The 288358-nt window shown below is 46.5% G+C and overlaps 2 protein-coding genes across 3 annotated transcripts; both read right to left on the bottom strand.

Moving 5' to 3' along the window:
- Positions 1 to 46446: 46446 nt before the first annotated feature.
- On the bottom strand, positions 46447 to 240605 carry LOC119382186 (elongation of very long chain fatty acids protein AAEL008004). Of its 2 annotated transcripts, XM_049412735.1 has the most exons (2): positions 239760 to 240605; positions 46447 to 46486 (listed from the first exon to the last, which is right to left on the bottom strand). In XM_049412735.1, the coding sequence occupies exons 1-2, from the start codon at positions 240600 to 240602 to the stop codon at positions 46478 to 46480; spliced, it is 852 nt and encodes a 283-aa protein (XP_049268692.1). In that variant the 5' UTR covers positions 240603 to 240605; the 3' UTR covers positions 46447 to 46477. The 2 variants fall into 2 exon arrangements, with proteins under 2 accessions (XP_049268692.1, XP_037505834.1); XM_037649906.2 differs by lacking the exon at positions 46447 to 46486 and having other exon boundaries at positions 239551 to 240605.
- LOC119382184 (elongation of very long chain fatty acids protein AAEL008004) lies at positions 46466 to 47328 on the bottom strand. The gene has a single exon (XM_037649904.2). The coding sequence runs from the start codon at positions 47300 to 47302 to the stop codon at positions 46478 to 46480; it is 825 nt and encodes a 274-aa protein (XP_037505832.2). The 5' UTR covers positions 47303 to 47328; the 3' UTR covers positions 46466 to 46477.
- Positions 240606 to 288358: the final 47753 nt, after the last annotated feature.

The following is a 288358-nucleotide window of genomic DNA, read 5'->3' on the forward strand; positions in this document are numbered from 1 at the left end:
CCATTAAATAGGGCCCAGTCAATTCCTTTGTTTAAAATAGTTTAAGATAGTTCAAGTACATCTGTATGCACAAAGGCGTACACACATAAGCAATCATGTAAGTCAATGTAGGCAATCCATTCGGGCCTTTTTGATTGTCCTGTGGTACTTACATTTCCCAACAGAAACAGAAACCAGGTATTTCCAGGTTTGCCCTGTGAGCCTGACACTACAGCACTCAAGTTTAGCGCAAAAGGACATGCCCAACAACCATTCCATCTGTCACCACCTCTGATATGTCATCATTGAGAGGTGGCTTCAGGCCTCCATTTCAGCCTACTATTGAAGCAAGCCAAGGCTCTGATTTCCATAAGTTGTGGTCTCAGTACACTCATTTGGCAGCTGTTTTTACCAATTTTCATGGAACAGATATATGATATGAACATTGCGTGCGAAACACAAAGAAACGCTTGCTTATACACTTGTGAGATCTGACGTTGTACTTGTGGCTGCTTTGAATGCATTAGCAAAATTTCAAGCAGTGGCACCTATAGCTGCGTATCGGGGTTGCTGAAACTGCTTCATTTACTGTGGCATAAACCACGCCCATAAAAATCTCAATTTGTGCACAGTTTTGCATCTAAAGCATGCAATATTTTAGTGCTCGCATTCATCCATCCACTACCTCTGAATTGTTAGCTTTTTGTATAAGATGTGCTGTGCAGAACATAAAACATATTTTAGTTTTTATAACTATTTTTTCAGTATCTTGCAGATGTCGATGGGTTGCCAGTGCCCATGATTGTTTGGAGCTCGGCAACAAAGCTTATTTTTTGTGCTGAGGACGAGCGTCTTACCCTGAAAGATGACTGCACGCTTGAAAAGGCACTTTTCTTGTGTTTGACCGTACATTACATAAAGGATGTTACCTACCAGTCCGGTTTCGCCCAAACATTGGGACTAATTCAAAGTTTGCTGCTCAAGGAAGAGAGTTTTCCACGTTGCTGGGCAAGCAGTAAACTGCTGAAGATTCTCGACAAGCTCAAGGACAACGCCTAACTTATGTTCTTTTTTGTGCAGTTTTATTTCGTTTGTGTGTTTTTTCTTACATTGTTAGGCTGGGTAGATAAGGCTGCTGGCTAACTGAATTTTCACAAACTTTAGAGACATTTAAGTTTGTTTTCTGTTGACGTACTTTTCAATGCTCTTTCTTTTGAGGATACCTGAGTAGCAGGTACACAACATTGGAATCTGTGGCAGACATCATGTGCAATAATAGCTGTATGTATGTGTGTGTGTTCATATATTACATATTCATTGTTCATTTTGTAGTTTTACTCGGAGTATAACATACACAGTCATCATATTATTTCTGATGCATGTACTATGAAAAGTATTATTTATTAGGGCATTATATTAGCATATCACTTGTCGTTCATGCACAGCTGATACCCATGTTTTGAAATTTTATTAGCCACTACCTACAGAAAAGCTGCGGCCTCAAACTTCAGGCCTAGTGATATAGAGGGTATCTAGTTTAGTCATACATTTGTGATAAATCATAGTACCTACGTGCACTACACAGCTCATGATATAGAACAGAATTTTTTTCACTGTGTATTCTACTCATATATTGCAAATTAAGTGCCAGAAACAGGCAGGAAGCACACCTGAAGACCTTCGTCTGTTTCCAAGGCTACGTATATGACGTTGATCAAGGCCCACTTACTTGCAATACTTCTTTGTTACTCTAGTCAATTCTGTGTTATCTTATTGTGTTTAAGTAAAGTTATTATAATTGAAGGCATTTAGGTAGCTCCTGGTTTTTCTGTGGTGCAATTTTCCATGTATGTATTGACTTGCACTCTGCAAGAAACTAGTTTTTTCTACGTATAGGCGTGCTGAAACTCAAGCTAGGTCATTATCAAGTAATTCTAGTCAGATGAGAAGGCCTGAAACCCCTAAAGCGTAGAAAAACAACAATCGTTCTGTTCAGTTATTTGATCACCTCTTTCGCAGTTGCTTTTTTTTACCTTGTTTCTGTAAAAGTGTAAGATTCACTTATTAGTTTACAAACGATGTATTGGTGTATACATTGTTGCACGGTTTTGTTTGTAATTGAAAATAAAATATGTCAAACTACAAAAGTGTGCACTGTGTGTTCAGGCTTACTGGCTGTGCAAATAGAGGTAAGTCATGCTGTTTGGAAAAAAAACTGGTTAAGTTATGCAAAATATTTACAGCTGTTACTGTCTAGAGAAGGACACATGTGACTTGTGAGATCACAGGGCCAGTGATAAGATGCATGATTAAAGCATTGCAGAATGCACCAATCCATGCATGCAGATGATGGTACCGAGAGTTGCATACCAATTGTGGTCATTACTGATAGAAAAACTGGTCAGGAATTTCAACAGAAGAGTTCTGAGTGCATAAACTATATGTCAGAATGATACATCCATTACAATGCTGCATTACTGAACTTGTAAGACTGTTCATAAAGAAAATGTTTGCTGATAACCGATAGGCCACCGACTGCTGTTTGGGACACAACTGCAAGGAAAGTGCACACGTTCGAGGCCAAATTACTAAGGTAGCTGGCTAGAAAATAACAAGTGCACTGCCCCCTTATTTGTTTTGAAAGGATACGTTCATGAGATTCAGTTAGCTTAATCTGATCCAATAACAGCTTTCAAAACCATTTCAGAGAAACTACTGCCGAGATCCTTTAGGGCGCCATTATGTGCCCAGGTGCTGAAGTGCAACACGTGAAGGTTGAGAATTGAGCAATAAGGAATATGACATATATATTAGGGTGATTTTATTTTTACATTCATTATTTTGTTCACACGATGCCCTATTACTCCAACAAGAGAGCATATAGGTGAAAAACCCTCACGATGCACCCTATTGTATATGTATTGACGCGTGTGCTCTGCAGGTGAGAAAGACAATGGGGACATCAATGAACATTAGTGTCTAGTGGGTCTTTGGGATTTTGCCGAAGACATCATGTTTGTCCTTCATGATGAACCGGCAGTGCAACCACACACTGACATAGGAAAGAAGGCACACAACAGAGTGCTGTGTTTCGTGTACCTTTCCTCTCCGTGTGTGGTTGTGCTGCTGGTTCATCATGAAGGACAACCAACTAGCTCAAGTTTCTCTCTCGTTAGACATGTTTGTGCCTGCCATTTTTTGTGTCAACAAGCTGTCCTACTCTTGTAGAACTTTTCACTGTCTTGTGTTTGCGTTGTACCGTGACAATGTTCTCTATATTTTCTCTCATGGCTCTGCATCTCATTGTTCTGCTCAGTGTGCAGCTGTGCAGCAGCATAACATGTTCCTTCATTCACTTAATGCACTAAATACTGGCATGGGTACTCGAAGAAATGGCACAAAATGTAACAACAATTACCGTTGCCAGATGAAACACCTAAATACCACAGTTCTACAGTAATGGGTCAAGGAAAGGGCTTGGAGCACAGAATGGAAATAAGGGACCCATGCATACATAATTAAGTGACAGGCTGCCACAGTGATGGATTTGGACACAATGCCTAACTTACTGCAAAGACATGTCTCAACACTGCAAGGGAAAGGTCGTGTTTTGAAATGATGCCAGAAAAAGAACCAATACATTTCAGGTCTCAACATTTACTTAGGACAAGTCTAGTACTATATGCGAATACGCTTCATGTGGCACGATGTCTGACAGATGGTGTGCCGTGGTAACTGCCATGGAAGTGGGCTGCATGTAGAGGATAATATCGAAGAATTGATCGCTGGGCAAGTTGGTAATTCATGACTACAAAGAACTGCGCGAAATAAACTGGCACAAGGAAGACGCTTGTTCGTGCGTCTCCTTGTGCCTGTTTATTTCGCGCAGTTCTTCGTAAAAAAGAATAATAGCTGCACATTTAGACGTGTATGTCTGCCTGCATGCTTATGTGAGCGCTATATGAGCTGCTAATTCTGAAAAAAAGCTGCAACACTTGCGCTTGAGCTACTAGACAATGTTTTTGTGTATAGCTAGTGTTGGTACTCGCAATAAATCTTGAATTCTCAAGCACAGTGTGTATTAGCTGCTGTACCAGCCAAAGTTAAGGATGTTGCATGACGGCTTATATTTAAATAAAGGTGCACGTAAAGCTACATGGTATGGAACAGGGGCGTAACCAAGGAGGGAGAGGGTTCAAGCCCCCCCCCCCCGAGAATTTTCAATTCTGCTTGCGTAAATATACACACAGACAGTTTTATCGGGCCGGGCTCGGGCCCGGTGCAAAGCCCGACTCAAGCCCGAAATATAGAGAATGAGCAGGAATTGTTTTCCAGCACGCATACAGCGCCTTTTCCGCAACCGCCCTTTACCGCTTTTCTTTTTCCTTCGCTACTTTAAACAAAAGGGAGGCAGGTAAACCACTGCCTCTGTTCCACTCCGACAAACAGAGAAGTAACACCATCTGAGCTAGTGACGGCGCCACGCGACTGTTCGCGTTAGATTTAAGGCCAAATCCCATATGAGTGAAAATCCACGCGACAGCGACCCGACGCAGATCGCCTTCGTGCAAGCCGACGCTTGCATGGGCATACCCCATACACGTGGATGCTTTGGCGAGCGAACTTCATTGCTGCTGGCATGAGGCCGTCTACTTGTATAGCAAAAGTTCCGCGCTGTCGCAGGTATGCAATGCAGATGAAATATTTGTTGCATGTTGGTACGTAAAACGTTTACCGTTGTCTCGCAGTATTTTTTATATGCACGTGCATAATTATTACGTTATTTGTTGGTGTACAGCTGATGTGCTTAGTGCGCAGCGAATCTTCAAAAAGCCGGGCCGGGCCGGGCCGGGCCCGGGATTGTGTTTTCATACGTCGGGCCGGGCCGGGCGGGCTCACAGCCCTTTGCCGTCGGGCTCGGGCGGGCCTTCGACAAAGTCAGCGGGCCCGGGCTGGGCTCGGGCTCGGAAATACGGCCCGTGCACAGCTCTAATACAAACGCATGCACAAACATACATAAAGCATGGATGACTCCCCCCCCCCCCCCACCCCGAAAAAAATTTCTGGCTACGCCCCCGGTATTGAACATGGGGGAGGTTGACTGGGACACGTAAAGCTCAACATTTATGGGTGTGCTATTAGTGTGAAAGCGTGCTTTTTATTTGCAGCTGTTATTTGCAAATATGACACCTACTGAGTATAAGAATTGTTCCTCTGTATCTACTATTTAGTATTGTACGTTTGCATGCCGTGTCCCATGATCCGAATCAAGCAGGATGCTACTGACTGCACATTTTTAAGACAGGTGAACATTTATTCCTAGAAATGAAGATTACTGCGCGAGTTCGGCCAGTTTTAGCATTTGGCTAGTTTATGCGTTAAAGCGTCGTTAAGCTCAAAGCGCACTCGACTGGATGACGTGGAGTGAAGTAATACTGGCCCTTGTCGCTCCGATTACATCTCGTAGCCAAAGAAAGAATCACTTTCACTCATCGACAATGGGTGGAATACGAAAACAACCTTCAACCTGCCATGTTCCCCAACACAGGGCCTCCACCAGATCGCTCTTCGGCGCTGATATGCGGTCAACTGAGGCATGTTCTAGTGCTTAACGTTCATGAACCTTCAAGGTGCAAAAAAAGTGCATATTTAATTTGGGGTTGTTATTTAGATTTAACAGCACCTATTAAGTATTAGAATGTTTCAAGTTAATCTTTGCATTATTCAGTATATTTGTTCACATGATCCTTCTCAATCCTTCAGGCCACTTCTGACTTTTGAAGAAATAGCATGGTTTTATCCTTGAAAGCTGGATCATACTGTGACTTCATTCGATTTCAAGCATTGCTAGCTTCTTTTGATGCGACGCTTGGCAGGAAACATATGTTCTAACGGGTGATGCAAGCGATTTCATGCGTGCTCTTTCCGCGCCAGTCATGCACTATACGTTTCACCGTTTGTGGAAGCCAAGGGGAGCATCACTTCCAACTGTCAACAACGAACGAACCACGACACGAACAACCTCAGACATGCCGTCCTCCCCAGCATGAAAATTCCACGGCATCGCTCGTCGGCGCCGTCAGCCTCGAGCTCGGGAGACTGCATTCTTTTCTGCGAAGGCTCGTTGTTCTTTCGACTCAACAACAACGTTTCTTCATCGCTTATCCTATACTCGGGAGAGAAATGAGCGCGCCCGTTCTGAAAGCTGGTCCGTCGCCTCGTACGCGCTGCACTACACCAAACCCATCTGTTGCGCGAATAAGCGCTTATGTGTTTTAATCGGATTCCCTGAGATGAACCTCTACACAATACTGTCCGTATAAACGCACCGATATCAATGCGATGCTCGCGAAGGACGTGGGAGACTGTACTTCGCCAAGTAGAGATGAGATCAGCTGACTTCCACCGCCTGTACTGCGTCAAACATCGCAGTAAACTTTTCTTTGGCGGCTGGTTGCACATCAGGGCACGTTTGGCTGCTGTATGATGCCGGCAAATGGAAATGCACTCGGAAACGCATCGTTCATTGTTCACCTGTCTCCCTGCGGGATGCGGAAGCCGTCGGACGAGAAACATAATTCCACACACAAACTGACTGTGACTGCCCGCGAGGGTTCGCTTAAGGTCGTACACATGCATACACGCGCATTATACTCGAACGATGCCTCTCATATATGCAAAATTATAGCGTTGTAGCCGATCGTAACATCGTCAAGATCACGTGAAGTGCATATATAAAGCCGCGGAAGTCCACCCAGATCGTGTGGTGCGGTGTCGTAGTGGTTACAGTGTCTGCTTGTCACGCGGTTGGCCTGGGTTCAAATCCCCGTGGTGGAGTGTGTGTGTGTTGATACATGGTTTTGATTCTCTGTGCAGTGTTCTTGTGATGTTTAAATGCATATTCATGAGTTGGAAGGCTGAAAAAAAAGAGGAACACTGCACGATCAACTACAATGTAGAAGAATTTCTTTTTTTCTGAGAATTTGCGAAAAGTACCACATATATTTCGGCCGCATATTTAGCCGTATATAAGCCGGACAGATTTGACCTGAAATACCGCTTAACCAAATCGACGGTATGCGTTACTTTAAGCGGTCACTTTTAAACGGCCTTCTGGCAACGAGATGGCCTCGCATATGGAAGAGCCGCATAAACTTAGGCTGCATAAGAAAGAGCCGCTTAGCCAGAGGCCGCGTAAAGAAGGGCCGCATGAAAGAGCCGTATAAGTAGGCCGCTTAGAGAGCCATTTAAAAGCGTCGAAAATTTGACCCACTTTCCGCCTTATATGCGTTGTTTTAAGCGGTCGTTTGCTAAGAGTGCAGCATCCATTCATATCGAAACAATAGCTCACCGACGCTCGCCTGGCTGTCGCACCGCGTTCCCCTCTCGCCCTGTGAGAAGAGGGAAGACACGACGTGCGTGGCGTTTCTCTTCGCCTTTCACGACGCTTTGGGGGAGTGCATATCGAGTATCAGTGTTTATCATGTGCTTGTTGATGCCATCTTTGCGCGCGATTCACCATATGCGGCGTCCACGTACAATCGAGCGCGATTTGAGGGTGATCGCGCGAGCGTCTACCAAGAACTACAACAGCGCCACGCCCCAGAATCCTTTTTCGAGGAGAGGGAGATATCGGGCAAGCTTCACTCACTCTTTTTGCTGTTCCTTAAGCTGCGATCACTCCCGTCTGAAGAAGGCACATCTTCATTTTTTTTTTTTTTTGAGAGCGCGATATATTTTTTTCGACTTAGCAAGCTGTTCAAACAAAGCAGCGCCAAGCACCAGCTGTATTATATCTTGCCCAGAAATTTTGTTATAGAGCCGACGAAGAAAACACTTGATCGGAAAAAAATGGAAAGCTTAAACTAGAGAGAAAGGGTGTAGAGTTCTTCGTAGGGGCGATTCTTGTAGCATGGAATAGCCAACAAGGGCGAGAAGAACGCGTAATCTTGATTTTTCACTGTTCCGAAACGTGCCGCTAGGCCCCTGAGGCGCTAGGCCGGTCGACGCTCGCGCGACAACCTTCATATCGCGCTCGACTGTAGTAGATCTGAAGAACTTGAGCTACCGCAAGGGTTAAACCATAATCATGGGCGTTAGTCGTCGGTACGGAGACGTGCCACTAGGCGTCAACGTGAGTGAGTCCACATCAAGCGGTGCTATATCTGCCGAAGAACGGTAGACATTTTACAAGCTCTCATATACCAATGAACTATAAATAATCAACTACTTTTCTGACGACACGTTTGACTTTCGTGTTATAACGATTCCTATGATGAAGGGATCAGCTGTCTTTTTTATACTCTAGCAAGAGCGCCTAGGATATGTAATCAGCCGGGCAGTATTGATCAAGAGCAGCTAAACTACACTTGCACAGGACTCACGTAAAATCTCGGTCACCTCATGACTGCCTAACAGATGACACGGAAAGATTAGCATTGAGAAATCATAGTTCGTTTTTTTCCAAGTGTGAGAGAATGGGCACTGACACTAATCTTTTTCATTATCAACATAAAAGGCTTCAAAATTTTAGAGCTCTGTCCGAGCGCGAAATTTGCGCAGAACTGGTGTTTGAATAAAAAAAAGCCGTGGCTTGTACGAGCAAAGGCGTATGTATTTAGCTAAATGACCTGCGCCTGATATTGACATCACCTTCCTGCTGAGCTCAAGCAAGCGCTCATTAAGGCAGCGCCCAGACAAGCCAATGTAGTAGAATTTCCGCAGGCGATCGGAATGCAGTACACGGCGCCAACCTCACATGTCACGATAGTTTCGTTGAGCTTTACAATGCAGGCAAGCCTTTTGTTAATCTCAAGCAACAAACTGGTTAACGGGTCACATAATCATAAAAGGTTTACAGTACTGCAGTTTACAGCTTAGCCGTTCCATGCGTGTGTAACAGCACAATATGAAAATAAAAGCTTGAAGAAAGGAAATAGCCGAAAAGCATGAATTATAAGGAACGAGTTGGGTTGCTATCTCTCGACGGCCCGTTTAAAAATGAACTAAGATAGTGATCAAACTGTTATCACAACCTATTCGCAATGCCCACGAACTATAGGTGGCGCGCCGTGCTTTTCAATATGGCGCCAGGAGGAGGGTCAACCCGTTTGTTAGCATAGGAACAGATAGGACGTGCGGACCGTGCCACTTTCACCGGATGAAGTCATGAGCTGCGCTGAAATAGATATGAGAATAAAATACTTTCCCAAACCATCGAAAGTGCTAAGTACTCGCCACCTAATTATTTGCTGCGAAGTGAAAGGTTATATTTCAGCTCCGTTACCGTGCATAACGATGCTTTGCGAAATCCTGTGCGTGCTACATAAACCTGTATGAACTAGAATTGACGTATGAGCTGAACGGCACTCCGAGGTAGTACGCACCGAGCCTGCCTGACGGATTTGCCGCAATAGTAGGCCGCCAGCGAGTAGCGCCATCGCTGCTACGCGTGATCATGACTTGCAAACATAAAAGTGTTCTGTGATAATACCCCGTCGTCATTACTTGTGCAGTCGAAAACGCGGAGTTACGTCTTCAACGGAACACAAGCATTTAACATGCCATTCAGTAGCGCTTGTGTCACAGCCATGCTGAGACTCTAGCCGTGTGTACTTCACTCGTATGTTGCAGGTTCGATCAGCACGATCGAAACATGAATATCGAAAAGAATAAACACGTATGCTTTTCGCAACGTCGAAGAAGTTCGCCGAGAGGCGTGGATTGTGGCCGTGACTGCACGTTCCATCGCTCTAACCATTTCGCTTCGTTGGTCGAGCTCGAGCGTGTTGGCGGCATGCGGCGCTCCATATTGTCCACAATAATTGTGATACATGCAATGCACAAGAGGAACTATGCTTTTATTTTGATCTCGCTCAAGGATATTATACATTAAATACAATCAAAGTGACTTACGAGCGTGAAAGAACATTAACGCACGAAGGGACGTGAAGTGCAACTCGCTCCTCGTGAGTTAGCAGCTGGTGGTTCATCGTCGCTGTCACTCTCGGTGCTTTCACAGTCTTCTACGTCCAGTGAAAAATCCTCGTCGTCAAATGGTTTCTTTCAACATCACTGCTGAAAGCAATCTGAAGAATTTCCTCCGCCGAACGACTTCGACCACTCCGCGTCACCACGTTTACAATTAGAGAGACCAGAGAGACCTCTGGGCGCGGAGAACGTTTTGCTCTCAGACCGGTCAACAAGCAAATCGCTTGCAGTGTGCTGCCACCTATCAACAAACGTACAAAAACAAGCAGCGCAGCGGTGGCTATGAAACCCAACACACTAGCGAAGGACGGCGTGGATGGAAAGCGTTCGCTCCACGAAAGGCGTCGAGCAGACGCGTCCTCGAATGATTGAAACGTCGCTCGCACGATTCGTAACAGCGCTTTGCTGACAAAGGATAGAGGCCCTATTTTAATGTATCGCCAACTTGAGATCGCTCAGTTATACATGAGCACATCGCGAGCCCGCGCGACCTCCCTCCCGCGTGCAGTGTTATGGGACTCATGCACTACAAGAAACACTGACCAATTATATATGCAAGTAAAACAGGGTGAGCTTCAACTGAATATGTCAGACGATAACATTTAACTTACCTACGTGGCTACAGAAAGCCTCGCGAAGCTGATAGTATGTGTACACTGTGGGCTAGCATTGAAAGCGCGAGTTGCCACGTATTTTCACGAAAACATCGCGTCTCACAAGAACGAATCAGATTTCTCGTGTCACGGAGGGCCCGGTTTGTTCACTGATGCAGGGAACATGCAAAGTCGTAGTGTTCCTTCCTTGCCAACGGGTTAACACTGAGGTTAGCACAGCCGAACAAGGGAGCGACTGCGTAGTGCCGCCATTTTGTCGTCTACTAACCCTCCTCGAGAGGACGCTCCTGAATTCCGCTCGGTGGCGCGACAGTCTATGGGCATTGCGAATATGTACTGCTTGCGTAGACTGAATACGGGCGACGCTTACACCGCGCCAAGCACATCGAGTGTCGCGAATGAACCGCGTTTAGTTCAGTATAATGTGCACAGTATATGTACACTGGTGGCGCTACCAGTCTTATGCAGTCACGAGGCGGCTTATCCGCTATCCCCACATTACCAACCAACATGATCATTAGTTGGCAACGGTCAATGCCGCGTTAACAGCGAATAAAAGTTCTGGTTTATGAAATGCACGTTCAGAGCCAGCGCGTATATTTGCTCGTGCCCGATGAAAATGCTTCAAGAGAGCGCAGGACATGGCAAATAAAAGGGGGCTGAATTCGCAATGATATTCGTTCGTAAATTATTTTGGCCATTTGCTAGCAAGCAAGGTCTGACGATGGGCGTATTGCTGTTAGCAATATGCCCATCACCAGACCGACCCTCACAAACAATTTTAGTGTGAGTACTTTTCGGGAGTACGGGCCAAGATCACTCCTCCAAAGCACTATACTAAAGCACGCAAAAAAGCATATTCATTGATTCGCTGCATTTGTGGTTTCTCGGAAATCCTGGGGCAACGTGCTATTATGACATTCCTTTCAGATAAACTTTCTTAAACTGCGCCAGAAGACGAGGACACAAGTAAAGAAACATTCAGAACACCACGAGCGTGGTGTTCTGAATGTATCTTTACTTGTGTCCTCGTCTTCTCGCGCAGTTTAAGAAAGTTTATCACAATGAACCAACTAGCCTGCCAGAACGCATTACTGAAATTCCTTTCAGAAAGGTGGGCTTGCGGCTAATTTCATAGAATATTTTCCCCTGTGTACACAACTATGTCTCAAGCACCTGCTTACCCCTCGCCACCACTTTCTGCCCTGTATGATGTTTGCTGTTTGTCGAATTCCTTCGTTAATACTATGATACTACGTAGCCATTGGCTGGCACTTGTTCCTAAGAACAGCTTTATCGTAAGAATAGTTCTGTAGATTACTGCATTTTTTTTCGTATCGTGATTCATGCAGGGGATTTCATGCGATTATGTGGTAAATATGTTCATTACAGGGATGCACGAATATTAGAGCGAGAGGATGTCTCATCAGATGCAATAATTGACCGGCGTCCCTCGTCGGCTTCCAACGTCGGCGGCGTCAACGCGAGTGACGTGAAAAATCACGTGATGACATCACCATATGACGCCACAGATCCCCTAAATTTGTAACGTCAACTTTACGTCACTATGACGGCACATGGCGACGTCATCACATGATATCATTGTTGGTCTAAGGTTGGCCGATCTCGGGGGAATGCAAAACAAGGTGACATGCAGAAAGCTCACAATACCTCCGTCCTGGAGGCATTGCAAAACCGCGTTAGTTGCGGAAAGCTTTCGGGGGGGGGGTTCAATACATGGACTTAGAAGACTAAGAAGATGGCTTCCCCTTCGAGTCGGTACGTGATTATTGTCGACTGAGGCGTGTGCATAAGCGATCCTGTGAGTTCTCGAGACTCCGAATATTCGATTCGATTAGACTAGTGTTCACTTCGATTCGGAAGTCACTTTTACTATTCGAAATATTAGAACACTTCAATTTTTCAAAACATACTCGAAACGTCTTTTTAGAGCGCAGAAGTGGCATGAAAACTGTTTAAACGTCCAAGGTGAAGGTGGCGTGTAATTTCGCAGGAGTAGCAAGAAAAAGCGCCCGGCCTGCGCGGAACACGTAGCACAGTCACAGCGAAAGCTGGAGGTGCGGCTTTTCTAGGGCACGTTGTAAGCGCTCTTAGGACACGACTACGGCAAGAACAGTTGCAAGGTACCCACTACGCTGGCCCGTAGCCAGGAATTATTTTCAGGGGGGGGGGGGGCACGGGGCAAGTGCATGAACATCAGAACAGTGCCTCCGATCCCTGAGGTAGTAAGACAACCACGTTAGTACAGAAATATTTCGGAGGGGCGCGGGGGATGTTCAATACATCAACTGCGAAGAAAAGGAAGAATATGGCTTTAGCATTGCAGTCGTCTTAGGTGAATGCGTAAGGGACCCTGTCAGTTTTCTTTCTTTCTTTCTTTCTCTCTTTCTTTCTTTCTTTCTTTCTTTCGTTCTTTCTTCCCTTCTTTCTTTCTTTCTTTCGTTCGTTCTTTCTTTCTTTCTTTCTCTCTTCCTTTCTTTCCTTCTTTCTTTCTTTCTTTCCTTCTTTCTTTCTTTCTTTCTTTCGTTCTTTCTTCCCTTCTTTCTTTCTTTCTTTCGTTCGTTCTTTCTTTCTTTCCTTCTTTCTCTCTTTCCTTCTTTCTTTTTCTTTCTTTCTTTCTTCCTTTCTTTCTTTCTTTCTTTCTTTCTTTCCTTCTTTCTTTCTTTCTTTCTTTCGTTCTTTCTTTCTTTCGTTCTTTCTTCCCTTCTTCCTTTCTTTCTTTCGTTCTTTCCTTCTTTCTTTCTTTCCTTCTTTCTTTCTTTCTTTCGTTCTTTCTTTCTTTCTCTCTTTCCTTCTTTCTTTCTTTCTTCCTTTCTTTCGTTCTATCTTCCCTTCTTTCTTTCTTTCGTTCTTTCTTTCTTTCTCTCTTTCCTTCTTTCTTTCTTTCTTTCTTTCGTTCTTTCTTCCCTTCTTCCTTTCTTTCTTTCGTTCTTTCATTCTCTCTTTCCTTCTTTCTTTCTTTCTTTCTTCCTTTCTTTCCTTCTTTCTTTCTTCCCTTCCTTCTTTCTTTCTTTCTTTCTTTCTCTCTTTCCTTCTTTCTTTCTTTCTTTCTTCCTTTCTTTCCTTCTTTATTTCTTCCCTTCTTTCTTTCTTTCTTTCTTTCGTTCTTTCTTTCTTTCTTTCTTTCTCTTTCTTCTTTTTTCTTTCTTTCTTCTTTCTTTCCTTCTTTCTTTCTTCTTTCTTTCTTCCTTCTTTCTTTCTCTCTTTCCTTTCTTTCTTTCTTTCTTTTCTTTCTTTCTTTCTTTCTTTCTTTCCTTTCTTTCTTTCTTCTTTCTTTCTTTCTTTCTTTCTTTCGTTCTTTCTTTCTTTCTTTCTTTCTTTCTTTCATTCTTTCGTTCCTTCTTTCTTTCTTTCTTTCTTTCTTCTTCTTTTTCCTTCTTTCTTTCTTTCTTTCTTCTTTCTTCTTTCTTTCTTCTTCTTCTTTCTTTCTTCTTTCTTTCTTTCTTTCTTCTTCTTTCTTTCGTTCTTTCTTCCTTCTTTCTTTCTTTCTTTCGTTCGTTCTTTCTTTTTCTTTCTTCTTTCTTTCTTTCTCTCTTTCTTCTTTCTTTCTTTCTTTCTTTCTTCTTTCTTTCTTCTTTCTTTCTTTCTTTCTTTCTTTCTTTCCTTTCTTTCCTTCTTTCTTTCTTCCGTTTCTTCTTTCTTTCTTTCTCTTTCCTTCTTTCTTTCTTTCTTTCTTTCTTCTTTTTTTTCTTTCTTTCTTTCTTTCTTTCTTTCGTTCTTTCTTTTCTTCCTTTCTTTCTTTCCTTCTTTCTTTCTTCCTTTCTTTCTTCTTTCTTTCTTCTTCTTTCTTTCTTCTTTCTTCTTTCTTTCTTTCTTTTCTTTCTTTCTTCTTTCTTTCCTTCTTTCTTTCTTTCTTTTTCTTTCTTTCTTTCGTTCTTTCTTTCTTTTCTTTCTTTCGTTCTTTCTTCCCTTTCTTTCCTTCTCTTTCTTTCTTCCTTCTTTCTTTCTTTCTTCTTTCCTTCTTTCTTTCTTTCTTTCTTTCTTTCTTTCTTCTCTTTCTTTCTTTCTTTCTTTCCTTCTTTCTTTCTTCTTTCTTTCTTTCTTCTTTCTCTCTTTCCTTCTTTCTTTCTTTCTTTCTTCTTTCTTTCTTTCTTTCTTTTCTTTCTCTTTCTTTCTTTCTTTCTTTCTTCTTTCTTTCTTTCTTCTTTCTTTCTTCTTTCTTTCTTTCTTTCTCTGTTCTTTCTTTCTTTCTTTCTCTTCTTCTTTCTTTCTTTTCTTCTTTCTTCTTTCTTTCTTTCTTTCTTCTTCTTTCTTTTTCTTCTTTCTTTCTTTCTTTCCGTTCTTCTTTCTTTCCTTCTTTCTTTCTTTCTTCTTTCTTTCTTTCTCTCTTTCCTTCTTTCTTTCTTTCTTTCTTTCTTTCTTCCCTTCTTCTTTCTTTCTTTCGTTCTTTCTTCTCTCTTCTTCTTTCTTTCTGTTCTTTCTTCCTCTTTCTTTCTTCTTTCTTTCTTTCTTTCTTTCTTTCTTTCTTTCTTTCTTTCTTCTTTCTTTCTTTCTTTCTTTCTTTCTTCTTTCTTTCTTTCTTTCTCTTTTCTTTCTTTCTTTCTTTCTTCCTTTCTTTCCTTCTTTATTCTTTCTTTCTTTCTTCCTTTCTTTCGTTCTTTCTTCCCTTCTTACTTTCTTTCTTTCGTTCTTTCTTTCTTTCTTTCTCTCTTTCTTTCTTTCTTTCTTTCGTTCTTTCTTCCCTTCTTTCTTTCTTTCTCTTTCCTTCTCTTTCCTTCTTTCTTTCTTCCCTTCCTTCTTTCTTTCTTCTCTCTTTCTTCTTTCTTTCTTCCTTTCCTTCTTTCTTTCTTTCTTCCTTTCTTTCTTCTTTCTTTCTTCCCTTCTTTCTTCTTTCTTTCCTTTTTCTTTCTTTCTTTCGTTCTTTCTTCCCTTCTTTCTTTCTTTCGTTCTTCTTTCTTTCTTTCTCTTTCTTCTTTCTTCTTTCTTTCTTTCTTCCTTTCGTTCTTTCTTTCTTTCTCTCTTTCCTTCTTTCTTTCTTTCTTCCTTTCTTTCGTTCTTTCTTCCCTTCTTTCTTTCTTTCTTTCGTTCTTTCTTTCTTTCTTTCTCTCTTTCTTTCTTTCTTTCTTTCTTTCGTTCTTTCTTCCCTTCTTTCTTTCTTTCTCTTTCCTTCTTTCTTTCCTTCTTCCTTTCTTTCCTTCTTTCTTTCTTCCCTTCTTTCTTCCTTTCTTTCCTTCTTTCTTTCTTCCCTTCTTTCTTTCTCTCTTTCCTTCTTTCTTTCTTTCTTTCTTCCTTTCTTTCCTTCTTTCTTCTTCTCTTCTTTCTGTCCTTCTTTCTCCTTTTCTTCTTCCGTTCGTTCTTCTGACCTCTTCTTATCTTTCTTTCGTTCGTATTCTTTCTTTGTCTTCTCTTTTCCTTCTTTTTCTTTCTTTCTGTTCTTCCTTTCTTTCCTTTCTTTCGTTCCTTTCGTTCCTTTCTTTTCTTGCTTTCGTTCCTTCTTTCCTTCTTTCTTTCTTATCTGTTGTAACACATTGCGCAATGCTGCGTCCTAACTGTTTTCTTCCTCCATGCCGGTAATTCGACCTTCATCCACGTGCTTAGCAGCAAAACATTTCAGTTGCTAGAGGCAACACCGACGGCCATGCGTTCGTAGACAGGAAACAATGAAATGTGGCAACGTAAAATGACAAGTACTTCGATAAAATATAACATTGGAGTATCAGATACGGCAGATCGCCGACAAGCCCACGATCTCGAGGGCATCCATTTTCTTTAACCTTTGACAAAAGTCCTGTTTGTTGGCAGTACAGAAGGACATGCACCCGTACGATTCTGTGCACTCCAAGCTAGTATAGACAGCAATAGATGCCCGTTGCCTTGAGTCTGCCTTATTGAAGTCGTGTGCTCAAACGATGCAGGTTAGTTTTGAAAACCAATTGGCAAGTCTATTCAGGTGGTATTGTTGGCATGCTTCTTTTTGTCCTTGTCTAGTGTTGCGCTGTAACCCAATTCAAGATGACTCCCAACCAACTGGGCCAACTTGGCGTCTTGCTATTAAGCTGGCTTACCAATCTCGGTCGTAGGAGCTGTCTGAAAAACCCTCCTCAATAAATATAATAGTAATAATAATAATAACTTCTTTATTTCCATCAACGGTGGAGGAGACTGCGGGTAAAAGTTGCTTGAAACACAAGCAACTTGACAGCGGCCCGCAGCCACCTCTACAATGCAGGCAGCGATAACACACATTCACAAAAAGAAAATCATATAGAACACGTATTCAAAATACAAACATATCCAAAAAATTGATACACTTTCATACAAAAAACAGCCACATAAGTAAGAAAGAATGAAGAAAATATTTTACTCTTATTTGCTATGTGGGCAAGGATTGATAAAATGTTCGTGCAGTGTTCGTGCAGAAGTTATCCATAATTCAATGTGCAATTTATGAAACGAATTTAAAAGGGTTGGTGCGTGTATGATATTCTCTGCATAGAATAATTTGCCCGCGCGTGACCACCTTCCACTGTTCTGTGTAACGCGTGCCATGTGAATGAGTGTTTTTAGCAAGATTGATAACTCATGGAAAAACTTTAAGTTTTCGTTTATCTCTCGCTTAAACGCTAGACTTAACTTATAATTGTATAGGTTAACCACGCGGATGATATTACCTTTCAAAAATGAATCTGAAGTATGGGTATTATAGGATACATTGAAAAGTGCTCTGTAGAAACCTTTTCTGCAGTATATGAAGTCTTTCAAGAATGGTATAAGTCGTCGTACCCCATACCAAAAAAAAAAACAATATTAGAAGGAAGAAAGAAAGACTGTTTTGTAAACAAGAAGCTTTATTTTAAAATGTATAAATCTGTGGCGCGCCATTATACCGACCACACGGGATAACTTCCCTAAAACTGATTCGATGTGTACATCCCAAAGCATACTTTGTGTGAAGGTAACTCCCAGTATTTTCACACTACTCACTATTTCGATTGCTTCATGTGCATAAAGAAGGGTGATGTGATCGTAGCTTATCTGCTTAGATTTCGGCCTGAAAATCACGGCGTTTGTCTTTTTTGTATTAATTTGCAGAACGTTTGCTACTGACCGTACTTGGAGAGCCTTTAGAGCAGTGTTATGCCCTTCAGAAGGCGAAGGGCATAAAACGAAAAATGTCTAGCCCTGTCCAAAAAAATCACAGCATATCCACGGAGTGAATGATGATGAGTGGGCGAAGCTGCGGAGGTTCATCGGTAAACCGTGAATTCTGCCCAGTACATCATCACGACGTGAGATCGGGCGCGTTTATACTAAGGTTTCGATGAGTTATGACGACTTGCAGCGCACTTTAATTTTACATGTACGCTGTGAATTTTCATTGGTTTAGAAAACCATTGCTTAGAAACATCTGGCGTCTTTCGTTAAGCAGCTGGCGTCCTTTTCGTTTTGCTTTAGAAACATCTGGCGTTCTTTTGTTTTGCTTTTACAAAACATCTGGCGTCTTTTGTTGGTTTATTTCATCAATCAACGGCGTTTTGAACAAAATTTTTATTGTTTAATCACGCACCAGGAGAAATCTCACCAGGCACTACCTTGGAGGTAAAGAATGGCTGCTAATGGAATGAGAGACAGAAGAAGTCGGCTTTTAGCTAAGCTGCGAATTTTTTTATTGTTCAACAACGCACAGAAAAAATATCCCACCGGCACCACCTTGCAGGTCAAAGCGTAAGACTGGTTACATACTACGCTACGAGGGACGAACGGGTGCCGCTATAAGGAGCTTCGCCCCTAAAAGGACGCACGCCGCGATAGTCCCTTACGTACACAAACTTTCTCATAACTTCAAGAAGGTTGCCAATAAATACGTTGTATCTGTAGTCTTCTCGGCGCCATGCAATTAGGCTGGGCCGTGTCCGCACATTAGCCGCGTTGACAAGAAGCTCGGATGCTAGAAGGAGCACACCAGACCTCACGTGAAATGCGCGACGGGCGTTGCATACGAGATACCGCTGTCGTGTGGGAAAACGTACGCTGGACAAACAGGGCGATGCGTCAACGACCGACCATGGCAGCATGAATTGTCCTGAAAGAATAAAGGTACCACGCACTTACCTGAGCATTGTGCAGCCTGCAGATGTGAGCTTCTGCTTCATGGAATAAAGATGAGAGGCAGAAGTAGCGAAACGTTAGCGCGAGAGTTATTGGATGCATTTCCCATTAGAAAGAAGAACTACCTGTATCAGTGACACTTCTGTTTATGTTTTCGTAAATGGAATGCAGCTCTATGATACGTCAACGCGATTGCACTTGACCAATACTGACGCACGCATGCGCAAATTGTTGTATTCTCCTGGCATTACCTTTCGAATAAACAGTTCAAGTTTAGCGTCCGACCTTATTGCTTTTTCCTGCTTCTTTCTCCAGTCTTTGTTTCCTAGTTCGCGCTACTATGTATCCCTTTAAATATGAGTAACTCCGCTCGTACTTGGCGGCCGGATTATAAATATTTTTGTGGCGGTCTTTTCGTGGGGCAATAAAATCCTTTAATGAAGCCGTTCGATGACTACTTCGAAAAGTGTTGCATGGCCCCGTTGAGGCCCGCCAGCAGAGGCATCACACCCTTTAGCCCGTGCATCGCGTAGACGGTGACCTCGGATTGACCCGCCCGGGGGAAATCGGCACTGAACTTTTTTTCTGTTCTCCTGTCCTATATTCGTCTTTCTTTCTTACTTTTTATCTTGTCTGTCTTCTCCTCCTTTCCACTTACTTCCAAATTTCCTGGCGGCTAGGGTTAGCATTATGTGGGTCGCCAGCTTTGGATACGGCGTATCTGGTTACAGCTGTAACGCACAGCTGGCGGTTGCAGTATCTTTCTTCTTTTTGCACTTCCCGCAGCATCCTTTCGTTGGGCTCCGCGGTGGGTGGTTTGGGTGGTTGGCTTTACTGCCGAAACACAGCATATTGCATGCCTTGCTCTTCGCTAAACTTCCCGATTGCCCCCAGAAGAGGGGACACACCAAAGATGTATTTTACTTTGTTGGACACCAGAAAGAAACATTTCCACGGTATGGTGTTGTTCATTCCGAGAAAGCAGGAAACACAAAAAGAATGATCTCACCTATTCCTGGTCTCGAAAACTCTATCCAGAACTCTTGGAGTACGTTACAAAGCGTCGATAATGGGATCTTCTCTTGGATAATTGATAATTGGTGGTAGCGCAGACTACGGACAAGTGCTTGTCCTTAGCCTGCGCTACCATCAATTATCATACTAAACCAACAAGCCCAAACTGCCACTCTCATGGACTTCTCTTGGAACTCAGGGATCAAAAAAATATAAGAAACTGTCGAATATTTCATCATTTGGTGACGTCACAGTCACCCTCACCGTGCGATGAACACATCCCGTGGTGTTGTCTATGATGATGGCCTCACAGTGCTAACTGACGCTGCATTTGTTGAGAGCTGGAGTGACCAGAATGTCCTAAATGTGAAGAAAATTAGCATGAGGAGCGATATAGCGGAAATACAGACAAAGTACCTAATCCTTACGTTTGCTCATTTGTCCTTGCCGAAACCATCCAGACAGGGTACATCAAACTCAAAGCCAGACCTTACATTCCGCATCTGCATCCCATGCCTGAAATGCCAGCTGATTCGGCCACAGTTCACAGAACTGCCGTGATCGGTCCTGTACACAATGTAGTGTGACTGAAGATCCATCCGAGCCCTGCGAAAACGCTCCACATTGTGCGAAATGTGATGGAGACCACGCCACGTATTCACGATCGTGCTGGCATCATCATGGAAGAGAGAAAAAGAACTAGTGACAGTTAAAGTCAAGGCGAACACCTCCTTCCAGGAGGCATGCAAGCGAAATTCCTACCTACCTAAGGGTAGCTTTGCCTATGTGGCTCCTCAGGGGGCACTGTCACAGTGTCTTCCGGCGGGTGTCCGACCCACACGCGGTGAACTAGCAGTGACGCCCCCTCAGCGGCTGCAGCCAGTGCTGCATCGCCATTTCTTAAGAAGGACCCACCAGACTCTGGGCAGGTGGGCCCAAAGGCTCTACCGCCTGCGGCGAAGCTTTTTCGGCGACCGTGCCGTAAGCTGGAGCGAGCGTCAAAGCCCCGCAAGAGGCGATGGGCACAAGTTCGAGGTATGCGGCGCAGCATGCGCCATTGAAGCGGCGCGACTCTGTTGACCGCTCCAAAAAAGCAAATATTCCTGTTACGGGCACTTAAAAGAGACCCGCAACTTAAGGTCTTTACTAGAAAAGAAACTTGGGCTAGTTGGTGATTCATCATCGTGAACGAAAAAACAGCTCTAAAAACGGACGAGGACTAGGGCAGACGCGACACAGGCGCTGACTCGCAACTAAAATTTATTGAAAGGCACAAGCACACATATTACAGCAGCCGACTTAGTCACGTGACACCTCATATCATCTGCGCAACAGAGCAGTCCGGATCTACAAAACTAACAGCTCATGACGAAGTGATATATGTGTAAGAACACCCGAGAAAAAAAGAACGACCATCTACATGCAAAATAAAATACGGCAGATTCCACGCACTGTGGGAATCAATGTAATGCGAAGCAGCCAGCAAAGCGCTGCATACCTCGCCTTGTTTGCCTTTGAGACAAATGAAGTCAATCACGTCATGACATCTAGTTCACTGTATATCGAATGTTTGTCATGCATTCAGTCATGTACAGTCTTTAACATAATGAAACGTATATTCTGGTATACGCAATGCATGACCTGTCATTTATGTTGGACACGCACTGATGTCATGCCATATCATCATGCCGAATCGACCGGCAACGCACCATAAGCGTGGAATGTAAATCATGCCCTACACGACATGTATGTCATGATTGTCATGTTGCCACCTGTCATTTATGCTCGTCACACAGTCACGTCACGCAATAGCAGTTTTGGCGTATGTCAAGCTAGCGAAATGGCCGCGGCACCATGAGCTTGGCATGTAAATCATGCCCTACATGACATGCATATCATGTTTGTCATGTTACCACCTGTCATTTATGTCGATCATACAGTCACGTCATGCAATACCAATTCTGGTGTATATCAAGCTAGCGAAACGGCCGCGAGCGCCCCATGAGCATGACATTTAAATCATGCCCTACACATCATGCATGTCATAATTTTCATGTTACCACCTGTGATTTATGTTCTTCATACAGTCACGTCACGCAATTCCAAATTTTGTACATGCCAAGATAGCGAAACGGACGCAAGCGCACCATTAACCGGGAATGTATGTCATAGCGTACATGACACGCACGTCATGATTTCATGTTACCACCTGTCATTTATGTGCGCCATACAGGAATGCTTCGTCGTACCAATTTTGGTATATATCCATTTAATTAAACGGTTGTGAGCACACCGGGCCATGTGATGAAAATTATGCTGTACATGACATGCGTGTCATGATTTGCACGATAGGACCTGTCACTTATGCCTGTCAGACAATCTTGTCACGTCATACCAATTTGGTATATATCAAGTTAACGAAACCACCACAAGAGCAGCAAGGCCGTGGCATGTAAATCATGCCGTTCGTAACATGCATATCATGATTTTCATGTTATGACCTATATTATTCATGTTCGTCATAGAGTCATGTTGTGCCATGCCAATTTTGGTATACGTCCCATTAACGAAACGGCCAGGAGAGCACAAAGGCGTAGGCGGATAGATAGATAGATAGATAGATAGATAGATAGATAGATAGATAGATAGATAGATAGATAGATAGATAGATAGATAGATAGATAGATAGATAGATAGATAGATAGATAGATAGATAGATAGATAGATAGATAGATAGATAGATAGATAGATACGCTCAAAGTCGCAGAAGTTCGCTAAGAAATGCTTCGCTATTAAAAACCTGCACAACAGTCCACAGTTATAATCGCTTTAAAGCGGTAGCGTTGAATGCAAGTATCGAACTTGCTTTTCCGCAAGCGCTACCGACGCTTTGCTCACGCACCCTTCGCCTTCCCTTCCGATGTAAAAAGTTTGCATCACCTCCGTAGTGCACTTGTCATGATGGCTAAACAAACAAGTGTTTTCCTCTGCCATCGGTTGGCAGTCACACTCTCTACGGTGAGCTGGCAAGTGCGAACCTCCAGAAGAAGTTAACGAGGTTAGGTGTTCTCTTAGTCTGACATTAACGCACCGCCCAGTGCGTTAATTTGCTCCCGCTTGCATGGGAGAACTTCGGGTTTGCGCAAGAAATGTACGTTGTGTCCGGGGAAGAAAAAGAATAGATATGTTCATTGTAAACCATGTGTTGTTTTAGGGTGTCATTATCATGCGGGGCGAGGGGGGTTATATAGGACAAACCGGGCGGCGCGTTAATGTCAGACTAAGGGAACACCTATCCTCGTTAACGGCTTCTGGAGGTTTGCACTTGCTAGCTTACTGTTGAAAGTGTGGCTGCCATCCGATGGCAGAGGAAACCACTTGTTTGTTTAGCCATCGGGACAAGTGCACTATGGAGGTGATGGAAGCTTTTTACATTGAAAGTGAAGGGGACGAATGCGTGAGCAAACCGTCGGTAGCCCTTGGTGTAAAGGATGTTCGATACTTGGATTTAACGCTGCCTCCTAAAGCAGTTACTTTTGCGGACTGTTATGCAAGTTAGTTTTTTGTTTTTGCATGGAGATTGTTCTTTTTTTTCTCGGCTGTTCCTACACATGTATCACTTCGTCATGAGTTGTTAGTTTTGTTGATCCGGATTTCTGTCCTGCGCAGACGATATGGAGTATCACGTGACTGAGTCGGCTGCTGTATATATGTGTTCTTGTGCCTTTCAATAAATTTTCGTTGCGAGTCAGCGCCTGTGTCGCGTCTTCCTTAGTCATCGTCTGTTTTTAGCGCTGTTTTTCCTTCACAATTAAGGTCTTTATAAACACACAGAACGAACCTCTCTAACGACTGTTGACAGGTTAGTTGGTGACGCTTAACTTGGTAAAATAACAGTACGAACATGAGACACGAAGACCAGGATGAACACGGGAAAGAGTGCTGACTTCAGCTAACAGTTTATTTTGGTTCGGCTTGCATATTTATGGGAAACATCATCAATACCAACAAGATGTCACCAAACAAGAGCCGAAGAGTAAACCAGGGCGGACCAGAAAAACGAAGAAAAGCTCTTCAAAATCTTATTACTGTAATCATGTAGTGACTATGGCTGCTATCCGCACACTGAGCGGACCTCTGAAGTGAGCGAATGCGGGGATAAATATGGCACGTGATCAGTGAAGCTCGGGAAATTGACAGGGCGGGTTTGTGGTGTGTCAGCGCTGCTTCTACTTTGCTAATAAAAAAACATGAGTTTTCATGATGAGATAGGGAGTGAATGATTGATCTGGAAGTGGATCACGTGGTGGCTCACATGATTGCTTTCGATCTCCCCCATCCCTTTTCCTGCGCAGGCCAGCATACCAGTTGTGCTAAACTGGTTAACGGCCATGCGCTTCCGCTCTCTCCTGTTTTCCTTCCTTTGTAGAGGTAACAAAGCATGCGCCTGTGGCACATGTCCAGATGTATTTTCTTGAACTACAACACAAATACTATTGTCTTGAATTTTTTACCGATGCATCAAAGTCTCATGCTGGCGTGTCTTATCCAGCCGTTGGCCCAACCAATTTGGAGTAGGACGTTCTGCACCCCAAGACAAGTGTCTCCCCGCGGAGGCCTACGCGATATTTATGGCCATCAAACATATTAAACAATAACATATACAAAACCAGTAATATACACAGACTCCTTAAGGGTTGTAAGAGCTTTGGTCGCTATGCACAAGCACAAAAATCCTGTAATTGTGTCACTGTATTCAATTTCGTGCGAAGCTTACGCGTCCAAGCAGCACGTCGTGATATGCTGGGTGCTAGGGTACGGCGAGATCGAAGGGATCATATTGGCGGACCAGTCAGCTGCATCCGTCCACCCTAACGCTGCCGAGTGATCCATCCATGGCTGTAACTGTAATGGACCTAACTCCCTATTTAAAGAAGCAACTCAGTGCCAACTGGCAGTGCTTATGAGATAGGAAAACGGAAAATAAACCACATCTTATCAAGACGTACCTAGGTAAGTGGCCGCCGATATCAGACACGCCGCACAGAAGTAACACTATGCAGACTCAGAATAGGACATACACAAAGCGCACACGCACACCATTTGTCCAGTGATCATCTACATAACGTGCTAACCACGATAAACGTGGTTAGCCACTTAACGTGCTACATATCTAGCTGCAATACAGTGAATTCTAGGCTCACCGCAAGAAGCATTTTTCGTTCGCGTTCCGGGAGCCTCTGCCACTTTATCCTGCTATGCTCGTTGGCACAGATCATTTCTTTAAATACGAGTCACTTATTACTTTTTTAAAAGTTGTAAATAGTGTCCATGTTTTTTTTTTTTTTTTTTTTTACCCAGGCAATCCGTAACACGGCCTCATCACAGAGGTTGATACTGCGGTAGTTGCACTAAGGGAAAGCATTTCACTCCATGCCCTTGGGCCCAAGGGTCTTGATGAGGCATGAGACAATCTCACATTTTACTTTGATCATCGCTTGTGCATTCAACACTCATGGACCACTTCACTTGTCACCGTCATAATTTTTTGCGTCGTAAGTTTTACGCTACATTCGAGCGCGTGTTCTCAGGTGGCCTTACAGCCATATTACATATTACCATCACAAATCATCGGTCAGAGTTAGGACCACATCATAAGTCATGGCGCTCTTTGGCCAAACCTGGGCCTTGCGTCACAAGAAAGTACATTTCAACATCCACTCAATAACTGATGAAGCAAGAGGTGAGTGCAAATATTCTTTTGTCCGATAAAATACTGGGCAAACCTTGTGTGCATGGTCAGTACGGGCCACTGTGTGTGCAAGAAATACTTAGGTGAGCGAATGACGCGGAGGGAGCGCTTGTTGTGGAAAGGCGGATTATATTCTCGTTTTCCGCGTGCCGAGAGATGGTATGAGGACCGTGGCGGGCTGCTGGCAGGTTCCGCAAAGCACCTCCAGCATATGGGCGACGGGTTGCAAATTTGCAAAATCGAGTTATCGCGCGATATTGACCACATGACACGTTGCGCGAACGGCCCGTTTCGTCGCTCATAGCGTCGCTCGTCGCTCTGCAGTGCATCTTCGCGCATATGGGGTTTGGCCTTCACGGTCCACGTGCTACGTTAGCCGTGCAGTGTGTGCGCTTTTTAGGAGCGAAGCTCCTTATGCCCGCACACCGCCGCCGAAGCTCCCTGCAACATAGATGCGCTGCCGGCGCAAAAATACAATGAAACGCCGCTTGCGGTGCAAAAAAAGAAAAAAAAAATCCACAGCATATCCACGGGGTGAATGATGATGAGTAGGGCGAAGCTCCGGAGGAAATCATCGGTAAACCCTCCGAGCGAAAGTGAAAGCGCGCCAACAGCGAGCGGATTTTATTACAACGATCCCCCTAGCGTACGTCGCCCGGACACGCGCCACATGTGAATCTTTCGTGAATTCTGTCCAGTACATCATCAACGGCGTAAGATCGGGCGCGTTTATACTATAGTGTCGATGAGAGTCATGGCGACTTGCAGCTCACTTTAACTGTACATGTACGCTGTGAATTTTTATTGTGTAATCACGCACAGGAGAAATATCACACAGGCACTACCTTGGAGGTCAAAATCCAGTGCTTATATATACGGGGTGGTCAGTGAACGGTTGTGCAGCGCGAGCAGTCTGTTTTTTTCAATCAAGAAACTCGCTAGCAGACGCTGTCTGCGTCGGCCTCGCGAGGCGAGAGAGGGGGGGAAGGGAGGTGGATACTAGAGCACGCATATGCAACGCAGCGAGCGCGGAGCGTCGGTGTCACGAGGCGAGAGATAGGGGGGGGGGTGGACTTTACCGATCGGCGCTCGCCCGTTGCCGATCGCGCGAGGTGGCTATATACTACTGCTACAGAGGAGGGAACGACCCACACCCTAAGGAGCTTCGCCCCTAAAAATGTCAGCAGTTCCGTGTACCAATACAACCTATGAGCGAAGCTCCTTATAGATGGGACGCAAGCGACTATACGTTTTTAAACTGTTTATTGCGCCGCGCGCTTTGTTTTTTTGCGCAACGCGCACCGAACGCCGCGCGCCTTTTGTTTTCTTTTTTCTTGTTTCTTTTTTTGTGGGGTGGGGGCGCTCCGCAGGTGCGCGCAGCCTTTTATTGTTTTTTTTGCGCCAGCGCCGCATCTATGTTGCAGGGAGCTTCGGCGACGACGGCGGGGTGCGGGGCAAAGGAGCTTCGCCCCTAAAAAAAAAACATGGCGCGTGGCGCAGTAAACAGTTTCAAAACGTACATAGTTGTTTGCGTCCCATTTCTAAGGAGCTTCGCTCATCGGTTGTATTTGTACACGGAACAACTGCCGATTTTTAGGAGCGAAGCTCCTCAGGCCCGCACTCCTCCGCGCCGTCGAAGCTCCCTTCTCTTAAGCATCGCTTTAGGTTGCAGTGGCCGGTAATTTAAGAGAAAATGTTGAGGCCTTGAGCGTTTTGGCACGAGCACGAGCAATTGTAATTAAAAGAAAAAAAACTCTGTGCACAACTGGTTGTAATGGTAGTCTTCACTTTCAGCACCTTTATCATGGATTGTGAAATGACAACCGTAATATAGCGCACTACGAACGCTTTGTCGAAGGTAGTAGCAGACGGTTTCCCCACCCGGCGCCGGCGCAAAAAGACAATGAAACGCTGCGCGCGGCGTTCCGTCTCCGCCGTCGAAGTTCCCCGCCGCATCACCGTCGCACGCCTCTCCCACCTGCCTCCCTCTCCCTGCGCTGCGCGCGCCGCACACTCACTCGCTCAGTCGTTCCCGCCACCAAACGCAGCAGACGCTTTCCCCACCCTACCACCTTCATGAAAGCCAGCAGCGACATCAGGCGCATAGTCGTTGGCGTCCCATTTCTAAGGAGGTTCGCTCATCGGCTGTATTCATACATGGAACAACTGCTGATTTTTTTTCTTATTGCTGCCGTTGCTTTTGAGCTCGACTTTTGAAATGTCAATGTGTTCAAGTGTTTTTGTGCTGAGGAAGAATGGGCAAGTGCTTTGTACCCTTTTTCAACAGCGGCTACAAGTTTAGCCAAGAGAAATACGTGCTTTTCACGCCGCCAGCCAACGAAGAAAGGCTTCAGGCATGGAGGCATGCGATACCACGAAAAGACCGCATGCTTCAAAGGACAGATCGTGTGTGCGAAATACATTTCTTGCGCCGTTGTTTTACCTGGGATTTACATAAGTTTTTCACAGACAAGGACACATAGGACCGGGAAGCTCCTTTAATAAAGTGAGACCAATATTGGCATGCCTTTGTTTTCTAGTTACGAAGTTTAATGTCACAAGACTTAAAAGTCCGGCATTTTGGGTTTCTGACTTAATTTCGATTCCTTGGTATTCTTAGGTGCGCGAAAAATCAAGAGAAATGGGATATCCCTGCATTCCGCTCGTTTCGATATGTAATCGCCGCGGTAGTGAACGTTGAACAAATGAATGTCCTTCGCCTCAGCGACCGTATCAGTTGAATGAAGGTCATAAGAGGGTGACATTTCTTGTACTAAATACTTCAGGCACCGTTGCACTCGTCATATTCGCTATATGCACACTGGTTAACTGGAAGACCTGCCTTAGAAGACCTACTTTTGAAAGCGAAGCTCAAGCGTCCTCCATGTTTTTAATATATATTTGAACAGAACACCTAAATATTTAATCGAAGAAACTGTTTCAACCGCAGAGTTGTTAAATATGTATTTATTAGGCAGTAACTTGAAACCAGAACCGAATGAAACGTCTTTTAGTTTTCTAAACGTCAATTTTCAACTGTCATGTACCGCACCATTCTCAACGTGCATATAAGTCGGACTGCAGGGTTAAAGTGTATTTTTGGTTACATATTTTTTTATACATTACGCAATCATCTGCAAAGAGAAGTACGAAAAACTGCATTAAGGAAGATATATCGTGTACTTAGATTAATGTAAGAGCGGTCTCAAAACTGATTCCTCCAAGACACCACACGTGAGTGGAGTGAGGCGAGATGTGTAGCGAATAATTTTAACTCATTGCAGCCTCTATGTTAGAAAGTCCTTCGTCCAGAGAAATGTTTTGTCATCTAGCTGTAGAATACGAAGTTTGGTTAGAAGGTGCTGGTGAGAGATGCGATCAAATGCTTTAGAGAAGTCAATCAAAATTCCATCCATAACAAAGAACCCATTAACGGAGTTGTGTAGTCGGTTACCAGCTCAAACAAATGAGAGTTACATGACCTGCTTTTCTGAATACCACGTTGGTTTTCAAAAGCAATTTAGTGGATTCAATGTAAGACATTATATGACTGTAAACGATAAATTCAAATAGTTTAGAGAAAATAGACGTAATAGTGGTCGTCTCCCGATTTAAACCAAGCTATCACATGCGCAATTTTGCAGTCATCAGGAAGATACCCAGTGTCTGTTGAAATATTAGTGACAAAATGGAAGACAGTGTATCTGACGTTAGCTTCAAAAGTCTCTTGCTGATACCGTCATATCCAGGACGTTTTGCAAGGTAGCCTCCATTACGCGTGCTACTCCCGTTTCTTTAGTCCAGATAGCATAAAACCCATGCGAAATTGCATGCACTTGAAGCATCGTTGTTCGTAGTGGCAAAATTGAAGCAAACTACGCATTAAAATTTTTCTCAGATTCATCTATATACAGTAGCTCACCATTTATGCATTTCAGTTGTACGGTGGTATGCGTATCTTTCGGATTTATTACCCGCCAAAATTTTCCAGGATCAGATCTCATCAGATTGGACGGAGTGCGGTTAAAGTACGTTTTTAGCTTTCTTTATCGAAGATACTGTAAATTTGGACAGATCTTTATAGTTTTCCCAGTCTAAATCAGTATTTGATCGCGACGCTTTTCTAAACGCCCGTTTTATCCTGTCAATAGTCTTTTTTTTTTCCTATTCGAAAATAGTCGAAAAATGCTCGATTCGATTCGAACGTGGCTTGCATTATTCGAATCCAATTCAAATTCGAAAATATGACATTCTCGCACCTATGATCCATGGTTGTCCATCAAGTCATTATTTACAGTTAGGCCTATATTGACTCTTTCTAAACGCCCGTTTTTGCCGTGAATAGTTCTTTTTTATTTCATATTCGAAAATGCTTGAAATGTTTCGATTCAAGCGTGGCTTTCATTCCATTTGATAACGCAGCGCACGAAAGGACACAATGACGCACACATACATTGAGACAAACAGCCCCGCCACGGTGGTCTAGTGTTTATGGCGCTCGGCTGCTGACCCGAAGGGCGCGGGATCGAATCCCGGCAGTGGCGGCTGCATTTTCGATGGAGGCGAAAATATTTGAGGCCCGTGTACATAGATTTAGGTGCACGTGAAAGAACACCAGGTAGTCGAAATTTCCGGAGCCCTCCACTACGGCGCCTCTCATAATCATATCGTGGTTTTGAGACGTTAAACCCCAGATATTATTATTATTATTATTAAATTGACGCAAACACAAGCGCTGTACTGCAATTGATGCTCTATTCACGAAAGACCCGCCTTTTAAAGAATAATTCGCACATGTGCACTGACAGCAGTGAACATCATCAAGACCACAAAAAAACACAAAAAGAAGGCGGCTGCCCAGATATGACACGATTTCTGATAAAAATTGCAAACAATATATGACTATGTACCAAGGTGTTTGCGCGCTTTTTTAGAGTATGATACCGAGGGGCAAGTGACACATTTATCGTTCCTTTTCGATGGCCTCGAGTTCTTGCGTTCGTTGTGCACAACCCTGCCAGAGTCGGAGCACAGCCACGACCCCACAATGCAAGGCCAAATGTCCTGAATCTTTAGCCGAGAAGACCGAACTTGAAATTCGAACTTGAAAAGTTTACATGCGCGCACCTCTAGTCAATGGTGGTCCACCAGGTCATTATTTTCAATTAAAAACAAATACGGCGGATCCCACCCCTTGTGCGAATCGGTTTCATGCGAAGCAGTCAGCGAGTACTTCTATGCTGCATTTTATGGTCTTGCGTCGAGCGTTACAAGGTGGATTGACGCGTTTTTGTAAGTGTAGCAGTTGTGTGCACACCCTGGGCTTACTAGGTACGTCGACAACACTGGCGTTTAAAGGGTAACTTATGGTGTGACGTAACGTCAGCACTAACGTTAGAGCACAACCACAATTGACGTTACACCGACATTACGCCTGCATAGGGTGTTTTTCCAAAGCAGTTTCTAGACATGGCGTGGCTTTGTGGTAGTATAGCTGACTGCCACGCAAAATGCTTGGGTTCGATTCCTGCTTGTATCCTAATTTTTGTTCTTTGCATTCGTCGGGTCAGCGCGGCCGATGGCGGTTTTTCTTAACGCTCTCGCATTTAAATCACCAATGTTATTCTCGCCATTCCAGGGTAGGTGGCGCATACCCGTACACCGCGGCCCGTGGTAAACGGGTATGTGCCACTCGTGTCTGGAGGAAAGGGTTCGATGACGTACGCGACATGATTTTCACGTTATTCATATCATCACCCGACAGTCATATTCGTCAAATCCTCTTACCCTCCCATGCCAATTTTGGTCTACACCAAGTTCAGGAGGCGATCACGAGAGCACTCAGACGTAGGCGGCGAGATAGATAGATAGATAGATAGATAGAAAGAAATGCTCACAATGTCTAAGATACCTAAAGTACCTTAAAATGCTCAAAGTGCCTTAGGTATCTGCTGAAGTTTGTATTTTTAAATGCTTCGCATTTAAACATATTAACTTCATCAGGTAGGCAGGTAGGTAGGCAAATGGCTTAAATGGGTGAAAACATGTCGAAATGGCGCAGTCAAGTGTGACAGCCATTTTCCGCGTACAACGGCTACTCGCTTTTAACATTTAGAAAATTGTGTCTTTTCGGCGTTTAATGGTCGGAAAGGCTGCTGATCGAAGAAAATCTTGCAGTTTTATAAGAAATGCCGAGAAAACTATCATATGGTACTACATATATTGCAGACGTTCTGGCGTTTATCTCTGCGACTGAGAGTTGCGGTGTTACCTACTCTTTATAGATGTCCGCGAATTCTCGCGCCTTACGTCAAAGAACGAATTGATTCCGCTTGCCGTTCCCTTCTCCAGGACAGCAGTAGGGCGTTCGTGGTAAAAGCAACGGTATGTCCTTTGAAGCCTTGACAAAGTACCATTAACGCAGTATTCCGGATTTTACAGCCGAACGCGACTATTCCCAAGTTCTCTAGCGTTATTGTTTGGCAACAGCATAGAATTTAACTTTGTTTTCAAAGAATTGCACTATTTCTAATAACAGCATCAATTATTAGAAAACGATGGATACAAATGCATCGACGCGGGGTTCTTTCCATACGACGTGGAAAGCTCAGTAATAAAAGCATCGCCTAAAATTCGGCAGCATGTTACAGTCTCTATAACACTTGAAGGCGCACTTGGCAATGCATTAAGGTATACAATGGACAACCCACACTTCCTGCAAGACATTACGAGCCGCGGTTCGAGACACACGTTGGCATTTTCAGTTGATTGCATCCTTCATCCACCACAGCCCCTGAAGACATCACCTGGTGCTGTGCTATCTGCGGAGTCATCACACCTTTGACCATGCGACGATGGCTTATGATAACGACAAGTTTTGCCGATATATGACGTCATGATGGTGTCACAGTTCACATAGGACATCGTCACGACGTCATCTATGATCACATGATAGTTTTTTTACCTTTCGTGTTGGCGCCGGTGACACCGACGACCACTTCTCGCGTTTCATGAGGCATCTGAGGGTTTTTCCTTAACAAAGTTATTACTCCACTTCAACCAGCGTCAGCACATTGTAGAGCGCCACCGCTTAAAGAAGCTTAGCCGTCGTATCGGCGACTAAGCTTCCCCTTAGTACTTCGAACAGTTATTCACGAAATTGTTGCTATACTTATGGTTCAATCTATCGTTCATACGGAACTCTAACAGCTCTCTGCACTCATATGTATGACCATCTTCAAACGGAAATACCATTGGCGTAACCAGCAAGGAGGGGGGGGGGGGGAGGGGTTCAAACCCTCAAGGATTTTTTTCAATTTACTTGCGTATGTATACAGGGACGAATGTACATAAAGGGGCGGTTGTGCCCCCCCCCCCTTTTTTTTTTCCTCCGAAAGAAATTTCTGGTTACTTGCCTCCCTACGCCACAGCGGTTTAGTGGTTATGGCGCTCGGCTGCTGACCCAAAGGTTGCGGGATCGAATCCCGGCAGCGGCGGCTTCATTTTCGATGGAGGCGACAATGTTTTAGGCCCGTTACTTAGACTTAGGTCCACGTTAAAAGAACCCAGGTGGTCGAAATTTCCGGAGCCCTCCACTACGGCGTCTCTCATAATCATATCGTGGTTTTGGGACATTAAACCCCAGATATTATTATTATTAGGTTACTTGCCTCCCTTCCTTTCAAATTCGTATTTTTCTTGCTTTATCTCGCCTTACGCTTTCCCCAGTGTAGGGTAGCAAACCGGGCATTTATTTTCCGGTTAACATCCCTCCCTGGCTAGGCCCCTGGCAAATACGGTGACCGTACCAGTCGCCGTTCGGCTTAGTTCAACCTGCACACAAGGTTTAACAGGTAAGCAATCCGGCAATGAATTCAGGAGGCATTTTGCAATCTGACACATGGCATTGCAAAATGCCTCCTATCGAACTACCGCTGTCCACATTCGATTGGCGAGGCTCCGCTGCAACCGCAGGTAGCCGTGGACGCGTCCTTCGTGGCTCAAGTGTAGTAGGTCACGTTTACGCAATCCGCGTCTTGCGAGGTGACCTCGAATTTGCGAAAATTGGCGTGCGGCTCGAGTATGCATACAAATGCCTCCCACTCAATACATCTGCCAAAAACAAAAAAATATACGGCAGCTCTCACCTCTGTATGCGTGAAGGTTATTTGCTCTTGCCTTGCTCGCCAATTTTGTCGGCAGTCGTGCGCGAGCTGAGTGTGTTATTGATTTGGCGATAAGCTGACGCTAATGAGCAACGTTCACCGGCAGCCGCGCTAGATAACATCTCAGTCTTCGCTACAATGAAGCCAAACTAGATAGGTACTCTGGTATTGCGCGCCCAGTGTTGTCAAAAGGTATCGTTTGTCTTAATTTGATAACGTCGGAACCGTGCCATCAACGAGACAAGAGAAATTGTCTTAAAGGACTGTGGTATTAGCTCCAATCACCTCCTGTCGTTCTAGGACCTTTCCCTTAACCTGATTAGACCTGACTGCGTGTAGTCCGAGTGTTTAAGGATCCTTTTTCCATGAGTATATCGCGTCCATCATCATGATTGCCTCGTTCACATAATCTCAATTTTATTATCTCAGCCTGACATTATCATACCTGAGACCTTCATGCGCCTGTTACCCAGTCGACGTGCCACGAGCAGTTACACGGTGGATTAAGCACTTAGTGTTGCAGCTGCTAAGCACTAGGACAGGGTTTTGATGTCAGGCCACGGCGGCCAGGTTTCCATGAGGCGATATGCAAGAACATTGTGTACTTGGTCAAACCCTATCCGGAACTGCCCGTTGCGGCGTGCCTCGTAATCACATCGTGCTTATGTACATGAAAAATCAAGAATTTCGTGCTTAGTTTTGGCGACAATGGACTTTCTCATGGCATACGTCAGCTGCGCCGGTGCTGAATGTTCCCCGATTTTATGATTCTCACGAGCATGCCTACAGCAACGCCAAGTGATGTTAACGAATCCGTAGACAATCATTTTGTGTGTCGTGTTCCGAACCGACACACTTTATGACAAATAGAAAATATTTCATATTTACGTAAGATACAAGATTTCGTGATGGTTATGTATCGGACGTTGAATAAGGCAACAGAACTAGAAGGTGTGCTTAAGTTAAGCAAGTTCTATCGGTTTCAGAAACCTTGGTTTTTAACACGAAAGTGTTTTATGCCGGGGTCCACCAAGTACATCCGTCACGGATATGACGTTGATAAAATGGACGCCAACGGGTAAGAAAGAAAAAAACCAAGAAAAAGATACCCCGCTGGGAATCGAACTCACGACGTTGTGGCCGCGACGGAAAGCGCCCGACCCCCTACCGACCGAGCTAACTCGGGAGATGCTAGACACGGCGCGAACGCGCCTTATATCTTTCACACATTCTCTTTCGCGGCGGGCGAAGCGGGGAGGTGCCGCCGTCTGTGAGATGTGAAAAGAAGTAATGCTTCACGATCGACACTTACTAGCGCTCACTCCAAGACTGCGCGCGATATATGAGGCCATGGTTAAAGCGTCTCGATACCAGAGAGGCAGACTGGCCGCGCTGGCGTCGCCGAGGCACTCTTGACGCAGTTACGTTCTTTGCCTTTGGCTTCGTGTTAGCCTGCGTCGGCTCATCGTAGTAGTGGAGCTTCCGCGTGCACCAACGGGATTTCTCCGCCGCCGACTGCTTCAATTGCGAGAGCACCGACTAACAAAACCGCTGCAATATGCGTTGCAGAAAGCACGCGATTTCGACGGGCGAATGTCGTGCCTTGGTGGAGCGAGAGCAGCGCCTGCGAGACAGAGGCCAGCGGGACGCACGCGTTTGCGGCTCAGGCTACGAACCTCTACCTCCCCTGTTGCTGAAGCGCAGTGTGTGTTATGTATGCACGAGCACAGGCGTCGGCTACCCATTGCAAGAAAGCGCACACCGTGCCGTTTCTCTCCTTAATTGACGACGCGTTGAAGAAGTGCATACCGGGTACCAGTGTTGATTATGAGCTTGTTGATATCATCCTTACGCGGGATTCACGATTCGCTGTGTCCAAATATATGTTCACACCGTCAGCTACCACAACAGTTTAATCATGATCATGGGCGTTAGTCGTCGCGATAGAGACATGCTGTCAACATGGGTGCATCCACGTCAAAACGGTGCTATAGCTGCCAAACACGAATAGACATTGTACAAGCTCTCATATATCACTACACAATAAGCACTACTACTGTGAAGACACGTTTCACTTTCGTGTTATACCGATTCCTATGACGGAGGGATCAGCCATGTTTTTTTTTAAATCACATATGCGTACATTGCACGTGCGGAAATATTTCAAAGAACAAGCGAAGGTTTCCTGAGGCGAAGTAGGGGTGAGCCTAAACATAGACGTGCACACAGAAGGGGGCAGAGCGCACCCTACACCCCACTCCCCCTAATCATCTGCGGGGGAAGTTGTGGGTGCCAAGTTAGCCCCGTACAGTTACCACTTCGGTTCTGCCCCGTGATAGTGTGAGCCAGTGATGCCAACCTAAGTGGACGTTTTCTCCCTAGGTTGACCCTCGAAGATACCCTAGTTTGCACGAAAAATCGCCAGATTGACTTTTTAATGTCGTCATTGAGGCTAATTCATATTTTACAAACTATAAATATAGTTCGCTTTGTCGCCGAATTCACTTGAACATTATTAGAAGTAAAAAGCCCCATATTGACAGCTACTGAAGGTTTTTTTTCTCCGTTTTCTGTGGAGTACATGCACATAAAGGGCTTGCAGACGGCGCCAGTTGCTACAGACGCAGACAAATTTGTCATGTGCCTGTAGCCCCTTTCTTGTAACTGCAGCTTGCGAGGTAGTGGTCAATTTCTAATTTTCCACATTTGCAATGAGCGTTGCATGATTTGCAGTAGATATACAGGGCCCTTTTTTTACTTGCCGGTAACCATCATGTGTACTTTCGATCAGATTCCCATGTGGTCAAGTATTTTTGTTGCTATTTTCGTTCTTATGAAAACGGCGCAGCGGAAAGACAAAACATACGAACAGTCTCTTCGTCTCTTTCCGCCAGGCGTTTTCATAATAATGAATTCGTACCAACTTGCACAATTGTCAGTCCTACTTTCGCTTATTTTCTCTCAATGTCTCCTGGTCCAGAAATTATTAGACATGGACATGCAGCAGCAAACACTCAAAGCGCTCATGATAATACGCGCATGTGCTAAACACTTCCGACGACGAAGTTTCATTTCCCCCCATATTCAGCACACATGTATAAGAATCTCGCGTTACAGAAATGCTATCGCCTTCACTCGGCCCACTAGAGCATCAAAACCCTCTCAAATGAAAAACAGCAAATAGCGAACGTTAACGTTTCTGATAGCACTTCTAGCTGAAAAAGCGTGATCATCTCAGTAATGCCTCTCATTAGGCCGCGTGATGGAGCATTTCCCGAGCTTTACAAAAATCCCTAGATTTAATAAAGAGACCTCAAATCACTGAGATAGAAAATTTCTACATCTAGGGATAAATTCCTAGGATTGACATCACTGGTGTGAGCAGACAGCCCACGCAGGCTTTTGACCATAATGGCGGCTGGGGGCCCCTGATGTTACGTTCAAAGATCTGTCTGCTTCCCATCGTTACCCCGGGAAAGCCGGTGTCGAAAATGAGGCCATTGTGAGAGGCACGTCATCGCTTCATTTTCGTTTCTGCATCCATCGCGAATATTGTTTTCTTTCGGACTCGACCTACCTATTAAAAGGTCTCTGCCTGGTATAGCAAGCTAAAGTTAAGCGTTTTCATATACGTCACGTAAGTATCCGAGAAACGAAACATCGGTGATTGAAAGTACAGCGTCCTCAAGCCATTTGTTTGTTTGGAGTGCTAGGTATTGAACTTTAGCGCATGAGAATCATCAACGTATGCATAACAAAACCTGAAACTGTGTATCTAAAGGAAGTTATCATTTTTGTCTCCCCGTCTCCATTCCTAATTTAATTAATAAGCTGCAGTTGCAAGTCGCACGATCATCCTGCGGTGTGCAACCTGAACATTTGCACAGAACATTGAAGTGGCAACAGGGTTTCACCATCATAGACACAGTGCAGTCTTATACAATCTCGATGCTTAACAGTATACCAAGGGGTGACACCGATATGCCACTATTTGCTTACAACCGTGCAGAAATGACTGAAACTGAGTGCAGAGTTTGCTGATAGGAAAGCAGAGGCGCTACTGAGCACAGCCCTATTATTTGCGCGGTGCTAGGTGCTCGGACTTTCAAACGACAGCGTCCTCTCGCTCGACTATTACTCCAGAGGTCCCCAGCGCTATCGTTCCTTACAATCGCAAGTTACAAAACCTGTAAGATCCCATTTGACACCCTGTCCAGGGAGGTCTTACAGCCGTTGCTGGGTACGTTTCAGTGCAGTTGCTTAGGAATTCACTGACTTGTGGTTGCTCGTTCAATGTTGCTAATATTCTCCATGCATGAAGTCGCCTAAAATTAAGCAAATAATTAAACACACCTGACCATACCACACCGCAGTGTTGAGTGCTACAAAGAGTCGTAGAGTGTCTTCTACACAGCGCCCTACTATGCAAGCATTCAATGTTGCAAACGTTCAATGTTGCAAAGATAAGTCGCTCGGACTGCACCATGACGACTATCTACAGTATGCTTACTAGTGGTCCCTTGGGGTCACTTCTAGAGGTCACCGTCGACGGTGATGCTGTGTTGAACGCCCACCAAGCCCCCTATATCGTGATCGCGATCCGTTATGTTTCGACGTTCGGCGACGGCGCACCTTACGATTAACAGTTAATGTGTCGCTCTCGTTGCTTGAATCTGACCTGTACGTCGTGCGGCGCTTGGGAATTGTCGCATCCACAGAAACATGCATGTCGTCTTCTGACACTGTAGCAGGATGAAAAAAGCTGCTACAGAACTGAGGCGCCCTTATTTGATGTTTCTTCAGTGCCATTCTTGGAAGATACGGCCTCCTCTCTAACAGGCTGGTCAGAACAATTTCAGGTCAACTGCTTCCATGGTCCACTCGGTTCTTCACTTGCAGCAGTTTCCACAGACGCAACGACTGTTGTTTTCTTTGCATCTTCCGTATGCATTCTGTTTAATCCTGTAGCGCTTGACGCAGTGTCTCCCGTCGCGTCGAGAACTTCTGTGGCATCCGTAATATACTCCTGCAAGTCATCATCTGGTTGCTGCGTGCGTTGTCGTAATTTGTTAGTTTAGGTCATGACACATTCCTCAGCAGAATGACGAAAGCGACGACAGTTATCGCAGCGAGGAGTCCTGTAGTTACGACGGATGTGCACTACTTTATTACAGCGAAGACAAAGTGGTGGGCGGCCAAGAATTAGTACGAAGTACCCGCGTTCTCCAGAGCCAGTCGCATGAGAAAGTTGTGATAATGTGCCTCTGCTGTTGTTTTGCATAGCCCTGACGGCAAGGGCGTAGCCAAGGGGGGGGGGGGGATTTTTCAATTTTGCTTGCGTATATATACACACACACATACAAACGCACGCACGAACATATATAAAGTATGGTTGAACCCCCCCCCCCCGAAAAAAATCACAGCATATCCACGGAGTGAATGATGATGAGTGGGCGAAGCTGCGGAGGTTCATCGGTAAACCGTGAATCTTCCGTGAATTCTGCCCAGTACATCATCACCGACGTGAGATCGGGCGCGTTTATACTAAAGGTTCGATGAGTTATGACGACTTTGCAGCTCACTTTAATTTTACATGTACGCTGTGAATTTTCAATGTTTAGAAAACCATTGCTTTAGAAAACATCTGGCGTCTTTCGTTAAGCAGCTGGCGTCTTTTCGTTTTGCTTTAGAAACATCTGGCGTTCTTTCGTTTTGCTTTTAGAAAACATCTGGCGTCTTTCGTTGGTTTATTTCATCAAACAACGGCGTTTTGAACAAAACTTTTATTGTTTAATCACGCACAGGAGAAATCTCACCAGGCACTACCTTGGAGGTAAACAATGGCTGCTAATGAGAATGAGAAACAGAAGAAGTCGGCTTTTAGCTCTTACACTTCTACTTCTACTAACGTTTCCTACTGGAACATGCCAATGGCTGCTAATGGGGAATGAGAGACAGAAGAATTCGGCTTTTAGTTAACGCGCACGCTGCGAATTTTTTATTGTTCAACAACGCACAGGAAAAATCTCCCAACGGCACCACCTTGGAGGTCAAGATCTGGTACTAGTGTTACGACTGGTTACGCACTACGACTACGACAACTACGAGGGACGAACGGGTGCCGCCTTAAGGAACTTCGCCCCTAAAAATTTCTGGCTACGCCCCTGCCTGACGGAGAACCGTCGTAATGAAGCTCAGCTGAAGCTCTGACCACGGTGCGTGCCGTGTAACACGGAGTGGGCAGCTAGAGGTAGATTGAAGACGCATGATACGCACGCTATGACATCCTCTAATCTGAGCTGGTCGTCACAACACAGCGTCGCGCACGTACGTTTTGAAGGTTCAGAGCTCCGGTTCTAACTGACCAAGACGTGCATCATACAAGTAAATCGCAAAATGTTGGTCGTGACCACTTTCAGGTCGTCGTAGCCATCTCGGAGGCCACCGTTGTGCCTTTGGTTGTACCCCGCGAAAGTGTACTGGCACGTGACCCCATTTGCAGTATATGCAAACGGAAGACAACCATCAAGAGGCCATTTGAGGATGCGTATTAAAATAGTCCAATGCGCAGGAAGCGAGAGATGAAGGAAGAATGCAACTGAAAAGATGAAAATCGCTGGGACCATTCGTCCCTGATGAAGCGAGCTTTTTACCACTGATCGTAAGATACATAACTAAGTAAATTGGTCGTGTATGTACTTCATCGCTTTGGCATTACGTATATACCCGATATTAACGCATTTAGGCGCTAGAGAATGGACGTCGGAGGGCTTGCCTCGAACTAGATGTCGTTCAATGCTCGCTTGTACTTGCGAGTTGCAGCGCGCCGGAATAACTGAAACCTGCCTTTCATTCGTTTCTTTCCTCTGCTGTTTCGCATTGCAACCGCAGTTCGCTTCGTTGAGCTTCCGTCTTTTTTGAAGCGTGGATCGGAGGAAGAAGCTTTCTAGATCCTTCATTTTCAGGAAACCGCGCCTCGACACCAACGACAGAGGGGGTTTCTATTGTGGCCTATGCACATTCGCGTGCGGGCTGCGATGAGGGCGCTGGTGGCGTCGTTTTTCGCAGCGCCGCCTAAGACAGACGTAAGACACAGAGTCTGAGGTCTACATCATAGACTTGTATAGTATAGTAAAGCACGGTGGCGGGTAAGGGAAGTGAGGGTGAGGAGGAGAGAGGGGAGGAGGGCAGAGAGTTAAGCATAGCATAGAGAGAAAGGCGAAAAAGGCAGAAATATAAAGTAATGTTGTCAGATACAAAGAAGGAGCAGGGGATCGAAAGAAAAAGGAAGTGATAATAGAGAGGGAGAGAAAAAGAAAGAAGGGCAACAAGGAGAAAGATACAAAAAAGCGACAAAGAAACAATAGAAAGAAACAGAGACAAAAGAGACATACATTAAACAGTGAGATGAAAGAACAGGGAAGAGAGGAAGAAATAGAGAAATAATGCGAAACACAGAAGGCCGCCCAGCACCGCACTCCCTTCAGCCTTCGCACCACTAGTGCGAAGCATCACAGCTGATAACTAGTCACGTGACAAAAATCCCGTAACATCTAGGCACATGACTAAAATCACGTAACATCCAGTCACGTGAATAAATAACCACGTAACCCTCACGTACCGAAAATCACGTAACATGACATAACTAGCCACGTGACTAGAATCATGTAACATCATGTAACTACTCGCGTGACTAAACATCACGTAACATTTAGTCACGCGAATAAAGTCACGCAACACGCAACATCACTCGTCACGTGACATGCGCCCACCATAAACCACGTAACAGCTAGCCATGTGACATGTTCCCACCAAAAACCACGTAACAGCTAGTCACGTGTATAAAATCACAACATCACGTAACAGGTAGTTACGTGACATGCCTAGCCAAGTCTAGGCATGCTTAGTACTACTAGCAAACACTGAGCCTATCAGCAAAAACTTGGCAATACTTGGCAATACTAGCAAAACCTAGCTGGGTCGAAGACCAGCTCCGCTGATGATTCCAGCCTTGCGCCACTAATGCAGGCTGCGCATTTTTTTATGCTGCGTTTACTGCGGCCGTGCACGCCGTGGTAGCTTAGCAAGTAAAGTGTCGCACTGCTAAGCTCGAGGTCGCGGCTTGAATCCCTACCCGTGGAGGCCGCGCTTCGATGGGCCAAAATGTAAGAACACCTTCGTACTTAGCTTCAGGTGCACGTTCAAGCACCTTCGCATTGCGGCGTGGTTCAGTGGTAGGGGAGAATACAGGTGAATTAAGACAAAAATTTGCAGGTAGCATATCGTTCGTGTTCCGGTTATGCTTCACGGTGTCACTGTACTACGCCATCGGCATATGTTCTAATTTGGCATAGCTAGTTCATCGACACTTCTTTTCTATGTATTCATATTGCTTATATCATAGTCCGCCTAGCTGTTCTTGTCATCGGCACCGCTTTTCGAAGATGCGTCCTTCCAGCAACGCGCACTCTGCAGGAACCGGACACGCCTAGCTACTGTGTTTATAACACAAGACTTGTGTTTTGTAAACTACAGAACTCCAAGGCTGATGGTTGTGGAAGTGTTATATTGGAGCTCCTAACAAGCTCCACTGTGATTCATTAGGACTACCCTATGCATGCGCCAAATATGTTGTCCTTGAGAAAAGGCCTCCTAACAGAGCGTTCACTCGTGTTGCTTGCTGAAAACAGTGTGAGTGCAAGACCATGAAATGTGCAATTTCTCTTGAATTGCATAGCCTTGTAGAGTACGTTTCCGGATTTCAGTATTCCGATGGTCTCGAGTAATTCCCTGCCCGACAGCTGCGCCGATATGAGGACGTGGGGGAAACACTTGTAGCATATAATGAGCATATGTATATCCACATTGGTGTGTTCGCCGTGAAGTAGTTCGGTTGCCGTCTTCATACCATCGCCATGCACTGTCTTCGTCACGCTGGCATCAGCACGACCTATAGAGTCATCAGTGGTGTCGTCATCGTCTTACTGTCGTCATCCCGTAATCTTCGTGGCCTAAAATCATGTACAGCGTTATGCATGTTGTAAGATAGGTTAACAATTCAGACATTTTCTTATAAACAAATGCGCGTGCGTGATAAATTCTATTTTGAAGGCTATATCTGTTGTATGATTTCAGTGAACGGAAGGTCTAATATCGGGTTCCTAGAATATGTATGCATCATTACAGGAGTAGCAATGATGAATTGCGAAGCAACAAGACCAAGTACTTTAACATTGCAGCGCTGAGGCTTCGCACAATGCCGCAGCATATTTCTCGGCAAATACAGAGCGACCACAACACCGCCTCTCTTTTCCCTTATATTAAGGCGATAGCCTTATGTGCCTCGTCAAACGGGTATAGTGACCGTCGGCGTCGTACTCGTGTTAACATCAATGGCATTAAAAATCATTATCATCATCATTTTTATTCTTCCTCTGATAATCTGATTGTCCGTCTGGACGGACTGGAAGGCAAAAGCCAACCGGTGACGTCATCATCATCGAAGAAGAAGAACATAATTGTGACCGCACCAGATGAGTTTCACCTTGAACGCGTTGTGGGCGAATGCATAAGGGACCCTGCGAGTTTTTACCAACAGAGATGTTTAAGCCGAGCATTGGTGCGTGACGGGTGAACAGAAATTATCATCAACATGAACCGGCACGCGATCTCTTCTTCCTCTTCGTCATCTGCTTCGCCCTCACAACACGTGCGCCGATTTGTCCGGCGAGGGATGGAATATCTGTCATGGATGAGAGAACAACTACAGACGAGAGAAAGAGAAAGTGCTTGGCGAAGAAAATTTCTTGACGAGACGAGATTAGAACCCGCGTACCCACGATCCGAAGTCGAGCATCGTAACTACTCGTCTATCCAGGCACGCTAGCAGAGCGTAACATAGCCTTGTATGGTAGTACAGCAAGGGTGCGGGAAAGGAAAGCGAGGGTGATGATGATAGATGTGAGAGTGAGAGGAAAGGGAGAGAGTAAAGCCTAGCATAGAAAGAGAAAGTGACAAAATGAGAGAAAGGAAGGGAATAAAAATAGAAAGAGAGAAATTGAGAAAATCAAAGAGAGAAATGTGTAGACACAAAGAGAAAAAAAGCTAGAAGAGGAAGCGAGAGCGAGAGAGAAAGTAAGGAAAGAAAGAGAAAGAAAGATAGGAGGAGCGAGAAATATAAAGAAATATATACATAGAGAAAGAAGGAAGTATAAATAAATGCACACAAAGAAGAAAGAGAAACAGAGAAGGCCGCCGAGTTCCGCACTTCGTTCAGGCTTAATTGGAACCACCAGTGCGAAGTTCACTTAATTTTTATCCATAGATCATTTGCTTTCTTTATGCATTGATCAATTCATCCCGCTAGAAGCAGCTAGAAAAAGTTCAATTACTGCTGATGATTTGTTGGGTTGCACCCTAAACACGCAGCCACAGCACTATGTGTTTCTGGTTGCTGTTAGCTCCGCCTTTTTAAGAAACGATAAAGTTTGTTTGGAGGTTCCTCCTGCATCATATTGACCCCATCCTTTCTACCTGTTTCTCACTTTATGCTTTTCAGATGAACACTTTTCCTTTAAAGGTCCTTAAATGAATCCGTAATAGTGAGATAGAGCCGTTTCACTACAGCCCGGTCTCTCTAAAAACGCATATGTAAAAATAGCTGCGCGGTCCAGTGAAGATTTACCTAGATAATTTCCTCTCACAACCATGAATAGGTATGTGTCGTCTATCGGTTGTTTTCGCACGACGCTATCGGACCGTATCAGCTTCTGCCACGTGGCGGGATGGCCTACTCAACATTGTATGAAGTTTCATATCAATACTAAAAGCAAATGTCCATAGTGTTCGCTGCCCCAAACGGACCCACAAGCGTTTCCCACTTTTTATTTCTCACATAGACACAGAGGGTCATGACGACATGGAATATCCTAGCCTTATACAACGCACGCCACTCGGAACCTCCAAGGAATTCTCATAAAGTGCCAGCACGTTGCAAACGTGCTGGCACTTTATGAGTTATATATTTAGTCAAGCATTTCCGTTACGGCAGACGTTCGCCGCAATTCCACATGGATGACTGGAAAGAATACAATGGATATGCTTGTTGCTTTGTTTCAACCAGATGAATCAGTCGGATCACCGAAATAGTCTGTGGACCAGCACCCTGGTTCAGGTTATTAACGTATGCTGTCAATACTGTATAATATAGCCCCCGCTATAAATTACACGTTAAGTGCACTAATTTCTTCTGCTACGTTTATGCTGACACCTTGCAAGATGTGCGATGCTCGTCCGCTGTTACGTTTTTTTTTTCCTCAAGCATATCTCGCAGCGCCAACAGACATCATCGTGGGGGCACAGAACAGAATAAATGAAGTCAGCAGAATTTCGGCTGATGACTTCTGCTGGTAGCTAACTACAATTAGATGTGTTCTCATTAAGGAAATTCCAAAAGAACTCCCCTGGGAAGATGTTGTTAACTTTAAAAATATGGTCAATTCTGCAGGCGCGTAATGTGGAGGACGCAAGTAAGATGACGCCGCAATCCTAATTTGGTTATTAAAGATTGAACAAGCCGATTTTTGAGGCATTGTACCTTCGCACCACATATTGGGCATACCATCATAAAGGCCTTATCCTGTGGCATTCGATCAGCCATAGCCAAGTCATTTTGCCCCGCACATAAAAAAAATTTAGTAGCTTAGCTCGGCTATGCCAGGATATACGTAGCATGAGCTAAGCTTCAGCGGATTATTCTTAGCTCTCCTGGTTGTCTAGGATTAGATTGATTATCATGCTTACCGCTGTTTCAACGATACACACGCGGTATACGCATTATGTGACACATGTATATTCATTTTTTGCTCAACGCCATGTCTCTCTTGCCACAAAGATCAGTGTAGTGGTCGGTGTAGTAACACGCTGCTGTCTCTATGGCCCCAACACCCGGCGCAGCGTCAGACGGCCACTGGACAACTTAGAAAAAGAAAACAAGACAGAACAGGCACGTATCGGCAACAAAGCAAAACTGCTTTATTGTTTAGCTGATGAGCACGTTTTGTGTGAGAGTTGGCGCACACACAACACACACAGATTACAGGGTCATCCCTGACTCTCGCATGACCATGCGCGTTTAGGTGAATGCCGCGAGCGTGAAAAACATGTCGTTCGCTGGTGATCTCACCAAACCACGCGAAAGTTTTTACAAAGCAATAAAGTGCTAACAAAGAAGACAAGTAAGGTGTGTATGCGACTTGGGTTAAGATTACTGTTTCCATTGAAACTGAGTTGTGACCTTTTTCGTTTTGTCTCTTACAGTAGACGAGTGAGGAAGAGGAACACACTAGACAATGGGCAACAGGCATATTGAGTACAAACTGGATCTTCCTTTGTGGAGCTGGGGCGGTAAAATCGCTTGACAACTTCTGTATGGCGTCCAGACGTTAACTCTTAATGAGAACAGCGATGGGGTTTTTTGAGCCACGTTGTCTTCTTTGTTACCACTCTCGTCGTAAAACGTAGCACTGTGTGCTTTTCGGCAACGCGGGTAATTCGAGTGCATTGTGTCATTCAAACAGGGACGATGGAGTGGCGCTCATGTATATACAACTTAACGAAAGCCTTTCTTTGAAAGCCGTATTAGCGCGGAGCTCGGCGATACACATCAGATGTGCCATAAACTTCTCCATATCACAAGTATCAAACCACGTTTTCCATGCCGAGTGACGTTACCGACGTTAGGTCGAGTTTCAAAGCTACAGGAAGAAAAAGGACCTAACCAGTTTGTACTGATGAACTTTCTCTGCGGTTTCGATCGGTACGCATGGATTGTAGATTAGCGACCACGATACACAGTCCCCGCACGTATCACAGAATCGCAGAAGTGAACGCTTTCACTGAACCTTGCTCTTGCCGTGATCGCTCTCCTCGATTATTCTGCGGGTGCTGTTCCTGTCCCGGTAGGCCTTGAAGTAGAAGCGCATGAACATAGTGAAGAAGAAGACTGCCTCGCACAGCATGATGTAGATGTGTGGCCTCGGGTAACCGCAGTTGTAGAACATCGGGACCAGCATGTGAACGAAAATGATGCAGAACTGGACGAGCTGCACTTGGGTTAGGTAGCGCTTCCACCAGAGGTGCTTCTGCACGGCGGGTCCCAGCAGGGAAAGGAAGTAGTAGGTGTACATGATGATGTGCACGAAGCAGTTGAGTATGATGGTAAGTGCCGCCTGGCCGTCCGGACCGTAGCCGACACCGTAGCAGCCGTTGAACACCACGAGGATGTGGTGAGCTACGTGCAAGAAAGAAACGTGCGAGTCCTTCTTCCTCAGGACAAAGAACACCGTGTCCATGAAGTCAGCGATCCGCACCAGCATGTACCACCAGCACAGGTTGAGAAGGCTCATGGTGACCTCGTCGCGGGTCTCGTAGTTGATACCTTGGCAGAACAGGCTGTAGCCGCCGCCCATGTAGGTCTTCGAGAGGAAGGCTGTCATAAAATAGGCGTTCAGAACCACCATGCATGCATTGTAGATGTTGACGATTGGCTTGATATTGTCGTACGGCTTCCGGTCCTTCATAAAGCGTGGTCCTCCAACTTTGACCACGTACACGTAGACCATGAACAGCGAGACAAGGAACTCCCTGTTTCCAGCCAGGACCCAGTCGGCGGTGCGCGGATCCCGGTCTAGGATGAGCTCATCCGCCAAGGCGGACATGAAGGATGAAGTCGACGAGGAACCCATGCTCGTCACCAGGTTATGTCAACGCACTTTACAAATCACCTTTGTACTGCGCCCGCACTTTTCTGGCACTGTTAAGTGGAGCTGTCGGACGCAGACGAGGGATGGTTTGCTTAGCACCACCTCGCGCTGCCGCGAAGCAACGTAGTGATTCACAAACGCGGGTGAGCATACATTTAACGACCTGGCTACCACGCATAGAGGAGGGCAAATATACTGAAGAGAAGAACGGCTACCCTCCCCTGTTCGCATTGAATAAAGGTCGACGGGCTCCCGCAGCGAGATTTTTCGCGCGTTCTTCGGCTATCGCTGCGCCTCTCCTCTCCCAGTGCGCCAGCTTTCCCGAGGCCCTTGTGGCTGGCGCCTGATCATATTTCCCCTTACCTCCTCGCAGCTTCCGTATCTGTTGCTCGCACGCTGTAACCGCTCTGATACGGGAGCGAAGCACGAATAAAGCGTACGATCAAGCGATAAATTGCAAAGGTCAGAAATAAAGATTGAGCCGCTAGATATGTCCCCTAATAAATGACGTTCCGTTAGCTTACGGCGTATTACTAGATCGTGCTCCGAGGCGTCCTTGCAGCTGCGCTTGCCTTTCGAAGTCTCGGTTTCCTGCCTTCTCAAACACTGCACGTCGAAGAATAAGCGTGATTCTGATTTGTTCATTCATTGTTGATTTGTTATCTGCTAAAAAAAGGCAGATGTGCTCCCCTGTTCCACCTGCACCATATAGTTATCTAAAATGCAAACACTTCTAGCAGGGAGCTCCTGCAAATATTTCGTTTTTCAGCGGATAGCATGGCGTTTATCAGGTTTCATTTTCTATTGACTGTCTCAAGTAAACTTAGGCCATAGACCATCTCACAGACATACCAGTAGGAGGCCTTCATAAGCAATGCCAAGTACTGGCAGCTCAACGATATAGCCATTACCCGCGGCGGTGGTCAAGTGGTGATAGTGTTCGACTGCTGACCGTGAGGTCGCGGGATCGAATCTTTCATTGCCTTTTGAAATATTAACTTGTGGGCAGTTTATGTGGAAAAGTAGTAAGACCTTAGAATGTGTAATCTAGCAATGGTTTAGAAATTCCAAAAAAGCACGTAATTTTACATATTAGTCATCGAAAATGCAAGCCCCCGATCGAGGCGATATCGAAACTGAGAGCGCCGTGCTTACAATAAACGCGGCAGTTTTGTTACGTCAGACCGGAAGCTCACCTGACGAACTTCGAAAAAAAAAGGCTCGTCGCGACAGAATCCGGTCATGGAAAACGGCGAGTCGTCTCAAATACACTGTTTATTCTTTGCGTTGGGTGTTCGATGCTTATCTGTTTCTTTCTTAAACTCTGAATAAGCACAAATAAGTATTTCACTTGTCTGCGAGAAGAAGCCCCACAGTAGCTGCCCCCTAGTTAAGCTGTTCTTAGTCGATTCTTTCGTGTCCGATGCTGGTGTAACGCAGACGGTCATTTTACGGGTATGTACCCCCCGACGCGAGCGTCACCGAGAACTGACGCAGGAACAGGCTAACGAACGTAAATGGCCAGTATGGGGTTAGAGGGCAGTTGGTGAATGGGCCGATTGACGCTCAGACAACTGTAGATTGCCTTCCCAGAAACATCCCTGATGACTGTTGCCATTGACGTGCATCTTAAGCGAAGCCTTCTTTGTAAACCTGTCTATAAGATTGGCGTGGTCAAGGTGCAATAAAACTATACTACCACCTCAAAGCTTCACAAAGAGTGTTTAATAAAGAACGGTGATACAGCATATCCGAAAGACTATCAAAACACAGAAATGCGATAGCTTGGCGAAGGGAAGGCCACCAGCTTCGCTGTTTAATCAGTGTCCGCCAAGCGGAGCTGGTTGAATTTCTTTTTCCTTGGTGTAGAAGCATTCGCGCCTAAACTTTGTCGTTGTTTGTCGTCTTGTGCAAAGGGTAACGTCGCATATGCGAATACAATATTTATCACAAAGCTGTGTACTAGCCCGCTTTACGAAAGTGACACGATTTTTTCTCTCGCGCGTGTCCTCAGTTTTTTACACTTACAATGTGGCAGTGCTTGCTCAAAGGCGTGCTCACGCGAAATTTGATAGGTGCGTTCCTACGACACATGGCCAATGCCATATAATAGGCGTACACACACGCGCTTTAATTTAAAACAAGGGCAAAAAAGAATAGTTCGCGCCTAGTAGCTTAGCACGCGAGGCCTAGTACAGACCTGAACATCGTTGGCACCAAGTATTTGTATGCACGCTAACCTCTGCCTAGAGCCGTTTCCACTGTCCCCAATCGTGATGTAATCGCTGCAGTGCAGAGGTAGTATTTTCACGAGCCAACCTTGATGCCTTCCAGAAAGCTGTGGTCGGTGCGAAGAGCGAGATTAAAAGTCGTATTTCTCTCGCTTTAAAAAAAAACTGCCGACGCTGTTTGAAACTTTCAATGAAATTGCGCGTGGCATGTAAACATCGATATGACATCAAACCTTGGAGTACTAAAGCAGAATCCCAAAGAAGTGCACGGGGGATCGATCCGTGGGAAAATCATTGAACGAGGTGCGTATTATAGCTACTTTGCGCGGAAGCTTTTCGCAGGTGACAGCAGCGTCAGAACACAAAAACTATATACCAGAATTTTTATCTTCTAGGCCAGCCGCCTTTGCGGACTCTGAGAATCTCGAAAGTTGACAGCATAGAAACCGTGGTTGAACGCGAAGGCCGCGAGTGATTGCGTGCTCACGGCCGCGTTCATATGATTCATAGACGTCTTTCAATGAGTATTTCGTCCAGCATGCGCCGTTTCTCTCGTTGGAAGACTTGTGATGGCCACGAGTCTGTTATTGGGGCGACATTACGTTTCGAAGCTGCCAATCTAAGGAATGCGCAGCGATGCCTGAGGCGCTGAGCTTTCGGCACCATAAAAAAAACACCACGTCTGCCCTCAATCGATTACAAGGGTTGCTTTCAGGCTTGCATTGGGTTTTCTTGTTTCGAGGCTGCCGGCCTCAGCGAACGCGCAGAAAGCACAACATTCGCTGTAATTCGCTGCTTTACACTGCCGCCACGCTGAAAGCCGTTAACTGATATGGGTCCTGCGGTCATGCGTGCTGAGGGCGAAAGTGCCGCTTCGTGCGAAGTGGAAGTTATTCGTAGCATCTTGATTAAGGAAGATGGAGTACGCCGGTGGGTGGAGGAACATGCCCTACAAACGAACGCATCCTCTATTGTGGACTTTGCGAAGGCAGCCGCAAGTTGCAAAAGGTGTGGATACTAAAGTATTAATACTGTAGCGAAGCCTTGGAACTGAGTAATGGGTTGCGCTTTTCAGCGCCTTCTAGTGGTCGTCCTTTTTGGTGTCTTCTGAAAGGACGCCGCTCGCGCTGAGAGTCCGCACTTTTTCTTGACCGTCGCCGCTGCGTATTGTCGCTGAGTGCCGCCAAACAAACACCTTAACAAATTGGTGGAGGTGCTGTGCTCCCATTCGATCCCCCTGAAGCTTCGATCCCGTACGCTGCCATCTACCATGGCTCAAGACGTCATTCAGCAAGCGCCTCCTCTCGCACCGACCACATGTCCCGGTGTCCCTCGCATCCGCGATCCACCTATTTTCACTGGCGCCCATGTCGTCATATAGCATTAATAACGACATAGCAATACGCTATGTCGTCATTTTAGCATTAACACATTTAAACAATAATAAAACATCACCATTCGTTCAAATATGCTGACCATGCAAATACTATAAATAGCGGGAGAACTGCCCCTATGGGAATTAGTAGGGTGGTTGCACTGCACGATATGTGTCACCAAGCTACTATCCCTCTACCTTGGTAACGTGTTTTGCGTACTTTTGCAGGTCTTAATGCATCTTACAACATCAGCTTTATGGGGCGTTCATTTTTGACTCGCTAAAACTATGAAACTATATTTCCTTCGTTGAGGAATCACAGGAACGGAATTCAACTGCCCGGTCATTCCCAGAGTGCGAATAGGCTATGTTTTTTTTTCATTCCGTGGAATTGAAAAGACTGGAACGGCGACAGGTTCTAATTCCCCGGAATGGAATTGGAATGGAATAGAGGCGCCCATTCAGTAACACTGCTTCCCACCCACTGCTAAATGCTCAGACACAATTCTTCATCATCATCAGCCACAGCACAAAGTGCACATAATGCCTTACAGATGTGTAGCGGGTACCACGATTGTGCGAAGAATGACGAAGAATGACATAGTGGGGTGTGTCCAGACAAGATCGAACACAAGGTCCCGGTCACCATTCCCGATTTTGATGAAATTTACTGTAGGTCTAGGCATTACACCCAGAACAATGGTTTCGCAGTTAGTTTTGCGAAAAAAAAAATTGTTCGCCTGAAGAAAAATATACAAATTTTGACCGCAAAAAACACGCAACAGAAGCGCACCTAGGGAAAAAACGGTGCACTTCTTCGTCACAATATTTATTCTCCTTAACCCCTTAACTGCTTTGGACGAGCAGAGCTCGTCCTGCCCAAACTGTCCCCCAAACTGCTTTGGACGAGCAGAGCTCGTCCTAGCGGAATAGGTACTCCCCTCTAGCGTTCAGGGCAAGAGGCGCTCTTCTACAGCTTAGATTGCGTGTAATCCACCAGGTGGCAGCATTTACTTGGCAATTTACTTTTCTCCTGCGGAAAGAGCGCGGTTTTTGTATGAAAAGATGGCTTGCGGTGGCGGGCACCTATGCATAACTTGGTCGTCAACACGAAAAGAGGCTTTTCGTTTTCGTCATCTTCTTCGAGTGATGATCATTCGGATACAGATGTTTATCTTGTGTCCGGAAGTGAAGACAGCGAAGGCGGTGAATTGAGCATCTCCTCCGGTGATGATGAAAACAGCTCGGAAGCGAACATCGCGAGTGCTCGCCAGTGGATCCTGCTTGATGCGGACAATCCTCATGTGAAGCCTCCTCGCTTTCCATTCTTGGTCATTCCAGGCAAGACTTTCAACTTGTCATTGCCAGATGACCTTATGGAATATATTCAGCAGTTTCTTCAAATGTGCTTCGTTTGCTCTCGGAAGCGAGGAGAAAACGGGAAAAAATTGAGAAAGGAAACTCGCTTTTGGTGCAGGAGCTGCAACAGGCCCCCTTGCGTTATTCCGTGTTTTGATTTGACTAAGTATGTGGTACAAATATTTTTTTAACATCGACTAGCTATTTTTTTAGTACAACCAGATTCGAAATCAGCAATAAAAAAATAGGCACTATTGGTTGGGAAATTTTCAAAAAAATAAAGCACTTAAGGGGTTAAAGAACAAGTAAAATACAATCTTATGAGTCTATTATTTCCCTTGCTTGTCGAAGCACTTTTGAAGAAAAAAAATCACAAACTTGGCAAATCGCACGAAATACTTGTATTTCAGGAATTTATTGTTGCAAGCAAGTTAAAGTGAGGATAAGAAAAATCGGTACATATTAACTTTGATACTTTCGCTGTCTTTTAAAATAATTTGCGTGGTTTTATCGTGCTCCGTTTTACTCGACAATTGGGCTGAAACGTAAGTGCTTTACCAAAAACGCCGAACCTTGAAAATGATTTTCTCCAAAAGGCCATTTTTTATTTTTGTTAAAAATCCCTCTGATTGAAGTCAATGACGTCATCTACCATTCTGCAGAAAAAAACGTTGCATTATTTTGGTTGGCAACAAGTTATAGTGCGTCAGATTTGACCATGCCATCCTAGCGGCCGCGTCGTTCGTTATGCACTGAAACTCGGATATAAGTTGTTAGAAATACTTGTACGTGACATAATCACGAATCAGCAGCTCCACACCAACAAATGCGCAGCAAGGTGTCACGGTTCAGCAAGCTTCGTCTTGCGATCAGCCGCTTGACAAACCCGCAGCAGCGGCCGCTCGATGCTGCGGGCACTCACATTACATGAGTGCCGCTTCAACTGCGGATGAGCTCCGCTTGCGCGCCAAATTACACTCAGAGGACAAACGAGAGAATGAATGCATCACTGTGAAACTTAAAGGCTCTTAAGTGCCAAAAAACGTCATACTATGCAACGAAAACTCTGCCGGCAATTTCCCAGTGAGCGCCTTCAATAGAGCACGCCTGTATTTTTTCCCTGCTGTTATGCCCGAAGCCACAAATTATCGTGATAAACGGTCGACTTGCGTTGAATATTCTATGTGCGGACGCACAACAGTGCAGTATTGTAAAAGCGGTTCTTTAATGAAGCAATGGACTTGGACACACTTCTTTTCACGGCCGGCTGACAGAAGTGTTCTGGCACGAGATGAAGAACAACTGCAGTTTGAGTTGTTCGACCATCGGAAGCAGGTATGACAGCTTTCTTTAGATGTCATTGGCTTTCTTTTGTGTCATATGTTGCTCATAGAATGAACCTATTTATCTTTAGGCCATCAGAAGAGAGAAAGCAACACATGAGCGCGCTACTGGAGGCGCTCACTGGGAAATTGCCGGCAGAGTTTTCGATGCATAGTATGACATTTGTTGGCTCTTAACAGCCTTTAACATTCGCAGTGATGCACTCCTTCTCTCGTTTGTCCTCTGAGCGTAGTTTGGCGCGTAAGCGAGCTCATCCACAGTCGAAGCGGCATTCATGCAATGTGAGTGCCCGTAGCATCGAGCGGCCGCTGCTGCGGGTTTGTCAAGCGGCTGATCGCAAGACAAAGCTTGCTGAACCGTGACACCAGGCTGCGCATTTGTTGGTGTGGAGCTGCTGATATGTGATTATGTCACGTACAAGTATTTTTAACAACTTATATCCGAGTTTCAGCACATAACGAACGACGAAGCCGCTAGGATGGCATGGTCACATTTGACGCACTATAACTTGTTGCCAACGAAACTAATGCAAAGTTTTTTTCTGCAGAATGGTAGATGACGTCCTTGACTTCAATCAAATGGATTTTAAAAAAATTATAAATGGCCTTTTTGAGAAAATCATATTCAAAGTTCGGCGTTTTTGGTATATCAGTTACGTTTTTGCCCAATTATCAAGTAAAACGGAGCGCGATAAAACCACGCAAATTATTTTGAAAGAGAGCGCAAGTATCAAGGTTGATATGTACCGATTTTTATTATCCTCACTTTAACTTGCTTGCAGCAATAAATTCCTGAAACACAGGTATTTTGTGCGATTTGCCAAGTTTGTCATTTTTTTCTTCAAAAGTGCTTCGACAAGCAACGGAAATAATAGACTCATAAGATTGCATTTCACTTGTTCTTTAAGGGGAATAAATATTGTGACGAAGAAGTGCACCGTTTTTTTCCCTAGGTGCGCTCAAAATTCAGAAATCGCGAAATTGGCGGGAAAGTGTTTTTTTGCGGCAAAAATTCGTATATTTTTTTCAGGTGAGCAAAATTTTTTTTCGCAGAACTAACTGCGAAACCATTGTTCTTGGTGTAATGCCTAGACCTACAGTAAATTTCATCAAAATCGGGAATGGTGACCGGGACCTCGTGTTAGATCTTATCTGGACACACCCAGTGGCAACTTGGCTAATTCAGAAAAATTGCGGTGATTTATCGCGTAGTGGGTAGCTTGCATGTGTACTTGTATTAGTTGCTCCAAGAGACTCTACAGCGGGCTCTACAAAGTCCGCTCTTCCAGCTTTCGCTGTAACTGTGCTGCGTGTTCCGCGCAGGCCTGTATATCTTTTAGATGCGAAGTATCTTATGGCAGAGTTCAATCCGGAGGTGGTGGTGGTGGTGGTGTGCGGCGTGACCACCCTTACTGCGCATGCGCATACCCTCTCCACTCACCCTCTCCCCCTCTCCACTTCCCCTCTCCCCTCCCCTTTCCCCCTCTCTAATCTTCCTCTGAAACGCGGGCTAGACATGCCGAAATTCTCTCCTGCGCAACGCCGCCATGAGCACCAGCGCATGCGCGTCCCCTCCCCCTCTCTCTCCTCTCCCACGCTGCCCCCCTTTCGCACGCCTGCCGACTGCGTTCACCGCTCGCCCTGTGATAATTAACGGCCAGGCTAAAGGGAAGACAAGACACGCGTAGCGTTCCTCTTCGCGTTCCACGACGCAAGGTCGGTAGCATGCCCAAAGAACGCCAACGGAACGCGATCGTGCAAGTGCTCCGGCTTCGCGTCGCCTCATGGTCCCTTTTAGCGGGGAAATGGTGTAATTATTTCATCAGAACAGTGGTCTCGCACATCAGAGAGTGCACTCAATGACGTGCTGCTTCTGAGATCGTGCTCACTCCCTTGACACAAAGCATTCAGCCCACTAAAAAATCGTATTTGCTTTTTGAGGAAATAAATACTATGACTTTGAAATAATACTGGTTTGTGCTAATTGGTAGCAATTCGTGGTACAGGTATTTCCGCTCCTCTGAAGAACGTGTTTTACCCTTGCCCCACTTTCTAAGAGGAGGGTAACTACATCACAAGTCCAATGTCTTTTAATGATTATCTTCAAATTTTTGCATACAAAAAAAACGTTACGAACCGCTACGCAACATTCTTTTTCGTTCCGGAACAGAAACGGAACGGTACTTTTTGCGGTGGAACGAAACTAAAACCGAAACGAAAAACATTTAGTTCCGACACCCTGGAGCGTACCCAATAAATGGGACGAAGCAGGCAAGTTGAGCAACTTGGTATTCTACCTCGCGGAAGTGGAAAGCTTGTGGTACAACAACCACGCGTCCGATTTTGCGACTTGGTCCGATTTCAAGATCGCCGTCATCAACGTTTTTGGCCGCCCTGCAATTCGTAAGCTGCAAGCAAAACAGTGCTTACGCGAACGAGCTCAGCAGGCCGGTGAATTTTTCACAAGTTATATCGAAAATGCCCTCGACTTGTGTAAGAAAGCTAACAGCACCATGTCTGAGTCCGGAATGTTCTGAAAGGCACTGACGGTGATGCCTTCACCATGCTGCTCAACAAAAACCCCTGCACAGTGGCCGAGGTCATAACGCTGTGCCAGAGCTACGGGGAGCTCCGCCAGCAGCGTTCGATGAGCCGTCGTTCTCCATCACGCGAAGCAGAGCTTGCTGGCTTGGCGGCCATATCTGACCAGGCCGCGTTGCTGGCAGAAGTAAAGTCATTCGTGCGCGAGGAAATTGCACTTCAGTTCTCTCTCCTGGCCTACGGAAATGCTTTTCTCTCCTTTTTAACCAAAGGACGTTTCTGGCAATCTCAGCAAGTTGGTTTCTTTGAAATATGAGTTTACAAGAGGAGGACTCACGGTTATCACTGTTCAAAGGTCAACTTTTGGCACGGAGGCTCCTCGGTACAGATTGTTGTCATAGAACGACCCACTCGTTGCGAAGTTCGCATTGTGTGATGCCTGGTTGTTATTTTGCTCGTCTACCACGCTGTATTACATATAGCGTGGTTTCGTATATATGTGGCTCCGTGCCGACATGAAGCCTGTACAGGGTCTTTCTGAAACGGAGTTTGAGCAGCGACATGGCTCTGTGGTAATATACTGGGCTCCCACGCTGAAGACCCAGGTTCAAACCCCTCAGGCTCACTCAGGCTCTGATCGAGCCATGAGCCCAATTCTAAGTGAGTCCGGATGAGTAAAACGTTGGTGAGTGTGAATCTGAGTTAATCCAGTTGAGAAAAAGTTTAGCGAATCTGAGTCCGAGTGAGCCCAATTGAGGAAAACTTTTGGTGAATCTGAATCCGAGTGAGCCCTAAAAGCAAAATATATTTATTGAGTGAGTCTGAGCGAGTTCCTCGTTTTTTGCCGACATATGTCCATGTAAACCCAATTTTAAGCATGGCAGCGCAATGCAAATGCTGTAGTCATTACTGCGATCCTATTTATGACTTTACAAATGCTTTCATTGGTGCTATCCAGCACTCTCCGATAGCATGGCTGTGTCCACACTCACATTAAAAATTAGATTGCCATTTTTAAGCACAATCGATGGCTGACTTCCTGGTGATCTCATGGCATCAATTTATTGCAGACCATGGTTATCGTCACCCATATGTGTGCCACAACTAAACCGATATGACACTTAAATCAGACAAGTCACATTGAATTTTCTTACATGTTTGCTGTATGCCTGAACCGACAACTCAGGGGTAGTTTTCAGTATAGGATAAGAACATTGAAAACCGTTGCTTAACTGTGATATTGCGCAGGCTTCTTCTTGTGGAACACTCCTGTATTTGTGACCCACGAGAACGTTCCTGCTCATGTTTTTATCATATTATACTGATAAAAGTATAATATGATAATATAATATGAAATATAATATGACCCCTGAGTTGTGAGTTCAGGTATACAGTAAGCATATAAGATAATTTAATGCTGACTTGTCTGATTTAAGTGCCATATCGGTTTTGTTATACCAGACATATGGGTGACGCTAACCACGGTCTCCATGAATTGATGCGACGAGATGACCAGGAAGTAAGTCATCCATACATTCATAGCGCTTAAAAATGATAATGTAAATTATTTAGGTGGATCTGGAAACAGCCGTGCTATCAGAGAGTGCTGTAATGCCCCAATGAAAGCATTTTCAAAGTCATTAAATTGACCGCAGTAGAGCCTGCAGCATCAGCATCGCGGTGTCATGCTTAGGATTTAGTTTATATGCGTCCTTACATTTTCCCACGTCATAACAAATGGCAGTCCCGCGCAATATATCTGAGGATACAATTGCTATAAATGTTGCTATTGCTTTATTTGGGCTTGACCTGAAAGCAGAAGCTTATTTTTGACGCTAGGAGTAAAAGAAAGATGGAAAGTACTTTTGAACACTTTATTCCACAGAACACTCTCTAGCGCATAGTTAGGTGCAGACAAGTACAGTATATATAGATAAGACAAGGCCAGCCCCAACACACAAAGAATAAGCCTTAGTACACAACAATACAGAATGAAATCCGTATAGCAAGGACATAAATATACTAGGAGAAAACTGGAAAACCAGATAAATAAAAAAAACAGCTGATGACAACCAGTATTCAGTTTCATCAGTCATTAGTTATGCACGCGTCAGAAGTCCTAAGTTGTCAATACAGAAAAACATCTTCAGAAAAGGATAACTGTCGCTTGGCGTAAGCTGCTCTTCAGGACGTTGGAATAAAGTTTGCAAGAGGTACTTGAATGGTACATAATATGCCCCATTACAATTTTAGAGAACTGTTGGGTTTGACATGCATTCAATTCTCTTCACACAAATGTTTTCGTGTTTTGTATTGTTGAATAAAAAACCATCAGAGCCTTTTTCAGGCCCTTTAGATAAACAAGTTTGAAACACCTTTCACAACGGTATTCACGACTGTTTTTGAACATATATGTTTGCCCTTAGGCAGCCGACACAAATTGGACGTCAGGTCCCCATCGCTACGCGTATGAATGTTCGCTTCTAACCAAGAGCCCAAATTTAAGCCTTCTGCATAGCTTTCTTTACATTCGAACCCGCTATAATAATTCTACGCATAAATTGCCTCTGAAAGTTGTGCAGGTCCATCGGATTCTTCGTAGTGTGTCTTGTAGCGGCTAAGTGCAGAAAGATGTCTTTGAAATGGCAAAGCTGTATTTCCTAATACCTGGATGTTGTCCTTTGACATGCTTAGCAAGGCGACTGAACTAATACCACGAAGAGTCAGCCTTTACACAGCTACCTGAGCTGTGGCGCCGGAGCTTTGCTCGAGATCTGCGTTTCCATGCTGTTCACTTGGCATCTGAGGAGTCTTCACCATAGTGCGTTCACGCCGTAAGGCTTGTTTGCATGGGCGACATCAAGGTCTTCGGGATATTGAAGGCAGCATTCAAGGAAAATAGAAAAAGGAACATTTCAATAATTAGGTGTTGAAACAGAAAATCGAAATGGACCTTTTCTTCCAAGAATAAAATGTCTTTCTGAAGTGGGCTAACTGATACAAGCTTGTAGGGGAGTGTTTAAAACGTTTTGATTACATTTGTTGCAGTTGTGACGTCCTCGCAGCTCTATTTAGCTGGAACCTAACAGAAAATTGAATATATGCCTATATGCCCGTTCTGATCAAAACATTTTACACACACACGCGCGCGCACACACACATACGCGCGCGCGCAGATGCGCACAGACACGTACGGACACGGACACAGACACACAAGCATAGACACACGCACGCACGCACACACGGACACGCACGCGCACATGGTCACAGACACGCACGGACACATATACATACATACGTACACACACGGACACACACACACATACACGGACACGCACGGACACACACACACATCAAGTGACTCTCATCAATGACTGACAGGATGTCATATACTTCAAATCACCAACAGTCTCTTACTACTGCGCATCCAATCCAATCTGGTGCTCCACTCTAGTGCTACGATGGTTGGAACTCTAATCTGGTGGTGCTGTTTATTGCTCGCGATTACTGGCAAAAATTCATTCTATAATTCTGAATACTATAGGGTACATCCACCATGATTCCATTAAAAGCAATGAGCTTCATGTACACTGCACCCATAAAGTGTAGAGGTGTGCGAATATTAAAGATTTCCAATGACGATTGAAATATCGATCATTTTATTCGATTTGGTACTTGAAGCAAATACTGCACATTCGAAATACCGTTTCTTTTTTGAATACGTTCATCAGCAAGGACTGAAATACCCCAGGGGAAAGAAATCATGGAACACCGAGGGGTAATTTTTCTTCTTTTCGTCATTGTATTACCAAGACGCATGCAACCCAATATTTTCGTTTTGGACTATCGACGCTATTTCTCGCAAAATCAAGGCGTTCTTGATTAATGCTCCACTCTCATCGAAGAGACAGCGTCACTAGTGTACACCATCGTCATGACATTCACCATGATGTTGACTAATAAGGTTTGTTTAATTTCATTGCATCAGTTTTAGCTAAAGGCCTCTAAGTACAACCTGGAAAACTGTAATTAAGGCTTTACTTCAACATGTTGCTAAACATCTCGAATGCTCTGTTTGGCGTTGCATATGATCTCACCTCCGTTCAGATAATTCTGGTATTCTGGTCGCTTAAAAGTAATTGTAATGTTCCATTGTTAAATTTTGGGAACATTTTCTTAAAATAAAATGCTGCAGAAATCGATGGCTGTTTTGAAAATGGTTGTCTTACTGTTCGAAAACTTTTCGAAATGTATTCGACAAGAATCCGTATTGGGTTCGGTGTCACCACTATTTGATTTTATACCCGATTCATTTCTAAGGTTCAATGTTCAGAAACATCTAACATCCAAGCATCACCACCCGTTATATACTACTATAGAGCCGAGAGCGAATGAAACGAAAGCACGACATAGATATAAAAATCTCGCAAATAAAATGATCAATGAGGTGCCGCACGTCGCAATATAAATTTCTTGATCTGACGCTATCGAACATTTTAAAAGCAGGACATTTAATGTCAGCCGCCCTATCCTCTTACCTTTAAATAACCTTTAAATACATGGTGTGGGGCTTGCTCGACATGCGTGGAAACAGGGACGGTAACATGCATTCTGCCTAACGCGTGATCACGAGGTGTGCCATTATCGTAGCGTCCGATAGCGAGCGCGTTGTATATGTCGAGGCCCATGACTGAAAAAAAATTGAAAGCTCTAGCCGGCACCATCACTGCTAGTTCGTTATTACATTAAACTTGCAGCACCAAAACATAGCGGCATACAAACGCTGAACAGTTTACATATAGAACCTAGATGTGCCGGAAATCGCGCACTAGAAGGGATTTTTGTGAGATAAATTAGTGCGAGCACCTTCTGTAGAAATTTTACGAGCAGTTGCACCGCACGCGACTGCACCAAACAGAGACGTGCGACACTGTCTAGTTGTCAGAGACTTGAAGATACGGAATCGTAAAGTAGCTGCGCGCTGGGCCTACTGATCGTCATACACTGGAAAGACTGCCGAGGCCAGCCCCTCATGCAAGAAATGCATCGAAAGATGTTGTTGAATTGTACCAACTCGCTCACGCGGGCCATCCGTGCAAGCGAGCAATGCCATTCATAAAAATTCCCGTAAAAGGCAGTGTTTTATGCAGCAAACCTTAGTGAACCATGCATACAGCTACGCACATGAAGATGGCACAGTCTCCGTTCCGTCGCGAGCGTTTGACCAAGTCCGAGATTTCTCGGCTGAACCTGACACATAACAGCTCTACATGGCACACAAATTATGCTTATGACAGGCGCTCACGTATTTGTGTAGGCTGCTAATGCGCACCCAAACTCTCTTCGATTCTTCGTGGTCGCAAAAAATTTCAAGTCACACAACAAAGACAGAGCTGAAAGCCAGCGAGGAGAATGACGCACAGCATGCTAGTAAGGTTGCCGCTAATTTATAAGCAGTATAAACACTCGCCACTCACCTCTGTGAAGTGACCGCAGGATCAAAAGTACCAGGCGTCAAACGCAAACTTGATAACGATGGTTCCAGAGCCCCCGGAAGGAACAAAGCTTTGGAAAACCGCGCACATTTACCGGCAAAGAAAATGGTGCACGCTCTCTGTATACCTGTAGTCAAGCACTCGGCAATGCAGAGCCGTAACCGCCACAACGCTCCGCCAGTGAAGGTTTGTCGTTGAGGGCGCACAGGAATGCTCTTTTCTTCTTGCATGGAAGATCTGCTGCAGAAAGACCCGGCAGCGCCGTAGTCGTTATTTCGCGAGCGCCACTTCCTCGTTTGGTGGGCCTTGTTCCGTTGCAGCGCTATAGTTCTTTTATAATCGAAGAACGGATTCATGGGAAAGTCGATTAAAAGCTACGCTGGCGCGCATAAATATATCTGGGACATGAAATCCTAACACGGCGTCGCTTTACAGCCGGAAGTGGAACAAGTGGCAAAACACGCGATTCGGTAACCGGAACAAATCACTAGTTTCGGTTACATATGTCCCGTTCCACTTTACTAAGCAAAAACTAAAAACAAAACCTCCTATTGTTCCAGATAAAGCTCGCGAATCAACTCGGATCCACATAAAACCCCCGCCTGTTAAGCTTAATATATATTGAACACTGTTTTATATGGAACCTATGCGGAACAATGTTACGAGTGTATTTGTGTACGAAGTAGAGTAGGTAGCTGCTTCGCAGCAGAAGTATTTCAAAGGCGAATCACTTTCTAGGGAACCAAAGACACTTTGAGCGTATCTATTTATCTAGCCGCCTACGTCTTTGTGCTCTCGTAGCCTTTTCATTAGCCTGACACATCGAAAAATTGGAGCGAAATTATATATGATGAATAAAAGGCAACCACCGACCAAATAATTGGTCGGTGGTTGCCTTTTATTCATCATGTTTAGTCCCGACCAGACGGGCTTCCGTCAAACTCTCGATTTCATATTATATGACTTATTTCAAACAGGAATGAACTTATGAACATGAATGAATGAAAACATGAACTTATTTCAAACATGAACAGTGCCTCCTCTTGGCGTAATGGTCCGCTGCTGGTCCGAAAGACGCGGGTTCGGACCCGGTCGCGGCAGTCGCATTTCGATGCAGGCGATATGCTAGAGGCCCGTGTACTCTTCAATATCAGTGCACTTTATGGTCGAATTTATCCGGAGCGCTACACAACGGCGCCTCTCATGGCCTGCTTTGAGACATGAAACGCCATTAACCATCCTATTCTGAGAGAGTTATTCTACGGTATGTTCATTACTTATTTACTTATTTTTACAAACTGCAGTCCCGCTTTGGTTATTGCAGGAGTATAGATCAAACATCACATATCAGTTGCATACAAAAGGTCACGAAATGGCTATTCGCGATCACCTTCAGGTAAAGATTTCCAGTGTTCAATATGTAACGCTTTCAGCTGTCGATAAGGTCAACGGCGATGCAGGTCAGTGAGCACGTCACCTCCCTTCCTCGCGGCCCTGTCCATCCTTGACGACCGTGCGCATTCCGGTGTGAATGTTTAGCCCTTGAAGTTATACGCATTGCCTTGTCAATACAGCGTTATTTGTCATCGCAACTTGAAGTTAACAACGCAGAGGAGGCGAGGTTACGCTCACCGCCGCCGCGATACCCAGCGATACGCACAGTCCATGCCTCCGTGAGCAGCCTCCGCTGCGTGGGGCAGGCGTATGGGCGCGCTGCGCGCCTGCCGCACAACGGCTTCGCGAGCGAACGCGCCAGTACTAATTACTTAGTGACGACCTCTCAGATATCGCGCTATGCGACCACTCAGACCTCGCCTGTGAAGCAAGCCATTGTGGATATAAGGCGTCGTGGAGTACTGTACTTTGTCTATTGAGAGGTCCTACAATCTCTGACCAATTTGAATATTCGCACGAGATTGCTTATTTTGCCTACACGTACAGATCAGCTCTCGCAAATGTACAAGATCTCGCATGTTCCGTCGCGCGCTGATGCTTCCAGTGGCCTGCCACCACGTATAGACTCCTACAGTAATCTTCGGTTCCGTCGTTACATCGCTTTTTTTATATAATGTAATAAATTGGCCAAGGGACTGTCACAAATACGTGTATCTCGCTTTCTACATTATATTACTTTGTCGCTCTCTTTATGACTATCCCCCATCTGCCTATAACTTGTCATTATCCATCATTGCCTGTTTTCCATACATTATCTCGAGTACGCTATGTCTTCAGATACAAGCTGCAGGAGTCGCGAAATGCACAAAGTCACCCTCCTAATGAAGACTATAGTGTGTGACGGTCACTAAGGGCTTTTGCTCACTTCAGGCACGGTGGCCACATTCGCGCACGCAACTTCTTTTTGCCTGTTCTGTCGAATGACATTTTTGTTCTCGAGATTAATACCCAAACGAGGGGTGTTCCAATGGTAGAAGTCGTCACAACTGAACACGGGTTTGCCCACTACAAAGGCTAAGTAGAGGGGCGGACATCGATCGCACGTCGTAGTCTTCCTCTTCTCTCTTAATCAAGCCCTATGTCCACTGACTTCAGTACCATACAAAAAACATGAAATTGTGCATCAAGCGTGTGATCCGGTTTGTTTTACGCAAAAATTCAAAATGTCTGCCTGCAGAAATAAGCTAACTTTCAGCAATATTAAGCTATCATCATGCGCTCATACACCTTTATGCATTAGTGTTCGTTTAATAGTTTTCCTTCTTTTAAAGTGCATTTCTTAGGCGCCCATTCCTGCGTTGAGCGGCGTCACCGTCGTTGTAACAGATAGACCAAACGAAGACAAAATAGAACGAACACCGAGACCGTCGATATCACGAGCCACTGGCCTCTAACCTCGCTTTCTTCCTCCGTCACGCGCGCTGACTCCTCGATCGGAGCTCGTGCGCATGCAGGGCTGGCACGTGCACTGCGGCTGGATTCGCTTGTCGTAACGGGGCTGTCAGCGTTTCGCTTGATTCGCGAGGCCTGCAAAGCACAGAGTGATGTGCTTAGCACTCGTGCGCTGGCATTTTCTGTGGCAATATCTAAGGAATTTTAGATTGCTACAACTGCGGATAGCCAGAACTTCAGACGCAGTTGGCGTTGCAGCAAGTTGAAGCTGCGCTCAGAATTCACATTAGGCAGTGTCGTAATCGTCGGTGAATTTTTCTTGTTAGTGAAGAGGTGCTGATGCGTATGTATATATTTATTTACGTTCTTCGCCGCAAGTAAGTTCCCTTAACAGCCAGCGCTACGTGTGGTGGTTGGTGTGCCTTTTTCTGTCGCCGTCTTTCGCTCTGATCGCCTACAATAAGCTATAGCACTCAAAGCACAATTTTACATCAAAGCATGATATGGGACACCCCCTCGCTTTCTTCTTGTCGCTGTTCGTATGCAAGAACCTATAGTGGGCTTTAGGAAGCAGCGGATTAACTACTGCATTAAATTAATAACAACATGCCAGTATTTCTCCACATCAGTGTAGCCGAGGTGCTGCGTTGGCGCGGTCGTCCATAGCAAGTATGGCGCGGCCACGCATTATAAGAACGCCCGAGAAGAGCAGAGACGGGAGTGCACTCGTAAGCCCCGCTGGTCACCCGCCGAGTGCAATGGTCTCGAGTATTCTTGCAGCACTATTCATGCCTAAAGATTGTAACAGTACGCATTGTGTCTGAAAGGTTGGGAAGGGTATTGTGAGATTCATTGCTCTCACTAAATTTTTCAACCTGTGCAGAAGTAATTCTTTACGAAAACAATAGATGCCTTTGAAGAAACAGGTTGTAAGTGTTACAAATCCCGCTCATCCCAATTAAATCATTGTTCATGTCTACAGCAAGAAAAGAATGCGTCCCAATGTTATCAGCGTAGCATCGTTGATAGTAGACATAAAATGGCAACAGAATATAAATATCTAGGCCTAATTTTTGCTTAGCATATTAGGTGGAATAAACACGTTGATCCACCGTCTAACCTTGCGAGCAAAACCACATGTATGGTACCATGGACGAAATAACCTTACTACGAGGCCACAGATAAAAAAACCAACACCAGCACCAACACCAGTACACAGCCGTGGCGGGTTGACGGGCGCGGGATCAAAGCCTTGTTGTGGTAACCGCATTTTGATGCGCGTAAAATCCAAAGGCCCCCGAGAACATTCTTTGTTATGTAATCTTAAGTGGTCAAAATAATTAAGAGCCCCCTATTACGGGTGCCTCACAGTTAAATCCTGATTTTGGCTCGTAAGACCTCATAATTTAGTTTTTCAGAATTTCCCACCGGATCACGAGAAGGAAAACAAATGAAAACGCACACAAGTAAACCCGATGTACACAATTCTCCAGGGAAATTAGCTATTTGTGTCGCACATCTATCGCATAGACCAGCTGCGCTCTATCTTGTCTAGGTGGTGTTGGCTCTACACGGCTTCGATATATCCCCAATATCATTCCATGAAGCACGACCGTCTCTGCATCGTTGCGCCAAAAATGCCGCAGACACCGAGGGTGCCCTTGCCAGGTGTATCCGCGATTCCGTGCCGGCCGTTGACCGTCGGTGTCGCATTTGTTCGAAGACGCGAACGCGTCTGTGTCGTCAGACTTTGGAAATACGGGATCAGAGCCATAAATGCAAATTAGGCGTCCTTGGGGTCCCGCATTCGCTTGCCAGAAAAATACAACCGGCACCGCACGCCGTTGTCAATTGCGCATACCCCCAGGTGCGGCGATATGCTTGCGTTGCGCGCTCATTACATATTTCGAGGCGCCGCGAGAGTCCTCGCATGTGAACGGCCTATTGCGTAAGAGATCGGGTGCGGCACGCAGTGCGTGCACCGGCGCCTTTATCGGTATTCTCCATCAGCGGTGTGCTGCAACTCGGTCGATGATATCCTCGAGTGGCCCCTCAAGGCTTTCCAGTGGCTTCGCATTTCGTTCGTTCCTTCCCTCTTCCAGCTCTGCGGCAACAATCGTGAGCAAGGACAAGGTTTGTTTCCATCTGCTGCTGATCACGTTTCTGAATCGGTTTCCGATGAGTGGTCGCAACTACACGACCATGCGGCTACCTACACTGGCGTTGCTCGTCATGCAGTCACACTTCCAGTCTTTTCACATTTTAACGATAAACGTTGACACTTACGAAACTTCACGAAAGCCGCTAAATTAGAAATGTTCGATGTCCCGAAATGTTCTGGCCCTGCACATGCTTTCTTCAACTAACGGCTGTTGTTTTGCTGTAGTGCTTTAAATTAACCCTTGCTCAACCGCTTCGGCCAAATGAAAAGCACCAATGAAAAGTGTTCACGCGGCAGTTTTTAATTCTGAAATTGTCTCTGATTGCCTCAGTAGCACTCCGACACAAAAAATGTTACTTAATTAGGTGATCGTCAACGGCGCGAGGGGGTTATAACCTTCTCGTTTCGTTCACCATCACTCAATTCAGTAACCACGTACCTTGTCAAAACAAGGCTCAGAAGAACCAATGCCGAGAACCAAGGCATAAAGTTCCACGCGTGTTTATACGGTCAGCAATACTCGTGATACATGACGTTTGGTGCATTTTCTAGTCTAACACTCCACAGAAGCCTGACAAATTTTCCGAAAATAACCAACAGCTTAATAATTTTGCGGGTTTGACGGGCCAAAACCAAGATATGATTATGAGGCACGCCGTAGTGGGGGACTGCGGATCGACCCCCTGGGATTCTTTAACGTGCACCTTAATCTAAGCCCCATCGTGCACCTAAATCCAAGCCCCATTTTGCCCCATTGAAATGCGGCCGGCAACCGAATCCGCGGGACCCTTCAAAGCCATCACGGCGGGTAACAACTTAGCCTGCGAATCAGTTCTCGCTTTTTGTGCCTCGTCAGGTGTCTTTTCGTGGAAAGTCTTCTTAGTATTGTATAAATCGTATTTAGTGAGGTGCAATCGTCTTGCCGTGTAATGTCACTTCTAGCTATGTGCCCTCATTGGGTGCGTTTCATGTAAGACTGGGTTGACGTCATTCGTGTTAGTTTCAGCTAATTTCTTCTGACATTACTGTACGCGACCGTATATATTTTGCATGTCCCTGCTAACAAAAAAAAACATTCTTGCGTTTTCTTTTTGTGGTATTCGCTACAACAATTCTTGTGTCTGCTGTCTGTCGACTTTGCCCTTCAAGCCCAATACGGCTTTGGCTGCTGTTGTATTGATGCTCTTACAAGATGTTAATAATAATAATAATAATAATAATAATAATAATAATAATAATAATAATAATAATAATAATAATAATAATAATAATAATCAATCAATCAATCAATGATTCATTTAACGTGCAAAGGAACAACCGTAAGGTCTTTGTGCTGGCGCACGCAAAAAAAAACAATAAAAATAAACAATACAATACAGACAGTTTTCAGAAATAAAAAGAGCAAAAACACGTAGACAAAGGGTCGATTCCACGAAAGATCGAAAAAGGGTGTATATTTGATGTTTCCGATTTTCCTGATAATTTTGTATGTTGTGCACATATGACTGCACAGCACGAAATCGCAGTTCGTTTTCAAATAAAAAATTTTTTCAACACAGCAAAATTTGACAAGTGTCGCCGGTTGACGACGACCATTTTACGAAGAATGCGTTTTCGTAACTTCGGAACCATGCTGGCAGTTACTCAAGCTGTATATTACAAATATGTTTCTTTTTGGCGGAAGTAGAAGTAAAGAGGAAATAGCTCTTATCATTTCATGGAATTCTGAGTAAATTAGGTATTTTTAAAAATTCACGAAAAACGCTGCGTTTTTGAAAATCAGTCAAATTTGGGACGCTATGGCTACTTCTGTGAACATCTTAGCTTGTTCATATTTGCAGTATGAATAGGCCTTTATGTGAATAATGAACCTCTGCATTTGTATTTCTCTAATAATTTTCAAAGTAGTAAATTTTCATGCTCGAAACACCAAAAAGAGAAAAGTGCTCCTCCATTCAAAAATTTATAATAAAAAAAACCCAATCTCAATTTTGTTCAAAGTCCCCCAAAATGTTCTCAAAGGACTGCAGAATGATATTATGAAAAAACATGTTGCATCATTTTTGTTAGAACAAAAGCAGAAAATGTCAAACATTGTGTTTCCAGAGCGTGGTGGCCACTGCGTAAAGGACATCTCTAGTAACAAGAAAATACAGTAACACGTCTTTTTTTCTTCTCTGAGCTTCGCTAAACAGCAGTAATGATGTATTGTTGGAAAGTGGGAACTGTTTCGTGAAGAAAAAAAAAGATCGTTCCAATTAAATGCATTTGCGACACCACTTACATTATTCGTCGACGGGCAGCACGGACATTTTCATTCCTCTGGATAATTTTTTTTAAGTAAATGCGCTTATATAAAAGTAACGAAGCTAAACGCGAAATATGTGTAGCTGAGTCGATCATGCATTGTAAGAATGTGAGAAATCGCAAATGGCGGCAGTGGTGAACGGCGAGTACCGCAGTGCAACCTAAGCACAGCAGCCACACATTGTTTGCCAGGCTTTGTCGCTATGCACGAGAAAAAGCTGGGGTGTCGATTGCGTTGGTTACACGATACATTTTTCACCGCTCGTCGCTCTCCCGCCCGGTCTCTGGATCCGCACCGTGCGAATCGTGTGGCGGATCGAGTGGCCCGCGCTACAAGCACACGTGTAAACGGAGTAGCATGCGTTAGGCGGACAGGTGCAAAGGGCGGCGCGATAGACGCCCGCCTGAGCAGACGACAGCAACGAGTACGGCTGTGCCAGTCAGCCAAACACCACCTGAGATAGAAGTTAAGCATCCAAATTGTGCTTCACTTTGATGCGATCACTATCCTACGCTCTGAAGGTGGCTATGGGTAGGCGTTATAGCCATGGCCGAGATTTTGTACGGACTGCCTCATGGTGCACAAAAAGAAAATTCCGCTGCAGCAGAATTTTCGTTACGTAGAAGATATCGGGTGGAGACTCTTTTGCGGAGGGTCATGAAGCAGGATGCGCGCTCAATTCAAGAGGGAAACCAGATCTGCCAGCACTCCTTCAAGAGAAAGAAGGATATGCAAAACAAAGCAGATGCAATGCAAACAAAACGTGTTTTGTCCGTGGCCAGAACTGCTGCCACCAATCTTCACGTAATCGATTCTTTTTAAACTCTGCATTGATCACATTAGGTTTGACAACGTACACATTTGGGTCAACAAAAACCACACCTCTTGGCGACCGCTCTCCAGAAATTCATTTCCATTCATGAAGAGACCTTGGCTTTTATACCAATCTCTCAATTCTGGCACAGCACATCATCATAAGAGACGCATGGAGGGAATGCGTTCTTTAGCACTCAAGATATGAATTATACTCAACTGAAATAGATGAAAGAAAAAGAGGCTACAACTGAAAGTGCCTACTGTGGACTGAGGGATGTCTAACACTGGCGTGAAGTCGCAAACCACGCGAATGCATTTAATTGGAACGGTCTTTTTCTTTACAAAACAGTTCCCAATTTCCGACCATAGATCATTACTGTTGTTTAGCGAAGCTCAGAGAAGAAAAAAAGACGTGTTACTGTATTTTCTTGTTACTAGAGATGTCCTTTACGCAGTGGCCACCACGCTCTGGAAACACAATGTTTGACATTTTCTGCTTTTGTTCTAACAAAAATGATGCAACATGTTTTTTCATAATATCATTCTGCAGTCCTTTGAGAACATTTTGGGGGACTTTGAACAAAATTGAGATTGGGTTTTTTTTATTATAGATTTTTGAATGGAGGAGCACTTTTCTCTTTTTGGTGTTTCGAGCATGAAAATTTACTACTTTGAAAACTATTAGAGAAATACAAATGCAGAGGTTCATTATTCACATAAAGGCCTATTCATACTGCAAATATGAACAAGCTAAGATGTTCACAGAAGTAGCCATAGCGTCCCAAATTTGACTGATTTTCAAAAACGCAGCGTTTTTCGTGAATTTTTTAAAATACATAATTTATTCAGAATTCCATGAAATGATAAGAACTATTTCCTCTTTACTTCTACTTCCGCCAAAAAGAAAGATATTTGTAATATACAGCTGGAGTAGCTGCCAGCATGGTTCCGAAGTTACGAAAACGCATTCTTCGTAAAATGCTCGTCGTCAACCGGCGACACTTGTCGAATTTTGCTGTGTTGAAAAAAATTTTTATTTGAAAACGAACTGCGATTTCGTGCTGTGCAGTCATATGTGCGCAACATACAAAATTATCAGGAAAATCGGAAACATCAAATATACACCCTTTTTCGATCTTTCGTGGAATCGACCAAAGAGAAATGAACACAAAAGGGGAGGAGTAAAATAAGACAACACGAGAAATATTGACGGGGCATAAAAAATTAGATTGCATATATACAATTATGTGGAAAAGACTGAGAAGGGAAGACTTTGTACATTGTGCCACACTATGTCAAAAGAGTGCAAAGCTCGGATAAAAACAATGATTGTGGGCTATGAAAAACGTCAAGATCAAGAAAATTAACATTATAGAGACTTTGTATTCTGTGAACGGTAGAGTGTTGGAAGAAGCAGGCGGGTACATGAAACTGTCTGTTCTCTCTGGTTAACTTACGCGGAATTCGAAAATTTACACAATTGAGAAGTACAGGGCAGGATATGATACCGTGGACTAGCTTGTAAAGAAATAAGAGATCAGAGCGATTTCGTCGGCAGTGAAGTGATGGCAGTGATAATAATTCAGCAGTACTTGAACGAGATCCAGAGTCATTTTTAGCAAAGCGATGGTTATATATGCTGAGGAATTTTTTCTGGACTCGTTCAATGGTGTTACCGCTGGATTGAGCAATGCCATTCCATATCACGGACGCATACTCAATTTGCGGAAGACATATTGCCGTGTACAATTTGTGTAGGGCCATGGGAGACCTGAATTCTCGAGATATTCTACAAACACATCCGAGAGAACGAAGGCCCCGCATAGCAGCACGCTTAACGTGAGAAGAAAAGTTTAACGCGCTGTCAACAACAACACCAAGATCACTGATTTCATAAACCTTGCATAACGGCACAGAATTGACAGAGTATTGAAATGACACGCTAGATGTTTTGCGAGTGATAGACATGAATTTTGTCTTCGAGGTATTCAGAGAAAGGTTATTACCGTCGCACCATTCGGAAAAAGAGCGCAAGTCTGACTGCAGCAAGCGACAGTCGTTAACTGAATGAATTTCCTTAAAAATCTTGATGTCATCGGCATACAAGAGGAAAGAAGAATTACGAATGGCAAAAGAAACATCATTAACGTAAATTAAAAATAGGAGTGGGCCTAATACCGACCCTTGAGGGACCCCACTAGTCACTTTATACAAAGAAGATGTTTGGCCATTTACGGCAACATAACAAGATCTATTGAGCAGATAGCTGTGCAAGAGATTCACAATCGACAAGTCAACGTCAAAGTGCACAAGTTTAACCATAATCAGCGTGTGGCTGACTACGTCAAAAGCCTTGCTCAGGTCACAGTAAATTACGTCAACCTGTCCTCTCTGAGAAATAGGTGTGGAGATCTGCGTCATGAAACTAGCAAGATTTGTGGTACTTGAGCGGCCAGCGAGAAAACCATGTTGATTAGGAATCAATGAGTTTTTCACACTAAAAGACAATATGTCGTGAAGAGCCAGCTCGAAGATCTTTGATGTGGCTCATAGTAGAGAAATCGGGCGATAATTAGAAGCATCTGTTTTAGAGCCCGACTTAAATACTGGAAAAACACGAGCAGTTTTCCACATGCTTGGAAATGTGGAAGTGTCCAGGCAGTTAATAAATATCGTAGTTAGTACTGGGACAAATATACTACCATAAGCTTTTAGTATGGCGGAGGGGATGCCATCTGGCCCACATGATAAGGATGGTTTTAAGCGTTTAATGCATTCGCAGATAATATTTTCATCCAGGGACAAAGCACTGGAAGAGCTAACCGCCTTGGGCTGTTGTCTGAATAATAATAATAATAATAATAATAATAATAATAATAATAATAATAATAATAATAATAATAATAATAATAGTAATAATAATAATAATAATAATAGTAATAATAATAATAATAATCAAATCAAATCAAACGTTTATTTAACGTGCCCAGGAACAACCGTAAGGTATTTGTGCTGGCGCACGAAAAAAACAAACAAACAAACAAAGGCCAACATTCATAATAAAATATCAGGGATAAAAAACGCTATAAAACTGCACATATACAACTATGCGCAGGAAAAAAAGTCAACAGTGTACGAGGCTATATAAGTACAGTGCAAAGCTCGGAGCAGAACAACGACTGGGAGCTGTGAAAAACATCGAGCTCCAAAAAGTAAGCATTGTAAAGACGTTGTATTCTGCAATGGTCGAATGTTCACAGAGGCAGGCGATTACATGAAAAGGTCTATTCTATTCTGCAATAGTCGAATGTTCACAGAGGCAGGCGGTTACATGAAAAGGTCTAGTCTCTCTGGTCAGCTTACGTGGAATTCGGAAATTAAGACAGTTGAGCAGTACAGGGCAGGATATGATACCATGCACAAGCTTGTGAAGAAATAACATATCAGCGCGATTTCGTCGGCAGCAAAGTGATGGCAATGATAATAATCGAGCAGCGTTAGAACGAGATCCAGAGTCATTTCTAGCGAAACGATCGTTGTAAATGGCGTTGCTGCTGGAATTAGGAATGCCATTCCAGATCACAGATGCATACTCAAGTTGAGGAAGACATAGTGCGGTGTACAAATTTCGGAAGAGCATACGAGAACGGAATTCCCTAGACATTCTGCAAACACAGCCTAGGGTGCGAAGACCCCACAAAGCAACACGCTTAGCGTGAGCAGAGAAGTGTAAGGTGCTATCAAAAAGAACACCTAGATCATTGATCTCACACACCTTACACAACGACACAGAATTGACAGAATATAAAAATGGCACACTAGATGTTTTTCGAGTGAAGCTCATTACCTTGGTTTTTGAAATATTTAGGGAGAGGTTATTGCTCCTGCACCATTCAGAAAAAGAACACCAATCAGATTGCAGCAAGCGACAATCGATAACTGAATGAATTTCCTTAAATATCTTTATGTCATCGGCATACAAAAGGAAAGAAGAATTCCGAATGACAGAAGAAAACATCATTAACATAAATTAAAAAGAGGAGTGCGCCCAGTACCGACCCTTGAGGAACCCCACTAGTAGCTTTATACAAAGAGGACGTTTGGCCATTAACGGCAACGTAACATAATCTATCAAGAAGATAGCTATGGAGGAGATTCACAATTGAAGAATCAACATCAAAGTGTGCAAGTTTATCCACAAGCAGCGAATGGCTGACAACATCAAAAGCTTTGCTAAGGTCACAGTAAATAGCGTCAACCTGTCCTTTCTGCGAAATAGGCGTGGAGACTTGCATCATGAAACTGGCAAGATTAGTGACAGTTGAGCGGCCAGCGAGAAACCCATGCTGATTCACAATCAATGAATTTTTTACATCAAAAGACAATATTTTGTGAAGAGCAAGCTCAAAGATTTTGGATGCGGCACAAAGAAGGGAAATAGGGCGGTAGTTCGAGACGTCACTTTTACAGCCAGACTTAAATACTGGGAAAACACGAGCAGTTTTTCACATGCTAGGGAAAGTTGAAGCATGCAGACACTTATTAAATATGGTAGTCAATAATGGTACAAGTATACTGCCATAGGCTTTTAGTACGGCAGAGGGGATGCTATCTGGGCCAGCTGAAAAGGATGGTTTCAGGCGCTTAATGCATTCTGAAATGGAATCTTCATCTAGCGACACAGCACCAGCTGTGCCAACTGCCTTAACCTGTCGACGGTTACTAGCTACAGAGGCTGGAGACTTATAAACAGATGAGAAATGCATGGCAAAACAGTCAGCAACGGCTTGAACTTGTACTACATTTGGGTCCAGTATCCTGAAGGACTCGCCACTTTTGCTCGACCGTTTGCGCACATACTTCCAAAACTCAGCCGGCCTGTCAGACGCGCTTTTTTCTAAAAATGAAATATATAGACTGTGATCCCGTTTATAAAGGCGTTTACAAAGAGTACGAAAATGACAGAATTCTTCCTTCAAATGAGTTGATGGAGAACATTCATACTTCCTGTGTGCAAGATCTTTGTGTTTCAGTGCACTTATAAGTTCTGATGAGAACCAGGAGGGATATTTACGATGATTAGGTGTATACTGGGGAATCAACTTGCGCATGCTGGTCAAGGTAAGTTCCGTAAACTGATCGACTTGATCATAAACATTGGGTTTGTCAATTACCAGTGACCAATCTGTGGTGGACAAGTCATGGTACAAGCCAACGTAGTCGCCTCGCTTGAAGGCAAATCTAGGCGTTTTTTTTTTCGATTTTTCTGGGAACGCTTGGTTTTTCTGGTGAAATACAGAGTGTTAGTTTGAGTGGTGGGTGAAATTTGTCAGGACGAACAAGAGAGATGTGAGAGAGTGATACTTCGATAGGCTGATTATTAGAAATACACAGATCTTAGACGTTACCACAGGAATTGGCAATACTACTAGTGTGCTGCTGTAGGGAATTGAAAGCGAGAAAATCTAACAATATGCTGCATTTGTCGTTTAAGAAATGGTGATAATGAGAAAAATTATCTGCGGTCCAGTCAAATTCAGGTGTGTTAAAATCGCCAAGTACAAGAATTTTGTGCTTCTTATGTGAAATTACCACATTTTCAAAGAAGAGACGATCTGATTAAAAGCAGTTGGTGAAACGCTAGGCGATACATAGAAACATCCAATCAACAATTTTTCACAGTGCTCAATAATAATTTCAAAAGAAATTGATTCAGAAATTGTTTCTATGCCCTTGCGTCTAACAGATCTTAGAGAACTGTCTATAGCCATCAATACACCACCACCTTTTTGTTTAGTTGCACAAAAGTCCCTATCACTGCGGAAGCTGGTGTAGTTCGACGGAAGATAGTCACAGGAAGGAATTTCACTGCACAGCCACGTTTCAAAAATCGCAATAAGGTCAAAAGAAGACGAAGCAACATTAGCAAAAAATTCGCGCGTCTTAGTGCGAAGACCACGAGCGTTCTGATAAAATATATCCAAATTACACGGCACCGTTGCTTACGGGTGCGCACTCTGAGGAATCGAGCATGTCTTCGTGGAGAATCCCACGGAATGGTTTGAAAATGCAACCGCAGGGCCACATTGACGGGTCATTCAGACGTTTCAATGTATCTTCGTCAACTGTAACGCAGAACGAGGAGTAAGAGGGATATTTTGTTTTGAGCCTCCGGCAGGAAATGGCAGAAAGATCAACAGACTCAATGTGTTTCTTGAGGCCAGCAGATGTAGTGTCAGGGCTCAACTTGGACACAAATATAGCGCACTGCCGCTGGGTTCGTTGGCGGATTTGAGCCACTAACAAAGTGGACGAGTGCATGGCTCCAGTAGATACATGTGTTTTTCTTTTCGTTTCCTTTCTTGCACTCACTGTGACATTGGCCGAAGAGGTTTCCGTACGATCCACAACGCGTAGCTTCAAATCACGCTGAAAACCTGGTGGTGGGGTAAAAGGTGGGAGCGTATCGGTGTTATGAGTTGTATCCAAGGTCGCGGAGGTGTCGGACTTCACAGAAAAATCGCACTGAACAGCCGTTGGAGACTCTGCAGGACGCTCCCCTAACTTGGAGGTGACGCAGCGTGTCAGCTCATCGCGCAGAAAACGAACCTCACCACGAAGGGAGGTGACGATACGGACCTGCTGCTCAGCCACTCGGAAATCTTCCTTTCGCAGGCGCTCATTATCCTCCCGCACATGTCAGACCTCGTCACTCAGGAACGAAATCCCTTCCAGCGCGTCGAGGAGCAGGCGGCGAAGGCCGGCAACCTCCTCGCCAAGGTCACCCGAAGGGGCGAGAGGTGGACCGATTGAAGAACCACGTGGCGGCAGGGAACACGCCGCCGTCTCGCACAGCTCCGTCTCGTCGTTAGGCCTGCCACCGTGCTCGGCGGAATCGCACAAATTGCAAGAAAATGGACGCGATCCGGAGTTCAACAGCTGCAGTTCGTCATCGGGCCAAGTCACACGCTTCGCGTGCACACGTTTTTCGCAGATTTCGCAGCGGGAAAACTGCTGCTTACCGAAAAAAGGGCAAGAGCAGAGCACACACGCATCCCGGCTGGGCGCCACACTGCGGGACTAATAATACTAATATTAATGTTAATAATAATACTTATTATTATTATTATTATTATTATTATTATTATTATTATTATTATTATTATTATTATTATTATTATTATTATTATTAATAATGTTTTACCGTACCGCGACCTCTTCGTGATGTGCAATTATGAATCCATGGCTTTGCTTGACCAACAATCTTGAACTGAGTCGCAAAAATCCGCCAGAAGCTCATCAGTTAAGGATGGCGAGGTAGCCTCGACAAGGACGGTTCTACCTTCTTAACCATGGGCAGACTCTTCTGAGAAATTAGTGCATCATCAGACAGGAGTTTCATTTCAGTGCTGCTGGTCATCAAATTAAACAATAATGCTCGACGCTTGGGCATCAGTTACGTCCCTCCCTCCATTCTTCGGCTGTAACCATTCAAAGGGGCTCTCCTGACCATGTCTCTCGAAATTTCTGTACGAAGCGGCAGCGCAAGTCTTGAGACAAACTCGTGAAGAAGCCCTTTCCATCTTTAAATCATTAGAGCGCTCAATGAAATGCAAATAAATTAAATAATCTTAATTGTAAACATCCTTGTAATCGTCGTCATCGAATACTATGTAACAGGCAGACCTGCCCCTTAAAAAAAGCGGGGTCCGCGCTTCCGGGTTCATGCTTCCAGTAACTAAAATTATAAAACATACTTTGCACATATTGCAATGAAACTGTTTATCTTCTGACCTCGGTATCAAGTGGCGCAATGACTCCGTGACAGAAGGCCACCGAGACAAGGCACGGATGAAAGAAAACTGTGCCAGAAGTCAGAGCTGCCGATTAAGGTTCTGAGATCTCCGTCCAAGGAAAATAAAATCGAATATGCTTAAACACTTGCAAGGTCGTGACGAGAATGGAAAATAGTGTGTATGCTATAAAAACAAAGGATGCCTTTCTATTTTAGTTGATTGGAACGATAGCTCGGTGTCCTTTCACAATGCGCTATCACGCGTTGAGTTCATGGCTAGAGGGAAATGAAATTATGCAAGCAGCTTAGATAACGCATCAAGGAAGTCACCTCAAAACAAGTCCGACCTTCCTGATAGCTGCCATATACTTAAACAGAGCAGCCCTGGTCGACTGGTAATGGCACGTGTGTGCCTGACTAAGGTGTGCAAGTGTTTGTCACTCGGCTGCGTGATTGCATAGATGTGTGCGAAGGTTCACCGATCAAATGAGCAGATTATTCGTTGAACCAGGAAGCACCAATAACCTGGACCTGAGAAACGTTAGGCCCTCAACAAAAAGAGATGCCTTTTCTTGCTGACACTTACTTTGAGTATAGCCAGTGTGTTGCTTCTGGCCGTGTAAAACAGTGATCCTGCTATCAACAGGTCGTTCTCGGAAGTTAACGCCGCTGTGCAATTTGTAGATTTCTCAAGTGTAACGTGCTCAAGAATATAAAAAATCGTCAAAGCTTCACAGACCAATTTGCGAGGCCCTGGTTGTGAAACCAGTGACTCGTCGTCGCTTTTGAATGCTACTAGGACTGGGCAAGGATGCCTTGAAACTGTATCGCGATACAATACAAGATACTCAGGCAAGAAGTACTTGAAATACAGATACAAGATACTGCAACACTGAGTGTATCCGATACAACACACTACAACTTCGATACTCCGATACATTCGCAAATTTGTTACTGTATATCTATATATAATGTAGCGTTAAACGCCTAGGTACAAAAATGTTCGCTTGAAAGTTTATTAACTGCGATCAATTTCGTTTCACTTGAATGAAATGTGTGTAAATATTTCAAGAGGTTTGTGTTGCTTGCTCAAGGCACATTATTTTCATTCCGAAACAACACATTGGGGTTGGTTTAGCTGCTTAATATGACAGTTCTTTACGATCATCGACGGTTTTGCTTGTCGTTTTGTAATTGGTTGGAGTCCCAGCTCTGCTTGCCGACCAGCTAGCGAGTTGCCATCTAATCACAAAAACTTCAATAATAACCCTGCACACAATGGTGAAAATACCGCCGTGTAGTTCTGCCGTGCCCGTAAACTTATCACGGTTTTCGCCATACGGGACCACCGGACAGGTGAACGTTGGTAGCGCCATTCTTTGCGACGCATCGTGTTTATGCACAGGACGCAGAACTGCAATGATTTTTATATTCGACTTATCTGCTAGAGTAAAACGTTCTTTAGCAAGTACTCAGTAATGCGCAGTCGTTTAACAATTTTTTTCTAATAGAGAACATGTGCAGCCCAGAAACGTGTCAGACGTATTGTATAGTTGCACAAAGCGCCGCAGGACACCGCCGCTATCCGTACTATATTAACACTTATAGCTCCGATTAGGTGGTGATTAGTAACAGTAAAAGCATTCGGGGAAGGCTAAGGCCCGTATTCAAGAACAGAAGTGTCGCGAAAAGTTGACTTATGAAAGTGCGAGGAAAGTATACGTATAAGATTACTTAAAGGGGCCCTGCAACACCTTTCTTAGTTATATTGGAATAGTCTCATTATTGACGTATGACTTCACGAGTCATATGCCGCAAAAATTTTTCGAATCCGTCAAGTCTAAGTGGTGTTACCAAATTATAGAGATCACGTTCCGCAGCTTTCTCCCTCAACTCAACGTAGCGAGCTCGCGGAAAGCTGCGCGCGGCGTGGAGGGAGGGAGGGAGAGAGGGAGGGCGGAGGTGCGAGGAGGCGACGTCAGCGCCGGCGGCATTTTTTTCTCTCTGGCGTCTCGGCGCAACCACGTGGTCTGTGGCGCCACTTCCGGTCGGCTCGCGCGGTCGTCGTCGAGCGGCGGAGACCATCGCACAGTGTATCGCGCGTGCTTGAAAACTGCGAGTCGGTTTGGTAATTTTGGGTGTGCACCTCGAACTGCCGTAGTGTTTTCATCGCTCTGCCAACCATGGACGCAAATCTGCGTGCGTGTTTGGAACGAATGACAGCTGAGATGGGTTTCGACCCACACTCCGATACACCGCCTCGTCGCACTGCTCGCGCTTGAATCGTATTCAACACGGCAAAGCTGCGTGCACCCTTCTCCCAGTGGCGGTACTTCGATGCTGTTTGCTCTTCGAATGCGGGCGCACAGCGAGTGCGGGCTGACAACAAAGAACTAAAGACTAGAAGAAAGGATCGTGGGGCATCGGGCCGGCGCGGACCCATCCCCCGGCTGTCTGCAGCTACCGTGAAAATGCGAGTCTGCTTGGTTGCTGTGTCGCGGTTTCTCGGGAACCTGAGACTACGGGGAGGATACGCCGAGGTACGGCTCGATGACATACTGAACAGACAGCGAACGGTGGAGCCGATCGCACTGTTTATCGCGCGTGCTTGAAAACTGCGCGTCGGTTTGGTAATGTTGGGCGTGCACCTCGAACGCCGTAGTGTTTTCATCGCTTTGCCAACCATGGAAGCAAACCTGCGCGCTCGTTTGGAACGAATGACAGCTGAGATCGGTTTCGGCCCATACTCCGATACACCGCCTCGTAAGACGGCACTGGCAGACGGCCCCGAAGCGCCGCCATTACCGGACGCCAGCACTGTTATCGGAGACATGCTGCACGGCTGCCTCGGTCGGTCGTGAGAACGTGCCGACGATGCAGTTCCCAGCTAACGAGGGAACACTCGAACGGCTGCCACTCTCAACGGCAACCGGCGATGGTCAAAAGCACAGAAATATTCACGTTTTCGGCACTGCGCATGGCGAAGAAAACGGAACCACGCAACTACGAGCAGACGAGCTGTCGGTGAGACCGGAAGTGCTAATATTAATGTTTGTTCGGTGTTTTTAACGCGATAGCAGAATATAAACATACATATTATCTACTTATTGAACTCAAAATTAACAACGAAAGTAATAATGAGGGTGTTATCGTGATTATAACATCAGCCAATGGTGGAACTGCCGACAATCGCGTCATATTTTGCGGACTAATACATCATTTGTCGAGAGAAGAGGGAGCGATTTTCAGCTGACTTTGAGAATTTATTGTAAATTCCAGGCCGTGCACATCGCTGTAATATTTGGCTCGCGTGTTCTCGGGAGCCTCGACTACCGATCGGCAGCGCTTTTTGAGCATGCTCGAAAAGTGTTGCAGGGCCCCTTTAAGGGAAAGTTTCAAAAACTACACTTAAGGCTCATTTATGGAAGTACCACTTTTCTGTGTAAGTAAGGCTCCTGGGAACGAGGCTATGGAAGTTTTCATAGTTGTTTTATTATATAAAGCACAAATAAATGACTGTAACTTTCGAGGAACACTGCCCGTAAATGTTCTAGTCTTTACCAAGGTACATTTCGTAAGAGGCGCAATAAATATTCCTCGCGTTCGTCCGTTTTCCACATAGCTCGGCATATTCACTATGAGTACACTCACACTCATTTGAACGTTGTGAATGTAAGTATGAATGAGTGACGAGGAGCATGAGTAGAAGTGAGTATGAACGTGAATGAGTACTCATGGGTGTGTGTACGAGCGAGTATAAACGTGGGTGCGTACTCATGAGTGTGAGTAGAAGTGAGTATGAACATGAGTAAGTACTCATGAGTGTGAGTAGACGTGAGTATGAACGTGAGTGAGTACGCATGAGTGTGCGTAGAAGTGAGCATAAACGTGAGTGAGTATTGAATTGAATTGAATTTTATTGCTCACATTTTTTACAAATAGTTTGCATACACTGTGTGGACCCATAGCCGTAGGCTAGTTTGGGTCCAAAAAGAAGCATTTTATAATGGCACTTCGGAAAAGTGTAACTAAAAAGTTATATAATATCCAACAAAGAAACATTACAGTACATGTAATAACCGCACGAAGCCGTTACAACGCAGGAAAGAACGAAGAAAGAAAATCACCAACTTACATATTAAAATTAATACAGTCATCAGACTAAATATGACAGGACATTAATAAATCAGTACATTCTTCTAAATAGTGTTCTTCTAGTGCCTTAGCGAAATTAGAACACATTTTTATTTCAAAAGGAATAACATTCCAGATGTTAATACCAACGAACTGTAAAAGCCGTTCACCATATACATTGTTAGTTCGTGGAATATTCCATTTACCAAAGGTTAGTTGTCTAGTGGAACGAGAAGGTGCGGAAAACATCAAAACATGAAAAGGGTGGTTGTAAATAATAACTGTGTGTACATATTTGGCTAGTTTTATTTGCCACAGCTTGTCGAAGGGCAAAATAAGTAATCGGGAAAACAAAGGTTTGCTGGGGTCGTTATACTTGGAATGAGTAATGATTCTCACAGCCCGTTTTTGAAGTCGTCTAACCGGGTCCAGGTAAGTTGTGTACGTGCCGCCCCAAGACTCAGCGCAATATGAGATGTGACAATGAATGAAAGCATAATGAAGTATTCGTAGAGTAGTGGTATTAAAATGTTGACGAGCCTGAGTAAGTGCATGATACCTTGAGGCTAATTTGGAACACACATTCTGAATCTGCATCTGCCAATGTAAGTTGTTATCTATAGTGACACCAAGATATTTAATTGTGGTCACTTGCTCGATCACATAATCGTTAATTGTTATGTGCATATCATTAGCATTAATGAATTTAACCTAGAGTGAAATGTGATGCATTTAGTCTTATCGGTATTTATAGATAGTTTATTATTCGATAACCCATGAGCAACCTTTTCCAATACGACATTAGACTTCCATTCAAGATCACTTAGATTTTTACCTATTCCTATAACACAAGTATCGTCGCATACATCAGTATGTTAGAAGGCTGTAATATCTGCGGAAGGTCATTAATATACAAGGAGAGGAGCAATGGCCCAAGCACCGAGCCCTGGGGAACACCAGTACTCAAGTGGCTCATAGAAGACAATGAAATCATTAATAATACAGCCTGTTGACGGCCTTTCAGGTAATCTGAAAGAAGTTGGAATATGGTCCCACGGAAACCATAATGTGGTAATTTACTTAGCAGTATTCTGTGGTCTACGGTGTCAAATGCTTTTTTGAGGTCCACAAAGATAACTGTTATTTATTTATTTTCATTCAATGCTGTGTTTATAACTTGACTAAGGGTCATAACGGCGGTAGAGGTAGACTAATTTGGCCTAAATCCGTGTTGCTGATGGGAGAGCATGTTGCTGATAGGAGAGCAGTAGAAATGAGTATGAACGTGAGTGAGTACCCATGAGTGTGAGTAGTGAGTATGAACGTCAGTGAGTACTAATGAGTGTGAGTAGACATGAGTATGGACGTGAGTGAGTACTCATGAGTGTGAGTCGGCGTGAGTATGAACGTGAGTGAGTACTCAATAGTGTCAGTAGTCGGGAGTATGAACGTGAGTGAGTACTCAATAGTGTCAGTAGTCGGGAGTATGAACGTGAGTGAGTGCTCATTAGTGTGAGTAGACGGGAGCATCAACGTGAGTGAGTGCTCGTAGTTTACGCTGTCAAGACAGCGCTCGTCTATGTTCCCTTTCTTGTCCCTTTTCCGTTCGGCGCTGGTTGTTGAAGGCCGTAATGGAGGGCTCCGGAAATTGTGACCATCTCTTTCACCTGCACCTAAATCTACGTACACGGGCCTCTGTAGCATTTCGTCTCCATGGAAATCCGGCCACCGCGGTCGGGATTCACTCCCACGACCTTCGGGTCAGCAGTCGAGCACCAACACCAGTAGACAACCGTGGTGGATTGACGGGCGCGGGATCAAAGCCTTGTTGTGGTAACCGTACTTTGATGCTGTGGTGAAGTGCGCGGAGTTTAAAGTGCGCGCCTGGTGAATTGCGCGGAGTTTGAAGTGCGCGTCGTGGAACCAAATCGAAGACAACGAAAAAGGAACTTGCACTGGCCTAGAAGAGCCAAAAGAATAAAGAAGTGAAATGCCAATGAGAGAGAGCCACAGCGATCGTTCGGAAGCACGCGAAGAGAGAGGAGAGCGAAGAGGGAGAGGGAGTAGCTCGGAGGCAGCGAGGAAGACGGGTCACGCGTTTCAGCTGTCGGGTTTCAGACCCGAGTCAAGACCTCTACCTCTCTCGACCGGTGACCTGAGGGTAACCATGGCTACCTGCTGCTGTTCTGGGCGGGGAGTCGCTCGTGTGCTGCTCCTGGTCCGACGTTCCTGTGCCCGTGGACAACTTTGAGCAGTCGGGCTTCGGGCTCGAGCTAAGACTCGGCTCGGCTCGGCTCGGCTCAGGCTCGGCTCGGCTCAGGCTCGAGCTCGAGCTCACATGTGTAATCACATGTGACAGGTATATATGTGTGTGTCGCTTTAATAAACGATAGTTGGAAGTTAGCGCCTGTCTTCGTCGTTTCTTTGTCCGCCGTGCTCGTTTTGCGCTAAAGTTTTAGTATTATCGAGCTCAGACGCGGCTGTCCGGCCGGAACCCCTTCTCGGAGCCAGCGGTCTGACACTAACGTCAACCGGCGGCCTAGGAAAGCTGCCGATACAGCAGGCCATCGAGCTGCTCAACTTCGACGGCAACGGCAACTGCATCGGCTCCCTACTTCGTTCCAAAGACCTTGGAATCACTGACCTTGGTGAGATCGGCGTCGTGTCGTCACTTCTCCCCGCGACTAACTGTAGGTTAGGAACTGAGTGGTGAAGAACTAAGCACGTAGCTTATGCATTCCTAATGATGTGGCCTCAGTCGTATAGCCGGTTATTCCTGTAGTTATTCTGTATTTGTTAGTATGGTGTTTTGGTATTCGTGTGCATATTAAATGTTGTGTTCAAGCGGTCTCGTCCTTTAAGGAGTGTCTCGAGGCGACGTCTCCGGCACCTCCGAAATAAAAAGAACCTGCACGTTGTACAAAACCAAAAACCACAACGTAACATTGGCGTCCGCAGCGACAGGACGAGGCCGTTTGTAAACATTGTTCGCGAGGCAAATCTATTTTGAAAGATGAGTACGGCAGAGTTTACCGCCTTGGCGTTACGCATATGTTTAGAAGGCGCAGAGTTGAAGGCATGGGTCGAGGAACGCGAAGCGCGTGCGCGTGACGAAAGGGCTGCAGAGCGAGAGGCCAAGAAGGAACAAATGGAGATGCAATGACAGCTTGAGGAGCATTGTCAAAGGACGATTCAGTTGCGGCTTCAATTGGCGGCAACTGAAAACACCCGGGAATCGGCCGTGGCGGACATAGGTCGACCAGCCCAAGGGCCATCGAAAGTAAATCCGCATAACTTCATACCGGGATTTGACGAGAACGGGGACGACCTCGACGCCTACTTGAAAAGGTTCGAGAATGTGGCTACGTGTCAAGAATGGCCTAGGGATAAGTGGGCTACAGCCTTAAGTTTGTGTTTGAGCGGCGAAGCTCTGAAGGTGTTCGGTCATCTGTCTCCCGAAGAGGCCCTCGACTATGACAAAGCGAAGCTAGCCCTGCTACAACGGTTTCGGTTTACCGCAGAAGGGTACCGAGAGAAGTTCCGCCACAGCAAGCCTCAAGATGGCGAGACAGGCAAACAGTACGCCACGAGGCTCATGAGTTTTTTTCGACTGTTGGGGAGAGGTGTCTGACAGATAAAGAATATTCATCTGTTCATGACCTCATAGTGGCCGAGCAGTTCGTCAGCAAATGTCATGAACGATTGGCACTATTCCTGCGGGAAAGGAACTGCCGCAAACTTGAAGAGTTGGCTGAAGCGGCCGATATTCTTTTACAGGCTCAACGGCAGTCGAACTTGCTCGTTTTTCGGGAGAGAACAGAGATCAGCCTGGCCTCGAAAAGTGGGAGCTCAGCTCCGAGGCCGACACCACAATGTTTCGTATGTCACAAAACAGGTCACAAAGCGGCGGACTGTCGGACACGGTCGAAGCAACCGTATTGCGGGTATTGTCGAAAGACTGGGCACGATATTCAAATGTGCACGAGGAAACCCGCCACGCTAAAGAAGACTTCATGTATGTTGTCTGAAGAAAACTTGGGAGACAGTGATAGGGCCGCTGGCGACACACAAGAAGATAACATTACCGGGGCTGTAAATACGGAACGGAAAAGCACGGAATGCCGGATACCGGTTTTGCAAGGCCTTTTGTTTGGCAAGACTGTAGCTGTTTTACGGGATACGGAGAGCAACACAACAGTAGTGCGACGTTCCCTGGTGCCAGCTGAAGCACTTACGGGGTCCACTACGACGGTGTTCTTAGGCGATCGCAGCAAAATAACTGTCCCAGAAACAAAGATGGAAATAGTTTCGCCCTACTTTTGCGGCATGGCAATTGTAAAATGCATGACGTCCCCCTTGTATGACGTTATCATCGGGAATATCCCAGGAGCTCGTGATCCCCAGGACCAGGACAATGGATGGAAGGAAAGAGGGACCATGAGGAAGGTGAAGCCGAATAAAGTAGCGAGTGGACTAGACGAAAAGAATGAAGATGTCGGCAGGAGCCTGTTACTAGGGGGAGTCAAGAGCACAAGCTCATCACTGGATTCGGGCTGCACCAAGTTAAAGGCCTGGGAAGTACACCAGCGAGGCCTTAAGGATGCACAAGCCAAAGATAAGACCCTGCAGTCTTGTAAGAACAAGGTCGGCCAAATCTTTTACGGGAGAGGATCGACACAATATTCGTTTGTCATAGAGAAGGGAGTTCTATATCGTCGTTACCTGATATCGTCAGGCAAGACAATACAGCAGATCGTTCTTCCGCGCTTACTGAGAAGCCACATGCTCAAGTTGGCCCACGAAAGTTTGATGTCCGGGCATCAAGGTATCAAGAGAACAATAAACCGAGTGCTGGGGTCTTTCTACTGGCCAGGAGTTCAGGAGGAAGTGAAGAGGTACGTGCGGTACTGTGATATCTGCCAAAGGACTTACCCAGAGAGTAAAGTGGGCAAGGCGCCTCTGGGTCAAATGCCTCTAATCGGCACTCCTTTCGAACGAGTAGCCATGGATATCATTGGGCCCTTGAAACCAATTACGAGAAGCGGAAATCGATACATCCTGACCATGGTAGATTTCGCCACGCGGTATCCAGATGCGGTAGCTTTGCCAGCAATTGATTCAGCAACCGTAACGGAGGGACTGGTAGAAATGTTCTCAAGAGTCGAATTCCCACGGGAAATTCTATGCGATCAGGCCTCATTCTTTACTTCCGACTTGATGCGAGAGGTGAATGATTTATTGGCCATAAAGCACCTGAGCTCTACACCATATCACCCTATGTGCAACGGCCTGGTCGAACGTTTTAACGGAACCTTAAAACAGATGTTGCGGAAGCTCTGCCAGGAGGAACCAAAATCCTGGAATCGACTGCTTGCACCGCTGTTATTTGTCTACCGTGAAGTGCCGCAGACCAGTATGGGGTTCTCCCCATTTGAACTCATCTACGGGCGGTACGTCAGAGGACCCCTCAGTCTGCTCAAGGAAGTGTGGACTGGAGAACACATCGGCGAGGAGGTTAAAACCACATATGGTTACGTCCTAGACCTCCGGGATCGTCTAAAGAAGACGTTAAAAGTGGCCCACGAGAACCTTATGCGGGCGAGAAAGACCCTGAAGACTTATTATGATCGAGGGAGCTGAAATCGTCAGCTCCGAGTAGGTGACCGTGCTCTCATTCTACTGCCCACTACGACGAATAAGTTGCTCATGCAATGGAAGGGACCTTTTCGCGTCACTGGGAAAAAAGGAAATCATGATTACTGGCTGGACTTGGGACGCGAAATTAAATTGTTCCACATAAACATGTTAAAACGTTATGAGGACCGCCCAACGGAGTTAACTCCACAAACAGCCTCCTTCGTCGTGATGGAAGAGGACGAGACAGATACACCCCTTCCTGTATGTATAAATGACATAAGGGCAAGTGTGAAGACAATTCCGATCGGTGACGGATTGGAGGTGGACAAGCAAGTTGAGATCCGTCAAAATTTGACTGAATACTAAGACGTGTTTTTTGAGGATCCTGGAATGCCAACTTCGCTTGACGACTTCCGAACCAATTGCTACACCTCAATACCCATTACCATTGGCAATGAAAGAAGTGGTGGAAAAGGAGGTTCGAGAGATGTTGAAACTAGGGGTAATTGAGCGGTCTCAGTCCCCCTATCGCTTTTTTAGCGCAAAAAACGACACCACAAGAAAGAAGACGGAACAGTATCACTCCCCCTACAACTCTCCGTTGGTTATTATCAAGAAGCCTGACAACACGTATCGGACTTGCGTCGACTTCCGTCGAAATATTGATGTGTTGGTGTCAGATGCAGAACCGATACCGAGAATGGATATAATGTTTGCGGAGGTCGGCACGAAGAAATACTTCTCCAAATTTGATCTGACTAAAGGGTATTGGCAAGTCCCACTAGAATACACGTCAAGATCCACAACAGCCTTTTCAACTCAAACTGCGCACTACCAGTTTATCTACATGCCGTTTCGCATAAATACCGCGTCTGCGGTGTTCACAAGGTTGATGACAACCCTGCTTCAAGACCTCTCAAATGTCGTCCATTACATAGACGACGTGCTCATCCCCACAATGACGTGGGAAGAACACGTAAAGACTTTGAAGCAATTCTTGCACAAAGTGAGAGAAGCAGGATTGACCATCAAGCCCCAAGAATGCGAGATCGCCATGACGTCCGTCGTATTCTTGGGTCATCGTTTAGGATGGAAACATCCAGGCCGTTGAAGGTACGGTTGACAAGATTGCCAAAGCACCGAGACCCGAGACAAAAAAGCAGCTCCGATCATTTCTTGGACTGACGGGATACTACCGAGATCTGATACCCCGTTATGCGGAGTAGGCCCAGCCTCTAACCGAGTTGACAAGAAAAATGGAAAAAAAAGCAAGATTTGCTGGAATTCTCACCGAGAAGCGGCGTTTGAAACATTTAAGAAGGCACTGGCTTCGGCACCAATTGTGAAGGTCCCTGATCCGGAACGGGTGTTTGTGCTTCGCACGGACGCTTCCGATACTTGTATCGGCGCGATATTAATGCAGGAGCACAGTGACGTCTTGCATCCGGTATCTTATGCCAGCCGCCAGCTGTTGCCTCGGGAGAGAAATTACTCCACCATAGAGCGTGAGTGTTTGGCACTAGTGTGGGCTATACAGAAATTTCACATTTTTCTGTATGGAAAACACTTCATTGTACAAACCGACCATCAGCCTTTATAGTACATAGAAAAACCCAAACACCTGAACAGTAGAGTCCTAAGGTGGAGTTTAGCCTTGCAAGAATACTCGTTTGCCATCCAGCATATAAAAGGGTCAGATAATGCTGGCGCAGACTTCTTGAGCAGGTTGGCAGGCGAGGTATAACTTCAGAATAGACTAGTTTTGTGTTCGTAAGGGGTTTCCATATTTTCATTTTTCCTGCTGGTGCATTTAGTGTTTAGTAAATGTCGACATTTGGACAACGTAGTGAACTGTGCGGGGAACATATATGTGGTGCATTTGTGCTGTGGTGTAAAACGAGCACTGAACGGCATTTTTTTCCCTTGGAAAAAAAAAATGAAAGGGGGGCCTCTGTGGTGAAGTGCGCGGAGTTTAACGTGCGCGCCGTGGAACCAAATCGAAGACAACGAAAAAGGAACTTGCACGGGCCTACAAGAGCCAAAAGAATAAAGAGCCACAGCGATCGTTCGGAAGCACGCGGAGAGAGAGGAGAGCAAAGAGGGAGTAGCTCGGAGGCAGCGAGGAAGACGGGTCACGCGTTTCAGCTGTCGGGTCTCGGACCCGAGTCAAGACCTCTACCCCTCTCGACCGGTGACCTGAGGGTAACCATGGCTACCTGCTGCTGTTCTGGGCGGGGAGTCGCTCGTGTGCTGCTCCTGGTCCGACGTTCCTGTGCCCGTGGACAACTTTGAGCAGTCGGGCTTCGGGCTCGAGCTCAGACGCGGCTGTCCGGCCGGGACCCCCTCTCGGAGCCAGCGGTCTGACACTAACGTCAACCGGCGGCCTAGGAAGGGTGCCGATACAGCAGGTCATCGAGCTGCTCAACTTCGACGGCAACGGCAACTGCATCGGCTCCCTACTTTGTTCCAAAGACCTTGGCATCACTGACCTTGGTGAGATCGGCGTCGTGTCGTTACTTCTCCCCGCGACTAACTGTAGGTTAGGGACTGAGTGGCGAAGAAGCAGTCATGGGCACGTTACGAGTAAAAAGTAACAGTGTTACAGTTACAGTTACCTAAGCCAAAAAAGTAACTCTGTTACAGTTACAGTTACAGAGTTTCCGAAAGTAACTTGTTACAGTTACAGTTACTGTGCAAAAGTAACGTCGTTACTTTTCCGTTACTGTATAAAATAATAGATCACAAATCAAATTATAGAATTTATTTAATAAGGGTTGCACGTCGTAAAAACCGCCCCGCCACGGCGGTCTAGTGGTTATGGCGCTCGGCTGCTGACCCGAAGGTCGCGGGATCGAATCCCGGCCGCGGCGGCTGCATTTTCGATGGAGGCGAAAATGTCTGAGGCCCGTGTACTTAGATTTAGGTGCACGTTAAAGAACCCCAGGTGGTCGAAATTTCCGGAGCCCTCCACTACGGCGTCTCTCATAATCATATGGTGGTTTTGGGACGTTAAACCCCAGATATTATTATTACGTCGTAAAACCCTAGACCAAGGAAACATAAAAGGGGGCCCAACACCAGCAATCACTTTGAACGCCTCTTACTTGAAGTGGAAAACGTGGTTGATGTACTGCAACGACGGCAGTATATCCTAAGACGTTTATTAACTATACCCAGAAGCGCATGCGAAGAGCAGCGGGGAGTGCATCACGAGTGGTTACGACGTCCATTGTGTCTGCTCCATATGTTTAAGTTGTGTCAGACTCTGTTCGGAGAGCTTCCGGTCCGCTGGGCATACAAACCGTTTTTAAGTCCCGTTATTATACCTTGGAACATGACAACGTGTGTTCACGAAATCCTAAGACTGCACACCTGCGGATGATCATGGCGGTATCTAAAAGTGCGATGCGGGGATCGGCGAAACGGGCCTGCAGGAAATGATCAACGAAGCCTAAAGAACTCAAGCGGAATGTCGCTTGAGTTCTAAGACCGAGCTTGTTGAGCACTGCTGGATGACAGGTCATAGCTTTGACCTAAACAATGCGACGACGCCGGTTTTGGGAACGAAGGTGGGGGAAAAGAAACTCCTGGAATCGTGGTTTATTCGCCGCGGCTTGCAAAAACAGCCGCGGCCCCCCGCTGGACATTTACAAGGACATGTGTGACAAGTGGACTGGTTGACCTCGGCCCATTTTTCTTTCTTTTTTAGGATGCCACCTGCATTGGAGGTGAAACGTCTGTCATTTTGTTAATAATTGTCGCATTAAGTCGGAGTAAACATTTTACAATAAGTTACACAGTGTAGCGAAGCGTTCGAACTTGATTATGGGTCGTCCTCTCGAACACCTTCTAGTGGGTCGCCCTCTTCGGCTCGAAGAGAACGCAGCTCGCGCTGAGAGTCGGCCCCGCCTTGACTGTCGCTGGATCGTCAAATATCGTCGCCGCTAATAAACCTCTTTATAATTTGGTGGAGAGTGCTGGGCCTTCACAACAACCTCGGCCCTCATTCGATGCCCCTGGCTCTTCGATCCCGTACCCTGCCGCCTACCATGCCTCAAGACGCCTCCCAGCAAACGCCCCCGCCCGCACCGACCTCATGTCCTGGTGTCCCTCGTATTCGCGACCCTCCCGTCTTCACTGGCGCCGATGGTACCGACGTGGAGGACTGGCTCGCGATTTACGAGCGCGTGAGTGTCCCCAATAAATGGGACGAGGCAGGAAAATTGACTAACCTGTTTTTCTACGTCGCGGGTGTGGCGGGCCTGTGGTACAACAACCACGCATCCGATTTTACGACGTGGTCCGACTTCAAGACCGCCATTATCAACGTGTTTGGCTGCCCTGCCGTTCGTAAGCTGCAGGCCGAACAGCGCTTACGTGAACGCGCTCAGCAGGCCGGCGAATCCTTCACCAGTTACATTGAAGACGTCCTCGATTTCTGTAAGAAAGCCGACGCCACCATGTCCGAGTGTGACAAGATCAGGCACATCATGAAAGGCATCGACGACGACGCCTTCACCATGCTGCTCGCCAAGAACCCCAGCACAGTGGCAGAGGTCATAACGCTCTGCCAAAGCTATGAGGAGCTGCGCCGGCAGCGATCAATGACCCGTCGCTCTCCATCACGCGACGCCGAGCTCGCTGGCTTGTCGACCGTACCCGACCACTCCGCGTTGCCCGCAGAGATGAAGACATTCGTGCGCGAGGAAATCGCGCGCCAGTTCTCTCTGCTGGACTTTGCTCGCCCTCGGTACGTTCAACAGCCGTCGCCCACCCTTCTGCCTCCCCTCCGCCGAGCAATCGAGCAGGAAATCGCGGAGGTCATGCCCGAGTACCACCAGCACCATCCGGCTCCTGCACCTTTGAGCTACGCCCAAGTTGTCGCAAGAACGCCCCCACCAATCGCTACGGCTGCCCCACACATTTACGCCGAATCCTCCGCTCGACCTCACTCTTTCGAAGCGGATGTACCGGTAACCTACGCCGACGTCACGCACAGGCCACGACTGCAGCCCACCATGCAGTCCTATCAGTTACCGCCCCGTCAATCCCGTCCTGCACCATGGGCGGGCCCTGCCCCAGCGATCCGATGGCGCACACCTGACAATCGCCCCATATGATTCGCATGTGGTTACGCCGGCCACGTGGCGCGCTATTGCAATCGCGTGCAGCCGCCTAGAGACGTGTCGCCTGCCACCAGCAAGTCGAACCGCCCATATTACGACCCACCTACGCCTCCGTCGCCGACGTCTCGCCCAGCTGCATCTACCCGCCGTTCACCGTCACCACGACGCCGCTCGCTGTCACCGATGCGGCCACGTCCGGTCCCACGCGATCAGGAAAACTAGTCGTCGCAGTCCACGAGGCAAGGGCTGTGACGCTATCGAACTGCGAAAGCCCTCAGCGAAGCCCATCGAACGTGATAGACGTTTTTGTGGACGGTGTTCGCGCCTCTGCCCTTATCGATACAGGAGCCGCCGTATCCGTTATGGACGCTAAACTAAACCGCCTGCTACGCAAAGTGACGACGCCACTTTCCGGGCTCTCCCTCCATACAGCCAGCGCCCAAAGTATTCACCCGACGGCGGTATGCACCGCCCGCGTCATCATTCAGGACGCTCTGTACGCCGTCGAATTCATTATAATTTCTTCATGCTCTCACGACGTCATCCTGGGATGGGATTTTGTCGCCCGCCACGACGCCGTCATTCATTGCGCACCAGCCGAAATAGAGCTCTCACCATTCTCAGATTTGACGTCGGCAGACAGTTCATCGGCTGCGACCAAGGTATTCGTCAAAGACGACATCACAGTTCCTGCAAATTCGTGAACGGCTGTGTCGGTCTATTGCACCGGTCTCTGCGACGCCGTTGCACTCCTTTCTCCATGTGACCGCGTTTTCACTAGGAAAGGCTTGCTGGTGCCATTTGCGACCGTGGAAATCACCCAGGGCGACACGGATGTTTTTGTGACCAACCCATCCCCGTTCATTGTTACGTTGGTGCGAGGGGAATGTCTCGGCAGAGTCGAACCCCTCGAAGACGCACAAGTTATGGACGCACCCGACGACACGCACTGTCCCAGTTCCCGTACGCTCAGTGCTGTTTCCACGTCCGCTTCGTCACCTGCTGATGTGTTTAGGTCCTCCATTGCTGACAACCTCACATCGGTCCAGCGTTCCCAACTTCTGTGCCTGCTGGAAGAATTTCGTTCTTCTTTCGATATCGGGCAAACTTCTCTTGGCCGCACTTCCGTTGTTACGCATCGCATTGACACTGGCGCCCAACCACCACTGCGGCAACGTCCATATCGCGTGTCTCCCGCAGAACGTCGGGTCATTAATGAGCAAGTCGACGATATGCTTCGACGCGACGTTATTCGGCCCTCGGACAGCCCATGGGCGTCTCCCGTTGTTCTCGTTGCGAAGAAGGACGGTTCCGTGCGGTTCTGTGTGGACTACCGACGGCTCAACAAGATCACTCGCAAGGATGTTTATCCGCTGCCACGAATCGACGACGCGACTGACAGCCTGCAAGGAGCCGAATTCTTTTCATCTCTTGATCTGCGCTCGGGGTACTGGCAAGTGCCCATGGCGGATGACGCTCGACCGAAGACAGCCTTTGTCACGCCCGACGGCTTGTACGAGTTCAACGTCATGCCGTTTGGTCTGTGTAATGCGCCCGCGACCTTCGAGCGCATGATGGACACCGTTCTGCGCAACTTGAAATGGCACACGTGCTTGTGTTACCTTGACGACGTCGTGGTTTTCGCTCCGGACTTCTCCACGCATCTCCAACGTCTGCGGCATGTTTTGACGCGTTTGCGCAACGCCGGCCTCCAACTGAATCTGAAGAAGTGCCGATTTGCAGCACGGCAGCTGACAATCCTCGGCTACGTCGTGTCCAAGGACGGAATCCTTCCCGATCCGACCAAGCTTCGGGCCGTGGCCGAATTTCCCAAACCTACGTCCGTCAAAGAACTGCGCAGTTTCGTAGGACTGTGTTCGTACTTTCGACGCTTCATACGAAACTTTGCCACCATCATATCACCGCTGACGAAGCTCCTTGGAGGTAACGGACCCCTAAAGTCGTGGTCGTCCGAGTGTGACGACGCGTTCGCAAAGCTCCGTCGTTTGTTGACGTCTCCTCCCATACTACGCCACTACGATCCTACGGCCCCAACGGAGGTACACACGGATGTCAGCGGTGTAGGCCTCGGCGCTGTCCTTGCGCAGCGCAAACCAGGGTTCCCCGAATATGTCGTGGCATACGCAAGCCGTACGCTTACCGGAGCCGAGACCAATTACACGGTCACGGAAAAAGAGTGCCTGGCGATCATCTGGGCCCTTACAAAGTTTCGACCTTATTTGTATGGCCACCCATTTGATGTCGTCACCGACCATCATGCACTATGCTGGCTGTCGTCACTGAAGGATCCCTCAGGCCGTCTCGCCCGCTGGGCACTTCGCCTGCAAGACTACGACATCCGAGTGCTGTACCGCAACGGACGCCAGCATGCTGACGCCGACGCCCTCTCGCGCTCTCCCTTGCCTGACGACAATGCCCCTTGCTCAGTATCTCACATATCTGTTCAATCGACGTTCACACCATCGCTACCGAACAGCGCAAGGATAAATGGATCACCTCGCTGATCAACTTGCTCACTGATCCGTCCGCAACACCATCCACTCGCGCGTTGCGTCGTCAAGCCCACCATTTCGCCGTTCGCGACGACCTACTGCACCGACGCAATTACGACGCCGACGGCCGCCAGTGGCTACTAGTGATACCCCGCAGTCTGCGTTCTGAAATATGCGAGGGCTTCCACTCTGACCCGCAATGCGCGCACTCTGGGGTATGCAAAACTTACCACCGCATTCGACAACGATACTTCTGGCGAGGGATGTACCGCTACGTGCAGAAGTTCGTTCGCTCCTGCCTCGATTGCCAACGCCGAAAACCTGCAACGCACGTGTCGCCACCAGGTCTACAACCATTACCTTGCCCTAACCGTCCGTTTGGGCGCGTGGGCATCGATTTGTACGGACCACTTCCTCTGACTTCGGCTGGTAACCGCTGGGCCATCGTCGCTGTTGACCATCTAACGCGATACGCCGAAACCGCCGCCCTCCCAGCGGCTACAGCGCGCGATGTTGCCTCCTTCCTACTAAACCGATTCATACTGCGTCACGGACCACCCCAAGAGCTTCTCAGCGATCGAGGCCGTGTCTTCTTGTCGGAAGTCGTGGAAGCCATTCTCAAAGAGTGCCATGCTGTTCACCGCAAAACTACTGCTTACCACCCGCAGACGAATGGCCTAACCGAACGCTTTAACCGCACGCTCGGCGACATGCTCTCGATGTACGTCGCCGCCGATCACACCAATTGGGATGCCATTCTGCCCTTCGTCACCTACGCCTATAACACCGCCCCTCAGAGCACTACTGGTTTTTCACCCTTCTTCTTACTGTACGGAAGGCACCCGTCGCACACCATGGACACGATACTTCCATACAAGCCGGATCGCTCTGAATGTGCGCCTATTTCTGCCACAGCCAGACTTGCTGAGGAGTGTCGTGAGCTCTCCAAGACCTTCACTACGCATAACCAAGAGCGGCAGAAGAGCATTCGCGGTGACAACACCACTTCTGCGCCCACGTTCCTCCCTGGAGCGCTCGTTTGGCTCTCTGTCCCTACCACTGCAACTGGCCTCTCTTCCAAACTACTGCCCAAATACGAAGGCCCCTACCGTGTCGTCGAATGCACATCCCCGGTCAACTACCTCATCGAACCCATAGAACCGTCTTCGGACATGCGCCGTCGAGGGCGCGACATTGTCAACGTGGAGCGTCTGAAGCCCTACCACGACCCCCTCATAGTGACTAGTTGCTAGGTCGCCAGGTGGCTCCCTTTTCCTACCCGGGGGTAATTGTAGCGAAGCGTTCGAACTTGATAATGGGTCGTCCTCTCGAACACCTTCTAGTGGGTCGCCCTCTTCGGCTCGAAGAGAACGCAGCTCGCGCTGAGAGTCGGCCCCGCCTTGACTGTCGCTGGATCGTGAAATATCGTCGCCGCTAATAAACCTCTTTATAACAGAAATTTTAAAATATCGCTTCGCTAGTTCACGGAATTTCTGGCCTTAGCCATTTCGCGTTCTGCTGTTTTCTAGCCACCTGTCAAACACGATTAGCTCGGAGCCTCAGACGAGGGAGACTATAAACATGGCATCCTAATGCTCCTCCATTTGTACACCAAGAACATAGCTAGATGCTCAAGTGACGAAAAGGATATATATGCTGAAAAAAAAAACGGACGCGAACTTAGCAGGCTGTTCAGTTGAACCACGATTGATTTACATGTTGCGTTAATGACAGACCTCCAACCTCGGTCTTCTGCAGGGAAGATAATACGCTTAGTCACCTCCTCTCTTAAACTGCGAGGGGAGCCCTATTCTGGAAAGTTGAGGGGTGGAGAGGATATATGGTAAAGAAGAAAGTTCGAAAAAGTGTTGCTGTTGGATAATTTTTCATAAAGACAGAAGTAACTGTAACGGTATTTTCCGTTACAGTTACTGCGAAAAAAGTAACAGTGTTACAGTTAAAAGTTCCTCTAACATAAAAGTAACTAGTTACAGTTACAAGTTACTGAAAAAAGTAACTAGTTACCGGTAACGCGTTACTAGTAACTAGTTACTGCCCAAGACTGCGAAGAAGTAAGCACGTAGCTTATGCATTCCTAATGATGTGGCCTCAGTCGTATAGCCGGTTATTCCTGTAGTTATTCCTCTAGTTATTCTGTCTTTGTTAGTATGGTGTTTTGGTATTAGTGTGCATATTAAATGTTGTGCTCAAACGGTCTCGTCCTTTAAGGAATGTCTCGAGGCGACGTCTCCGGCACCTCCGAAATAAAGAGAACCTGCACGTTGTGCAAAACCAAAAACCACAACGTAACAGATGCGCGTAAAATCCAAAAGCTCCCGCGAACCTTGCTTGTTATGTAATCTTAAGTGGTCAAAAATAAATTAAAAGCCGCCTACTTTGCGTGCCTCACGGTCAAATCCTCATTTTGGCTCGTAAGACTTCATGATTTAGTTTTTCTCAATTTGACACCGGATCACAACAAGAAAAAGAAACTTAAACGCACACAAGTAACCTCCACGTACACAAAATTCAGGGCAATTAGCTATTTGTGTCGCACATCTATCGCATAGACCAGCGGCGCTCTATCTTGTCTATGTGGTGTTGGCTCTACACGGCTTGGATATATCCCCAATATCATTCCATGAAGGACGATCGTTTCCTGATTGTTGCACCAAAAGTGCCGCAGACGCCGAGGGTGCCCGCACCAGACGCATCCCCAATTCCGTGCAGGCCGTTGACCGTCGGCGTCGCATTTGTTCGAAGGCGCGAACCCGTCTGTGTCGTCAGACTTTGGAAATACGAGATCAGAGCCATAAATGCAAATTAGGCGTCCTTGGGGTCGCGCATTCGCTTGCCTGAAAAATACAACCGGCACCGTACGCAGTTGTCAATTGCACATGACCCCAGGTGCCGCGATATGCTTGCATTCTACGCTCATTAGACATTTCGAGGCGCCGCGAGAGTCCTCGCATGTGAACGGCCTGTTGCGTAACAGAGCGGGTGCGGCCCGCAATGCGTGCACGGGCGCCTTTATCGGTATTCTTCATCAGCGGTGCGCTGCAACTTGGTCGATATTATCGTCGAGTCCCCCCTCAAGGCTTTGCAGTGGCTTCGTATTTCGCTCTTTCTTTCTCTCCTGCCGCTCTGCGGCAACAATCGTGTGCAAGGACAAGGTTTGTTTCCGTGTGCTGCTGATCACGTTTCTGAATCGGTTTCCGATGAGTGGTCGCAACTACACGACCATGTGGCTACGTGCACTGGCCTTGATCGTAGTGCAGTCCGACTTCCACATTTTAACGATAAATGTTGACACGTACGAAACTTCACGAAAGCCGCTGAATTAGAATTATTCGATGTGGCGAAATTTTCTAGCCCTGCACATGCTTTCTTCGAGTAACGGCTGTTGTTTTGCTGTAGTGTTCTAAAATTAACCCTTGCTCAAGTGTTTCGGCCAAATGAAAAGCACCAATGACAAGTGTTCACGCGGCAGTTTTTAATTCTGAAATTTCCTTCGATTGCCGCAGTCTCTCTCTCTGACAAAAAAAAGAATGTTACTGAATTAGGTGATGGTGAATGGCGCGAGGGGCTTATTACCTTCTCGTTTCGTTCACCATCAGCCAATTCACTAACCACACACCTTGCCGAAACAAGGCCGTCTCAGAAGAACCAATGTCGAGAACGGAGGCACAAAGTTCCAAGCGTGTTTATCCGGTCAGCCATACTCGTGGTACATGACGTTTGGTGCATTTTCTAGCCTAACACTCCATAGAAGCCTGACAAATTTTCCGAAATTAACAAACAACGTAATATTTTTCAGGGTTTGACAGGCCAAAACCACGATATGCTTATGAGGCACGCCGTAGTGGGGGACTGTGGATCGACCCCCTGGGATTCTTTAACGTGCACCTTAATCTAAGCCCCATCGTGCACCTAAATCCAAGCCCCATTTTGCCCCCTTGAAATGGGGCAACCGAATCCGCGGGACCCACTACCTTCAAAGCTATCACGGCGGGTAACAACTTAGCCTGCGAATCAATTCTCGCTTTTTGTGCCTCGTCAGGTGTCTTTTCGTGGGAAGTGTTCTTGGTATTGTATAAATCGTATTTAGTGAGGTGCAATCGTCTTCCCGTGTAATGTCACTTCTAGCTATGTGCCTTCATTGAATGAGTTTCGTGTCAGACTGGGTTTACGTCATTCGTGTTAGTTTCAGCTGATTTCTTCTGACATTATTGCACGCACCCGTATATATTTTGCATGTTCCTGCTAACAAAAAGAAATTCTTGCATCTTGTTTTTCTGGTGTTCGCTACAACAATTCTTGTGTCTGCTGTCTGTCGACTTTGCCCTTCAAGCCCAATACGGCTTTGGCTGCTCTTGTGTTGATGCTCTTACGAGATGTTAATAATAATAATAATAATAATAATAATAATAATAATAATAATAATAATAATAATAATAATAATAATAATAATAATAATAATAATAATATTAATAATAATAATAATAATAATAATAATATAATAATAATAATAATAATAATAATAATCAATCATTTATTTATTTAACGTGCCCAGGAACAACCGTGAGGTCTTTGTGCAGGCGCACGCAAAAAAAAATCAATAAAAATAAACAATACAATACACAGTCTTCAGAAATAAAAAGAGCAAAAACACGTAGCTACAACAATTCTTGTGTCTAATAATAATAATAATCATTATTATTATTATTATTATTGTTATTATATTTCAAAAACCAAGATAATGAGTTTCACTCGAAAAACATCTAGTGTGCCTTTTTTATATTCTGTCAATTCTGTGCCGTTGTGTAAGGTATGTGAGATCAATGATCTAGGTGTTCTTTCTGATAGCACCTTACACTTTTCTGCTCACGCTAAGCGTGTTGCTTTGCGGGGTCTTCGCACCCTAGGCTGTGTTTGCAGAATGTCTAGAGAATTCCGTTCTCCTGTGCCCTTCCGAAAATTGTACACCGCGCTATGTCTTCCTCAACTAGAGTATGCATCTGTGATCTGGAATGGCATTCCTAATTCCAGCAGCAACGCCATTGAGCGAGTCCAGAAAAAATTCCTAAGCATTTACAACCATCGTGTCGCTAGAAATGACTCTGGATCTCGTTCTAACGCTGCTGGATTATTATCATTGCCATCACTTTGCTGCCGACGAAATCGCGCTGATCTGTTATTTCTTTACAAGCTTGTGCATGGTATCATATCCTGCCCTGTACTGCTCAACTGTCTTAATTTCCGAATTCCACGTAAGCTGACCAGAGAGAATAGACCTTTTCATGTAACCGCCTGCCTCTGTGAACATTCGACCATTGGCAGGATAGAACGTCTTTACAATGCTTACTTTATGGAGCTCGATGTCTTTCACAGCTCCCAGTCGTTGTTCTGCTCCGAGCTTTGCACTGTACTTACATAGCCTTGTACACTGTTGATATTTTTTTTTCTGCCTGCGCATAGTTGTATATGTGCAATTTTGTAACGTTTTTTATCCCTGATATTTTATTATGAATGTTTCCTTTGTTTTTTTTTCTGTGCGCCAGTACAAAGACCTTACGGTTGTTCCTGGGCACATTAAATAAACGTTTGATTGATTGATTGATTGATTATTATTATTATTATTATTATTATTATTATTATTATTATTATTATTATTATTATTATTATTATTATTATTATTATTATTATTATTATTATGACCGAGATTTCAGTGAAACCAAACAGAAAGGCGGTGGCGTGCTGATTGCCATTGACAATTCACTGAAATCCGTTAGACGGAAAGACCTAGAAACTATCGAAGAATCGATCTGGCTAGAAATCAACCTTGAGCGCCGTGAAAAATTGTTGATTGGATGCTTCTATTTACCGCCCAGCATTTCCCCTGCCTCGTTTCACGATGTCATGTCTTCTATTGAACTTGTGATATCTTCTCATAGTGGGCACAGAATTATTGTTCTTGGGGATTTCAATGCACCTGGAATTGACTGGAGCACGCTTACCTTTTCTCATTACAATCATTTCTCAGAGAAAAAGTGCAGCCTGCTCTTGGACTTTCTGGCGTTTAATTCCCTAGTGCAACATAATTCAGTCGTCAATTCCGGTGGCAACGTCTTAGACCTGTGTGTGTCAAACGATCAACCCCTTGAAGTTTCCCGCTCCAACATCTCTCTTGTACGTCCGGACAAATTCCACCCACCACTTAACGTAAGATTACCTGCATCAGCCGAAACAACGAGCTACAGCAGTTACGTAAACAAATCTCCAAGATTTGCGTTCAAGCGAGGTGATTACACGGGCCTCTATCATCACTTGTCCACCGTTGAGTGGTCACAGGTTACTGACAAACCTAATGTTGATGACCAGGTTGATCGGTTTACGGAGCTTGTACTGAGCAGCATGCTTAATTTTATTCCCCAGTATACACCTAAACAACGTAAATATCCCCACTGGTTCTCATCTGAACTTATCAGTGCACTGAAGCATAAAGATCACGCACACAGGAAATCTAAATGTTCTCCATCCAGCGAGTGGAAGGAAGAGTTCAGCTTTTTTCGAACTCTCTCTAAACGCCTATATAAACGGGATCATAGTTCGTACATTCAATTCTTAGAAAAAAGCGCCTCTGACAGGCCGGCTGAGTTTTGGAAGTATGTGCGTAAACGGTCTAGCAAAAGCGGAGAGTCCTTCAGACTACTAGACTCAAATGGGGTAGAAGTGCATGCCGTCGCTGACTGTTTTGCCACACATTTCTCATCCGTTTATAAGGCCTCAGACTCCAGCACTGATATCAGACAACAGCCCAAGGCAGTTAGCTCATCCAGTGCTTTGTCGCTGGATGAAAATCTTATCAGCGAATGCATTAAGCGCTTAAAACCATCCTTATCATGTGGCCCAGATGGCATCCCCTCCGCCATACTAAAAGCATATGGTACTATATTTGTCCCAGTACTGACTACGATATTTAATAACTGCCTGGACACTTCCACATTTCCTAGCATGTGGAAAACTGCTCGTGTTTTCCCAGTATTTAAGTCGGGCTCTAAGACAGATGTTTCTAATTATCGCCCGATTTCTCTACTATGTGCCACATCAAAGATCTTCGAACTGGCTCTTCACAAAATATTGTCTTTTAGTGTGAAAAACTCACTGATTCCAAATCAACATGGTTTTCTTGCTGGCCGCTCAACTACCACAAATCTTGCTAGTTTCATGACGCAGATCTCCACACCTATTTCTCAGAGAGGACAGGTTGACGTAATCTACTGTGACCTGAGCAAGGCTTTTGACGTAGTCAGCCACACACTGATTATGGTTAAACTTGCGAACTTTGACGTTGACTTGTCGATTGTGAATCTCTTGCACAGCTATCTGCTCAATAGATCTTGTTATGTTGCCGTAAATGGCCAAACCTCTTCTTTGTATAAAGTGACTAGTGGGGTCCCTCAAGGGTCGGTATTAGGCCCACTCCTATTTTTAATTTACGTTAATGATGTTTCTTTTGCCATTCGTAATTCTTCTTTCCTCTTGTATGCCGATGACATCAAGATATTTAAGGAAATTCATTCAGTTAACGACTGTCGCTTGTTGCAGTCAGATTTGTGTTCTTTTTCCGAATGGTGCAACGGCAATAACCTTTCTCTAAATACCGCAAAGACAAAATTCATGTCTATCACTCGCAAAACATCTAGCGTGTCATTTCAATACTTTGTCAATTCTGTGCCGTTATGCAAGGTTTATGAAATCAGTGATCTTGGTGTTGTTGTTGACAGCGCGTTAAACTTTTCTTCTCATGTTAAGCGTGCTGCTATGCGGGGCCTTCGTTCTCTCGGATGTGTTTGTAGAATATCTCGAGAATTCAGGTCTCCCATGGCCCTACACAAATTGTACACGGCAATATGTCTTCCGCAACTTGAGTATGCGTCCGTGATATGGAATGGCATTGCTCAATCCAGCGGTAACACCATTGAACGAGTCCAGAAAAAATTCCTCAGCATATATAACCATCGCTTTGCTAAAAATGACTCTGGATCTCGTTCAAATACTGCTGAGTCATTATCACTGCCATCACTTCACTGCCGACGAAATCGTTCTGATCTCTTATTTCTCTACAAGCTAGTCCACGGTTTCATATCCTGCCCTGTACTTCTCAATTGTGTTAATTTTCGAATTCCGCGTAAGTTAACCAGAGAGAACAGACCGTTTCATGTACCCGCCTGCTTCTTCCAACACTCTACCGTTCACAGAATACAAAGTCTTTATAATATTAATTTTCTTGATCTTGACGTTTTTCATAGTCCACAATCACTGTTTTTATCCGAGCTTTGCACTGTTTTGACATAGTATGGCACAGTGTACAAAGTCTTCCCTTCTCCGTCTTTCCGCATAGTTGTATATGTGCAATCTAATTTTTTATTCCCCTTCAATATTTCTCATATTGTCTTATTTTACTCCTCCCCTTTAGTGTTCATTGCTCTTTGTCTACGTGTTTTTGCTCTTTTTATTTCTGAAGACTGTCTGTATTGTATTGTTTATTTTTATTGATTTTATTTTTGCGTGCGCCTGCACAAAGACCTCACGGTTGTTCCTGGGCACGTTAAATAAATGATTGATTGATTGATTGATTGATTGATTATTATTATTATTATTATTATTATTATTATTATTATTATTATTATTATTATTATTAGCGTATTGTTAGATTTTCTCGCTTTTAATTCCCTACAGCAGCACAATAGTATTGCCAATTCCTGTGGTAACGTCTTAGATCTGTGTATTTCTAATAATCAACGTATCGAAGTATCACTCTCTCACATCTCTCTTGTTCGTCCTGACAAATTTCACCCACCACTCAAACTAACACTCTGTATTTCACCAGAAAAACCAAGCTTTCCCAGAAAAATCGACAAAACGCCCAGATTTGCCTTCAAGCGAGGTGACTACGTTGGCTTGTACCATGATTGTCCACCACAGATTGGTCACTGGTAACTGACAAACCCAATGTTGATGATCAAGTCGATCAGTTTACGGAGCTTATCTTGACCAGCATGCGCAAGTTCATTCGCCAGTATACACCTCATCATTGTAAATATCCCTCCTGGTTCTCATCAGAACTTATAAGTGCACTGAAACATAAAGATCGTGCACACAGGAAGTATAAACGTTCTGCATCAACTCATTTGAAGGAAGAATTCTGTCGTTTTCGTGCTCTTTGTAAACGCCTTTATAAACGGGATCACAGTCTATATATTTCATTTTTAGAAAAAGCGCGTCTGACAGGCCGGCTGAGTTTTGGAAGTATGTGCGCAAACGGTCGAGCAAAAGTGGCGAGTCCTTCAGGATACTGGACCCAAATGGATTAGAAGTTCAAGCCGTTGCTGACTGTTTTGCCATGCATTTTTCATCTGTCTATAAGTCTCCAGCCTCTGTAGCTAGTAACGGTCGACAGGTTAAGGCAGTTGGCACAGCTGATGCTGTGTCGCTAGATGAAGATTCCATTTCAGAATGCATTAAGCACTTGAAACCATCCTTTTCAGCTGGCCCAGATGGCATCCCCTCTGCCATAATAAAAGCCTATGGCAGTATACTTGTCCCAGTATTCACTACCATATTTAATAAGTGTCTGCATGCTTCGACGTTTCCTAGCATGTGGAAAACTGCTCGTGTTTTCCCAGTGTTTAAGTCTGGCTGTAAAAGTGACGTCTCGAACTACCGCCCTATTTCCCTTCTTTGTGCCGCATCCAAAATCTTTGAGCTTGCTCTTCACAAAATATTGTCTTTTGATGTAAAAAATTCATTGATTGTGAATCAGCATGGGTTTCTCGCTGGCCGCTCAACTGTCACTAATCTTGCCAGTTTCATGATGCAAGTCTCCACGCCTATTTCGCAGAGAGGACAGGTTGACGCTATTTACTGTGACCTTAGCAAAGCTTTTGATGTTGTCAGCCATTCGCTGCTTGTGGATAAACTTGCACACTTTGATGTTGATTCTTCAATTGTGAATCTCCTCCATAGCTATCTTCTTGATAGATTATGTTACGTTGCCGTTAATGGCCAAACGTCCTCTTTGTATAAAGCTACTAGTGGGGTTCCTCAAGGGTCGGTACTGGGCCCACTCCTCTTTTTAATTTATGTTAATGATGTTTCTTCTGTCATTCGGAATTCTTCTTTCCTTTTGTATGCCGATGACATAAAGATATTTAAGGAAATTCATTCAGTTATCGATTGTCGCTTGATGCAATCTGATTTGTGTTCTTTTTCTGAATGGTCCAGGAGCAATAACCTCTCCCTAAATATTTCAAAAACCAAGGTAATGAGCTTCACTCGAAAAACATCTAGTGTGCCATTTTTATATTCTGTCAATTCTGTGTCGTTGTGTAAGGTGTGTGAGATCAATGATCTAGGTGTTCTTTTTGATAGCACCTTACACTTTTCTGCTCACGGTAAGCGTGTTGCTTTGCGGGGTCTTCGCACCCTAGGCTGTGTTTGCAGAATGTCTAGAGAATTCCGTTCTCCTGTGCCCTTCCGAAAATTGTACACCGCGCTATGTCTTCCTCAACTAGAGTATGCATCTGTGATCTGGAATGGCATTCCTAATTCTAGCGGCAACGCCATTGAGCGAGTCCAGAAAAAATTCCTAAGCATTTACAACCATCGTTTCGCTAGAAATGACTCTGGATCTCGTTCTAACGCTGCTGGATTATTATCATTGCCATCACTTTGCTGCCGACGAAATCGCGCTGATCTGTTATTTCTTTACAAGCTTGTGCATGGTATCATATCCTGCCCTGTACTGCTCAACTGTCTTAATTTCCGAATTCCACGTAAGCTGACCAGAGAGAATAGACCTTTTCATGTAACCGCCTGCCTCTGTGAACACTCGACCATTGGCAGGATACAACGTCTTTACAATGCTTAATTTTTGGAGCTCGATGTTTTTCACAGCTCCCAGTCGTTGTTCTGCTCCGAGCTTTGCACTGTACTTACATAGCCTTGTACACTGTTGATATTTTTTTTTCTGCCTGCGCATAGTTGTATATGTGCAATTTTGTAACGTTTTTTATCCCTGATATTTTATTATGAATGTTTCCTTTGTTTTTTGTTTTTTTTTTTTTCGTGCGCCAGTACAAAGACCTTACGGTTGTTCCTGGGCACATTAAATAAACGTTTGATTGATTGATTGATTGATTATTATTATTATTATTATTATTATTATTATTATTATTATTATTATTATTATTATTATTATTATTATTATATTATTATTATTATTATTATTATTATTATTATTATTATTATTGTGCCGTGTAACGTAGACATATTCTACCAAAATGTTCGTGGTCTACGTACCAAGACACGCGAGTTTTTCTCTAATGTTCTTTCGTCTTCTTTTCCTATTATTGCTATTTCTGAAACCTGGCTAGGCACTGCAATTCCTTCATCTGACTTTTTCCCCCGACCTACACCACCTTCCGCAGTGACCGAGATTTCAGTGAAACCAAACAGAAAGGCGGTGGCGTGCTGATTGCCATTGACAATTCACTGAAATCCGTTAGACGGAAAGACCTAGAGACTATCGAAGAATCCATTTGGCTAGAAACGAACCTTGAGCGCCGTGAAAAATTGTTGATTGGATGCTTCTATTTACCGCCCAGCATTTCCCCTGCCTCGTTTCACGATGTCATGTCTTCTATTGAACTTGTGATATCTTCTCATAGTGGGCACAGAATTATTGTTCTTGGGGATTTCAATGCACCTGGAATTGACTGGAGCACGCTTACCTTTTCTCATTACAATCATTTCATAGAGAAAAAGTGCAGCTTGCTCTTGGACTTTCTGGCGTTTAATTCCCTAGTGCAACATAACTCAGTCGTCAATTCCAGTGGCAACGTCTTAGACCTGTGTGTGTCAAACGATCAACCCGTTGAAGTTTCCCGCTCCGACATCTCTCTTGTGCGTCCTGACAAATTCCACCCACCACTTAACGTAAGATTATCCGCATCAGCCGAAACAACGAGCTTCAGCAGTTACGCAAACAAATCTCCGAGATTTGCCTTCAAGCGAGGTGATTACACGGGCCTCTATCATCACTTGTCCACCGTTGAGTGGTCACAGGTTACTGACAAACCTAATGTTGATGACCAGGTTGATCGGTTTACGGAGCTTGTACTGAGCAGCATGCGTAGTTTTATTCCCCAATATACACCTAGACAACGTAAATATCCCCACTGGTTCTAATCTGAACTTATCAGTGCACTCAAGCATAAAGATCACGCACACAGGAAATCTAAATGTTCTCCATCAGCGAGTGGAAGGAAGAGTTCAGCTTTTTTCGAACTCTCTCTAAACGCCTATATAAACGGGATCATAGTTCGTATATTGAATTCTTAGAAAAAAGCGCCTCTGACACGCCGGCTGAGTTTTGGAAGTATGTACGTAAACGGTCTAGCAAAAGCGGAGAGTCCTTCAGATTACTAGACTCAAATGGGGTAGAAGTGCATGCCGTCGCTCACTGTTTTGCCACACATTTCTCATCCGTTTATAAGGCCTCAGACTCCAGCACTGATATCAGACAACAGCCCAAGGCAGTTAGCTCATCCAGTGCTTTGTCGCTGGATGAAAATCTTATCAGCGAATACATTAAGCGCTTAAAACCATCCTTATCATGTGGCCCAGATGGCATCCCCTCAGCCATACTAAAAGCATATGGTACTATATTTGTCCCAGTACTGACTACGATATTTAATAACTGCCTGGACACTTCCACATTTCCTAGCATGTGGAAAACTGGTCGTGTTTTCCCAGTATTTAAGTCGGGCTCTAAGACAGATGTTTCTAATTATCGCCCGATTTCTCTACTATGTGCCACATCAAAGATCTTCGAACTGGCTCTTCACAAAATATTGTCTTTTAGTGTGAAAAACTCATTGATTCCAAATCAACATGGTTTTCTTGCTGGCCGCTCAACTACCACAAATCTTGCTAGTTTCGTGACGCAGATCTCCACACCTATTTCTCAGAGAGGACAGGTTGACGTAATCTACTGTGACCTGAGCAAGGCTTTTGACGTAGTCAGCCACACATTGATTATGGTTAAACTTGCGAACTTTGACGTTGACTTGTCGATTGTGAATCTCTTGCACAGCTATCTGCTCAATAGATCTTGTTATGTTGCCGTAAATGGCCAAACCTCTTCTTTGTATAAAGTGACTAGTGGGGTCCCTCAAGGGTCGGTATTAGGCCCACTCTTATTTTTAATTTACGTTAATGATGTTTCTTTTGCCATTCGTAATTCTTCTTTTCTCTTGTGTGCCGATGACATCGATATTTACGGAAATTCATTCAGTTAACGACTGCCGCTTGCTGCAGTCAGATTTGTGTTCTTTTTTCCGAATGGTGCAACGGCAATAACCTTTCTCTGAATACGTCAAAAACAAACTCGATGTCTATTACTCGCAAAACACATAGCGTATCATTTCAATACTTTGTCAATTCTGTGCCGTTATGCAAGGTTTATGAAATCAGTGATCTTGGTGTTGTTGTTGACAGCGCGTTAAACTTTTCTTCTCACGTTAAGCGTGCTGCTATGCGGGGCCTTCGTTCTCTCGGATGTGTTTGTAGAATATCTCGAGAATTCAGGTCTCCCATGGCCCTACACAAATTGTACACGGCAATATGTCTTCCGCAACTTGAGTATGCGTCCGTGATATGGAATGGCATTGCTCAATCCAGCGGTAACACCATTGAACGAGTCCAGAAAAAATTCCTCAGCATATATAACCATCGCTTTGCTAAAAATGACTCTGGATCTCGTTCAAGTACTGCTGAATCATTATCACTGCCATCACTTCACTGCCGACGAAATCGTTTTGATCTCTCATTTCTCTACAAGCTAGTCCACGGTATCATATCCTGCCCTGTGCTTCTCAATTGTGTTAATTTTCGAATTCCGCGTAAGTTAACCAAAGAGAACAGACCGTTTCATGTACCCACCTGCTTCTCCCAACATTCTACCGTTCACAGAATACAAAGTCTCCATAATGTTAATTTTCTTGATCTTGACGTTTTTCATAATCCACAGTCATTGTTTTTATCCGAGCTTTTCACTGTCTTGGCATAGTATGGCACAATGTACAAAGTCTTCCCTTCTCCGTCTTTCCGCATAGTTGTATATGTGCAATCTAATTTTTTATTTCCCTTCAATATTTCTCATATTGTCTTATTTTACTCCTCCCCTTTTGTGTTCATTTCTCTTTGTCTACGTGTTTTTGCTCTTTTTATTTCTGAAGACTGTGTATTGTATTGTTTATTTTTATTGATTTTTTTTTGCGTGCGCCTGCACAAAGACCTCACGGTTGTTCCTGGGCACGTTAAATAAATGATTATTATTATTATTATTATTATTATTATTATTATTATTATTATTATTATTATTATTATTATTATTATTATTATTATTATTATTATTATTATTATTATTATTAGATATTTTACCGTATCGCAACCTCTTCGTGATGTTGCGCAATTATGATTCGAAGGCTTTGCTTTAGCAACAATCTTGAACTGAGTCGAAAAAATCCGCCTGAATCTAATCAGTTAAGGATGTCAAGGTAGCCTCGACAAGGATGGTTCTACCTTCTTAACCAGGGGCAGACTCTTCTGAGAAATTAGTGCATCCTCAGACAGGAGTTTCATTTGAGTGCTGCTGATCATCAAATTAAGCAATAATGCTCGACGCTTGGCCATCAGTTACGTCGTCCCCTCCATTGCAAAGGGGCTCTCCTGACCATCTCTCTCGAAATTTCTGCACGAAGCGGTAGCGCAAGGCTTGAGACAAACTCGTGAAGAAGCCCTTTCCAGCTCTTATTCATTAGAGCACTCAATGAAATGCAAATAAATTCAATAATATTAATCGTAAACATCCTTGTAATCGTCGTCATCAAATACTATGTAACAGGCAGACCTCGTCCTAGAAAAAAAAAAGCGGGGCCCGCGCCTCTCGGATATCAACAATGCTATTTGGTTTCAGGGTTCATGCTTCCAGTAACTAAAATTATAAAACATACTTTGCACATAACCCAGTGAAACTGTTTATCTTCTGACCTCGGTTTCAAGTCGCGCAATGACTCCGTGACAGAAGGCCGCGGAGACAAGGCACGGATGGAAGAAAACTGTGCCAGAAGTCAGAGGTGCCGATTAAGGCCCTGAGATCTCCGTCCAAGGAAAATAAAATCGAATATGCAGATATCAATGATTAAACACTTGCAAGGTCATGACGAGATTGCAAAATAGTGCGCGTGCTATAAAAAGAAAGGACGGCTTTCTATTTTAGTTGATTACAACGATAGCTCGGTGTCCTTTCACAATGCGCTATCACGCGGTGAGTTCATGGCTAGAGGGAAATGAAGTCATGCAAGACGCTTAGATATCGCATCAAGGAAGTCACCTCAAAACAAGTTCGACCTTCCTGATAGCTGCCATATACTTAAACACTGCAGCCCTGGTCGACTGGTAATAGCACGTGTGTGCCTGACTAAGGTCTGCAAGTGTTTGTCACTCGGCTGCGTGATTGCATGGATGTGTACGAAGGTTCAAAGACCAGATGAGCAGATTTTTCATTGAACCTAGAAGCACCAATAACCTGGACCTGAGAAACGTTAGGCGCTCACCAAAATTGCTGACCCTCGCTTTGCGTATAGCCAGTGTGTTGCTTCTGGGCGTGTAAAACCTGACCCTCTTATCAACAGGTCATTCTCGAAAGTTAACGCCGCTGTGTGATTTGTAGATTTCTCAAGCGTAACGCGCTAAAGAATATAAAAAATTGTCAAAGCTTCACAGACCAATTTGCGAGGCCCTGGTTGTGAAACCAGTGACTCGTCGTCGCTGTTGAATGCAACCAGGGCTGGGCAAATATACCTTGAAACTGTATCGCCATACATTACAAGATACTCAGGCAAGAAGTACTTGAAATACAGATACAAGATAGTGCAACACTGATTGTATTCGATACATTCGCAAATTTGTTACTATATATCTATATATAATGTAATAATAATGAGAAGTAACAGACAATAACGCCAAGGAAAGTAATGGGGGTGTTTTCTGTAGTATTTAGAATATAAATGAGAAGAAAGTAAAGTGAACGAAAAGATGACTTGCCGCCGGCAGGGACCGAACCTGCGGTCGCAGGTTCGGTCCCTGCCGGCGGCAAGTCATCTCAGTGAGTTTACGCTGACAAGACAGCGCTCGTCTATGTTCCCTTTCTTGTCCCTTTTCCGTTCCGCGCTGGTTGTTGAAGGCCGTAATGGAGGGCTCCGGAAACCGTGACCATCTCTTTCACCTGCACCTAAATCTACGTACACGGGCCTCTGTAGCATTCCGTCTTCATGGAAATCCGGCCACCGCGGTCGGCATTCGCTCCCACGATCTTCGGGTCAGCAGTCGAGCACCAACACCAGTAAACAACCGTGGAGGGTTGACGGGCGCGGGATCAAAGCCTTGTTGTGGTAACAGCATTTTGCTGCGCGTGAAATCCAAAAGCTCCCGTGAACTTTGCTTGTTATGTAATCTTAAGTGGTCAAAATAACTTAAAAGCCGCCTACTTTGCGTGCCTCACGGTCAAATCCTCATTTTGGCTCGTAAGGCCACATGATTTAGTTTTTCTGAATTTGACAGCGGATCACGAGAAGAAAAAAAAACGTAAACGCACACAAGTAACCTCCACGTACACAAAATTCAGGGCAATTACCTATTTGTGTCGCACATCTATCGCATAGACCAGCTGCGCTCTATCTTGTCTAGGTGGTGTTGGCTCTACACGGCTTGGATATATCCCCAATATCATTCCATGAAGGACGATCGTTTCCTCATTGCTGCACCAAACGTGCCGCAGACGCCGAGGGTGCCCGCGCCAGACGCATCCCCGATTCCGTGCAGGCCGTTGACCGTCGGCGTCGCATTTGTTCGAAGGCGCGAACGCGTCTGTGTCGTCAGACTTTGGAAATACGGGATCAGAGCCACAAATGCAAATTAGGCGTCCTTGGTGTCCCGCATTCGCTTGCCTGAAAAATACAACCGGCAGCATTCGCATTTGTGAATCGCACATGTCCCCAGGTGTGGCGATAGGCTCTCGCTCTGCGCTCATTAGGCATTTCGAGGCGCCGCGGGAGTCCTCGCATGTGAACGGCCTGTTGCATAACAGAGCGGGTGCAGCGCGCAGTGTGTGCACGGGCGCCTTCATCGGTATTCTCCATCAGCGGTGCGCTGCAACTCGGTCGATGTTATCGTCGAGTCCCCCCTCAAGGCTTTCCAGTGGCTTCGTATTTCGTTCGTTCTTTCTCTCCTGCAGCTATGCGACAATAATCGTGAGCAAGGACAAGGTTTGTTACCGTCTGCCGCTGATCACGTTTCTGAAACGGTTTCCGAAGAGTGGTCGCAACTACACGACCATGCGGCTACCTACACTGGCGTTGCTCGTCATGCAGTCACACTTCCAGCGTATCCACATTTGAACGATAAATGTTGACACGTACGAAACTTCACGAAAGCTGCTGAATTAGAATTATTCGATGTGGCGAACTTTTCTGGCCCTGCACATGCTTTCTTCAACTAACGGCTGTTGTTTTGCCGTAGTGCTTTAAATTAACCCTTGCTCAAGTGTTTCGGCCAGATGAAAAGCACCAATGAAAAGTGTTGACGCGGCAGTTTTTAATTCTGAAATTTCCTTCGATTGCCGCAGTCTCTCTCTGAAAAAATGTTACTGAATTAAGTGATGGTGAACGGCGCGAGGGGCTTATAACCTTCTCGTTTCGTTCACCATCACCCAATTCACTAACCACACACCTTGCCAAAACAAGGCTGTCTCAGAAGAACCAATGCCGAGAACCGAGGCACGAAGTTCCACGCGTGTTTATACGGTCAGCAATGCTCGTGGTACATGACGTTTGGTGCATTTTCTACCCTAACACTCCGTCGAAACCTGACAAATTTTCCTAATTTAATCAACAACTTAATAGTTTTCAGGGTTTGACGGGCCAAAACCACGATATGATTATGGGGCACGCCGTTGTGGGGGACTGCGGATCGACCCCCTGGGATTCTTTAACGTGCACCTTAATCTAAGCCCCATCGTGCACCTAAATCCAAGCCCCATTTTGCCCCATTGAAATGCGGCCGGCAACCGAATCCGCGGAACTCACTACCTTCAAAGCTATCACGGCGGGTAACAACTTAGTCTGCGAATCAGTTCTCGCTTCTTGTGCCTCGTCAAGCGTCTTTTCGTGGGAAGATAAGTTTGTATAAATCGTATTTACTGAGATTGATACGTCTTCCTGTGTCATGTCACTTCTAGCTATGTGCCCTCATTGAGTGAGTTTCATGTAAGACTGGTTTCACGTCATTCATGTTTAAACTGATTTCTTCTCACATTACTGTACGCGCCCGTATATATTTTACATGTTCCTCCTAACAAAAACCTTTTTCTTGCATTTTCTTTTTGTGGTGTTCGCTACAACAATTCTTGTGTCTGCTGTCTGTCGACTTTGCCCTTCAAGCCCAATACGGCTTTGGCTGCTCTTGTATTGACAAGATGTTAATAGTAATAATATTAATTACTATATTTATTATTATTATTTTTTTTTCTTTTTGTGCGCCAGTACAAAGACCTTACGGTTGTTCCTGGGCGCATTAAATAAACGTTTGATTGATTGATTGATTGATTGATTGATTGATTGATTGATTGATTGATTGATTGATTGATTGATTGATTGATTGATTGATTGATTGATTGATTGATTGATTGATTGATTATCCCGCAGCATGGCGCCCAGCCGGGATGCGTGTGTGCTCTGCTCGTGCCCTTTTTTCGGTAAGCAGCAGTTTTTCCGCTGCGAAATCTGCGAAAAACGTGCACGCGAAGTGTGTGACTTGGCCGGATGACCAACTGCAGCTCTTGAAGTCCGGATCGCGTACATTTTCGTGCAATTTGTGCGATTCCGCCCAGCATGGTGACAGGCCTAACGACGAGACCGAGGTATGCGCGACGGCGGCGTGTTCCCTGCCGCCACGTGGTTCCCCAACCGGTCCACCTCTCGCCCCTTCGGGTGACCTGGGTGAGGAGGTAGCCGGCCTTCGCCGCCTGCTCCTCGACGCGCTGGAAGGGATTTCGTTACTGAGTGACGAGGTCTCACAGCTGCGGGAGGACAGTGAGCGCCTGCGAAAGGAACATTCCCGAGTGGCTGAGCAGCAGGTCCGTATCGTCGCCTCCCTTCGTGGTGAGGTTCGTTTTTCTGCGCGATGAGCTGACACGCTGCGTCACCCCCAAGCTAGGGGAACGTCCTGCAAAGTCTCCAACGGCTGCAAAGTCTCCAACGGCTGCAAATTCTCCAACGTCTCCAACGGCAAAGTCTTCCGTGAACTCCGACACCCCTGCGACCTCTGATACGACTCATAACACCGAAACGCTCCCACCTTTTACCCCACCACCAGGTTTTCAGCGTGATTTGAAGCTCCGCGTTGTGGATCGTACGGAAACCTCTTCGGCCAATGTCACAGTGAGTGCAAGAAAGGAAACGAAAAGAAAAACACATGTATCTACTGGAGCCATGGACTCGTCCACTTTGTTAGTGGCTCAAATCCCCCAACGACCCCAGCGGCAGTGGGCTATATTTGTGTCCAAGTTGAGCCCTGACACTACATCTGCTGACCTCAAGGAACACATTGAGTCTGTTGACCTTTCTGCCATTTCCTGCCGGCGGCTCAAAACAAAATATCCTTCTTACTCCTCGTTCTGCGTTACAGTTGACGAAGATACCTCGAAACGTCTGAATGACCCGTCAATGTGGCCGTGCGGTTGCATTTTCAAACCATTCCGTGGGATTCTCCACGACGACATGCTCCATCCCTCAGAGTGCGCACCCGTAAGCAACGGTGCCGTGTAATTTGGATATATTTTATCAGAACGCTCGCGGTCTTCGCACTAAGACGCGCGAATTCTTTGCTAATGTTGTTTCGTCTTCTTTTGACCTTATTGCGATTTCTGAAACGTGGCTGTGCAGTGAAATTCCTTCCTGTGACTATCTTCCGTCGAACTACACCACCTTCCGCAGTGATCGGGACTTCTGTGCAACTAAACAAAAAGGTGGTGGTGTATTGATGCCTATACACAGTTCTCTAAGATCTGTTAGACGCAAGGACATAGAAACAATTTCTGAATCAATTTGGATCGAAATTAGTCTTAAGCACTGTGAAAAATTGTTGATTGGATTTTTCTATGTATCGCCTAGCGTTTCACCAATTGCTTTTAATCAGATCGTCTCTTCTATTGAAAATGTGGTAATTTCACATAAGAAGCACAAAATTCTTGTACTTGGCGATTTTAACACACCAGGAATTGACTGGACCACACTTAAATTTTCCATTATCATCATTTCTTAAAGAACAAATGCAGCGTATTGTTAGATTTTCTCGCTTTTAATTCCCTACAGCAGCACAATAGTATTGCCAATTCCTGTGGTAACGTCTTAGATCTGTGTATTTCTAATAATCAACCTATCGAAGTATCACTCTCTCACATCTCTCTTGTTCGTCCTGACAAATTTTCACCCACCACTCAAACTAACACTCTGTATTTCACCAGAAAAACCAAGCTTTCCCAGAAAAATCGACAAAACGCCAAGATTTGCCTTCAAGCGAGGTGACTACGTTGGCTTGTACCATGACTTGTCCACCACAGATTGGTCACTGGTAACTGACAAACCCAATGTTGATGATCAAGTCGATCAGTTTACGGAACTTATCTTGACCAGCATGCGCAAGTTCATTCCCCAGTATACACCTCATCATTGTAAATATCCCTCCTGGTTCTCATCAGAACTTGCACTGAAACATAAAGATCGTGCACACAGGAAGTATAAACGTTCTGCATCAACTCATTTGAAGGAAGAATTCTGTCGTTTTCGTGCTCTTTGTAAACGCCTTTATAAACGGGATCACAGTCTATATATTTCATTTTTAGAAAAAAGCGCGTCTGACAGGCCGGCTGAGTTTTGGAAGTATGTGCGCAAACGGTCGAGCGAAAGTGGCGAGTCCTTCAGGATACTGGACCCAAATGGAGTAGAAGTTCAAGCCGTTGCTGACTGTTTTGCCATGCATTTTTTCATCTGTCTATAAGTCTCCAGCCTCTGTAGCTAGTAACGGTCGACAGGTTAAGGCAGTTGAAGATGAAGATTCCATTTCCGAATGCATTAAGCGCTTGAAACCATCCTTTTCAGCTGGCCCAGATGGCATCCCCTCTGCCATACTAAAAGCCTATGGCAGTATACTTGTCCCAGTATTGACTACCATATTTAATAAGTGTCTGCATGCTTCAACGTTTCCTAGCATGTGGAAAACTGCTCGTGTTTTCCCAGTGTTTAAGTCTGGCTGTAAAAGTGACGTCTCGAACTACCGCCCTATTTCCCTTCTTTGTGCCGCATCCAAAATCTTTGAGCTTGCTCTTCACAAAATATTGTCTTTTGATGTAAAAAATTCATTGATTGTGAATCAGCATGGGTTTCTCGCTGGCCGCTCAACTGTCACTAATCTTGCCAGTTTCATGATGCAAGTCTCCACGCCTATTTCGCAGAGAGGACAGGTTGACGCTATTTACTGTGACCTTAGCAAAGCTTTTGATGTTGTCAGCCATTCGCTGCTTGTGGATAAACTTGCACACTTTGATGTTGATTCTTCAATTGTGAATCTCCTCCATAGCTATCTTCTTGATAGATTATGTTACGTTGCCGTTAATGGCCAAACGTCCTCTTTGTATAAAGCTACTAGTGGGGTTCCTCAAGGGTCGGTACTGGGCCCACTCCTCTTTTAATTTATGTTAATGATGTTTCTTCTGTCATTCGGAATTCTTCTTTCCTTTTGTATGCCGATGACATAAAGATATTTAAGGAAATTCATTCAGTTATCGATTGTCGCTTACTGCAATCTGATTTGTGTTCTTTTTCTGAATGGTGCAGGAGCAATAACCCCTCCCTAAATATTTCAAAAACCAAGGTAATGAGCTTCACTCGAAAAACATCTAGTGTGCCATTTTTATATTCTGTCAATTCTGTGTCGTTGTGTAAGGTGTGTGAGATCAATGATCTAGGTGTTCTTTTTGATAGCACCTTACACTTTTCTCCTCGCGCTAAGCGTGTTGCTTTGGGGGTCTTCGCACCCTAGGCTGTGTTTGCAGAATGTCTAGAGAATTCCGTTCTCCTGTGCCCTTCCGAAAATTGTACACCGCGCTATGTCTTCCTCAACTAGAGTATGCATCTGTGATCTGGAATGGCATTCCTAATTCCAGCGGCAACGCCATTGAGCGAGTCCAGAAAAAATTCCTAAGCATTTACAACCATCGTTTCGCTAGAAATGACTCTGGATCTCGTTCTAACGCTGCTGGATTATCATCATTGCCATCACTTTGCTGCCGACGAAATCGCGCTGATCTGTTATTTCTTTACAAGCTTGTGCATGGTATCATATCCTGCCCTGTACTGCTCAACTGTCTTAATTTCCGAATTCCACGTAAGCTGACCAGAGAGAATAGACCTTTTCATGTAACCCCCTGCCTCTGTGAACATTCGACCATTGGCAGGATACAACGTCTTTACAATGCTTACTTTTTGGAGCTCGATGTTTTTCACAGCTCCCAGTCGTTGTTCTGCTCCGAGCTCTGCACTGTACTTACATAGCCTTGTACACTGTTGATATTTTTTTTCTGCCTGCGCATAGTTGTATATGTGCAATTTTGTAACGTTTTCTATCCCTGATATTTTATTATGAATGTTTCCTTTGTTTTTTGTTTTTTTTTGTTTGTTTTTTTTCGTGCGCCAGTACAAAGACCTTACGGTTGTTCCTGGGCACATTAAATAAACGTTTGATTGATTGATTGATTGATTATTATTATTATTATTATTATTATTATTATTATTATTATTATTATTATTATTATTACTATTATTATTATTATTATTATTAGATATTTTACCGTATCGCAACCTCTTCGTGATGTTGCGCAATTATGATTCGACGGCTTTGCTTTAGCAACAATCTTGAACTGAGTCGAAAAAATCCGCGTGAATCTAATCAGTTAAAGATGTCAATGTAGCCTCGACAAGGATTCTACCTTCTTAACCAGGGGAAGACTCTTCTGAGAAATCAGTGCATGCTCAGACAGGAGTTTCATTTCAGTGCTGCTGATCATCAAATAATACTCGACGCTTGGGCAGCAGTTACGTTCCTCCCTCCATTCCAAAGGGGCTCTCCTGACCATCTCTCTTGGAATTTCTGCACGAAGCGGTAGCGTAAGGCTTGTGACTAACCCGTGAAGAAATCCTTTCCAGCTCTTATTCATTAGAGCGCTCAATGAAGTGCAAATGAATTGAATAATGTTAATGGTAAACATCCTTCTAATCGTCGTCATCGAATACTATGTAAAAGGCGGACCTCCCCCTAGAAAAAGAAAAGCGGGGCCCGCGCCTCTCGGATATGAGCAATGCTATTTGTTTTCAGGGTTCATGCTTCCAGTAACTAAAATTATAAAACATACTTTGCACATAACCCAGTGAAACTGTTTATCTTCTCACCTCGGTTTCAAGTCGCGCAATGACTCCGTGACAGAAGGCCGCGGAGACAAGGCACGGATGAAAGAAAACTGTGCCAGAAGTCAGAGCTGCCGAATAAGGGTCTGAGATCTCCGTTCAAGGAAAATAAAATCGAATATGCGTAAACACTTGCAATGTCGTGACGAGATTGGATAAGAGTTTGTATGCTATAAAGAGAAAGGACGGCTTTCTATTTTAGTTGATTAGAACGATAGCTCGGTGTCCTTTCACAATGCGCTATCACGTGGGGAGTTCATGGCTATAGGGAAATGAAATCATGCAAGCCGCTTTGATAACGCATCAAGGAAGTCTCCTCAAAACAAGTTCGACCTTCCTGATAGCTGCCATATACCTAAACAGAGCAACCCTGGTCGACTGGTAATGACACGTGTGGGCCTGACTAATGTCTGCAAGTGTGTCACTCGGCTGCGGGATTGCATGGATGTGAGTGAAGGTTCAAAGATCAGATGAGCAGATTATTCATTGAACCTAGACGCACCAATAATCTGGACCTGAGAAACGTTAGGCGCTCACCAAAAAGAGATGCCCTTTATTGCTGACACTTACTTTGCGTATAGCCAGTGTGTTGCTTCTGGGCGTGTAAAACCTTGATCCTGTCATCAACAGGTCGTTCTCGGAAGTTAACGCCGCTGTGCAAGTTGTAGATTTCTCAAGTGTAACGCGCTAAAGAATATAAAACATCATCAAAGCTTCACAGAACAATTTGCGAGGCTCTGGATGGGAAGCCAGTGACTCTTCGTCGCTGTTAAATGCTACCAGGGCTGGGCAAAGATAGCTTGAAACTGTATCGTTATACAATACAAGATACTCGGGCAAGAAGTACTTGAAATACAGATACAAGATACTACAACACTGATTGTTTCCGATACGATACAAACCTTGTCCTTTTTTACTTCCCTCCTCCCTCACTGAATCAAACATGCCACCTATTGTATTCTCTGCCTGCGGTATATCTTCTCAGATTGAAAATGTCAAACTTTTCTCATCATCTGGCATCGATGATATCACGTCAAAGTTCCTTAAAAACACTACGGGAATTTCTGCTGCCTACCTATGTTTGTTATATTCACAGTCTCTTGCCACTGCCACCTTATCCGAGGACTGGAAAGCGGGAAAGGTCCTTCCAATCTACAAAAGTAACGTGTGGGATTGGGCTAGTTGGTATTCCATTATTAAACTGCTCAGCGCAAAAGATTTTACACGGTACACATACAAACGACGAGGACAAGCGCAGACTTCCAACTGATTTTTATTACAAAAACGCACACATATATAGGCTACAGACCAGAATAAGATCACATGCTTATCCAGGCACTTAAAAACGAAAAAACCAAAAAAACCTAAACGGCAAGAAAGAACCCCCAAAAAACCAAGATATCACCTTGGGACACCACGTGCCAAAGAATTAAAATACGTCAATTCTTTTTCCGATAAGGAAATGGACGGTTTACTGATGCAACTTCCTTGAGCTATTGTTGCGGCCTCAATTATGATTCTAGTGCCTTCGTTGGGCTGCGTCGCGAGAACACTTACTTTTTCGAACAAAGGCTGGCATCCGCATTCAGAACAATGAGAAGCCAAAAAACCGTCCCTCCCCACATTTCCTACTTTTGGCCGTGTTCCTGTAGTCTTACATTTAGGCACCTGCCTGTCTGACCAACGTACCTTAGTCCACAAGACAAGGGTATACTGTACACAACTCCCATTGCACACTCAACAAACTTTTTTCGGTGCTTAATTTTGCAATGGGTCGCGGTACTTCATACAGGACTAGTTCGGACACACAACTGAGACAGTTTATTCGGCGCGGAAAAAAAACTACCGACGCACCCGCTCTTTGGCCTATCTTTTTGAGTTTCTGTGAGATTCCGTGTAGATACGGTATCACTGCAACCCTCTTGGGATTTGTTTCCTGTGAAGCGCCCCCCCCCCGTTTCCAATCTACAAAGCCGGTAACAAAAACTCTCCATTGAAGTACCGACCCACTTCAATAACCACCGTACCACGCAAGGTCATGAAACACGTCATCTAGTCCCACATCATGAATTATCTAGACTCTATCCAGTTCTTTAATCCCTCACAGCATGGTTTCCGTAGAGGTCTATCATGTGAAACACAACTAGTCATCTTCCTTCACGACTTGCACGCTACCCTCGACCTCAACGTACAGAACGACGCTGTTTTTTTAGATTTTGCCAAGGCATTTGTTAAAATAGCACATGGGAGATTAATACTAAAGCTTAGTCAGTTAAACAAATGGATTAAAGCATTCTTAAGAAACCGCTCTCAAACCGTTTTTATTAATAACAAAACCTCTAGTCCCCTCCCTGTAACATCAGGTGTGCCACAAGGATCCGTTCATGGGCCCCTTTTGTTCTGAATTTAAATTAATGATTTGCCTTCAACAGTATCGGCTAACATCAGAATGTTCGTCGACGACTGCGTGATTTATAGAACTATAAATAACCCTCTCGACCAACAGGCTTTATAGAATGACCTTAAGCTCGTAATAGACTGGTGCCACCAATCGCTAATGACTCTAAATCCTAGCAAATGCAAATCTGTAACCTTCTCTCGACGTTCTCATCCCCTTTCTTTTCCGTACTCAATTTCTGGTGTTGGCGTCGAGGCCGTGAACTCGTTTAAATATCTGAGGGCGACCTTATGCAATGACCTGTCATAGCGCACTTACATTACTAACATCGTTGCATCTGCCAATAAAACACTAGGTTTCGTGAAACGCAACCTTCATCATGCACGCATGCACGTAAAACTAATAGCCTATAAATCGCTCATCAGACCAAAACTAGAACACGCATCCGCTATCTGGAGCCCTCACCAGTCCTACCTCGCCTCTGCCTTGGAAGCCGTCCAATACCGTGCTGCTAGATTGATCCATTCCACCTATCATTACCGAGCTGGCGTATCATCATTGAAAGCAGAATCCAGCTTATCTAATCTCTGTTTTCGCCGTCGTATTGCCACGCTGTCTTTATTCAACAAATTCTCTTGCAGTGATCTTGGCTATCCACCTTACATCGTTCACCTTACCCGCATACCTCATCGTGGCGGACACGAACTACAAGTGTCACGCCCACGTGCTCGCACCGTCACACTTTCCTCTTGATTTTTCCCCTGAGCAGCATCAGATTGGAATGGCCTTTCCCACAACGTTGCAGCCAGTACTATTCCACCGACCTTCTTGGACAATGTAACCAATTTTTAAATGCGAAGCATTTCTTAGCGAACTTCTGCGACTTTGACCGTATCTATCTATCTATCTATCTATCTATCTATCTATCTATCTATCTATCTATCTATCTATCTATCTATCTATCTATCTAGCCGCCTACGACTTTGTGCTCTCCTGGCCGCTTGGTTAATCGAATGTGCACCAAAATTGGTATGGCGTAACATGACTGTATGACGAACATAAATGACAAGTCATAACATGAAAATCATGACACGAATGTCATGTACAGCATGATTTACATGCTACGCTCATGGTGCGCTGGCGGCCGTTTTGCTAGCTTGATATACACCAAAATTGGTATCTTGTGACGTGACTGTGTGACGAACATAAATAACACGAGTTAACATGAAAATCATGACACGCATGTCATGTACAGCATGACTTACGTGCCACGCTCATGGTGCGCTGGCGGCCGTTTCGCTAGCTTTATGTACACCAAAATTGGTATCTTGCGACGTGACCGTGTGGCGAACATAAATAACACGAGTTATCATGAAAATCATGACACGCATGTCATGTACAGCATGACTTACGTGCCACGCTCATGGGGCGCTGGCTCCCGTTTCGCTAGATTGATATGCACCGAAATTGATATTTGCGACGTGACCGTGTGACGAACATAAATAACACGAGTTATCATGAAAATCATGACACGCATGTCATGTACAGCATGACTTACGTGCCACGCTCATGGGGCACCGGCGGCCGTTTCGCTAGATTGACATACACCAAAATTGGTATCTTGCGACGTGACCGTGTGACGAACATAAATAACACGAGTTATCATGAAAATCATGACACGCATGTCATGTACAGCATGACTTACGTGCCACGCTCATGGGGCGCTGGCGGCCGTTCGCGAGATTGATATGCACCGAAATTGGTATATTGCGACGTGACCGTGTGACGAACATAAATAACACGAGTTATCATGAAAATCATGACACGCATGTCATGTACAGCATGACTTACGTGCCACGCTCATGGGGCGCTGGCGGCAGTTTCGCTAGATTGATATGCACCAAAATTGGTATTTTGCGACGTGACCGTGTGACGAACATAAATAACACGAGTTAACATGAAAATCATGACACGCATGTCATGTACAGCATGACTTACGTACCACGCTCATGGTGCGCTGGCGGCCGTTTCGCTAGCTTGATATACACCAATATTGGTCTCTTCCGACGTGACCGCGTGACGAACATAAATAACACGAGTTAACATGAAAATCATGACACGCATGTCATGTACAGCATGACTTACGTGCCACGCTCATGGGGCGCTGGCGGCCGTTTCGCTAGATTGATATACACCAAAATTGGTATCTTGCGACGTGACCGTGTGACGAACATAAATAACACGAGTTATCATGAAAATCATGGCATGCATGTCATGTACAGCATGACTTACGTGCCACGCTCATGGTGCGCTGGCGGCCGTTTCGCTAGCTTGATATACACCAAAATCGGTATCTTGCGACGTGACCGTGTGACGAACATAAATAACACGAGTTATCATGCAAATCATGGCACGCATGTCATGTACAGCATGACTTACGTGCCACGCTCATGGTGCGCTGGCGGCCGTTTCGCTAGCTTGATATACACCAAAATTGGTATCTTGCGACGTGACCGTGTGACGAACATAAATAACACGAGTTATCATGAAAATCATGGCACGCATGTCATGTACAGCATGACTTAGGTGCCACGCTCATGGTGCCCTGGCGGCCGTTTCTCTAGGTTGATCGACCCCCAAGTTGGTATTGCGCGACGTTACTGTGTGACGAACATAAATAATAGGAGTTAACATGAAAACCATGATACGCATTTTCCTCAATGACATACAGGACGATGTATGCAGCTCTTTGCTGGCTGCTTCGCATTACATCGATTCCCACAGTGCGTGGGATCTGCGGGCTTTTTTCCGAATGAATTTCACCTAGCTGTACTTGTAAGCCCACCCCTTATACGTATAATGCCCCCTTGAGGGGTCTTCAAAGAAATAAAGTGATGTGATGTGATTCCAACTTCGATACTTCGATACGTTCGCAAATTTGTTACTAGATATCTATATACAATGTAGCGTTAAACGCCTAGGCACAAAAATGCTCACTTGAAAGTTTATTAATTGCGATCAATTTCGTTTCACTTGAATGAAACGTCTGTAAGTATTTCAAAATTTTTGTATTGCTTGCTCAAGGTATATTAGTTTCATTCTTAAACAACATATTGGGGTTGGTTTAGCTGCTTGATATGACAGCTCTTTATACACTTCACTCATAGCGGTTTTTGCTTGTCGTTTTGTAATTGGTTGGAGTCGCAGCTCTGCTTGCCGACCAGCTAGCGGGTCGCCATCTAATCACAAGAACTTCAATAAGAACCCTCTACACAATTGTTAAAATACATCTGTGTAGTTCTACCTTGCCCGTAGATGTATCGCGGTTTTCGCCATACCAGATCACTGGGCAGGTGTACTACATCAGCAAGAACGCTGGTAGCGACATTCTTTGCAACGCATCGTGTTTACGCACAGGACGCAAAATTGCAATGATTTTTACATTCTACTTATCTGCTTGGCGTACGTAGAGCAGAAATACTATCTGTCTGTTGTTTGATTTGCATAACCTGGCTGGCCATACTAGTCATATTAGTCATCACATTTTCCAACATAGCTTCAAGCTTTGTTATTCGCGAGTCTGGCATTTCTACTTTTTCTCTCTTTTCCACAACTGACTCTACCGGGCTAACTGACTTTCGTTTTGCAAGAAGCACTTCCGGCCCATCCGCAATTTGAAAATCCGGAGGCCACAGATTTTCCGGAAGCGATAGCGACAACTACCACGCGCAACTTCGAGGCTCGACGCCCTGCCCAATGAGATCACACAGTGCTAGCTCAGCGCGAGTGGAACCTCACAAGCGTTCGTGATGGCTGGCGCACCCATAACAATATGGCAATGGAATTGCAGAGGCTTCGGTCGAAAACGCCGAGCTCTGGAATACGTAATCCAAAATCACCAAATTAAACCTGATATCCTGGCCCTCCAGGAAACGAGAGTTGAGGCTAAACTATCTGGCTTTACAGCCTATAACGAAATCCCACCCGCAGGCGTCTTTCCGGCCACAGCACTCATGATCCACAGAAATTTAACGGCTAATCGAATAGACTTAGAATGCGACGCATTATCTTATACCTTTGTCGAAATTCTACCAAAGCGCCGATCCGATCAAAGCTTATACATTCTAAACGTATATAGCCCCCCAAAAGACAAGAGCCAAGCTGCGTCCAAACTAATGGATAAAGCCTATAAATACGCTAACAGAGCTCCACTTGTAGTGCTCGGCGATTTTAACGCCCAACACTCGGCTTGGGGCTATCAAAAATGCGAAAAGAAGGGTACACAGATCTGGCAGACCGCTCAAAATCTCGGCTTTACCCTGCTAAACGACCCGGAACGCCCTACGCGCATAGGTAATAGTGTTAGCCATAACACTTCACCCGATTTAACTTTCGTGAGAAACATTGAGCATGTCACATGGGAGAATACGGAGGCAAATGTGGGAAGCGATCACTACATTTTGACCACCACAATTTCCTCTAAGGGCTATAAAAGATATAGGCCTAAAGTTAAGCACACGAGGTGGGACTCTTTTCGTTATATCCGCAGTAAACATAAACCTGCGTCGATCACCAACCTCGAAGAGTGGGTTTCCACCCTCGTGCAAGATGCACATAGTGCAACCACGGAGGTGGAAACTGAGGAAGACGGTCCGATCCCAGACGCTAGGCTAGTCCACCTGTGGCAAGCACAGAAAAGCCTTCAAAAACGATGGCTCATGCACAAACACAACAGAAATCTTCGTAAGCGAATCGCTCACATCGAAAGAGAGATTGAGCAATACTCCCAACAGCTCAGTAAAGAGCACTGGCATCAAATGTGTGATCGTTTAAACGGGCAGCTAGGATGCAAGAATACGTGGTTCCTCCTCAAACACCTAATCGATCCTAATCAGACCAAAACAACATCGCAGAAAAACCTACAGAGGGTAGTGCACTCCTTTCCAGGAGACAATGATTCGCTTATTAAAGAGCTCAAGGAACGTTACTTTAACACTACCACGGATCTCCCAACAATAGATACCTATACCGGGGAAAACAACAAGGTACTCGATAGAGATATTACAGAATCTGAGGTTAGGGCAGTCCTAAACCAAATCAAAAGCACGGCAGCAGCCGGTGAAGATAGAATCACTAATAAAATGCTGCGCAATTTAGACGACAACTCTGTAAAGCAGGTCACCGAGCTCTTCAACAACCACTGGAAAGAGGGAACAATACCGACCAGTTGGAAGCACGCTAAAGTCATTTTCATACCCAAGCCAGGCAAAAAGCTAGATCTGGAAAACCTCCGTCCTATTTCTCTAACTTCGTGTCTCGGTAAAGTTATGGAGCACGTTATCTTAAACAGACTCAATGAATACGTAGAAAGCGAGAAGCTCTTTCCGGATACCATGATCGGTTTTAGGCCAAATCTATCCACACAGGATATCATGTGGCAAATTCAAAGCGACATTCTCCATCCAGGTCCCATTAGAGCTACACGCACTATTCTTGGACTGGACGTTAGCAAAGCCTTTGACAACGTGTCCCCCGAATCGATCCTAGCCAATTTATCCGAAATGAATGTAGGACAGCGAATGCATAGCTACATTGCGGATTTCCTTAAAGAAAGGACAGCCGAGTTTCACCTAGGGGAAGTTACGAGTGGAAAGTTCCTTTTAGGGACCAGGGGCACTCCTCAGGGTGCGGTCCTCTCGCCCTTCTTGTTCAATGTCACCATGCGAACTCTCCCCTCCCTCCTAGGGAAAATACCGCTTATTAAGCACTCTATATACGCGGACGATATCACCATTTGGACTAACAGTGGATCGGATGGGGAAATCACAGATGCACTCCAAAAAGCAGCTGACACGGTGCAGAGCTTCGTCCGGCGTAACGGACTTGCGTGCTCTCCTAAAAAATCTGAATTACTAATTATTAGAAACAAATCTGCCAAAACTGGGACGGCGGGGGATGCGGTTACCCCCATACAGGTGATTATGGAGGATGGACCAGTCCCGCCAGTCTTAACGATACGAGTCCTAGGAATGCTGGTACAGCACAATACGCACAATTCTGAGGCGATAGCGAGGCTGCAAGCCACGGCCCGCCAGATATGCGGCCTGCTTAGGCGCGTAGCCACGCGACATCACGGAATGAAGGAGGGAGACCTATGCCGGCTGACTGAAGCCTTCCTGGTCAGCCGCATTGTATACTCCTTCCCATACTACCACCTACGCCTTTCGGATAAAGCAAAAATCAACAGCATAATACGTACTGCATATAAGGCGGCTCTAGGACTCCCTAAGTATGCCAGCACTGAACAAATGCTCAACTTCGGCATCTACAATACCCTTGAAGAGCTTATTGAGGCTCACAAAATAGCACAGCAGGCCCGTTTATCTCGCACGGAGGTGGGTAGGGAAATATTACACAATCTGGGGTTGAACCCCCTCATGGAATCAGCGGGAAGAATTCCATTGCGGCAGGCTATTAGGCGTCGTTTGGTAGTGAAGCCAATTCCAAAAAACATGTTAGCAGGTAGACATGAGGGAAGGCGGTCTGCCAGAGCTAGGGCCCTGCAGGACAAGTATTACAACGACAAAACTGCAGTGTACGTAGATGCAGCAAAACAGAACGAACAGCTCTACGTAGTGAGTGTAGTGACCGGAGAGAGGCGAATCTTAAACGCTGCTTCTGTTAAAGTCCCATCCGCTCTGGAGGCGGAAGAAACTGCCATCGCGCTGGCCATCACGAGCACTTCCGCTCGGACGGCCATAAGCGATTCTAAACGAGCAATAACGAATTTCGCTAAAGGCAGCGTAGCCGTCCCTGCGGCAAGGATCCTTAAAAAAGACCGGGGAGAAGCAACCGTCGAGCTTGTGTGGGTCCCTGCCCACTCGGGGAACCCGGGGAATGAGGAGGCGCATCGTGTATCCCGAGGTCTAACTAACCGGGAGGTGCGACCCTCGGACCCTGTTTTCCCGGGTGAGGCACTGTTTTCTTATAGTGACGTCACTAAGTACTACGCAAACGAACGGAGGCTTTACCCTCCGCCAGATGACGACCTCACGAGAGCGCAGGCCACAATCCTACGCCCAGGGCTGGGCAAAGATACCTTGAAATTGTATCGCGATACGATACAAGATACTCAGGCAAGAAGTATTAGAGATACGGATACAAGATACTGCCGCAATAACTGTATCCGATACGATACTTGGCAATTGTATCTTAAGATACTTCGATACATTCTCAAATTTGTTATTATAGATCCATATAATGTAGCAGCAAACGCCTATACACGAAAATGTCTGCCTGAAAATTTCTGTGATCTATTTTGTTTCATTTGAATGAAATGTCTTTTAGTATCTCGATAGTGCCACGTGAGTTTCTTTATCACTTTTGCTGTACTCGGTTTTCGGCCACAAAGACTGTCAGCAACGCTCAGCGCGAACCGCGCCTCATTGTTCGAGAACCTTCGCGATCATTGTAGATCGTTTTGTTAAGATTGCGCGCAAGACGCGCACACTCGAGCTTATTCTAGAATTTGCAGGACAGCCATCGATAACGCTGGAATATTCGACGGCACATGTTTAAATGCCGACGCGCTTCACCGCTTGTCAGTTGATCGACGGTCGACGCGCTGTTCGACGCTATCAATGTATTGCTGTAGTTTGACTTTCAGTTTCCCGGCCACAAGTTCAGCCAAATAAACAGTTTCATCTCCGACGTACTGACTGCTGTCTCCGTCGACGTCTCGACCACGTGACATCTGGTGGAGGTGCTGCTGCTTCCATGATCCGGACGCCCCCGCGAAGCGCTGACCCAAGCCCAAGCCGCGAGGAGGACGACGGCAAAGAAAACCCGGATCGTCGAACAAGCCGCAGGCAGAAGGGACTGCAGCCAGAGCACGGGCTCCTTCCCGAACAAACCAGGCAGCCCCAGGTCCCAACACCGACCGCAGCGACGATGACCGACCCCGTGCAGCCTGCGCCGATCCTACTCCGGCAGCCCAAGGAGCCGCCAACCTTCCGCGGGTCGTCATTCGAAGACCCGGAAACCTGGCTCGAGACTTTCGAAAGCGTCTCAACATTCAACACCTGGGACTCCGAGGACAAGCTGCGCCACGTTTACTTTTACCTTGAAGACGCAGCAAGGACCTGGTTCGAGAATCGGGAGTCCACTCTTCGAACTTGGGACGCCTTTCGCAGCGCTTTCCTGCAGACGTTTGCAAGCGTGGTCAGAAAAGAAAGGGCCGCAGCCTTGCTAGAGACGCGGGTCCAACTTTCAAATGAAAGCGTTGCCATATTTGGAGAGGAAATGACCAGACTGTTCCGTCACGCTGACCCAGCCATGCCCGAGGACAAGAAAGTCAGGTTGCTCATGCGAGGGGTAAGGCAAGAGCTCTTCGCTGGGCTGATGCGGAACCCACCCTCGACAGTTCAAGAATTCATCTCTGAGGCGACGACGATTGAGAAGACGCTGGAAATGCGCAACCGCCAGTATAATCACCGATCGATTCAAGACAGCCCAGCTGTTCAAGCCGTCGGCTCCGACGACCTGCGTGGAACGATCCGAGCGATCGTGCGGGAAGAACTGCGCAAGCTATTACCCTTACCACAGCCCGAAGTTGCCTCGATTGCTGACATCGTCCGAGAGGAAGTCCAGCAGTCTCTGGGCACCCCGAGTCAGCGCAGCCGCAGCTGCAAGCAGTGAGCTATGCTGCTGCAGCCCGACGCAACGCCCCCCTTCCTCGCCCACGTCAAGACGCCGCGCCACCCCAGCAGTTCCGCCGCCAGGCACCTACGCCGCCGCCACCGACGTCATACCGCCCGCCAGCCGGCCAGCGATACACGCCGAGGAAGACCGACGTTTGGCGCGCCCCTGACAACCGCCCGCTCTGCTACCACTGCGGGGAGGCCGGCCACACGTACCGCCGCTGTCAGTACCGACAGATGGGGCTTCGAGGATTCGCCGTCAACGCGCCGCGCCCGCAGCCAGGTGAACGGCCTCGGGACATCGACAACTACCTCACCGGAACACACTGGCAAGAACGACGACCTTCCCGCTCGCCGTCGCCCGGCCGCTACATGTCTCCGCACTGCCGGCAGTACACTGGCCCAAACCAGGGCCGGTCACCTAGCCCGTATCCGGAAAACTAAGGGCAGCAACCGATGGAGGTGCGGTTGCTGTACGACGAACTACCGAAGATCCTCCGCCGCCGACGACAACGCCGCAACGAAATCTAAAGAACACGCCGCAAGACGAACAAAGCCCTGACGTCGAAACTTCACGGCCTGAGGAAGAACTGACGACGCCACGTCGAAGCAGCCGAACAAACCGACGCAGCCGTGATCCGACGCCGCGACCCAACCGCAACGCAAGACGACGAACTAGCGACCTGGACGTTCTCACTGACGGCCACAACGTCACCGCTCTCGTCGACACTGGAGCTGACTATTGCGTCATCAGTGGGCCTTTCGCCACGAAGTTGAAGAAAGTTAAGACTGTTTGGGAAGGCCCCGAAATCCCTACCGCTGGAGGCCATCTAATAACACCGTCTGGAGTATGCACAGCAAGAGTAACAATCAATAATCGCACGTATCCTGCGAGTTTCGTAATGTTGCAACACTGCTCCAGGGACGTTATACTTGGCATGGATTTCTTAAACCATCATGGCGCCGTCATTGACTTAAGAACCAAGTCGATAACCCTATCGTCGGACAAAACGACACCGCCGGGTACGAATCCATGTCACCATGCCCTGAACGTGCTCGAGGATCAAGTTACCATCCCGCCGCGCTCCAGCGTCATAATTCCCGTCAGCACCGAAAAAGCTGAAGACATCGAAGGTGTCATCGGGAGCGATCAGCGTTTGCTACTAGACCGCAACATTTGCGTTGCAAGGGGCATTGCTCGGTTGCATGAAGGAAAAGGAAGCGTGATGCTAACGAACTTCAGCCAAGAATACGGACACCTGAGCAGAGGCACGACGATTGCATACATCGAAGAAATCTTGGCCGTCAGCGATGCGTTTGCCTTTTTCAGATTACGACGAAGCGACGACGACTACCCCAACAGCTGAGCCACCCTTCGACGTAAACCCAAGTCTTCCCGCTCGCCAACAGCAACAGCTTCGATGCCTTCTGCAGAAAAACAAGGACTGTTTCTCGTCGTCATCGCGGGTCCGACAAACGCCCCTTGCTAAGCACCGCATTACAACAGAAGAAAATGCGCGACCACTCCGTCAGAGTCCCTACCGGGTTTCGACGCGGGAACGGGAGGCCGTGAAGAAACAGGTCGACGAAATGCTACGCGACGACATCATCCAGCCGTCGAAGAGTCCGTGGGCATCCCCCGTGGTGCTAGTGAAGAAGAAAGGTGGGACTCTCCGTTTTTGCGTCGATTATCGTCGCCTGAACAAAGTCACGAAGAAGGACGTGTGCCCCCTTCCCCGGATAGACGACACCCTGGATCGATTACACAACGCAAAGTACTTTTCGTCGATGGACCTCAACACCGGTTACTGGCAAATAGAAGTCGACGAGAGAGACCGAGAAAAGACTGCCTTTATTACGCTAGACGGCCAGTTTGAGTTCAAGGTCATGCCTTTTGGTCTTTGCTCGGCACCTGCGACTTTTCAACGGGTTATGGATACAGTACTGGCCGGCTTGAAGTGGCAGACATGCCTCGTGTACTTGGACGACGTCGTTCTGTTTTCCTCAAACTTCAACGAACACCTTCGGCGCATTGAAGCTGTACTTCAAGCAATCAAGACCTCCGGACTCACTTTGAAGCCTGAAAAGTGCCGCTTCGCGTACGAGGAGCTCTTGTTCTTGGGTCATGTGATCAGCAAGGATGGTGTTCGCCCGGACCCGCGGAAAACAGTTGCCATCGCTGACTTCCCGACGCCCACCGACAAGAAGGCTGTACGCCGTTTTCTCGGCTTGTGCGCCTATTACAGACGTTTCGTCAAGGAATTTTCACGGATCGCCGAGCCACTGACGCAACTCACGAAGGCCGACGTCGAATTCAGGTGGGAAACGTCGCAAGTTCAGGCATTTCAAGAATTGAAACGACGCCCGCAGACGCCTCCGATACTTGCGCATTTCGACGAGCACGCCGATACGGAAATCCACACCGACGCAAGCAGCGTAGGGCTCGGCGCCGTCCTTGTGCAGAAGACCGACGGATTGGAAAAGGTCATCAGTTATGCTAGCCGGTCGCTATCAAAGGCAGAAATCAACTATTCCACAACAGAAAAGGAGTGCCTGGTCATCATCTGGGCTACATCGAAGTTTCGCCCCTACATCTACGGCCGGCCCTTCAAAGTTGTGAGCGACCACCACGCCTTGTGTTGGCTAGCCAACTTGAAGGACCCTTCAGGTCGCCTCGCACGGTGGAGCCTAAGACTTCAAGAATTCGACATTACCGTCGTTTACAAGTCCGGAAGAAAACACTCCGACGCCGACTGCTTGTCTCGTGCCCCCTTCGACGCACCGCCGCAGGACGACCACGATGATGACTGCTTCTTGGGAACCATAAGTGCCGACGACTTCGCTGAACGACAGCAAGCCGACCCGGAACTCAGGGGCCTTGTGGAATACCTCAAGGGCAGGACCGCCGTTGTTCCAAAAGTATTCAGGCGGGGATTGGCGCCATGTATCTTGAAGAACGACGTCCTCGTAAAGAAGAACTTCTCTCCGGCCCGTGCCGACTACCTCATCGTTGTACCTTCGGCACTGCGACCAGAGGTTCTGCAGGCCCTGCACTACGACCCGACTGCTGGCCACCTCGGCTTTTCCCGCACGCTCGCGAGGATACAGGAAAAATACTACTGGCCACGCCTTCCTGCCGACGTAGCCCACTACGTTAAGACTTGCCGAGATTGCCAGCGACGGAAGACACCACCGACTAGGCCAGCGGGACTTCTGCAGCCAATCGAACCACCTCACCGGCCTTTCCAGCAAATCGGGATGGACTTACTGGGGCCGTTCCCGACGTGGACTTCCGGCAACAAGTGGATCGTCGTAGCAACTGACTACCTCACCCGTTACGCCGAGACAAAGGCCTTGCCCAAAGGCAGTGCCGCCGAGGTAGCCAAGTTCTTCGTGGAGCACATCGTCTTGCGTCATGGCGCCCCAGAGGTCCTCATAACAGACAGAGGTACCGCGTTTACTGCGGACCTAACTCAGGCGATCTTCAAATACAGCGAGACGAGCCACCGCCGCTCCACCGCCTACCACCCACAGACCAATGGCCTCACAGAGCGTCTAAATAAGACCATCGCCGACATGCTGGCCATGTACGTCGACATTGAGCACAAGACGTGGGACGCCGTCCTTCCATACGTGACCTTCGCTTACAACACGGCCGTCCAAGAAACGACGCAGATGACGCCGTACAAGTTGGTCTACGGAAGAAGCCCGGCGACGACGCTCGACGCCATGCTACCCAACGTCACCGACGAAGAAAATCTCGACGCCGCCGCTTACCTACAGCGCGCCGAGGAAGCACGACAGCTCGCCCGCCTACGGATCAAGAACCAGCAGACGACTGACAGCCGGCGCTACAACCTTCGACGACGCCACATGGAATACCAACCCGGTGACCGTGTATGGGTACGGACGCCAATACGCCGACGGGGACTCAGTGAGAAGCTTCTTCGACGATACTTCGGACCGTACAGGGTACTTCGACGCCTCGGCGCACTCGACTACGAGGTTGTCCCTGAAGGCATTACGAACTATCAGCGGCGCCGTGCACGACCTGAAGTCGTCCATGTCGTGCGCCTCAAACCATATTACGCACGTTAGCGAATCTGAGGACTGTTATTTTGCTTTATTATTGTGCTTTCTTTCTTGTGCTTATTGTTTATTGTACTTTGTTGCTTTATTCTTGTTATTTATTGTTGCATGCATTGGCCTGTTCGGTTTTAAGCATCGGGACGATGCTTTTAAATGCGAAGCATTTCTTAGCGAACCTCTGGCACTTTGAGCGTTTCTATCTACGTATCTATCTGTCTATCTATCTATCTATCTAGCCGCCTACATCTGGGTGCTCTCATGATCGCCTCCTTAACTTGGTGTAGACCAAAATTTGCATGGGAGGGTAAGAGGATTTCACAAATATGATTGCCGGGTCATGACATGAATAACGTTAAAATTCTGTCACGTACGTCGTCAAACCCTTTCCACTAGACACGTGTGGCACATACCCGTTTACCACGGGCCATGGTGTACGGGTATGCGCCACAGGTGATTGCGAGTTCATATCTACCCAGGAACGGCGAGAACAGACATTGGTAACTTAAATCCTAGAGCGTTAAGGAAAACCACCATCGGCAGTCTTGAGTCGACGAATAGAAAGAATGAAAATTAGGATCCCAGCAGGAATCGAACCCAAGCATTCTGCGTGGCAATCAGGTATTCTACCACTGAGCCACGCCAAGGCTATAAACTGGTCTGAAAAACAGCCTAAGCAGGCGTAATATCGGCGCAACATCAATTGTGGTTGTGATGCTGGCTATCTAATTTTACAAGAAAGCAATAAACACTACATGGTACTCCTACGATACAGGCGTCATATCAGATTCACGTCTGTAGTTCCGCTGTTGGCTCCGCTTTTATAGCAGTCTAATAAACATTATATTTGTATTTCTATGATTCAGCAAGCTATATTGAAGGAGTGCACGACCCAGGAGGAATACATTAACAAAAGTTACATATGATATCCACATCACCGCAGCGTAAGGTGCACTGCGTCCACCAGAACGACGCAGTGTCCTGTTCGTTTCTTACGAGGCTGGGCGATAGCCTTATGCTGACCGAGGAAGATGCCAGATTGATTGACAGCCGCTTTATAGACTAGGCTACGTAGGCCACATACGCCCAGGTAGTCTACGAATACGACAAACACCATCCACTGATGTTGGTCTACGTAGTACTATCCAAGCCTACCAGCCTCGACGGCCTATACCTCACCAACGCGAAGGGTGGCTTCACGTTCCGACATGTCGCCGGCTCTATCGACAGACAATTCGCCGACGAAGTCATCCACGAATTTCAACAGCTCTACTATACCACATACTTCACTACACATTGACCCCTCGTCACCACGATCACGACCGGATCCTATAACAAGTCATGACCAGCTGCTGGTGCTCACTGATCACGGTGATGATGCCCTTGTTGAAGAACTGTCAAGAACTTCTTGCACACATGCACACGGGTTCGTGAAACGTGCATGCGTTCTCGGGACACGTATAAGCACTACATATCAGCTTACCGCTTCTGGTGTTGGTAATACCCACGTTGCCATTGGCAGCATTCCCCAACCCTAAACAGCTGGTTATATAACACATGTGCGGCTCTTCAACATATATATATACATATGTGTGTGTGTGTGTGTGTGTGTGTGTGTGTGTGTGTGTGTGTGTGTGTGTGTGTGTGTGTGTGTGTGTGTGTGTGTGTGTGTTTGTGTGTGTGTGTGTGTGTGTGTGCGTATAAAATTTATACAAATATTTAGGGTCATTTTGTAACGTGTCGAAAAGTAAAAAAACTTTACGCCACACTCACCTACCCGCCGCATGCTTCGCATACCATCGACTCCCACGGTACGTGGGATCTGCCTAATTTTTTTCAGAGGGGGGCATTGCCACGTACAGTGGTCAACTCTCATATCTATAACGACGGAGCGTCGTGCTCCAAACTGCACGAGCGATATCTACAGTTGAAAACGGGGCACCTCTGAGCATGCGCAGCCCCACTGATGCACCCTACCTTGCATTTTCGATCGTTGGTTATCACCGCGAATGCAACAACTGATTTGGCCGTTGGAAGCGCTGTCAACAGTTTATCACAAAAAGAAAAAAGAAAAAAAAGGAAACGAAGCGAAGTGAACCGTTGTCAGCGCGCGATGAAAGCTATGCTGCGTGTTGATTTGCCGTTCGCGGTCACATTGTCCGAGCAGCAGATTTGCGTCCACTTATACGTTTATCCATTGTCCGGCGCATTGTCGGTATGATATGATACTGCGAACCGAGAATAAGTGCGCAGTATAAAACACGCCGATCCGGTGATTGTACTCTCTTTTTTTTAGGCGCTATACGGTTGACAGCGCTTCTGACGGCGAAATCAGTTGTCGCTGCCGCGGCGATAACAAGGACGGAAATTACATGGCGAGCGCATCAGTGACACTGCGCATGCTCTGATGTGGCTCGTTTCAAGCTGTAGATGTCGCTCATGCAGTTCCGAGCACGACGCTCCGGCGTTATAGACATGAGAGTTGACCACTGTACGTTTCTTTGTCCCTTTTGCTGTACTCGGTTTTCGGCCACAAAGACTGTCAGCAACGCTCAGCGCGAACCGCGCCTCATTGTTCGAGAACCTTCGCGATCATTGTAGATCGTTTTGTTAAGATTGCGCGCAAGACGCGCACACTCGAGCTTATTCTATAATTTTCAGGACAGCCAGCGATAACGCTGGAATATTCGACGGCACATGTTTAAATGCCGACGCGCTTCACCGCTTGTCAGTTGATCGACGGTCGACGCTCTGTTTGACGCTATCAGTGTATTGCTGTAGTTTGACTTTCAGTCTCCCGGTCACAAGTTCGGCCAAATAAACAGTTTCATCTCCGACGTGCTGACTGCTGTCTCCGTCGACGTCACGACCACGTGACAATAGTTTTGTCATTCTTGCTCAAAGTACATTAGTTTCCTTCCAAAACAACTTATTGGGGCTTGTTTTATCTTCTTCACAGGATAACTCTTTATACACTCCGCTGACAGCGGTTCTTGCTTGTCATTTTTGCGATTGATGAGAGTCGCTTCTCAGCTGGCCGACGGGCTAGCGGGTTTGCCATATCATCACAATAATGTGAATAAGAAGCCTTCGCACGACGGCGCAAATACCGGTGTGGACTTTTACCTTATCCGTAGAAGATATCTTGCACAATACCGTATATCCGGACAGGTGTACAGCAGCAACAACGCTGGTAGCGACTTTTTTTTTGGGGGGGGGGAGGGGGAGGGGGGGAAGGGAGGTGTAACGCATGGTGTATGCGAGCGGCTCGGCCGGCACACATGACCGTCTCCGTCCTATTTGTTTTTATTTTCTTAATAAGTATGTTCGTGAGCTACACAGACATAACTGGTCTCAAGCATTTCTTCGTGAGGAAGATGTGGTCAACATGTGCTGAAACATAACCGTGAAACAAAAACTATATTTCAATCGGCGTCCCGATTTCACTCTATGTGCATCGGTATCGATGTTGCTCTGACTCCAAATCCCCTTCAGAAATGACCTATATATGAGATATGGGAAAGGCTTCCTTTCAAATGGCAACGTCATTTTGTTCAAACTCTCTCCGACCCCACCATCTTCACTGTCCCGGCCCTTTGAGCTAAATTTCGCGACTGCGGCCCATCGGTTATAAGCTGTGTTTGAGACCCCTGTATACGTAGATGACGTAAAACTGCAATCAATTTCCATGTATTTAGCTGCTGGCGTAAGGGAGTCTTTGTTGATATACTCACTAACGTGCAATCCTTTAGCATGGATGGATGGAAAAACTTTATTTCGTCAGAAAACAGTTGGGGACGATTCCGTGTTAGATGGCCATCAACTCAAGGTTGACGGCGACCTGTGTGGCCCACTCCACGACCCTTGTCTGGACGACTGCGTCTGAGCTGGTCAACACGGCCTCCCACTGTTCGAGAGAGGGATCACGCATAATATCCGTCGATGGCGGCACCATGCTCCATTCCCACAGTATATGGTCATAACTTGCCACTGCCTGGCACCATTTGCATTGTGGCTTAATCTCCTCCGGGTATATTTTGCTCAACACGTATGGGTTGGGAAAAGATCGCGTCTACAGTTTTCTCCAGACGCATTCCTGCGCCTTGGTCAACCGCTTGTGCGGGGGCGGATAAAGCCTCCGCTCTAGTTTATAATGATTGGTGATGTCGTGAAAGGACACCAGCCCATCTCTCGCGGATCTTCCCAGAACGGGCGGCTCACCTGCCCGGCTGACGAAACCTCGAGCATTCAGGTGAGCCGCCTCCTTCCCAGGGTTACCAGAGTGTGCTGGTACCCAGACAATTTCTATTTCCCGAATTTGTCGCCCCGCGGCTCGGTGCAGCAGTCGTGCGGTGGTGACCAATATTCTGCCCCTCGCCAGATACTTTTCTTCAACGAGAGAACATGCGCAACGCGGATATGTCTGAGACGTATTGTATAGTTGCTCAAAGCGTCGCAAGACACCGCCGCTATTCGCACTATACGTGGCGATTAGTAATAGGAAAAATATTTAAGAAGGCCTAAAACAGAAACACAAATATTAGTAAAATAGAGAGGTGGTTGTGTATCAAACATTGACATTGAATGAGTACAGAAACACAATACAGACGGCGCCCTCAATATCTATGAGCATGAAGTATCGTCAACTTACCTGTTAGACAATAGAAAATTCAGTGCCTATGGAAAATTGCCTGAAATGGCTCGTTGGGACGCTCATGAATAAAACGGAGCATTCAGTAAAACAACGTTTCTCGAATCGCGAGAAGGTGGCTCCTAATTATTTCCAATATTATAATGCAAATTTAGTTTCGCTATTTTCTTAAGCGGTAAAGATAATATTTTGTACTGTATACTCAAGACACGTCCACATAATAATATATTTGTTTATAAAATCGCCTTGGAAATGTGCAAATGTGTAAACAGTTGCAGAAATAAAGCAGGCAGTTAGAAGAATACAGCAGAAATCTTATTTTGGGAGCGTTTTACAAAAGACATACTGCAGTGACCAGACCGGAAAAACAGTACAGAGACCTAGGTAATGTATGTGATGCAAAATGACAGCTAAGAAAGCACTTGTGCTAATAATCAAATTAGGATTTCATAAATTATTTGAATAGATGTTGATTGAAGTGAAAAATACGGTACGCCAAGATATTTTCTCTTGGGTAAACACTTGTTCTATTAGGTCTAGCATCAGTACCAGTGGTGCTAAAGTTGCCAGAATCTTATTTGCATATAAGTTAATTCATTGCATGCAAGTCAAACTGACATCCACGAGATCCTTGAAATCGCTGATATGTAAAATACACGCGACGCAAAGCAACCCCATTCTTGCACGCATCACATTTCGTTACGAAGCAAGACGCAAGAATATCTTCAATAACGACACTGTAACAACATCAGATTTGCGCGATAGATACCGCACCCAATGGAGTACCCGGCGCAGGACAGTGGCTAAGAGCAAGTGTCGCGGCATTGGCGCAACTAAATAGAAAAGAAATCGAGAAAACAAAAGGTACGTGGGCTGGCGTAGACGTCCGCGTGCTTGTCTTCCTGATCTACCCTCACTAGATGACTCTGGCGTCAAAATAAAATAACGTCACTGCCCTTAGACTTATTCAGATGGCTTAGTGGCACCAGTGCCAGCTTGAGAAGCGGAGCTCTTCTAGCGATTATTGTTTCACGCGGTTGTGTTGCGATAGATGTACCTTGTATCTTAAGATACACGATACATTATCGAATGTATTGGAAATACAGATACAGATACTCGTTTTTCGAGACGTATCTCGATACAGATACAAGATACCCATAGAGTATCTAAGATAGTATCTAAGATACATGTATCTTCGATACTGCCCAGCACTGCCTACGCCGCATACAAACGCACTCTTTCACCAGTCCTCATATGCTGGCAATTATCACGAACGGAGAATTCGAACCAAACTGTCAAAATTGTACTCAAAATGTACTAGCTACTCAAGATCACATATTGTGGGGATGCGGGGGTTTCCCCCCTCCAAAATCGCTCCTACCAGCTCCCTCAAAATTAACATGGGATGAACTTATCAGAACTCCCGACCGGGAGAAACAGCTGGCCATCGTTTCCTGGGCCGAAAGAGTCGCTTCCCGCGTGGAGCCACCCTGAGGCGTCAGTTGACTCTTAGTCAAATAAAGTTGATACCACCTGCTTGGCGTACAGCGTTCGTTAGCGAGTACTAAGCGTTCGTTAGCGAGTACACAGTAATGCGAAATTGTTTAACAATTTTTCTTGCAACAGAGAACATGTGCAGCGCAGAAATGTGCCAGACGTATTGTATAGTTGCAAAAAATTGCACAAAGCGCCGCAGGACACCGCCGCTATTCATACTATATTGCCACGTATAGCTTCGATTAGCTGGTGATTTGTAACAGTAAAAGCATAAGGAAAACCAATATATCTAAGCAAAATAGAAAAGCGGTTCCTCATCAAACGCAGTGAATAATTATAGGAACACGATACACGCGAGAGCTAATATTAATTGTTGCGTTTTATGTCCCAGAACCACAGTGTGATAATCATAGACGCCATAGAGGAGGGCTCCGGAAATTTTAATCATCTGGTGTTCTATACCTTGAATACAAGCACACGGTACTCTAGCGTCTCGCCTCCATTGCAATGCGGCCGGTGCGACCTCCGGGTCAGCAGTGAAGCATCAACAGCAGTCAAAATCACCGCGGCGGGTAACCCCTTATAGCTAGGACAATTAGGGATTTCAGGAAAGTCTCTGTTTTTCTAATAAAGAGCCTCTCTGTCCCCCTCAGTGCCTTCGGAAAATAGCGTAAAACGACTCGTTGGGACGCTCATGAGAAAAGCGGAGCATGTTGTCCCTTTGATAACATGTTTAAGGCGGCTCCTAATAATTTAGCTTATTAGAATGCAAACTGAATTTCGCTATTTTGCTACGTAGTGAAGAATTTTTGTTACTGTATCCTCCAGGCACGCGCAGATTATTATATATTTGTTCTCAACGTCGCCTTGGCATAACAGTAAATTTAAGTGCAATATATGTACGCAAACAGTAGCAGAAATGAAGCAGATAGTAAAAGTAAGAAGAAAGCAGAGAGCTTACCTTGGCAGCACGTTATTACATAGTGCAGTAAGCAGACCCGAAAAAAAAACAGTTCAGAGACATAGGTAATGTATAGAGTGGAAAAGGAGGACAGCTTAGAAAGAACATGTGCTAAAATCGAACTATGATTTTCAAGACTTATTGAACAAAAGAAAAAGAGACATACGCCAAGATAGCTCCTGTTAAGTGAATGCTCGTTGTGTTAGATTCAGCATCGGTACCGGTGGTGCAATAGCTGTTAGAATGTTATTTGCATATAAGTCATTCTCATTGCGTGTAAGTCAAACTTGCATCCGCGAGTTCCTTGATATCGCCGGTGTGTGAAAGCCACGAGACGCAAGGCAACCCCCCATACTTGAATTCTTCAGACTTCGTAACGAAGCACAACGCAAGAGAAACTTCGATAACGACACTACAGAGGCATCAGAATTTGTGCGAAAGACGCCGCGCTCATTGGAGCACGCGGCACAGGACAGTGCCTAAGAGCGAAGTGTCATGACACTGACTCAGTTAAAAGGAAAAAAGGAACCAAAAAAAATGCCCCCACCTCTCCGAAGGGAATCATGAGGAAATGAGAATGCATTTCTTGCGCCGAGAGTACACGGCGTAGTAATTTTAATGGCGTAAATTAATGACGCCGTCAGACATTCGTCTTCACCGACTTCTGCCATCACCTTGAGAGGCGCCCAGCCAGCGAACGGTCGAGAGTGAGGCGCGCGCTTCACTCCAGCGGACGGGAGAGTGGGGCGCAGGGAGGAGAGAGAGCGAACGGCGAGAGAAGGAGCGGCGAAGCACTGCACCTACCCACTCCTACGCTCTCTCCACACACGTGGGAGCTCCGCCGAGCTCCCGCGATGCGAGCGCCCTCACACGCCAGAGCGCGCTCCTCCTCTCCACTCACTCTCTGCTACTCCGCCCGCACCACCTGCTCCTGTTGCTGAGGGCGAGGATAAGCGCGCGCGCCCGCAGCTGTTGCTATGGGAGGGGGAGTGAGAGCGGAGAGATAACACCTGCCGGCGCGCGGACACCGACGCCTGACATAGCCCGACTAAGAAATGCATTCGCATTTAAAACAAACGGCCGACTGGGCGTAGACGTTCGCGCGCTTGTCTGTCGAGACGACGCGAGCGCCAACACGGGACTGTTCCATCAATAGGGCCGCTCAGAGCTCATCGCCTGCCCTCGCTGGAAACATCTGGATAAAAGATAAAATATTGGCACTGCCTTTAGTTTTATTTTGGTGGCTTAGAGACAGCAGTATCAGCTTGAGAAGCAGAGTTCAACCAACGTTTATTGTTTCGCACGATGCTGTTGCGATCGCAGTTCACTGTACGAATCTTATGATACACAATACATTCTTCAATGTGTCGGAAAATACAGATATTGATACACGTCTTACGAGACGTATCGCGATACAAATACAAGATACCCAAAGAGTGTCTAACATAGAATCTAAGATACGTATATCTTCGATAGTTCCCAGCACTGAATGCTACCCCTTGGTAGAAATAGGCATAAAATTCACATCGCTTTTTTTTTCCTTGTGTATGTTTTGCTGGCTCTCTTGTTTTTGAGTTCCTTATTTGTTTTTCCTCCTCCTTGTATTCTTATGTACTTTACTTCGCACTGCCCACTCATGTACGAAATATATCTTTTGTCTTTTTCTCTAATTGGCACGTCACCCCTTCAATATGTTTTTACGTAACCTTTTTGTTTATGGGTACTTATAAATTTTTACTCTCGTATTTTTTGTGTAATACATTGAACTACCTCTTCTTCTTACTATAGTATTCATGTTGCCTCTGCAATTATAATATATTGTTCTGTAATCTTCTAATATGCTCGTGAAGTCATGTGTGTGCATTATGCCATTTCTTCTTGTATGATATTACGTATTCAATATTTATTTACTTATTTACAATACTGCCAGTCTCTACTGAGACCATAGCAGGTGGGCACTATGTACAGATACTATGAATACTCATCATATTGACCAATGAGCAATACAGAAAAAAAAAGAGTAACATAAACTTCGCTCTTTATACACATGCAATTTTCACTACATAATATGTACACAAAATACAAGTAGATGTAAATGACAGATAAACATTACAAGCTGCATACACGACTACATGCACAATGTACAAGTACATATGCTTATTGCATGAATGATGCTACCGACAAATTGAACATACTATAGGATTTGTTTCAATGTCTGTCTCAAACTGAGACAGTGACTCAGTGTTAGTGACGCGAGGCGCTAACATATTTCATTCACAGATGGCAACCGAAAAAAAAATGAATATTTAAACACATCACTGTTGCATTTGTACTCTAGTAATGTGTTTGTATGTTTGTGCCTAGTAGCTCGTGTTTGTAAAAAATATAATTTGAAATGTCTATTTTAAAATAATAATGCACGAGTTGATAGAGACATTTTTAAAGGTGCCTGTTTCGCTCGTGCTTCTAGCGTAAGAAGTCCAGAAATACCTAGGAGGTTAGTGGGCGAGTCGTGACGCCTAAATTTGTTGTGGATGAATAGTATGGCCTTCCTTTGTACTGCTTCCAGTTTTTTATGTCAGTCCGGGTATGAGGAAACCATACGGTATTTCCGTATTCGAGGATCGGTCTGACGAATCTTTTGTAAGCAAGGAGTTTTGTTGACAAGGGTGCCAGTTGAAGTGCTTTGCGAAGAAAAAATAATTTTTGCGTGGCACATGAAGTAACGTGATTAATATGCTTGTCCCACCTAAAGTCGGACGTTATTGTTAAAACTAGCCATTTATGTTTGCGTACTCTGGTCAAAGCTGTGTCAAGTATAGCGCAGCAAAAGTTTCACGGTTTTCTTTTCCTCGTTATCATCATACAAGCTGATTTTTTTACGTTGATTGTCGTATGCCAGTCTGAGCACCATTCGGTAATACTATTAAGTGATTTGTTGAGCGAGTAGTGATCATGGTCATTTTTAATTTCTCTATAAATGATACAGCCATCCGCGAATAACTTTATTTTACAGTTTATATTAGTAGTTATATCATTAATATACACGATAAACAACAAGGCTCCGAGTACGGTACCCCGTGGCACTCCTGATGCAACTGGTACAATATTTGACGCGATATGTTCGAAAATAACAAACTGAGACCTATTAAACAAATACCCACGCGCCCAAGCAAGAATTTCTCCGTCTCCGAGAATGTTTTCTAGTTTAGTTATTACCTCGTTGTCACAAACGTAGCCAAAGGCTTTAGAAAAATCGAGTAGCATTATGTCCGTTTGGCTATGGTTGTTAATACCTAGAGTGAGACCGTGCATGACTTCGGATAACTGCGTAATGGCCGATAAACCCCTGCGATAACCATGCTGGTTAGGAGACAGGATGCCTTCGTTTTCAAAAGAAAGAGTGTCAAACGTTTTAAAATGCTACGCTCGAGTAGTTTGCATGCCGTGCTCGTTAACGAAATTGGTCTGAAATTTTATTCAATGGATTTGTCTCCCGATTTGTAGATGAAAATAATTTTAGCTATTTTCCAATCTTCGGGTAGTTTTGATGTTGAAAGGGATTTACGGAGAATACAGCTGAGGTATCCGCTTCACCACTGTGCGTACCTTTTAAAAAACTGCTTGGGTATATTGTCCGGGCCACATGTCTTTTTTTAGTATCTTAGTCAAGAAGGAGATGAAGAACACCAGCGTCAGAGATAACGAATGGCTCGATGGTAGAAACAGTCCATGGAACTAAGTCCGCTACGGACATATCTACTAGCGCGAAAAACACAAAGGACGAGGTAAAGATGGTAGACAGGACGCAGCGCTAATTAGCGCTGCGTCCTGTCCGCCGTCTTTACCTCGTCCTTTGTGTTTTTCGCGCTAGTAGATATGTCCGCAGCTAATACGCACCAACTAGCCCAACTCGCTTCTCGAACTAAGTCCGGCATGACGCCATTATCTTTTGCGAAGGCCGCGTGAAAGAATTGGTTATATCTATTGGCGTTATCAGCTTTTTCAAGTGCGAGTTTGTTTTTTCGGCGAAAGTGGTTCCAGAATCTCTGTGGGTGATTTTTTAGAAAGCTGGAGAGTACAGTGTTGGAGTAGTGGTGTTTCGCTTTTTTTCGATTTCTGTTTGAAATTTTTTGCTGCAAGCGGTAACCTAGGTGTGTTAAATGGGTTATTGCCGGCTGCCTTGTTTACTTTTCGTAACCTTTTGAGTTCGCGTTGTGCGTGTATTACTTCACGAGTAATCCACGGGTTATTTTTCAATCTCTTTTTTAATTTAACGAGAATAAAATTTTTTACACAGTGTGACACTGTCTTTAAAACGCAACCAGACAGCGCTTACATGAGCCAAAGACTCTGAGGCCACTGCCAAAAACTCTTGGAATTCATGAGCTAAATAGGTTGTATGTGGGCGTCGTCAGCTTTATCGAAATTGATTATAGTTATGGCTGCTGTTTGCACTGATATTTGTAAGCTAGATGTAAAATGCACATCGGAAATATTCCGATCGGATATTCCGTCTATTACTTCAACCTTCACTTGTTCTAAGAGAAAGTTACTACTTAGCAAGATTACGTCATATCGAGATGAGCTTCTGAAGCCTTTCTTGTGTACTGCATGGTAGATCAATTAAGGCGGGAAGGTTAAAGGCACCCATGAGAATAACCACGGCAGTTTCGAGCATGTTGCTGTAAAATATCTTGTATCGAAATTATGCATTCGTGTCCACATACGCGGTTTTCGATAGATACAGCCAACCATATTGATACCTTTAGTGTTAATCACACAAAAAAAAACTGCCTCTGCATCAGTCACCTCTGGAAGAATGACCAGTGGGATTTATTTCTTTATTGCTGATGCACGCCTCCACCACGGGATTACCTACCTTTCCGAAGGAGTTTGGAGTAGTAACTTCATGATTCGAGACAGGCGGTGATAACCATGTTTCGGTGACTGCCACTATATCCGCTTCAAGATCGAGCATTACTTTTCAAATGGCTGTACTTCATTCATATTGATGAGAACTAACAGTCAATACGCCAGGAAAGGTCCCTGCCCGCGGCAAGTTATCTTTTCGTCCATTTACTTTCTTCACATTTATATTCTAATTACTACAGATAACACCCCCGATACTTTCCTTGGCGTTATTGACTGTTAGTTCTCATCAATATTGTGTCTAACTTAGGAAGACGAGCCCTTGAGAGTCATCTCCTTTCCTTTGTGCTTTATTCAAGACGCTTCGAGCGCTTACGTTTAAGAACGTTATTTTTCTTGCGCTGGTTCTGGCGCGGTTTCCGGGGCGGTTTTCGTGTTTTTTTTTCTTTATTCCACGTTCTCGTCCTTCTTTGTGTCATTTTGTCGTGCTTCCTTATTTTTACTCTGTCATTCTTTTCGTCATACCAGATGCAAACAAGGTTGCTAATGAACACTTGTATGCTAACGAGGCCTTGTCTTTATTTTCGCGGTTTTGCTTGGGCCAACCAGAGTATATAATGCGAAGCATTTCTTTGCGAACCTTTGGCACTTTGAGCGTTTCTATGTACGTATCTATCTATCTATCTAGCCGCCTACGTCCTGGTTGTTCTCATGATCGTCTCCGTAACTTGGTGTAGACCAAAACTGGCATGGGAGGCTAAGAAGATTCGACGATATGACTGTTCGGTCATGACATGAATAATGTGAAAATCCTGTCGCATACGTCGTCAAACCCTTCCCTCCAGACACGTGTGCCACAGACACGTTTACCACGGGCCGCGGTAAAAATTAGGATACCCAGCAGGAATCGAACCCAAGCATTCTGCGTGGTAATCGGGTATTCTACCACAGAGCCACGCCAGGTCCATAAACTGGTTCAGAAAAACAGCCTATACAGGCGTAATGACGGTGCAACGTCGGTTGTATTTGTAGTGCAGGCTACCTAATTTTACAAGAAAGCAGTAAACACTACATATGTACTCCTACGATGCAGGCGTCATATCAGATTAACGTCAGTGGTTCCAGTGTTGGCTCCGCTTCTGTAGCAGTCTAATAAACATTACATTTGGATTCCTATGATTCAGCAAGCTATATTGAAGCATCGCTGGGCGCCGGAGGAATAGATTAACGAAAGTTGCGTATCATATTCACATGATTTCACCACAAAGTGCCCTTAGTTTCGATAATACTGACGTATGTACTCTAACGTGAGGGCTGACGCTACGTCGCACCATAAGTTACTCTTCAAGCGCCAGTGTTGTCTATTTGCCTGGTAGCCCACGATGTGCACACTGCTGCTACACTTACAAAAACACGTCGATCCACCTCGTAACGCTTGGCTCAACACCATAAAATACAGCATAGAAGTACTCGCTGACTGCTTCGCATGAAACCGATTCCCACAATGCGTGGGATCTGCCGAATTTTTTCCTGGTCTCTCTAAGTTTTCGCGAGAATCTTCCCTATCGAGAAGTCCGTGTTCTTTGTTTGAAGCCGTTTTGGGCATGGCACTTTTATTTCTTCCGTCAAGTAATTTGGGCATGACTGGCCTCGTCTTGCTTGCTCCTCCTCTTCCTAAGCGATGTATGCGCTCAATAGCCACAGGTTCAAGTTCAAAGATTTTTTGATTATTGCCTCGTTTACGGCCTCTGCGCGGGTTTCGCTTGTTTCATCTTCCACTTCTGGTATACCATAAACTATTAGCTTGATCTCCTCACGTGCGCGTGGTGTGGTGGTGGTAGATAATAAAGGAAAGGTGCAGAGCACGTTTCGGGCTACTTAAGCACGGGAGTCTGATGCCGCGGTCGCATCGAGAACGAAGTCGCAAGATGACGGAAATTGCGTCTTTTACACTGCTCTTATTTCGAAAAGAGGACTTGTCTCCTTCGAAGACAAGTCCACTTGTGGAAACATCGGCCTGAGCATCCACCCCCTGGTTTACGAATTTTTTCAGCGAGTATGGTGAAGCGCAAGTGTTTTACGGTATTGTCCACTTAATTAGTGACATTTATCAGCTCTTGACTTTTCTGGGCTTCATGGGAAATATTCCCAGCCAGTTGAAGATTTGTGAGCTGTGTCAGACTAATTCAGTCCCATCATAGCAAGTCAGGTCACTACAATCCTAATGGTAGATGGACAACCATAAAAAAATGCGACTCGCATCAGTCTATTATGAAGCTCTGAGCCATTAAGCATTACCGCAGTTAAAAAAAAAAGAACTAATGTTCAGCGAGAACAGAACACCTTTCGTCATTGTTATGGGTTACTTCTGTAAGTTATATGTAAGCTTCCTACCTTCAGCTTCTTGGTGAATGTAAATATTGAGTTTAATGCAGCACCAGAAAGCAGTAGACAATTGCACACGTGCCACCAGATGACCCTATCGCTAATAGACAAAGCATGTGCTGTTGCACCTACTCCATGCTGTAGCATGCTTTGTTTTGAGCTTTTTCATTACCATGATACCTGGTAAACAACATAATTTATCGGAAACTCAAATGCTGTATTTTCAACGAATATGTATGGTGTGAGCTTGAAACTGCAAGTATTTGCTTTGTAGTCTCACACAGGCAGTGCAATTTTGGGTGGTTGTAGTGTGAAGGTTATGAATGTTTGTTCAGTTGCCAACACCGCACTACTGAACTTGATGTGTAATTTGGAACTGTTGCAAGATTTGAAATGAAGGAAGGAAAGAAAGAAATAGATGGGAAGACAGGCAGGTTAGCCAGTCGTTAAACTGGCTGGCCTTACTGTGCAAAGGAAGGGTACGAGGAATAAAGCATAATAGAAAAGAAACTTTACAGAAAAAGAAAAAAACAGGAAAGAAGGAATGATGCCTCTTAAACTCAGTTCTAAGGTCACTTTTGCGTAAGAAGCGCAGCAACGTTTTCAATTCCAACATTAAACGGGAGTATCAAGGACAAAAGCTAACAGCTGTGGAAATCTTTTTCAGTAGTAAAAGAAACGCTTTATCTACACTGACAGTTTTGTATCGTGTACTGAATTAGTTCTTTGTGTTCGAATGCCTTAGGATAATAAATTTGGAGCTAAAGTGTTTCATGCATAGACGACAGCTGATGAGTGCATGCAGCATGAATAGTGAGTCGCTACAAAAATGCGCATAATTTTTTTTACTTCGCAGGTGGCGCTCAAGATGGCACATGCAACGCTATGCAGCTATGGGCACCAGCAGTTTTCAAAGAACTCTACAAGCTCATCTGGATGTTTCACAGAACCTGGGCTGGTAGCAGCAATCTCATTAGGATAGTGTGTGATCAAATAGAATGCATTTCTGATTGTTTCAGTGCATACCAGTTTGTACTGCAGCAAGTCATTGATACATTGGCAACCTTGAGAGCACCGCTGTTTTGAGTCCAATTTCATAGTAGCTCTTATCTCAGCCACTCTGATACAGTATCTGCACTCTGTCACACCTATAACGCTATATTGAATTTACAGTAGAGTGCTAGCATGAAACTGACTGTTTTGGAAGGTGTCATAGCGTCCCTGGCCAAATGGGCAGTACTTATATAATAGCGGTGCTAAGAAGACAAGGACAAGAAAGTGCACAACGCGAGAGCTTACTAACAACTGAAAGCTTTATTGCTTCAAAAGAAATATGTACCTAAACCCGATACTCACCTATTACCTGCCAATTAGCTAGCCTTTCCGTTTGGCTTCAAATGGTCAGTACTGTGATGCGTTACCTTTACAATGAAGTGGCATGTACATCGAAGTACTTTGAAGCTCCCCAGCTCATTGTCATTATGGCGTTTAAGTTTATTTTTGTATTTGGTAGTTGCACAACAAATATTACTCCTGCGGCGACTGCTTGAAACTAGGCTTTAGCCCTGAACTACGAAACTTAGGTGTACACTTTAATTCACGGTGAGGTATATTTAGCTGTCGCGCTTATTGAAAACCTTGTCTTAAAAAAGTTAATTTTAAAGGTAATGTACTGCCTCCACGCCCTGATTTATATATTAAAATCACGAGGCTCAGCCAGCTTATTCCAAGATTCTTAGGCTTTTCAAACAAGCAAATGTGCTGAACAGAGGTGAGCAGTACAAAGGATGGATCGCATGCACCTCGTGATTTAAGTTACCACTCTTAAGAAAATGTTTACCTTCATTTAATTTTGATAGTTATGTTAATTGCATGTCTAGTTTGTGTTGTCCAGGGGACATTTAAAGGGACTGTCTACCGCTCGGAAAAATTTTTCTGATTGCGGCGAAAATGAGAAGATCGTTCGTCACATCGGCGGGGACGAGGATGCTTTTGCCCCATAAAAAAGGAATTATATTTTTAATTTGATGTTGAAAATCGTGAAAGAATGACCGCTGGCTTCACCCAACAGCGATGTGGTCAATCGATTGGTAGGACAAGAAATACTCGCAGGTAGACTCATTTTGCTTAAAAACAAATACGTATAACGAAATTGTACTTTACGCACTTGAGGCAGCTTGTGGTTGCGTCAGAGAGTAATTTTTTTGCTTTATTTCTCACGCGTCCAAAAAGGCGCCCGGTGGCGCTGCTTGCGGCGCCGCCTTCGATTTCGTCTGCTTCAACTCATGCGCTATGCCATGCGGCCCTCCGAGCTGGTCGTACTGTGCCGCTGTTTGTTATTAGGATGTCTCACATGTGCTGCGCTGTAAAGGCGCGCATTTATCGTCTTTTTGATGAATCAACTTGGCTTGGATTGCGGCAGCAGTGCTAAAATAAACGCATAGACAACGATTACAGGAAAACAAGTGTTCTGTAATCGTATAAGGCTTCGTTTAACCGCGAGCGCGCTGAAAGCGACTGTTGCATTCATTACATTAGTGTTCCGAGAAAATTAAGTAATCCTACAGAAGCCACATGTGCTTTCGGTTTTCATTTTTACCGGCACTACAATCGTCATCGCGTCCACCAACCACTGTTGTGGGCATTTTTCACGCTAATGGAAGAAGACCGAACGCAGATCGAAAAATTCTGTTTTAAACATTTCTACTCACTTTCCAGAGAAACCGCTGCAAGGGGACACTTCAGACGGCATGGTTTCTATTGCGGTACAAAGCAGAAAAGCGATGAAGGACGGTAGACAGTCCTCTAAGGTAATAGCAAGAAGGAAGCTGCACAGAAAATTTTCAGAGCACACGCATTTCATAAATGGCAGAAGCAGGATGGTGCAGTGCTTATACGCAGAAGATATGCACATTGTTGGTTAGTCAAGTAGAAGTGTAGTGGTAACGACAGCGTCTAGGTGCTGCTTTGGCATTAGCAGAGTCCGAAATTTAAATTTAGTTTAAACAATCGAGGCTGGCCACTGTGGCATGCCCCATAAGTATATCTATATTTTGTACCGTCTACCCCAGGTTTTTAAATAATTTATTTGGCAGAACTTGCAGTAAGTTTTGAGGATGAATGAATTATTTTCCTTCTAAGAGTTGCCTCCACAAATCAACAAGCAACATTGTACTCTACCTATTGTACCTTGTTCTTTTGCTATGTATATAAAAACTCGGCACAAAAACACGGACCGCAAATGAGCCCCGTCTTTTTGTACCATAATGCTACGTCTTCTATATACTACAGGAATAAAAGTGTGGTGAACAGTCATTTCATATATCACAAGAAACACTTGGCAGCTTCTCAATTTTGTATTTTTGCTTTTTAGGAAAGTCTGCAGTAAGTAGTAGTTAGTCTCTTAAGACATTCATTTGTATGGCTGCAGGAAGTCTAATGGGCTTCTTTACTTGATGTCTGTTTCGGGAAGATTGAACGCTTCTGGCGAAGCAGCAAGAGCCCACCTGCTTTTTATACAAGACGGTCTTTACTGACTGTACCTTACAAGGTGGACGATTGGGCGAGTAGGTGATTCATGATCGACGTATGTATACTGCGCGGTAGTAAACACGGACGACAAGAAGACAAGCAACATTGTAACATTGTAACATTGTCCTTGTGTCTTCTTGTCGTCCGTGCTTACGACCGCGCCGTATACATACGTCGATCATGTACCTTACAGTACACTATATTGATCTTGTGCATCTCTCCGCATTTAGGATTGTCAGCAGTTGGACTGCTGCGCTGTGTTATACACGATGCTGTGTCCAAACTTCCCAATAACAGTATGCATTTGAAAATCTTGCATGGCTTGAAAAAATGCTGAATGTAAATTCATTTTATTTACTAAACATAATTCTTGACTGTTTTACAGCCTTTATATAGCCTGTTCAATTTTTATTCGACCTCATTGCATATCCAGTCCTTGGCTCTAATGTGCTAAGCCACCACCACTATTATTGATAGGCAATTTTTAATTCAAAGCATACTATTGTCTAACTCCGAGGTATCTTTCCTGTCATGGTATTCGGATTCATTTTACATGTGGTGCTTTTTCATGAGCATTAAATTGGGCTGTTGAAGATGATGAGGAATGGCTTTTCCGCTCGCTGTTGATGGCAATAGCTGGCATTGAAATATTGTTACCATTCAGGGCTGGGCAAAGATACTTTAAAATTGTATCGCGATACGACACAAAATACTCAGGCAAGAAGTATTGGAGATACAGATACAAGATACTGCAGCAATAATTGTATCCGATACGATACTCGGGAATGTATCTTAAGATACTTCGATACAATCTCAAATTTGTTATTATAGATCCATATAATTTAGCAGCAAACGCCTATGCACGAAAATGTCTGCTTGAAAATTTCTTAACTCTGACCTATTTTGTTTCACTTGATTGAAACGTCTGTTAGTATCTCAAAAGTTTTGCCCTTCTTGCTCAAAGTACATCAATTTCCTTCTCCAAAACAACTTATTGCGGTTTGTTTTAGCTTCTTCACAGGACAACTCTTTATACACTACACTGACAGTGGTTCTTGCTTGTCATTTTTGCAATTGGTGGGAGTCGCTGCCCAGCTTGCCGACCAACTAGTGGGTTGCCATATAATCACAAAAATCCAATAACAAGCCTTCGCACGACTGCGCAATACCAATGTGGACTTTTACCTTGTCCATAAAAGACGGTTTGCGCAATACCGTATATCCGGACAGGTGTACATCAGCAACAACGCTGGTAGCAACATATCTTTTGTTGAGGGGGGGGGGGGACATTGTATATTCTAGGGGTTTGAGACCTTTCGCTAGCGGCCCGGCCCGCACACATGACCGTCTTCGTCCCATTTGTTTTTATTTTCTTAATAAGTATGTTCGTGAGCTACACAGATGACTAGTCTTAAGCATTCCTTTCGTGAGGAACGGTGGTCACCATGTGCTGAAACATAACCGTGGAACAAAAGCTCTTAATTTCAGAATCCACGTCCACATTTCACTTGTTGTGTACATCGGTGTCAATGTTTCTCGAATGTTGATTCCAAATCCCCTTCAGAAATGACCTATATGAGATATGGGAAAGACTTCCTTTCAAATGGCGACGCCATTTTGTTCAAGCCCTCTCCGACCCCCGATCCCACCATTCACTGTCCCGGCCCTTGGAACTAAATTCGCGACTGCGACGCGCAGGCTATAAGCTGAGTTTGAGACCCCTGGTGTATACGTAGATGACGTAAAACTGCAATGAATTTTCATATTCTACTTATCCGCTGGCGTAAAGGATTCTTTGTTGATATACTCACTAACGTGCAATTTTTAGCAATTTTCTTCAACGAGAGAACATGTGCAACACAGCAACGTCTCAGAAGCCTGTACAGTTGCACAAAGCGTCGTAGGACACCGCCTCTATTCGCGCTATTGCCGCTTATAGCTCCCATTTCGTGGCGATTAGTGGTACAAAAAATATTTAACAAGGCCTAAAACAGGAAAACAAATATAAGTAAAATAGAGAGGTGGTTCTGTATCGAACATTCACATTGAATGAGTACAGAAACACAATACAGAGGGCGCCCTTAATAGCTATGAGCACGAAGTATCGTCAACTTATCTGTTGAGACAATAGAAAATTCAGTGCCTATGGAAAATTGCCTGAAACGGCTCGTTGGGACGCTCACGAGTAGAATGGAGAATTCAGTAAAACAAGGTTTCTTGAATACCCTTCCTAACATTTTTAAAATGGTTGCTAATGCTTTCCGTTGTTATAATGCGAACTCAATTTCGCTATTTTCCTAAGCGGTAAGCAGAATGTTTTGTACTGTATACTCAAGGCACGCCCACATAACTATATTTGTTTTCAAAATCGCCTTGGCAACGTGTAAATGTGTAAGCAGTAGTACAAATAAATCAGACAGTTAGAAGAATAAAGCAGAGATTATTTTGGTAGCGCGTTACAAAAGACATACTTCAGTGACCAGACGAAAAACAGTACAGGACCTAGGATGCAAAATTACAGCTGAGAAAGCACTTGTGCTAATAATCAAATTATGATTTCATACATTCTTTGAATAAATGTAACAGGAATTGAAAAATACGGCACGTCAAGATATTTTCTGTTAGGTAAAAGCTTGCTCTATTAGATCTAGTATCAGTACCAGTGGTGCTAAAGTTGTTAGAATCTTATTTGCATACAATTACATTCATTGCATGCAGTCAAACTTACATCCATGGGATTATTCAAATCGCTGATATGTAAAATCCACGAAACGCAAAGCAACCCCATTCTCACACGCGTCACATTTCGTTACGAATAAAGACGCAAGGGAATCTTCAATAACGACACTGTAGCAACATCAGAATTTTCGCGATAGACGCCGCAGGCTGTGGAATACGCGGCGCAGGACAGTGACTGAGAGCAAGTGTAGCGGCATCGGCGCAACCAAAAAGAAAAAAAATCGAGAAAACAAAAGGTACGTGGGCTCGGCGTACACGTCCGCGCGCTTGTCTTCCTCATATTCTGCCCTTGGATGACTCTGGCGTAAAGATAAAATAACGTCACTGCCCTTAGACTTATTCAGATGGCTTAGTGGCGCCAGTTCCAGCTTGAGAAGCGGAACGCCAAGATACACGATACATTGTCGAATGTATCAGAAATACAGACACAGATACTCGTTTTTCGAGACGTATCGCGATACAGATACAAGATACTCATAGAGTATCTAAGATAGTATCTAAGATACATGTATCTTCGATACTGCCCAGCACTGAATATGAGAAACAATGAACGAATGAAAGGAATTATGGAGTACCAAATTTTGTTCAGGAATAAGTTAACAAGGAATCTTCGTGTCTCACCGAGAAATTCGCATAGGGCTGAGCAGTTGTTCCTGTTGCTGAAGCCAAGAGAAGCCGCCCCAAGGGAAAGAATATTTTGAGGATTCAGATTATTTCTTAAGTTTCTGAATAGCATTTCCAAATTATTATCTCTATGCCTAATGAATCGACGGCAGGTAAGCAAGAAATGATCAATATTTTCAGATTCCTGACAAAAATAGCACATAGGAGATGGCACCAGACCAGACCTGTATAAATAAAAATTAAGTGGGGGTATCCGGCATCGCAACTTCGTAATAGCCACTTCCAGTCTTCGACTGGGACACCATTTATTATTCCAGCCGAATGAAAGATGACCACATTCGGGAACTGGCAATTTCACACTCTTGGCGTCTTGAATTAAAGAATGCTTCCCAAATCCCGAATCAGTAATAAAAACTGTGTCAGGCACAATGGACAAAATAGGACCACCCAGAGACCTCCGCGCGAGAGTATCTGCCATCTCGTTTATTAGTATGCCACAGTGACCTGGAACCCATACCAACCGCACGGTACGCAAACTTTTGGGATTAAGGAAGTGAATGCATTCAGAACAGGAGATAAAGATAAATATGTACATACTCTCAGCAAATCAGTAACTATAACTGATGACTCATTTACTGGTAGTTTCGAAGGGGTAGTATAATTGCTAGGAGCTCAGCTTCGAATATGGCAGCATAATCTGGGAGGCTCAAGGAGTACGACCATGATAAAGCCTCTGAAAATATTCCCACTCCCGCTTTCTCTTTGCACACGGATGCATCAGTGGCAATTACGTATCTATGCCCAATCGAAGTAAATGATCGTCTAACAATCCTAATAAATATCTAGAAGGTAAAAGTTTGGCATTAGATGGGAATATATCATCAAATTCAATTTTTGCTATGGCCGATAATTTATTATTTGATACGATGTCGCGTATGTTAAACATTTAATGATTCTAGTTGGTCCTGTACGAACAAGACTTGTGGTTTATATATATGAGACCAAGGCTCATTAAAAAATGTTGACGATTCAGCTAGAAATAAGAACTGCACTCGTCTTTGTCAGGACGCAAAATTTAAATATGTTGTGACGGTGAGAATGCGGAATCTGCAAAGTAGAGTGGGGATTCGGGCTTCTAGGTAGAGAATACTGTTTGCTGTAAATTTTGGTACCCCTAGACAACTTCGAAGGGCCTCTCGCTCTATATGAACCAGGGATGAATTGTATGCAGGCCCCCTGAGTATAATATGCAAGCAAACTCTAAAATCGGTCGAACATACATACGATAAATCATAAGTAGCTTGTCTCTGCGTAACCCAGAAGGCTGGTGACCAAGCTTACTTAACATCCCAACAGCGCGTGTGCCTTACATTTGACGTGCTCAATTTGTTTGCGCCAACAGAATTTCTGATCATAAAAAAACTCTTAAATATTTGACACAGTCATTTTGGGGAATTACTTTTGACCATACTGAAGGGAAATGCTAACTGGAGCATTCAATGGAAAAACAATCAAGGAACGTTTGCTAACCTTTAGAGTCATTCAATATGTTCAAAACAGAATTATAAATTCCCAAGTATGATTGTAATACTGCATACAGTGAATGAATATTACCTGTCGAAGCGAAGAATGCAATGTAGTCTGCAAATACATACACTGTAACGTTATTGTTCAACGTAATTGAGCTAATGGAGTATTGAATAAACAGGGGAAAAAACGGAACTTGAGGACCCTCTAGATTGATCATATTTCGAGGGTGATAAGCCGCGTGGGAACAGTAAAATTTCCTATCTTTTAGAAACTCATACAACCAATAGATCGCGGAAAATTCAAGTTTTTTAAGACATTGAGCAAGATGGCATGTTCGACCACTGTCGTACGCCTTAGCCAAATCTAGAGTGACTAATGCTGCCAATTGCCGCTTGTGACGAGCAACCTTATTATGTCCGTATAAATCTACATGTGCATGCCATATGGAGCATCCAGGTCTAAATCCTCTGACATGGGCTCAGTAATGAGTTATCTGCATAAATTTATACATTCTAAAGTATAACACTCAATTAATTTAATGACATGCGAAGTTAACGCTATAGGTCCTATATTATCAATATTCATACCCTGCTTGTTTTTAAGCAAGGGAATTATTTTTGCAAGTCTCCAGTCTGGCTGCTCGAGCCGAACGCCGCGCTCGCTCTTCTTTTTCGTCTTCCTCAGTGAGAGGCACATGGCGAAGAGCAGAACTGCCGTTTCCTCTTCTCTTCGTTGCAGTCACAGTTCACATCATCAGATCCCCACTTGAGAACCACTGAATACTATAGAATGCTTGTGTTCTACCTATGGGTTCAACCGACAATTTTTCAAAACATCGTGCAAATAAGCGACTCGCAGGAAAACAGAAAACAAATAAACAGTGATCGAACATATAGGGGTTGGTGTTTATCAATGGTAGCATAATTTGTATAATGAATGGGCATCAACTACAGGTACACCGAGGCAGTAGGAGTGCACATGGTACCCACCTTTTTCAGTTTGTATTTATCTGCTGCACTCATGAAGTTCGTGCTATGTGAATAGTGAATCACGAAAAAGCCAAGTTGTGGCTCGTGAGAGAAAAACATCCTACCAATTAAAATGAAACCTTATTTTCTGAAGAAAGCTGTTCACTGAGGCATTCAATAGTGCCATTGTTAATAGGTACTGCACATATCTTCGGAGGGTGCCAACTACACGCGGACGTTCGCACAGAGAAAGTGCAGCAGTATATCTTTTTTTTATTTTTAGGGAGACATGTCACTCGCGAATAGTGGACATCGTGCTTAAACCTTGGTGTCCGCCTTCAACATTCATTCAGCGGCGGCGTGATACTGAAGAGGAAATGTTGTTATTTAATGGTGCTAGTCTCCGAGTATAAAAGCAATTAAATACTCACTATGATAATTTAGAACCATTTATTCCTGCCGCACCACGCGCAAGTGCCCATTGCGCAATATTCTGTACTACTCAGAGGTGCCGCTGACCTTTCGTGCAGCTCGCACAGTAGGTACACGGCGCATAAATGCGCATTGCTTTCAAAGGCGTCACTAAAATACCCCGTAACTCTGATATTACGGAGATAACAAAAATAGCGATAGATGATGGTAGTCGAACCATGAGACGCCGCTGCTGCCACTGCAGAGACTTGCCGCGCGGCAAAAATAACCAAAATTGCTCAACAGCACACGCCCATAGAATACACATGCGTGAGTTTCGCTGCCAAAGGTGCTTGTCACGTTCGTAAAGCGAATTTTGGGCGAGAGAGACATCAACGACGTATGGTGAAACTCAAAAGGACACACGTTTATCAGTTCTCTTGCGGCATGACATAACGACCCGAAGTCGGAGGTGAAGTTGCTAACGGTGGTCTTCGCGAGTTTATTGACGCCGCGCAAACTACAGTAAAAGCTCGGTGATACGATCACGGCTCGTACGAATTTCGGGGTGATACGAATTTTTCTGTGGTCCAGGCCAAGGCCCATTAGCCTGCAACATATTGGAGTACGGTTGTTAAGAACCGATTCGCACCCCGCGACGTTTGATACGAACGTACGCTAGCGCACAGGTACGAACAGGTGCGGCCTGCGCTGTCGCGGCCGGAGACGCGGCAGTCACGCGCGGGCGCGGGCATGCGCGCTGCGCGACCATCAACAGTGCGTCGTTGCCTCCGAGATAGTGTGCGCGAGTATTGGAGGCCTTTATAGGCGCCTTCGCGTTTAGGTTAAGATGACGTTGACGTCGCGCTTTTTTTTTTTCGACGCGTTGACGCGTGCTCCTGTGCTCGAGCAGCGTCTTTGTACTGTGTTAACACGTGCCTGCCACGTCGATGCAAGCTATGTCCCCACAACCAGACGTTATATGAAACAAGACTGAAACTTGGGCTGCGGGTACGCCATAGAGTCCCAATAAACGTTGATCAAGACCCCAAGAGACGAAGCGGGCGGTCTTGGCGAAGGAGCTTGGCCTCCATCTATCGTGTGCAAAGCGCTTCTTAAGCCACTTTCGCCGCAGTACTTTATTGTCATGCAGAAAAGCAAGCGTAATAGATTAAGAAGGCGCTACTAGCGGTCACGGGGCACGACACATCTGGTTCATTAATTACACACGCGCGCATGCACCGTATTTTACGAGTGCAAGTGTGATCGCTGACGTCTAAAAACTTTACCGGCAATCATTCAGAGCTGTTCATTACGTCGTTGTGGCCTGAGAAACACTGAATCGAAAGGTATGCCAACTGTCTTTTGTCGCTAATAATTTCGATGTTTTCTGGTGATACGAATTTCGGATGATACGAATATTTTGGTAACCCCGTGACACTCTTATCACCGAGGTTTCACTGTATTTACTAACCTAATGCGCGCGCAACACACGGTGATGATCCAAGAACATAAGTTGCGAGTTCCGCCCTCTCGTTGCAAACCACTTTGTAAGTTTATAAGCTTGTGAAAACTTATCGAAGTATGCGGTGGCTCTATGACAGAGTGGTTAGAGTGTCTGCTTTCGGTGCTTCTGGTCATGAGTTTGACTCCTGTGTGGTTGGTGATTTGTACATGGTGTCATATGTGTGTGTTTCCACTGATGTTCATTTTATTGCCCCCAGAGATAACTATTAGTGAAATTATACGTTAAACGTAGTTACAGTGCCAAATTCTTTTTTTTTTTCGCAGCCGTTTTAGGGCCGCTTATTGACATGACGCCACGCGTAAGCGCTGCTGGCCGTACCTAGCCCTTTCGGCCCTGACGGTGTCAATTGACACCATCACACATTTCCCGTAGCACCTCGGAAATGAAACCAAAACTGTCCATTCTTGGGGGAATACTTCTTCAATGATCCCCACTGCGATTGACACCAAAATTGTGACATGCCTGTGGCGCTGGGCCCCGCAAAGAAGAAGAAGCTTGACCGAAGTCATGGGTGATGCCGAGGCGGGTAAGCGCCATTTTCGGGCCGACGTACCGAAGCTGTTTGAATGAGTATCGAGCTAAAAAATGAGACGTGGTTCACATTTTGTGTACTCTACTGAGTAGCAGCAAAAAAGAAGCCATTTTTCTCATTCACAACCGCTGAGCCCTGATGACCTAATTTGATACCATGTCTGTAAATCCATGATTACTTGCACCATTGGCTCAATTTTAGTCTGTGATCTTCTGAGGTCATGACTATTAGGAAAACACGCGCAAAAAGTCTCAGACCAAAATAAAAAATCCAGGGCTGAAAGGGCTAGTAAAGAAAAATATGACCTAAAATCCTGCAAAAGCCATGTCAAGGCTATTGTGTTGCTTTCTCTGGAGCCACCTACGGAGTCGCATAACAAATTGACTAGCAGCGGCCGTAATTTGGACTGATTTTCTGCCTGCATGCGTGGATTCTAGCGATATTTGAGTAAGATGTAGCGAAACGCCTACACCACACCTGCGTTCACATCTCCCTAAGAGAGCGGGAAGGTTCTCTTATAATGTACGTGGTTTGGTTGAGAGCGCTCTACGTGTTTTGGTTGAGTAAATGTGTGCAAGTATGAATGTTTGATGTTTTGCGCTCGATTATTTTTTCTTCAATGTGACAGCTTTACTCCCGCGGAGGAGTGCTTTCACTCTATCGCAGGCGTAGTACTGTGCTCCATGGGGAGGCGTTGGATCACTCTCTGTCTAAAGAGAGTCGTTTCACCCTGGAAAAAGAGTGCCCAGAGCGACAAGCGAAAACTCTCGCAAAGAACGCGAGGGCGCTCCCTTTGTTCTAAGAGTATACATCGTGATGAACGAACTACCAGGGGTGCTATGCAGGATGGCCCGAGCTCTCGGGCACACGAGTTTGCTCCGAGCTTGCATTACGGCGGTCATGACAGGAAGACAGTGCGGAGCACGAGGTAGCAGCGTTGATAAAAACGGCTACAAGAACGATAATGGCGTCACAAACGCATGTGCGACATTTACGGCGGTTTTCAAAGGAACACCGCGTCCGAACGCGACAGCGCCGCCACTTAGTCAACATTTTTGACAGTGCAGCGACGTCAGCGTGATTGCCGCGCTATCTTTTTGCCAACTGATCATCGCGCCTCCCACAGCGTGTTCGTGGGCGTTTGTCCTCTTTCGGAGAATTCTTTCGTTTCCACCTGCAGCATGGAAATTTCCACTCTCGAAGGCATCAAGGGCGCACACGCAGCGCTGGTGCAGCTCGTTTCGCTTCTCTGGAATAACAGATAATGAATGGACAGGTTACTGCTATACTTACGTTACACGTCTGAAGATTTTTCTGTAGTACAGAATCGGTAGAACAATGTATCCCCCAAACAAGTAAATAGTAACATTTCTCGCCGCAAATCCCACCAGGGGCGCTTGCTCATAGCTGTGAGTGGTACGCCGGAGAGCGGTTAAATTTAGTGCGAGACATCGTAGCCACGTGATGATATGACCTTTAGTTTTTCGTGCGTGTGTGCATAGTCTGTGCGATTAAGCTCATAGATGAATCGTGCCGCTCGCTGGCGTTGCGGCGTGAGCACTGCTCCTCGGCAAAAGGAAACGCGGTGGGCGGACCCGCTCTTCGCCGCGGGTGTCTGTCTTCAAATTGATTGACGCGCGAACTCGGGCACAAACTCGCTGATTCTGAAAAGGCCCCAGTTCAACTCGGGCTGTCATAGTGCCGGTGTGCCTGTCAAGTTGTTTCATGCGGTGGACGCTACTCAGCAGCTTTTTTGCATATAAATAATTTGGTGAGCTTGCACTACTTGTGCAAGGCTGGGGTCATCGGAGGAGCTTGTGGTCACCTACTCTTCCAGCTTTTAGATGCGAAGCATCTAAGGTGGAGCTCAATCCAGTGGTGGTGGTGTGAGTGCGCGTGACCACCCTTACTGCGCATGCGCGTACCCTCTCCACACCTCCTCTCCACTCACCCTCTCCGCTCACCCTCTCCCCCTCCCCTTTCCACTCTTCCTCTGAAACGCGGACTAGACATGCCGAATTCTCTCCTGCGCAACGCCGCGATGAGCTCGAGCGTATGCGCGTCCCCTCCCCTTGTCTCTCCTCTCCTACGCTGCCCCCCTCTCGCCCGCTGTCGACCGCGTTCCCCGCTCGCCCTGTGAAATTAACGGCCAGACTAGATGGAAGATACGACGCGCGTAGCTTCCCTCTTCGCGTTGTACGACGCGAGGTCGGTAGCATGCCAACAAACGCCAACGGAACGCGATCGTGCAAGTGCTCCGGCTTCGCATCGCCTCATTGGCCCCTTTAGCGGGATGTGTATTTTTACGTGCTCTTACTCAGTATGCCTGGTCTGCTTCGGAGTAATGCCGTGTCAGTTCGGTCGCAATATTGGTGGTATTGATAGGAGGGTCTTAACTTTGATAATAAATAGCCCTTTCTTATTTGGTAATGTTTCATTACCACGACATATTACCCAGGTTAATCGCAAGGTCCTGAATAGCACAGAGGTACTTGCCATAACACTAATTGCACGACCCTAATTAACATGACCTCGTGAGTATTGATTATCTTGGATTCCATTCACCCCTAATAGCGTCGTGTTAAGTAGCATGATTGTTAATATTTTAATTACCTTGCCATTAATTGCACAGGTTTAATTCGCAAGGTCCTGATAGTAAGAGGTAATTAGCACATCATAATGAGCCGATCCTCAAGCACGTCCTATTAGCGTCCGTGTTATTACAATAATTGATAGTACCTTATTACCACGGATTAACTCACTCAGGTTTAATTCGCAAGGTCCTGAATAGTACAGAGGTCAATTAGCACAATCATAATTAGCACGCTCTAATTACACGATATCAGTGAGTAAGTGCTTGATTATCTGGTTTTATTACACGCTCCTAATTAGTGTCGTGTTAATAGCATGATCTTAATACCTCGTTCTTAACTTTGCACGACTTCATACACGATCGTAGTAAGACGTGGCTTAGTTAGCTCGGCCTTAGCATTATTGGCCTAACCAGCTCTTCGTCATAGCACGTCCTGACTTAGCTAGGTATACCGCCCAGCCAATTAGCTAATCAGCCGGCGCACGTGCTCTGGAGCGAGCAGACGATGAAGAAAGAACGACGAGGCGCACTCCGGCCGAGCAATGCGCTAGAATGTCAAGTCGACCATGGTGATTATACACGTGGCCTCGGCGATTAGCTCTAGCCGCCGTTTATAAGCGCTCGGTCGGAACTAATCTCAGAGGACACGGTGCTGACTATCCTAAAGGATACTTAGTGCAGACATTAAACGCTAGAAAATGAATTCAAACGGCCCGCGCTGACATAAAAATATAGTTAGTAGAGCTTTCTGCCCTTTTCTTGCATGGGTGCACATCTGCACTCAGTGGAACGACAACAAATGAAAGAAGGTGCCTCTAGTTGACGACCACCCAACCTTCTCGACCACCTTGACGTGACGCCGCGTTCCATCGTAACCAATGGAACGGAGCACGCGCTCAGGGATGTATTTCACCTTCTCGTACTATTAGCTCGTTCAAAAGGGGGTGTCGACAGAGCTCGGAAAGATCCCGAGTTTCGCCGAACTCGGGCCCTCCTGCATAGCACCCAGTTGGCGCTCATTTTACCAGCGAAAGAACTATCGTCACGTACACGTGGCATTGTGGTGGTAGTTAACAGAGGAGGGGTTAATTGGGGCTAATTAAGCACGGGAGTCTGGTGGCACGGTCGCATTGAGAACGAAGTGCAGGATGACGAAAATTGCGGCTTTTTACACTGCTGTTATACAAAATAAATGCTGAATTTGTTCATCAAGAAAATGTTGGTGTATTGCTGTAATAGACACTTTTTGATTGTTTCTGATACATTCGATGATTTGGAATTCGGTTAATTCCGACATTTTTTCCGGTCCCGTGAAATCCAAGTTAACGAGCTTTTATTGTACAGTAAAAACTCGTTAATTTGATATCACGAGACCGGAAAAAAAATGGCGGAATTAACACGAATGCCGAATCATCAAAAGTGTCGAGAAAACAATCAAAAAGTGTCTATTACAGCAATTACAGCAATCCTTCATTTTATTGATGAATGCGTAAATCGAGTACGGACCCATGCTGTACTTATTTAGTATGAGAGCAGTGTAAAAAGACGAAATTTTAGTCATCCTGCGACTTCGTCCTTAATGCGACCGTGGCACCAGACCCCGTGCTTAATTAGCTTGAAACGTGCTTTGCACCTCTCCTTTATTAAGTACCGCCACGCGCACGTGACGATAGTTCTTTCGCAGGTAAAATTAGCGGCACTGATAATTCGTCCCATCACGATGTAGCAAGCGAGTTTTTGAACTGGTATAGCGCATTACGGGGAAGAAGAAAACGGACGAGCAGACCGACACAAGAGGACAGAGCGCTCTGATAGCGCATTACGGGGAAGAAGAAACGGCCGAGCAGACCGACACAAGAGGACAGAGCGCTCTGTCCTCTTTGTCGGGTCTGCTCGGCCGTTTCTTTTCCCCGTAATGCGCTATACCAGTTCAAGGACGACGAACCAACTCGCCCAATCTTCAACACAAGCGAGTTTTATTCTAGCATCGGAGCGCGGCTGGAAGCTCTTCATCTTCAATCGCTTCCGCCATCTTCCGCCAGTTTCGTGACAAGGCGCACTCATTGCATCAAGATAAAACGAAGCTGCTTAGCGCCGGATCCGCATGTGGACAAAACGGCGGCCACTAAATGATGAAGATAGCGATGCGGCAGCGGCGGCGCCTCGTTTCGGTTGTCTGACAGCGCCGTTTTCACTTTTTTCCTTCGCACATTGCCGCTCGGCGTGCTCCGAGAATCATCTGAATTAACCGGTTGGGGCCAAATGTGACCGAATCAACGAGAATTTGATGCCATTAAGCAATGATATGCTGGCTGAGACCAGGGAACGCGTCTGAATATCCGATTTTCCGAATTAACGAGGGTCGAATCAACGCGCGTTTACCTAATTATATATAAATATATATATATATATATATATATATATATATAATATATATATATATATAGATATATATATATAATATATATATATATTGTTGCGTTTGCGCACCGCTCTGCCTATCAGCCTGCGCCCAAGTCGGCTCTTCTGTTCCGGACGATAATCTGCTATCGCGCATGTGCGTGATATGTTCTCCCTCGCCCTTTGATCACGGCGTTCCTTTATAAAGGACTGCGGATCACGCCGTGGGCGCTTATTTTGTACACCTTCTTTCGGCAAGCATGCCGCATTAAAAAGTACGTTCTTCCTTCTCGAGGCGTCTTCTTCTCCCGGCTTGGAGCCCAACTCGGCCAAAACGTAACAGCTGGTGGCAGCGGTGCGATGGAGGACCCCCGGGAGCTCTGCGCAGCAGTCGGTGGCTTTGGCTTTGTTCTCTGGTACGCGAGTGTTTAATTTCCAGTCAGGGAATAGGAAAGGTGGCTAGAGGACTTTGTCACAGTTACGGTAGTGAACATGGATTTGAATAGCTTGCTAAAGGTAGATTTGTTGGCCGTAGCAGACGAACTCGGCTTAGAGGTTAGCAAAGCTATTCGAAAACCCGAAATTGTGGGCAAAATTCAGCCTGTGGGGCGAGTGCCGACGAAATTGCTGAAGCAGTTGATGAAGTTCAGAGTAAACGCAAAGTGAGAGAAAGAGAGGAGGAACTAAAACAATGCCAATTGAAGCAGCTAAAGCGGTCTCTGGCCACTGAGGCAGAGCCGAGTGCCGTCAATTATGACATGAGAGGTTTTCTTCAGCCTTTTGGTATTGGTAGTGAATTGTGGCTCTTTTTGACAAACTTTGAGCGCACTTGCACAAGAATGGGCTTTGATCTGACGTCCTGGCCTCAAACGCTTCTTAGTTTGTTGCCGGCGGAAGCCGCACACATTCTAGCTAGGTTAAGCGCTGAAGAAGCCGAAGTACCCAGACGTAAAAAGGGCCTTGTTAGCAAAGTACAAGTTGTCGCCTGAAGCTTTCCGGCTTAAGTTTAGAAAATCGGTTAGAAGCCGAACGAAAGCTACTCAGAGTTCGGGTACAGGCTAGCAAGCTTCCAGAAAAATTGGCTAAAAGGTGCTGACGCGTTCGAGGACAAGGCAAAAATGTTGAGGAAATCTGCCTAGAGCAATATTGCTCGACACTTCCTGAAAAACTAAGGGAATGGATTCTCGATAAGCCAGATGTGAGACGGCCCGCAAGGCAGCAGAGTATGCAGATGACTACTGCGCAAAACACCGTTCTTTTGACGCAGAAAGAAACATTCGATGCGCACGAGGCTCTACAACAGAGCAGAATGAATTTAGAAAGTCTGAGAAGAAAGGTAACAGTACCACAAAGCAGGAATCTTTGGATTCACATGTAAAGCAACCTTTTGAGGCGCGGAAGCCTATCGTGTGCTTTAAGTGCCAGAAACCAGGACACGTAGCTGCGGGGTGTCGCGTTCCAAAGGTATCGCCGATACAGTTCGTTATGGGGCAGGGCGAAGATTTGCTGCAACTTACCTACATGATATGGAAGTTAACGGCCGAGAATGTAAGATCTTGCGCGACACAGGTGCAACGTATGACGTGGTGCACTCTTCCCTAGTAAATTCTGGTGACTTCACAGGCGATTATGTGAGCTTAAGGCAAGCCTTGGAAGAATGCACTCTGAGCTTACCAGTAGCAAAACGTAACGTTGAAAGGGGCGTTCGGTGAAATTAAGACCGAAGCAGCTGTCTCGGATAGCGTAATGCCACAGTGTCCTATTTGCTTCAAACAGAACGGCAAAAGAATGCTGAGTGCAGGCGTCACACTTGATATGAATCCTGTAATGGTTGTCATGAGGTCGATGGCGAAAGAAACCACCGCTCACCAAGAGCCGTTGTCACGCGTTGTCAGTGCAGAGGATCAAATACGGGGTCAATCAGATAATAACGATGAGGCAAGCTCAGACGCGCATGAATCCGCCCACGAGGAAGGCGAACAGGCACCGTGTTTCATTCCACCCACGAGCTGCGATTTTCAGGCGTTATCTTCCGTGGACAAAGCCACGTGATCGAAGAACGAAAAACGGATTTAACCTTGACAAAATACCGTGAAAGCGTCGCAAAGCAAGGCGCAGGCAGTGGTTCGTTCTATGAAAGAAATGGCGTTTGTACCGAGAGTTTCGGGGCAAGAAAGGCGCAAGCGCTGACCAAATCGTGGTCCCTCTAAAGTACCGTGAGAACATACTAGAACTTTCCCATCGGGCAGGCTGGTTTGGTCATCTCGGAATTGCCAAGACAAAAGCGAGGCTGCTCAGCGAGTATTACTGGCCAGGCTGTTTAAAGATGTGAAGGAGTTGTTCGTAGTTGTGATGTTTGTCAGCGAACTGAGAGACCACACGAGAAACACAGGCCCCTATGACAGCAGTTCCTATAATTACTGAGCCGTTTCGTCGGGTCGTAGTTGACATTGTGGGGCCCTTGCCAGTGACGAAGTCGGGATATAAATATCTTTTGACGCTGCGTTGTCTTACATGAGCAGAAATAGTAGACGCCCTCCTTTTGATCTTTTCCCGCGTGGGTTTTCCGAGTGAAATACAGTCGGATCGGCAGTGTTCACAAGCGAGTTAACAACCACCTTTCTAACAGGTGCGGTATCAAGATACACAGCTCTATTCAACATCCGCAAAGCAACAGTGTAGAGAGGGTTCATTCTGTAATGAAGCGGGTATTGCGGGCTTTGTGCTATGAGAAAAAAAGAATGGACGCCGCGTTACCAGCTATGCTCTTTGCCTTGCGTTCGGTGGCACATGAATCGACAGGTTTTAGCCCAGCAGAGCTCGTGTACGGAAGGACGCTGCGCTCCCCGCTTAGGCTAGTTCGTGAAAACTGGGAAGAGAAGGGTAGCGATCCAACTGTGGTCGAGTACGTTTGCAACCTGCTGCAACGCCTGTACGACACGCAGGCTCTGGTGGAAGCTAATAGCTTGAAGCTCAGAGAAAATAAAAAAAAACGCTACGACAAAAACAGTAGTGTACGCCAGTTTCACGAAAGGCAAAAGGTGCTCATGTTGCGTACTTCTAAAACTAACAAGTTGGAGGTACACTGGGAAGGCTCGCTACGATACAAAAACTTTCAGACACCACCTACGTTGTTAAACTGCCAGGTCGTAGGAAAGAAGTACGTATCTATCACAGCAACTTCATGAAGCCCGACGTAGAGCGGTGCAGGTTGTGGTGTTAAATCAGCCCGAAGAAGTAGCAGCTGAAACTTCTGACGTTCCCCACGACATGACTGTTTTCTGTGATGAAATCCTTAATTTGACAGCAGACAGTGCTCCTCTAAGTGACAGCCAGCTTGAAGATTTAACAAATTTGATAGCTGAGCACAGACACGTGTTCTCAAAGGTACCCGGTCGGACCACTCTGACGACTCATGATATTGAGCTTACACCAGAAGCTGACAGCCCAACGTTGCTCAACAGGCGATGTAAAGCTTACAGATGTTCACTGCGCCATGAAAAATTGATGACGGAGGCGGTTGATCAGATGCTAGCTCTTAAAGTGGCCGAACGAGGTGAAGGCAGCTTCATATGTTACCAATGATAATTGTAGAAACTAACGGTAAAGAACCGCGGCCGTGTACCGATTACCGTAAGCTTAACTCTGTAACTGTTACAAAAAGTGTATCCCTTACCGCACATAGAAGACTGCCTTGAAAAGGTGAGCAAAGCCAAGTTTATCTCTACGCACGATTTAGTGCGGGGGTACTGGCAAGTGCCGCTAGAGCGAGCGAGTGAATTGGCTGCCTTCGTGACTCCTTTCGGCACCTTCCGGCCTTTGGTTCTTCCGTTCGGTCTTAAAGGTACATTCACACCGAAGGCGGGGCGGCAAAGCGGCCTAGCGGGCTTTTCAAGGCAGCGAGCGCGCGTACCTGTTCAGACCGCATGGCTCTCTTGGCTGCCCGCGCGGCCGAGGAGGCGGGGCCTCTCGCGCGTTAGCGCACGTGTCGCTATCACGTGGCACGGCTTCTCCCAAAGAGACACCCGCACCACCGCCGCGCCACCGCCGCAGCGCGTTCTGATTGGCTGCGGCAAAGCGGCGAGTAGCGGCGAGCGGCAAAAAATTGGTCCGGGAGCGATCGGACCTGCCGCCTCGTTTCCCGCCCCGCTTTCGCCGCCTGGAGAGGCTTTCCCGCTTTCCGCCTCACCGCTCTGCCGCTTTGGCCGCCCCGCCTTCGGTGTGTGAATGAGCCTTAAAAATGCCCCCTTCGCCGTTTCGAGACTCATGGATCAAGTGCTAGCTGGAGCGGAGGCATTCGCACTACCGTATCTGGACGACATCGCAGTATTTTCGAATACTTGGCCGGAACACGTGAACCATTTGCTGGTAGTTCTAAGTCTCCTTGGCAAGGCTGGCCTAACTTTAAAAGCCCGGAAGTGCAAATTAGGTCGCTCAGAAGTCGAGTACCTAGGTCACAGATTAGGTCAAGGACATCGAAGTTCACTTGATTTAAAGGTTCTGCCAATCAAAGAATTCCCTCAGCCGAAAACGAAAACTGAGCTCCGTACTTTCTTAGGGATGGTAGGCTACTACCAACACTATATAAAGTGTTTCTCTCAGGTTGCTAGCCCACTTACAGACTCGCTGAAAAAAGACGCTCCTACACGTGTACAATGGGACGAAGCAAAACAAGCGGCCTTCAATTCTTTGAAGGTAGCTCTCACCGAAAAGCCCGTCCTGGCGAGCCCAGACCACTCGAAACCCTTTCTTGTGCAGTGTGACGCAAGCGAAAAAGGGGTAGGTGTAGTTTTGAGTCAGGAAGACGAGCACGGGCATGAGCATCCCATTTTGTATGCCAGCCGAAAGCTGTCTGCTCGTGAACAAGCTTACAGTACCATAGAAAAAGAATGCGCGTGCCTCGTTTGGGCTGTAGAAAAACTTTCCTGTTATTTGGCTGGAGCAGAATTCATTTCATTACCGCTCATCGTCCGCTCACGTGGCTTCAACAGATGTCCAACAAAAATGGCAGATTGTTACGTTGGAGCCTCAGTTCGCAACCGTACCCGTTTACGGTTAAACATAAGAAAGGATCGCTGCACGCAAATGCAGATGGTCTCAGCAGGGCTTTCTCTCCCTCGGCGCCGGTCGGCCTAGTGGCACCAAAGCCTTGATTCAGTATTCACGTAGAACCGTAACTGTCGCAAGTCCTCGACAGCCAATTTTGTTCCAATTGGAAGGTTTCCAAAACACTCTGCGTATGAGGGTCTATAGCCTGGCCGCACTTGGCAGTTGTTTGCGGTGTTTGCGGGGGTGCTTGCTATATCGCCTATGCCCAGGACCCTGGCCCGGGATTCGTGCCCTCGGCGTCGCCTGCAGTATCCTGCCACGCCATGCAATCCACATTTCCGCACATCGGCCTACAAGACCACCGGACCATGCGCGCGTCAGTGAAGGACGCATCCTTCGACTTGAAGACCGAGCACCGAGTCATCTGACCTCGGACGGTCAGACATCACTTCGCCGGATCCTTGACCATCGGTCGCCAAGTACTTCGGCGCTTCCGTGCACCTCGGAAATGCCCATCAAGCGCGCAGCCGGCTGAACTGGTGAAAATCTCCGAAAGTGCCGTTACATTGAAGTCTTCGACGAACCTTTCGCAAAAACCAGTGCGTGTGAAGACTTCTTTACCCCCTTCGTGCTCTTCCGTGGGGAGGGGCTGTTGCGTTTGCGCACCGCTCACTGCCTATCAGCCGGCGCCCAAGTCTGGCTCTTCTGTTCCGGACGATAATCTACTATCGCGCATGTGCGTTGATATGTTCTCCCTCGCCCTTTGATCACGGCGTTCCTTTATAAAGGACTGCGGATCACGCCGTGGGCGCTTAATTTTGTACACCTTCTTCGGCAAGCATGCCGCATTAAAAAGTAAGTTCTTCCTTCTCGAGGCGTCTTCTTCTCCCGGCTTGGAGCCCAACTCGGCCAAACGTAACAATATATAGAGGGGAGAATTATTCTCTTGAATATTTGTAAATGAATATGCACACGTCTAACAAACAATAAAGGCGAGAGCAAACAGCGCTAAACACGGGACGTAGAGAAGAACGACAGACACAAGCGCTGAACTAACAACCACTGGTTTATTGCTTGGATATGCAATATATACGGAAGCACTGCGCAGGTTAACAACAAAAACACAGTAACTGCGCAATGCGCAAAGACGGGTGTGAAGTCATCATATTGGAACCGTCGGCAAACAGGCTGGTTAAGTTTTGGACAAATAATTAAGTTCACACTTATGCAGATAAATGGAAGGAACGCTGACGCACGCATTTCCGTATGCATGGATATGGTGCGCTTCACTAATCTCACGTGTTCTTTGTTGATTGTACCCTTCCAAAACGGTGCACCGCTCAAGAATTGCCTGACAGCCACACGCTTTGCAGTGCTGGGCTAAATGACTGGGCACTGAACCGTTAAGCGAGTATGCGTGCTCTCGTAACCGGTCATTTAAACATCGGCCGGTTTGGCTGATGTAGCAACTTCCGCACGTAAATGGAATACTGTATACATTCCTACATTCGACAAAGTGCTTCTGTGCTTCCTCTCACATATATCTTCTTGCCGCCTTTGTTCACTTTTCGGCACGGCGCTGCAAGTTTGTTTTTGCACTAAATACAACTCGTACACCAATCTTGCCAGCAACCTTTTTCAGTCTGTGCGATACCTCGTGAACATAGGGTATAACCGCATACCTGCACGAGACCTTTGATCCTCTTGTCGCGTGCTGCCTATCCCCTTGTCAAGCTCACCAAAAGCCTCTCAGCAACACACCTGCAGCGCCTGGGGATAATCAGCATCGCTGAGACGTTGCACTTGGTGCTCGAAGCTAGCCGCCACCTGGTGGTGGCACGAACGAGTCAGAGACGCCTTTAGGCAGGAGACGGCAATACCCCTCTTAACAAGTTTCGAGTGCGTTGACATAAAGGGTAGGATTGCTTTCTTCGAGCGGGGTGCATATTGCCAACACACATGGTCAGTGTTAAACGACAGCTCAAGGTCTAAAAATCTCTTTTTGTCGGAGGGGTGCTCAACCGTCAGAATTAGTGGCTCATTTCACTCTGTAATATGTCGAAAATATCCTGTGTTGACGACCCTCTTGTGTGGATGACTTCCTTGTGCTGCACACAAGTGGGTCGTTGACACAGGATCCATCACAAGAGTGTCAAGAGCCCGGAGGCGTGAGAGAACATTGTGCGCGTGACATTTTTTTTCGAAGTATCAGTGCACCAAATACGTGTATGTAACAGAATGAGCGCACTAAGGTGTGTGACTTATGTTATGGGTAGCATGCTTTAAACCAGGAGCAATTATGCTTGAGAAACTTTTTCGAAGTTGCGATGCACCCACTTCGTGGTCTTAAAGGGACACTAAAGGCAAATATTAAGTCGACGTTGATTGTTTAAATAGCGGTCCAGAAACCTCGTAGTGCTACTTTTATGCCAAAAGCAAGTGCTTATTTTGAAATAAAATCACGTTTTAGTGGTCCGCATCGCGTTAGCGCACTTCAAATCACCCGCCTGAAATCAGTCTTTCAAACGTCACTGCTGCCGTGCCCAACGTTTCCTGCCTTTACTGCGCGGCGGCGTGCACTGGAGGCGTGCACCATTCGGGCATCCTGCAACATCATTCATGCGGCATTTTGTCGAACTTTCTGTCAGAGCGACTTTCACGAGCGCGCAAAATACACGCGGCAGTACGCGATACCGAAACTACCACTGAGACGCGACCGCGTGAGCGAAGCAGGGCGCTGGGCGAAGCGTAGTTCGGCGAAAACGGAACTTTTGAACCACGCGCGCCGTTCCCCATGGCAACGCCAAAGAGGTTCTTTTTTCCATGAACCAAACAGAAACGAACAAACAGAATTTTGTTACGTATCTTGATGCGCGGAACGTTCTTTTTATTGCTGCTAGTCTGATTACTAGTGATTAATTGTAGGCAGACTCTCATACGTCGTCGGGATCATTTTGAAAATGTGCCGCTCATGGCGCTCATCGTGTGATACATTTAGCTTAATTTCTCGGTAAGTAGGGCACTGCTGTTTATAGTATTGCCGTTTAGACGTTGTCATAAACTGAGCTTTCACTTTGACATAAATTGTTATTTGTTAAGGAAATACGCGCAGTAATGTGTGTGCCTTTCGTAATGGGTGGCTGCAGCTTTCAACCACCAAGTCGTTACGACATTAACAACGTGTGACGCCCGATGGCAATGTACGCTTGTGCCACGCAATATTACTGCGATATTAAGTCTCGTACTGTGACACCTGTATACAGGACGTGTATGTCTGTAAAGCATGAAAATTACTTTCAGTGCAGTTCCAAGCAGAGGCGTGGCTGTTTCACACTCTACTTCCGGACGCGCCAGCGAACGGTCGCAGGATGAACGGCTCCGATGGAGCGGCGATAGCGGCCATGGCAGCCGCGGTAACTGGATGGCTGCCGAAGATAACGTTTACGAGATTGTGCTGCCTACACCGCCCACTGGCCGTGTTGTTCACAACACGTTGTTTACAGCGAAAGCTGTTATGAGATCATTTCACCGGCCGTTTTTGGCGCCGTAGTTGTCCGCCGCCGCCGCCGGTGTCCGTAACCAATATCGCTCGAACTAAGAAAAAAAACGAAATAAGAAAAAAATTCCAGGGTGGAACGAGGTTCGAACCTGGGCCCTCTGCGTGGGATCCCAGTATTCAACCTCTGAGCCATGCCGGCGCTTGAAACTGCTTTGCAGAAAGGTCCTACAGACGCTTCATGTCGGGAAGGAACCACATTAGCATATGTAATATAGCGGGGTAGAAGAGTAAAATGAGCACCAAGCGTCGCACAACGCGAATTCTGTAACCAGGCGTCACACAATGCGAATTGCGCAACGAGTAGGTTGTTGAATGCTTCCAACCCATTACGAAGGGCTCTGCCATAATTCTTCATCGTCATCGGGCACAGCACCAACAAAGTGCACATAATGCCTTACATGCGTTTAGCAGGTACCAACGCTCTCCGTAGAATGAAGAAAAATGGCACAGTGCCTGCTGCCCTACTTCTCAAAAATTACAATGATTATAGCGTAGTGGGTTCCTCGCAAGTGCACTTGTATGGTTGCCAAGGAAGCCCATAAGCGCATGATCCACTTTCTCGGGGTCTCAGTAAAGTTCCTCGCCCCCCCCCCCCGTCTCTCTCCCACGTCAACATGATGGGAGAGGGAAATAGCGACCGGGCGTCACCCAATGCAAATTACATAACTGGTGGGCCGTTTAAAGATTACAACCCATTACAAAGGGCTGAGCCATAATCTTCATCGTCATCAGTCGTCGCGTCAACAAAGTGCACATAATGCCTTACAGACGTGTAGCTGGTGCCTCGCTTCAACGCAGAATGACGAATAATGACTTAGTAGGTGCTTCCCAACTTCACAAAAATTGTGATTTATGGCGTAGTGGGTACCTTTCTAGTGTACTTGTATTGTAGCCCCAAGAGAGCTCAACGGGCTCTAGAAACGCCGCTCTTCCAGCTTTCGCTGTGACTGTGCTGCGGTTTCAGCGCAGGCCTGGCACGGAGACGTGCGTGAATGTCCCTACGGGGCGAAGATTTCAGAGACGCCCTCGTCATGCTGGTGTGCTCCCCGATGTCGTGGCGTTAGGGGCATACCAGATCAACCACGCCTGGGCGGTGACCCTGAAAACCGCTGAAGCCACGAAGAAATTAGCAGCGGTTAAGGAGCTAAAGGTCAAAGGCCGCCGGTTTGTGTTTTCGACCTGAGCACCAGCAGATCAAACTGCACCTGCATTGGATGCTTCACGGCGTCCAAGACGATGACATCCGGACCGCATTGGCTGCATTCGGGAACGTCACCGAGGTTACCCGAGAGCGTTGGCGCGTACAAGGCATGCGAGAAAAGGGCTCCACCACAAGGACCGTGTTGCTGAAGCTGAAGCCAGGAGTAAAGGTCGACGACCTGCCGCACTAGGTTCGTGTCGCCGGCGAGTTGGCCCACGTGGTGGTGCCCGGGCGTGCAATGCAGTGCCTGCGCTGCCACGGCACGGGAGACGTACGCCGGGACTGCGGGTGCCCCGGTGTTCTAAGTGCCGGCGTTACGGACACGCGGACTCGGACTGCGTCCGTACCTACGCGTCGGCGAACGGGCTTCCAATGGCGGATGAGAACGACGAACTGATGGACGTCGCCGAGGCGGAGGAGGCAGCGAGGGGGACCGACGAGGCGAAAAAGGAGACGGGTCCACCGGACACGTCGGCGCCTTCCGGCGGTGAAGCCCCGAAGGAGGATGGCCCGGTGGAACAACAAGCTTCAGGAGACTTGTCTGGCTCAAAAGGACTCCAGCCGACAAAACAGGTCCTGCCAGCGTCTACTGGAGCCGACACCCGCAAGGGTGAAGTACGGCGCCCCAAGGAGCGGCGAGGGACTTGGCAGGATTAAGTAACACAACGGGGAAGGCGACGGACAGCTCGCCAGGGAACAAATGCGGCGAGCATGAGGGCCCGAGCGAGCCACAGACTGAAAAGGGCGGCGTCCACACGCCTGCCAATGCTGCTGCGGCGTCGAAGCGCCCGCACCAGGAGACCGGACACGGCGGGGCACAAGCGGCGGTGCCTGGCGTTGAGGAACCCTCGGCAAAAACTGCCCAAGTAACGCGGTCATCCCTCCGACCGCGACCCAACGTTTCGGCCAGCAAGCGTGGCGGCAACGCCGACACCGTCGGGCTAGTTCCAGTTTCTGCGCCGGACGGCACTGCCGGCGATGGCACGTCTAGCCACGTGCTGTACGCGAGAGGTAGGCACAGAGCTGCTGGTCTCTTTCCCTTTCGTTAAAATGGCGCCTGTCTGTCCATTGATAGCCGCCACCACAAATATTAGAGGACTGGCCGGAAAAAGAAAGCAAAGCCAGGTATATCGACTTTTAGCGGAACGTGACATAGACGTCCTGGCAGTTCAGGAAACGAAAGTTGACGGCGAAGAGACCAGCGGCATGGTGCAGCGTTTCGCGTCTAGATTTCTTGTCGTTGTTAGTCACGCAGTGGACACATCGGCTGGCTGCTTACGTTTGTTAAGAAGTTCCCAGGGCTTCAAGTGAACGCTCATTTTTCGTGTGCGTCGGGCCGGGTGCCTTTCTTGACTTCTCATTGTACAACACGAGTGGTGTGTCATATGCGCATATGCACCCAACAAGGTTGAAGATGGGGCCCTGTTCTTTAGCGGCCTTGAACAACGGCTAAGTGCAGGAAGGAAGTTAGTATTGTTAGGGGATTTTAATTGCGTCCTCAGTTCCCACGACAAAACGAGCGCTCGGTCCTTTAGAGGTCAGAGCACAGATAAGTTGATGAGAATCGTCGAGAACTGGGATCTTGAGGACGTGGCCGAGTTTCCAATGTTCGGGTGTACACGCGTTTCGAAGGCCCAAGCTATGCACGACTCGACCGCATTTATGTATTGGTCGGCATACTTCCTGAATGTGCTAGTTACGAGGTAGTGCCTGTGTCCTTTTCTGACCACTGCTTAGTCCAGTGCTCTATCGGAATTACTAGAGAAGCAACTCTTTTTCGTGGGAAACCTGGAAATTAAATAGCAAGCTCCTGGAGGACGTACAATGTAATTCGACTGTAATTGAGGAAATTAAACTAGATCCTAGCAAAAGCCTGCACATTTGGCAACAGTGGAAGCTGCTTAAAGAAACCTTAAAATTAAAAGCAATTAACAGGGCTACGAGCATTCGGTATAACGAGAAACGGAAAGAGGCTGAATTAAAAGCGCTGCTTGATAAGCTACTCAAGTAGGAATGCAGATCCCCCGGAAAATGGATCGAATATATTAGAAAACTGAAGCAAAAGATAGAACAACTGGACGAAGAGTGTTATCGGAGTGCGCTTGTGCGGGCAAGGGCAGAGGACACCCGCAAGTGAAGCGCCTAAACGCGCTCTAGGCTTAGAAAAAGCACGCGCCGAAAGGAACCACATACACAAAATAAAATGGGTGGTACCTTATCAACAGATACAGGTGGCATAAAAAGAATTTTCACGGAACATTATCGGGCGCTGTTCGCATTGCTCGACGTAGACTTGGAAAGATTCAAAAATTAATTTCTATCTGGCTTACCCCGTCACGAAAGAAAAGAAATTTTGGAGCGCGCAATAACAGTGGCCGAAGTTGAGCATGCTATAAATAAGTTAAATCCTGGAAAATCACCTGGACCGGACAAATTCACTGCCTCCTTTTATAAAATGTTTAAACACGAAATTATCCCTATTCTGACAGCTGTATTTATTGAAGCGTGTAAATTAAACACATTGCCACCATCATACAGGTCATCCATACGGTTCTCATACCCAAGACCGAGGATGTACATAAACTCAGATCTGTAACAGCGTATCGACCCATAGCCCTAACAAATGTTGAGTATGAAATTTATATGAAAGTACTGGCTCGAAGATTGCAAACAATCATACAAGACATCGTCGGGCCTCACCAGACATGTGGCATCAAAGGGCGATCTATTGTCCTAAACATCCATAAAGCGCGGAGCATACTAGAATATTGTGCATTTTCATATGGGCAGGTTGCCATATACGGATTGATCTGGAAAAGGCTTCTGATTGTGTTGATCACAGAATTTTGTTTGCCGTTTTAAATCATGTTAACGTTGGTTCTGTTATCTGCGAGGGAGTGGCCCTGGCGTACCGAAACTGCACGACGAGGTTGATCGTAATAAGAGATTGGGGGCGCCCATTTGTGTGCAGCGTTCGGTTCGTCAGGGTTTCCCCCTCAGCCGCTGGTATTTTGTATATATATTGAAACATTGTGCTGAAAGTCATCAACAACAACAGAATCAATGGTTTCCGGTTACATGACGCTGTGGTCAAGCTGCTTGCAAATGCTAACGATGTAGTCGTTTTCGCAAAGGATCAAAACAGTATCCGTGATGCGCAGCGCCTATAGACGATTTTCCGCAGCTGGTTTATTAAATCAAACTAGATGGCGCCACTGGGGCCACCGCACAGTGGCCGTCCCCCTACCGTGGCCGTCTCCATGGCCATCCCCCTGCCGTGGCCTTTGGCAGCGCTGCTCAGTATGTCTCCATCCGCGTCGCGTCGTCTGCTCGGCGTTCCCATAGCGTCTGCGCGCACACGAGTAAAAGCGAGCAGACGGCGCAGACGGCAGCTGCGGCAGCGCCGGAAAAGTAAACAAGGCGGCACCTGTGGATGTAGTTTCCTTCCGCCTCGAATTTATCACGTCGTCGTCCTGCGCTGTGTGGCCCGTAAGTTCAAAACCTACGCATTTTTGCTTTATATTCGCGCCTGAAGCTTCGAGAGCGATGTACTCGTCGGTATTTTGCAGTATTTCCAAGATTCATTTCTATAGTCCGAGACAAGGCTTAGCAGGCATGGCTAAATAAACACAGCTGATCGCAATAAAAGACAAGCATACCTGACGTTTCTTCTCCAGCATGAGCTGACACAAAGCGATGGCCGATTTTGCCATTTATTTATTGCTGTGAGGACAGTGGGCGATAGCAAGCGCGAGTTCGGATCGGCGGGGTGTCGCGTCTGCGTGGGTGCTGCCATGTTGGCTTGTAACCCCAGCTACAGGCGGTTGCTAATACAACAATTAAAGACATACACCATAAATACGACGCAGATTAAACATATCCCTTATCGTTGTGGCGTGGTACGTACCAAACAAACGCAAATGTCTCAACGTTTTCAACTCTGAGGCGATTACATGTAGAACTATTTTGCTGCGCAAGCATGTGACTTGTTTACACCCCGCAGCAACCAGCTTGTGTAGTACGGCCACGGCCGCTTCGCTGGCCCAATGCGTTGGCTGGGGCCTGACTGGGCAAATGGCTGGGGAAAGGCCAGTTACGATCACGTGATCAAACATGGCAGCGCCCGTGCGCCGCTGCGGAAAATCGTCTATAGGGGCGCCACTGAAAGCCGCGTAGCGGCGGCCGTTGGAACCGCTGGCGGGTCGCGTAGCAGACGCTTCATTTGCGCGCGTGTGATTTGCCGCTTGTGCGAGTCCCAGATAATTACTTTTGCGGCGATAGTATGCGCAAAGGAGCCGCACTTTATAATAGTGGACATGTGTCCGATGTCAAAGCTGTGTGGGACGAATGTACGTCACCATACGCGCTAAGTGTTTGCCACAGACAAGCGTCAACAAGCTTCCCTACGAAGTGGAGCTCATCGTAAGTACACCGCCTTCGTTATAACGTCGCGATCAATTATGCCTGCATGCGTTGACGCGTGAACCAACGTTTTTTCCTCCACACAGTAGTCTTTACGTGCCATGTGTTATATAGCATATTTTGAGGGAGCGCTGTCGCATCGGCGTATAGATTTTACAGGTGCGGCCACGCGAAGGGTCAGCGTTGGTAAAACTTTGAAACCAGCACGATAAACTTGTAAAAAAATAAACGATACACTTGTCATCATCGGTGCACTGGCGCACAGCGAACATTCCGCACCGATGATCGCATTCCAGTGCCATCAATAGGTAGAATGCAGCCGATTTCGTCCAGCACACGTGTGATTCCACGGCGTTTTGTAAAGGAGCCGTCACCTTCCCCACATTCTCTGGCATTGCGCTTCGCGCCATTCGTTTTTCAAGAGAGCCTAGGCATCGCGTCTTATCACTAATGACAACATCACGTACATTGTAGCGTCTACAATACAGGCGAGGCGACCAAGTGTAAACGTAGTAGCATTCGCTGAATACGTAGCGACATAAATGGAGAAATAAAAAACACGGTACTCGTTCTAACACTGCCGTAAACAAAGCGCGATTGCTTACTTTCTACGTCGTACAGCCGCAATCCACCGCCACCGTCGCTCTCGCTCATGAAACAGCACAGGAAACCTGTAGAAGTGCGTTCCTGCGATTTTTGTGTGTTTGAGCAGCCGACAACGCAGCAGTTATTTTTCGACATCGTTGAGACCCGACAGAGCCGTTAAATCACGATGACAACACATCCATCCGTGCACTCGCGTAGACGCTCGCGGGAACACTGCTCGCCGGGACCCGTCAGCGCTTCCGAGCCGTGGCGGCAGATGGCGTCGTCGGCTCTTTGTGCAGTGCCTATAGAAGAGGCTGTCAAAAACTGCGCGTGATTTCAGCCAAGCTACAGGGAGCGGTGTTAACTGGTCTAAGTGCCTAGGGCTCTGGCACGGATTGTGGCCGACGAAACCAGACCACTTCGCTAACGTGCCTGGGTGATGACACCGGGCAAGTACTTGGGCGTCCCGCTGGAGTGTTATCGAGACAGCGATCACTATTGGAAAGGTCAGGCTAAGGACACAGTGGAGAAAGCAGAGAAGTGGAAATCAGGTGCCCTATCGATCTTTTCCAACGACACTATTTGCAACTTGTTTTTCATAAGCAAGCTCTTGTACGTCATGCAGGTGCTGCATTGCTCACGGACTAACGTGCAAAAGTTCCATAGGATATTTGCCACTTTTGTCTGGGCTTCTGGGTGGGAACGGTGCAGCCGTACCAACTTGTTTCGACGGGTAAAAGACGGGGGGCTCGGACTGGGTCACATCTTCTTACGTCACCTGGTTAACCGGTTTTGTTTTTAGAGATGTCACCGATCCTCTCTTGCGCACCATATGCCAATTGCGACTAGGTAGACTGCTGCCTGAGTATGTTGTCTCAACTGAATAGTGCGTTGGAGGGATTGCTGGCTTTTATAAAGCAATAGTGTCGAGTGTGAGATTCCTTACAGTACGGTTTTCAAGAGAATACCTTGCCGATGTGAAACGAAAGGAACTTTACTTTGCTCTTTGTGACGTTGTTTGCTTGTGCCGTTGTGTAGGTCATTGTACAGTGGAGGCCCAGGTAGCAATGTGTCAAAGAGAGTAAAAAATTGCACTAGCAGCCAGGAACAAAAACATTCTTCTTAAAGTTCATTCAGGAACGTTACCGCTCAACACTTTTTGGAGCGAAAGGGATGCTTTTTTGCAAGCTACCAGAAACAATAGATCATGTTTTCCAGCGAAAGCTGTTATGAGATCATTTCACCGGCCTTTTATGGCGCCGTAGTTGTCCGCCGCCGCCGCCGCCGCCGGGTCCGTAACCAGTATCGCTCGAAATAAGAAAAAAACGAAATAAGAAAAAAATTCCAGGATGGAACGAGGTTCGAACCTGGGCCCTCTGCGTGGGAGCCCAGTATTCAACCCCTGAGCCATGCCGGCGCTTGAAACTGCTTTGCAAAAAGGTCCTATACAGGCTTCATGTCGGGAAGGAACCACATTAGCATATGCAATATAGCTTGGTAGAAGAGTAAAATAAGCACCAAGCGTCGCACAACGCGAATTCTGTAACCAGGCGTCACACAATGCGAATTGCGCAACGAGTAGGTTGTTGAATCCTTCCAACCCATTACAAAGGGCTCTGCCATAATTCTTCATCGTCATCAGGCACAGCATCAATAAAGTGCGCATAATGCCTTACATGCGTTTAGCAGGTACCAACGCTCTCCGTAGAATGACGAAAAATGGCACAGTGCCTGCTGCCCTACTTCTCAAAAATTACAATGATTTATAGCGTAGTGGGTTCCTCGCAAGTGCACTTGATTGATTGCCAAGGAAGCCAATAAGCGCATGATCCATTTCCTCTGGTTAACCTCCCTGCCTTCCTCTGCTCTTTCTCTCTCTCTCTCCTCGGTGTCTCAGTAAAATTACAATGATTTATAGCAAAGCGGGTTCCTCGCAAGTGCACTTGTATTGGTTGCCAAGGAAGCCCATAAGCGCATGATCCATTTCCTCGGGGTCTCAGTAAAGTTCTTCACCCCCCCCCCCCGTCTCTCTCCCACGTCAACGTATGTTATACAGCATGACGGGAGAGGGAAATAGCGACTGGGCGTCACCCAATGCAAATTATATAACTGGTGGGCCGTTTAAATCTTCCAACCCATTAGAAAGAGCTGAGCCATAATTCTTCATCGTCATTAGTCGTCGCGTCAACAAAGTTCACATAATGCCTTACAGACGTGTAGCTGGTGCCTCGCTTCTCCGCAGAATGACAAATAATGGCTTAGAATGTGCTTCCCAACTTCACAAAAATTGTGATTTACGGCGTAGTGGGTACCTTTCTAGTGTACTTGTATTGTAGCCCAAGAGAGCTTACAACGGGCTCTAGAAACGCCGCTCTTCCAGCTTTCGCTGTGACTGTGCTGCGTTTCAGCGCAGGCCTGGTGTTTTTTTTTGCATTTGGGAAGGGGTTTATTTTTGGGTTGTGTTACAACGAGCTATCAAGAAAAAACTTACCTCTGGACCGTACGACATTAGGTTCTTGAATGTCGATAATGAAGACGGGGTTCTTCTAGACGCCATCATGCTCTTGGGCCTCCACTTGTGGCGATCGAGAATGACAAGTTATAACTTCGACAAAGATACGCGGCCTGCCCACCTACTTTAGAGAAAGTATCATTGGTTTGGAGAAGCTCGTGAGGCAGCACCGGAACCACCAGAGTGGCTCTCAACAGTTGAGCCGCTGGTGACATTACGCGAATTTTAATATGACGACACCAGCGTGACGCTGTTGACAGCTCAGTCACCGTATGTACTGTGTACATGGGTGGTTTTACAAGTTCATTATAATAGTGTTGCGTACCTAAGACAGGTAATAAGAAAAAAAGAGGCGTGGCTGTTTGGCAGCATAGCTGCTTGTCACGCGGACGGCCTGGGTTCAATTCTCACTCGGACCCAAGATGTTTATCATATATTTTATTTGCAGCTTTACGATTTTCGGTCATGGACAAGTGATGATGTTCGCTCAAAACCAACGACGCCGACACCGGACTTTCTGCGAAACGAGCTCTTTAACGCTATCGCGTTAAAACTGGAGAGGAGATTGAGGCCGGGGGGGGGGGGGGGTAAAGTCCTGGACGGAGACTGTGCATGAAAGGGGAGGAAGGGTGTTGCTCGGTGTTAATAAATTTAAGATTGCGTGAGAACGTGCCTGCCATGCTTCCTATGCTATGACCACTCGTTTGCGACGCCACTTAAATTTATGCCTATACACTTTTATGAGTGATAGGCCTTGTACTTAGAGTTTCGAGCTTCCGTACTTATGCACTTCCGAGTGCTCTGTACGGCCGCAACCGCTCGATTAGTGTACCCAACTTTAGGATTTGCGTCTTAGACGTTGTTCAAGAACAACTTAGGCGACGCCACAGCACGCCAGTTTTGGTGCTCGCGTGCGCAGTTGCCGCACAGTGTCACTTCTAGATGCGTTTGCAAGCAGGAAACGCTGTTTCGCCACAGCACACGCACAAATGTTCTAGCGTGAAAGCAGAGACGGGCCACGCATGTGCCATGCAGATGTTCATCATTTGTGACTATACTGCAGTGAACTTTATGAGGAATTGATCTATCGAATACTGCTGTTTCATGTTCTCTCAAGCTTTTATGAACGCAAGCATTCGAGTTAACACGAAGAGGCGGCCACACGGGCCCGTCTCAGTGCGGGCGCATAGGTAACGCTCGCTCGGTCGGTGTGCCACATAGCAGTGTCGGAGAGCTACACAGTGCAATCTGTTCGGTGCAAACAGCGAGATCATCGGTGTCGTGGGGCAAACGAGAATGTCGTACCGACAGCCATTTGTCGTGTCGGAAGTCGGTAAATGAGACCCTCGTCGTACTGACAGGTACTCTCGGTACAAAGCCGGCATAATGACCCTATCGTACCGACAGGTAACTTTGTCGCATCGAATGCCGGCAAACAAGACTTTTGGCGTACGCCAGGTACTTTGTTGTGCCGACAGCCATCTTTATCGGGCCGACAAGGGTGCTTAGTCGGATTTTTCGACTGCGCAGTCAGGCAACTTTCATCTTAGACACGAACACTAAGTCGAGGCGGAAATATTGCAGCAACTAGTTACATTAAAATGAGTAATCAAAATTTATTAATTAACTTCTTAGTTATTAACTTGAGCGCAGTGCTTTATGGAAAAGTCCTAGGATGTAACTTTGTCAGGCTTATTTTTTCAGAAATCCCCCGAAAAAAGTAGTTTGAGATATGAAATAATCCAAATCGAAGGCTACCATTTAGGCAATGTCGAAATTAGGCGCGCCGGGCGCACAGGAAATGTGGCGGTTGCGTTCCGTCAGACATAAGCTCAAGTGACGAATCTTGAAAAAAAGGCTTGTCGCAGAGGAATGGTGGTGCGGAAAAACAGCAAGTCGTCTGAAACACGCAAGTGGACTGCTTATTCATTGCATGTGGTTTCGTGCTTGCAGATTCTTTCACACTGTTCCCAAGAAAAGCACAATTTCCACTTTTTTCTATCGCTGCACAGCGCAAAACTAGTGAGCAGCCACGGTGGCGCTTTTCGCAGACAAGCGAAAGTGGCAGCATGTAACCGCCCGCATAGAGGGGACGCTCTAGCATCCATCCATCCATCGAAAGGTTCTTTGTTATTCAGGTATAATAAAGGAACAGATAAGCATTGTATTGAGACGACTTGCAGTTTCCATGTCAATTCTGCTGCGACGAGCCTTCTTTTTTCAGAGTTCGTCACGTGAGCTTCCAGTCGACGAAATACAAATGCCGAATGTCTTGGCGCCACGGCGCGCTCAGTTCGAATCGCCTCGACCTGGGTCTTCCATTTGATGATAATATTAAATTACCTGCTTTTGGGTGATTTAAAAAGATGGGTAGGCTACAAATTGGCTGCTCTACAACTTTTTTATACAAAGAACAGCCCACAGTTAATATTTAAAAAGGTAATCAAAGAGTTTTTGTTAACCATTTCAATACATCTTTGGGTGCGTAAAAGCATTTCCGCCTCTACGTACAGCTCGCGTGCGAAGAGACATGCGCCTCACCGTCATAGCATTCTTTTTTTAAATCTGTATTATGTAAAGCGATGACACCCTATCTATTTCACCAAAACAGAATGTTGCACCAAGAAGAAAAACAAGGCATATTTCTTATGGCTGCCAGTACTGCCAGTATTCGGCATTGATTATGAAGGCCTCTTAGTGGTCTATTGTGGAACGATCTAAAACTACTACTTTCTGTTTGCCTGATACAGCTGAAGGGGCTGTCTACCGCTCGAAATTTTTTTCTGATTGTGGTGAAAATTAGAACATCGTTCGTCAATCGGCGGCAACGAACATGCTTTTGTCCCATAAAAAGGAATTATATTTTAATTTGATGTTGAAAATCGTGAAAGAATGACCGCTAGCGTCACCCAACGGCGATGTAGTTATCATACTGGTAAGACAGGAAATCCTCCCAGGTAGACTGATTTTGCTTAAAAACGAGCATGTCTAAATTAAAATGGTATTTTATGCACTTGAGGCAGCTTTCGGTTGCGTCAGAGAGTAACTTTTTGCCTTTTTTTCCTCACAAGTCTAAAAAGGCGCCCGGTGGCGCTGCTTGCGGAGCCGCCTTCGATTTCGTCTGCTTCAACTCATGCGTTATCCCATGCGGCCCTCCGCGCTGGTCGTACCGTGGACTGTATTGATGTTAGGATGTCTCAATGCTGCTGTGAAGGCGTGCATTTATAGTCTCCTTTTATAATGAATCAACTTGGCTTGGATTGCAGCAGCAGTGCTAAAGTAAACGCATAGGCTGCGATTACAGCAAGAGAAGTGGTTCTGTAATCGTATAATAAGGCTTCATTTAACTGCTAGCGCGCTGAAAACGACTGTTACATTCATTACATTTGTGTTCAGCGAAAATAATGTAATCCTAAGGAAATCACATGCGCTTTCGGTTTTAATTTTTACCCGCTACAATCGGCATCGCGTCCACCAACCATGGTTGTGGCAGTTTCACGCCAATGGAAGAAGACCGAACGCAGTCGAAAATTCTGTTTTAAAAATTTCTACTCATTTTCCAGAGAACCTGCTGGAGGTTGAACCCTTCAGACGGCACGCTTTCGGTTGCAGTACAAAACAGAAAAGCGATGAAGGACGGCAGACAGTCCTTTAACAAAAATGAAAGCCGAGAAGGCCGCGCTATCATCTGAGAAACGAAGTAAGGCTGCAAGGATAATCCGGAGTCGATCGAGTACGTACTACGCCATAAGCAAACGCAACCTCGTTCAATACGGAACATATCTCGCCCCTAGCGGCTTAATGTTTATTTCTATCCTTTGCAATTTATCAGCTTGATAGCGTACGCTTAAATCATGCTTCCGCTCCCATCAGAGCGGTGACAGAGTGCGAGTAACAGAGACGGAAGCTGTTAGGATGTGAGAGACTACATGAGACGCCAAAAGTACATGGCCCCGGCGGCGTAGTATCGAGGTTACATACGGATTCCGGAGCTATAGCAGACTTGCACGCGATTGGCTGCTTTCCACACACGACGCTCTGATGTCATACCATAGCAACGGTGGTGGACGACAGAGGCAACCGCCCGCGCCGCTGTCTTGTACGCCAATTTTGTGCGCGCCTCTGCGGCTTGCACGGCGGCTGGTTTTGTGTTATGGGAGCGCGCTGTGTAAAACATAGGTGTAACATTACGCCAAAATAACTGCATATGTGCTTCACCGCGCGCGCCGGCAAGGCCAATCGCTTTTCTCGCGCACAACGCGAACGTGGGATGCCGGATCAAGTGAAGGACGATTTCTTCGTGGCCGTGGAGGAAGGCACTCGGTGGCAGTCGGGGCGACGAAAAATGTCAACCTTCCATTGTGGACTCGTTACGACGCTTGGTGCCAAAGATATGTGATAGTGTGGAGCAATTAAGCGAGCATAAGCCTATTCCTCCTGGCGCTGTGCGCAGTCCCTAACATATAACGCGGTTGCGTATATGTTATTAGTTTAGTGTCTGGATTTTCTTTCCGTGTTCTCCTATATGTTGCTTTTGTTACCTCGTAATTCCTGTCTTGAGCGTGACGATGCCGCGGTTTGTCGCGCTTTACGTTGAAAAAAAGGTTTGCCTTGTAGCGGATCCTCAATCTTGGTTGCTTGATGCTTTCGCCATAACACTTATCTGCCCTGACGAAAAAAGCACAAACAGAACACACAAACTACAGACTGACCGTGACTCTCGCATAACCATGCGCGTTTAGGTGATGCCACGTGCCTGCAAAGCATGTTGTTCGCTGGTGATCTCACTCAGTCGCGCGAAAGGTTTTACAAAGCAATAACGTGGTAACAAAAGAAGACAAGTAAGGTGTGTATGCGACTAGGGTAAGATTACTCTTTCTATCGCAAGTGAGCTGAGAACTTTTTCGTTGTCTCTTACAGGAGACGAGTTAGGAAGATGAACACAATAGGCAATGGACAACAAGAATTTGAGTACAAACTGCATCTTTGTTTTTGGAGCTCTGGCGATAATATCGCTGACCTCTTCCTTATGGCGTCGAGAAGTTAAGTCTTAAAGGGACACTAAAGAGCAAAAACGATTTTTCTCGCAGTAGTAGAGTAGTCTTCCACGATACCAAAAACACCACGCTTGCTCCGAGAAGACGCTTAATAAGCGAGAAAACGCGCAAAAAGAAAATACAGGTGGCGACGCCACCTTGGAATTGCCGCACCATTTGCCGTGACGTCACATATTTTTGACGGCACCTGCTTGGGCCTAGTAGTTCCTAATCGGTTAAATCGAAGTACGTTGCCCTGAGTGGGCCTGAGACTGACATAACGAGTTTGTAGAAATTTCGTCGAGCCAGTGGCGCCAAAATACGTTAATGCTCTTGAGATTTCTTACGTCACGAATTACAAAGTTTGGCGCGAAATTTAAAAATGAGACTTTGAACTTGGTTTTCTCCTCTAATAATAAGCCTATGGTCATGTTAAGGCAGGTAGCGCAAAGAGACACAAATAGCCCAGTTATCCGTTCTCGTAAGCCTATGGTGGTGAAATAAACTACACAACAGTTCTCCGAGGACACTTTATCAATCTAAACCAATTCATTGTTTCTTTTAGTGTCCCTTTAATGAGAACAGCGATGGGGTTTTTGAGCCATGTGTCTTCTTTGCTACCACTCTCGTAGTAAAAAGTAGCACTTTGTGCTTTTCGGTAACACGGGTAATTCGAGTGCATTGTGTAATTCAGACAGAAAACGGTGGAGTGGCACTCGTATTTGCACCTATACTAAAGTCTTCGTTTACAACCGTATTAGCGCGGCACTGATCGATACACATCACGTTTTCCATAACCTTCTTATCACATATATCACATCACGTTTCTATGTCGAGGATGTTACCCACGTAAGGTCGAGTTTAAAGGCTAAAGGAAAGAAAAGACCCAACCATTTTGTACTGCTCAACTTTCTCCGCTGTTTGGATCGGTACGCATGGATTGTAGATAGAGACCACAATACACAGTCCCCGCACGTATCACAGGATCGCTTAAGTGAGCGCTTTCACAGGCCTTGCTCTTGCCGCGATCACTCTCCTCGGTTTTTCTGCCGGGGCTGCTCCTGTCCGGTAGGCCTTGAAGTAGAAGCGCATGAACATAGTGAAGAAGAAGGCTGCCTCGCACAGCATGACGTAGACGTGCGGCCTCGGGTAACCGCAGTTGTAGAACATCGGGACCAGCATGTGAGCGAAAATGATGCAGAACTGGACGAGCTGCACTTGGGTCAGGTAGCGCTTCCACCAGAGGGCTTCTGTACGGCGGGTCCCAGCAAGGAAAGGAAGTAGTAGGTGTACATGATGATGTGGACGAAGCAGTTCAGTATGATGGCAAGAACCACCTGGCCGTCCGGGCCGTAGCCGACGCCGTAGCAGCCTTGTACACCACGAGGATGTGGTGAGCTACGTGCAAGAACGAAACGGCGAGTCCTTCTTCCGCAGGACAAAGAACACCGTGTCCATGAAGTCAGCGATCCGCACCAGCATGTACCACCAGCACAGGTTGAGAAGGCTCATGGTGACCTCGCGGGTCTCGTAGTTGATACCTGGCAGAACAGGCTGTAGCCACCGCCCATGTAGGTCTTCAAGAGGAAGGCGTCATAAAATAGGCGTTCAGAATCACCATGCTGGCATTGTAGATGTGACGATTGGCTTGATATTGTCGTAGGCTTCCGGTCCTTCATAAAAGGGGACCTGCAACTTGACACATACACGTAGACCATGAAGAGCGAGGCAAGGAACGCTCTGTTTCCGCCCAGAACCCAGTCGGCGGTGCGCGGATCCCGGTCTAGGATGAGCTCATCCGCCAGGGCGGACATGAAGGATGAAGTCGACAAGGAAGCCATGCTCGTTACCAGGTTGTGTCAACGCACTTTACAAATCAGCTTTCTACTACGCCCGCACTTTTCCGGTACTAATAAATGTAGCTACCGGACACAGACGTGGGATACTTGCTTAGCACCACTTCGCGCTGCCGCAAGTCAACGTATTGATTCTTAGACGCAGGTGCGCATACATTTCACGACTTGGCAATCACGCGGAGAGGAGGGCCGCTACACCGAGGAGGAGAACGGCTACTCTCTCCTGTCCAAATCAAATCAAGGTCGACGGGCTTCTGCAGCGAGATTTTTGCGCGATCTCCGGTTATCGCTCTGCCTCCTCTCCCAGTAAGCCCGCTTCGCCGGGGTCGTGTGCTTCTTAACGTCTGATCTATTCCTTCTCACATCCCAACAGCTTCAGTCTCTGTTACTCGCACGGTGTCACCGCTCAGATACGGGAGCGAAGCGCGAATAAAGCTTACGATCAAACGATCAATTGCAAAGAATAGAAATTGTAAAGGCGTTTATTGACGGCGGGATCGACGGCGACGATGCGCAGCGACGACAGTAACGACAGAGCGCACTCGCAGACTCACGAGCAAGAGCACGAGGGGCGTGCTCTCCGAGAAGAGGCAAAGAGGGCGACCCACTAGAAGGCGCTCAAGAGGACGGCCCATTACAGCGTTCTAATGCTTCTGTACAATTACCCCGGGTACGCAAAGGGAGCCGCCCGGCGACCTAACAGCTGGTCACTATGAGCGGGTCATGGTAGGGCTTGAGGCGCTCCACGTTCACAATGTCGCGCCCTCGACGGCGCATGTCCGAAGATGGCTCAATGGGTTCAATCAGGTAGTGACCGGGGACGTGCGTTCGACGACACGGTAGGGGCCTTCGTATTTGGGCAGTAGTTTGGAAGAGAGGCCAGTTGCAGCGGTCGGGACCGAGAGCCACACGAGCGCTCCAGGAGGAACGTGGACTCAGAAGTGGTGGTGCCACCGCGAATACTCTTCTGCCGCTCTTGTTCGTGCGTCGTAAAGGTCTTCGCAAGCTCGCGACATTCTTCAGCAAGCCTGGCTGTGTCCGAAATAGGCGCACATTCAGATCGATCCGGCCTGTAGGGAAGGATGGTGTCGATTGTGTGCGACGGGTGCCTGCCGTACAATAAGAAAAATGGCGAGAAACCAGTAGTGCTCTGAGAGGCGGTATTGTAGGCGTACGTGACGAAGGGCAGAATGGCATCCCAATTTGTGTGGTCGGCTGCGACGTACATTGAGAGCATGTCGCCGAGCGTGCGGTTAAAGCGTTCGGTGAGGCCATTCGTTTGCGGGTGGTAAGCAGTAGTTTTGTGGTGAACGACGTTGCACTCTTTGAGAATGGCTTCGACGACTTCCGACAAGAAGACACGGCCTCGATCACTGAGCAGCTCCTGGGGCGGACCGTGACGCAGCATGAATCGGTGGAGCAGGAAGGAGGCCACATCGCGCGCTGTAGCCGCTGGGAGGGCGGCGGTTTCGGCGTATCGCGTTAGATGGTCAACAGCGACGATGGCCCAGCGGTTACCAGCCGAAGTCAGTGGAAGTCCATACAAATCGATGCCCACGCGCCCAAACGGACGCTTAGGGCAAGGTAATGGTTGTAGACCTGCTGGCGACACGTGCGTTGCAGGCTTTCGGCGTTGGCAATCGAGGCAGGAGCGAACGAACTTCTGGACGTAGCGGTACATCCTCGCCAGAAGTATCGTTGTCGAATGCGGTGGTAAGTTTTGGATACCCCAGAGTGCGCGCATTGCGGGTCAGAGTGTAAGGCCTCGCATATTTCAGAACGCAGACTGCGGGGTATCACTAGTAGCCACTGGCGGCCGTCGGCGTTATAATTGCGTCGGTGCAGTAGGTCGTCACGAATGGCGAAATGGTGGGCTTGACGACGCAACGCGCGAGTGGATGGTATTGCCGACGGATCCGTCAGCAAGTCGATCAGCGAGGTGATCCATTTATCCTTGCGCTGTTCGGTAGCGATGGTGTGGACGTCGATTGAAGCAACAGCAATGGGAGATACTGAGCAGGGTGTATTGTCGTCAGGCAAGGGAGAGCGCGAGAGGGCGTCGGCGTCAGCATGCTGGCGTCCGTTGCGGTACAGCACGCGGATGTCGTAGTCCTGCAGGCGAAGTGCCCAGCGGGCGAGACGGCCTGAGGGATCCTTCAACGACGACAGCCAGCATAGGGCATGATGGTCGGTGACGACATCAAATGGGCGACCATACAAATCCTGGGATGGGACCGTCATCCTGGGATGGGATTTCCTGCTCAATCGCTCGACGGAGGGGAGGGAGAAGAGTGGTTGACGGCTGGTGAACGTACTGAGGTTGAGCAAAGTCCAGCAGAGAGAACTGGCGCGCGATTTCCTCGCGCACGAATGACTTCACCTCTGCGAGCAAGGCGGAGTGGTCGGATATGGTCGCCAAGCCAGCGAGCTCGGCGTCGCGGGATGGAGAGCGACGGGTCATCGACCGCTGCCGGCGCAGCTCCTCGTAGCTCTGGCAGAGCGTGATGACCTCGGCCACTGTGCTGGGGTTTTTCGCGAGCAGCATCGTGAAGGCATCGTCGTCGATGCCTTTCATAATGTGCCTCATCTTGTCAGATTCCGACATGGTGGCGTCGGCTTTCTTACACAAATCGAGGACGTCTTCAATGTAGCTGGTAAAGGTTTCGCCGGCCTGCTGAGCTCGTTCTCGCAAACGCTGTTCGGCCTGCAGCTTACGAACGGCAGGGCGGCCAAACACGTCGACGATGGCGGTCTTGAAAGCGGACCACGTCGGGAAATCGGATGCATGGTTGTTGTACCACATGCCTGCCACACCCGCGAGGTAGAAAACCAGGTTGCTCAGCTTGCCTGCTTCGTCCCATTTATTGGGGACACTCACCCGTTCGTAAATCGTGAGCCAGTCTTCCACGTCGGTGCCATCCGCGCCGGTGAAGATAGGAGGGTCGCGGATACGGGGGACACCGGGACAAGCGTTCGGGGCAGGAGGCGGCGTTTGCTGAGCGGCGTCTTGCGGCATGGTAGATGGCACGGTACGGGATCGAAGCTCCAGGGGCATCAGATGGTGACCGAAGTTGTGGGGACGGTACAGCACTCTCCACCACTTTGTAAAGGCGTTTATTGACGGCGGGATCGACGGCGACGATGCGCAGCGACGACAGTAACGACAGAGCGCACTCGCAGACTCACGAGCAAGAGCACGAGGGGCGTGCTCTCCGAGAAGAGGCAAAGAGGGCGACCCACTAGAAGGCGCTCAAGAGGACGGCCCATTACAGCGTTCTAATGCTTCTGTACAAAATAAACATTGAGCCGCTACACGCGAGATATGCTGCGTATTGAAAGAGGTTGCGTTACCTTAGGTCGTAGTACTAGATCGGCTCTACGCGCGCGTCCTCGCAGTCGCATTTGCCTATCGAGGTCTCTGCTTCCTGCGTTCGCAAGCACTGCTCGGTGAATAACCGCGATTCTGATTTGTTAGTTTATTGCGCATTTGAGATCGGATACCATGAAAAGCAAGCGTACTCCCCCGTGGTTCCTGCATCACAGAATTATCTAAAATGAAAACACCTCCAAAAGGGGACTCGTGCCAATATATGGTTTCTCAGCTGATAGCGCGGCCTTTTTCGGCTTTCATTTTCTGTTAACTGTCTCAAGTAAACAGAAAGTAGTAGCTTTAGACCGTTCCACAAACAGACCGCTAAGAGGCCTTCATAATGAATACCCCACACTGGCAGTTCGACAATTTAGCCATTAAGAAACATGTTTTGTCTTTTTTTTTTGGCGCGACATTCTGTTTTACTGAAATAGGTAGGTTGTCTTCGCTTTAGATAATGCAGATTTTTCATTAAAAAATGCTATGACGGTAAGGCGCATGTCGTCTTCGCACGCCAGCTGTACGTCGAGGCGGAAATGCTTTTCCGCACCCAAAGATGTATTTAAATGATTAAAAAAAGCGCTTTGATTAGCTTTTAAATGTTAACTTGTGGGCAGTTGTTTATTTTAAAAAAGGTTGTAGGACGTGCAAATTTGTAGCCTGCCCACCTTTTATAAATCCCAAAAAGCACGTAATTTCTGATATTACTAATAAAAATTCAAGACCCCGACGACGCGATATCGAAACTGAGCGCACCGTGCGCGCAGGAAATGTGGCAGTTTTGTTCCGTCATACTGGAAGCTCACGTGACGAACTCTCAAAAAAAAAAAAAACGCTCGCCGCAGCAGAATCTGGTCACGGAAAACGGCAAGTCGTTTAAAATACACGGCTTATTCTTTGCGTTTTGTATGCAATGCTTATCTGTTTCTTTCTTAAACTCTTAATAAGCCCAAAGAACTCTTTCGCTTGTCTGCGAGAAGAAGCACTACAGTACGTGCCCCTAGTTTTACGCTGTGCAGTGAGAAAAAAAGAAAAAAAGTGAAGACAGCGCTTTTCATGGGTGCAGTGCGAATCAGGTAAGCACGAAACATCACGTGATATGAATAAGCAGTCCACTTGCGCATCTGAGACGAGTTCTATTTTGCTGACCAGATTCTGCTCCAACGCGCCTTTTTTTTTAAATTTTATCACCTGATCATCTGGTCTGTCGACACACAGCGGCAGCATTTTCTGCGCGCCGAGCGCACTCAGTTTGATACTGCATGTATCCGAGCCTTCAATTTCCATTATTAATATATCACGTTACGTGTGTGAGCATGACATAATTGTCACGTCCTACATGTTTCCATATAAACTGCGCTCAAGATAATAATTAAAAAGTTAATCACCAAGTTTTCGTTAACTACTACTTTCAGTGCTACTTCGGGTGCGCCACAGTACTTCCGCCTCGACGTAGAGTTTGTGTGCGATGATTACAAGAACCTGACTGTCATAGCATGTTGATAAAAAATCTGTCTTTTTTTTTAAAAGAACACTCTGAGGAGGCTCTGGCTTGTATCATGGTCACGCTATCGCACTCTTGTATTCTGCATTATGATTGCACGTAGCGCTTGTATACGATATTTCCACGTGCACTCCTTTTTATATTCTATGTAAGCGATCCGTTACACGTATAGCCACTGCCTTTCGCAAACCTCACTCGAATGTCTGGAAAGCTTCCAGATTATTTTAGAATCTACTGATAGACCTGAGCGCGTAAACGCGAACAGTTGATTAGTAAAACTTGTTGGGCTAGTTGGTACATGCTTACTGAAATAATAAAGGCGCCTACCATCGAGGAAGAATTTAGGACAGAACAGAAAAGGGCGTCACTCGCAATTAATTTTATTCTCAGTACATCAGCGACATATACAGCCGTAGCAACCATGCGCACGCACATCACCTAACGTGCTAGTCAAAATACACGCGATAAGAATGAAAAAAAAAACGACTTAATAAAAAAATATTCTAAGAACTAAATTCACCCCACGCAGAACAACAGATGTGTCGCTTACACAGATATCTATCTTCTTTTTAATTCAGTATGCTTCCATGATTTCACGCGCTAGGGTATCGTCACTCTCCCCAAGAATGGATACACTGGAAAACTCAGGCTCACACTTGAGGAACTGCAAAGCACGCGCAATGTGCGGAAAGTTTTTTTCACGGAAAGTTCATGCTCCCTAATTCTGTCGTTTATGCACCGGCCTGTTTGGCCGATGTAAACCCTACGCAACTAAGCGGATCTCGTACCCACGCCAACCGAGCAGGCGACATACGGCATTGCGTGCCCAGAGCCGTATATTCAAAAGGGAATATCCGGCTCTGTGCGTGCCTCTTCCCACACGGGGAGGGCATCGGTGCAGTAGAAATTCGTGGGCGCGGCCTAGCCAACTTGCGGTGCGCCGAGCACACCAAAGGTACCTTTAGCCACGTTCCTAAGGTTGTGAGTAACCTTGTGCACGTATGGCATAACATGGGCCATGGTACGCGTCTTTTTCGTCTTTCAGTAAGCGAACAGTTGTCCGCCGCGGTGGTATAGCGGTTACGGTGCTCGGCTGCTGACCCGAAGTTCGCGGGTCCGATCCCGGCCGCGGCGGTCGCATTTCGATGGAGGCGAAATGGTAGAGGCCCGTGTACTTAGATTTAGGTGCACGCTAAAGAACACCAGATGGTCGAAATTTCCGGAGGCCTCCACTAAGGCGTCTCTCATAATCATAGCGTGGTTTTGGGACGTTAAGCCCCAGATATTATTATTATAAGTAAGCGAACAGTTCAGTTTGTTCTGGAACTAGCGCAGCCACCAGCGATAAGATTCGAATATTCGATGCCACATGCATAAACGCCGGCGCGCCTAGCCGCAGATCAGTCTATCGATGGCCGACGCTCTGCTCGCCGCTGTCAGCGTACAGCGTGAATTGCTTGTAATTTGTTCCTCTAATCTTCCGTTCGCCCAAAAAGAGTTCAGTCTCGAGCACGCCGACTCATGCATGTCAACATAACGTCCACGTGACATCTGGTGGATGTGCCGTTCGTTCATCTTCCGGACGCCCCCGTCAAGCCGCGAAACAAATCGCCACGAGGAGGCCGACACCATCAGGGACAGTCGAGCCAGCCACAGAATAAAAGGACTACCACCCACAATACGGACTCCTACCGGATGACCCAAAAGCCAAGGCGACGAAGACAACAGGCACAATGACGGCCGCAGTGTCCCCTACAGCGATCGTGCTGCAGCCACCCAGGGAGCCACCGACCTTCCGTGGGTCGCCCTGTGAAGACCCCGAAACCTGGCTTGAGCCTTCGAACGGGTTTCAGCATTTAACAACTGGAACTCCGAGAACAAGCAAGCTGCGCCACGTACGCTCACGTTGTGATCTATGAGATCCAGATGGCGATCGCTTCAAAAAGTTCCGTTTGTCAATTGTAAACAAATAAAACAGAACAGGTATCTCAGTTCCTATCGTAGGGACACTACCTGTTCTCTAACGAAATGTCAGTTTCTGTCGGACCTTTAAGTTGGCGGAAGTGTTCAAGCTTGCAATTAGGGAACTCGTGTTTTAAATCAAACTCCGTTATTTTAATATGGACTATAGACTGAGCCTCAGACATGCTACGGGCTTTTGCAGAAGTCGGCAGGGGTTTCCTGACTTACCACACTACGGACTTCACGCCATAATAAAATAAATGTCCGACGGACAGCACCAACCAACCTCTGCCGTGGAGCCTATCAACCGAATGATGTGATCATTAGGCCACGCTGTCGTATGCAATCCTTGCTCGATACCTACTTGTAGGGACGTTTCGCACGCGTTTATGGTGTTACTTTCTCGTGCTCTTTCCGCTTGACAGTGCTTGCTTTGAGATGCTATCTTAGGCTTTTCCCATCCACCGGATCTCCCTTGTACCTTCCTGTTGTACCGCCATCATGACCTGCCCAGTTCGAGCGAATTGAACTTGTTTTTTTTTTTTAGCTCACTTGCTAACAAAATAGAGGGCACAAGAACGACACGGACATAGCGCTGTGTCCGTGTCATTGATCTCTCCCTTTTTTTTTGTTAACAAGTACGCTAAAATACCAAATCGATTACCAACACGGCCAAGCCTACGCTTTGTGGACTTTCACGTTTTGTCCTCAGAATTCAAACACCTTCGTCGTCTTTTTAACAGCATATCACAGCCACGGTCATATTGCAGGACATCTAAGAGGTAAATGACGTCACCATCTGTGTTTCTCTCGCTCATGCTCGTCCAGTATCCATGCAGAACTTCATAATCGGCATGTCGTAGGCTCGCGTGGAACGGATGCAGTCAAGGTATGAATGTAACGGTACAAAGGAACTTAAGCTTTTCAGTTTCTGTAATTGTTGTTGTCACAATATTCAGAGTTATTGGTTGTATTCTAATTCAGTTGCTCGTAAATGCAATGTATTCAGTTTTAAATATAAAAAAAAGAAGTGCGTGTCCCAGTTAAGAACGTCGATGCATGAGCGCCGACCTCAATTAATTTCGCAGAAGAACAATATTGTGGTGTATCCCCAGTATCACAAAACCAATCATTGTGTCGCGAAAAACAATAAATAAAGCCTTCGTGAAGGAAAATTGAAAGTTTCTAATGAGCCGAAACAGTTTTTGCTAATTTCGCGAAAATGGGATTCTGCTGACTCTCTGCAAAGAAATTGTTGTAGCTGTGGCCTTGAAAGTTTTTAGTGACATACTACTGTATGAACAACGTGCGTTGCCAATATGTTGTTACTTTGCCGTGTCGACGCTGTCATGTTAAAAAAAGATCGCAAATACCTGCATTTCCGCTTCGTCTGCCGCTCTCCCTCTCTGACAGATAGAGCGAATTTATTAGAAGGCAGAGAGGTCGGCCTGAGCTTGAGTGTTCTAGACTGCTACTATGCACAGGGAAAAGGAGAAGGGGGGAAAGAGCAATGAAGATGATGATGCGACAGGAAGCGGTAATGCGTATGTACAATAACCACATACACAGTGGTCTTCTTAAAGTCTACTGACAAGTGCTGTACTTTGAGAAAATCTATAAATGCCCGTGTAGCAGTCGTGATGCTGTCTGTTCGGACATTGCGGAGTCTCTGTTTCTGCACTCCTACTGAGGTTCGTATGTTCACCTAGTAATTTATTCTTCCAGTAATGCCAAACAATATTCCGTAACCAGTATCCGCGAAATTTTTTCCGTAACACCGGTTTCTCACAGAGCATAAGATCCGCTTTGTTTACAAAGCCGAGCTGTTAAATCCGGCCCTAAAAACTTCGGTGTCCGCAGAAAAGCACAGGTGGGTATGCGCCGCAGTAATTGCGCAAGCCGCACTACTGAGTATAGCAGGTGCGAACTTTAAACGAAAACTCTGTTCGGCAAAGTGGAGCACGTGAAATAGAAGAGAGAAATTAATCGAATGAAAGCATAAAAATAGAAATACAGAGAGACATACAAAGAGAAAGAAAGAAAGAAAGAGGCAGGAAAAAGAGATAGAAAAAAAGCGAGAGCAAGACCGAAAAACACAGGAAGAGAGAGAAAGAAAGAAAGAAAGAAAGAAAGGGAAGAAATAGAAATAAAGAAAGAAAGAGCGAGGAAGAGGAACAAATAGAGAGAGAGAGAGAAATAGAAAGGAATAAATAGAAAGCAACACGTACAAAGAACAGACACAAGAAACAGAGAGAAAGAAAGACAAGAAAGAAAGCGAAAAATAAAGAGAAACAAGGAAGGCTCTGCTGTTCCTTCAGGCTTTGCACCACTAGTGCGAAGCTGCCATACATTTTTTTTTCTTTTTTTTTCTTTCGATGGTACATTTCCTGATCCTATATCCATAGTATAATCGATGCGAAGAATTGTCACAGCACTCTGAACGCGTTCCATTAACTAAATTTACTATGCTTCTGAGTTCTGACTATAGCGCTGCTTCGTAAACTACTATGGCTTACGCGCGCGGTTCTCACATCGCAGCATGCTGCTGCCGCGCTTGATTTTTGCGGTCGACCGCTCTCACCAATCTACATATATTTTGTTTTTATTCTTCAATTAGCAACTAAAGAAACGAAGGGTGCATTCAGTTGTGACAAACTCGTCTTCAACGAGCGCTACAATTAAGCAAAGACAAGGAAGCACACGCGTGACCGCTGCCTCTGAGCTGTTGCTTTAAAGCAGCAGTGAGATAAAACTTCAAGCTTGAGATGTGGCCTTCACTCGATAGCTTGATATGCATAAATTATTTTAGCGAAGTATGAATTGCGTCCGTTACGCAGAAGTTACTTTATTTTGCAACAGGATGAGTTGCAACGGTCGTACATAAAAGCTTCCAGGTAAGTACTGCGCATGCACTTTACGTCTCTTCACGCGTCTCCGCGATGCGTTGAACGTTGGCCTTACACACTCAAAGACTGTGCTCTCACGGCCGCTACACAAAAAAAAAACAGGCGCGGCCTGCTTCGTCGTGTCGCCGTCAATGGACGAGCGCGTCTCAGCTGAGTTGACAGTTTCGGCCGCTGTTTTTGGCGAGGACGCCACTGCTCCGATACGCAAGGCAGACGCCGGTTCGTGCTACAATGTGGTCGCCTCAGGATATCTGCGTGTTCGTGCGCTTCTTCGTGTGCCTTCTCTTGTGCTTTTTCGTGTGATCGTCTGTGTGAGCCGCATGCCTCATGTTTGCTGTGCTTGAGTACGGTTCTTTGGTTGCGCGTGTGTGGCGGACGGTTTTCTCTAGCAGCGTGATGTCGCGAAGCTGTTTTGTGCCGCTGTGCAACTCGAACGCGAGAGGAGACGCCATTGTGAAGTACCACGGATTCCCCTGCGATTTACAGTGTCCGGAAGCGTGCCTGAACAATATTTTTCGGCAAGGACCGTCAGGGAAAAGAAGCAAGTGGGAGGCAAGCGACGAGTCGCTGGTATGTTCAATATTATTTCAATAGCGGTTATATGGAAACTCTCGGCGGATTTTGCCGTCGCCGTCATGTCCCGGATATGTATATGTATGTATATATAAATAAAAGCCACAAAAAATAATAATTCAGACGAAAAAGTTCCACAGCGCTAGACCTGGGCTTCGAACCTGCGACCCCTCGCTCCGCAGCTCGCTGCCTTAGACACTTACGCCGTGCCTCAGTTGTTCTCTGGGATACTGACGGCAGAATACAAACGCACACGGCGTTGGGTGAAATGCACGGGACGCCACACGAGGTCAAATTAAAATTATGCGAGACGCGGGCCATGCTGCATCGTTGCCCGCGCTGCGTTTGCGTCGTATCGCTGGCGACCCACGCTAGTTTTCCATTTTGGGGTTGTAGCGCCATGCCACTCGTGGCCACTCGGCCAGGGAAATGAAGAGCGTCGGGCTCGTGGTGGCGTGTAGTGGGAACGTTTTGGCTCTTGTAGGCTTATGCCACAGGAGGGAAGAACGAGACGGCTCAACCAGAATCAGAGTATATATGTTACATCGCGACCAGAATCCTGAGGCTAAAATTACAGCGCAAACGCACAAGACACTTGCGAAGAAAAGAAACGTACGACACAGCGATGACTAACAACCGCTTTATTTTCTTCATACGCCAGTGCATATACCGGTTATTCAAAGTTAAGCTTTATGATTTTGTTAACATTCAGCATTGGGAAGAACTTGAAAACCACATTTGCAGATAAGTATTGCATCCAGGGAGACACAAAGTGAGACAGTAATTATCGCTGTCAGACGCCCAATTAACTGAGATTGAATAACTAACTTTTTAATGAGTGCAGCATGCGGGCATGTTTTATTGAAAAGTTGGAGGCAGTCGCGTTTTTACGCAGATCCACCTGGAAGAATTCTTCTAGCACGTCTGCGCCCCGAGATAACCCGCTGCAAAGTTTAATTGCAGTTTGCATGATTACGCACGCAAGACAGTGAGCATTGGCGCAAAGCGCCTCCCTGATGTGACAAGCACTCATTCCTTGTTATCGCCAGCCGGTAGCAAAAGAGTAACCGTTATCCTGCCTATGCTTTCGATTCGTTGTCAGATTAAACGGCGCACGCAACTGCCACGGCACATCGAGGAGGAGCTTTGCGCCAGTGCTCACTGTCTTGCATGCGTAATCATGCAAACCGCAATTAAACTTTGCAGCGGGATATTTCGGGGCACAGGCATGCTAGCTAAAGGTGTGTGACCACGTGATCAGGTGGGGCCCTTTCGGGGCGTGACCACGAGAGGTGACCGCACGGCGGCGCTGCCAGCGCTGAAAATTGGCGGACTTTGGCCCCCTTTTTGAATCGCGTCGATACTCGTCATACTAATCAATAATACAAATATTCTTTCGTTCCTCCTTTGTATTATCAGTATCTAATGGTTACTAGATGCTCGATAAGTATGCGTGGAGGCGGAAAACCCGACGTGCGTAAAGTTGATGTCACTGCTCCTTTAGCGCAAACTTGTGGCAGACACTCATAATACCCATCATCAGAGCTCGATCTGGCGCCAGCTCCAGACAAAAACAGTTGTTTCCCCCTATCTGGCGCATATTTTATCCCCCTCTCCAACACCACATTGCACCACCTGCGGGCGCCCCAGGCGAATATGTTCCACTGTTTCTGGAGCTGCCCCAAGCCACTCGCGGTAGACCCTGTCCCCAATCCTTCCCCTCCCTCATGGGAGGCTGCTTTTCGGGCCACTGGCTCGGATGACCAGCTGTGGCTGGTAGGCCGGCCTGCCCAGAGATGTCGGCCAGGGGGCTCCCGGACGTCTAGAGGCCCACCACATTTACTTAGATTGTTTTAAGTAAAGCTGCATTCACTGATCCATTCATATTGGCACTTTTAGACCTCAGTGGAAATAACTACACAAATTGCCACAAAAGACGAAGAAAATTGGCCCATCCGGCAGTTGATAGTAAGCGCGCTTTTTTTTTTGCGCTTCACTCTCTTTATTTAGTTGTAGTGCTGGCTGAATATCAACGTTTTCCAAGTCACCCAGATATATCTCTATGTGAGCAACTCTTCGGACAGCACATTCCGAATTCGCGCACTCTAAGAAAAAAAGTCATTTTGCACTTTTTGGTGGGTTCTTATTTGTAAGATATGTGACTGCCTTTAAAGACTCTCTTTGAAGATCACTACACTCTCTTCGGAGTGTCACGGGAGAGGCGACTCTCCAAAAGAGAATTAATGGGTATCTATTAAAAAAGTTATATATGTGACAATTTAGGACTCACCATAAATAGTAACCACTCCTTTTCTTTCCTTGGTGTACAAGCATTCCCACTATGCTGTGTCGTTCTTTCTAATCTTGTGCAAAGGCTTACGTCGCATGTATGAGTAGAATAGGAAGCAATTGACTGGCCTGGTTTGCGACACGGACACGATTTCGCTCTCGCGCGTGTTACGTCCTCAATTTTTCACGCTAACAATGGTGGAGCGCTTGCTCGAACACGTACTCACACGTGAGTTTCTGCGACACATGGCCAATGCCGCATATACACACGTACACACGCACGCTTTAATTTAAATCAAGGGCAAAGATAACAGTTCGCGTCCAGTAGCTTAGCACGCGAGGCCGTGTACAGTATCTCAACATCGTGAGCGATGCCCTTGATTGGCAACAAGTATTGGCACGCACACTAACCTCTGCCTCGAGCCGTTTGCACTGTCCTCCACCGTGATGTGCTCGCTGCACTGCACTGCCTCGTGAAGTACTTTGACGAACCGACCTTGATGCTTCCCAGAGAGCCGTGGTCGGCACGAAGAGCGAGATTAAAAAGTCGTATTGCTCTCGCTTCTAAAAAAGTAAAAAAAATGGCAGCTTCGCACTAGTGGTGCCAAGCCTGAAGCAAGTGCGGAGCTGGGCAGCCTTCTTTGTTTCTCTTCAGTTTCTCTTTCTTTCCTCCTCTCTCTCTTCTTTTTTCTCTTTCCGTGTTTCTCTGTCTTTTTCCTCGTTTTATTTCTATTTATTTCTTGCTCTCGCTTTATCTACTTTTTTCTCTTTCCTGCTCTTTCAATTTTTCTTTCTATTATTTCCATTTCTTCTCTCTCTTTCTCGCTTGCTTCATCTTTTTTTTCTATTTTTATGCGTAGTTTTGCCTGCGTTACGCCAAGCGACGACAGCCCACGACAGCCGGGGCCCCTAAAGTGCTCCGCACTTATTATCATTAAGGAGCTCGAAGAACGAGTGGAAGAATACTTCTTCTTGGCGCGAGCGCACGCTTACTTATGATCATCAAGGCGCTCGAAGACAAAGAGGAAGACAAGTGAATTCTCCTTGGCGTGCGCACGCGCAGTATGTTACAGATGACTATGTTTTTCGTGGTTTTGCCTGCGTTACACTGCAAACGAAAACTAGCCAAACTGGGCGTTTTAAGGGCTACAATCCTCCTTAATACTACCTGCATCTAGACAGTACTCCCTTAGGGAGTACTGTCTAGAGAGTCGCATATCTTTTGAGGTGGGTGTAATAAAGTTGAGGTGGGTGTAATGAGGTGGGTGTAATAAAGTTCTGCGTCCTCAGTTATACTTCGTTACAAAATCATGTAGGAGAAAGGAGGTAAATCCACTATCTGACGCCATTCGAGAAATGCAGTTCAAGAACAAAAAACTCCCATCGCACGTCTCTGGCATGTTTTCTCTATTTTTTCCGAAGCGTTCTATAATGCCTTCAGTGCTGGCGGGCATTTATGCAGCTGTGCGGGGGATGGGGGGGGGGGACTAAAAGATAGAAAGAAGTAAAGAAAAAACTAAAATAAAAGGAAAAGCCTACGAACCCTCGATGTCACCGATCGGCACCGAACGCACGCTCAGTATACCCTTGTGTACAACAAAATGGCTAGAGGCGGTATGCTTCAGAGCACTGAATAAATCCTGTGCACAGATAGCTCAAAGAAAAAGATATGCGACTCTCTTCGAGCGTCTGGAAATCACAGAAAAAAGCCGTGAGCGAGAACAAGCGGGGGTGCAGTTTATTTTGTTAGCGATCGTTTCGATCAAGTGCTCGGTTTGATACAAGTTACTCTGAATGAGACAAACTATTCCTTGGAAGCAGGACAGAATGTCAACGTCAGTGCCACATAATGCAAAATGCTCCTGAGAGGTTGTGTAGCTAGCTTTGCTGCATACTGCAACAATGCAAGGAATAAGCAAGTGGAGGGCAAAGCTACGTCCCTGTTATGATAAACAGGAGCATTTGCGACCTCCATTACATTGTCAGGTGTTGAGTTTCTGGATCCCGACGAGCAGGGACGTGCGTTACTTATGAACTCCAAATGGAAAGTGTTTAATAGTGTGTAACATTAAGCTGTGAGAGAAAGTTGGGCAGCATCGATGTGCCTGCCTTTGAGCGAATGCCTTGGGCTGTTGATGCCGCCTATGACACTCACTCATTTAACATTTCGAGTTAACTTGTGAAAACACCACAGCCAAGGACAATTCCCAACACTGTCCACCTGAAACTACTTGGCATGATGGGGAGCGGTAACTGAAACTTTGTTTCACATGCGCACCTTTGGAGTGGCTCATTGAGTACATTTTGATTTGCCTATTTCATGTTGCATGTGCCTCGTTCTATGCAGAAAGGCTAATGTCACGAAACGTGTTTTTATCTCCTCTTTAGCTCTTTTAATTTGGTATTATTTACAAGAACCGACACTCCTTCTCAGCCGGCCTCAGTTCGAATCTGTTCACGGCCATTGCACGTGACTGACAGCTAGTGCGCAAATCTGATTTTCACTTTTGCTTTGTTTTCTTGCTTTCAAGATCACCCTTTGCTTGAACAGTTGCACATGTCTTATCTCAACATGGTAATCTAGCATTTCAACTGAACTCAATGTCTCCCCTCATGTCTTTAATGTCGTCTGCACAGAAGTTATTTCGATTTTTTACTGTGAACACTACATTTATTCACTCATGCAGGGTTTAGGTTACACATGCCCTTTTTCTTTTTTTATGAGATTGGGCGGGCTGTGGATGCATCAAAATTCAAAACCTGCTGCTGTGTGGCTCGTTTGTTTTTGCAAGGTAGATGCAAAATTCAGTTTCGGCACAGATTGCCTTCTTTCATTTGGTTCAGTATCTTCATATATTTTGTTTCTTCTCTTCTCAGATGAGCCGGAATGCGAACAGTATACTCGTACAGTTTGGCAGAATAAACCCCATCTTTATGCGTTCAGAGCAGCTGGATGTTCACTGTTTACTTGGCAAGTAGTATGTATGCATGCTTCCTGCCACAGCTATGTGCTGCCCCACACTTTGTGGGAAACACTGAATTCTGCATTCGCTGGGAAATATATGTGCCAAATAGTGCATTTTGTTGCTTTGCAGTCACCAATGCACACAAGTTGACCCCACACTGTATTTAAAAAGTTGTAATAATGAGTGTTCTGTGGTGAAAAAAATTATGGTGCTTTACATGCAGCTACCGCAGTGATTATTGACTGATGCCAGTGGCAGCTTCTACTTTGCTGCGAAGAAGTTGTTAGAGAGAGATACACAGGTTAAGCAGTAATAATGACAAAAATTTCCACAGGATGTTAAATGCAACAGTCATAAGAAAAGACATGCATGCACATGTTGCCCTTGTTGTAACATATCAGGCTACAGTGCCATTATATTTGCTCTGCCAAATTGCTTGTTCAGTTGAACAGCAATATCTGTTCTTGGGATTGCCAGACTTTTTTTTGATTGGCGTCCAACAATGTTTTCACCGAAGTTTCATCCCGACCAGGCGAGATGTTGTCAGACCCTAGACTTCAAACAGCCAAACTATGTACGATTAATGTGTATGTGATGCCAGAACACTTCAATTTTCACTAAAGTAGCACACTTGTAGCCTGGCATTTGTTTCAACAGGGGCATATGTACATGCATCTCTTTGTGACTTGTGTTTAACATCCAGTGGAAATTTTCGTCTCCATCACTGCATAATGCGTTTTTCCTCTCTCTAACAACTTCTTCGCAGCAAAGTAGCAACTGCCACTTGCATCAGTTGATAACCATTGCAGTAAATGCATGTAAAGCACCGAAACTTTCTTCACCACACGGCACCCATTATTACAACTTTTTAAGTACAGTGAGGTGTCAAGTTGTGCACTTTAGTGACTGTAAGCAACAAAGTCCACTATTTGGCACATTTCATATTCCTCATTAGTGCGAAATTTGCAAGTCATTACACGCAACATTTTTAAGGAGACATTACGTACATTTCCAGACACATTACGTATGGCATCCTAAGTGACATAACGTACAACATTTCTTCGAGACATAACGTACGACATTCCTAAGACATTACGTACAATGTTTCTAGGAGACAATACGTACAACATTCCTAAGAAGACATTACGTACAATGTTTCTAGGAGACAATACGTACAACATTTCTAGGGAGACTCCGTTTACGGAAATCGCCCTATTTCGAAATCGGAAAAGTGATCGGCAACTTTTTACCTTCAGCTTTTTACGTAAACAAGGGGCAAAAATTTTAACAGTGTGCTCATAACGCGATGCAACAAAGGACGCGAAAATGATCTATCACGTAATGACCACTTATGCACGACTACATAAAAATAAGACAATAACTATTTTCAATACGGCATATTGTCGGCCGTTGGTTGTTCGCCATTCATAAAAAAATTTCGCTTTCTCACAAAATCGCGTGCTTGTTACGCGACAACACGACGTCACAAATCTGTGAAAGCTCACGGCGTTAAAATCACGGGTGCCCACTAAACAGCGCATTACTATGATGAACATAACTAAACAATTGTGGAATAACCGGACGGTGTCTCCTTCAAAACATAATTCAAGAAGGCTGGCCACCGATCACAATGGCAGCGGCTACCTATCAGCAGGCGAGGTTTCATATGAGTATAACAAATATTTCAATGTTAGTGTGACGATGTTAAGCTGTTTGTGCGTGTATACAACTGCGTGAACGCATCCTTGCCGAGAAAGAGAGAGAGAAAAATAAGCAGCGCTTCGCTTAAGTACTTCGCGCTGTACAAGTAAATTCAAGATGAATTAAGACCAACTAGCCCGGCTGTAAATTCAGTCTCTTAGACCAGAAAGCCGTGGTTCTTGACCATCTGCCTAATCTGGTAGATCAAGTCACGGGGCAAGCTTGAAAGATGGGCTTTCCAATTTCTCGAGTCCACTGCCTTTTTGTCGCGTTGTTGCAAGCCGCCGCGATTGCTGCAAGCTAATAAGCGGGGCGAAGCAGGTTAATCGGAGACTACTCCCAGTTCGGCCTAACTCAAACACTCAAGACTTTCTGTTGTGGTTAAAGCCGCACAAGCAATGCGGACGAAGAAGGAGACACAACGACCGCTTTCTCGCACTAAAACGTTATTAGATGAAATATAAAATGAAAGTGAACTCAAGCGAACTGCGCAGTTGCCGTCACGTAGAAAACTTGCCAACTTGCAAAAAGGCAAACAAGCGAAAAGTTCAATAAACAAATTTGACATCTTAACATCAGAAAGGTACATAGGTTTGACAACGTATCTTCAACAACCTTCCAAATCCCATAAAACCAAGAAGGTACATATCTACCCCGCCAACAAAAAACTGAATTCGCTTCGCGATAACGCCACTGAAGGAGAGCTGACACACCTTTCTTCCATAATTTCGCGCGCCGTGTCATCCCTGTAATTGATGTATTATGAAAAATAGCCGTGCACTTACAATCCTTACAGTGGGCAGCTAAATGTGAACCATAATTAGCATTCAAATTCTTCTTATGCTCTCTAGGCGGGTGTTTAGGCAGCGTGCCGTCTGCCCAATGTATACGAGCCCACAGGATTTTGATAAACAACAAAAAGCGCTCGTTGTGTCTCCTTCTTCGTGCGTGTTGTTTGATTGCGCTGCTTTAACCACAACGCAACCTTACCAACTATGCAACAAATGACGCGAAATGACGCCATATTGTCGACCTTGCAGCTCATCGCATGCTTTCTGCATACCCCTCGACTCACAGCAGCTGGATATAGAGCAGCACTGATGCTATTCCTTTTCCATTAAAGAAAATGAATTTGACGAAACAAAGCGCTTCGATCGGTCCACAAGACGTTTACTGGTTCCCGCTCGTATTTGCATTTTGGTCTCGTATTTCCCTATTTGCGCTCATATTTGCCATTAACTTTCGGGCAAGGCAGAGCAGAATAAAAGCATGAGTGGATCCAGCATTATAGAGTCCCTGCTCAGCCTCCTCTGCAATATTGGAGAGCAAGGCGCGAAAGAGTCGCATAAGCAGCCTGCACCGCAGAGGCCCTAAATATATTGCCGTGAGACGTGGAAGGCCTACCTATCACAGCAAGAAGCGCAGGACGAATTTCATTATATAATTACGTGATTGCTGTGTTGAAGGAAAATTTTGCCTCAGTTGTTGGTTTCCAAGTGCGCAGGCGGCATGGCCACTGGTCCGAAAATGGGGAGGGCTTTTTCTTAGTGGGGGACTAGCGCCCCCCTTGCACCCCCTGTAGATACGCCTAGCCTCCTACTGAACTACCGCTTTCCACATTCCGATTGGCGAGGCTCCGCTGGTCTCCGCTGGAACCGCAGGTAGCCGTCGGCGCGTCCTTCGTGGCTCAAGTGCAGTAGGTCACGTTTGCGCAATGCGCGCCTTGCGAGGTGACCTCGAAAATTGGCGTGCCACTCGAGTATGAATACGCATGTATCCCACTCAATACATCTGCCAAAAACAAAAAACTACGGTAGCTCTCACCTCTGGATGCGTGAGGTTATTTGCACTTGCCTTGCTCGCCAATTTTGTCGGCATCCGTGCGCGCCCTGAGTGTGTTTTGATTCGCCGATAAGCTGACGTTAATGAGCAGCGTTCACACGGCGGCTGCGCTAGATAACACCTCAGTCTTTCGCTACGATGACGGCAAACTAGATGGGCACTTTGGGCTTGCGCGCCCAGTGTCTCAAAAGGTATCTTTTGTGTCAAAAGGTATCGTTTGTGTCAATTTGACAACGTCAGAACCGCGCCTTCACTGAGACAACAGAAATTGTCTTAAAGAACTGCGGTATTAGCTCCATTCACCTCCTCCCGTTCTAAAGAACTTTATGACTTTCACCACAGCTTGTGAACGACAGGAATATTTACGCCCGGCTCCATTGTACTTTTTTTCTGTGTGCTAATATGCATTTCTGATCTGTTACCCTCACTTTATAATCCTCACGAGCATGCCTGCAGCTACGCCAAGTTACTTTAACAAATCCATAGACAATCATTTTTATCTTTCGTGTTTCGAACTGACACATTTTATGACAAATGAAAAAGACTTCATGATTATGTCTGATACAAGATTTTCGGGATGGCTATGTATCGGCCGTTAAATAAAGCAACAGAACTAAAGGTGTGCAAGTTCTATCGGCCCCAGTAACCTCGGTTTTTTAAGCCACATATGCGTGCATTTTACGTGCGTAATTATTTGAAAGAACTAGCGAAGGTTTCATTTTCTGTGGGAAGGAGGAGTAAGGCTAAGAAAATTCATGGTTAATACCTCTGTCATACGCATCGTTATAACACGAAAGTGAAACGTGTCATTCCAAAGTAGTTCAATGTTGTATTATTGTGTTCTGTTTTTACTGCATTTTTTTGTTTTATTACCCCCTCTGTAACGCCTTTATGTGCCCTGAGGGTAATGTAAATAAATAAATAAATGTTCATTGAAAAAATTCGTAAACAGGGGGTGGGTGCTCGAGCCGACGTTTCGACAAGTGGACTTGTCTTCTTAAAGGCTGGAACAGATTTACTTAGCTATCGTGTGTATATGCTTCGTGCCCCCTCCACCACAAGAGAGAGGGGGGCCAACTGCCAGAGTGGGGGGGGAGGAGGGGGGGGAAAGCCGCCGTGACGAATTGGGTGAGTCATAAGGAAGGCGAAAAAAACAATATTCATTGTATTTTGATAAATGGGAGCTTGCACAATGTCCGCTGGTGTTTGACGGGTATAGCAGTTTCATGTGACGGCTATAGCACCGTTCTACGTTGAGACCTGGTGGCACATCTTCATACCGACGACTAACGTCAATGATCAGGATAGTTATAGTTAACAAGATAGTTAACATAAACCTGCACATCTCGCGCAAACTTAGCATCAACAAGCACACAATCACTAGTACTTGATATGCGCTCATTGAAAGCGTCGTCATTTAAGGAGAGAACGGCATGGTCTTGGCTTTGCAGCAGTTGGGTAACCTACATTTCTGTTCAGGCATACCCTACCACACAGCGCTGAAGGAACGCGAGAGGCTGAGCTCGTAGCTTGAGCCGTGAACGCTCGGGGGCATCCCGCTGGCGTGTCCACTCTAACAAAGCACCCACTCAAACTGTATTGAAACGAAATGAAGTGAAATCGGGGAGCCGGCCTCCGCGGCGCTGAGTAGGGCACCTCGATGGCAGCAATGAACGAAGGAACGCTGGCGACGAGGCGTCCTGATACTACCGAAGCGCGTCCTGCCAGCGTCCGTTAGCGTCGTGATGCGCTGCTTCACTTCACCTTTCCAAGACGGCGACACCGCCCCGCGCCAACAAGGTCACTGTGAAACGGAGAACATGTAAAAGGTATAACGCGTTTGTAAAGGCTCATGCATGAGCGTCGGTGGCGATTAAAAAGATTTCCGCCCTCATGGAATTAGGTACTTAGCGACAGACAATGAGGACGGATTACCATTTTACCTAATCATAATGATTGCCTTGCACAGGATATGGCGCTCGCGAATGGCTGGATTTTACTGTGACCCGGATAGAAGACCAGCAAGACAGTATTTTCTAGAAAGTATGGCCCGGTTTATCGAGATAGAAAAAACAAAAGAATGCTTTCCTTTTTGCTTGGCTAGGGAAGAACCCCTGCTTACTTTGAAGGAATTTTAAATCGCAATGTTGTTCATGCAGTGGTTGAGTGTAGATGTGTGCTTGCATGTTTGTTGTGTCTTGTAACATAATTCTGTTTTCCCGATTTCTGTGACGTGCAACTGGAAATAAAGAAAAACAAGCCGGTGGCGCAGTGGGAAAAGCGCCCGACTCCCATCGTAGCGGATTGAGAGGTCGTGGGTTCGACTCCCACGTCATACAAATCAAGGAAATTTTGTATTCTTGTTTTTCTTTGTCATCTGTTCATGTGCAATTTACCGACATCACGTCCGTGACGGAAAAGATATCAGTGAAGTCTTGGTGGACCCCGGCGTATAACAAGGAGGGGCAGAGCACAACAACCCCCCCCCCCAAGCATGTGCGGGGGGAAGGGGTGGGAGCCAAGCTAGCCCCGTATCATTGCTCAGTCGGTTCTGCCTCGTGATAGTGTGAGCAGACAGCACACGCAGGCTTTTGACGATAATGGCGGCTTAGGGCCCCTGATGTTTCATTCAAAAAACTGCTTACTTGCCTCTTTACTCCGGGAAAGCCGGGGTTGAAAATGGGGCCGTTGTGAGAGGCACGTCATCGCTTCGTTTTCGTTTCTGCATCCATTGCGAATCTTGTTTTCTTTCGAACTCGTGGGGACTCTGTAATACAATTTCGACCCCCCCTCCCCCCCCCCCCCAGATGAAAAACCCTGCGTACGCCCGTGAGGCTAAACCTTTATTTGCACAAAGTAAGCACATTATCGATCATGTTTTTCAACTGTTGGCAAGGAATTTTCTTTTACGACATTTGCGATACGTTTAATATAGAAACAGCTACCACAACATTCCTTGTGAATCAAGTTAATAGTAATTGGTGACGAGAATGGCCTGTCTTTCGACGTGATGCCATCTGGCATCCACCGCATGCATACAGTGAGATCAAATGTGTGATCTTACTAAGACCCCCACATACAAAGTGCCCAAAAACTAAGAGTGCGTTTTCTGACAGGCTGCCAGGATAACGACTTTGGTGCAGCTAAAGCAATTCGAAAATTAGGTCGGATGTGTGGCGGCTAACTGCCTTTGGTCTGTCTTTGCAATAAGAGTACTGACACAAAAATTTAGCATCTTGTTTTTTTTTCTGTTTCAATAAGTCGCTAACGACCCGACTATCGAGAGTAGAAACCTCGTTTCTCGAGCGCGCGACGGTTGATTATTCTGAGCCGTTTTCAGAGCACCTAGTGGTAGTTTCGGTTTCAGAAAGTGCCGAGACAGGCGGGACCCAGCAGTGTTGGGAAACACAGCTGGCAACGTGAGCACACAAAATAGTGACGCACTTCATGTTCTCGCGAACATTACTGTTATGTACTGCGGGAGTGTACTGCGTCGACAACTGCGGAAGAGAGCGCACGCATGGAGCCTGGCAGCCAACACCAACTCGTGACGTAGATAGTTGTTGGTCGTTTAAAGGCCAACTCCGGCGATTTTTCGAGGTCCATGGATCTCAATAAAATTCGCTGGGTACGTTCCTTTTCACGTTCCCGTTATATATGCTAAATTACAAGCTGGAGACATACGCAGATTCACTGCAAATGAATTTATTGATTGCCCCGACTCTCCCCACCTCGCTTCCCAAAATCATTGGCAACATTGGGTGCGTGACGTAATTTTTGTTAAGCGGAAGTGACGGAACCGAGGGGCCCCTAGAGCGTCTGCTATCCGCAAGGCAACAATCGCGAGTGTTTGGCGAGCGCTTCGTTGGCTGGGCGTGTGAATTTCAGTTCCTTGTGGTAATGCGTGCGATGGGTGGCAAGTGGTGTCGCGTTGTGGTCTGCACACGATTCCCCGTTGGCAGTCACGAAACACTTGCACCTAACGATTACCCTGCGTCTCTATATTAGTATTTTAGCTAGCAATGCCGGTTTACCGCACGGAAAGTACGGTAATACCGTACCGGCTAAAGAATGCACATGCGTGAACACCACGGAAGCACTTCCCGTAGCATATACAGGGTGCACCGTGACCGGGCCTACATCGGTATACGGTGAGCTCGCATCGTGCGAAGCAACGTAACCTAATGGTGCGAAAGGTGGCTCATACTTGGCTTATATTACATTCCTTCGGCCGTACCAACGCGATGTTGAACGCCGCTATTGCCAAACTTATGCACTCTTCCCATAGCAATATTAAGAAGCTTTAGTTAGTCCGCGAACTTCTCAGCGATAGTATTTTACCCGATCACGGCCCCACAAACCTGAGCTCCCTGGACAGGTGGTGCCATCTGTCGGTGGAATGTGCAACCAGGCAAGCAAAGACACGGCCACCTGGATCGGGGCGCGCGGCGGTGTGGCAAAGAGCTAAACAGGTGAATTCCACTTCATCGAAGAGGAATGGCCATTACAGTTGGCCTCCAAATGCGTCGGAATCGCAGCTGTCATTTTCCGACAGCTCAGCTTGTGCACGTGACACGGTCAGTCACACACAAGATTTCCGACGGAGTCACCTTTCAAATGAGCGTCTGCTCTTCGCCGCTTTCGCAGCTTTCATACTACGCGCTGGCGGGACCGGCATGCCTTGCATGATTTCCGGTTTTATAACCACTTATACGTCACGCGAAGACAGTATGCTTGGCTGGGTTTCGGTTTCGGTGTTGCGCTTTTTTGCTTATTTAAAATTATTCTCCAATTTGCCGAGTGTTTCTGCTATCGGACCCGTGTCAGGAGCGTCTCAGGAATATAACAGCACCATTACTTTGACATGGCCGAAAAATCGCCGGAGTTGGCCTTTAACTCTAACCAAGCTGATGTCAACGTCGCAAGGTGCTTTGTTTTGCGTGCAGTTGCGCGGCGCACAGTTTGAAAACGATTTCAAAATTGATCTATCTTATTTTTGCTGCTGATATTTGTAGATGATGTGGGTGTTCCACAGAGATCTATCTCACAAAATATCTCACCTTCAATATTTTGTACCAGTGCTCCTTCAAGGAACAGGTAACAAAGAACGTGCCTAATGGTTTGTGCATTAGTGATCCTGGTTGGATTCCGCCATCTTATAATGAAAGCGTTTTCACTGCAGACAGACAGACACACAAAGACCTTTACTGAGGTCCTGAGAAGCGACATCCTTGGAGCAGCACCGCGGGCCGCTCCCACGTGGGCACAGGGAGGCCTAGCCTCAACGCCGCATCGTGGTCTCTCTGACAACCCGGAGGTGTGCAAGAAGCTGGGAACTCTTGATGGCAGAGTTTCGCTCCTCCTCGGTGACTTGATTAGGCCCCCATGACGAGGGGCTCCGCCAGAGTATGTGACCTAAGCTGTTGTGACCAGCAGTCTGTGCAGGTACTATCGCGCTCAGTATGAGCTACATCACGCGAGCGCGTGGCCGAGTATCTCCAAGGTTGTACAGTGGCGCTGATTATGGCTTATTTTCGAGTTATCGGGAGGGAGTTTGGCTATCCCTGCGAGCGCACATCCCCTCCACTTGCTTTCACCCTCGCCCTCGTTTGGCCCTGAGGTGATATCAGCTTCGAAAATGATAACTTCAAGGGTGAAACCAAGCACGTGGGGGCGATGCGCGCTCGCACGAGCAGCCAAACGCTGTCCGGATAACTCGAAAGTACGCTGTGATCTGCGCCGCTGTACAACCTTGCAGACCACACGGCCACATGCTCGCGTGATGTAGCTCATACTGAGCGCGATAGTACACTCGAAGCCGCCCGGAGCAATAATGCAGAGGAAAAGGAAACTGGGATGCAGGGGCGTAGCCAGAAACTTTTTCGGGAGGGGGGTTCAACCATACTTTATGTATGGTCGTGCGTGCGTTTGTATGTGTGCGCGTATATATACGCAAGCAAAACTGAAAAAATTTCGAGGGGGTTTGAACCCCCCCAACCCCCCCCCCCCTCTTGCCTACGCCCCTGCTGGGATGTGACCTAGTCTTCAACGCACGGAGTGTGATTGCCTAAGCTTTGGAGAGTTTACCGTGCGGTGGCGGAATATCCCGCCAGCCCATTTGATAATGCTTGACGATTTTTTTAAAGGTGAATAAAATGCCTTTGAATTCCCCGCACCCATTCTGCAGACCTGCGTGCCTCAAAGAAGTGCAAAACAGGAGCCGGCCTCCATGCACCTGGAAGGACCGAAGGAAACTTTTGCGTTAATATGCCGCGAAAAAGCACACATATCTAGGGATCTTTAAAATAGCAACGCACTTTGCTTGACCTCGCTCTGGAACGTTGCAAAGGGCTGAAACTGCCTGCTGACCTGGATCTGACAAGGTCGAGGGCAGCCACGTTTTCTCTGCATCTCTGCCCAATATGTTAAAGTGTGACTTGGCAACTCTTAATCACACAATCTCCGTTTCGACGTTTAGGGAGACGATATAAGAGCAACGAAACCATTTTGGCAGCTTCCTTCTTTGGCATTTCACTATCTAAGGCAACGAATGTGTGTTACCACTTTACTCTGCGTACATAAATAACTGTCTCGCTGTATCGACACGCAATCAGCAGCGAAATAAGGGTCAGGGACTTCACTAAGGTCTCTCTTTCCTTGGCATTTAGAAAACTCCCTTTATTGCATACTGGCGTTGCGGTTTCGTTACACTATCAATACGAAGAAATCACACAATGGACGCGTGTATTACCACCACGTATTCTCTAGCTTCTCAAGTGCCCATTGGAACAAATATTTTATTGTTTCCCCAATCAAACGCTTTCATATATGCCACGTAAGTATCTGAGAGACGAAACATCGGCGACTGAAAATACAGCGCCCTCAAGCCATTTATTTGTTTGAAATGCTACGCATTTAACTTTAGCGCATGAGAATCATCAAATAAGCTGCATTTGCCAGTCATACGATCAATCTGCCGTGTGCAACCGAAACATTTGCACAGAACACTGAAGTGGCAACAGCACTTCAACAACATACACAATGTGTAGTCTCGATACGATATCGATGCGTAAGAGTATACCAAGGGGTGACACTGATATGCCAGTATTTCCAGACTACCGTGCAGAAATGACTGAAACTGAGTGCAGACTTTGCTGATACGAAAGTAGAGGCGCTATTCAGTGCAGTCCTATTATTTGCGCAGTGGTAGATGCTCGGACTTTCAAACGACAGCGTCCTCTCGCTCGACTGTTACTCCAGAGGTCCCCAGCGCTATCGTTCCTTACAATCGCAAGTTACAAAACATGTAAGATCCCTTTTTCAAGGGCTCGTTTATCTTTGTTAGACACAATATTAATGAGAACTAACAGACAATAACGCCAAGGAAAGTACAGGGGGTGTTATCTGTAGTATTTAGAATATAAATGTGAAGAAAGTAAAGTGGACGAAAAGATGACTTGCCGCCGGCAGGGACCGAACCTGCGACCTTCGAATAACGCGTCCGATGCTCTACCACTGAGCTACGGCGGCGGTCATCCTCCCGTCCACTTTCTGGGGTATATATGTTGATTTAAACCTAGGAGTGTTAGTCAGCGCCAATCGCAGCCATGGCGGCGAGTGTGGAACACTTTTTTTGCCTGTTGGCGTCACGTAGCACGTGATCTTTATACGAGTTGGCAGCTGACCAATAATCCCTCGCATACTACCTGAAGGCATTAAGTCTGCCAGGACGAGACCCTAGCTATGAATGAAGGAAAGCAGATGATTTTTCAAGGGCTCGTTTATCTTTGTTAGACACAATATTAATGAGAACTAACAGACAATAACGACAAGGAAAGTACAGGGGGTGTTATCTGTAGTATTTAGAATATAAATGTGAAGAAAGTAAAGTGGACGAAAAGATGACTTGCCGCCGGCAGGGACCGAACCTGCGACCTTAGAATAACGCGTCCGATGCTCTACCACTGAGCTACGGCGGCGGTCATCCTCCCGTCCACTTTCTGGGTATATATGTTGATTTAAACCTAGGAGTGTTAGTCAGCGCCAATCGCAGCCATGGCGGCGAGTGTGGAACACTCTTTTTTTGCCTGTTGGCGTCACGTAGCACGTGATCTTTATACGAGTTGGCAGCTGACCAATAATCCCTCGCATACTAACTGAAGGCATTAAGTCTGCCAGGACGAGACCCTAGCTATGAATGAAGGAAAGCAGATGATTTTTCAAGGGCTCGTTTATCTTTGTTAGACACAATATTAATGAGAACTAACAGACAATAACGCCAAGGAAAGTACAGGGGGTGTTATCTGTAGTATTTAGAATATAAATGTGAAGAAAGTAAAGTGGACGAAAAGATGACTTGCCGCCGGCAGGGACCGAACCTGCGACCTTCGAATAAGTAATATAGCTGCAATAAGAACAAAATTCGCCAGCAGCTCCTGTTGTGCTCCACGGGATCACTGTCCTTCTACTGTACAAGGCCATCGCTACATGTAGTCATTGGGCATAGCCAGTTAAGCAACTTTAACTTTTATGCTTTCATATTACTTATTACAACAAGCTCTACTTGTTGTCACCGCAACCGCATTTCCAAAATTATTCCTTCCAGCAACGTGCACTTAGGAGGAGCCGGACACGAACTGTGCTTATAACACAAGGTTTGTATTGAGTAATCTGCAGAACTTCGAGACTGATCGTTCGGGAAGGGTTATATTGGAGCTTATAACAAGCTGCACTATGGTTTGTTAGAAGAGCCCTATGCATGTGCCAAAGATGTGGTCCTTGAGAAAAGGTCTCTTTAAACGGCATTCACTTATGTAACATGCTGGAAACAATGTGAGTGCAAGACCATGAATGTGTCATTTCTTTTGAATGGCATGGCTTTGTATAGTACGTTGCCAGAATTCAGCATTCCGAGGGTCTCGAGTTTCGGAGAGCTGCGCCGAGATGAGGACCTGGAAGAAACAGTTGTAACACACAATGAGCATACGACTATCTGCATTGGTTTGTTCGCCGCGAAATAGTTCGGGCGTCGTCTTCATACCATCGCCACGCACTGTCTTCGTCATGTTGGCATCAGCACGGCCTATAGAGTCATGAGTGGTGTCGTCATCGTCTTACCGTCATCCCGTTACCGTCGCGGCCTACAGTCATGTACGGCGTTAGGATAAATTGTGAGTAGCATGTTATCAGGTACGTTATCAATTCGGACATTTTCTTTAAAATAAATGCACGTGCACGGTAATTTCTAATTTCAAGACTATATGTGTAGTATGATTCCAGTGAACGGGAGATCTAATAGCTGGTTCCTTAAAGTATCTCTGTATCATTATAGGAGTAGTAACGCCTTACGAACGCAAAGAACGAATTGCGAAGGAACAAGGCCAAGTACCTTAAATTTGCATCGCTGAGGCTTCGCACAATGATACAGCATAATTCTCGGCAAGTACAGAGCGACCAAAACTTGTGGGAGGCGCGCCGAAACTTAACGAAACGTCGGGAAAAGCAGAAGACTAAGCGCAAACTACGCACCCCCATAGGCTACCTGACAGAGCAGGCTGCAGCGTATGCTGCCCACCTCTCAGATTCAAACTGGATAGCCCGCTGCGACGCCGCAACTCACCAGATAAGCTCGAAGGGGACATGGTGTCTTTTTCCAGACTCATAGACCCCTCTCAAACGAGAAGGGAGACGCAAAAGCAGCTCCGGCGGGCTCTGAATGGGTACCAAGGAACAACGGTACAGGTTGCGGATACTCTGTGCGATAGATATCTCTGTCGTACGGAGGACCCGACTGGGCCTGCGTACACGTACACTGGCATGACCTTAAAGCTGCCTTAGCTAAAAGACGCCGGGGTACGGCTCCGGGACGGGATCGCATAACAGTGAAACAGCCTACCTCCATTTGTTGGAATACATTAACCAGATCTGGGACGGATGTCCACTCTCTCCTGAATGGAAAACATCACTTGTGACTTTTATCCCCAAAGCAGGCAAGGCCGTGAATACGGAAAACCTGAGGCCAATTTCACTGATCTCATGCGCGGGCAAGCTTACGGAGACCACGGTAGGGGATCGCCTCTGTCAATACCTGGAAAGCAGGGGCTTCTTTGCATACACCATGTTTGGGTTTCGCCCACACATGTCTGCCTCACACATTGTCTGCCACAGAAGTCCTCCTCTAGCTGCACAGGGACGTCATACAACCCACAACTATGCAACACAATGGCAAAGCCATCCTTGCCCTTGATCTGAAGGGGGCTTTCGACAATGTTGAACACGGTAGCATCCTGGACAACTTGAGTTCCACCGACTGCGGGGCTACATTTGCATATGTAAGAGATTTCCGCTCTAAGCGCTAGGCCCTTCTTCGGATCGAGGACGAGGAATATGGCCCTTACATGATGGGAATACGGGATACCCCTCAGCAGGGGCGTAGCCAAGGGGGGGGGGGGGGGGCGGGTTCAAACCGGCGTTAGGATAAATTGTGAGTACATTGTTATCAGGTACGTTAACAATTCGGACATTTTCTTAAAAATAAATGCACGTGCACGGTAATTTCTAATTTGAAATAACTGTGCACTTTTCGGGCGGGGATTCAAACCCCCCGAAATTTTTCAATTTTGCGTGTGTATATTACACGCACACATACAAACGCACGCACGAACACACTAATATTTGCGATGGCTACTGAGTTCTTGAACTTGTAGGACTGTATATATGTATATATATATATATTTTTTTTTATTTTGTTATCCTAACAACTATGTGGAAAGGGGTAGCCGTCACTAAGCAATGGTGACAACAACTCCTTCATTTATTTTCTATTTCAATAAAAGAAACACACATAAAGTATGGTTAAACCACGGCCTACTTACGACCTGCTCACCAGCGCTCCCCCTACGGCGGCGCGCGGTCCTCAAAGCTTGCGGATAGGGACCGAAAGTGCCGCCAGGTGCCGCCAGCACTTACCCCATAGCAGACGACGCGGCGACTTCGTTTACATTGAGCGCACGCTGGTCTTGGGTTCCTGGCGCACTAGTGTGCGCATAATTGTCGTCTTTTTTCGAGTTTCTAGCGTCTAGACTGACTGATTCACAGAGTTTTACCGTCTCAAAGCAACACTCTGGCTATGCGAAGCACCGTACGTGGAGGGCTCCTGAATAATGTTGACCACCTGACCCAAAATCTTAGCGCGCGAAGGCCTTTGCATTATGTATACGTTTACGTGCGAGCAGCGCGAACGTGTAGGCAACAAAAACATCAAACATAATATACAAAGAATGGCCTGCAGAATTTCGTGCAATGGTGCCCTACCTTCTAGTTTTCTATAGCTGTATGTACAAAAATAATTCGTCCAAGGCCTGATTGTGGGTTCATCTGAAAGCCGAGTTTCTGCAGGACTACTAAACACTGTATTCGACGCAAGCGGTCGCCCGAATATCAACTAGTATATCAGTTACCCATATATTTTTATCTACTCTCCTGTCTTCCTATATCTTAGTTTTACTCGGGTCTGGGCAGAGATACACAGAAAAGTATTCCTAAATACAGATATCGAAGTACATGTGCTGGGAGCCTCAAGCACAGGTTCTGAGATACACAGTGTTTTTGATGTAACGGGATATTTCCGAAATGTTTTCGCAAAAAGACGAAAAAGGTATACCGGAATACAGTTACAGAAATAAAGTATACATTTATTCTAGACATCAGATCTGTTTTGCTGAAATTGTTGGTGCGTTGATTGCACTTTAGTACAGCAGCTATACTCAAATAGGCTGTAATTTAGACAGAATCGGTTAAATCTCTACACAAAACTGGCGAAATGGCTTAGAGCCAGAAAAAGAAACTTTGGGGTGCGGTACCTGCCGCGAGAGACAGCATACTTTAATCGGCACTGGATGGCAATAACTGCTTCCGCAATTGTGCCGTCAGCGTTGTCAGACGTTTTATGAGATGGGCCATTCTGCACGGGTGGGGAACCCTTCACCGCCCGCACTGTGTCACAGAGCGGCGGCGTCCCTTTGTTTGGATTAGGACAAAAAAAAAAGTCTTCCTTTTCCCTTTTGAACACGTTGAGTTCAGTACCGACAAAAAATTTTAACGATAGATACCCGTGTCCTGCACTGTATCGCGATATGATCGATACGTACATCGTAAAAGTATATTTCACTACTCAGATACAAATACCATTTGGCAAATGCATCTCGATACAGATATAGAGATGCTCAAAAGTATTTCTAAAATACTATTGAAATACTCTTGCTGCCTAGCCCTGGTTTTGCTCCTATCATTTTTCGTTATATTGCAAGCGTGGTTCTTAACTTCTGTAGTTTCATTGTCACTCTCCAAGTTTCTTCACTGTATGTTAGAACTGGCAAAATGGAATAGTTGTAGATTTTCCCATTCTGTGACAGCCATGGGTTAAAAATGCACCCATTCTAATTCTTCGGTAAATCTGCTAGATGTGAGTAGGCTCTCCGGTATATTTGACCTAGAGTACTCTTATACAGGTTCTCGTATCGAGTTGTCTGTCGCGAACACTCTTTCGCTGAACATATTATTTTGTCTTCTGTGTATTCATCTTCGACGCTACTTTAACGCGTTCTCAGTTTAGGTCTGCGATATATATGTTTTGTAATTCGTCGCTATCATTGCTGAAAGAGCGCTCGAGAACCCGTTCTTCAGAAATGGCGGCTTTCGTAGTATCTCGTACAAATGTATACATAGTAAAATCGGGATGTCGCCTAATGATGCACAAGGAACTCTGTGTACATAGCTGGTACGAGTTTAAAAAAAAAAACATAAGCCTTCAAAACGCAGCAGCGCACCATTGGGGAGAATGTACTGCTACCGTTGCCTATAACGTTGCTTCTGACTGCGCAGTCACTGCGAGGTTATCGCGTGTTACTGATCATGCAATAACTTCCGAATGTCGCAAAGGCGAGCGCCTACTCTTGCCGAACAAGCAGACACTGCGGAGGCAGCAACCGATAGCGAAGCCCGCAAAGTCGCAAGCTGGCGATGCCATTAGGGCATAGATGGCAGTCACTTGTGGCGCCGTGGCGTGCGGTGGCAGTTTGGGGAACTAAAAAAAACTGGCGACACGGGGAGCGGCGGCATGAGCAGGTCGGAAGTTTATAGAGGAGGTCGTGGGTTGAACCCCCCCTCCCCCCCCCCTCCCCACCCCGAAAAAAATTTCTGGCTACGCATCACCGCTCCTGTTCAACATTGCTATGATGCGCCTCCCAAGCCAATTAGCCCGGGTGGAAGGCACTCAACAGTCCGTATATACCGATGGCATTACAATATGGACCACTGAGGGGAGCCTTGGGGGAAATGCAGGAACGCCTTCAGAGGGCCGCATCCATAGTCGAGGCGTATGCCAACGATTGACTCCAATTTTCTCCAACCAAATCAGAGCTTCTGCAAGTCACAGCCATACACATCTTTCTGTCTGGGGTTCCCGTCACAGAGGCGGATGAGCTCCGGATTCTGGGCCTCTTCATTCACAGGAGACTAAGACCAGACTCCACTATTGTGAAACTCAAGAGAGTAAGCGAACAGGTAGCTAGGGCGCATGATACACCGCGTTTCCAACAACCGGGGTGGTCTGCGGGTCAGGAACGCGCTTCGGCTCGCCCATGCTTTCGTGACTAGCCGTATCGCCTACGCCGTTCCATACCTTCGTACTGACAGGCAAGTAGACGAAAGAATTGACGCCATTGTCCGCAATGCTGCTAAGCGAGCTCTGGATCTCTCGGTGGCTACATCCAACGCCAAACTAAGGGCGTTGGGTATGCTCAGCTCCTACTAGGGGTTTCGGGAGGCTTACCTCATATTTCAATATACTGTCACGTGGTCGTAGCGTCGACGAAGACCGCAGCCGATGTGTCCAAGATGAAACTCTTTATTTGGCCGAAGTTGTGGCCGAGAAACGGAAAGTTAATTTAGAGCAATACACACGGTATACAATAATACAGGTGAACAGGGCGTCGCCCGTCGATCAACTGACAAGCAGTGAATCGCGTCGGCATTTATACATGGCCGTCGAATATTCCAACGTTATCGCTGGTTGTCGCGCAAGCTCTAGAATAAGCTCGAGTGTTCGCGTCTTGCGCGCAATCTTAACAAAACGATCTACAATAATCGCGAAGCTTCTCGAACAATGAGGCGCGGTTTGCGCTGAGCGTTGATGACAGTCTTTGTGGTCGAAAACCGAATACAGCAAAAGTGATTATAAGAAACGCACGTGGCAACACGCAGCTCATGCAGACCGCCCCCGGGCGCCGGCTGCTCAACTGCTTACACATCCAACACACTTGCACTCCAGAGGAGAGGGAGCGTATTCCAGAACTGTGGCGCCATATGCTCGGGGTCTCTCTCCCCAGTAACATGGGCACGCACTCGCATGAAAGCAGACAAGCGCGGGCTCGGGCACTTGAAAGAGAACACGGCTCCCGACCTACGCAGAATAGCAGGGCCATCGCCCAAGAGATTTTACACTTTAAATTGTGAATACAGCGCAATGGAAGACATGGGACAAAGAGACCAACGAAGACGAGCGCTGACTTCCAACACGGCCGCCGTGGGAAGGGAAAGCACGTCAATGGGCTTTCCTTCCAAGCACAAAATTCAGAGCGAGCTGAGGAAGTAGTGATAGCGCTTCCTGCCGCGGATCCCAATTCGAAAATTATAATCACGGATTGCCGACAAGCATGTGCTCATTACTTGGCAGGCGAGATAAGCTTATAGGTCGGCAAACTCACTCATGAGTCGGCTCACTCAGACTCACATCCAGACGTGAGTGTGAGTCGGAGTGAGTCCGAGTCAGTAATGTTTTTGTGAGTCTGAGTCCGAGCGAATTCGGTTGAGAAAAATTGTAGTGAGGCTGAGTCCGAGTGAGTCCGCTTGAGGATAATCTTTGGTGAGTCTGAGTCCGAGTGAGCCCTAAGTGCAAAATATATTGCATGAGTGAGTTTGAGTGAGCTCCATAATTTTTGCCGACCTATGGTCTTATCTACTCAACTTCAGCATTAGTATCAGTTTTATGTCGGCTCCCGTTTACACTCACGTATACTCACACATGCTTCGACGCGCTATCGTTCGTACGTCAGCTCATTATTTATTGATAAGAGCCGTTAGTTGCGGAGAGAGAGGGGAAGGAGGTGCCTTGACCTCCCCCCGTAAACTATTTCACGAGAAGTTATTGATGAAAATATCTTGTTTGAGTCATCTTTCAATAAAAAGGTCCTAATTCAATTGCAAATTCTGATAACTCGTATTTGAAGGCACGTAATCAAAAGGTGCTAATATGTAGAGCACCCATTATGCGAGATATTGGTGTTAAAGAGCGCTGACACTGTGGCAGAAAAAGCTAATGATAGGCTAACGAACTCATGAGCCAACTCACTCAGACTCACTCAGAGTCCCATCCAGACGTGAGTGTAAGTGAGTGAGCCGAGTTAATTATATTTTCCTGAGCCTGAGTACGAGTGAGTCCGGTTGAGAAATATTATAGGGAGTTTGAAACCGAGTGAGTCGGGTTAGGGAAAAGTTTGGTGAGTCTGAGTTTGAGTGAGCCCTAAGTGCAAAATATATTGCATGAGTGAGTCTGAGTGAGCTCCACATTTTTTGCCGACCTATATGCCTTAGCCAGCCAAATTCTCACACGGGCTGCCACTGATCAAGCCTCGAAACACAATATTTGGGCCTATGGCCATCAGGGTTTACGAGATAATAAGGCTGCTGCCGCGACCGCCCGAGCGCTTACCCACCGAGCTCCTCACCCCAGCTCTTATGGCTCGGATGCCAATAAACCGCTGCTGCGGTTCAGCGAAATTCTTTCTTATTATCGCGACACTCACCGCCTTTTCTCGGCCCCTGCAAAGGGGCTGAGTTAGGTCGGAGAAGCGAACTTTAAGGCACCTGCAGAGAGGCAGTCTACTCTGTCCTGCAATTATGAAACATCACAATCCGAACACGGATGGGCGATGCCCACACTGTGGGAGACTTGTGATATCTTCCACATGGTGTGGGTATGTACAAAAAATTTGCGAGCAGTTTGCACTACGTCGAGCAAAGCTTGGCAGCGTGAAGCACGGACCCGTCGCCGCTCGAACTCCCCGTCGACCGACACGTCTAGCTTCGAATCCGCGGCTTCCTCCTCGGGAGTACGCAGCCAGGTTATGCACTAGAGAGCGGAGGTTGCGAGCGATGTTCCCGTCGGTGGGCGTGGCTTAGCTACTGCACATACGCGGATTGGCCAGGTAGTGCAGTATCTGGTCGCTAGACCATGTGATGCTTGCTTCCTCTTTTTTTCTATATTTTTTTTCTCTCTCTACTTCTCTCTCTTTCGTTGATGTTCTCTGTCTCTTTCTTTTTGTTTTTGCATTTCTTTCTCCCTCTTTCTCCTTCTTTCAGATGTATGGCTGGTCACATATTGAAGCGAATTCTGTCTTTCGTGCAGTTTAGTAGATCCTGTCTTCTAAGTTATCCCTCCTGTAGAATTTGCTCTCCCTGCTTCTATCGAAGAGCTGTTCTTTGCCTTTTTATTGTGTGAATGAAACCTGTTAAAGGGACACGAAAGAGCAAAACATTTTTTCTCTTATTAGTACAGTACTCTTTCACGATACCAAAGGCACCACGCTTGCTGCGAGAAGGCACTTAGTAAGCGATAAATCGCGCAAAAACAAAATGTGGGTGGCGACGCCACCTTCCAGTTTCCGCGCCATTCACCGTGACGTCACATGTTTTGACGGCGCCTACTAGGGACTGCGTAGTTCCTAATCGGCAAAAATGAAGTGCATTGTCCTCCGAGGTGGCCATAGACTTAACATACCAAGGTTGGGGGTCATTTTGTTGAGCCAATGGCGCCAAAATACGATAAGTACACTTTGAAATCCGTGACGCCACGCGGGGAGACTTCGGCGCGAAATTTAACAATGAAACTTTGAACTTGATTCTCTCCTCTATCATTAAACCTCTGATGGCGCAATCAACGACATTAGAATTCTCAGATCACAATTTATCGATCTAAACCGATCCATTGTTTCTCTTTACTGCCCCTTTAAGATATGCCGACGCGTGCCGACCTTGCGAAGCGCATTGATGCGATTGAAGCGAAGTTCAGCAATGACACTGATCGTCTGGCTCGTGATGTTTTCGGTAAAGTTCTGTTAAGGCTGCAGTCTTCAGGCATTGATGTTAAGAAGCTCAAAAGCGAGATTGACGACTTGCTTGAAACAGAGTATGGAAATTCTGAATGGTCTTGTTTAAACACTACTATCAGAAAAAGCGGTGCTTGCCGCCGATACCAAGAAGCTGTTGAATGAAAACGGTTTACTTTCAAGAAAGGTTGAAGAACTTGAACAGTACTCAAGAATTAACAACGTACAAATCAAGAGCATTCCCTGCACGCAAGGGGAAGACTGTGTCGAGATTTTGCAAAAGGTTGGTGATACAGTCGGTTGCCCTCGTATGCCTTCTGACCTTGACATTGTGCACCGTGCTCTGACGAAGGTAAACGACAAAAAGAATGTTATCTCCAGGTTCTGATCGCGTTCAAAGAAAAATGAATTCATTTTTGAGGCACGTAAAGCTAAGTTGCACCTTCGCGATCTCGGTATCTCTGCCGCAATCAACAACCCTATCTACATGAATGACCACCTAACGCCATTGAATAAGTCATTATTCACCAAGGCTCTAGCTCTAAAGAAAGCCAATTAGTGGAAATTCCTGTGGACTGACAATTGTGCAATTAAAGCCAGGAAAACTACCGACAGTCAGGTCTACCGCATTACCAGGGAAATTACCTCTTTCATAAACTAGACATCGCTTTTTTGTTCTTCGCTATCACTGTATTTGAGTCATCATGTCAGTGTACCTGAACAGTTTGGAGTTGGATGAATTTCTTTCTGTCAGTTCATGCTCGCTCATTCACTTCAATGCGCTTAGTATTCGAAAACATTATGACGACATTCAAAACCTTCTTTCCACGATTACTAAGTCATTTTGTATCATTTGTGTCACTGAAACCTGACTTTATGACGATGATAAAGATCTTTTCTGCTTCCCCAACTACTCATCTGAATACAGACACAGACAATCAAGCAGTCATGGTGGAGCAGCCCTATATGTTTTTTCAAGCCTAGCGTTGAAGAGACGATATGATCTTGCACTAAACTAACTGTGAAGCTGTATGGGTAGAATTCGATCCTTTGTTGCTTCACATTGACAGCAAAAATTTTATCTTAGCTCGTATTTATCGTTCACCCTCCACCTCCATTAGTTATTTTGCAGTACCTTAGATAATGTGCTAGAATCGGTATCACCAAAAAATAAAAATGTAATTATTAGTGTTGACATGAATGTCAACCTACTTGAAGCCTCGTCCGTTAACTTCACATATTTTAGCTGCTTTCACAGTTACGGGTACGAATGCCTAATTACTCAAGCTACACGTCTCTCTCATGATGGGGGAAGCTCTCTGATTCATCGTACACTATATAACCTTCTGGTCCCTCCTGAAGCAGGCATTCTTACTAGTGATATCACCGACCATCATCCCATATTTTTTTAGACTACTGCTACTCCCATTCCCCGTTCTGCATTTTTTTACAAACTTGTTTTGGGTACAAAACAGTAATCGAAACCATTACTAAATCAGATTTGTTCGCTGTAAAGGAAACGATCGGCCCTCAAGAAGCATCCTCGCGCTTTTTTTCTTTCCATTTACGTTACTTTCAGTCCCATTCCCATAGGGAAAAAATGCAAGAAAGTGCTCGCATCACCTCAAGACCCACGACTCACTGATAAATTACTTAAAGCAATGTGCAGGCGCGAGAATCTTTGTAAGAAAACCCATAAACAGCCCTTTAATGTTAAATTAAGAGCACGGTACAAGAAATAATGTAATCATCTCTGTGCGCAGTTTAAAAGAGCAAAAAGAAGATACTTCGAACAGAAAATATTAGAACGTTGGAGTAACTCTGACAAAAAGTGGAAAGTAGTAAATTATTTTCTTAACAGAAACTGCAACCAACGAAACATCACTTCAATAATTCATAATGGCACTGTACACTCAAATTCTCGCGACATTGCTGACGCATTCAGAGAAATTCTTTTTTTCAAACAATCTGGCATCGGACCAAGTTTTGGATTACCAAACCACTCGCCTACCCCATTCCTTCTATTTGTCTCCACTTCTCTCGCCGTAATACGGAATCTAAATACCACAAGCGCTGGTCTGGATGACATTAGTCCATCCCACATCAAGTTAATTGCCCGCCCTATATCTAATATTCTTGGAGATATTATTAATCTAATATTTAAAACGGGGACATTTTCCCACGAACTCGGGTGTGCTAAAGTTACCCCGGTATTTAAAAAAAGAGACCGTTTACTGGTAACGAACTGCCGACCCATATGTCCACTTCCGTTCTTCAGTAAAATAATCGATAAATTATTTGAAAACCGCTTAGCTAACTATCTCGATAAGTTTAACATTCTTACTGATTATCAGTTTCGTTTTCGTGCAGGATATTCTACTGATATCGCTTTACTATTTCTTACTGAATTTCTAAAAAAGGCGATTGATGAAGGCACTTTAGCTGGATCAGTATTTGTTGACCTAACTAAAGCCTTTCATACTATTAACCATCAGATACCCTTCCTAAAACTAGGAGCAATGGGAATATTTGGTCTTGCTTTGTCACTTATTCGTAGCTACCTTTTTAATAGAAACCAAATTTGCAGCAACAAGAGCTTGATTTGGGCGAGTTGGTTCATGCTGAATATCGTGGGTACAGCGCAACATCAGAAGGAAAAGAAAACGACACACAGGAAAGAGCGCTGACTTTCAACTAGACTTTATTATCCGATATTGAATATTCTTTTCTTAGTTAGCCTAGTCATACATAGTATCACAAGTGTTATCGAGCTTGCGCACGGAACCTGCACCATGTATAAAAGCGGCCGGAGCACCTTCAATAAAGTCTAGTTGAAAGTCAGCGCTCTTTCCTGTGTGTCGTTTTCTTTTCCTTCTGATGTTGCGCTGTACCCACGATATTCAGAAACCAAATGGTCAGTATATCCGGTACTTACTCAAAACAAGAAACAGGTGTACCACAAGGGTCCATTTTGGGCCCACTTTTGTTTTTAATTTATAATAACGATCTCCCTAATTTTATCTGGCACTGTAAATGTTTGCTCCACGCTGATGATACGACGATATTTAGCTCTGACAAAAGCATAGATTGCGTAATAGATTAACTAAGTACTGGTCTTCGCAACACATTACGCTGGTGTAAATTAAACAAATTAAACTTCAGTCCTCAAAAAACCCAATTCATTGTCTTATAATCATGTCAACAATCGCTAGTACCCGTTCCTACCAAAAGTATACCACATCATTTATCGATGCTAGCAATGATTCTGTTTAAAGTGAACTCTCAATTGAGTGAACTTCAGGGGACCCAAGGAAATAGTTCACTCAACTGAAAGTTCACTAAACTGAATATTCACTAGAATATGGAACAGCATTGGGCACTGCAGACATTAGAGTCAAAAGTGTGAAATGCAATTTATTTTGAAAAGAAATCTGTAATTTTAATTTGAACTGGTGCCCTTAAAGAGCAAGAAGAGACAAAGCTTTCCAGATAGTACGTTTCTGTGCACTGCCTCTGGCACATGAAGATGGCCGCACAATACCGATGATGCCGATGAGACAGACAAAAAAAGAAGGGGCGAACTGATGCGCACGTGGCTCGTTTTCGTCACCCGCACGGCCGCTTTGCCTCGGCGGCGCTGCATGCACAAGCGATGTCGCGCCGCCGCCGATGGATGGGTGATTTAGTGACGGCTCGCATCGGCTATGCCAGTGCTGCAGTGCACAAAACTTCGTTGAATTGATTTTAAAAATGAGCCTGGGTCCGCGGATCAAGTTCGTTCAACTGAAAAATTCACTATTCTGAAATTCGTTTAACTGAAAGATTTTTGCATAGAAAGCATAAGAAAGTCGACGGGGATTTTCTAAAAGTTCGTTATTCTGAAATATTCGTTAAACCGACGTTCGTACAAGTGAGAGTTTACTTATAAGGCGTCAGACTTGATAGAAACTTAATATTCCATAGTCATATTTTAGATGTGAAGAGGAAGCTGTCTTATGGCATACGCATCCTCATTCGATCTCGCCCCTTTTTTCATGTTCCATTCTCTTGTTACTATACTACGTATTCATTCATTCCCATATCAACCACTGCGTAACTACATGGGGTAATACTTACAATACTCACCTTGCACCGTTACATACTGTTCAGAATTAATCAGTTAGAATAGTAACTTCTAGCTCATATGACACCAATTCCAAACAATTATTCTATGCCTATAATTATAGGCGTGCGCACAGGGAGGGCGGCCGCCCCCCCTAATCATCTAAGAAGGGGGGGGGGGCGCAAAATCCGACCCGTACATTGACCCTTCTAGTCACCTAAGAGGGAGGGCGCAAAATCTTCCCCATACATTGACTTAGTAGGGTGAGGGGGCGCTGCGATGAACCTTTGCCCCCACTAATGGGGAACCCTGCGCTCGCCTATGCCTATAATGTACTTATAGTGAACAATAAACTTTAATACTATCTAGCAATCGGGTTATTTAAGCATGTCAGTATTCAATATCCCATTTCCATCATCACATCTTCTTCACTTCTTAACCCTAACAACATTAGATGTGCTTCACACAAAAACTTCATTTCGCCGAAAATCCTCATTAACTACGGTAAACAGACCACCGCTCATTTTAACGCAGTTTTTATCTGGAATTCATTGTAGTCTGTTTTAAAATCAAGGACTCTAAGCTCATTTGTCAAAGAATGAAAAAAGTTCCGTATGAACCAATATAACTTTAGATAACATTTCTTTTCCATAGCACCTAAAGCATACTTTCGTGTATTTGATATAGTATAATGTGCGTTTTCTTTTCACTACTTTTACGTGCATCCTGTGTTTTCATGTTTTTTGTATGATGTCTTTGAAATGTACATGATCACTTATCCTAAAATGCAAATTGTAATTTTTTTTCCTTCCTGTCGATGCTACATGTCTAAGTTTTTTTAATGTTTATCATGTACAGGAGGTCCCAATTCAGTCTCCGACTCCGGGACCTCCTTCTGTACACTGAGATGTAACAACTTTATTTTTTGGTAATAATAAAATTTCATTCTTATTCTGACTCTGTGCTGCGCTTCACTCTCTCCTCTCCCCCTTGCCCTCCTCCTCACGCTCACTTTCCTTTCCCACCCCCTTGCTACACCATACCATACAAGGTTATGGTACGCTCTGCTAGCGTGGTTAGTACGCTAGCTTTCGGATCGTGGGTACGCGGGTTCGAATCCCACCTTGCGAAGAACTTTTTTCTGGCACAATTTTTCTCTTTCTCTTTCTTTACATCTTTCTTGCCGTCTCTATGTTTGTTTGTTTCTTTCTTTTTTTCTTCCTTTTCTTTCTCTGTACTCGTTCTCAGGTAGCCGCACAGTGGCACATACCCATTAAGATTATGATAGTTTTCTGCGATCGACTCACAAGAAACGATTTGCTAAACAGCTTCGCTGTTCAAAATCTCCACCTGCCCCCTTCTTCTACCCCCTCCCGATAGGCATGGGAGACTGCCCTCCTCAACTGCTCCTCGCTGGAGTCTCAACGGACTCTGGTCAGAAGGGCACGAGACAGGGCCTCGTCATGCGGTGTCACGGACTAGGAACGCCGACCATGTAGCGGGGTCATGCTTTGGCCCCCAAACTTTTTTTTACGATAATTGTTTTCATCTCTCCCTCTCTCTCTCTCTTTCGTAGGCTGTGATCGTATGCTGTCCTCGTAGCTTGGCGTAACTCGGGAAAAGCCGAGGCGCTGGCAAAGCAAAGCCATCTAAGCGCGCGTTCGCCCCAAAGAGAAGTCTTCTTCCTCTTGTTCTTCGAGCGCCTTGATGATGATAATAACGCAGACAAAACTACATATACGAGGGTTATTCAAAAAGTAAGGGCCGTTTGGTCTCCAAAAAATAAATATTCGTTAGTAAAAGCTTTTATTGGCTGGTTTAGTTTAGCACAAAACTACTTCAATTTTCTACATAATCACCATTAAATTATAAGCCCTTTTCCTACCGCTGCACGAGTGTCTTTGTTCCCCCTGCGTAGAAGTTCACCGTCTGGGAATTGTTTGCTGTTTGAGTTGGTCGGTACAAGCATTTCTAGTACCCACCTTGCACACACTGTGTGGTATCGGAGCATCTCAGCTACAGTAGTGCAAATTGTAGTGCGGCTGACAAGAAGAAATTGATCCGACAGACGACAAACTGTCAGTCGTCGATCTAATCGGAATTCCCGGGGAACTTGTTGAACAGTTTCATTGGTCTGAATTCTGGGCCTGCCACTCCGCCCTTGGTCATGCACATTTGCGTTGTCATTTGTGAAGTCCCAACACCATTTTCTGAACTTTCCTTCACTCATCACTTCATGCCCATAAGGCAAAACTCCGCATAAGTTTGAGAAGCTGATGATCCTTTTGCAAGCAAAAATCGAATTACAGCTCACACTTCGAAACAGCAACTATTTTCGCAGACATTGTCGTTTGCATTCCCCGACAAGCAGACGACGACCGATCCACAACAGTAACTTCAGTACCTTCGCGAAGAAAGAACAGATGGCTCTGCACAAAAAAGGCTTCATTCTGACGTGTAAAGATTTAAATATTACAAGCGGCCCTTACTTTTTGAGTAGCCATCGTAGCACAGGCAACTGTAGCATACTGAGCGCGCGCTCGCGCCAAAGAGAAGTCCTTTTGTGTCGGCAAAATTACGTATCAAAATTGGAAAAGCGTGCGCAAGCGAGAAATAGTAAGAGAGAGAGGGAAATGAAAAAATATAGAAAGAAAAACAGAAATAAAGAGGAATAAAGAGGAAGAAACAAAGAAAAAACTGGAAAAAAGAATAAGAAACAAAAAGAGGAAGAATGGAAGAGAAAACCGAAGACAAACGAAGAAGGCTCCATTTCTGATCAAATTAATACGGCAGTACGTTCCACTCGTGAAATCCCATATTAATGTGATTGCAGTATTTATTTGATATATTACCTAATATTTCCTTTTTATTAATCTTTTATGATTAAATATTGTGCAATATAACTTAAATTTAAGCTACGATTTCTTGGCCAATCCCCAAGAGTGGGTATGTGCCATAGTGCTGACGGCCAAACAAACAAACAAAAGCCTGAAGCAAGTGCCCAGCTCCGCACTTGCTTCAGGCTTGGCACCACAAGTGCGATGCTGCCTTATTTTTTTTTCTACGTGTTTCTCACTTTATGCTTTGCAGATGCACACTCTTCCTTTAAAGGCCCTAAAATGAATTCGCCGTGGTGAGATAAAGCTGTTCCATTAGCGCGGTTTCTTTACAAACAAATAGGTAAAGATATCTGCGCTCTCCAGCGGACATTTAAGTCGATAATTGCCTCTCACGACCATGAATAAGTCCGCGTTGTCTGTCTGCTGTTTTCGCACGATACTATCGGACTCTATGAGCTTCCGCCACGTGGCGGGGTAGTCTTTTCAACATTGTATGCCTTCTCAGATCAATGCTGAAAGCAAATGTCAACGCTCTTCGCTGTTCCAAGCGGTCCGCAGGCGTTTCCCACTTCTTATTTCTCACATAATCACAGAGGGTCGCGTCGACATAGAAGAATCTAGCCTTATATCAACGCACGCCACTCGGAACCTCCAAGGACTTCTCGTGAAATGCCAGCATGTTGGAAATGGAAGTTACATATTTAGTCAAGCATTTCCGTTGCGGCAGATGTTCGCCGCAATCCCGCATGAACGACTGAAAATAATACAATGAACATGCTTGTTGCTTTATTTCAACCAGATGAAGCAGTCGGACAACCGAAATAGCCTGTGGACCAGCACCCTGGCTCAGGTTATTAACGTATGCTGTCAGTACTGTATAAGATAGCACACGCTATACGCACACACGTTAAGTGCGCTTATCTTCTTTAGTTTGTTACTGCGTTTATGCTGACACTTTTGTACCAATCGTGAATTTTCAAGATGTGCGATGGCCGTACGCTGTTACGTTTTTTTTAAATGCGAAGTATTTCTTAGCGAACCTCAGGCACTTTGGGCGTTTCTATCTATCTATCTATCTATCTATCTATCTATCTATCTATCTATCTATCTATCTATCTATCTATCTATCTATCTATCTATCTATCTATCTATCTATCTATCTATCTATCTATCTATCTATCTATCTATCTATCTATCTATCTATCTATCCAGCCGCCTACGTCTGGACGCTCTCCCGGTCGTCTCCATAGGGCGTAATATAACAAAATTTGCATAGCATAGGATGAGTGTATGACGAACACGATTCACTGGTGATTACATGAATATCGCAAAACACCTGTCGCGTACGCCATGAAACCCTTTCCCTCAGTCACGTGTGGCTCATAACCGCATACCAGAGTTCACGTTATGCGGGTATGTGCCATTGGTAATAACAGAGTCTCAATCAACGCAGTAACCGCGAACATATAGACTGACACAAAAGGAAAGTGATAATAAAAATTGGCCGAGTATCTGCGTGCGTCGCTGCAAATGTCGTCTAAAGACGATAGAAGAGGCGCTGCGTGAGATATGGACGCCATCTGGCAATACGTCGGGAAACATGAGTGCTGTGTTGCGGGCTGGTAGTCCCGGCGCAGCAGCAGGCGAAGACCGGCGGTGACCAACGCGACCGGCGGGGACGCCAGCCAGCTCGAACACGCGGTTTGGCGGGAAGCGCCGAAGCAGAAGGAACGTCCGCACTCAACGAGTGCTCTCCACACACTCTTTTATTAGATGCGAAGTATCTTAAGGTCGAGCTCAATCCGGTGGTGGTGTGCGGCGTGACCACCCTTACTGCGCATGCGCATACCCTCTCTACGCACCTCCTCTCCACTCCCCCTCACCATTCCCCCTGTCATCTACCCTCTCCCCTTTCCCATCTCCACTCATCCTCTCCCCTCCCCATCTCAACTTTCCCTCTCCCCCCTCTCCACTTACCCTCTCCCTTCCCCCTTTCCATTCTTCCTCTGAAACGCGGGCTAGACATGCCGAAATTCTCTCCTGCACAACGCCGCGCTGAGCTCGAGCGCATGCGCGTCCCCTCCCCTTCTCTCTCCTCTCCTACGCTGCCCCCTCTCGCCCGCCTGTCGACTGCGTTCCCCGCTCGCCCTGTGAGAATTAACGGCCAGGCTAGATGGAAGATACGATGCGCGTAGCGTCCCTCTGCGCGTTCCACGACGCGAGGTCGGTAGCATGCCCAACGAACGCCAACGGAACGCGATCGTGCAAGTGCCCCGGCTTCGCATCGCCTCATATATGGAGATGGCGGGAGATAGTGTAATTTTTTTACACGTCGCCTGAGTAAAACAGGAATGCCAGAGCGGCACCCCATGGCATTCATACAGTGCAATACGGAACCGAAACCGAAACACAACAATGAGCTCGTGCAGAGGGCATAGAGGAAGACAAGTTTCAGCGCAGCTTAAGAAACTAGGGTCTCTAGAATTACGTATCTATGTATTTTCTATTAAAGGAACACAGCACCTAATACGTATACCTAGTGATGTTGCGCCTCAGGTATGCGTAATGTTTGCTTTTTGATCAACAATGTACACAAGTATGAACCTAGTCATCCGTTCAAGGTGGCTGGCCCTTGGGCAAGTGGTTCAACTTTGGCCGGGTGGCTTAATCGAGGGACGTGCCGACAAACAGAAAGACAAACAGACAGACAGAAAGACAGACCACAATTTAGGCGTTTAAGTTCCCCAAGAAAGACTACCGCCTTTATTAATAATCATTGGGGTTTTACGTCCCAAAACCATGATATGATTATGAGAGACGGCATAGTGAAGGGCTCCGGAAATTTCGACCATCTGGTGTTCTTAAACGTGCACTGACATCGCACAGCACACGGGCTCTAGCATTTCGCCTCCATCGAAATATAACCGCCGCGGCCAGAATCGAACCCGCGACCTTCGGGTCAGGAGCCGAGCACTGTAAACACTACACCACAGCGGCCAACGCAAGGAAAGTTAAGGAGCTGAAGACAGAGCACCTCTGGAAGACGCTGGGCTATCATCCACTCGTCCACATGGTCTGCAACGTCGACCACGTGGATTACGCAAAACCTGGGGTCAATACTTCCTACAATAATCATAGCAGGGAACAGGGCAGATACAGGAGACAAGAGAGACTGACAGGACTTGGCGCTTCCTACAATAACACTACCGAGAGGAGGATGTCCCTCATGATTAGCAGTGACTTAATTCATTTATCAAATGCCAACAACGACTGGTTCTTAGGCGGCATGAAAGACGGCTTGGATGAGGACAGGGCATCTCAAGACCTCCGCGCCACGTCCAGGACAGAAGGCATCATAGATGATTTCTTCGTAAAAGCCATCCGCGGTTTCCACCAGATCTACTATACCTCGCACTGCACGTAGACCGTTCGTAGCCGCGATCACGAACGGATTCAATAACAGTCCTGTCCAGCTGCTGGTGCTCACTGATCACGATGATGATGACCTTATTCAAGAACTGCCAAGAACCCCTTCCACACATGTACACGGGTTCGTGAAACGTGCGTGCGTTCTCCTTCATAACGGATAAGTACAAGCATAACAACTGTAACGCAACTCAACAAATGCAACAGTGACTGTAACGTACGTGCTGTGCGCGTGCCACTCGGCTGCGTATATATCTAATGAGACTTTCCTGAAAAACTTAGTAGCGAGTAGCGCCTGTCCTGTGCATCTGTATTCCTTCATTGTCCTATTCAAATTCGCGCTGTCCAGTATTGAAGAATATGAGCATTACACATCAGCTTACTGCGCGTGGTGTTGGTAACACCTACGTTTCTGTTGGCATCATTAAGCAACTGTAAAAAACTGGTTACATAATACATGTGCGACTCTTCAAAATATGTGTGTGCGTATAACATTTCCACATTTCTCTAGCGTCATTCCGTAAAGTTTCGCTCAATGTGAAAAATTGCGCCACAGTCACCTTCCTGCGCAAGCTTCGCATAACATCGATTCCCACGATGCGTGGGATCTGCCGAATTTTTTACAGCGAAAGCTGTTATGAGATCATTTCACCGGCCGTTTTTGGCGCCGTAGTTGTCCGCCGCCGCCGCCGCCGCCGCCGCCGGTGTCCGTAACCAGTATCGCTCGAAATAAGAAAAAAAACGAAATAAGAAAAAAATGCCAGGAAGGAACGAGGTTCGAACCTGGGCCCTCTGCGTGGGAGCCCAGTATTCAACCTCTGAGCCATTCCGGTGCTTGGAACTGCTATGCAAAAAGGTCCTATACAGACTTCATGTCGGGAAGGAACCACATTAGCATATGCAATATAGCGTGGTAGAAAGTAAAATAAACACCAAGCGTCGCGCAACGCGTCGCACAACGCGAATTCTGTAACCAGGCGTCACACAATGCTAATTGCGCAATGAGTAGGTTGTTGAATGCTTCCAACCCATTACAAAGGACTCTGCCATAATTCTTCATCGTCGTCAGGCACAGCATCAACAAAGTGCGCATAATGCCTTACATGCGTTTGGCAGGTACCACGGCTCTTCGTAGAATGACGAAAAATTGCCCAGTGCCTGCTGCCCTCCTTCTCAAACATTACAATGATTTATAGCGTAGTGGGTTCCTCGCAAGTGCACTTGTAGTGGTTGCCAAGGAAGCCCACAAGCGCATGATCCATATCCTCGGGGTCTCAGATAAATTACAGTGATTTAGAGCGTAGTGGGTTTCTCGCAAGTGCACTTGTATTGGTTGCCAAGGAAGCCCATTAGCGGATGTTCCATTTCCTCGGGGTCTCAGTAAAATTACAATGATTTAGAGCGCAGTGGGTTCCTCGCAAGTGCATTTGTATTGGTTGCCAAAGGATCCCATAAGCGCATGATGCATTTACTTGGGGTCTCAGTAAAGTACTTCACCCCACCCCGTCTCTCTCCCACGGCAACGTATGTTATACAGCATGACGGGAGAGGGAAATAGCAACCGGGCGCCACCCAATGCAAATTACTTAACTGGTGGGCCGTTTAAAGCTTCCAACCCATTACAAAGGGCTGAGCCATAATTCTTCATCATCATCAGTCGTCGCGTCAACAAAGTGCACATAATGCCTTACAGACGTGCGGCTGGTGCCTCGCTTCTCCGCAGAATGACGAATAACGGCTTAGTAGATGCTTCCCAACTTCACAAAAATTGTGATTTATGGCGTAGTGGGTATCTTTCTAGTGTACCTGTATTGTAGCCCCAAGAGAGCTGACAACGGGCTCTAGAAACGCCGCTCTTCCAGCTTTCGCTGTGACTGTGCTGCGGTTTCAGCGCAGGCCTGGCGTTTTTTCCTCAGACATATCTCGCAGCGCCAACAGGCATCATCGTGGAGTCACAGAGCAGAATAAATGAAGTCAGCAGAATTTCCGCTCACGACTTCTGCCGGTAATAAACTGCAATAAGATGTGGCCTTATTAAGGACATTTCAAAAGGACTCCCCTTGAAAGACCTTGTTAACCGTGAAAATATGGTCCATTCAGCAGGTATGTAATGTTGAAGACACAAGTAAGACGAAGCCGCAATCCTAATTTGGTTATTAAAGATCGAACAAGTCGATTTTTGCGGCGTTGTACCTTCGCACTACATATTGTGCATACCATCATAGAGGCCTGATCCTGTGGCATTCGATCAGCCATAGCCAATTCATTTTGAGCCACAGATCAAAAAAAAAACATTCAGGAGCCCTTGCCCTATCAGGAAATAGTGACAAGCGAAGCTTGGCGTGTCGGTGCCTCATGTACCGCTCTTCTTTCTTTCTTTCTTTCTTTCTTTCTTTCTTTATTTATTTATTTATTTATTTATTTATTTATTTACTTACTTATTTATTTTCTTTCGTTTTTTCTATTTCTTTCTTTCTTTCGCATTGCGCAATGCTCCCTCCCAACTTTTTCCTTCCTCCATGCCGGGAATCGGACCGTCCTCCACGTGCTTAGCAGTGCAACACCTCATTTGCTACAGGCAACAACGACGGTCACGCGTTCATACACAGGCCTGATGAATGAAATATGGCAGCGTCAAATAACAACTCACCTCGATAACCATGATAAAACATTAGATTGCCGTATCAGAAACGGTTGATCGCCGACAAGCCTACGATCATGAGAGCAGGAATTAATGGAAAGTGGCGCATACAAACACGCGTGTTACCGGTGAACCTTTGAGGGCTGCATTTCATTGCACTCGCGGGCGCCAGGTTTTTGCAGTCACATCTACAACGCCAGCGACACTTGTGAGACAACACAAGCTTCACTTTAAAAATAAAACGAGACAAAACAAACACGAATTGGCAACAAACCAAAACTGCTTTATAGTTTAGCTGACCAGCACATTTTGTGTGAGAGTTAGAGCACACAGAACACACCAACTACAGGTTCGTCCCTCGATTCTCGCACGACCATGCGCGCTCAGGTGAATACCGCGAGCATGAACTACCGTTTTGTAACACCTTTCGCGCGACTCAGTGAGATCACCAGCGAACAACAGGCTTTGCGTGTAAAAGACGTATACATCCTATCGAAGCAGCGCTGACGAGTCGGAGAACGTGGCTCAAAAATCCCATCGCTGTTCTCATCAAGACTGAAGTTCTCGACGCCATAAGGAAGAGGTCAAGCGATATTATCGCCCGAGCTCCAAAAACAAAGACGCAGTTTGTACTCAATATCACTGTTGCCCATTGTCTAGTGTGTTCCTGTTCCTCACTCTTCTCCTGCAAGAGACAAAACGAAAAAGGTCTCAACTCAGTTTCGATGGAAAGAGTAATGTTAAGTCAAGTTGCATATACACCTTACTTGTCTTCTTTGTTACTACTCTCGACGTAAAAAGTAGCAGTGTGTGTTTTTCGGGAACACGAGTAATTCGAGTGCATTGAATAATTCCAACATAGACGATGGAGTGGCGCTCATGTATCTACAACTAAAATCTTTGTTTACAAGCCGGATTTGCGATGGATACACAACAACCCTTGCATAACCTTCTCCATATCACAGATATCACATCACGTTTTCTATCTCGAGTGACGTTACCGACGTGAGGTCGAGTTTAAAGGCTAAAGGGGAAAAAAAGACCTAACCATTCTGTGCTGCTCAACTTCCTCCGCTGTTTGGATCGGTACGCATGGATTGTAGCTTAGCGACCACGATACACAGTCCCCGTACGTATCACAGAATCGCCTAAGCCAACGCTTTCACTGAACCTTGCTCTTGCCGCGATCACTCTCCTCGGTTTTTCTGCCGGGACTGTTCCTGTCCCGGTAGGCCTTGAAATAGAAGCGCATGAACATCGTGAAGAAGAAGACTGCCTCGCACAGCATGACGTAGATGTGCGGCCTCGGGTAACCGCAGCTGTAGAACATCGGGACCAGCATGTGAACAAAAATGATGCAGAACTGGACGAGCTGCACTTGGGTAAGGTAGCGCTTCCACCAGAGGTGCTTCTGCACGGCGGGTCCCAGCAGGGAAAGGAAGTAGTAGGTGTACATGATGACGTGGACAAAGCAGTTCAGTATGAGGGTAAGTGCCGCCTGGCCGTCCGGACCGTAGCCGAGGCCGTAGGAGCCGTTGAACACCACGATGATGTGGTGAGCTACGTGCAAGAAAGAAACGTGCGAGTCCTTCTTCCTCAGGACAAAGAACACCGTGTCCATGAAGTCGGCGATCCTCACCAGCAAGTACCACCAGCACAGGTTGAGAAGGCTCATGGTGACCTCGTCGCGTGTCTCGTAGTTGATACCCTGGCAGAATAGGCTGTAGCCGCCGCCCATGTAGGTCTTCGTGAGAAAAACTGTCGTAAAATAGGCGTTCAGAATCACCATGCAGGCATTGTAGATGTTGACGATTGGCTTTATACCGTCGTAGGGCTTGCGGTCCTTCATAAAGCGGGGACCTCCAATTTTTACGACGTACACGTAGACCATGAACAGCGAGACGAGGAACGCGCTGTTTCCGGCCAGGATCCAGTCGGCGGTGCGCGGATCCCGGTCTAGGATGAGCTCATCCGCCAAGGCGGACATGAAAGATGAAGTCGACGAGGAACCCATGCTCGCTGCCAAATTATGTCAACTCACTTTACAAATCACCTTTGCACTACGCCCGCACTATGTGGTACTACTGTAGGACGCAGTCGATGGGTGGTTTACTTAGCACCACTTTGCGCTGCGGCAAGGCAACGTATTAATTCTCAGACGCTGGTGCGCATACCTTTAACGACTTGGTAACCACGTGGAGAGGAGGGCCGATAAATCGAGGAGGTAAACGGGCATTCTCTCTTGTAAAGGTCGACAGGCTTCCGTAGCGAGATTTTTCGCGTGATCTTCGGTTATCGCTCTGCCTCTCCTCTCCCAGTACGCCCGCTTCGCCGGGGCCCTTGTGCTTCTTGCCCCCCCCCCCCCGTCTGGTCTATTCCTTCTCACATCCCAACAGCTTCCGTCCCTGTTATTCGCACGCTGTCATCGCTCTGACGTGGGAGCGGGGCACGAATAAAGAGTACGATCAGGTGATAAATTGCAAAGGACAGAAATAAATATTGAGATGCAAGACGCGAGATATCTTGTGTATCGAACGAGGTTGCGTTAGCTTAGGGCGTAGTACCTACTACAGCGACTCCAGACGTCGTCCTTGCAGCCGCACTTGTCCTTTCAAGGTGTGTTTTTCCTGCGTCCGCCAACACTGCTCCGTGATTAACAGCGATTCTGATTCGTTAGTTTGTTGCACATTTTAGATCTGATACCATAAAAAGCAAACGTGCTCCCCCGTGGTTCCTGCATCACAGAATTATCTAAAATGCGAACACCTCCAAAAGGAGACTCGTGCAAATATATGGTTTCTCAGCTGAAAGCGCGCCCTTTTTCGGCTTTCATTTTCTGTTAACTGCCTCACGTAAACAGAAACTATTAGCTTTAGACCGTTTCACAAACAGACCACCAGGAGGCCTTCTAAATCAATGCCTAATACTAGCAGTTCAACAATTTAGCCATTAAGAAACATGTTTTGTCTGTTTTTTTTTTCTTCATATCGCTACATTCTCTTTTAGTGAAATAGATAGGGTGTTCCCGCTTTAGATAAACAGATTTTTTATTAAAAAATGCTGTGACGGTGAGGCACATGTCGTCTTCACACGCGAACTGTACGTAGAGGTCAGTCAGTCAGTCAAGAACTTTATTCATCGGTCCTGAGGAGTTTAGGCCGCCGGGGGATCCAGGGGGGACACCCTAGCAGCCGCTACCGTAGGCGACGCCCGAGTCGGGGCGGGAACGTGATGGCGTTCCGCCAGTTCTTGGGCCCTCTGGACTGCCTTGAGTTGTTGGTGGAGCTCGGAGCTCCTGAGTGCCTCTTCCCAGTCGGACTCACTGGTGAGAGGTCCCTGAGGTAACGCGGGACATTGCCATAGCATGTGCGAGAGTGAACAATAGAGTTCTCTGCAATCTGGGCATTGGGGAGTGATTTCTGTGTTATAATGGCTCAGTCGGCCCCGTGATAGGTACGATCTTGTTTGTAGCATTCGAAAGGCTACCGCTTGCGCACGTTCGAGGTTTGTGTGTGGTAATGGGTATTGGCATCTGTTGTTGCGGTAGTGAGAGGTGATTTCGTGGAAGGTTAGTAAGGGGTCGTTAAACTGTATGTCTGGGCCCAGCTCTTCGGTGGCTGATTGATCGTCGCGGCGGGTGAACTCTCGCGCTCGGTCATGAGCCGTTTCGTTGAGGTTGGGTTGTTGGGAATGGACGTCTTTGCCCATGTGGGCAGGGAACCAAGAGAGGCAGTGCGAACCCGTGTGCTTTCGTGTTTGTAAGATGTGGGCTGCTTCACGCGCGATGTTGCCGGTTTCGTAAGCCCGAATGGCGGCGCGAGAGTCAGTGAAGACGCTAGTGTGCGAGGGGTCGGTCATCGCTAAAGCTATGGCGACCTGCTCGGCTATGGCGCTCGTTGCTAGCCTAACCGAAGCGGCTGAGCGTAGGACTCCATCGCCATCTACTACTGCGAGTGCAAAGGTGGAGGAGTTGCCGTATTGCGCCGCATCGACGAATACGGTAGAGCCGCGATTCGCGGCGGTACGGTCGAGGATAGCGCGAGCGCGGGCCAGGCGTCTGCCTTTATTGTGGTGTGGGTGGACGTTTCGCGGGAATGGGGTTACCATGTAGGTTTCTCGGACATCTCTCGGGAGGGTTACTGCGCGTTCAAGGTAGAGGTGTGAGGACATGCCGGCTTCGTTTAGTAGTCGACGGCCTGCCTTGGAGGAGGAGAGGCGGACCACTTGGGCTGTGGTCTGGGCCTCGATCACTTCATCGATGTCGTTGTGCATACCTAGTTGGTCGAGACGGGAGGTACTCGTGTTTTGGGGTAGGCCGAGGACTTGTTTAATGCTTTTGCGCATGAGTGTGTTCAGCTTAGTCTTTTCCACTTTTGTCCAGTTGTGGGCAGAGGCGACGTAATTGATGTGGCTCATTAAGAACGCGTGGTATATGCGCAGGAGGTTGGCCTCACCGAGACCTTGCCTGCGACCCGAGACTCGCTGGATCAGTCGGAGCATGTTTTCCGTTTTAGTTGTGATATGTGTTATTGTACGTGCATGGCACCCGGTGGCCTCGACTAGGAGGCCGAGAATGCGTATGGAGTCAACGCGGGGTATTCGTTGCCCGTCTTTGGCTTGTAGTGCTATGGGAAGCTCGTGTAAAGGGGTTAGATTACGAACGCCTTGGCGAGATGGCCGGTACAGTAGCAATTCGGATTTCGTGGGTGACAGTCTCAGTCCGGTGTTTTGTAGGTAGGCTTCTGTGATATCGAGAGCGGTTTGAAGGGCTTGCTCTACTTCCGCCAGGGAACCTCCCGGGCACCAGATGGTGATGTCGTCCGCGTAAAGAGCATGGTTTATGTTGGGGATGTCGCGGAGTTTGTCAGACAGTCCCTTCATTACTATGTTGAAAAGAAGGGGCGAAATGACTGCCCCTTGTGGTGTCCCGTTGGGACCTAATGTGTATGTGTCGGATGTGAGTTGCGATACTCGTAGTTGAGCTTTCCTGTCTTGCAGGAAAGAACGGACGTATGCCTGGAATCTTTTACCGAGGCCAAGGCTGGCAATGGATTCCAGTATGAAGCGGTGGGAAACGGTGTCGAATGCTTTGGTGAGGTCTAGGGCGAGGATGCCGCGGACATCTCTCGTTTTTGAGTCGAAGATGTGCTTCTTTAGCAGTAACATGACGTCTTGTGTTGAGAGGTGTGGTCGGAACCCTACCATGTTGAATGGAAAGAGTTCGTGGTCCTCTATGTAGCGCGATATGCGATTAAGGATAGCATGTTCAGCTGCTTTACCTATACATGAGGTTAGGGAGATGGGGCGTATATTGTCAAAGTTGAGTGGTTTGCCAGGCTTTGGGAGGAAGACCACCGTGGCCGTGCGCCATTGTTCAGGCACGTGGCCGGTTTCCCACATGTGGTTTATGTCTTTCGTGAGTAGTGTGATGGCTTGGTCATCTAAGTTTCGCAACAGGCGGTTGGTTACCCTGTCGGGACCAGGGGCCGATCTACTGTTGAGGTTGTGCAAGGCTTCCCGAATTTCAGACTCCGTGAAGGGGTCATCGAGTTCGGGTATTGTTACACATTCTATTTGGGGGTAGTCGGTGGGGTGTGCGGTGTGTAGAGGAAGGTGTCGTTTGGCGATTTCCTCAAGGAAGGTTGTCTCCGTTCCTCCCGTCTTTTTGTGCGAGTGAAGGAGACGGTCTATGGCGTGACTCTGGTTGTCTTTTGTTTGGCGGTCGTCGAGCATGTGTTTTAGGAGGTTCCATTTACCTCCCGTTCGCATGCGGCCGTCGACCGCTGAGCAGAGTTCGTGCCATTGGAGTCGTGTGAGCTCCGTGCAGTATTGGGTGATGTCTCGGTTTAGTATTGCTATGCGTTTGCGTAAGCGTCTGTTGAGTCGTTGTGTTTTCCAGCGTGCAAGTAATGATGCTTTTGCCTCGAGCATGTGTGCGAGGTGTGGGTCCATCCTCGGGACGTCGAGCTCTATTTGTATGGTTTTCGTTGTTTTGGCTACGTCTTCCTGGAGTGAGGACAGTAGTTCGGTGAATGTGTTGTATGCGGTTGTGTTGTTTTTGCGGAGGGTGCGGAAGGCATCCCAGTCCGTTAGCGTGAATGTACGGGGTGGGGCTGTTGCGTTGGGTAGTTCGGTGCGTATGATGAAGTGATCGCTGCCCAGGTTCTCCTGCGTATTGGTCCAGGTATGGCCTGTGACGTTACGGGTGAATGCTAAGTCAGGTGTAGTGTCGCGGCGTACCGACGTGCCTAGTCTCGTAGGGAATCGGTGATCTGTAATTAGTGTGAGGGACAGGTCGTCTATTGCTCGCGTGAGGTTAGTGCCCTTGGCCGTTGCCTGGGGGTAACCCCATGACGGGTGGGGGGCGTTGAAGTCTCCCGCTATGATGAGCGGAGAGTTTCGCGCGAGGGTTGTGGCTTTTGTTAAGAGCGCGTGGAAGGACTGTCGATACTCCGACGGGGAGCTGTAAACGTTGAGAACGAAAACGCGTTGTTTTAATAATCGGTTTGGTATGAGTTCGATGAGTATCGCCTCTAGGCGGCTGCGGGTGGGTAACACGTCGTGTTCAATGAAAGCGAATTTCTTACTGATGAGTGTGGCTATGCCTCTCTTGGTCTCCCGTCGTTGTGAGATGGGGTGGTAACCCGATAGTGTGAGCTTGTCACATAAGGTTTCCTGCAGTAGTATTACGTGAGGCTTTTTGGGTTGCGCTTTAATGTACTGCTGCAGTGGGGTTTTGCGTTTCGCGTAGCTAGCGCAATTCCACTGCCAAATTTCTAGGGTGTCTTGGGTTGTGGAAGCCATGGTGATTAGATTAGAGTAGCTGGCCCAGGCAGGTGTGCCGTTGGATCCGTAGGAAGTGCTTGTTTCGCTTTGTGTTTAGCTTTTATGGTGGCTTTTTGCTCTAGTGCTTCTACCCGGCGTGACAAGGTGTGGATACTTTCGTTGTTTTCTCGTGTGAGACGGAGGATTTCGTTTAGAGTGTCTTGTGATGTGTCACTGTCACCACTGACCGTTTCTGAGAGTGAGGGGGCTCTGCGCTTGGGTTTGCTAACGTCTACCGAGGGTGAGGGTACAGGTTTAGGGGCTGTGAGAGTTTGTATCTGTTGCCTCGCATCATTAGTTGCGTGGTGAGCTGTTGTATGGTGGCCCGAAGGCCTGCTAGTTCTTGGCGTAGGGTTGTGACTATCTCGCTTTCATGCTCTGGCAATGAAGGCCGCGTTACCTGTTTAGTTGGTGGTGGGCTCCGTTGCGATTGTTGCTTCCCTTGGACTCGATCCGCCCATGTCAGCCCGCCTGACGGGAGGGGGAGCGTCCCCTGGAGCGGGAGCGGCTGTGGAGGGCGCTGCGACGTCTCGCTGCCGGTGTGACGGAGCGGCTTCTCCTGGATGCCGCGGAGGTGCTCGAGGTGGCGCTGGAGTTGCGGGAGCTGGCTCCGCTCGGTCCCCGGGAGCGGCTACGGCCACGTTGACGACGTCGGCGCCGTCGTTGTCGCACGATGTACGGAACTTGAAACTTGCGCTTGCAGTCCTTGTCGGCGGTGGGGTGCGGTCCGCCGCAAAGGGTGCAGTGGGGCTTACACTGGTGGTTCTCGGGTGGGGTTTTGAGCCCACACGTCCGGCACCATGTTGTGTTGGGGTTGGGACAAACGTCTGCGCGATGGCCGAGGCTGCCGCAGTTGTAACAAACCTCCGTGTGCCTGCGGAAAAGCGTGCATCGAATTATGCTCGCCCCGCAGTACACATAATTGGGAACTTGCATTCCTTGGAATAGGATGGTCACGGCTGGGGTGTTCTTGATGCGTTTCACCTCCAGAGCACTGGGGTTGCGTTTTGTGACGATCAGTTCTCGGAGCTGGTTATCGTTGAGGTCGAGGTCGATGCCTCGGATGACGCCTTTGCAGGTGTCGTCAGGTGGAGCCGGGTATACCGCAACTCGGTACAAGGTGTCTCGCAGGCGGAGTTGCTGTACCGTGGTATAGGCTCGTGCGTTTCGTTCGCTAGGGGTACACACGACGAAAATGTTCTGGGTTACGTTAGGGCAAATTGAGTCTTCCGTGAGGTCCTGAGGAGCCAGGGCTGCGGCCATTGCCAGGGATTGCTCAAACTGCACCGGTGTGATTTTAGCCACGTTGAGGCCGTCTCGGGGCCTGACGATGATGCGGTATGTGTCCCTCGGTAGTTGAGGGAGTCTCGAGGTGGCGACGAGGCGTTCATACGCGCCTCTCGGTCCGGTGGTGCGGCCGCCGTTCCTTCGTCTGCCTCGTGTACTTGTGGGTCTTGCGTCTTGAGATTGCTTAGCTTTGCTCTTGCTTGGTTTACGGTTGTAGGCCGTAATCCAGCCCGGGCCATTCGCTTCTTCAGGCGAAATTGCTTCGCCGTCTACGATTTCCATGGTGAACGGGGGAAACTTGCGGGTTAGGCCTAGGCCTACCCGCCTTGGGTCGCCGGAGCTAGGCTTAGCCCGTCAAGGTTAGCGAGGCTGCGGCGTGGTTGGCACTTCGGAAGGCAAAATATGGAGAAAGAGCCTACCCACCGAAATAAATCCGGTGTCCACGGAATCCGTGTAACCTGCTGCGTTCGTTGGCGTGAAATTGACGGTGGGTTGAGGTGAAAAACCTCGCACAGTCATTGAAGATAGCGGAAGCCGATGTTTCCACGTCCGCACTGGTCGGCTTCTTCTTCTTCCATCGTACGTAGAGGTGGAAATACTTTTCTGCACCCAAAGATGTATTGAAATGCTTAAAGGGACACTAAAGGCAAATAACAATTTATGTCAGAGTGAAAGCTCAATGTATGACGTCTAAAGCAGCAATATCATCAACAGCAGTGTCCTACTTACCGAGAAATGAAGCTAAATGTATCACACGATGAGCGCCACGAGTGGGACATTTTGGAAGTGATCCCGATGACGTGAGAGAGTTCGACTACAATTAATCACTAGTAATCAAACTAGCTGCAATAAAAAAAAAGAACGTTCCGTGCATCAAGAGACGTAATAAAATGCGGCTTGTTCGTTGCTGTTTGATTCATGGAAAAAAGAAACTCATTGGCGTTGCCATGGTGAACGGCGCGCGTGGTTCAAAAGTTCCGTATTCGTCGAACTGCGCTTCGCCCGGCGTCCTGCTTCGCTCATGCGGTCGCGTCTCAGTGGTAGTTTCGATATCGCGCACTGCCGCGTGTGTTTTGCACGCTCGTGAAAGTCGCTCTGACAGAAAATTCGACAAAATACCGCATGCATGTGATGCTGCCGGAGGCCCGAATGGTGCACGCCGCCGCGAAGTAAAGGCGGGCAACATGTGGCACGGCAACAGTGACGTGCAAAATGCCGCTTCCAGGCGGGTGATTTCAAGTGCGCTAACGCGATACGGACCACTAAAACGTGATTTTATTTCAAAATAAGCACTTCCTTGGCATAAAAGTAGCACTACGAGGTTTCTGGACCGCTATTTCAACAATCAACGTCGACCTAATATTTGCCTTTAGTGTCCCTTTAAAGAAAACTCTTTGATTACCTTTTTAAATGTTAACTTGTGGGCAGTTATTTATATAAAAAAGTTGTAGCACGTGCCAATTTGTAACCTATTCATCTTTTAGAAATCCTGAAAAACCACGTAACTTTAGATATTACTCATCAAAATGCAAGGCCCCGATCGAGGCGATATCGAAACTGAGCGCGCCCTGCGCGCAGGAAATGCGGCAGTTGTGTTCCGTCAGACCGGAAGCTCACGTGACGAACTTCGAAGCAGAATCGAGACATGGAAAACAGCAAGTCGTCTCAAATACAAAGCTTATTCTTTGCGTATGGTATGCAACGCTTATCTGTTTCTTTTTTAAACTCTGAATAAGTACAAAGAACTCTTTCTCTTGTCTGCGAGAAGAAGCGCCACAGTGGCTGCCACCTAGTTTTGCGTTGTGCAGAGAGAGAAAAAAAAGTGGAAATTGCGCTTTTCTTGGGTACAGTGCGAAACAGTCATGAAAGCACGAAACACCGCATGCAATGAATAAGCGGTCCACTTGCGTGTTTCAGGCGACTTGCTGTTTTTCCTCACCAGATTCCACTGCGAAGAGCCTTTTTTGTTTTGCTTTGTTTTTCAAAGTTCGTGACGTGACCTTCCGGTGTGACGTAAGACAACTCCCGCACTTTCTGCGCGCCCGCGCGCTTAATTTCGATACTGCCTAGATCGGAGCCTTCGATATCGATTATTAATATTTCAAATTACGTGTCAGGGGCGTAGCCAGAAATTTTTTTCGGGGGGGGTTCAACCATACTTTATGTATGTTCGTGCGTGCGTTTGTATGTGTGCGTGCCTATATACGCAAGCGAAACTGAAAAATTTCGGGGGGGGTTTGAACCCCCCCAACCCCCCCCTTGGCTACGCCCCTGTTACGTGTGTTTTTTGGTATCTCTAAAAATTGAGCCTGACATAAAATGTTAAGTCCTACAACATTTCCATATAAACAACTGCGCTAAAGTTAATACTAGAAAGTTAATGAGGTTTTGTTAATTACTCATTTCAATGTAACTTTACGTGCGGCAAAGTATTTCTTGTTCGACCTACAGTTCGTGTGCTAAGATGACAGTTGCCTGACTGTCATAGCAGTTTTATTAGGAACCTGGGGCCGAATTCCCAGAGCTTTCTCTTGCCTACGCAATTCTTAGCTAAGAATTGGCCTGTCTCGAGGGAGTGCGATAGCAATGGTACGAATTTAACATACTCGCCACATTCGAGGGCAAGGAGGCAACGCGAAAGCCGATGAAATACAAGGAGAGAAAGAAATGTGCGCAGATGGTAGCAAGGCAGCACGCAAAGCGTCTAGCATCGAGAGTGTACGATGACAGCCAATGTATTTCCGCTGCATCTCAGCTTCCAGTTCCAGGCGTCTGCTACAGCGCTTACGCGCTGCCACGTTGCAGTAGACGTCCGGGGGTTCTGCGCAAAGTCAAGCGCTCGCGTTTCATCAATGACCGTAGCAAAAAAAAAACATGTAATGGCTCGGTGGCGTGAAGCACGTCAAGTGCAGGCGAACAACACTCCAGATGCGCCACATCTGTGAAATCGCGCATAAGTTGAAACATTGAATGTTTGAAGATGTGACCCAAACGTCTCCCCCTGTTTACCGCAGCCAGTTTAGTTACATTTTCATTAAGCTGCACTGCCACTCAACTAATCAGATATGTTCGAGCACGGTATGGTGGTTGCCATTAGGGTGTTTTGTAGCTCGACGTAAAATGTTGCATTTCTTACAAAGATCTTAGGACAAGACATAGGACCTGCTTTTGAGCCTACGGAGCAACTGTTCAGAAATATAAAGCAGCAGTAAGAAAGGAGTAATGAGCGTAATGTCGACGTTCAATTCACCGCAGCAATTTGATAGGGCCGGAATTCAAGAACATTCGTATACGCTCGCTCAGATATGTGAACACATAAAAATTCACCATCTCCCACTAAAGGGAACCATGTGGGGATGCGAAGGAGCGCATGGGTCGACATAAATTTCCGTTCATCACGGGCACCTTGCACGATGTTAACGCGTCCTTGCATGTGGAGCACACCATGAATTCACTGTAGCTGCTGTTACTCGTCCTGAACTCTTGTTGGAGCACGCCACGCGGGTTCATCGCGCGTCTGCAGAATCTCGTTCCCCGACGCCACCACGTGATTGCTGAGAGAGTGGAAGGGGGGAAGGCCACAGCGTCTTGCCCAGCCCCTTGCACAGGCCCGAACGCGCTAGCGCGTGTCAGCACACGCGGTTTTCTCTGCGTTACGCCAAGCTAGGACAGCATACGGCAGCCCGGGCCTCTAAAGTGCTCTGCACGTATCATCATCAAGGCGGTCGAAGAACAAGGCGAAGAAGACTTCTCCTTGAAGCTAGCGCGCGCTCAATATGTGACAGCTGGCTATGGTAGGTTTTAGAAAGCGGACTGTCGCCAATGGAGCTACGGACAAAGCCCAGCGCAAAAGATGCTTCACATCTAAAACGAGAAAGATTCGTCGGGAGGTTTCTATGTGCTAATGGTTTTCAGAAAAAGCGGCGCAGTCACTTCGTCCTTACGGCGTTTGCGTGAGCAAATATACAAGAAGCGGCGTCCACGTGTCTCGGCCTGAAGTGACATGACCGCACAGCACGCATCTGCAACGCAGCGAGCGCGGAGCGTCGGCGTCGCGAGGCGAGAGAGGGGGGGAGGCTAGAGCACGCAATCTGCAACGATGGATGGATGGATGCTATGAGCGTCCCCTTTATAACGGGGCGGTGACAAGTGTGCCACCAGGCTCGACAAAAAAAAACAACCTTTACTCTTCTTTTTCTTAGTGTTGGCCTAGTGTCTTTACTTCAATTAAAACTATCTTACTCCAGAAAACAAACAAAAACCTAAGTTTCCAGCTCCGTTCTCTGCCCTTTATGGCAGAATGTCCTGATGTTTTTTTTCCAATATTTATTTTTGTCCTTTCTCTCTAATTTTCTGCCACCAATATTCTAACCGTCGCTTACTTATTTCAATCGCGGGTGTGTTCAGCTTTCCATTGTCTCTAAAACCCAAGGCGTCATGTAGGCTCGTGCCCAAACGTACGCCTGGGTGGATATCTCTACATACATTCAATCAGAACATGCTCCGCCGTTTCCTTATCTTCCCCGCAGCACGTGCATTGTTCTTCTTCGTTACTGAATCTCGCTTTATAACTGCCCGTTCTAAGGCAACCCGATCTCGCTTCAAACAGTAAAGCTCTTCCCCTTGAATTATCGTAAAATTCCTCCCTCCTTATTTCATTTTTGCCCTTTCGGTAGTTACTCAAAGCCGGTTTTTTCTCCATAGCTGCCGTCCAGTAAATCCTCTCCGCCTCTGACTTTTCGCTTAACGTTCTTTGTTGACATACTGCTTACACTACCAGCCGTATATTTACTAGTGAGACTCCTAGTTCTTTTTCTCCACTGTGTGTCCACGCTCTTCCTATACAAATAACGGAACACCTTCTCTGCCCATCTACTCTCCTTCATATTCCTTAACCTTTCTTCGAACCTTATTTTGCTCTGAGCCTCCCTCGCCTCAAAACCTGCCCATCCCATATCGCCCTCCAAGAACTAGAGGTGGCTACCTACTACTAGTAGTAGTAGTAGTAGTAGTAGTAGTACTACTACTACTACTACTACTACTACTACTACTACTACTACTACTACTACTACTACTACATACTACAGAGGAGGGACAGACCCACACCCTAAGGAGATTCGCCCCTAAAAAAAAAGACTGCGTTCGCGTGGCTCTCATTCCGTCTTTGCCAAATCGTGAAATCGAAGCGATAGAGGAGAAACTAAAGAAGACGATTCCCTGGTGCAGTAGACGTTATGGAAAGCTTCCGCAGAGCGGCATCGGATGCTTGGACATCATAAAAAGCGGCGTTCGCGTTACTTAGTAACGTATATGGGGGCAAAAGCCATACAAAAGCGAGCGAAAGTGTGACTGTGCTTATATATGAGAATCGAAGCAAATTAAGTGAGTAGTGATTTGATTAGTGCATGTTTATTTAAATGCCGATAATCGAAACAAATTGAGTATTGATTCATTTAGTGAAAGTGACATTAGCGACAGTTAATTAGCGATAGTTCATTAGTGATGTCACACGTCGATGTAAATTGCACGGTAATATAGCCACACTTGATGGCTTTCACCTTCGAGTCGCCTTAGGCGAATGCATTAAGGATGTCGAGTTTTTTTTCCCTTTTTTTTCTCGCTTTCACCGGATGTTTTGCAATAGGTGTCTTTCGAGGGAAGGAGAATATATTCACAATGAAGTAAGTGGTACACAGTGTGCAGCTCTAATCTGAAGCACAGCAACGCGGTCGGGTCGTTACAGTGTCCGACCACATTGCGGGAGATACTGGGTTCGGTTCGCAGCGTCACCGAGCACCCACCTATTTCTTTTAATGGAAAAACAGGTAGCACGGCCTGAGCTTATCTGTTGCCGCGGGCGCTCTTTTCTTCAGAAGGTGCCCTTTCCGCTCTCTTCTTTCACTCTCTTTTAGACTCAACAAAGCTGTGCCGTGCTCCGACACATATTACAGAAATAAGAGTTTTCTTTTTCCGCTAACCACTACTTCTTTCGCAAGAGCGCCCAGTCCCGAAACCGAATTATCATACCTAGGCAATTACTTTTGACGTCTCTGTTTATACGAGCGCCAGCCAGACATCACGATGTTTTCAAGAAAATCAAGAGACAAGCGGCGACCAAATTGTTTGCTGCCAAGACTCCCTTTGTCGGGACACGTTTCCGTGCTAGTTGGCTGAGATTCATTACACGCAGCAGCACTTCTCTCTCTGTCCGACAAGGACAGAGAGAGAAAAGACAAAAACACAGCGATGTGTTTGTGTCGTCTCTGTCGGTCCATGCTGTGTTGCGCAACTCCATGTAATGCCTCTGTCAATGGTTATAAAGAACTCCAGCAGGCTATCGAGTTCTGAGGAGAGGCTCTCCGATCGTCCCAGGCGAAACAGTAGGCTTGGGAAAAGGTTACGGCAAATTAATTTGCACCATAGAGGGCTACTCTTCCCTTGGTAAGTACATGAAAATTTTAAATCCGAGTTTTTTCTCTATCAACAGCAGTTACAGTACAGATGACAGGCGCACACACAAAAATCAGCGTATTCAACTTGACTAGTTTTGTGCCCTTAATGCTAATTGGCAACACGTATGACAATATGCAGAAATACCACGCCCATATTTAAAGGTATGTACAGCCACAGGCGAAAGGTTAGTTATACTGGTTGAAGTCGAATGTGCTTATTTGACAAACTAAATGTGTAGAAGCACTGTTACACGGAGGAGCTGTGCTAAAAACTTATCTTTGCTGGTTTGTTCCATAGTTGCCAACTTCTTGCTCACGACTATACCTGACTATACGTTGCAAAATGAAACACCTTCATTGGATGCACACATTTTATGTGTGCAGCTATGTGTGCAGCTAACTACTACGAATAAATGAATCTGCATTCAGAGAGATTATTTGTCCTTTCGGGGGAAACAACACCCGTTAGTCCCCGTAGGAGATGTTTGCCCAGCGAAACTGCGGGACGAGGCAACCTCGTACAGGTTTCGCAGACTTGTTCCTCTCGGCCACCAGAAGATTAGTACAGGGGCGAACATTATTTTCATTCAGCACTTTCAGGCATTGCTCTGCAAATGACCAACTTTGATAGCATCTTTGCGGCTTAATGAACTGTTCTCTTTTGCGATCGATCGAATTCCGCGGGACTACGCAATAAATAGTTAAAGCAAATAATGACGATAGGTCGTTCATGCTTAAAAGTGATTTCGCCATCTGTGCGCCGGTCAAGACTGCTGCTTCGTTAAATGAGTCGTTGCTTCCGAGCTGTCGTCAGCTGAGAATACATGACGCTCTTCTAAATGTGCATGAGGTCAAGCCGTGCGGCGTCCGTGAAAGTTATGCTCAGTTCCACTTCCATAAACGCTATAGTTGCAGAACAGCGCTTAGTTCTATCGGCTCCCTAATAGACATGTGCGCCGGACCCAAAATCACCGGCGGTGGCGGCGCGCCGGTGTTTCCACCCCCGGCGGCGGCGCGTGAACGGCGCGGGGTACATCGGACCGGCGGCGGCGTGGCGCGGATGGGGGGGGCGGGGGCAGGGGAGGGGGAGCGAAGCATTGAATGTGATAAATACACGCCGCAATGTTACATGAACGACGGCTAGCAGTTAACTCTTTTTGCTCCAATCTCACTTGAAGGGGTACTGACACGAATATTTTCAGTTGTCGTTTTCTTGCGTCAAATGAAAGGTCAAGCCCTCAAGAGCCTAGAAAAGGTAGTGCTAAGCGCGAGTGCGCCCTGAAAAAGTAATTACAGTATGTTTTTAAAAGCTAGTTTCGGTTCCTACTGTACCCTGACGTCACAACACGGTATGAGCTTCTCGTCACGCGCTCGCACAATATAGACGTCAGACTCTGGAGTTTCCAAGATGTGTGGCGCCACCTGTCGGAGAAGTATTGAGTAGTGCATAGACCGACTCTCTCGTACAGTTTGCTATGGTACCAGGTGCAACTAGCGAGTGCGAAACAACGATTGAGCTTAATATCGCGTGTGTTTGCGCATTTAGCACTCAGAACGAGAGCCGTGAATTGCCCTCCGCTAGTCGGACGCGCCACCGAACCGTCGTGAAGTGCTTGCTGGATAATTCGCCTGAACGACGGCGAAAACAGCAGCAGACGAGAGCCCTCCGCACGCTACGAAGAAACTCCGCAAAAGACGCACTGTTGCGTTGTGAATTGCCACGGACGTGAAAGACTGAATAACAACGTTCAGTTTTACCGATTTCCACAGTTGTCGTACGAAGAAGAAAGGCGAGAGCGCTGGATACGGGCCGTTGCGAACGTGTTGGGTAAGCGAAGTACCCGCGTTCTCCACAGCCGGTGGTATGAATGTGTGGCACTGGCTCTGCTGTTGTTTTGCGTAGCCCTGATGCAAAACCGTGGTAACCTTGACTATGAATCTCAGCAGAGGCTCTGACCGCGGTGCTTGTCGTGTAACACGAAGTGAGCAGCTAGAGGCAGACTGGAGACGCGTGATACGCACACCGCGACGAGTTGGTCGTCACAACACAGCATCGCGACGTACGTACGTTTTGAAGGCTCAGAGTTCTGGTTATAACTAGCTAACACCACGTGCGTCATACAAGTAAATCGCAGAATGTTGGTCGTGACCCCCTTCAGGTTTGTTTCGCCCGTGTCCTCCGCGGTTGCCGTAGCTATCTCGGAGGCCACGGTTTTGCCTTTGGTTGTACCCCGCGAAAGTGGACACGCACGTATCCCCATTTGCAGTACATACAAACGAAGACGACCATCAAGAGACCATTTGAGGATGCGCAATAAAACACTCCAATGCACAGGAAGCGAGAGATGAAGTAAGGGAGAATGCAACTGAAAAGGCGAAAATCGCCGAAGCCATTCGCCCCTGATGAACCGAGTTTTGTACCACTGATCGTAAGATGCACAGCTAAGTAAATTGATCGTGTATGTAGGTACTTTATCGCTGTGGCATACGTATTAGGGGTGTGCGAATATAAAATTTTTCGAATACGAATCGAATACGAATATCCACCTTCGAATATCGAATCGAATATCAAAGGAAAAATGCCTCCACAGTAACAATATTTTATTTAACATGTAGCTATTTGAAAACAAACATTAACAGCCTGACTGGCAACAAAACATACACTGCTATCTCTAGAACACAATGTCCAGGCTAGCACAATGCATGTCACAATGCAAGCAAATATCACGGCACAATGAAAGTAATGACAAGATGTTATCATGAAGAAATATGAGTCGCTCCACATGATCAGGCAGCAGGCGCTCCCTTCTAACAGAGACACCCCCCCCCTTGCCACTGGAAAGGCACGCTCGCTTGGAACAGAGTACATGGGGCAAAGCTTTGCCAGATTGGGGTATCTCAAGGTGCCTACAGTCTGCCACCAGTCACATGGGTCACTGCCTTTCTTCAGAAGTGGTCCCGCATTGTGAACGAGTGGTAGTGCGGCACGTTACGGCCGCATAATATTGAAAATATACGGTTACATGATCACCAACAGCGCTGCACCTCGGAGATGCACCAGCAATAAATCATACGTACTGGGGCGCTCGTCGCAGGCAGATATCATGGCTCCTTGTACTTACGATGTGTATCGCTCCTCTCGCAATGTTTTTAGCTATACGAACGCAGCAGAAATGTGGAAGACGAGTTATTTTCTGCATGATAATCGAATCGCATATTCGAATTTTTCGAATATTCGAAGTTATCGAATATTCGAAACTTTTCGAATACACAGTTTTCGAATCGAATACGAATATTTTGAATGTAATATTCGACGAATATTCGAAACTTTCGAATATTCGCACACCCCTAATACGTATATATCGATTTTAACGCATTTATGCTCTAGAGAACGGATGTCGGAGGGCTTGCCTCGAACTCGGTGTCGTGTGATGCTCGCTTGTACTTGCGAGTTGCAGCGCGCGGGAATAACTAAAACTTATTTTGCATTGTACTCGCAGTTCGCTTTATCAGCTTCCTTTGTTTCTGAAGCGTGGATTGGCGGAAGAAGCTTTACAGGTCCTTGATTTTCAGGGAACCGCGCCTCGACACCAACGAAAGAGGAGGGTTATATTGCGGCCTATGCACATTCGCTTGCGGGCGGCTCTCTTTGCACTACCCAGTTAGTGCCAGGGCTACGATGAGGGCGCTGGTGGCGGTGTTTTTCGCAGCGCCGCCTGGGCAGAGTCTGACGTCTATATAGTGACGTTTCCACGCACAAGTGGGCGTTTTGGAAGTTTTGATGCCGTGCAAGCGGCCATCTTGGAAGTTTCGGCACCTAACGTCATCACAACACGCCAGACTGCTGCGTGAAGTCACCAGAATTTGTACTGTAGCCTGACGTCAAGCTAGTGTCGATGTCAGTAGGTGCGCTATGGAAAAAATGACTTTAATATCAAATTAAAATATCTTATCAGCATTTGCTGAGCTTCACACTTGCTCAGAGCCGTCTCTGCATACAGGAGATATGTATGGCAGAGTCAACTCGCCTTCGAAAAAAGGTGTCAGTACCCCTTTAACTCTACAAAACGCTGGTGTGGCAATACGGCCGCTCCCGGGAGAGAAGCGGTTTTCGGACAGTTTGTCGCATCAGTGGTCCGAGCGCGAAGCAGTGAGATCACAGCGCTCACAACGCTCCCAGCGCGTAGAAGGTATACGAGCCGTTTGCTGGGGGATGTCTGCCGAATTAGCGCGCGTGGCAGCGCCCTCGACCGCGCACTTACACAGTTGCTGCTCGAGTTACGCAGGCCCTCTCCCCAGACATCCATTCCTGCTTATTCGCCCAGCAAATGACGAGCGGGGCGTTTCCTTCTGCTTGAGGAGCAATCGACAGCAGGCCTCGCACGTGGGTTGATGTTATTCCGTGTGACGGAGATGGCCAGCTTCTTTCATCTCTGCTTTAGCCGTGTTCCTTGCCAACGCTCGCGAGCTTTTACTCGCGGGTAGAACATACAATGCGCGGAGCGATGTTATCAATTTAGAGTTTATACGGAACATGACGGCGACGATGAAAACCTGTCCTGAGTGACCATACAATTGCTAACGGATTAAAAAATATACAAAAAACCGTCGAAGTGGGCTCGCCTTTTTCCTCGAAAGCTGCATCGTCTCCGCTATAAAGAGTGCGTCCGTTGGAAAAATCATATAATTCGGCGCCTTTTCCATTGGTTTCGGTCTCGCTTTCAATACCCTTCTTACAGGGGACATCTCTTCGCCACTTATTTCTTCATAAAGCACGCGTACAATGTCACCACTAAGCGTTTAACCTATCATGATTTCGCGCTTGTCGGCTACAGTCTGTTATCTCTGCATGTGCGGTCGCAAGCGCACAAAATGGAGCGAAATTAGTTAATCGCGCACAATAGTCGTGCGAGAGAAGCAAGAGCGGCTGGGCGGCTGCATTGCAAAATAGTGTGGGAGGCAATTCACAACTGTTATTTCTCGTATATGGACCAGTCGAAGGTATGTACCCTCATGATGTCACGTGAATCACTGTTCTGGCATCACGAAGTGCACCAAAAGACAGGAAACGCCAGGAGAGAATAACGCGCTCAATGTCTGTTTGTTTTTTGTATTTTCAGAGGCTGTTAGGAGGCCCTTTATAAAAACAGGGCATGCAAACACGTACACAGAAGAGTAGTCAAGACACCAGAAATGCCGCTAACTGAAAAAAAATTCGGCAGATCCCACGTACCGCGGGAGTCGATGTTATGCGAAGCATGTGGCGGGTAGGTGACTGTGGCGTAACTTCTTTTACTGAGCGACACCTTGCAAAATGACGCTAAAGATTTGTATATATTTTACACGCACACATATATACGTTGAAGAGCCGCATATGTGTTATATAACCAGTTGTTTACGGTTGGGTAACGCAGCCAATGGCAACGTGGGTATTACCAAAACCAGAAGCGGTAAGCTGATATGTGGTGCTTATACGTGTCCCGAAAACGCACGCACGTTTCACCAACCCGTGTGCATGTGTGCAAGAAGGTCTTGACAGTTCTTGAACAAGGGCATCATCACCATGATCAGTGAGCACCAACAGCTGGTCATGACTTGTTATAGGATCCGGTCGTGATCCTGGTGACGAGGGGTCCATGTGTAGTGAAGTATGTGGTATAGTAGAGCTGTTGGAATTCGTGGATGCCTCGGTCATTTCGTTGACAAATAATCTGTCGACAGAGCCAGAGACATGTCCAAATCTGAAGCCATCCTTCGTGTTGGTGAGGTATAGGCCGTCGAGGCTGGTAGGCCTGGATAGTGCTACGTAGACCAACTTCAGTGGATGGTGTTTGTCGTATTTGTAGACTACCTGGGCGTATGTGGCCTACGTAGCCTAGTCTACAAAGGGGCTGTCAATTATTCTGGCATCATCCTCGGTCACCGTGAGGCCATCGCCCCGCCTCGTAAGAAATGAAGAGGACACTGCGTCGTTCTGGTGGACGAAGTGCACTTTACGGTGCTGTGATGTGGATATCATATGTAACATTCGTTAATGTATTCCTCCGGGGTCGAGCGATGCTCCAATATAGCTTCCTGAATCATAGGAATACAAAAGTAATGTTTATTAGACTGCTATAAAAGAGGAGCCAACACTGGCACTACAGACGTTAATCTGATATGACGCCTGTATCATAGGAGTACACGTCGTAGGAGTATCATGTAGTGTATATAGCTGTCTTGTAAAATTAGATAGCCAGCACCACAACCACAGTTGACGTTGCACCGATAGTACGCCTGCGTAGGCTGTTTTTCCAAGCCAGTTTATAGACCTGGCGTGGCTCAGTGGTAGAATACCTTATTGCCACGCAGAATGCTTGGGTTCGATTCCTGCTGGGATCCTAATTTTTAATATTTCCATTCGCTGAGTCAACGCTGCCGATGTTGGTTTTCCTTAACGCTCTAGCATTTAAGTTACCAACGTCTGTTCTCGCCGTTCCTGGGTAGATATAAACTGTCAATCACCTGTGGCGCATACTCGTACACCGCGGCCCGTGGTAAACGGGTATGTGCCACACGTGTCTAGTGGAAAGGGTTTGACGACGTACGCGACAGGATTTTAACGTTATTCATGTTATGACCCGGCAATCATATTCGTCAAATCCTCTTACCCTCTCATGCAAATTTTGGTCTACACCAACTTAAGGAGGCGATCATGAGAGCACCCAGACGTAGGCGGCTAGATAGATCGATAGATAGATAGATAGATACGTAGACAGAAACGCTCAAAGTGCCAGAGGTTCGCTAAGAAATGCTTCGCATTTAAAATCACACAGCGGCGTAACCGTAGGTAGACACAAATATTTATCTGCACATTCCCACGTAAGAGGTCATACCTATCAATCAAGTGCGAGTAGTGGTCTACGTGAAGAGATAGCTGTTCACTCTCTCGACTTTTCTATTATGTCCGTGTTTCCACGTCATGTCTTCCTAACATGAATGCCTAAAAACTAGCTCAGCTATATTCTAAGTTTGCCGTTCTCTTTACTTCTGTATTTATTTATCGATTTACTCGAGTAAGAATGAAATGAAAAAGTGTACTAACGCACCGAGATGTATATATTACTTACCTATTTTATTTATTTATGCACAGTGTCCTAGGTCCAAGACTCCAAGAATATGCTAACCAGCGAGTTGGGTCGTCGCCCTTTAAGGATGGAGGACGCGGCAGCGTTAAGGTCAGGCAGTATCGTGATATTTCTGGAGAAGAAAAATATACTACAACTTCTTGGGAGCTATTCTCGATGCGTTCATCCAAAGGATATGTCCGCACTCCATTTCGGCAAAGCGCATTCAGTGATTCGAAAAAGCGGTGAGGCGTGATGTCACCTCGCTCTCGACCATGTCGCCGCACCGAACCCTCCAGCACATTCCTAGCGTAAGAAGAGAGTGGACGAAATGCACATAAATAGGAAATTTTCAAGTCTGAATTGGCATATGAATGTGTCCCAGATGTTTGAAAACGATGCAGGGAATGCGTACCGACCTTACAACTGCGTTAGACGAGCGGCCGCATTAAACCTAAATCGATGGCTAACACGATCAAGAGACATGTGTACCGAAAATCGGATCTCTGGGGGCTGCGTTCGTTGCATTTAAGCGCATTTCGTCCCTATCATTTGTGTCGAGTGTTTGAAAGCTTCGTGATTTCGTGATGGCGCTGCAGAACAAGAACCGGAAACAGGGGGCGCGCTTCTCGCCGAGCTCCCGCTATTCAGCGGCCGCTGAAATGGACAGTTCATTACATGGACACATCGAGAAGAGCTCCTCCGGCGAAGTGCTGTATTTTATTTCCAGATTCCCCATTCGAATAAAAGAAAACACTAACGGCGGCGCGCCGCAATTATTCCACGGCGGCGGCGGCGGCGGCGTGATCTCCCTTGGGACTTCGGCGGCGGCGCGAGCGGCGTGACCAAAAACAGGCGGCGGCGGCGGCGGCGACACCTCTACTCCCAACCGATGAAACAGCGTTTCATTCCCACCACGGGTACAATTTATTTTTTCCACCAGATGATCTTCTCTACTGATGAACGGTTGCACCCCAACATCCCTACCTTGTGGCAGTTGGGTCCGAAGGGATGTTAGGCTATTTAGTCTCGAGGTTGTGCCAATGCAGTTCGTGTATGAAAGGAACAACTCTTGATCCAAAATGGCCACGACATCGCTCGAGTGCAGGGTTCGGAAAGAGGCACTCGTCTGACTTCCGCCATTATGTTATCGCTGTGAAAAATTTTACCTCTGAAATGTTTTAAATGCGAAGCATTTCTTGGCAAACCCAAGACACTTTGAGTGTTTCTATCTACGTATCTATCTATCTACTAGCCGCTTACATCTGGGTGCTCTCATGGTCGCCTCCTTAACTTGGTGTGGACCAAAATTGGCATGGGAGGTTAAGAGGGTTTGACGAATAAGTCTGTCTGGTGCTGACATGAATAACGTGAAAATCCTGTCGCGTACGTCATCGAACCCTTTCCTCCGGACACGTGTGGTACATACCCGTTTACCACGGGCCGCGGTATACGGGTATGCGCCACAGGTGTTTGACAGTTGCGCTGCGTTAAGAAAAACCGACATCGGCAGTGGTGACCCGACGAATGCAAGCAATATAAATTAGGATCCCAGCAGGAATCGAACCCAAGCATTCTGCGTGGCAGTCCGGCATTCTACTACTAAGCCACGGCAGGCCTAGAAACTGCTTTGGAAAAACACTTTATGGAGGCGTAATGTCGGTGCAACGGCAATTGTGGTTGTAGTGCTGGCTATCTAAGTTTATAACAAAGTAATAAACACTCCAGATGAACTCCTACGATACAGGCATCATGTCAGGTCAACGCGAATTATGGTTACAGTGTTGGCTCCGCTTTTATAACAGTCTAATAAGCATTGCATTCGTATTCCTATGATTCAGCAAGCTATATTGATGCCGTGATCGACCCCGGAGGTATACGCTGCCGAAACTTACGTATGATATTCACATCATCGCACCGTAAAGTGCACTTCGTTTCGATAATACTGACGTGTGTGCACTAACGTGAGTTCTGACATTACACCAGATCATAAGTTATCCTTTAAACGCCAGTGTTGTTGACGTGCATGGTAAGCCCACGATGTGCACACAACTGCTACTTACAAATACACGTCGTTAAAACTCGTAACGCTTGGCTCAAAACCAAGAAATGCAGTATAGAACTACTCGCTGACTGCTTCGCAAGAAGCCGATTCCCACAAGGCGTGGGATCTGCCATTTTTTTTATTTGTGCAGACAATAGAAGCATACTATGAAAATGGAATAGATGTAACCTGCGTGAAGGCACTCTTGAAAGCGTCGTTTACGCTGAGGAGCAAGCTTCCTGTGGCGGCATTACCTGCTGATCTGCTGAACGCAGAACTGGTAAGGCAGTCCTGCACCTTCTTATGTTCCTCTTATGGGAGCGACTGGCGGCTGCGAGCGCTCATAGAACTAGAGAACGATGACTGCGGGTGCGCTCGTAGCACGCGCTCAGCAGCCGCTAGCAGCGGGCAGTCGCGGCCGGTGTTCGGCCCCGTAAAGATCGTTTCTTGCCTGTCTTGGTCTCGTCCCTGAGGGGTTTCTGGGCCAGCCGCAGCCCGAAACCCCACACTCTTTATTTGCTCAGATTGCAATAGTTGAGAAGATTTTACTGGTGCCCTGTATAATCTGAGCATTTTTTTTTTATTTTCTCCTCAAAACAGATTGCCAGTCTAAAAGTTATACTCGAATTTAAGACTTCGAAACTCGTTTGCACTGTTCTCGCTGGCCCGCAACGCCGTTATATTTAAACCAACAAAGATTCACGAAGTTTTGCTTATTATGCGCCGTATCATGCGTTCGTGAAATTTAATTCCATGTTTTCTCTGTCACCTTGACTTCGAAAGTCAGTTGAGATTTTCAAACACTGTCGAGAATAATGTAAGACGCCTCAGGAAAATCATATCAGCAGTGGCGACACAGGCATCCCTAGCATAGCGATCTACACAGGCGTCGACGCGTACGTGCGGCGAAAGCTCTCAAACATCGCCCTAATTTCAGCGGTGAGTAAAATATTTTCTCACAGCCGAAGTTTCAGAGAAAATCTAAAACGCCTTCATTTTGCTAACTCTACTCGGTTTTGAGCCGTGAATAATGAAGATTTAACGCCGCAATGGCAATGTGAGGCTTGTCGATAAAATCATTTTTATGAAATTGTAGTTCTACAAGAAGTGAAATTTTTCAGCTGTTCATTGCATCGGGTACCACTTTATTTTATTAATTTGACCTTTTGTCAGGTTTCACGCGCGGACATCGTTGCCCGTGAATTCTATGGGGCGACGTGAAGCAGCTGGTACGCGGCAAAGAGCCCAGGGAAATCGTGAAGCTGCGATCGGACACATCTCTGGAAAAATTCTTGGTGCATTGTTTATGAGTGTATTACGCAAAAGACGTTACGTATCCGGCTGCTTTCGGGCGCTTGCTAGGCTTCGTTCAAGCAGTAGTAAGATGATACGGCACCGACAAAATTCCATGGACGCAAAAAAGAGAGACGAGAAAAAGCTACACGATATTTTGACGAAACTGAACTTCGTTTGAGTGAAGTTTTAGGAAAGTTTACGTGCTGCTTTAGAGCGATATCGGGAGTTCATCTGGAGTCTATTTTACAGTTCCTATGTTTTTGTCTCAGAGCAGTGTTGTTCTGTGTATAAGTAAGCGTTCTTGTGAGTTATTGTGAATAAGAAGTTTTACTCAAACTTACCCTTCGTCACAATTTTTCTTTTATTTTGCTCCTTAGCTTTGATTGAAAACGTAAAGCCTGAGAGCAATCCTCACAGAATTCCTTAGTTTTCTTGACAAACGTCAAGTGATGGCGCCGAAAGTATGGACATCAGAGGCTTAATTGTAGGATTCGCTGTATGCACTTTTGCAAGGTGCTTTATGAATGTTTGTCTTGCCCTGCCTTCCGTGGCGCTTGGGTATGTCACTACGGAAGTTTCGGAGACAATCCAAAACGCCTTCATTCTACTAACACTACTTAGTTTTGAACCGTGTATAACGAAGATCTAACGCCGTAATCACATGGTGAGGCTTGTCGATCTGTGACTGGAGACCTTCCGAATGCATTGTTAAGATGTAAGAGAGGATTTTTACTGACTTGATGCGGCATACTCCTGCTCTATAAGATGCTCTTCCGACCGTCCGAAATTATTTAAAATTAAAGCTAAAAGAAGATAATATTTGCTGTGCCGTAATTTTTGCATGGCGGCTGCATGGAGGATATATATAGTGATGCCCGCCATAAAACAGCTAATTACAAAAATCGACTTCCAATTTTCATCTTGCACATGTGTGAACTATAAACATGCCACTGCGACAGCGTAACAAGAGCTTGCTAGCTGTACCGTAAATACGGAACGCATTGCCGATCTTGAGCTGTGCGTGGGCACACAATACGTGCCGTTAGGTACAATATAAAGGGATTAGCCAGTGAATCAATCAAACCGTGTCTCTTATTTCTTGCTTACGGCCTATACTATAAACCGTATTCTATATTTATATTCCAGCTAGCAAGGTCATTTTACTTTTTTCTGTATAGCGTTCTATGGCTTCAGCATGTGCAAAATGAAAAGTCAAAGTTGATTTTCTAAATTAGCTAATTAATGCCGGGCATCAGAATGTATACTCTCCAAGCAGCCGCCATGCCGATACAGCACAACAAATATCTTCTTTGAGCTTTCTTTTTAGGTGATTTCAAAAAAAAAGGCATCTCAAGGAGCCGGAGAATGTCGCATTAAGTAGGCAAAACTCCTCTCTTACACCTTCACTAAGCGTTAGAAAGGTAGCCAGACACGGATGGCAAGGGTGAGTGCTTAGCACGAAAACGCGCCACGCATAAAACAAGCGTGTCAAAAATCGCCTCCACTCACGCTTCGCAAGCGTTGTGCATCGCGCGAGTGATGCTTAGGAAGCGTAATTTTTCAGCGTGAAAGTACACCACGCTTATAACAAGCGTACAAAGATTGTCCACACTCACGCTTGCTGCGCGTGAAAATATTTAGAGTGTAATATTTACTTCAGATCTTAGGGGGAATCCAAACGTTGATTCAGCGCCTAACCTGGCGAGCAGAAGCATATGTATGGTACCATAGAAGGAATTCTCTTGGTACGAGGCGAGAGATTAAGAAATCTGGCTTATAATAAAATCATAAGGCCTGCTCAGTTGTTGCAACTGACGTGTATCTCATGTCTCTCACACCAGTCATGGTGACTTAGCGACTGTCGTGGTGCGCTGTCATGTACGACGAGCGCGGGATATAATAATTATTGCTGGGGTTTTTGCATCTCAAAACAACGATATGATTATGAGGGACGCCCTTTAGTGGAGGGCTCCGCAAACTGTGACCATCTGGTGTTCTTTAACGTGCACCAAAATATAAGTACACGGGCCTCGATAGCATTTACCTTCCTTCGAAATCCGGCTGCCGCGGCCGGCCTTCGGTCCCACGATCTTCGGGTCAGCAGTCGAGCACCGTAACCAGTGGACAACCGTGGTGGGTTGACAGGCGCGGAATCAAAGCCTTGCTGCGGTAGCCGCATGTCGATGCGCGTGAAATGCAAAAGCTCCCGTGGAGCTTGCTTGTTATGTAATCTTAAGTGGTCAAAATTAATTAAGAACCCCCTACTCTGCGTGCCTCACAGCCAAATCCTGATTTTGGCTCGTAAGACCACATAATCTAGTTTTTCAGAATTCGACACCGGATCAGGAGAAGAAGAAAAAATTAACGCGCACAAGTAAACTCCACGCACACAAAATCCAGGGCAATTAGCTATTTGTGTCGCACATCTGCCTCATAGACCAGCTAGCCTCTATACGTCCTGGATATATGCCCAATATCATTCCCTGAAGAACAACCGCTTCCGCATCGTTGCGCCAAAAGTTCCGCAGACGTCGAGGGTGCCAGCGCCACTACGCATCCGTGATTCCGTGGCGGCCATTCACCGCCGGTGTCGCATTTGTTCGAAGGCGTGGACGCGTCTGTATCGCTAGACTTTGAAAATACGAGATCACAGACACAAATGCAAATTACACGTCCTTGGGGTCACGCATTGACTTGCCAGAAAAATACGACCGGCACCGTACGCATTTGTCGATTGCACATGCCCTTAGGTGCCGCGATATGCTTGCGTTCTACGCTCATTAGACATTTCGAGACGTCGCGGGAGTCCTCTCATGTGAGCGGGCGGATGCGTAACAGAGCGGGTGCGGCCCGCAATGCGTGCACCGGCGCCTTTATCGGAATTCTCCATCAGCGGTGCGCTGCAACTCGGTCGGTGTTACCGTCGAGTCCCCCTTCAAGGCTTTCCAGTGGCTTCGTATTTCGTTCTTTCTCTCCTGCAGCTCCGCGGCAACAATCGTGAGCAAGGACAAGGTTTGTTTCCGTCTGCCGGTGATCACGCTTCTGAATCGGTTTCCGATGAGGGGTCGCAACTACACGACCATGCGGCTACCTGCACTGGCGTTGCTCGTCATGCAGTCAGACTTCCAGTCTTTCCACGTTTTAACGATAAGCGTTGACGCATACGAAACTGAACGAAAATCTCTGAATTAAAGCTATTCGATGAGGTGAACTTTTCTGGCCCTACACACGCATTCTTCAACAAACGGCTGCTGATTTGCTGTAATAATTTAAATTAACACTCGCTCAGGCGTTGCGGTCAAACGCGCCAATCAAAAGCGTTCGCATGGCAGTTCTCAGTTTTAAAAAGTATGTCTTTAATTGTCACAGTATCACAAAAAGGGTGATATAATTAGGTGATCGTGAACGTCGCCAGGAGGTTACGGTATACTTGCGACCACATGCCCTGTCAAAACAAGGCAAGAAGAACCAATCCCAACAGCCAAGGCAGAAAGTTCCAAGCGTGTGTCGTATATGGCCTTTGGCACATTTTCTAGCCTCACACATCATACAACCCTGAGCAATTAACCTATATTAAGCAACAACCTAATAATTTACAGGGTTTCACGTGCCAGAAACACGATATGATTGTGAGGTACGCCGTAGTGGAGAACTCATAATCTAAGCACACGGGCGTTCTTGCGTCGAAATGTGGCAGCCGTGTCTGCAAAACTAACCCGCGCGTACAGACCTTTTTTAGATGCGAAGTATCTTAAGGCGGAGCTCAATCCGGTGGTGGTGGTGGTGGTGGTGGTGTGCGGCGTGACCACCCTTACTGCGCATGCGCATACCCTCTCCACACACCTCCTCTCCACTCACCCACTCCTCTTCCCCTCTCCACTTTCCCCTTCCTCTTTCCACTTTCCCTCTCCCCTTCCCCCTCCAATTTCCCTTTCCACTTTCCCTCTCCACTTTCCCTCTCCCTTTCCCTCTCCCATCCCTCCCCTCTCCCTTCCCCTCTCCCCCTCCCTCCCCTCTCCACTTTCCCTCTCCCCTTCCTCTCTCCACTTTCCCTCTCCCCTTCCTCTCCCATACCCTCTCCCCTCTCCCTTTCCACTCTTCCACTGAAACGCGGGCTAGACATGCCGAAATTCTCTCCTGCGCAACGCCGCGATGACCTCGAGCGCATGCGCGTCCCCTCCCCTTCTCCCTCCTCTCCTATGCTGCAACCCTCTCGCCCGCCTGTCTACCGCGTTCCCCGCTCGCCTTGTGAGAATTAACGGTCGGGCTACATGGAAGATACGACGCGCGTAGCGTCCCTCTTCGCGTTCCACGACGCGAGGTAGGTAGCATGCCCAACGAACGCCAACGAAACGCGATCGTGCAAGTGCTCCGGCTTCGCATCGCCTCATGGTCCCCTTTAGCGGGAGATGGTGTAATTTTTTTTCGTGGGCGCCGCCATATTGCCAGCGGGCGGCGCCTTTTCTCGTCTGGCAACCGACTGGCATGTGCGAAGCTCCGCGCTTGCATGGAAGGTATGCGTGCGGTTGCAGTTGCAGTCGTTTATTTTCACTGTGGCGAGCGGAATATCCTATCAAGTGATGCAGTTTAGGTAGGAAAGCAGTCTGTGAGACGGCCTGAAAAGGTTTGATTCATTGAGGGTCAATGATCTTAATATACGGCGGTGCGAACGTGTCGCAAGTGGTCGGGATCACATATTTTCGGCACTGTATATCGGTAGACCGCGCAAATATTTCGACTCCTTCTGGATGGGCAAGCAAATGCTGGAACACTTCGGGGATACATTGATTTTTTTCTTGCTCTCTAACAGGGTTGCCACTGACTTTAGAGTAAATGTCGCCAAACGAAGAGCAAAAAGTCGCCAAAAGTCGCCATTTTTTTACAAATTTCGCCAAAAAAGTCGCCATTCTAGATATGTGCGGCATAACTATAATAAAAATTTCAGAGCACCGTAGAATACAGTACCATCCAAGACCCTTAAATTATATTGACGTTTCTCAATACTACTCGTATCTCCCGCTTCACCACGGCAGTCCATGGTGCTGCTTCCCCGACTAGCCGCAAGATGTACGTGGTGGCGCAAGGGTGAATGAATGAAACGCCGATGATATCCCATCCCTGTCCGCTCGTTTCAAGGGTAAAAGTGTGCTAAACCTTAAGCGAAAACCGTGAAAGCGCTGTTTGTAGACAGCTTTACGTACCCTCATATGAAATAAAATGATTAAAAGGTTTATTGAAGGTAACTCGAGAGAATTCTTACAGGGACCGATCATTAGTGAGTCTTACACCTTTTCAGTGTGAACTAATATGATACCGGACGCCACCGACCTTTTCATATAGTCACTTATAATATCTACACGTGTCAATCCAATGCGTTATTAATGAACAGATAGACGATGTAAAATGTTATATACCAATTGTTTTCATTGCATACGCTCACCGAGAGGAGTGGAAAATGCCTCAATAAATATTTGTTTATTGCACAAATAGCCGCGTATCCGCCTCTCTTCGCTATTCCAAAACAGCCTTTACGAGCTGAATTGGGGGTACTGCAACGGTGAATAAGTCGCCAAGCTTTCAGAACAGTTGGAGCTTTGGCGGAACAAATGGTCGGAGCACGCGGCCAACCCGTCGTCTAGCTCCTTCAGAAGCGGAACTTTAGAGAAGCTTAAAGCACCGAAAGCCATAAACTTATAGTCATACACTGCCCCCTCGCGGTTTGCAAGGCAGTCCGCTGACCTAAATTTTGCTGGAATGTCACTGGGGGACGTTCCAGTACCTCCTGCATCTAGATGAATTGAGGAGGTACACACGAGTTACGGGACGAACATGCCGAATGACGCTTAATGCGCACATTCTACTCAGGGGTCTAAAACCAAGAAAAATAGAGAGAATGTTGCCGCTCATTCGTTGGGAAGACACTGGGCTCAGGATGCATAACTCAGTGGAGACCTAAGCCGAAAATCGCCAAAAATTCGCCATGTCGCCATTCATAATTTTAGGTCGCCATGGGCCTCTCAAATTCGCCAATTTGGCGAAAAGTAGCCACCATTGGCAACCCTGCTCTCTAATCTTTTAGTTTTGTTTTCTCATTCTCGGTTTCTTTTTATGCTGTCGCACCGACTACCGCTCGTACATGCGGTCGTGCGTGAGCGTACAGTCTCGATTTCGTGGCGCGGGCGGCATCTGTTTGTTGATCAGAAACTGTCGGCTAGCTTCTTTGTCAACTTTTAAGTGACCGCTTATTACTCGCTCGTTTATTGTCCACCGTTGCGAACGAAATGAGAGCTGTTTACAGGGACGTGCTGGTGCGTAAAAACGATGCTGATGTTGACATGCGGGCGCGCACCTTTTCTTTTAAATGTGAAGCATTTCTTAGCGAACCTCAGGCACTTTTACCGTTTCTATCTATCTATCTATCTATCTATCTATCTATCTATCTATCTATCTATCTATCTATCTATCTATCTATCTATCTATCTATCTATCTATCTATCTATCTATGTAGCCGCCCAGGCACGTAGGCAAGGGGGGGCCCGGGGGGGCCCGGCCCCCCCCCCCCCCCGAAATTCGTCCGGCCTTCTATATTCCCGGGCAACTTTTGTTTTATTTTTGCCATGGAAAGACTTTGTTTCGAACAATTAGGCCTTGGGGCCCCCCCCCCCGAAAAAAAATCCTGGCTACGTGCCTGTAGCCGCCTACGTCTGGGCGCTCTCCTGGTCGTCTCCATAACTTGTAATATACCAAAATTGGCATAGTAGGAGATCAGTGTATGACGAACACGATTCACTGGTCATGACATGAATAACGCAAAACGCCTGTCGCATACGTCATGAAATCCTTTCCCTCAGTCACGTGAGGCACATACCCGCATACCACAGTTCATGTTACGCGGGTATGTGCCACAGGTCATTCACAGTCTCATAGGTTACGGTGTTCAAATTCAAATTCAAATTCAAATTCTTTATTTTTTCCAAATACATTTGGAATGGGTTCCAGGGCTAAAAGCTGCGGTCTGCAGCTTGACAGAGGCCCGGAAACCAAAAAACACAAGGCAGGGCTTGACATCGAGGCACACGTGGCGCCCGTCCTTGGTGCACATACTGAATCTTGAACAGAAAACATGTCAGTAGCTGACATCGTTGAAGTAATATGACATCAGCATAGTTAACAGCGAAATGTGTGAATAGCGAACAAAACGTTGAGCAGCATTGTTTTTAAATAGAAAACAGCAACGTTACAGTAATAAATATAGGACTAAAGGTGATACTGAAATGTAGCGTATTTATACAAAAGAAGAAAAAAACATATTGAAAAAGGAAAAAATATCCACAGTTTGCATCTATATAAACACATGCGCATGCATACATATGCACATATACCATCTCTACAAATTTAGATACACATGTACGATACATAGGGAAAAAATATTCACTGCATGAACATGCATGCATGCACATATATGCACACATGCACATCTGTACAAACGTAGATGCACATGTACAATATATAGGAAAAAATATTCACGGCATGAAACACAACATGAAGCACAAATGAAAACTGAGCGAGTTAGCTACTAAATTTATGCCGAACATAATGTATATATTTCATTAGAAATTGTTTTCGCTTGTTGCTTAATAATGAAGTACTCATATTGATGATTTTAAAATTATTTGACGTAGTGAAGTTAACGTGGGTTTCCCTATATCTTTGTATCGATTAAGAATTGATGGCAGGTTGTGTTTTAAGGACTGCAGTTTATAAAAGGTACGGAAACGTGGTATTAACCATAAGTCAGTGGAGCGTGTGCGAGGATTGCTGTACTGCTGAAGCGATGCAATTGAGGTGATAAAATGCTTGATAGCGGGCGAAGACACATAAAATGAACGCATAATACGAAATGCATACATCTGATTTATTTTCATGATGTTGTACGACTCGAAATAATGTTCTGTGGAAGACAAGTAATCAATATTGGCGATGTTGCGAACAGCTTTCTTTTGTAATATGTAAATTCTCGCAATGTTTCGTTGTGTAGTGGTCAGCCATACCAGACTGCAATAATTAATATGCGATGCGAAGAGTGCATGATAAATTTGTATTTTCACTTGCAGTGGAAGACTAGTGCGACAACGCGACATAGCTCCTGTGCTCACTGAAAGCTTTTTGCACAAATTGTCAACGTGAGTGTCCCATGAGAGATTCGAGTTAAATGTAACGCCAAGAATTTTATATTCATTAACAACTTCAATCATGTGTCCGTCGCAGTAAATAATTTATTTTTGGCACGGAAAAAGAGTACTTTGGTTTTAGTTGGATTAATTTTAAGGCAGTTAGAATGTGACCAGAATACTAGCTTTTCAAGGACGTGATTACACTTTGACGCTAGAGCTTTTTCATCAGGGCCAGAGAGCAGGATAGTGCTGTCATCCGCATATACAATAAATTTTGAGCGTGCATCAATACTGACTATATCGTTAATATATACGTTAAAGAAAAGAGGACCCAAAATACTACCTTGCGGCACGCCGTGTATTATAAAAAGGGGTGATGAGCGATAATTGCCAATACACACACACTGACTCCTGCTTGTGAGATATGAACGGAATAATTCGAGCTGCTTACCGCGAACCCCGTAATCTGATAGTTTTAGTAGAAGGATGTTATGGTTCAGTGAATCGAAAGCCTTACTATAATCAACAAAGAGACCGAGAGTTAGAAGCTTATTTTCAATGTTATGTAGCACACACTCTTTCAGCGTTAATAAAGCTGTTTCAGTGGAACGCCCTTTCCTAAAACTGAACTGTGCGTCAGAAAGCAAATGTATTTTGTCAAAGAAGTTAGTCAGTCGAGAAAACAATATTTTTTCTAAGCCTTTCGAAAAAACTGGAATCACAGATATCGGTCTATAATTTTTCGCGTCATTCTTATTACCACCTTTGTAAATTACAGAAACCTTAGATTTTTTCATTGCATCAGGAAATTCACCTAACTGGATAGCGAGATTAAATATGTAAGCGAGGACAGGTGTGAGGTGTTCTATAACGTATTTTATAGGCTTTATCTGCAAGTTATCTATATCTAAAGCCTTGCTGTTCCTTAGACCTATAAATGTTCGAGAAGAATGGCGAACTGCTGACCTGAAGGACGCAGATTCGATTCCGACGCCGGAGGTCGCATTTCGATAGAGGCGAAATGTTAAATGCCTGTGTACTGTGTGATGCCAGTGCGCTAAAGATCCCACGAGGTCGAAAGCAACCGGAGCCCTCAGCCGTGGTGTGCCTCATAATGATATTGCTACATGCATACTGCCAGCCCCTTGCACCATGCGCGTGTGCGCCGGACGAAGAGAAGGAAGATCTCTCTCTCCTCGGGCTCTTGGCTGAACCGGTCAGCGCTGCAACCACTCCTGTAAATATATCGTGTAGATAATCTACGGACTACAGTCTACCGAGTCTTCATTCACGTAACATTTGGTGGAGGTGGAACGTTCCCCGTCCTCACCACGAAGCTTCGCAGCGGCCTCACCATCCAGTTTCCGGCCATGGCTACCACTGACAACAGCTCGTCTCGGTCTCCAGCTGCGGCGCCCACCACAACGTACCTTACGGTGTCCCACCCCCGCGACCCCGGTACATTTTCCGCCCAAGCTGGCCTTGACGTTGACTACTGGCTCAGCATGTACGAGCGTGTTAGCCAACTCACCGATGGGACCCCACCATGGTGCTTGCCAACGTAATCTTCTACTTGGGAGGCACCCCCGCGTGTCTGGTTCGAGACCATGAGACCGAGCTCACCAGCTGGGAATTTTCAAGGAGCGACTACGCGACATCTTTGGGGACCCGTCCGGTCGCCAAATGACAGCACGAAAAGAACTTGCCACCCGTGTCCAGTCATCGACCGAGTCGTACGTCTCGTACATTCAGGACGTACTCGCGCTGTGCCGAAAAGTGGACGAACAATGTCCGAGGTTGACAAGGTGGGCCACGTACTCAAAGGCATCGCGGACGACGCCTCAATTTGCTCGTCTACACAAATGTGTCGACCATCGACCTCATCATTAAGGAATGCCGCCGCTTCGAAAGGGCGAAAAGCCGCCGCGTACTGCCTCAATTCGCTCGGCTACCGAACACGGCTGTCACATCAACGTGCTCCGATCTCGGCGCCACACCACCCTTTGAGGAGAATGTGACGCGCATCGTTCGACGGGAGCTTGAAGCCGCAAGTCCAGCGGCCCTTCCACACACCTCCCTTTGACCAAGCCGCTGCCCAAGCACCCCCACGGTCTCTGTTATTCAGGCCGTCGTGCGTCAAGAAATTGCCAATCTCGGTTTCCCTGTCGCCTGCTCCGTCTCTCGACCCGAATACCGACCGACGCCAACGAGTGCACCCCGCAACGACTCCTATTTCCCTCCAAGATCCCGCAACCCATCGGAATGGAGAACTCCCGACGACAAGCCCATCTGCTTCCGCTGCCACCGGGTGGGTCACGTCTCCCGTCACTGCCGAACCACCTGGACGCCGCCTTATTGGGGCCAATTCTCGTCGCTTTCTCGGCCCATACGCTGCACCTCACCGGTATCCGCCCAGCCGTACGTACGCTGCCTCTGACGCACCCAACAGCCGCCCTACTGCTCGGTCACCGTCGCCCCAACGCCGTCGTTCCCCGTCGCCTCAAACCACGCCGCTATTCATCGCCGCCGAACTACGTCTCGTCCGGACGGAAAACTAGGTCGTGCAGCTCCTGGAGGTAGTGCTGCCATCATTTTCGTCTGAAACCAAATCCTCCGTTGACGCTCCCTACGAACACGAACTTAATTGACCTGCAAGTGGACGGTATTTCTATGACAGCGTTTAATTGATACTGGAGCTCAGGTGTCTATATCAGTGCGCATCTCTGCCGTCGACTTAAGAAAGTACTCACGCCTGCTACAACTAAAGCCGTACGCGTCGCAGATGGCGGTACTGTTGCCGTCACAGGAATGTGTACCGCTCGAATAAGCATTGCCGGCCGCCACGTTCCCGTCCTCTTTACCGGTGCTCACCAGTTGCCCTCACGACCTCATCTTAGGGATGGACTTCCTCTCGACACATTCTGCCCTGATCGACGTTCTGCCGGTTACTCTTTGCTTGGAACTTCTCTTCTGCCCGATACTAGCCCCAAGCTCCAGAACAGCCTTTGTACCACAGAATTATTCGCATGCCGCCTAAAGCCCTGACATTCGTCGAAATGGCAACGTCTTCGCCGGTGCTTGACGGGGACTATGTCGTCACGCCTATTGCTGATGTCCTTCTGGCGCGCGACATCACTGTACCACACTGCGTTGTCACGTAGCCGCTAACCGGATACATCTCCCTGTTGTAAATTTCGGCTTCACGAAGCAAGTGCTACCCCAAGGCATCTCAGTCGCCACGCTCCGATCATTATCAGATGACCACGTCACCATTTTCGCTGCGGACGTGTGCTCAGATGTTCCTTGTCGCCCGCCGGATACCACACGCCTCGACATGAAATTACGTCACATGATAGCCCCGGACCTCGAACCTGAGCAATCAGCCGCTCTAAGCCGCCTTTTGGCTTCTTACCGCGACATCTTTGACGTCGATAATCGACCACTAGGCCAGACTTCTGTTTGTAAAGCACCGCATAAACACCGGTGATTCTCTTCCCATTCACCGCCGACCATATCGGGTGTCTGCCGCAGAGCGCACGGTCATTCAACAAGAAGTGAACAAGATGCTAGCCAGAGGCATTATGAACCCTCGTCGAGCCCTTGGGCGTCTCCCGTCGTGCTGGTTAAAAAGAAAGACGACACATGGCGCTTCTGCGTTGATTACCGCCATCTTAATCGAATTACGAAAAAGGACGTTTACCCTTTGCCCCGAATTGACGACGCTCTTGATTGCCTACACGGCGCGCGCTACTTTTCTTCAATAGACCTACGCTCTGGCTACTGGCAGATTGCTATGGACGAGAAAGACCAAGAAAAGACTGCGTTTGTAACTCCCGAGGCCTCTACCACTTCAAGGTTATGCCGTCGGTCTGTGCAACGCCCCAGCCACGTTCGAGCGTATGATGGACTCTCTGCTACAAGGATTCAAATGGACAACCTGCCTTTGTTACCTCGACGATGTCCTTGTATATTCGCCTACATTTGAAACCCACCTTCGGCGTTTGGCAGCTATTCTTGACGTCTTCCGCAAAGCTGGCCTCCAATTGAATTCGTCGAAGTGCCACTTCGGTCGCCGGCAGATTACAGTCTTGGGCCACCTCGTCGATGCTTCGGGTGTGCAGCCGGACCCAGAGAAAATTCGTGCAGTCACGAGTTTTCCTGTACCCCAATCAGCCAAAGACGTCCGCAGTTTTGTGGGACTCTGTTCCTACTTCAGAAGGTTCGTGGAAGATTTTGCAACAATCGCTCGACCACTCACTGAACTTCTGAAGAAAGACGTGCCTTTTACGTGGGGTCCCGCTCAAACCGCCGCTTTTTCTCTCCTCGTCACACTTTTGACAAACGCCGCCTATATTGGCCCACTTCGATCCATCCGCTGCGACGGAGGTCCGAACCGATGCTAGTGGTCACGGGATCGGAGCCGTCCTAGCCCAACGACAACAGGGACACAACCGCGTTATCGCGTACGCCAGCCGCCTCCTTACAGCTGCCGAGCGCAACTATTCCATTACAGAGCGTGAATGCCTTGCTCTTGTCTGGGCAGTCTTGAAGTTCCGCCCATATTTATATGGCACGCACTTTTCTGTAATAACGGACCATCATGCGCTCTGTTGGCTTTCGTCACTAAAGGATCCTACTGGCCGTCTTGGTCGCTGGGCTCTGCGACTCAAGAATATAGCTACACAGTGACGTACAAGTCGGGCCGCCTACACCAGGACGCAGACTGCCTGTCTCGCTACCCGGTCGATGAATCGAGCACCATCTCTGACACCGACGCGACGCTTGCGTCTTTTCACTTTCCTTACTAACAAACATCGGCGACGAGCAACGCCGTGATGCGTCCTTGCGTACTATCATCGAACGCCTAGAATCATCGTCTACCGACCGGTCCCATCGCTCGTTCGTCCTCCAAGATGGTGCACTCTACCGCCACAGTTTTCACCCAGATGGACCAGCCCTGCTGCTTGTTATTCCGAAACACCTCCGCTCGGCTGTCCTTCACGAACTTCATGACCTTCCAACGGCCGGTCACCTTGGTGTATCGCGCACTTACGACCGCATCCGCCGACGCTTCTTTTGGCCAGGGCTTGCACGCTCCGTCAGAAGATATGTTGCGGCGTGTGAGAAATGTCAGCGCCGCAAAAACACCATCGACGCTTCCCGCCGGGTACCTTCAACCCCTTGACATTTCGTCAGAACCGTTCTTTCGCGTTGGCTTAGACCTACTTGGCCCGTTTCCCGTGTCTTCCTCTGGCAACAGGTGGATAGCTGTGGCCACAGACTACGCCACGCGCTACGCCATCACACGAGCTCTTCCAACAAGCTGCGCCACCGATGTCGCCGACTTCCTTCTACACGACGTGATTTTGCAACATGGAGCTCCACGCCAGCTGCTTACGGACCGTGGCCGCACATTTCTGTCGAAGGTCATAGCCGACATTCTGCGGTCATGTGAAACGAGGCACAAGCTTACTACGTCCTACCATCCGCAGACAAATGGCCTCACGGAGCGTCTCAATCGAACACTTACAGACATGCTTGCGAAGTATGTTTCCTCCGACCACTCCGACTGGGACCTTGCTTTGCCATACGTGACATTTGCGTACAATTCTTCGCGCCACGACACTGCCGGTTACTCTCCATTTTTTCTGTTGTTCGGCCGACAACCAACGTTGCCCCTGGACAGCACCACCCCGTTTCCCGCAGTACCGACCAGAGAATATGCCCTTGACGCTATCACCAGGGCTGCCCATGCACGTGAAACCGCCCGCACTCGCCTTTTGACATCTCAAGAAAACCAACGGCGCTTGTACGATCGCAGACACCGAGACGTGCACTTCTCGCCCGGTTCCTTGGTCCTGCTGTGGTCGCCCACCCGTCACGTTGGGATGTCGGAAAAACTGATGTCTCGATACACAGGTCCATACAGAGTCGTTCGTGCGGTAACCCCGGTAACTTATGAAAATCGCTCCTGTCGCCTCGTCGCCTTCCTCTTCCACACCGGCCAGCGATATCGTACATGTCGCACGCTTGAAGCCCTACCACTCTCCCAGTGACGTTGACATCTGATGCGCCGAGACGGCGCTTCTGCCGCCGGGGATTATGCTACATGCATCTGCCAGCCCTTGCACCATGCGCGTGTGCGCCGGACGAAGAGAAGGACGATCTCTCTCTCCTCGGGCTCTTGGCTGAACCGGTCAGCGCTGCAACCACTCCTGTAATATATCGTGTAGATAATCTACGGACTACAGTCTACCGAGTCTTCATTCACGTAACAATATTGAGGTTTGGGCACGTAGAACCCTAGAAACTGTTAATCACCTGTGGCGCATACCCGTACACCGCGCCCCGTGGTAAACGGGTATGTGCCACACGTGTATGGAGGAAAGGGTTTGACAACGTACGCGACGGTATTTTCAGGTTATTTATGTCATGACCTGACAGTCATATTCGTCAAATCCTCTTACCCTCCTATGCCAATTTTGGTCTACACCAAGTTAAGGGGGCGATCATGAGAGCACCCAGACGCAGGCGGATAGATAGATAGATAGATAGATAGATAGATAGATAGATAGATAGATAGATAGATAGATAGCTAGATAGATAGATAGATAGATTAGATAGATAGATAGATAGATAGATAGATAGATAGATAGATAGATAGATAGATAGATAGATAGATAGATAGATAGATAGATAGATAGATAGATAGATAGATAGATAGATAGATAGATAGATGGACGGACGGATGGATGGATGGATGGATGGAAACAATCAAAGTTCCTATGGTTTCGCATTTAATACACAGTAATTAAATAACCAAAAAAATATGCACTATTACTAGGGGCACCTTCGTATAACAGGCAGCCATATTAAATCTTGTGGCATGATTTTGCTTATTAAAGTTCATTGCACACCTACTAATGTGATAAGAAAGTGTGCTATGTTTCAATGAAAAATCTTTTTCAGCAATAAGTTATGACTGTTCGCGCACGGAAAAATGCCAAAAATATAGGTGTTGAGAAAATCAACAAAAAAGATTTGAAACAGGTGCGGCGCTTACACAAGGTGATCAGTAGCGCTAAAATTCTCGATATTTGTAGCTAATTCCATCCTGGACCTTGCTCTCATGTGCCTTCGCTCGAGCGGCACCACACCATCTTTTTTTTCTAGCTCGCTCTGCAGCATCAGTGATGTGACGGGATGGTTTCGCGAAGCTTTTGCTGTGTAGAGGCCACGCTCGATATGCCAACTTGCTTCAAAACATCAAATGGGCTTGTGTTGCCATTATTTAAATGACACACAGTGTCATACAAAGCAAATTTGATGACTGGCAGGCACATACGTGTCCTTGAGCTTAAAGAACCTGGTGAGAAGTTTACCGCGTACCTGGTGAGAAGTTTACCTATTATGATAAAAATGTGGTGACAATGCCATTAGAGCATTATTACATGCTCGCACTTGATATATGATTGTTAAATAACCAACAAAATATTACGTATCAAGCTAAACTTATGACTCACACAAAACTGGCACTTTCAGTTTCGGTTTTGTAGATGACAGGTGGTGTAACATTTTGCTTGTACCTTTTGAAAGAAACTGCGTAAAAAGAAACTTTATGCAGCAAAATGATGGGCGATAAATTGTACATCTACCATAACCAAAAACCAAAAAATGACGTTTAGAAAAAATAATTCGCTTTTTTATACTTAGCCTCATACCTTAATGCTTGACATCCCGAGTTAATTTTGAAAAATCGTATCCCAAATGCCAATTTTTTTAGTGCTTGATTGCCTCGGTACATTGAATAAATGCCGGCAATACGCCAGGAATAATACATTTCTTTGTATAACCTTCATAAGCGTTTGCTCAGTTCTAGAGACAGTTGGCTCCTTCACTACACTGTGATCGTCCCAGACAGAACATCTGTGGCCTGTGAGAATTGCGACTACACACACACACACAAACACACACACACACACACACACACACACACACACACGCACGCACATATAATATTTACCGGGTGACCCAGCTAACTTGTGCCAAGGGTTAAAAAAAACATTAGAGGCCGGCGAGTGACGTCAGAAGTCAGTTGCATGTTGCTGACAGCCACCTTGCGCACTACAGAATTTTTTTCGTAATTAATTAGTTTGGAAATTAGGCTTATTTAACTAAATTGCTAGACAAGAAGTGGGATTTGAAATCGAAATGGGAAGAAATGGGAAACTTTAGGCAAGAAATGGGATTTGCAAAGTTCGAGAGCGTCTTCACAAATCCCCATTGCATTATTTGCAATAGAGAAAGTCTCACGTGTACCATTTTCCAAGCTGCAAAGAAAGCCCTCTAATTACAAAAAAAGGAACACGTGACCAGCGCGCATACATATATATATATATATATATATATTGTAAAGACGAGAGAAATAGACACAACGCCTGTTCGCTAGGCCGGCTGTTCTATTCTAAACTTCATCTTTCTCTGCTTCGCCGTAGCCGCCCGCGCCAGCCTCGGTGCCGCTTTTCGTCATCACACTCGGCCATGACTGCGACTCGCGGACCATCCGACAATGTCTCCGGTGGGCGGTGTTGGCTACATCGCGGTGGTCGGGTTCGACCACGCTGCAACTTGTTTGGGAGACCTGCCCGAAGTGCCTCTGGTGGGCGACACTGGTCGAATCGCTGTAGCCGGTCTCGACCACGCTGGGGCTTAGCCTGAAACTTTGGCGATGCTAACTTTGAATGTTGGTCTCGGCCATACTGCGACATTGCACGGGAAGCTGGCTCGTTTGTCTCTTGTTGACGAAATTGGCTCTTTCGCGGTAGTCGAAGTTGCCTGCAACGACGCGGCTTGGCTCGTCGATCTTCCGTAAGTGGGTCTGGTGGGCGACCCTGGCCGTGATGCAGCGGTCGTCGCACGCCAAGCAGACAATCGTTGTGCCGCCTCAGCTTGACGCTCTTGTCTTTATCTGCGTTTGCGTGCAGAGCCGGCGAAGACTTGCGCAACGCAGAACGCGTGCGAACTCGGACAGGCAGCGGGACGGGATCGTCGTTATTTGACAGAGCAGCATCTCCCTCGCGGTCATCGTACTCTTTTGCTCTGCGGTGACTGTCCGAAGGATCAGTGGTGAGTCCTGTAGCGACGAGAACAGCTTCGTCTTGATCTGCGCGGCGTTCAGGCGGTACGCCCGTAGTCAGAACGAAGTGCGTCGCGTCATCAGCAAGCTCGCACGCCATGTAGCCCGAATAGTCGATGCCGACACCGTCTGCATCGATAGGCCCGGTCATGTTGTCGTCAGGAGATCTTGACGAAACGGCCAGATGTTCGACGATTGTGAATTCGTTTGCATTGGCTTCTGCGAGTGAAACGCTCGCACACTCGGCCAATGACTGCCGCGATTTCCGGGGCTGTGACTTCCAAGTGAGGGTAGAATATGGAGTGGCGGTTCGTTCATTGTTTCCAACTTGTTGCGAGGAAACTGACGTCAGACAGCAGGCCGACGGCTCCGTGCGCTCTAGTGCTGACCAGCTTAGAGGCCGCGTCGGGGCCCGCTGTGAATGGGATGTGGTCTCGGCGTCTATCCGGGATGGTATGGTGTCAGATACCGGGGCAGGAAGTGGTGCGCCTGGTTTCGGAGGTATGTGCGTACCAGGACAGGTTGTCAAACTGCCCGCCGGTGAGCTGCAATGCGCAGTTGCAGCCTCGAGGTGGTTCTCGTCCTGAGCTCCATCCTCGGTCGCAGTCAGATTGGCCTCGGTGGTCGCATAGAAGTTGGAGGGTGTCCGGCCAAAAGCAGCAATGAGCTTGAAGCTCCACTCCGTCCAGGACTGCTGCCGCACGCCTTCGAATCTATGCCACGCCGCGGCAGCATGCCGAAGGCGGTCAATGGCCACGCACCATTTCCGTTGGTCCGTCCACGCTTGACGAGCTCCTAGAGCGTTGACGGTGGCCACCCAATGGTCGGCGTCGTCCTGGAAGCCGCGGAACTCCGGTAGTTCGCAGGCAGCCGGTGATGGTGATACGGCAGCCGAAACTCCGGAGCATGACTACGCCAAGCAGCCTAGTTGGTATGAGAGCTCCGTGAGGGCATTCAGGAGCTTTCTGCGGCTCTCGGGTGAGCTCTCTTCATGGTCTTGCGAGGCGGCGGCGGCCAACGCGGCATTGAGTGAGTGCAGTGCTGGCAAGGCGGCAGGACACAGCACGGAGATTGACGCTGCCAAGGCGTTCACCGTGACTCGGAGTCGCGTGATGGTGGCGGAAAGCTCGGCGGCGCTCTCGGGCGAGCCGCCCGTGGAGCCAGCGGTGACGTCCGAGGAGTTGGACACAATCGGTGTACTCACATAGGAGGGACCCTTGTCCGAGGGAGCTTGGACAGCACCCCTAAGCGGCTCGGGTGCCGATGGAGCACCGAGCAAGCCGTTGTCGCTGCGGGAAGCGTGGATGGCATTCCCAGGCAACGGTAGGCCGTGTACTGTCGTGGCGGCGCCGGGAAAAGCCTGCCCTTGAGCCACTGAGGAGGCCTGGACGCCGTCCTTGAATGGTGGCACAGGTGCTTCCGGCAGAAGTAGCGAGACGGGCTGCATAATCGTTCCTTGGAGGGAAGGTCCGCAGCGCCGATGAGCCACGAGGGCGCACTTACGGTTGATAGTTCGTAGACTGCGCCATTGTAAAGACGAGAAAAATAGACACAACGCCTGTTCGCTAGGCCGGCTGTTCTATTCTAAACTTCATCTTTCTCTGCTTCGCCGTAGCCGCCCGCGCCAGCCTCGGTGCCGCTTTTCGTCATCACACATCGTCATCACATATATATATATATATATATATATATATATATATATATATATATATATATATATATATATATATATATATATATATATATATATATATATATATATATATATATATATATATATATATATATTATATATAATATATATATATATATATATATATATATATATATATATATATATTGTCATCACTGATTACCTCTCTCGCTACGCGTAGACTAAAGCTATACAGAGGGGCACAGCAGCAGAAGCGGCTCACTTCATCGAAAACGTCGTCCTGCGGCACGGCGCCCCAACAGTGGTCATCACAGACAGAGGAACTGCCTTCACGGCGGAACTTTTGGAGTTGGTTCTCAGGCTTAGTGGTACCATAAGGTTGAGAGCTGGGCTAGTTGGTGACTGATCATTATGTTTATATCGTTAGGTACGCCCTCATTCTTGCTCCTATTTCCGTTTTAAGCGAGTGTTGATTTCTTGTTGAACGTCTTGCAATAACCTTAGATTGTGCATGGTTTTTTATAGTGTACAAGCTGCTCGTGTTTCGTTAACTTTTGGTTTTTGTATCGTTTGAATGTGCGCAGATAGTTTGGTCCTAGATAAGAATAGATGGACTGTCGGTTTATCTTCACACGTGCATAACTTAACCTTTCACAGGAGTGTGCAAAATTTTGTCTTTAATCAGGTGATATGGAGGGTTGGTTCATTTCTGTGTCACTCGGGGGTGCTTATATTGAAGTATTTTTCCTGAAACAAATTCAGTTGCGAGTGTAGCGAGTGTCGTGTCCTTTCTGTTTCTTTTGTCCCCGTGGAAAGTGCGCTACCTAACCATATAGGCATAATGATGCTTAGTGGTACAGCTCACCGGAGAACAACTGCGTACCACCCCGAAACAAACGGACTAACGGAGCGCCTTAATAAGACCCTCGCAGATATGCTCTCCATGTACATCGACACGGAACATAAAACCTGGGACGAAATCTTGCCTTACGTGACCTTAGCCTATAATACCGCTCGACAGGAAACTACTGTAATGACACCGTTCAGTTTAATCCATGGTCGCGAGTTCACGACAACGTCGGACGCTATGCTGCCGGACGAGGGTGACGACATTGATATCGGCGCCGAAGAATTTACTCAGTGCGCCGAGGAAGCCAGACAGCTTGCCCGCATACGCATTTGTCATCAGCAACATAAAGATGCGAAACGGTACGACCTGCGACACAAATTCGTTACCTACACACCAGGCGACAAGGTATGGGTCTGGATCCCAATACGTCGACGCGGACTTTCTGAAAAACTGCTGAGACGATACTTTGGTCCATACAGAGTCATCCGACGCTTGAACGACGTGAACTACGTGGTCGTTCCCGACAGTGATTGCGGTTCCAGTCGCCGGAAGCATTCACCCGAAGTCGTGCATGTCGTGCGGATGAAACCGTACCTGTCCAGCTAACTCTGGTTGGGTTCCAGTGCACATGTGCGCGTTTTTCTAAGTAGAGCGCCTAGGCTGCGCATCGGAACGATGACTCTTTCGGAGGGAGGCAGATGCCACGTGCGTGCTATGAGAAAGACAAAGACGACAGCGCAAAGGCTCATACGCGTTATACAGGAACCAGAAAGAGGAAAGAAGAAGTACTCGCTGGCGCGCGGTATTAAAAAGACCGACCTGCTGTTCTTCTCTCGATCTTGGCGTTACGACCTCTCTCTTGACGTCGTGACAATATATATATATTAGGGGTGTGCGAATATTCGAAAGTTTCGAATATTCGTCGAATATTACATTCGAGATATTCGTATTCGATTCGAAAATCGTGTATTCGAAAAGTTGCGAATATTCGATAACTTCGAAATTCGAAAAATTTGAATATGCGATTCGATTATCATGCATAAAATAACTCGTCTTCCACATTTCTGCTGCGTTCGTATAGCTAAAAACGTTGCCGAGAGGAGCTACAAACATCGTAAGTACACGGATGCACGATATCTGCCTGCGACGAGCGCCCCAGTACGTATGATTTATTGCTGGTGCCTCTCCGACGTGCAGCGCTGTTGGCGATCATGTAACCATACATTTTCAATATTATGCGGCCGTAACGTGCCGCACTACCACTCGTTCGCTATGCGGGACCACTTCTGAAGAAAGACAGTGACCCATATGACTGGTGGCGGACTGTAGGCACCTTCAGATACCCCAGTCTGGCAAAGCTTTTCCCCATGTACCTCCCTATACCAGCCACTTCTGTTCCAAGCGAGCGTGCCTTTTCAGTGGCGGGGGGAGGGGGGTTGTCTCTGTTAGAAGGGAGCGCCTGCTGCCTGATCATGTGGAGCAACTCATATTTCTTCATGATAACATCTAGTCATTACTTTCATTGTGCCGTGATATTTGCTTGTGTTGTGATGTGCATTGTGCTAGCGTGGACATTGTGTTCTGGAGATAGCAGTGTATGTTGTGTTGCCAGTCAGGCTGTTAATGTTTTTTTTTTCCTTCAAATAGCTACATGTTAAATAAAATATCGTTACTGTGGAGGCATTTTTCCTTTGATATTCGATATTCGATTCGATATTCGAATGTGGATATTCGTATTCGATTCGTATTCGAAAAATTTGATATTCGCACACCCCTAATATATATATATATATATATATATATATATATATATATATATATATATATATATATATATATATATATATATATATATATATATATATATATATATATATATATATATATATATATATATATACATTACGCTGTAAGACAGCACATTGTTGAGAAGCCTGTACGAAATCCTGCCTGGTCCCTTGGTTGATTAAACTCTAATGTCGTATTAATCCTGTTAGCAATTACTTTTGTGAATAGCTTGTAGACAACGGACAGTAAGCTGATGGGCCTGTAATTTTTCAGGTCCTTGACGTCCCCTTTCTTATGGATCAAGATGATGTTGGCATTCTTCCAAGATTCTGGTATCCTCCCTGTCGAGAGACACTTCGTATACAGGGTGGCCAGTTTCTCTAACATAATCTCTCCACCGTCTTTCAACAGGTCTGATGTTACCTGATCCTCACCAGCGGCTTTGCCTCTTTGCATTCCCTTTAGGGCTTTCTTTACTTCTCCTGTTAATACTGGTGGGATGTCAGATTCCTCTGGGATATTACTGCTTCTTACGTTATCATCCTGACTGTCTCGGCTGCTGTACAGATCTCTGTAGAACTCTTCCGCTACCTCAACTATTCTATCCATATTGGTTTCTCAACAATAGACCATATTCATACTATCAATCAGGTGATAGAGAAATGCGCGGAATACAACCAACCCCTATACATAGCCTTCATAGATTACGAGAAGGCATTTGATTCGGTGGAGACATCAGCAGTCATGCAAGCACTGCGGAATCAGGGCATCGACGAAGCCTATATAAACATAATGGAAGAAATCTACAGCGCATCCACAGCCACTATAGTCCTTCATAAAGAAAGCGACAGAATCCCAATAAAGAAGGGCGTACGACAGGGAGACACGATCTCTCCAATGCTATTCACCGCGTGTTTACAGGAGGTTTTCAGGGCCCTAGATTGGGAAGAATTAGGGATAAGAGTTAATGGAGAGTATCTCAGTAACCTGCGATTCGCTGATGACATTGCATTGATGAGTAACGCGGGAGACGAATTACAGCTCATGATTACTGAACTGGATACGGAAAGTAGAAGAGTAGGTCTGAAAATTAATATGCATAAAACTAAAGTAATGTGGAACAATCTTGGCAGAGAACAGCGCAGACGCTGGAAGTTGTAAAGGAGTACGTCTACTTAGGACAGGTAGTAACCGCGGAGCCGAACCATGAGAGTGAAATAACTAGAAGAATAAGGATGGGATGGGGCTCATTTGGCAAGCATTATCAAATCATGAATGGTAGTCTACCACTATCTCTCAAGAGGAAGGTATATAACAGCTGCATCTTACCGGTACTTACCTATGGAGCAGAAAACCTGGAGACTTACAAAGAGGGTTCAACTTAAATTGAGGACGACGCAGCGAGCGATGGAAAGGAAAATGATAGGTGTAACCTTAAGAGACAGGAAGAGAGCAGAGTGGGTCAGGGAACAAACGGGGGTTAAGGATATCATAGTTGAAATTAATAAGAAGAAATGGATGTGGGCCGGCCACGTAGCACGTCGGCAGGATAAGCGGTGGTCATTAAGGGTAACTGACTGGATTCCAAGAGAGGGCAAACGCGTGAGGGGAAGACAGAAAATTAGGTGGGTAGATGAGATTAAGAAGTTTGCAGGTATAACGTGGCAACAGAAAGCACAGGACCGGGTTGATTGGCGGAACATGGGAGAGGCCTTTGCCCTGCAGTGGGCGTAGACAGGCTGATGATGATGATGATGAAGACAGCACATTATATCCAATAGTCTCGCAGCTGTGTTTCCCAGTTCATGCCAGGTGAGTTAATTTTACATAGTCTCTCCGTACGTGTTCGAGCAGAAGATTGTTTTGCTGTGTCATGCACTCGTGATAGGAATTTCTCTGGTGCCTCTAGGCATCTGTATGTATAACTTCCATTAAGAGCGAATGAGCACTCATTAAGTTTCACCGCACACCAACTACTCTCGCGATTCGCTATGCCGATTTCTGTTTAGAAATGTAGTCACTTCTTTATTGCAATAGCCACTCCGTCTTCATTCCTTTTTCTTTTGCTTGACACAGCACTAAACGTGAGTATTCTTATAATTAATTCAGTTTAATGAAAAACTACCTTGTTGGAGTTTTTGCAGTGTCGCGCAATGTGTTAAACACACTCGTGCAATATCATTCCTGGAAATAACACACGTTTATTATAAAATCGAACGTCTGGGGAAGCAGGTTCGTGGGGCCCCCGCGTAGCGCCGGGCTCAACTCGAGGAAGAATCGAAACAAAATCTTGGTTTTGTGGTAGCAGCGTCGCATTGGCCATAAACATCTGCGGTCTCACAGGCCCAAACACTTCCAGGTCACCCTGTGGCTCGTTCGCGCTTGCTTCCTTCAACGTCGAGGTTATCGACGGCAGGAACTTCACTAGGCAGTTTACTATGACTGCGGCCTTCCCTCAATATTTGCCGACTAACGGATGAAAGCAGCGATCTCACGGCAATCTTGCGATCTTATTGCTAACCGTACAAACAAAATCTCCTCGTCTTTACCTCCATGTGCAAGGAGACCCGGTTAGTCTGCGATTAACTCAAGGTCACCTTCACCGGCAAAACTGACTCCTCCGTTACACCTCAAAGGTGTGTCGATACAGTGCCTATAAATCCAAGACCTTTTTATCGTTTCGTCGCTTTTTTTTGCTCTTTCTTTTCTTCACTAGTCGTGGCACAGGTACTCGTAACGCTGCCTTGATAGACGCTACGGCGCTTGAGTCAACAAAAAGCTTTGCGTGCACCTGAGGTATGGCGTTTCCTTTTAACACGAGCTCTCGTAAATAATTTCAGGGGAATAAACGTGCAGCATAACACTGTAGCGTTCACACGATGCTGTAAGATATATATGTTAAAAAGATGGACAAAGTGACGTACTGAAACATGGCACAACCGCTGAAACATGGCACAAGACAATTTCCAACTCTGCTAGAAAACTTCCGGCCGTTGGAAAATCTCGATCCGTGCTTAAAAAAACCTCCACGCAAGGGCTCGTTGTCTAAAGTGGTCGATGTAGCGGTCATTTGATTTCGTAGCGTACAAAATGAACGTTAGCGTTGCGCGAAATTTTGCGAGAGGACATGAGGAATTTCATTTCGTCTATTTGTGCGC

This window comes from Rhipicephalus sanguineus, chromosome 2 (genome assembly GCF_013339695.2).
Source record: "Rhipicephalus sanguineus isolate Rsan-2018 chromosome 2, BIME_Rsan_1.4, whole genome shotgun sequence".
Lineage (NCBI taxonomy): Eukaryota > Metazoa > Arthropoda > Arachnida > Ixodida > Ixodidae > Rhipicephalus > Rhipicephalus sanguineus.

What these genes read in the sequence shown, in the direction of transcription:
- LOC119382184 (XM_037649904.2), bottom strand. Translation starts at nt 47,302, where the DNA reads ATGTCCGCCTTGGCGGATGAGCTCATCCTAGACCGGGATCCGCGCACC.
- LOC119382186 (XM_049412735.1), bottom strand. Translation starts at nt 240,602, where the DNA reads ATGGGTTCCTCGTCGACTTCATCTTTCATGTCCGCCTTGGCGGATGAG.